The 288,358-nt window shown below is 38.8% G+C and overlaps 1 protein-coding gene and 1 pseudogene across 3 annotated transcripts; both read right to left on the bottom strand.

The window, feature by feature from the left end:
- Positions 1-68,769: 68,769 nt before the first annotated feature.
- On the bottom strand, positions 68,770-209,401 carry Tdrd3 (tudor domain containing 3). Of its 3 annotated transcripts, XM_051160891.1 has the most exons (14): positions 209,100-209,400; positions 164,117-164,201; positions 162,591-162,656; positions 148,761-148,921; positions 143,364-143,505; positions 140,138-140,209; positions 137,668-137,817; positions 127,353-127,493; positions 126,561-126,717; positions 125,551-125,676; positions 109,500-110,350; positions 103,172-103,297; positions 74,330-74,455; positions 68,770-68,859 (listed from the first exon to the last, which is right to left on the bottom strand). In XM_051160891.1, the coding sequence occupies exons 1-13, from the start codon at positions 209,138-209,140 to the stop codon at positions 74,339-74,341; spliced, it is 2,235 nt and encodes a 744-aa protein (XP_051016848.1). In that variant the 5' UTR covers positions 209,141-209,400; the 3' UTR covers positions 68,770-68,859; positions 74,330-74,338. The 3 variants fall into 3 exon arrangements, with proteins under 3 accessions (XP_051016848.1, XP_051016850.1, XP_051016849.1); XM_051160893.1 differs by lacking the exon at positions 209,100-209,400 and having other exon boundaries at positions 162,591-162,652; XM_051160892.1 differs by lacking the exons at positions 68,770-68,859; positions 74,330-74,455 and adding an exon at positions 98,902-99,000 and having other exon boundaries at positions 209,100-209,401.
- A 53,598-nt stretch (positions 209,402-262,999) lies between these two features.
- Positions 263,000-264,493, bottom strand: LOC127202384 (non-POU domain-containing octamer-binding protein-like; annotated as a pseudogene).
- Between the last annotated feature and the right edge of the window lie 23,865 nt (positions 264,494-288,358).

Genomic DNA, 288,358 nt, shown 5'->3' with positions numbered 1-288,358 from the left:
CAAATGAGACTCGGGGCCACTTCCCTGCATCTGCTGTGCCAGTGCATAGGAGGTTTGGCCCAGGCCCGAGCCTGCAATAAAGACTTCGTTGCAATTGCATTTGGACTCAGCTCTTGTGTGGTCTGTTGAGGGAGGTCTTTCTCCTGAATTTGGGCATAACAGCCCAACAAAAACATGTCCCTCCCTACATGATAGAAGATATTTCACACACTTCAAAAGTTCCTAGACAAAGATTTGAAAAGAATAGAATTCACTATCAAAATTAGCTATAAGAAACTCAAGGAGACACGAACAGAAGTTGAAAGAAATAACAAACTAACAAAACAGGCTCAGAAAGCAGTACGATCATTAAAATTAATTTAAGTGTGCTTCTAAAGACACATTTAAAGCTTGCCAGTAAGATAAGGCATCACAGAAATATTCAAACTCCTAACATAACACAAACCTTTACTTCTAGAAATGAAATGCTAATAAAATAAAATATTAAAGTGAATATTAAACAGAAAATGATACACGGTATATAATTTGATGAGTAAGACAGCCATTTGAAAAAATTACCTATAATTTAATGCAAACCAAAGGTAGGAAGTACAGATTTTCAAATGTGAAAAGTAAAATCAAGAAAATAGAAGCACTATTAAAAGAGAAAATGGCTGGCGTCTTCTCAGAATTAATAAGACTAACTTCAGAAACTGATTCAGAAATGACACATGTTAAGCAAAAGCAAGTGGGAAGAAAATCCACAAAACAGCAACTTCAGACACCAGAGAAAGTGGGACTAACCAACACAGGAGAGAAGACAAATAACACAAGAAGAAATTACGAAAAGAATCAAAGGCAATTTCAACAGTAGTAAATGGAAGCTGGAGGAAAATCAAATCATTTTACTTAAATGATTTTTAAAAAAGACAAATAAAAATAACTGTGAAAATGAGAAAACCATTTCAATAAAATTGAAAATGCTTGATACCAAGGCAAACCCTGAAGAAATTTCTGGAAAAGGAACAACCACTCAAAAGAAAAGTTTTCAGAAGGAATGTCTCAGATTTAAAATGAGAGCACCAAAGTGTGTGTGTGTGTGTGTGTGTGTGTGTGTGTGTGTGTGTCTGCGCGCGCGCATGCGCGCGTGTGTGTGCATGCACTGAGTAAATGATGGTAAAAAAAATTTTGCTAATCAAAGTAATCTCCAATTTTTTAAAAAAGGTAAAACTATGGTACTTCAGTGGCTTCAGCTAAGGGCATTACTGACATAAATGCTTTTTCCAACTGAGGCTTTAGACTCTGTAAGATACTCAACCAAATCATTGAATAATTATGACAATTTTAGCACATTATCAGACATCTTCCATTGAATACCATTTACAGGTAGAATAATAAAAGAAAAATGGATTTCTATTACTGCAGTTCTGTTCCACATAGCAGGTAGAAGCTGACAGTTTTCACTCTGAAGTAATGATGACTAGTGCAGAGAACAAACAAGGAAACAATTAGTTCTAATCTAAGATTGGAAGAAATGTTTAAAGTAAAGCAAGGATTATCGAAGTGTTAATAGGAATAATGCATAAAAATAATGTATATTTTGAAGATGAGTAACCAGGAGGGCCCAAGGGAGGATGCTTAAATCTCACTCATGAGGGGAAATAGTATAGACATTGGTAGTGGTTGAAGAGAAAGAGCAAGGTAGGAGAGGGTGCAGGGAGGAATGAAGGTGGAAATTAGACCTGGAGAGAGTGGGGCAGGAGGGCATAGGATCTACAGATAAAAGAGAAACTGTGGGTGGAGGCATCTCTGTGACAAGCTGGTGACCCAAGTGAGCGTAGGCTCTGAGAAGATATGAAGGGAACTTAGCTGAGACTCCTAGTAGCAGGGGCAATGGAGATTCCAGGGGACACCCTCAAACTAGATGAGACTCCTAGTGGAGGGAGGGGAGTACCAACCCCCCCCCCACACACACACACACAAATGCTTCAGACCAAAACTCACTCTGCCTCCCAAGTATGCAGAGATAAAGATAGAGCAGAAATAGAGGGATGGTTCAACCAATTCCTGGCCCAACCCAAGACCCATTCCATGGAATAGAGCCAACCTCTGGCACTATTAACAATGTTCTGCTATGCTTGCAGACAGGAGCCTAGAGAGTTGCCCTCTGGGAGGCTCCACCCAGCAGTGGTTCAAACAGATGCTGAGACTCACAGCCAAACATTGGGTGATGAGTAAGGAGTCTTGTGGAAGAGTGGGAGTAGGAAAGAAAAGGACTTGGAGGCGACAAGAGCTCCACAAGAAGACCAACAGGGCCAGCTAAACTGAAGCACTAACCAAGGACAATGCATGGACTGGGCCTAGGCCCCCTACACAGATAGCCGATTGGCAGCTCATGCTTCATGTGGGTCCTCTAATAAGGGGAGCCGGGGCTGTCTTTGTCATGGACTCTGTTGACTGCTTTTTGATCACTTCCCCTGGCAGGACTGCCTCCCCAGGCCACAGGGAAAAAGTGCAGATGCAACTTGATGACTTTCAGTGGATGGGTAGGTGGGGATCTCCTTTTCTGAGAAATAGGGGAAAGGGAGGGGGTAAAGGGAAGGAGATTGGGGCTGAGAGGAGAGGAGGAAAGGGGCTACAACTGGGATCTAAAGTGAATAAAGAAATTTTTTGCTTGTGTTTTGAGACAATGTTTCTCTGTGTAGCCTTGGCTGTCCTGGACTCACTTTGTAGACCAGGCTGGCCTCAAATTGACATCATCGATCTGCCTGCCTCTGCCTCCCGAGTGCTGGGATTAAAGGCGTGCACCACCACACCTGGCTCAAGAAATAATTTTTTTAATTAATATATATTTTGAAGGTAGGACTCATTTGTTGAAAAACCAAATATGAGAAAAGATCATAGAATAATAACATATCTATAAAACAACCAGAAAATAATGTAATGACAGAGGTAAATCCTTATGAAGAATAATGTCAGATGGAAAAAAACTATCTTGAGCATATACAGGGGGAGGTAATCCCCCTCAGGAACAGTCATAGGGGAGGGGAATAATGGGAAAATGGGAGGGAGGGAAGAATGGGAGGATACAAGGGATGGGATAAACATTGAGATGTAACGAGAATAAATTAATAAAAAAATTAAAGAAAAAATTGAGTAGCTGAATGGAATGGAAACAGGATCAATCATATGCTGCCTATACATGCCTGATTCTAACTCTGATTATACATATAAACTGAAAATTAGGGCATAGATAAAGGCATTCCATGCAAAATAATTAAAATCAAGAAATATCATCTATAATTATATCAGAAAAAGACTTTAAACTGAACAACATATCAATAATAAGTACCTAGATTAAAATGGACATTCAAAAAACACAGCCCAAAATTATTCCACAAGGGGCTATTAAATAGGACAGATAAAGCGCACAAGGAGGGAAGAGCATAAAGGTCTGAACAGACATAGAAGACAGGAAAGGTAGGAACAGAAATCAATAAAACTAACGGTTGTCTTTTCAAAAACATAACATAATCAAAACTCCCTCAGACTAAGAAAAAGAGAAGACTCAGATAGAATCATAAATGAAAATAAAGATTATAATCAAAGCTTCTGAAATTTGAAGTAAAAGGGAATCATTAAAGAATGATTACAAATAATTATTTCATTAAATTGAATGTCTTAAAGGAAATAAATCCCTAGAAACATAACTTAACCCAATAAAATAAGGAAATAAAGCAAAAGCTCAAATGAACAAATAAAGAAGAAAGTAAAGAAGTAATTAAAAGCTTTCTAAGCCACACAATGGCAGAATACATCATTAATCCCAGCACTTGGGAGGAAAAGACAGGTGAATCTCTGGAAGTTCAGGGCCAGCCTTGTCTACTGAGTGAGTTCTGGTATGAGTTCCAGGACACCCAGGGCTACCCAGAGAAACTCTGTCTTGAAAAAACAAAAAACAAGACAAAGCCTTTCCACCTAAAATAATCTTAGTTTATAAACGAGTGCTACCACCAAAGAACTAAAGGAGAATTATTGACAATACCTATTTATCTTTCCAAACAACTAGCGCTAGAAGAAATAGCCCAAAGATATTTTATGAGGCCAGTATACCTAAGTCAGATGAAAAAAGCAAAAACGAAATTGCAAAAGAAAGCAAAAATAAAAAACTAGACAATAATATTATCAAAATCTTCAATAAAACACTAGCAAACAACTTGACAACACCCTAAAGGAGTTAGATGATATAATTAGTAGAATTATGCATAATATGCAGCCTAAGACGAAGAATGCAACCAGGAGTAGAATGCATGCTTAGTATGTATGAGCTCTTTGCATTCAATCTCAGCCCTGAAGAGAGCTGAACTCTTTACAAACATGAAAGTTAAAAACACATGATCATCTAAATGGAGGCAGAAAGCACCTGACAAAGTTCATTGTAGTTTCTTGACAAAAGTCTGGCAGTTTGGGTGTAGTAGAGTTATTTAACATAATCCACTTAAAAAATAAGCTCCAGCTAGCTTCTTATCTAATCCCATCACCTGAAAGTTAAAGACAGGAGCAGGCATTCTGAGGCTAGCCTGAACTACATAGTAGCATATTTGAGGCTAACCTTGGGTACACAAGACCCTGTCTCAATAAAAAACAAGAAAGACAGCTGGAGAGATGCCTTAGTAGTTAATGCTGACTGTTATTCTAGAGGACCTGGGTTTGATTCTCAGCACCTACATGGCACCTTACAATCAACTGTGACTTCAGTTCCAGAGCATCCAACACCCTATTCTTGCCTTGGGCATGGAGTATGCATGTGGTACACAGACTTACATGCAGGCAAAACACAAATACACATAAAATACATTTTTTAAAGCAAGAAAGAGAGAGAAAGAAGGGAGGGAAGGGAAGAGGAAGAGCAAGGGGGCAGAAGGAAGAAGGTACCTAGTATGATCCTCATCTCATCCTGGGAAGACATCACTATGCATGAATTTGAACGTCTTCATTGCTTTCCAAACTTTTACATTTTGGACCAGTAGTTCTCAACTTTCCTAATGCTGCAACCCTTTATCATGGTTCCTCGTGCTGTGGTGACCTCCCAACCATAAAATTATTTTATTGCTACTTCATAACTGTAATTTTGCTACTCTTATGAATCATAATGTACACATTTGATAAGCAGAATATCTGATATGTGATTCTTGTGAAAATGTCATCTACCCCAAAGAGGTCAAGACCCACAGGTTGAGAACCACCATTTTAGAAGGACATTTAGTTATACCTGGCTGATTCAAACTGTCTTCACTGACTATTCTTATAAACAGAAAAAAAAAATCAGAAATGAATTTTCAAAAGATCAAAAAAATCAAGAAAATATATAAATATTGAGAAAATGAGCCAACCCTTTCTCCTCTCTCTCAAACAGTGGTTTAGGATGAACATTCCTCGAACACAAAAAGATAAAGAACTAGGAATACCAGAGAATTTCTAAGGGAAAAACCCATTATGTCACTGTCTTCCCAATATTCTAGAGTGCATGAAATAAAACCACCAAGGTCTCATTGGTCTCGTTGAATATTGAGAAATTTTTGAACATATACCAGATACATTAAGACATAGCTTATACATTTTCCATCTGTCACATGCTCAAAAGGCACAAGAACCACATGAATTTGTTTGTGGAAGACCCATAACCTCTGGGGCCAAAGTGTGGCCCTTACTTGAACTGAGTACTAAGCCTATAATGAATGCTTTAAAGTGGTACTAAGTCCATAACACATAGTTTATGGGATACTTAAGCTAATGTCTCTCCTAAAGTATCCTGAATTGCTTTCTTAAACACCTGTCTAACTCCAGAGTGTCTATGTAGTCTGGGGTGAATTCTGGCCCCCAGCAGTTTTTTTCCAGGACCCTCCCCACCACCACCACCAAGAAACTCTAATTATGCACCTGCAGCTCCTGGTTACACCTATGTATGTCCAGTCTGACCACCAACAGGGATTATTGATTGATGCATAGGACATGATTCCATCCTACAACTATCCAAATGGCTAAGATCAAAAACCCAAGTGACAGCACATGCTGGCAAGGATGTGGAGAATGAGGAACACTCTTCCATTGCTGGTGGGAGTGCAAACTTGTACAACCACTTTGGAAATCAATCCGGCCCTTTCTCAGAAAATTGGCAATACTTCTACCTCAAGACCCAGCTATACCACTCCTGGGTATATACTCAAAAGATGCTCCACCATACAGCAAGGACATTTACTCAAATATGTTCGTAGCAGCTTGATTCATAATAGCCAGAATCTGGAAACAACCTAGATGTCCCTCAACCAAAGCATAGATAAAGAAACTGTGGTACGTTTACATTATGGTATACTACTCAGCTATTAAAAACCAGAAAATCTTGAAATCTGCAAGCAAATGAATGGAACTAGAAATGATCATCCTGAGTGAGATAACCCAGACCCAGAAAGACACACAAGGTATATATTCACTTACAAGAGGGTATTAGCCAAACAATGCAGGATAAACACACCATAATACACAGACCCAAAGAAACTAAATAACAAGGAGGACCCTAGAGAGAATGCTGAATTCTCATTGAGAAGGACAAATAGAATAGACACTGAAGCAGTTACAGAGAAGGAACAGGAAGGGAGCCTACCACAGAGGTCCTCTGAAAGACTCCACCCAGCAGGAGATCTAAGCAGATGCTGAGGCACACAGCCAAACTGCAGGGTGGAGTACAGGGAGTTTGTGGAAGTATTGAGGAATTGATGGATCTAGAGGGTCAGGAGTTCCATGAGGAGACCAATGGAGCAAACAAATCCAGTCAGAGAAGGGGGTAACGGCAGAGACTGACGCACCAACCAAGGACCATGTATAGTGAAGACCTAGACTCTTTGCTCACATGCCTTAGGTAGGCAGCACAGTCTCCTTGTGGGTCCCATAATATGGGGAATAAGGACTACTTCTGATATGGACCTGGCCCCCACACATTGGTCATTTTCCCCTGGTGTGATGGCCTTGCCAGGCCACAGAGGAAGAGGATACAGGCTTGATAGGCTGAGGCCAGATGTTAGGGCAGGAGGGCTCCCTTTCTGAGGACTGGACCGGGGGCATATGAGGGAGGAGGGGTCATATCTGGGATAGGGAGGTGGCAAGGGAGAGGGCCTACAATTGGGATGTAAAGTGAACAAATTAAAAAATGTTTTTAAAATGTTTAAAGTTGATCTTACATAAGAAAAAAAAAAAAAAAAAAAAAAAAAACAAGACAATCCAGAGGCTAAAGCTACCCTCTGCTTTTCTGGAGACCACTGCCAAGGCAGTAGTTCGAAGTGTACCTCCCTTTGGGGAGCACAGAGTGGGAAGCTGCTTACAAGCTTGCTTACTTATGCATCAACCTAGGCAGAGCTGAGTAAATCCATGAGCTACAGCTGTGTCTCACCACATAATCAGTCTTTAAAGAGCAGGAAGCTTCTTCATTCTATGAAATCGACATGGAGAAGACAAGAAGGGTAGGAACAAAGTCCCTAACTGGAAATGTATTTTGCTTCCAACAACACTACTTTTCTGTTTCTCAAAACACTGAGACTCAGGGGGATTGTAATTGATTTGTCAAGGTCAAAGGGCCACAGAGAAAGAGCCCTGGGGAGCTGGTACAATCTGCTTTTACTATACCACATTGCCCCCTAGGGCTGCAGGAGTTTATGGCAGGGGCTGCAAGTAAATGAATTTGAAATACCAGAGGGCAAAAGACTAGAAGTCTTCCCTGGTAGACCTAATTGGCTGTGATTGCTCTTTCCTCTCTACACTTGAGACCTTTTTGTGGGTACCACCGCCTTGGCACAAAATTCTATCTGCCTTTTGTTAATTGCTAGTTTCATGTGCTTTCAGCTAATTGTCATGACAAGCAAGCTCAGGCAAAGCAAAGGCATTCCCGGATATTTTTTAATCTATCCCAGCTTTAAGTTGCCTTGGAGCAGTGTTTCTCAAACTGTACATGTGAATCTTCTGGGGGGACCTTGTGAAAAGGCAGACTTTTAATTGAAAAGGCCAGGGTGCCATGTGAGAGTCTTCAGCACTTTCCAACAAGCAGTCAAGAGATGCTAATGCTGCTGGTGAGAGGGTCACACAGGGTGTAGCAAAGAGCTAACCATCCTAAACAAGTGGTTTGTTAAGCTCTACCTGATGAATTACCAGTTATGCCTGTAGCTAATAAGTTACATTTGCCATACACTTTATTTCTAATTAATCAAATTAATAATTGATAAGACTATATAGTCATTTATTGTCCACTCAGTGAGTCTTTGTAGCTTGATTACTTACTTGTAGCTGGTACATCTACAACTGAAAATAAAGCACCCCAAAGTTCAGATGGATGTCTTATGAATAATACAAAAAACATTAACTTAGATATTTTTGTATAGTACAAAACTGCTGTACTGTTCTAAGAATCAAACTCAGGTCCTCATGCTTGCTCTATAAGCAATATATTCACTGAGCTATCTCCCCAAACTCAATTATTATTTTAATTTAGAATAGCAATCTACCCCCACAACTTCACTTTAATCAAAATATTCCCCACAGATGTCTTTGCCTATCTTAATTTGTTAGGTGATATGTCATAACATCAGTTGTTAGCTTGGCACACCGGGGAAGTTCTGATCCTGTTAGAATCAGACCCCCATCATGTGTAGCCATGATGTCTCTGGGGCTGCCAATGAGTCTCGGATGCTTATGAGACACCTTGAATAACCTCTACCAGTATACTCAGAGAAAGCATTAAAGAAGAGTGGCCTCAAAGATAACATAGTCTTGAGTTCAAGACTATGATGACATTTCACTTCTCAAAGATTCATCTCTTGTCCGAAACTGTCTTTAAACAAGACTTGGAGTACCAAGACTAAAAATAGTCTAAACACCAACTCATGAACAAGAAATGAATTCACACAGACCATAGAATAGCTTTCCTTATCACAAAGATTTATCACACTGTGAATTTCATAGTGAAACCAAGTGGCGCATATTGTAATAAGCATGATGAAAGACGGTAAGTACTCAAAGATGTTGTAAAGTCTGCCACACACTCTTGTCCTTCTTTGTCTATTCCCTTTCTAGTGAAATCAACTTTTCTTTGTTTTTCCCATTAAAATCCACTCTCTTTCAGTGACAGCAGAGTCAGAAGTAACATTTCCTTGTTTTTTGTAATGATTTGTTACATGAGGGAAACAGTTGGTACCCTGTAAATCAGTCAAGACAAGAAGACCTGACCTGGGGTTGTTAAGATTTAGATGTGATTTAGAAAATGATGCCGTGAGTACGAGGAGAAGCTGTCACCACTGAACCTACACACTCTTTGAGTGATGCCTCTGCCAATGTCTATAAAAGCAAACAAGAATATGTCATGCCCCATGACATGTATGTGATCATTTACAACATCCTTTTAGGGATGGATGAATGGATGAATACCACTGCTCCACATCAGATCATGTTATAAAGAGTGAAGCAAATGCAATATGCGTGCCTTTACATTTAACAAACTGTACTTCTTGGATAGTCAGTAAATGTACCATCTAGTACATCCACACAGCTATTTCTATCTGAGAGGAAGGAGGAAGAACAATGGCCAATGACTAGTTGACATTCTCTTCGACTTTATAAAAAAAAAAAATTATCTCCAACCACCACACACATTTTATATCTTTAAAAAAATCTTAGCTCTTGAAGTCATTCAAAATCTTATGAGAGGAGATGTGAAATTCTAAAGTACACAGTTGTCAGTGTACTATGAAAGCACATTTACTGGCAGAAAGAGGATGATAAAAACAAAACAATGATAGAAAGCTCAATTGCCCCCCCAAAAAATACTCATAAAAATCATATCAAAGCACAAATAACACACACTAGAAAAGGAATGATATTAAAATGACTATAAAAGAAAATTAGAAGGAAAAAAACTTTACCCAAGAAAAAGTGAGAAAAGGGAGAAATGATTAAAAACTGAAGAAATATTGTGTCCTGGTTTGCTTTCTGCAGCTATGACAAGATGCTGATTAAACTAAGGTTGGCGAGGAAAGGGTGTGTTTGTCTGGCACTTTTACATTACACAGCATCTGTGAAAGGAGTCAGGGCAGAAAATCATGCAGGAATATGAAGCAAGAGCTGAGGCAGAGACCACAAAGGACACTGCCGCCTGGCTCATTCCTACTGCTCAGCTGAGGGCCACCTGTCCAGGGACAGCACTGGCCACAGTGAGCTCCATCCTCCCATTTTATTCATCAATTCTGAAAAATGACTTCTTCCCCGGTGTGTCAAGCTAGCAACTGATGTTATGACATATCACCTAACAAATTAAGATAGGCAAAGACATCTATGGGGAATATTTTGATTAAAGTGAACTTCACAAATAGAGAGTGAGAATGAGTAACATCAAAGTCCTCAGCAAGATTTCATAGCTCGATGACCCTAACGAGGAGGAGCAAAGGATGAGATAGAACAAGAGAAAATGCGCAATGTATTTCAAAGCTATTGTATATTCTACCCATTATTGGTTTTAATGAACTAACTCTAAAAATGTTTTTTACTCTGTTACGTGGGTTACACTCAATAAGTTCTCAGGATTACAGTGACCACATCCTATTTTGTGTGATTACACAGTGAAGGCCAGCAGGAAAGCCCATGGGATTCAGTGTAATTTCCACATTTTGCACTCGTGTGAATGTCACACTCCCCCCTCTACAGGAGATTTCTGAGCAATGTGTTTTATTCCATTTGCAGCCTAGGGCATGTTAGAACTCAGCCAACGTTCCCTGCACAGCTTTGTTTGCTCTCTGCACTGAGGTCTGATACTTTACCAATTCATATCAGATCAGTGTCCTCTGACTTTACTGTGGGCTCTGGGGTTTTGTTTTTCCAAATTCACATGCTGATCTTCTTGTTAATTATCACACATAACTGTGACTTTGGTATGTGGTCTCCCTCTAGACTCCTGTGAGGCCTATCCAATTCTAAATGAGGAAAATACTAGCTGAACAGCATTAAGAGCTGGTTTTTTTTGTTTGTTTGGTTGGTTTTTGGTTGTTTTGTTTTGTTTTGTTTTGTTGTTGCTTGCTTGCTTGGTTTGGTTTGGGTTTTGTTTTGTTTTTTCAAAAATTCACACATTTTAACTCAGAGTACTCATTTAGACTTCCTAGTAAAAACCAAAAGCAAATATTACTACTAGTGACATAAGCAGCTTTTCATGTATAGAAAGTAGGTTTCAATCTATTTCAAGGTAGGTCCCCAATTAAATGCCTTTGACTCCAAAAGTTCTGCATCTTTTTTCAGAGTTAGTCACCTGCATGATAAATTTTAAAGACTCAAAACAAACAAACAAACAAAAGCACCCCATGCCAACCATAGCATATCCCACATGTACTAACATCTCTGCCTTTTAGATCATGGATACATTTCCACTGCTGGAGCTCCTCCTTTTGGCTTTAAGTTGCTCTCCACTAAAACGTTGATAGTATTTGCCTTATGAGCTAGTTGCATACTTATATGTTCTAGATAATCTATCCTTCCCCACAAGGAGCTACCTCTGAAGGTGCCAGTTGTAGAAACATTGGAGGAGCTCATAAAGACCTCTGCCTGGGAGGAAAGCAGGACCAAGAAGGGTGTCACAGTGGACCCTATTTCAAGATGACTTCTTCATGATGCTACTTAAAGTCTCAGTAGGGCAAAGTGTGTGCAAATAAAGTCATAAATGAAACAACGACGTTTGAAGTAGGTTATCCCAGAGCCTCTGTTCTGATGCTATAGTTGGAGTCTAACCTTTATGAGTGCACTTGTTCTTTCACTCCCAGAGATGGCTGAGAGGGAAGTCAGAGATCCAGGAAAGAAGCCTGGAAAACATTTCACCTGTTGGAGACTGCTACTGTGACAGAGACCTCCTATGAAAGAACCATTCTCTTGTGTAAACCTGCAATAAAGGTTGCAGACATTACTTTCCAGGTAAATGATAGTATTACAACCATAGGAGAAAAGGGCAGGATAGATTGTGGGTTTTCAGCCTAATTCAAGCAGCATGGACCCAGCTTAATTGAAGGAAGTTAAGAAGTCTCACTGACCTACAACAGGGACACTGCTTGGCAGCCAGGAGACCTGGCATTTCCTGTATGCATATTCCATTATTTTCCCCTGTTGCTTCAAAGGGTTTATTCCAAACTGATATGAAGGATATGATCACTGTATCTACTCCTATTTTACATTTCCTCTGTTCATGAAACCATTCAAATCAATCACAATCCAAGTTTTATAAGAGGCCCAGTCCTTGCTCCACCCCATCATAACAAGCCATTTGACAATTATGTCATAGAGAAGGCAGATTCCAGAAAAGGAAATCAAGATGTCAACAAACTAAGAGAAGTCGTCCAGCACCCCTTCCTAGAAGCTTGTGAACCCTCATATAGCAGTGATGTGCTAGGACCAATTCACAAGAGCAAATTCTGCCTATACCTGTATTCAGTGATGTCATCCTAAAAAAACATGTGGTATAAGTATTTGTAACATGAAAACTGGCAATTGCTATATATCATGGCTTCGTTTCTTCTCAGTCAGCCAATTTACCAGCACAACACTGTCACATAAGTCTTCATGATTTGTATTGAAATAGCCATAACATCTACCAACAAGTACTACAGATAACCTTTGTATTCTTTTTTGCATAAACATCGACATAGATAGGGAACCTACTATACATGTTTATTGAGGTATATTGATATATTTAAGAAAGAAAATAAAGCAAGGCATGGTCATTACTAAGGGTCAAGTATCTATATCTCTTATTCCATACAAAATATTTGTCCTCTGTGTTCATTATTAGGCTAATCATAATTTAGAAGACTCTTTAAAATTCTCCACATAGTGGGCAGAATGGAACAATATCAGGTAGAAGAAACCAAGTATATAAGAAATCATAGAAAGCAACTGTTCTTATGCAGGAGACTGCCAGTATTTGAGAAAGAGTAAAGAGAGAAAATTAGGAATAGGATAAGGGACATAGAAGAGAGAGAGAATGAGACTATAGAGGAAGGAAGGGGAGAGAGAGAGGGAGAGAGAGGGAGAGATGACAGGTGGGGAGAATACAAAAACAAATAAACATCTAAGACTGCCAGTATTCAACGCAAGACACTCAACCCAAGACCAAGTTCTCAGAGCAAATATTTATTTGTCCCAGAAGAACAAAGTGCAGGAAATAAGAGATAAAGACAGGAGATAGAAGATGGGTAAGGAGGAAGAGAACAAGGGAGAGGGGAAGGGATATTTGCCCCGGAGGGACAAAGAACTGCCTCTGAATAAGAAGGAAACAGATGTGGCACATAGGAAAATGGCGGATTGTAAAGGTGAAAGAGGAAAACCTATATGAGAAAGAGGTGTTTGAGGATCTTGGTAGTCAACCTCAGGAGAGGGGAGTGGCCAAATAAGGGGAATGGGCCTCGGCAGCTAGCTTTAGCAATGTAATCTAATGGTTTTTAGCAAGGTAGTGGGAATAGGGGAGAAAGATAAGGCCTGCCAGAGCCATGTTTGCCATGTTTGCTAGAGTTCCTTCAATATCAACCAAAGATGATAACTCTCTACTGAAAAATAAACAGACATATTAAGTAAATACAAACCCTCTCATTCCACCCCATAGGTTAAGGTGTCAGACTGAATAAAAAGGGTGAAGTAGCCAAAATCCCACTGCTCAGCTGTCTGCTTCCTATAGATGTAATGTGACCCGTTTCCATATGTTCCTGCTGCTGTCCATTCCCCACCGTAGAAGCCTGTATTCCCACAGAATGTGAGCCAATATAAGCCATTTTCTCCCATAAGTTGCTTTTTGCCACAGGAACCAGTAAATTAAACCCCCATAGAAGCAAAGACTGAGAGAGAGGGAAGAAGAAGAAGAAGAAGAAGAAGAAGAAGAAGAAGAAGAAGAAGAAGAAGAAGAAGAAGAAGAAGAAGAAGAAGAAGAGAAGAAGAAGAAGAAGAAGGAGAAGGAAGGGGAGGAGGGGGGAGGAGGAGTTTTAATGGAAGAATGAGGAGAGAGGGGTGGTTCTTGTTACCCAACATTATGAGATGAAAGCTAGATGCTATGAACTCCTGCTTTTCATAGAGATTTTTCTTCCACTGCTTCAAAGGAGGAAAGCTTGGTTTCCTATATAAAAACTCAGTTTCATTACTGTGACAAATGATATTACTTTGCTTGTGGGTGTGAAAAGCTGTTTCTATGTCCTTACCTTAATTAAGTAATCTCTAACTAAAAATGAGTCTCCCACAAGTGTTCTCAACAGATTGCCCTCACAGAATTCCAAGAAATGCAGTGGTTTTCAGTGTCGTAAAAGATATGTAAATTGAGATCTAATGTTGAAGCCCTATCCCCTAATCCAATTTTAGTTGCTTTTATTTCTCCATTGCAACATTCATGTCTCCATAACCATCCAGTCTTTCGATCATTAATTTATTCATGTAGTTTTAATGTCTGTGTTCTGTCTGTTAAGAACAGCCTTGGGTACTTTCAACTGATAGAAGTTAAAGTCAGAGTTAGACATCAGAAATAAACGTTTTCTTTTTTTTTTTTTCCTTGAGAATTTATATAATGAAAACTTTGTTGGTAGGGGGATTTGATAGATTCATCTCAGTTATTTTATTTTGCATTCCCATTTAGGGGACTAGCACTAAAAAGCACAAAAGATTCAAAGAGATAAAAACAATCACAGCCATCTTGCCAATAAAGAAAATCTTAATTTGAAATTCAGTGATTAGAAATGTGTCACTCTGCAGGGTAGCTTTAGTGACAAATGCTGAACCTTTTCAAGATTTGACTTCTCCTCTTAGCTGAAGTAAGTCTCCAATTGACCTAAAGCAGCCCAGCCTCTTCATTCTGGTGGTGTTGATACCATTTGCATAAGTAGCTGTCATTATCGGCTACCAAGTGCCTCCTTTCCAACCTTGAACATTTCTTCTGGATTCATTATAATTAAAGAGCTAATGTAGCCATTCAAGTTCACATTGTCAATGACCATGTAATCATCTTCCCTAGTGGCCAGAATTCTTTTCTCTTTATGAGGTTACAATTAAATTTCTTCCAGCCATAAGGTCAAAAGAATCTGGACCAGTTAGTCTTCCTGGTGACTAATTTCACACCTGCAACTCTGACACATATAAAATAAGACCTCTTAACTGGAAAGTGTCAAATTAAGAAATAATATACATCTGACTACACCTCAACTGAAGTCAATTAGACATAAAAATTAAAGACTGTGGATTCTTTTCCTGTCACTGGAAGTGAGGCTTGACACTCTAGTTATGAATTTAAGACACATCTGTGTCCCTTAGAAATGCTAAAGTAATTTTGGGTTAGAAGAGAATTTAAATTCCTCAAAGCCTGCGAAAGTACTATCAGCAAGATTAAGATAACTTGCCCATGTCTGTTCTTTGTAATAATGTCTATCACTTTAATTTTTCTCCTTCCCAAGATTTAGGCTTGTCTAAAATGGGTTCAGCCATGTTTCTGTTTTCAGTGTTTTATACAACAGTCAGGTTATTAAATCACTATGTATAGCTAAATGCAAAGGGCAGATTTATCTTCTTCCTCTTAAGATGTATCACTGACCAATGAAACCTTCTTCTTTGTCATCCTGTGGGCTGAGGGACAGCTTTGAATGATTTCAGTTTTCTTCAATAAACATCACACACCACTGCCAATTCTATATGCCTTTGTTCTCTAAGACTAGAGTTATTTTCAGCAATGAGACTATCTGCTAGAAGTTTTGTAAATCTAGGTTCTATTCAAGATGGCTGTCATGTCCCTGACAATGCATCTGAATAAGATTGCCTATGATGGCTTCTATGCCACTACAGACAGTAGCTATTATTAAAAGGAACAAACCTGAACAGTTCTGATAATCTCATTATATATGCTACCAGGCTTTAAGCCACTTAAGTTCTCTTGTTGGGGACTACTTGGTATTTATTATGTTATTTACCCTCCATCATATCTGATGCCCTACCTATTTTTTATAGTCACTGTTCTATTATCTTTCAAAATGAAATAAACATTTTTAGTTTCTACATAAATGCAGCAGAGATGTGGTAAGCACTGGATGCTCAGAAAAGCAGCAATTAGGTTACTTCACACACACAACACACACACACACACACACACACACACACACACACGCTCATTCTGATTTCACATAGGACAGGAACTTTACTAGGTATCTAGAATTTAATGCAAAAAAGAACCATGCCCTGGGCTGAAAGGCTAGCCTACTTGGTAGAAGGCTTGATTGCCTGCCATACAGTAGGTCCTGAGGCTGATCATGAGGACAAGAACTCAGATCTACCCTCCTGGAACTTACAATCTATTGTGTGTGACTGTAAGGGCAGTACAGGATCCCAGATGCCAGGTAAGAATGGATAGAAAACTGTGGTTTTTACTACAGTGGAATTGAAATGAGGAAACCAACTGGTGGCATTGAGAGTTAACTTCTAAGTGAGCAACTCACGAAAGTCAGGAAAGATTGTTTATTTTCCAAGTATGTTATAGAAGCTGGCAGTTTAAGTTCGAAAATTGGACAATTGTAACACACATTGGTATTTATTATGGGACAAAATATGATTGTTAAATGCTGGACGTCCCTCCCTTGCCTTGCTTCTTGGTCCACCCTGATGTGAGCAAGAAGCCCACATTCCTGCTGCCATTGTCAGCAGCCACTCTCAACACAATGTTTTCTCTGCTGTGACGCAAAAATTAACCTCAAACGGTGAACAGAAACAACCCTTTCCTTTCTCCAGTTGCTTTTTGCCAAGTATTTATTCACAAAAACCAAAACAGTAACTAAAAAAAAAAAAAAATGGATACAAACAGTGGGTACACACTGCTGTGGTAGACACAGCCATGTGGTTCACAGGCCTTTGAAACTACTCTGTGGGAGGAATGTAGAATATTTCAGAACTAAAGATCGGAAGGACTCTGTATTGGATATAAACATGTTTTTGTTTTGATCCTAAGTGTGGGATATGTAATGGATACAGACATGTTTTTGTTTTGAGCCCAAGAGTGGGATGGGGAACAGTCCCTGGGAGAGAGCGGGTGATGTTTATCCACTTGGAGGTCGAACCACATTTTGTGGGGGCTTGGTTTTTGCCAGCTGAAAAACAACCCGGTACAGGCTCTGAAAGGATAGATAGATAGATAGATAGATAGATAGATAGATAGATAGATAGATAGATAGATATAGATAGAGATAGAGATAGAGATAGAGATATAGATATATCCAAGACAAGAGGCAGGACTTTTTGGGTCTTGGTACTATTTGGATGTTCATTGCTGCACTGCAAGGCGCTCCAAGACTGAACCTGCTCCAGTGAAGGCTTCAAGGCTCTGGGTTCCAATTGCTGTTCCAGGTTCAAGCAGCAACTTTGGTGGAATTGCAAGTCTGCTGAAATCCTGCCGACTACTTCAGGGTAATCGCTCCCAGAAACTAAGTTCAACAAAGTCCACTTCTGCTGTTCCCCTAAATCTCCTTTCTCCCCTATCTAGGGTAGGTAGGCTGGAAGGGAGGTATAAGCATTTAAAGAACCCCAAATAAAGTAGGTTTGGAAGAGTTGGAGCCTACAGGACTCTAAAATGATGGTGTAAGCATACCACACAAAATTAAGAGGGTTTCAAAGGCTTGCACAAAGGTTTCAGAAAGATCCTGAAGTCATGAAACATGTAGCATGATCACATTACCTATGTGCAGTTCCTGAGAAGGACTACATGGATAGAAGTGGGTGAGTCCTACATTGCAATGGGGACTGTGAGATATTTGAAGTGTCAGAAATGTGAGACATCAGCTAAGGAAAGTAGCAGGCACCAAGTGGAGCCAGTCTAAGAGAGGTCACAGTTGTCAAAGGCAGCGGAGATGGAACAAAAAGGTTACCATAACCTACTGAATCCCTTTTGATGCTATCATGAGCGCCTGATTGCAGACATGGAGCTGCAGTTTGATGTTTGCCTTCCTGCGTTTCAGTTTTGCTTTGGTCTGGTGTTTCCTTGCTTTCCACTCTTCCTCTGTGGAAAGGAATGTTTACTCTTTATCATTGTTTATTGGAAGCATATAATTTGGTCTGTGGTTTTCAAGAGTCCTTTGAGTCTCAGAAAGGACTTTGGAGTTTGGATTTTACATATTAGCACTGTTAAAAACTTTAAAACTTTTAAAGATGCATTAAATGCACTTTTTATTATGTGTCTTCTGGGAGACTGAGGGTAGACTATTCTTCAATGGAGCAATATATTTGATTTGTGTTGATTGATAAGAGGTGACTTATGATGGCAATTTTATCAAGGTGATTAGAGTGAGAAACACCTGGACCACCAGTGTGGCAGACTTTTGGATCTATCTGTGAGGATATTTCAAAAAAGTAAGAAGGATCAACCTGAATGTAGATGCCACTATCTTATGGACTGGTTTCTCAGCCTATATAAAAAGAGACAAGACAAAAAACTATTCTAGTACTGCTACTACTCTCTTCTCGGTTTCCTGGTCTATCCACTTGTCAGCAGGCATCCTCACATGGCCACCCCCAGAGCCGAGAGCCACTCTTACCATCATGCCTTGCCAACCATAATAGATTGTGTCCTCAGATCATGAACCCACGTAAACCCTTCCTCCTCTAGTGCCTTTTTGTCCAGTATTTGGTCACAGCAGTGAGAAAATTAACCAGTACAATGACTGACTAAGATGTACCATTTTATGATCTCATGTGTCATATTTCAAAATTTAGAAAAGTATATTGTCAATCTGTTCACTCAGAGATACTATAAAGAATTTTCTACTAAGAAGGAGGAAGCAGAGGAAGAGGAAGAGGGAAAGGGGCAGGAGGAACGGTAACACTTTATAAAATCATTCAAGAAGTCTTATTGAGTGCATCACTATATTTCTCCCTGGAATTTTTCTGGATTTGTACTCCACAAAGATCATACTTACAAAACACTTATAACAGAAAGGGATATTCAAGACATTTTATGAAAGTTTTATAAGAAAATGAACTGAGATCATATGCAAAGAGCTCAGAAGTAAAGATGTTGCAAGTGGCAGACACAAGCACCCAAACAACAAAACGGAACCAAAAATCATGAAGTTGTAAGTTAACATGCTTTGAAGACTAATCACATGAGAGAAAGAATGAAATAAAAGAATGACAATTTTGTAATAAAAAAGGGCCAAATTAGATAAAATTTTGAAATATCACAGGGAAACTATTATGCTGCAGTTAATGTCTAGCAAACTGAGGAAAATATGTTGAAAGGTCCTCCAAAGAGCCAAACAAGACAGTGTACCAGGCCAAACAAAGCTGCTCAGGAGTGTGACTCTCTATACACTCTACAATATATTGACATAAAAATTAAAATGCTAATATATTTTTATGAAAGAAAGAAAAATAAATTAGTGAAGAAACAACAAGATGTTCCCAAAGATGGTAGGGAAAAACCATCGTTACTATAACAGCTGGGAGTCAAGCAAAGAGAAAAGTGAGCAGGCCCACAAAACAAGGGAAACAGGGGTAGGGACAAGGAAACATAAAAGAACTGAAAGATGTGAACATCCATGGTTCAGCCAGGATCTCTATCAATTGGAAAAAACAACAACTTAGAGTTATATGGAAAAAGACTCAGACACCAGAAGTGTTACAGGATAGATATTGGATCATTTAAGACATTAGCAAGAGCAAAATGAACAGTTATATTTGCCAACACCTTTCTGTCTTTCACTAGTACTGCCATTTCAGAAAGAATGTTCCCTCCTCACATGCCTTATGCTGAAGTCATACAAAAGGTCAGAACTGAGCAGAGCTAACACCACTGATCATACCATATCTCGGAGAACATGAGGTTTATGCTAAGTCCATGGGAAGCAGAAACTGCTTCTTTGTGACAATGTATAGGATCTCAACCAAGTAACTCAACTGTTCATGTAAGATGGGCATATGAAGCCTATGTGAGTTATTTAATGTTCTGCTTCACATTTAACAATTGCTCAATAAATGTTTGCATTCACCCTTTAAACTACAAAACAGACCAAATACAACTAGATAAATTACAACACTACAGGAAGAATCCAGAGTTTACTTAGTGGTCTATTAAAAGTGTATTTGTGATTGTATACATTGGGATGATCACTACATTTTAGTTGTCGGATATGAGGTTATTATAGTATGCAGTAGAGAATTTCAGGTTAGTTAAACTGATATGCTCTAAAGACATTTTAACCCCATGTTTGACCTTTAAGTAGTACAGTTTGACTAATAATCAGTCGCCCCATCACTGAGTGGGTTTTAGGAGAAATAATTTATTAAGAATGAACTCAGCATCTCAGGGTTGAAACCTACACTGAAGAATCAAAGCAGACTTGGCTCCAGATAGAAGAAGGTGCTAGACATATTTGAGACCTGAATTGGTTAGTATAAATTCCCCTGAGCAACAATAAGCTAATTAAAATAAAAGATAGCCTTTTGTGTTTAGGTAGATGGCATTGTAGGGAGCCCTATCCCTGCTGAGAAAGATGCAAATGGATAGAATCTGCTGCCTGGTAACTGTAGGAAAAAGTGGAATTTGAGAAGAAGAAAAAGCTAAGAGAGATGACCTTCATTTGTCTTTCTTTCTGTCCTTCCTTCCTTCTTTTTTTCTTTCTTTCTCTCTCTACTAATCCATTTCCTAAAAGTGCTCAAATCTATTCACATATTTTGGTAAGAATTATTATTCTTAATAGGCTATCCAATCTCTGCTCTAGTGTTGCTGCTGTGGTTTGTTTTTGTTTTTTTTTGTTTGTTTGTTTGTTTGGTTTTGTTTTGTTTTGTTTTTTTTCCTATGAAAGATAACTAAAGCCATCTAACATAGCCTGCAAGAAAGTAGGGAACTAATTATGAGAAAACAAAATGAGCAAGAGCTATTGGGCCACAGAGGTCTCTCAGCATGTGCAAGTGGTAGAGTTAATCAATAATGCAGGGTTGACCAGATGCCTATAGCAATGAAGCATGCCCAGCTTCTTCTTTAATTTTTTTATGCCAGTCTCTGCAAATGTAACTGGAAATTGTCTTATTTGGGCAAAGCTCAGATAACTTTTAATCATATGAGATTTGACCTGACCGCCAGCCTCATACCAAACTAACCAATTTTCCCTTTTGCATAGAATGTTTCAAGTTTCAGCACTGTCCCAGGCAAAGTGGGATCTGTATGCATACTACACCACACAGTGTGCTCAAGAACCTTTCCTTGTGATTCTCATGAACTGTATGCCAGTGTCCACACAAATTAAGACATGAGAACTGATTGGACTCCCTCAGTCAATGAAAAGTTACCATTCACAATTTGGTCTTTTAATTGATGCAACAAAGCATCAAATGGGAGAAGTCTTTCCTCGTAAAAGAATTGCTAAGCTCGTGAGGACATGCTGTGTCTCCTTCGAAATCTACTTTTAAATAGGATTATGGAATAAAAGAAGACGAGGAAAGAATTCATCCAGATACTCACTGCTAATTAGACCACCACACTAACTTAACTTTCCAGTGCAAAGCTGTCTTTTGCTGCTGAAAGACAAGTGGTGTGGCAATGCACCAGCTTAGCCGTACACATAGCTATAAGGCTGACTTAACAGATGAAAATGAAAGGCAGCCACCTAGACACAGCAAAGAACTCATTAACACTATGCCAGTCAGATTCCATTACTGTGAACTTCCACTAGCACAGAAACAAGATGGGCATTAGCTAAGTCTTTTTAATCATCTGAGTAAATGGAGATTTTCAACATGAAGGCCTCCATTGCTATAATATCTATTGGTCTCAATTACACCAGCCAGGAATGTGATTCTGGTGCACTACTGATTTGTTTCTAAGTGCCCAAACATTGACGTCATGACTGGGGAGATTCCTTAGCTGATGGGCACATTTATGTAAGACATTAAAATAAAATTAGTAGAGAGAATAGGCAGACAATACATATGTACAAATAGATACGTCAAGAATTCCCAACTCTAATTTGTGCTACTTGCCTAAGATGATGTTTATCAGATAAATTAATCTAGACCTGATACAACTGAGCCCATAAGATAAAAAGGACTGCATAGCCCATGGTTGTTTGGTTATTGTTATTGTGTTTGGGTTTTTTCCCTTTGTTGTTGTTCCTGTTGTTATTGTTGCTCTGTATGATTAGTGTGAAAGACACTCTCCTTGTTTAGCCCAGACTAGCTTCAAATCCACAGACATTCTGCCTTAGTCTTCACAGTACTAGAGTACTGAATGTGAGTACCAAGTTACCTAGTTTACTTTGTGCTTGCTTGCTTGTTACCATTACAATTAGATTTAAGCACAGTGAGCATGCTTTAGCCAAGATTTTCATGAAGGTTTACTAAATTAATTATAACCGCCATTTTCTGTGATTCTGGTTTTTGGAGCACATTAGCATCCTTAAGACAGCTTAATCCACAAATAGCCAATGGAAAGTTTCAGAAAACAGACAACTACAACAAACCCCACAACATTTATTTTTAATTTTGTTTTCTGTGACTTGGTGTGAGGGTGTCACAATTGTTAGCATACCTGCCTCTAGGTTGCTTAGCAATCTCTGATGTCAGTCATCACCTGCCTTTGCCAGGTGTGTATGTTTCAGCTGTGCCACAGATAAAAAGGACCATCCCACCACCTCAACTCTCTCTCTCTCTCTCTCTCTCTCTCTCTCTCTCTCTCTCTCTCTCTCTCTCTCTTCTCTCTCCTCTCTCTCTCTCTCTTTCTCTCTTTCTCCCTCCCTTCCCCTCCCTCCCTCCCTCTCCCCCCGCTCTGTGTGTGTGTGTGTGTGTGTGTGTGTGTGTATCCCTGGGCACCACTCCCCTTCTTTTTATCCCCATGATTCTGCAATAAAGCTCCCCATATCAGATCTGTTGCATAACACTCTATTTATTTTTAATGACAAGAATCTCTGGAACTGATTTGCAAATAGTTGTGAGCTGCCATATGGGTGCTGAGAGTTGAACCCAAGTCCTTTGGAAGAAAAAGACAGTGCTCTTCACCACTGAGCCATCTCTTCAGCCCCCGCCCCATAGAATTTTAAATGTACATTATTCTGGGCAACATGATGATATCCCCTTCATGGGTCTGTTCCAATCCATACAATACATCATGTCTTATCCACACTGAATATTATACTCTCTAGTAAGCCATTATTGTGGGAAAAATCATTTCTCAGGAGATGAAACACAAACATCTACTTACCCCAGATAGGAAGCCCACAACAGGCCTATGTATGGATACCACCAGAGTCCAATTTGCTAAACTAATGGGATTTATTGGTGCTATTATAGGAATATAGGTGAGGGCCTACTCATAAGAGAAGAAATGACTCAAGGACATATGCATCACCAAAGCCCACTTTGGGACATGTGACAGATCACAGAAGCTAGAAACTCTTGCATTCTGCAAAGCCTACAGGCTGCTTAACAGGTTGGAGAGTACTTTCCAAGTGACTCAGTTGGTCTAACCCTCTTCCAAGCAGCCTGGCTGGCCTCTGCTTCATCCGAGAAGCTCGACTCATTCTTCTTTGCAACTTGGCTTGTTTGAGAGTCTTCATGGCAGTTACTGCTTACACTGGGAGGGAGGGGCCTATTGAATCTGATTTATCCTAGGGATTTCCTGGAGCTATATTGAGTTGTTTTCCTTCCTGTTTAAGGACCTTCCCTGCAGGAAGGAAATGTTTCAATTGTTTTAATTTCAAAGGAAACTATTACACAATAATCAGTTAGTAGCTTTCTTAGTTTTCAAATTGACTGCCCCACCCCAGTCCCGCTTATTGAAATACCTGTGTCCAAGGAGCTCTTGCCTTAGCTAATTATGCTTCCATTGCTCAAAAGTATGACGGAAAGGAGGAGTCCAGCCATAGGACAAGGGAGGGCAGATGAAGTCAAGTATTGTATGGGAAGACAGACACTGTGGGCCAGATAAGAAACATTGCTGTGCAAATAAATTTTCAGGCCAAGTTTCAGGCATGCAGTTGGGATGTTGGACATTCCCTATAGACAAAACATACCCCTGTGTGCACTCTTAATGATGAGGACAGGGAGGAACATGGGAAAGTACCAGAGTTGTGAATAAAATCCAGGAAGACATAAAGTGAATTAGTGAATAGTAACCAAGGAAGCAAAGAAAAGGTGGCAAAACGTAGCTTCTGAGGGCAACAGCAAAAAGAAGCTGTGTGATCCGTCCCTTAGAGCTAAATTGTTACAGCTCAGAAGATGACTAAAGCCTTTGTAGAGAGCAAGCCATCACCAAGTTTTCTTTGGTCAACTGGTTAAGTAGCTCTTCTTGTGTGCAATCTTACCAGCAAGATCATATCTTACTCCCTTGAGGAACTAAATGAGACACAGTAGAGAAACCCGAAGTAGGACTTATCTAAAAATCACATGGAGGACCCCTGCGAAGTCTAAAGCCCCCTTCTTGTCCCTAGACCCTGAGGTACCAGCAAACAGGAAGCTCTCACAGCTGAGATTTTTCAGGAAACTTAAGTGACTCTACAACAAATACCTAATGATACTGACGTTTGATAGCTGTAAACAAAACATATTTCTTCACAAAAACCCCTAGGTAAATCCCCAGACACTCTTGCATGCAGAACTTCCCAGAAGCATTTGATGGCTCCCTGTTTATTAGTAGAGAGCCAGGGAACACTGGGCATTTGAGAAATCCTCCAACACACAAGGGTCAAAACAGAAAAATACATACACTGCTTAATATTTTGTTTGTTTGTTTGAATTGGTTTTGGTTTTGGTTTTTCAAGACAGGATTTCTCTGGGTAGCCTTAACGTTCCTGGATTTGTTTTTTAGTCCAGGACATCCTTGAATTCAGAGATCTGCCTTCTTCTGCCTCCCTGAGTGCTGAGATTACAGGCATGTGCCACCATTCATGGCTCACAATTTGATTCTTATCAGAAGTGATTGGGATCAAAAGTGCTTCAGGCTTTGGGATCTTTTTATTATAGCCTATCTGAATCAATATAAAATATACCTATGTGTCAAATACTGTATGCACTTAGATTAAAGGCAATGTTAAGATGTTTTTAGTGTGCCTTCATTTTTTTTTTGAAAAATTGTTTTGAATATATTTTATTGAAAAATATTTTCTGATCATGCTTTTTCCTCCTTCAACTCATCCTAGATCCTTTGGATCTCTCTACCCACCTAACTCTGACCCTTTTCTCTCTCTCTCTCTCTCTCTCTCTCTCTCTCTCTCTCTCTCTCTCTCTCTCTCTCACACACACACACACATACACACACACACACACACAAACACACAGAAACAGGCAAAAAAAAAAAACCTCATAAAACCACAACATTGAAAACTGTAACATACAAGCAAAAGACCAGTAAAAGCAGTATGAGACAAAAACTCTACAAAAATACCTTTGAACAAGAATAAATTAATAAATATATATATATATATATATATATATATATATATATATATATATAAATACCTTTGAGATAGTTTTGTATTATGTGCCTGAATTTTCACCACACCTCTCACAAGATGTCAAATAGGGATTTTTCCACTTGTAGTGTCATGTTGGCACTCAAAAGATAGAGATTTTGAAGCATTACAGGGTACAGATTTTCAAATGAGAAATTCTCAAACTATCCTAGAAATAAAGAATCAAATGGTATATACTCACTTATATCTGCATACTAGCCCAAGGGGCATGTCCCACAAAAGCCTTCACTTACCAGGAAACTGGGACAGAGGGGAAGGCATCCTATTGGGACTCTAAATGAGAGACGCATGGGAGAACGGCAAAATAAAAGGATCCAGAGGGTCCTAGAAATCTACAAGTAGAACAATATGATAGGCAGATTTGGGCCCAGGGGTCCCGCTCAAACTAAGGCACCAGCCAAGGACAATACAGGAGGTAAACTTTAAACCCCTTCCCAGATCTAGCCAATGGTCAGAATATTCTCCACAGTTGAGTGGATAGTGTGATACGACTTTCTCACATACTCTGGTGCCTCACATTTGACCATGTCCCCTGGAGGGGGAGACCTGGTGGCACTCAGAGGAAGGACAGCAAGTAGCCAAGAAGAGACTTGATACCCTATGAGAATATATAGGGGGACGTAATCCCCCTCAGGAACAGTCATAGGGGAGGGGAATAATGGGAAAATGGCGGGGGGAGGAATGGGAGGATACAAGGGATGGGATAAACATTGAGATGTAACAAGAATAAATTAATAAAAAAAAAAAAAAACTTTAAAGAGCAAATTCAAAGGCACAAACCAAAGATCTCAAAGCAGCCAAGATGGCTGAAATAATCATGTAGAAACTGAAAAATTAAGAGTTCAGAGATTTTTAAATCTGTGATTAGAAATTTGCCTTAAATATATAAAAGAGAGACATACAATAATGGCAAAAGGTGAAGCAAAAATGTGTAAATAAACACGAGAAATTCTGAGAAAACCTATCAAAAGACCTAAACTAAAATCTATTCTCAGGATCTAAAAGGAAAAAGAAAAAAGACACAGACTTGTACAGCATTTCTTAAAGCTACTCCATAGCCTGCAACCTACCTACAGGAGGAAATATCTACAGGACCCCGTCTATTTTTAGCAGAATCCTACAGGAACTGGGTAGTAATTATTCCTTTAAATACATGTGCATGTCTCAACTTGCTAAACTCACTGCACTCCAAAGGCTCCCTGACACCAAGTGTTAGTACCATTACCACTATTACATTTATAACTTTAATAGTGTACCATTCTGTGCTGGCAATAAAAATCTAATTATTTTTTCTATATCTATGTAATCAAAAGAAAAAAATAAAAGAAGTGACTGCTTCACAAAATCCAATCTCTCACCATCTCTAAATGATGTATACTCCTATGTATCCTACTTGGATGAAGTTATTTTGGTCCTGATCCTTTAATAAGCCTGTTTTGTCTAACCCTAAATTTGAACTCTCTTCTGGGTTTATTCCACCCAAGTCATTCTGTCACTAGGCCACTCATGAATTGCATCCTATGCAATCCTGTGTGTTTCTCTATCAGCTTCTTGGACCTCACAGAACCACATTATCACACACATAGACCAGGTTGTTCTGGAATAAAGTCCGATCCTCAGCCTTAAAACTGTGGCTTTAGTGTCCTTGTAGATCCCATAGGTTAAGCTGAGATTGCCAGGCATGGTGGTGCACACCTGTAATCCCAGCAGTCAGGGAGGCAGAGGCAGGCATATCTCTGTGAGTTCAAGGCCAGCCTGGTCTACAAAGTGAGTCTGGGTCAGCCAGGGCTACACAAAGAAACTCTGTCTTGAAGGAAAAAAAGAAAGAAAGAAAGAAAGAAAAGAAAAGAAAAAAAGATGAGCTCACAATAGAATGAAGTAAATCCTCAACCTTCTAAAAGAAGAGAGACAGGAAAGAGGCTTAGTGCTAAGTGCTTCTTTCATAAACACAAAAGCCCAGAGTGTGATACTCAGAATCCATATTTAAGAAACTGGGTGTGACATCAGCTCCTGTCAGCACCTCTAGTCTACTTCAAAGAAGATGATACACATCGAAGAAACTGTCTCTGTCATCTCTATAGTTCTGGAAGCCCTTTGCTCTATGCTTCCTATATATTTAAGTAATATTATTTCCTTCTAAAGTCTAATGGGGTGAAGACTAGATAGTCATAGTCACACATCAATTTGGTTTAGTTGATCAGGAACTAAGACAACATTTTACGTTTAAAAAGATCTTTTAAAGCCTTGATAGATGTTTTTAAGTTGATAGATATAAGAAAGTGATTTAGGTACAGAATTTAGGATAGCATAAGATAGATATTAGGATACTTTCCCCAAGGATGCCAAATATGAATGGAGTGAACATAGTAAGTGTAATTCTTACCTGAAATTCTAAGAGTTAATCTTATTTTATATAGTTTATTAATGTTAGAGAAAAGGCCACTTATTAGCAAAAAGGCTGATGTATGATCAAAATTTTGGTTTCTTTGTAAACTCAGTTGTGTTATATAAATACTTTTTTGTTTTTTGTTTTGTTTTGTTATTGAAATTCCGCCCCCCCCCCCAAGTGTGGGATTTCAGCTTCAGCTTTAGTTTGTCCACAGCTGTTAGTAGTCTCACCTGGGGAACGGATTGTGCCAGCTGATAAGGCCTTCCTTTGTGGCACAGAAAGGGGCGTGGTCTAGGGCTCCGAGAATATAAATGAGAACCCAGAGAGTGTGGTGTTGGCACATGGTGTGTAGCAGTTTGAAGAGACAAGAAATGGAAGGTGTGGTCACTTGGAGCTGACAGATGGAGAGAAATGTTTCAGGGCACAGCAGCTAGGAGGAGACTGCTGGCTGTGTCTGCTGTTGATGGAGATTGGTATATCCCCAAAGACTCTTTGATCCTAAACAGCTGAGAGAAGTAAAAGGGTCCCTCTCCCCACTACCCTTCTCTCTCCTATGTAGGATTGGAAGGTAGGAAGGGAGGTTGAAACCTGCATACCCCAAATAAAGTAGAGGAGTTTGTTTAAGGAAAAAAGAAACTAGGTATGGTAGCCTTTGCTTATAATCCCAGGAGAGGGGAGGTGGAAAGAGGAAAATGCCTGGGTTTTACAGTCTAGACAATCTAGCCTAATTTGTAATCTCCAGGTCAATGAGAGGTCCTTTCTCAATAGTGGTGGATTCTAGCCCATGATGGAGTGTTTCACAACTGAAAAGCCAGATGAGGAACGCACAATTTTACCTTGAGCTCACTTGTGAAGACTTCTCTCATTAGGTGTTTTAGGATGATATATGTAACTGCAGAATTCATTCTGTTGCTAAAAACAGCAGTCAGCAAGTCATAAACCATTTGTTACCAGCTGGGTCAGGTCGGCACAAGACTGCACACTTTACATGTCAAATGCTTTATCAGCCACAATACTGTTAGGAAGCTGAGTCCCCCCACCCACCACAAATCATCTCAGTCTTCAGCATCACAAACCATCAGCAACTAGAGTTCTCAGCAGCCAAAGGGAAGCAAATCCCAGGTGATCTAGTTAGGGTTAAAACCCAAACATATGGGCAAGAACAAGCTCATTCCAGAAGGCGAGCATGGGAGTGTGGCCTCAGATGCAAACAAACAGACAAACAAAAACAACAACAATTCTACAGAGAGCACAATGGATGGTGATAATCTATAAGAGACTTGGCTTGTCCTCTGTGAGGATGGACCTGGTAGGCCTCAGTTGAGAATAATTGGCAAGTCCAGGCAGCTTTGTTCAAGGAACAGCAGGGAATACAGCCAGAGGTGGTCCTGAAGCACCTGGAATCTTCCTTTGGGATTTGGAAGCTAGCTCAGGGGAGTAAGCACAGTGAGAAAGCACATGTGAATAGTTCAGCCATATCTGAACCGTAGAGCCGGTGTGTTGTCAACAAGAAGAAATAGCCTACTTGCCTGTAAATGCATGCTGATTGGGAAGGGGAGGTTTTAATTGCCTGTCCAGAGCACAGCCTTGCTTTTTATTTCACAGTTCAAGGCCTCCTGCTTTTTCAAGTGTATAAAACTGGCTGCTCCACTTTGATGTTGCATTTTCTCTAGTTTTTCACAGACCACATAATGTTTTGTTATGCAATTCAACTTATATATTTATCTTCATTGTGTTAAATCATTTAACATTCTCTTAAATAATTTACTTCTAGGTATAGAAAGAAACTTGATATAAAAAGACTAATTAATTTGGACTTTTATCCTGTGTTTCTTCTTTATCATTTTAAGTGAAACAGTTCAAGTCTAAGTAAATGCACTCATTTCTACATACATAGTTATTGATACAAATGACAACTACAGGAAAATTATTAAGGAAACAAACAGTTTGCCATATGATGGACATTGTGGAAATATGATGGAAAACAATTTTTTCAGACTTCAACTAAAGAACTATTACACAATTGTATAACACATTAATATAATTTAGTGACTATGGAATTATATATTATAGTCTTTGTTGGAGGTTAGTCTGGTGCTGTGTATTCAAATGCTAAATTACTGGCCTCCAAGATCTGATTACAGCCCAGATAAGCACATTCTTATGTACACCCAGTGATGCTGTATAAATTTTGATCCCTAATATTCTGTGACTGATTAAAACTAAAAAGGCTAGAGCCTGTAGCTAGGCAAAAGAGAAATAGGGGGAGCTTAGGTTCCCAGGCGTAGGTGCAAATGGGGACCATGAGGGAGAGAGAAGCAGGAGAAGAGGCTGGAGAGAAGGAAGTCACCACGGGGCAGTATGAACCATGAACAGATAGATGGCCATGAGGGCTGGATTGATGGAACAGAAACAGTCTAGGAAGGAACAATTATGACAAATAACTTGGGGTGTGTAGCTGGGAGATAACAAAATAGCTTAGAGGGTTGATATCTCCCCATTTATGGTGCTTTAAAACTTTTATAAATCCAAAAAGTCTCTGTCACAATATTTTGGGAACAAACTGGGGTAGAGACATCCTTTAGAGTCTAATATCCATTCCATTCCACAACACATCTTGGTTGGAATTTTGTTTTCTTGTTTATTTTTCTTTGTTTTTCAAAGCTCTAATAATTAACACACATATAAAAAATTATATTTGTTTTGGTTTTGTTCTGAAACATAATTGTTGAATGATTATTAACATTTAATATTGATTTATTACTTAGTAGACCAGCATCTATTTTTTAACTTCTGCAGACCAGCTCCAGAAAGAAAGAAGATAAAGTCCTGGTGGTTACCTGGTAGGGAGAATTAAGCAGGCTATGAAGAGCTGGTTAAGGGAAACCAACTGTTGGTTTAAGAACTAGCTAAAGGAAGTAGTTGTTGAGGAGAACTTGAGGAACGGAGGAGAAAAGAAATACTGGCCTCAACAGAAATGGTGGTACAAACTGAAAGGCCTTCTAGCCCAGGAGCCCTTTAGTTTTCTTCTGTTTTCTTGTCTCCTTGCACCAAACCACCCCAGTACTTTTTTTTTTTTAATGAAATTCAGTTTTTTTTTCATTACAGATTACATCATGACATTCTCATCTTTTACAATCAATAGAGCCTTTAAAAATCAACAGAGGAAGAAAACAATTTAATAAAGAAATACAAACAGTTCTGGATAACCTACAATAATTTTTACAGCAAAAAATCAATCAAATTTCCAAGCAGTGGTTAGCATGACCTGACTTTTATTTTTTAAACAATACTTGGGGAAATTTCATCAGAAATTTCCCCAGGCTAAAGCAATTGTGTTTATATGATTGTTGTAGTGACATAGCTTGAACTAAATAATTTTAACACAGAAAAGACGTGACTTACTTCCAGTCCCAAGCCAACAGGTGTGCTATCCAAGCCTATCCTAACTGGCAAGGGATCTACTATTGTAAAATATCTGTAAAGCATGATGTTCCAAGCCCACCTTCTGTTGCTTTCAAAACAGATTCTAAAGAAACAAGTTCTACTTTTCTACAGCTAATAACATCTAGCCATGTACTGTTATGTCAATATCCTAACTTTCCTTTCATGAAGTTTCTGCCTGGCTGCTCACAGTCAGAGCCAAGACTCTCTAATTGTTTCAAGTCAAGTCTTTGGCCAGATGTCTTCTTTCAACATTCTCTGTGGGAAATGTTTTCCCGTGTGAATTTCATTAGGACTGAGAAATAGATAGAAAGACAGTTTTAGGAGAAAAAGAAGATTTCAAAGTAGTTTTTAGGTAAAATATAACCTGGACCATACATAATATTTAAGGGCAATAGTTAGCAGGAGGAGAACTTTGGAACTTTGTCAAGCAAAGCTTAAACAGCTGTTCTGGATGTGTAGAGACCATATTTGTCAGTCAGAGGTCTTTGGAACTTTGTCAAGCAAAGCCCCTATGACTTGTGCTCATGTTTGTGACACTTAATGAGCTATATACCCAAATAACTACACAGAGAGACTAGGATATATTTAATTAGCCTAGAGCACAATGGTGCACAATAATTACTCCATCCTAAATCTCCACTAGTATAGTTTCCTCCAATTCAGATTTCTCACATTATACTTGCTTTTTACTCATATCCTAGGTTTGGTTTATTTCTCCTGGTATTTCCCAGCCCTCTCTACCTGGTTCCCTCCTGTCCTTCCTGCTCTTTCTCTTCCCATCATTGGACCAGATATTCCACCTTATTTTCTGTATTTCTCAGCATTGGATAGTTGGCTCTTATTGGCAATACAGAGAAAAAATGGTGGCATATTTACAAACTTGAGACAGGGGATACTTACAATAATGAAGTGTCTGGATTGAAACCAGATAGTGGGGTAGATAATTTGAATGAACAATGGTAAACTGTGCACAGTCCAGGAAAACATTATGTCAACAATTCTCACTCGAAGTCCAATAAAAGGCTCTTTTTCTTTCAATAGTAAATTAATATACAGTAATAATTATGGAACAGTTATGAAAACTATTAGGTAAGATTTACATTTGCAATGTTCAGTCCATATACGTTTGGCAACTTAGGAGTAAATACTATCTATCCTATCTATGACAATCTAAAGTTTTGTACCTAAATTATTTTCTATTAACCTAAAACATCTATCTATACTTTAAAACATCTTTTTAATTGCTAAACAACTGAGCTTTATTCTAAAACTATAATTATCTAGTCTTGAACTCCATCAGAAACTTGAGAAAGAACAAATTAATTACCTTAGTAAACAGGAAATTCAGGATAGCAACTTCCAAAGTTTAAAAAAATGACAGACAGTTTGCTGCCTGGACAGCATTTCTAACAGTTCCCAAAACTCTCTATAGCATTGAAATATCATTTCAGCCTCATGGCCCAGTATGTTTGACATACATATTTGTGAAGCAGGAACTATTAAAGACTTTCTTACCATGTGTTGGTAGAGTACAGAGTCAACTTGGCCTCCATTCAAGCTTGCCCATTTTAGGCAAAATTCTGTCTGTGGTAGAAATAAGAGTTTTTATTTCATTTTATCATTTTTTTTATTCTTGGTTTAGGGGATTTACTACATTTTAAGCCATCTCCATAAGGAGGTGCTTCAATGCTCATCATCTTCTTTGAGGTAGTCTTGGTGTTTTCAGGAGTTGAACTGTCTTGCAAAAGAGTTCTTAAAACAATAAAAACATCTTGAAATGTCATATTCTGTAGGCCTCTGAGGTTTTTCAAAACCTTATCTATCTTTTTGTTTTTACATTATCTATCTACAGAATCCTATCTATCTGTTAAACCTAGGATATATATTCCTATGATAAATTAGACTAGTATCTGACATGACCATGATCTGATCAACTAACAATTAACTTGCATTGTTTAACTATCCTAAACAGCCTGCAACAGCCCTTTTAAAGTATTGGAAGTAAACTTTGTACTATAAATGAGTTGTATGGGTATAAGACCTCATACCAGTGTGTGTGTGTGTGTGTGTGTGTGTGTGTGTGTGTGTGTGTGTGTGTAGTGTGTATGTGTGCAGTATGTGTGTGTGTGTGTAATATGTGTGTGTCAAAGATAACCTTAAATTTGAATTATATTCCAGTGCATCAAGAATAAACTTACCTTTGCATCAACTTGCAAATTTCTATATCAATGAATTAACATTAGCCTTATTTGAGAGTAACAATTAAAGCCTTAAGTTGAGGAGTAGTTCAATAATCTGTCTTTTTTCTATCATCTCTAAATATTTTCCATATTCTCCCTTCTTTCTTTCCAACCCCTATCTCCATACCTAATAAAGAAAGAAAGAAAAGAGGAAGAAAGAAAGAGAAAAAGACAGAAATTCTTGAGTCTAAGCTCATTTTTCTCTCTGAATAAGACCATTAATAACTTATAACCAACTCCAATTACCGTAAACATTTATAGCCCAAGAAAAAAACGAAAACCTACCCAAACCCCTCAAGGGAAATGGAGCAACATCTCTTAAGATATCTTCTTGCTGATTTGGGGGCAAAGAATACCATTTGGGGGCCCAAATAAAATTGGGAAAAAATGGTTAAACAAGCTAATAATAGCATTTGTGGTCCAGTCACTAAATATGGAGAAATTTTACACTTAATTGAAGTCTGTTTGGAACAGTTTGAAATTCTGGACCAACTGAGATCAGTAGTTTTCTTTAAAGCTCTCCTGGAAGCAGGCTCTGATGAGAAACAGCAGTTGAGGCTTAATTATAAGCCTAATAATAAACATTTATTAGGCCATACCATTAAACTAACAGCAACACAGAATCTTGTTATGTATCAATAGTCTGTTTCTTTCATTGTTTCTTAGAGGGACAAATACTAAACATTTAGACTCTGAAAGACAGAATCCATTACAACTAACTCAGCACTGTAATTGTACAATTGTAGTACTCTAAAACCATACAAATGCAAAGAGAACGTAAGTTGTGTGCCAATAAAACTTTATTTGAGAACACAGGTGGTGGCTGTCTGACTCCTGCCGCAGAAGAACACATCTGAAAAATTAATGCACTTATGAATGATCTGAGGGTTGCTAAAAACTGACTCTGATCAGCAAATCACAGTGCAGTGGAGTCTGGGGTTCTGCACTTCTAACAGGCTCCAATGATGCTGCTGCTCCTACTCTGAGGACAATACTTTGAGTGTTGAGTTCAATGGAGATTTTGTTAGTTACAAAATAGGTTAAGAAAACTTAGTAGGGGATATGGCTCAGCTGATATGGATGAGGATTTGAGTTTGGATCCCCAGAAATTAGGTAAATGCCAAAAGGAGCAGCACTTGTCTGTAATACAAGGGCTGAGCTTTGTTAGCATACAGGCAACCCCACTAGACTGCCTTTCAGGGGCCTACCAACCTCTGACTTCATCATCTACTACCAGTGGCAGGTACATGCCAAGTGTGTACCTGATAAGAAGACACTGCCAGCCTCCAGAGGTCTCTTACTCCTTTTCTCTTTCTCTCTCTGTCACGGATGTTCTCCCCTCTCTCCCTCCCTGCTCCCCAGCCTCCCCCCCGCCACCACATTTTCCCACAATAAATCTCCTTTATACTAAATACGTTGCTGTGGCATATTAATCATCATTATAACACTTGTGCCCTGAAACTGTGTAGGCTTTCCCATTGTCTTGGCACACTGGATTCCTTCTATTACTGCCTGCAACAGATTTGCTTTCTGGTCCAGTGATCAATAGATGTTCCATCTAACACTAATGGATTGATTGGTAAGTTTCCCCTTCCTGGTCAGCATAAGTGTCAACTGCTAGCTATTTTCACTGACCTTTGTTCAGATCCTTTTCCTGAGCGAGATTCCCTCTTCTGGGAGCACAGTTTCCTCTCTCTCTCTCTCTCTCTCTCTCTCTCTCTCTCTCTCTCTCTCTCTCTCTCTCTCTCTTTCTCGAAAATCCTAGTACTAGCACGTGATGATGATGATTAGCCAGCTCATACTAATTCATCTCTAGATCCCCTGTACCCTTTGAGACACCTTTGTCTCAGACTTACGATTGGCTTAATTTTCTTTTCACCTATAGGAAAGGTGTTCCCATTTGAATCTCCAAGCTCCCAATCTGTATGCTTTTGGGGCAATATCTCACCCCTATACGTAGCTGCTAAATTTATCAAATCTGGCCTCAACTTACTGCCCAAACAATCAGTGGAACATGAAAAACTCTCCCGTCTTTCTCCAAACCCTATTTTGCGCCTGTCTGGCCCCTCTACCACACTGTGTTTGCACTAGGTCACAGCAAGATGGGAATGCAGAGACTACAACACATCTGCTCCTGCCAATGGTGCTCTGAAGCAAGTACCTTTTCTCGAAACCACCCCTGAGGTATGTGTGAACCATTTGTCTGTTAATTTGATTCCAAACACTACCTAGAGTATAATCCCTCCACATGATTCTGACTCTCAGTTTCTCACTCCAAGGGGACCCAAATGCTGCTTTCCCCTTCCCTCCTTTCACTGGACTCATTTTTATTACAAGAACCTGGCCACATTCAAAGGCCAAAAATTGGCATGTCAAATTTGCAAATTCTTAGAACCACAGACAAATGATTCCCACATATCTAAACTCTGCTCTATGCTCCCAAAGCCTCTCTTCTCTGAGGCTTACCTTCTCAGCTCTTAAAAATCATTTCTCTCTGAACTTTGTATCTTGAGGTTATTCTGTGGAGTCTTTTCCAAGGATTTATAATTTTCATATGGACATGATGTTAAAATCTAAGCTTAACTCTTCTATAGAACATATGTGTGCATATGTGTATTAAGCCCGACCACATGGCTTACAACCTGGCATGTGACTATACCATCTTAAGATGACCACATGGTGTAAAGAATCAATTATAAAGCCTTTGTCCTAATGAACTCTCCATTCATTATTTTACCCACTTTTTGACTAAGCAACAAATCTTATTTTAAACTTGTATGTATTTTTATATAAATTCAAAGTTATATTTTTTACAACACATTGTATATGTGATTCAACCCTGGTTTACAATGTCCTTTATATGATGGTGAACTTTCAATGTTATAAAGGTCTATTCAGATTAACAAGCTAATTCAAAATGTGTGTCTAATTCCTTCTGTCTTTGTTAGTGTTGGATGCATACATGAATGCTGTTTCTTTTCTCCTGACTTTCAGCTGCCTATGCTCAGGGCTCACCTCGGGCTTTCTGACTAATGAATTTGATATAATAAATTCAAATGTAATTTGAAAGATGTTTTATACTGTTCTACTGTATTGCTGACTGAAAATTGCTTATTGTTCACCTTTTCTCAGACCCAGGCATGTTTTTAAAGTCCAGGGTCAAAAACAGGATATGATTAAACTTATAACTTGGTGTTAGTAGTTAAAAGTTTGTGCTTAGATAATATTAAACTCTGTGACATGATTCCACTGTTACTTCTAAGTTGATATATGTTAATTTTAGATACACCCAATTTTTTTCAGTGTAATAACTGGTTATTATGCTCTATCTTCACTCTCAAGGGGTTAGAAATCACTGCCTCAAAAACATGTTGTTTTTGCTAATCTTACTAATCTATAATATGGCTTTAGATTTGTATAAACTACAGGATTTTTATAAATTAAATCATGTAGGAAACTGTTATGTTCTATAGTGGTACACCATGAAAACATCAAAATTACCCAGTCCTGTTAAGGACTATGTTTATGATTTTAAGGCTCCAACATAACAGGGATGAAACCTAAAGTCCGAGTCTTTAATAAGAGTCATCTTAAAAATGATAAAATCCTTTAATGCTCCAGAAATATATCTGTAGTCTTGCTAAGACCCAATGTGACGTATTGAAGTCTTAAGTTTTATTTCATCTTCTGCATATATTTTCAAAGTTAAACAGAAAGTAACTAGAAATAAGAAAAGCTTGTCTAGTTAGAGCTACTTAAGACAGCCATGGTCCTCAAAAGCTTATCTACAGAATATGACATAATTATAGATCAAAACATTCTGTTTTATGTTTGCAAAGTATATCTTAGAGCAGATAACTAAAGACAAAGATTGCTTAACTCAGATATGATAATCTTCAAACTGGTCAGAGATCTGCTGAGGATGGTGTTAAATATGTTTAAGCTTTTTATAAAATACAAAGACTACTAAATCCTAACAGTAACTCCCAAAGTCTCTGAGTAGATATGGGCATGGCAGATGACTTCAACCCTGGATTATGATACACTAACCACTGTGCAGACTGCCCGAATGCCATGCCTGATTCTAGGGACCAGCATGTACTGTGGACAAATTGAATACCCTCAGAGTTATTTTCTCACATTGCTGAAAACAAGGTGAGATCAGTCTCTCCCATAGTCTTGCTCCACAGAAAAAGTTTCTCATCTTCTGTGCCTGGTGGCCAGACTGCCTCTGCCTGCATTGACATGAAGACCCCAGGAACCAGGGACAACTGTCTAGGTAGAGTACTACAGATTAGTCTCCGTCATTTTGATGATGCATAGATTCATTGAAAGTACAATTTGTCCTTCTCAGGTCTCTGATCGCATTGCTGGCTAAGCTAATGGTAGCTTGACATCTAGAGAACAGGCAATTTGCTGCTTACACCAACGTAATCCACCATGTTCTCTTTTAGTCAATTCATTAGCTACTTAAAACTACTAACTACTAGATCTCTTATTTTAAAAGGGCAAACAGGTTTGCCTTGCTCATAGACCTCATGTTAAAAGATAAGCAGGCATCAGATTCCTTCTCAGTCATCCTAGAGATGCTACCACTAGATCCTCAGACAAAACAGGTCTTAGACGTAACTTTTTTACTATTTCTTTAGCCAGACAGCAATGACTGCTCCCATCAGTCTCACATATGTCTCATGATAAATAATTGGATAGGAAGAAAGATGTAAAGCTTATGTAAGACCTAAGCTTATGTAAGTCATGAGGACCTAAGAAAGTATTTCATGGTCTACGAAGGTGTTTTAAGTTCAACAAATACAAGTGAGAGCTCAAGATTTTAAATTTCCTTTGATTAGTCTTTTAACTATATACTTAAAAGTTGTTTCTCATTGTGCTAAATTTATATACATCCAGTCTTGTGGATAGAGGGGGGAAAGTCTATCTTTCATGATGTGTAGTAATCCTGAAAATGAAAACCAAGTGAGCTTTTACCTCTTTTACTTCACAAAGGCTTCTGTCTTCCCTAAGCTCACCTTAAAGAGTTTTCATGCCATTAACCCAAAATCATTTTCCAAGTGTCTGCTATACTGTGATCCAAAGATGTGTGTCTACTGCCTTTTTCTACAATGTGTATTTCACTGAAGATTACAAACAATAGTGATGGCTAACTTGTTTAAAACTTACAGGGGAAGGAGGTCCCCGTCAGTCACAGTCATAGGGGAGGGGAGTAAGAGAAAAATGGGAGAGAGGTAGGAATGGGAGGATAGAAGGGATGGGATAACAATTGAGATGTAATATGAATAAATTAATAAAATATATTAAATAAATAAATATAAAATGTACACTAAAAACTTAACTTCTTTGTAAACTTAAAAAGGATTTTTGTAAGATACAAGAAATATACCTGAATCTACCTCTTAGGTCAGGTGGACTCCAGATAAGCACTGCCAAACAACAGCCTAAGTTTCCCATCTATTGTCTATTCAGAAGGTGGCATTCCTCCCTATTTCCCTAGTTTTGGGACTTCCCTCCCCCAACTACTGACACCATGGGTCCAGAAGTTTCAAATGTACACTTAAAAAAAGGATTTTCTCCCTAACTTACTTAATTTTGTCTTCTGCCCATATATATGTTCCAGTATCCTGCCAAATCCAGGCATTTTCTACATCCAGAACAGCACCAAAGCAGCTACACACAGGTGCTCTAGTTAAATCACACAGAATGCATCAGCTGGACCTGCATTTTCCTTCCTAGCTGCAGATGTTGTCATAAAGCCTAGACAGTAGAAAAATAGCCAGCCCTCCCAGAATGTCACACTACCTCCATTCTCTTAGGGTCCCCAAAGACGTCATCACCCTCACGTCAGCAGGAAGCAATCTTTTTGAACACTACATCCCCCTTCCCGTCCCACCACTCCTTCCTAAGTTTTTCAATTTTTAATTAAATAAAAAGAGAGGAATGTTAGCATTCAGGTGGTCTGCCTTTCAAGAGCCTAGCGTCCTCTGATGTCCTCACCAATAGGTGCATGCCAAGTGTGTGACTGATAAAAGGGACCCAACCAGCCTCCCTAGTGCCCTAGTGCCCTTTCTCTCTCTCTCTCTCTCTCTCTCTCTCTCTCTCTCTCTCTCTCTCTCCCTCTCTCTCTCCTCTCTCTCTCTCTCTCTCTCTCTCTCTCTCTCTCTCTCTCTCTGTGTGTGTGTGTGTGTGTGTGTGTGTGTGTGTGTGTGTGATGGCATTGTCTCCTTTCTCCCTTCCTGCTCTTTTACCTCTCCCCATTTTCCCACAATAAACCTTCTTTATATCAAGTATGTTGCAGTGGCCCATTAATCATTACTATGACAGGCATGGGATATAGAGACAGGCATATCCCTGAAGCTTGTTGAATTGATGAATTACAGGCTCATTGTCAGAATCTATTTCAAAAAATAAGGTTGGGAATGACCGAGAAAATCATGCAATCCACAGTCTACATGCAGACGCATTCATGGATCATCACATATTCACACATATACAATAGATGTAAAACTCATGGAACAGGCCTCACTAGGAAACATAACAGTGTGTTTACCCACACAGTTCATTCTGATAATACTGTTTTTACTTAATAGATTTTTAGCATATGCTTTTTAATTGAAACAAATTAAAGACAATAAGTGAAAGATAAATAGCTTTAAATATTGAAAAATAATTTGCTTGTCATAATTAAATCAGTGATTCTATACGCTAAGCAAACTATTTATAAAAATACTTTGCTTGAGAAAAACAATTAGCTGACTTTTATATAAATTAAGTCATTTATTTGTTCGTTTTAAAAGCATATGATACAAAGTTAACAACTGCTTTCAGGGCAGAAATAAAGAGAAGATAGTAGCTGACTTCAAGGAGGTCTTGAGCAGCTGAGGCAGGCACACACGGAGACAATTACTCTGATTAAAAGAAATAAATGGATCTCAAATTACTTTTGCCTGGAAGCATTCATATCTTTTTACTAAAAATACGACTGCTTGGGATATTGTGTCATGGACTCATCGACTTCTAGTAGATCATGATGACTATGCGAAAACCCTTTCAAAGTCTGCTGCACTTGTGATGTGTCTTAGTCAAGGTTTCTATTGCTATGAAAAGACACCATGACCACAGCAACTCCTATAGAGCAAACACTGGGGCTGGCTTATAGTTTCAGGGGTTTTGTCCATTATCATCACTGCGGCATGCAGGCAGACATGGTGCTACAGGAGAAACTGAGAGTCCTGCATCTTGGCCTGCAGGCAGTAAACAGAAGACTGCCACACTATGCCTAGCTTGAGCATATGAGACTTCAAAGCCCACCTCCACGGTGACACACTTCCTCCAGCAAGGACACATCTTCTAACATTGCCACTCCCTATGTTTCATTGCGTCCATTTTGTACCATGAGGAAGTGGAGGGAATATACCAGTGGGCTTGTAAAACATCAAAACCTTTCATTAATCACACTACATAAGTGGAGTCTCTGACTCATCTGTGCCTCCAGAGAAGAATTTGGGATCTCTGCTTCTACTGACAGCATGGAGCAGGGGCTGAAGCAGTATTGATAAGCATAAATCCCACAAGCACCCATGGCAAATTATACCTTCACCAATCAGAACTCAGGGATTAGGGACCTTCCCCAATGTTCCATCACTGCCAACTGACATTGAAATGTGTTTTTCTCAATCAAGTGAATGTGTTCTTTCTGTTGTTAGAAACAGGCATTATGTTTAGGGGAATTATTGTTGCTTAGAGAGGGAGTCAATAACAGATATGCTTTAAAGAATTATTGTTGCCTAGGTAAAATGGAGTCTGAGGTCAAAATGGCAGTACTTAAGGCATATTCCTTTGCCTACTCCCAACACCTATGGGCCAAGTATTCAAACACATGAGTCCCTGGGGGCTATTCCTATTCAAACCATGTTGTAACCCAAATTTCTCAGAAATCCCTCACCTGCACCAATCCTACATCTGCATGTGGAAGACCCATGGCCATACCAAGCCCAAGGGTCCGACTTTACTATTACTTTGATAACAACTCTCTACTGCCCTTTGCTCTGCTCTTCCACTTTTGACACCTCGTTCTCTCTAACCCAACAAATCCTCCTTGCTTTACTTACAGAATTTATCTCCAATCTAACCCCTTTTCTCTACTACTTCTACCTTCTAGTCCAGAAATCCACATACATTGTTGTATTCTTCATCTCATTTCCTAGATTCTATACCATCCTAAATACGGAAGTCCGAGCAGTCCTTTGGGTGTAATTATATAATTGTCAACTTAAAACTTCACATATCTCATTTCACTCAGAGTAAGTTCCTTACAAAAGCCTACAAGACCTTTGTGATTTGGCCCCAAATCATTTGTTTTTATGAATTATTGCGTTTGTTTATTCTCCTTTAATCATGCTGGCTACCTTGGGATTGACAGAAGATGCCAACTACTGTTCTACTTTAGGAGCACTGCCCAAGCTATCTTCTGACTTGAACAGAGTTCCCTTGGGTACTTTCTTCTCTAATGTCTGTCTTTTTCAATTCTTCATTGAGATGTCATCTTCTTAATAAGTCAGACCAGCTTCTTGCCTTTTCCCCTTTGCATTTCTAACTCCTTTATTCTGTTCTCCTTTATTTTGTAGCCTGTACTACTTCTTACATTAGATAACATGTATATTTTTAGTACTGTCCTGCACACACATTGTGTGAGCTCCACAGGGTAAAACAGAATCTGCCTTATTCAGTGCTCTATCTAGAGCCCCAAGAGAAGTACCTGGTATGGATTTGTTAAGGTCTGAATAAATTCTCTCCCGCTTGACATGAGTTCATAGTTAGCTCAGATCTTTGTCCTTGGGGAGCCTGGTGTCCACGATAACTTTTTTCCCCAGACAGGGTCTCACACTATGGCCCAAGCTACAATTCCCATGCCAGGTTCTCAAGTCCGGGTGCTAGAGGTATATGACAGCACGTACGGAAACTATGCACAGTGCTTCCTGAGGTAACCTCCAACTCACCTCGATTTCTAGGCCTGTGGCCACTCTCTCACTCCTGCCTCCATCAAGCATGAAGTCCAAAGCTCTAAGGCAGAAATGCTCTGCTCCGTTCCCTGAGCCCTTCACTGAACTGGAACACTAGGTTCTGGAAGCAGAGGACAGAGTTCACTCTCTAATCTGTGAACATGTTGTCTTAAGAATGTCACAGCAGGTGTACAGATAGAAGTCTTTAGAGCACTGGCTTTCACACTCCTCTGAAAATCCAGAAATGGTCTGAATCCCTTGACTGCATGTGACTTAGGGTCAGACAAGAATTCTGACCACCCACAATAAGTTTACAATTCTTCCTTAGCTGCTGCTTCTAAATTGTTCTGACAGTTGGTCAAAGAGTGCAAATTTGATGATTTGTCATGCTGTAACTCTGGTATTAATGCTGTTTTATAAGCTCACATCTAGAACATAAAACCCAAAATGCTAAAGTCAAATGAAAAAGTATGTAGGCCAGAAACTATACCTATAGCACAAATATTTGTAGTTCTTTGAAAGAAAACCACTGACTGAATAAGGAAACCATTCACACTATATATTATTTAAAGGCAATTTGAATATGCATATCCTTATGCATAATTCAAATGCAGCTTTCACAATAACAAACAAATACTCCAAATGCCTCAGTGCTAAAGGATATATCAATATTGGATGAAATTCATTCACAATCTTTTATTAGAAAAAGAATTCCAAAGCCAGTGTGTATTATTTTGGCAAATGTATATTTGGTGACTTTTGTCTTTGTTAAATTACATCTGAATTCTTTTCGTGCAGCTGTTCTAACCACAGTATTTCTTCTTTCAGAAGGAGCGATATTAGAGCGTTGAAGTGGTTCTGGTAACAGTGGGCTGTGCAATGGAGGGCACCATTGCTTCTTTTCAATTTCCTTGTCAATAAAAGAAAGTGGTTGGCAAGGAAATGTTAATGTTTGATGGATAGGCCAATTACCCTGGTCTGATCATAACACACTGTATGCATTTGCTGAAATAGCATGCTGTACCTTATAGCTATATACAACGATTGTATCAATTTTAAAAGTATATATATAGTTGTAAAACAAAAAGAGCAGTTGAGTCAGATCCTCTGTAATACCATTCCAGAAACATGTCTTCATACTTTATGTTTTAATATAAAACCATACAATTTTAATGGATGAAAATGAGTCTAGGGTATTCAAACTCAAGATCAAATAATATATTGAAACTTTAGTTTCCCTTTTAAAATTCAAAAACAATTACTGGTGTAATTTTAAGATTTCCACAAACATTACCTCACAGTAGATTTTAAGGTGTGATATGCAAGCATAGTTAGCCCAATTTTACAGATTCACTCATATGATAGTCAATTGATGTTTTTTTTTCAGCACTACTATGTACACCATGTTGTGTTAGGCTCCAAGAATACAAAATTATCTGTAGTATTTACCTTCAAGCATTCAATTAAAAAATTACAAAATAATGGTAATAAAATTGCCTTAAATCTAGAGTAGAACCTTATGCAAAACATGGAATGGATGCAAAGGAAAAATATGAAGGAATGCACTAAGGAAAGGGTTTCCCAATAGAAATGGAGCTCTCACCAGCCTTACAGGGGAAGTTGCTGTCACACAGATGGGCGTGATCATAGACTGTATGGAGGTGTTCTGGGCGAGGAAGACAAACCTCTAAAAACAGTAAAAAAGGACAGATGGCACACTGGGGAATTAAGTAACTCAGAAATGTCCATAGCAAATTGATAAGATGAGGGTGATGGAAGAAGGTAAGGGTAACTTCAGCTTCCATGCCAGGGGACTGTGTTTTATCCAACAGCATATAAAGTTACTTAGTAATTTTAGGCAGACATATATCTGATAGATGCTTATTTTTGAAAGCTTCCTCTAAGCTGTTTTAAAAGGTGAGTCATATGACAGAGAAGAAGGCAGAAAACATTTGTTTACAGCTTCCATAACAAAATACAAGATGAAGTCGCTCAAACTATAGTCCCTTGCTTCACAGTTTTTTTGGGAGGAAGTCTGAGGTCAAAGAGCATTGCTACAGGAACTCTTTCCATGGGAAGTAGTAAGCAAAGGCCATGTACAATGTACAAAGACAAGCCAAAGTATGGTTTCACCCAAGTCCAAGTTGCGGAACCAGTGAGCTTATTGAACTCACAGAACATGGGTTATGGGTTAATATCAGTAGCAAGGGTGACCACAAAGCATAGCACCACTGGAAGTCTTACTGCATGCATGGTGACTTTCTCACAAGTGTGTAGATGGCATCACCTGTCTCATAACCTTCTACTCTACTCTATGACCTACTTTAGCTCTTCCCAACATCATATGCCTTTAGAGCTGAATTCCACACACCTAACTAGGAGGACAGGAGAGGGTGATTAATGTTTCAGGTTGGGCTACAGTAACCCTCCCCAACTCCCCTCCTATGAGAGTCCATTAAGAGGTCAGATCTTGAGGGTCTCCAACAAATGTTCGCATGGCTTTGATAATAATGTCTATTATTATTGCAGGACAGCACTATGTAGCAAGGAGTGAACAAGGTGCTTCTCTTGTGGCTTCTCTCCTTGCTTTGTGGATGATTGTCTCCTGCCATCTCACCATCTTCCCTCCATATACACACCTGTCCCCTCACATGCTCCTTATTAAAGGACATCCATCAGTGTTAGACACTACCCATATGACCTCATTTTGCATAACTATTTCTTTAACACCTTATCTCCAAATATTGTCACATTTGGACTTACAGGAGATTAGGATCCCTGCATAAGTTTGGAGTCATGACCCAGGTCATCACAAATAGATTAGGTAGTGTCTTCTGCAATAGTTCTGGTGAGACATGATGAAGAAGTTCAGAAACAGTGAGATCCATACATCTTAAAAAGTCATATACTGTTAAGAGGCTTAAATCAAAGAGAAAAATAATTACTCCTCCCATCTGCTTTCTATAGTTCTTCCACTCCCCAGAGCAATTATCCCAATTCTTCTGCTCTTTCATCTGGCATTTCCCTTTTTATGTCTAAAGAAGGTTCACACTCTGCCAAAGGAGAAAGTCATCTCTCTTTCTTTCTAGTTCAGAATTGATTGGAGGCAAGCATGTAGTCACATGGCTAAAGAACAAAGCAACAGCTTGGTCATTAGACTCAGTAGTAGGCACCCTAATAGTTCATCCTGAATTTACCTCACTCATCCAGTTTGTAACCCATCAAGTCATTATCAAAGGAATCAGAAATTAAATCAAATAAGAATGCCATTGACGATATTAAGGAATTGTTATTCCTTTTTACGTATTATGGTGACATCCAGGTCATATATATTAAATATATATTTATTTTATTTTAGGAATGCAAGCTGGAACACTCATGAATGAAATGACAAGATGTCTAGGATTCCTTCTAATTCATGACAGCAGGGAATGATTAAAACCATAGTACCTGAATTGCATTATTGCTGTCTTTCTATTTTTACATATGTTTATAATTCTCCATAATAAAACGTTAAAAGAGAAGAAAAATTAGAAAAGATTAATGACTTTAAAAGGAAGTAGTGAATGACAAAAACTAAAATAAGAATCCAGTGTCCGTTGATGATGACAATATTTACGTTTTCCTTTAAAAAGTACTATGTGTTTGCACGGCTGTGATCACCAGGCACATAATGGTGTCTAGAAGGGACAAACGTCCTGTTCTTATAGAAGCTGTCTTCTAATGACACAGTATCATTTGTCAGAAGAATCTGAGGCCAGCAGTGGAGTCCAGCTGCTTATATTGGGGGACTTTGTAGGATATGAGGTGAGTTTTAAAAGACAGAATAAAATTGCAGCAAAAACAAATGTAGTCGCTACAGTGCTTTTCTATAGCTATTGACTAAATCTAAAATGGAAACAGGCTAGATGATGGAGGCAGTTGAGATGAAATTATCTTAAGACAAAATAAGCAGTACATTTCTGGGATAACTGGAAAGAAATTGAATTAAATCAGGCTATAATCATATAAACAATAATGAAAATGTTAACTACCCTTTCTCTAAGTCAGTGGTTCTCAACCTTCCCAATGCTGTGATCCTTTAAAACAGTTGATGTTGTGGTGACCTCCAACCATAAAATTATTTTTGTTGCTACTTTCTAAGTCTAATTTTGCTACTGCTATGAATTATAGTGTAAATATATGTGTTTTCCTATGGTCTTAGGTAACCCCTATGAAAGGGTCACAACCCACAAGTTGAGATCCACTGCACTAAAGGAAGGGAGATAAAGCTAGATCCTAGGCTGAGGGTGGGAGTCTAAAAAAAAAAAAAAAAAAAAAAAAGCCCAGCTCTGTGACAGGATTCCTTGCAGCATACTAGACATTGACATCCTGTTTGGAGAAAGAGGTTGAAAAGAAAGAAGGGGGGATATAGAAATATATAGGGGAGACAGAACAAAAAGTAGATTAGTGAATCTACTCCTCAACTTAATGCCTAAATTGTCACTCACAAGATATTTTTAATTCGCTGGTATAGAATTTTGTATATAAATGCACAATAAGTTCTAGATACAGTGGTATAGAATTCCAATGTAAGATTATTCTTCACACTATATATATATGTATATATATTTCTACTCTAATATGAGTTATTGTGCCCATATAACTCAATTATAACACAATGTATACTTCCAATGCTTTCAACATGCTATAGCAAGCTGTTTAAGAGAAATAAATTATACAAATTAAATGCTAGTAGATTAAAGCATGATCAGGTCAATTGCTAGACTACTTTTATCACAGGAATATACATCTTAGCTACGGCAGATAGATATGACTCTAAAGAATGATAAGGTCCTCAAAAACGGCAGAGGCATGGAGAATATGGCATTTTAAAATGTTTTTATTACTTTAAAGATTCATTAACAATGGGTCAGGTTAACTCCTGGCAACACCTAGCCTACCTCAAGAGGATGATGAGCATCCAAGAAACTCCTTATGAAGATGGCTTCAAATGTGGCAAACAAGGCACTGGGCAAAAGGTTCTCATTTCTACCACAGACAGAATTCTGCCTTAAAAAGGGCAAGATTGGACGCTGGCAGAGTTGACAGCCAAACTCTGCCAAGACAAGGTAAGCAAGTCCTCAATAGTTCCCATCTCACAAATACGTCTGTCAGATATATTGGGCCAGAAGACTGAAGAAGATGCTCCAATGTTATAGAGAGTTTTAGGTGACTATTCAGGTAGAAAACTGTCTCTGTCATCTTCTCATTTGGAAAGCTACTAACCTGTATTTCCAGCATACTCAAATAATCAAGTTTATTCCTTCTCAAGTCTCTGATGGAGTTGGAGACCAGGTAGCTTAGTTTTACAATGAAGCTTAATTGTTTAGAGGTTAAGATGTTTTTAGGTCTAGATAGGTGTTCTAAGTTGATAATGACAATATGTGATGGAGATTGATTTACATTCAGAAATTTAGATGCACCAAGATAGGAAAGATGTTTTCTTCAAGGCTGTCAAATACAAATAGCCAAAACACTAAGAATGTAACAGTAATATAATTCCTGATTGTGTCATGGTTCTTCTTGTTATAGGTAACCTATTGTATATATGTGTAATAATATAAATGTATATATAAAAATTATAAATAAATAAATGCAAAAATAAAAAGGCCAGGTCTGATTGTATCATGTCAGAAATAGGTGTAATTGCTCTGACTCCTAGGCAACCAATATAATATGCACAAGTCACTTAGGTGGGACATATTTATATCTAATTTAATTCCTTGAAGTCTGTTCCACATTCATTTCAGTGTATCGATTAGAAATTATTTTCATTTTCAAAATCTAAAAACCACACTGACCATAAATTAAAAATAACAATGCCTCTTGATGTTGATTTGAAGGCCTTAATCCTACGCATTCCTTGTTGACTGCTTTTACTTATTAATCCGTATATTCAATATGGCTGCTGTAATATACCAGATATCACAATCTAACCAAGAAGGAAAAATATAGTACCAGGTATATCAGAGAAGACAAAGCATTGTCCAACCCCAAAACCCTCTAACACAGCAGTTCTCAAGCTATGGGTCGCCATCCCTTTGGGGGAGGAGTCACACCAGGTATCCTACATGTCAGATATTTACATATCTGTATTTACATACATACATATTTACATTATGATTCATAACAGTTATGAAGTAGCAACAAAGTAATTTTATGGCCGGGAGACCACACAACAGGAAGAACTATATTAAAGGGTTACAGCATTAGGGAGTGTGAGAACCACTGCTTTAGCAGAATTCTGCTTGCAAATTGCTGTGGTTTGACTGTGAAATGTTCCCCATAATCTCAGGTGTCTAAACAGTTGGCCTCCAGGTGGTTTAGAAGACTGTCAAATCTTTAGAAGGTAAAAACTTGCTAGAGAAAATGAGTTCCCTGAAGTGAGCATTGAAATTTGAGCTTCCCACTGGGCTTCCTGTCTGCTGTCTGCTGTCTGCTGCTAGCCTATGAACGCAATGTGACAAGCTGCCTCATGTTCCTGCAGCCATTCCTCTTCCACCATGATGGACTGCACCCCCAAACTGTGAGACAAAATGTTGTTTTCCCACAAGTAACCTCTTATCAGGTATTTGGTAACAGTGACAAGAAAATTAATTAATCCATACAGGCTGGCCAAAAATACGTCAGCTGGCCATTTCTAGTTACAAGCAAGTCTGTAAAAGTATATCAGCTTGCCAGAACATATAACTAATGTAAGCAAAAAAATCTCAGATTGAAAATGAGTATAAATAGCCAACTAATAATACCTTCGGTACCATGGGCTTTTGTTGTTGTTTTATCCTTTTTTAGGTTTTAGTTTATATAATAACTTTATCAGGCCAGTGTTTATAACCCAAAGCCTATTATTCTCATTCAAAATGTACAGGTTAGTCATTTTTAATATATTCATAAAGTTGTTTATTTCCCATCTTATTTTATAACATTCCTAGCCCTCCAAAAACTGTCATAGCCATGACCAGTCACTTCCCCTTCCTCTCAGCTTCGAATCTATCTAACCATACCCCAGGGTACCTTCTCATTGGACCCTGTGTTCCTGACATCCAAGGTCACACAGACTGCAGCAACATCATTTCTGTACTTATGGCTATGTTAGCTCATCAATCATGCCCAAACTGTGTTTTGTGCATCTTTCCACATCCTCAGTATTTGTCTGTGATGATTCTCTCTGTTCCATATATTATATGACATGGGTTTTTTTATTTGACCGTCATTCTATGCTCTTCCTTTTACAAACATAGCTATTGTCTTTGTATCCATATTTACCAATATATACACATATCCCTGGCACAAAATACATATGAGAGGCTTCTGAAATGTACCCATCCTTTGCCTTCTGTTGATAACAGGCCTTTGTTTCTCCTTTGGAGTGTGCATGTGCTCATGCCATGGCCCTACCCTTCCAAGCAAGTATGGGAACTGGCTCAAGCTAACTTGTTCCTTATTTCTCAGGAGGTTAAAATTTAAATGTCAGGTGAAAGGATAAAATGGGTATCAGGAGAGACAACTCTTCCTGTCATCAAATTCTTGGGACTTCCATAGCTGCTGTCGTGGGAGCCTTCTTAAGCCACTTTTCCTTCTGTTACTCATACTTTTAGCATAAATTCTTGTTTTTTGTTTTTTGTTTTTTTTTTTTTAAGTTGGGTTACTTCTCAAATGCACCAAGGAAGCCTAAAACAGAGCAAGCATTAAGTGATTATTCGTCAGATGACCATTGCTTCAACGAGTGATAAAATACAAACAAGAGGGGCTTGAAACCAAAACGAAGTAGGATTCTAACCTTCATTTATGGCTTACTTTCTCAAATTCCCTAAGCTTTACTTCTGAGGCAGCAAAATGTTCCTCTTTGCCAATCTCTTCATCTTAAATGTCAACGATTACACTTTCAGGTCTGGTTTAGCTGCTCACGCAGCTCCCATCCTGAGTTCTGCTCTCTGCCGAGCCTGTGCCCTCTTAGTCCTTTCGCCTGCTCACCTTGAAAGGTGGCAGTTATCTCTAGCAGGCAGCTATCAAAGGAATCCTTTTCACACACAGCCTCCTGTGTTGTCAGCATGACAGTCTCTTGGGGCTGCTGTATCACTGACTGCAACTCTGCCTAGTACATTTTCTTTTTCTTTAGGTTTGCCTCCTGGATGTACAGTTTGGAGGTCATCTTCGGGACCCTTGTGTTTCTATCTGAGTTTTCAGTATAATGCTCCTAGACTTTCTACTTCAGCCTGAGAGAAGTTTGGAACAGAAAGAAACAGTGACGATATTTGCATCCACGTTCTTCCTTTGTAGGACAGAACAGGGCTGCCAGGACAGGGGCTGTAGAGCCATTGCAAACACACCTCCTAGCATATCCTCTCTTATTCACCACATCAGACCTTGCTTTTTCCTCCTTTCTATTTGTTTAGTCTCCTCTAGAGTTCCAAACTATTAGAAATATTCACATATATCTGCTTAAATTCAGTACCTTTTGTCTTCAACTGAAAAGTGGCGTAAATAGAGTTTTCTTGCTAACACACAGAGCATCCTTAGAGATTACCTTGAGCAAATAGTTGTTAGAAGCAAGGAGCAAAAACAGGAATGGAGATGGAAGGCCTGGGAGACAGCCAGTAAGTAAAGCTCTTGTTGTCATGAGGACCTGAGTTAAAGTCCCACCAGCCATACAACAAAGCCAGGTAGGGTGGCACAAGCTTGTAATCCTGGGAAGGCAGAGAAAGATGAAACTTAAGGTCACTGGCTGTCCAGTCTAGCCCAATCTATTAGCCCCAGGTTCTAATGAGAAACTCTGTCTCAAAAAACAAGTTGAGTATATCCTGAGAAACAAGACTGGAGGTTGGCCTTTGACATTCAAGCACACACTAACAGGTACACACACAGAAAGATGATAGATAGATAGATAGATAGATAGATAGATAGATAGATAGATAGATAGAATCAGAAGTGGACAGAGAAAGAGGTCAACTTGCAAAACCCAACAGTGGCATTAGACAGGCCCATCATTTCTCTATGGAACTAGAGTACCCCATCAGAGTTGTCCTACCCAGGGACAGATGGCAATCCTAGACATTGGGTGCGCCCATGCTCCAAGAACATTTCTTTGGCACTGAGGCAGCCCCAGGATCCCTAGGGATTGACTGAATGCTAAGGCTGTGTACTGACAGGCCCCAGATACCAAGTCCTCACTTAATGGAGTTTATATGAAAGATGCAACTATCTCAGGCCTAGCACTGACACTACCTGCCCCTCAGACACTGTAATCACAGATATCTTATTTCACAGGAAATACTGTCTTAGACATTTCTCCAGATCTCTGATCTTGAGAAGTTTAAAGTCTAGTAGGGTAGACAGCTCATAATGTGAAGGGGAAAATGGTATTCACACAAAAAGCAGACAGACATACTGAGGGGGTGGGGGATGACTTGAGAACACTCAGAAGGCTTGGCTGCCTCAGCTGAGGTAAGTCTCCACAGACAGGGGAGGGGGCAGCAGAGTCTCCCATTAGACCAGTGGTTCTCAACCTTCCTAATGTTGTGTAACCCTATAATACAGTTCCTCATGTTGTGGTGAACCCTATCCTTAAAATTATTTTGTTGCTACTTCATAAATGTAAGTTTGCTACAGTTATGAATCATAATGAAATATCTGTGTTTTCCAGTGATCTTAGGTGACCCCTGTGAAAGGGCCATTCAACCCCCAAAGGGTCCAGACCCACAAGTTGAGAATCACTGTGTTAGAGGAATCTGCTCCCACTTTCTCTTACAGTCTCTGTTTCCTTTTCTACTTCAATCTCTCTCCCTCTACCCCCCTCCTCCCTCCCCTCTCCCTCCCCTCTCCCTCCTTCTTTCCCTCCCCTCTCTCTCTTTGCCAATATCTTTTATAGGGACATAATCTTCTTCATTTCACTTCTCGCTTATTCAGATGCTTTTCTGATTTGCTCTCATGCATCTCCAGAGCTATTTCTCTCCATCTAAAGAGCCAGTCCCCCAGCCCGTTGTACATTAAGCCTTAAAACCTAATTGTTGTGCGACAGTTTTGCACATTGACTATGATTGCACACCTGGCAAATGGCATTTTCAAGGGATCTGTAGACTTAATGGGTTCAGGTTTCAAATATGTACATAATTAAATTTCTGATCTTAATAAAAAGACATTACAGGCTACATGCTAAGTAGAAATGAAACCCTGAAAGAGGAGGGGCATAAGGACTAGAGTCAGTTAACATATGTTTCCTAGCAACATTTCTAACAGGTTATAGTGCTAGCCCTCAAAAGTTAAGTTGCAAAATTTACAAAGAGGGCATCATCAAAAAATGCAATATTGGGATTTAAAATGTTGGGGCCTCTACAAAGCCCAATGGAAAACGGTTTATGGCATTCTGACTTCATCGCTGAAGAAAAGTAGCACAGTGCATTGAAAATAATTGGGAGGATTGTAAGCCTCCTCCATGAGCCTGGCTGCTTTCCAAGGCCTGAGAGCCTCCAACCCTACAAAGGGAAGATCAGTGATAAGCTGGGCGTGCCCAGCCACAACCTCCTTCCCTGGGGGAGCTTCCCACACACAGAGAGAGCAAGTGAGAACAAACCTCAGCCCCCAGCACGCCACCCAGGAACGCTTTCAAGCCAAGTGCACTGACAGCATACTGGCGGCGGAGTCTTGGCAAGTGACAAATGGAAAGTTCCCGAAGCGCTGCTGTCTCCGCCAAGAAAAGCCTGTGCAGTCAGGGTTTATGGGCTTCTGAGCCTGGAGGGCATCACGAGGTGGGTAGGGAGGTTAGCAAGATCCAATAATGAATACTGCCTCCAATACCTCCTCGCCTCTGAAACGGGGCAAGCCCCATCAGCCTTTGATGCTCTGTGAAAATCTGGAAGCCAAGGGCATTCACTTTTGGACACAGAGTGATCGCTGCTGCTCAGCCACCTGCAGAGCTTGGGAGCCGCCCCAGGAAAGATTCATCCTGTCAGAAGTCAAGGCAGCTTCCGACTGGTTTGACCTTTGGGATGGAATCCCTTGGCTCCAGAGATGAAATAGAGTCTAAATACATGGCCCAAAGGTGTGGCCGACCTCTGTAAATCCGTGAATTACTCCTGGTAGTGAAAGGAGGAAGCAGATCATTAAGCTTCCCGGGTTCTGGCACAGATCCTTGCTGCCTCTGAGCTCAAAGTCACGCTGACTGCCCCTGTGAAAAGAGCTGTGTAACACCAGAAACCAAAAGCAAATCTCATCCGTGAGCCCCAACGGCTGTTCCGGGAACAGAGATTAACTGGATGGGTTCCTGGGCTCCTGCTTGGGTTACAGGGAATGACAGCAACCTCCCAGCAGCGACCAAAACCTAAGATGGTCTCCTTTTGCTATAACTCAAAAAATCGTTTTTCTTTTTGAAAGGAAGCTAGTTATTCACGGGCATGGCTTCTGAGCAGGTTGAGTTTTGTACATGTAACCTTCAAGTCAACCTCAGTTGGCCTCATGTTCTGTATCAGGTGCTAAGATTAAGAAAAATAAAACCCTTATCATATATGAAATTACCAAGGAATATATAAAAATTTAAAACAAGAATTGGTGCTAAGGTTTAAGAAACACAAACGGGAAGCTGTTTTCTTTTTAAAGTGCTTTTTCTTGTGAAGCGTCCTGAGGCATTGGTGTGTTCATCGTGTCAGATTGATCATGGTCCGGCTTTCACAAATTTCTCCAAAGAGGCATCTCCACCAGAGAGTTACGTCTGCTCTTGAGACCTTCCTGAGTGTGTCCTCTCTGCACCTGTGGCCTGCTGCTGTGGTGACAGTAACATGGTATGCTTTGGTGCCGTGTTTGGAACCGTGTTTCAGAGTGGCAGACTGTTAGACTAGGGAGAGAATGTATAAGACGCATTGGAGGTTAGGGGAATGAGTAAAACATTTTGCTATTAAAATGTGTTCTAAGATGAAAAATATTTCATTATTTTCAAGAATTCTTAGAGTAGTAATAATAACAACCACTATGTATCAAATACTTAATATGTGCAAATGACATGTTCAGTGGCTTGTCTATTCTTTTTTTTTTTTTTTTTTTTTTCTATGAAATAAGTGCAGTTATCTTCCGGTGCAGGGACATGCACACTGGAGTTGAGCAACCTGCTCTAGGGCACACAGACAGTAGAGGAGGTTTGGCCAGGGAGCCCTGGAGTTTGCTGTTTTGTCTCCCCCTACAGTCAACAGTGTGGTCCTCCTCATCTCTTCTTACTGCTGCTTAATAAGCAGATCTCTAAAACTGTCTAAGCTATTTATTTGTTGAAAACCTCTCCATAGGACATGTTTATGGATTATCAGTTGTCAAGGCAACCAGAATTCTGTATTCTCAGCTCTGTCTTCCAGGGCAAAGGCACTGTGCTCTTTTCTTCCTTTGACTATCCCTTTCTGATTCCTCTTACTAGTGTCTCTACTCTGTTGGATTCCTTAGGGACGTTGAGTCTTTGGATCCCTACCACAGACCACTGTATCAGGCATATTATATGTGTCCAATGACTGTTTAAATGATTGAAAACAAAAGAATGAACCAGAGAATTGGATCTACAGCAGCAAAAACAAAAGAACTAAAAGCAATCAAATGCAAGGAGGAAGACTGCATTTACTGAATACACCACTTGCAAACTGTAATAATTTACCTACTTCAGGTCTTATTTGGAATGATGTGCTTTCCCTTAGAAAAAATTTGCAAAGTAATGCTGTAACGTTTTCTTTTGATTTATAGACAAGGAATTAAGGTGGGACGGGTTAAGAGGATTGTCTGGATCATTCAGGAAATAGAGTAGCCCCGAATCTGAAACCAGCTGTTCTGGCTTCCAAGCCCTGGCTTTTTATTATCTGTCTTTCTGACTCTTGTAAAAGACTGTCTGCCTTGTTAAATGCTTCCTCTAAGTTCAAAGGAATCTCCTCCTGAGTTGTAGCATGTCTTCCCTCTAAAGTTCTACAAGGACATCTAAAAATGCTAACCCTATTAGAAACTAGCAGAGCATCAGAAGTATGTGATTGCTATGACTTGCCTCCAGAATGTCCCTCAAAGGCTTTGTTGCCAACCTATGGCATTACTGAGAGATGGTGAAACCTTGAAGATGTAGATCCCAGTGAGAGAAAGTTTGGTCATTGCAAACATGCTGTTGTGGGAGACATTGGACTGTAGCTCCTTCCTCTTTTTCCTCTTTTCATTCCAGCTACCAGAAGGTGAGCAGTTGACTGCCACGTGGTTCCACTAAGATGCCACATCTCCCCTACAGGCCCAAAAGCAACAGAGACAGCTAAATGTGTAGTGATATCCCTGAAATCATGAGCCCAAATAAGTTTACGTTGGTTATCCCAGCTTTCTGTCATAGTCATGGAAAGTTAACTAGCACAATGATAAAAATATAAATTAATGGTTGGTTGAGTGAATACAATGAGATGGATAAATCCAAGGTTAGGTGGACTTGGTTTTTGTTTGGTTGGTTGGTTTTGTTTTTTTTGAGACAAAGTTTCTCTGTGTAGCCTTGGCTGTCATTGGAATCTCTTTGTAGACCACGCTGGCCTCGAACTCACAGAGATCCACCTTCCTCTGCCTCCGTGAGTGCTGTGATTAAAGGCATGCAACACAACTGGCAGCTTAAGTGGACTTATTAATATCTAATTATCTTTATTAATAAAGCAATAATTAAGGCAAAACCAGAGGTTAAACATTTAGCTTCACAGCAACGAAGTTGTTCTCTATATTTGCTCAAGTGGAAGCATAACATTTTCAAATTTAATTAGTTTTACAGTAGGCTTAGAAGTAAAATTTATTTTCATCTCCCTATGCCTTGAAATGTAATTAGTTTTTAAGATATTTACATTTCTTATTTAGCCACTTTAAACAAAATTACAATTGAATTCAATAACAAAACCCAACATTTTCATGTAGTATGTTGTCCAAATAATTTATTTGAGAAAAGGTGAAGATGCATCAAAATATCCTGTAATGTATTCTGCATGATAGTTCTGCCTTTTTGTTCTTTCTGTAATGCTTGAGTGCTGCAGTTATGGAATGACGAGCTTGAAGAACTGGCTGGAGAGTCTGTATCTCATGACAGGAGACTGTGGGAAAGACATTGTCCCAAATGTTTGGCAAAATGATAGGAGCAATATTTACATTAATTTGGAAATGGGCATATGCACAAACGTAATTTGTCTTACAAATTACATGGCATTACTCCACAATAACTATAATATAGGTCCACAATTCCATATCTGAAATACTATGGGCCACACGTGCTTTCAATTCAGAAATATCAGGATATTGGCAATGCATGCTTATGTATAGCATGTGGAACCACTCTCATATTTAACATTAATGTTCCAATCTTGAGAACAGGAGAATAGTCACAACAAATGAGATAACTAAATTCCATGCAAGGTTTTCATCATGTCAGGTGTTGTTTGGCTGCTAAATGAGTTTGCCACAAATTTATCAGCAACTGGATATCCAAACTTCTTGTCTTCGGAACTGCAGATGAAGGTTTGGGAATGTTTTTCTTGATTCTTTTTTGCATGCCTCATTAAAGCTGGGAAACTGCAGGAAAATAGTCACATACCAATCCACATAGAAGAGCTAGTAAATATCTATCCATCCATTTGTTTGTCCTTAATTCAACCAATGTGACAACCTACAGAAAATAAGCCAGTTAGAGTTTGTGACATACTTGTGATATGAGGATGGTAACCTTATGGGGAAGCTGAGGAAAATTTGTTTCTAAAAGCCCTGAGCATCTTTTCTTCTTTGAGACAGATAGCTCCATGGTAATACTGATCCCTACAAGCAGTGAGCCCCAGTATCAGGTGACCACTAAAATGAAGCAATTTCATGTGGTATGGCCAGAATTCTACTTACCCTAAAAGCCCGACTTTTCTGGCGTTTTGTTTTTGTTTTTGTTTTTGTTTAGGAATGGGGGCGGGGCAGGGGACAAGTGGTAGAAATGAAGATAATGGCGCATAACAGTGCTTGCGAGGTAGAGAGAGAGAGAGAAACAGGAGGGTTGGTAGTCAAAGCCAACCTGGTCTACCTGAGCCCTTTGCACAATTGACAAATGTGGCCTAGATACCAGTTGGTAAACTGTTTCCTTCCACGTTCTCTCACAGCTTCTAATTCCTACTTGTCATTCTGCTAAAAGACTCAGTGTGACATACTGAGATGATAGGCTCGTCGTCCCTCAGATCACTTTGCACTGATGTTCCCACTTGATAGGCCACCATACAACAGTGCTGCTCAACAGGGAAACAGGAAAACAGGGCTGAAGTAGAGTCTTTGTGTAAGAAGATAGGCGGCATCAGGGGGCAAGCCTGGAAAGAGGAGTTTAAAATGGGAGCAGGCTCTTTCCTGTCTTAATGCCTACTGGGGTAAGATCATGTCAAGGCTAGGTCCAAAGAGGACACAGAAATATCACAGAGAAAAGATTGGTTCGTCTTGTGGAGAGATGGCCTCTGCAGCATTTGGGAGGCCAGCTTTTGCAATCCCACAGTGGGAGCACGGCAGGCACTCAGTGATCAAGAGCACCGCCTGGAAGGCCTGGGAGGACTGAACCGAGAGGTGGAGGAAAAGGGATCCTCAGAGCCTACCCCTGGAGAAGGGGATCTGCGCATGCCTACAACAGGTCACGCATTCCCCAACTCCTGAACATGCAGCCCTAGGCTAAACAGCCACCGGGATACTGGTCAAGTGATCTGACCTTCTGCTCCTATGGCAGTCCTCACGGGTTGGCTTTTGGGCCTAGTGGCCATGGAGTAAGGCTTCCCCAGTAGCTACAGTTTTTATATTAAAGTCGCTGCTTCTCCTGTGATTAAAAAATGTTGCCAGTTGCTAGGGCAATATCATAAAATCGTCCCTCGACCCAGAAAACCTTTCCATAAAGACAGCAGAGACAGAAACAAATCAGTTTAATTAGTGAATAAACATGAAGTCAGGATGTATGTGTCTCTCACACACATGGTAGGCAGTTCACTAACATACGGTGAGCCAATTACACAGGTCTCAAAATTAACCACCTGTCCTCAAGTCAGAGGCCCAGGCAGTACTGGGAAATACCTGGCCACTGTTACTTTATTTGGTTCAACCAGAAAAAAAGCAACCTTTTCCTAGCTGGAGACAGTTCTGCAGTTTGGAGCAAGGTGTTACAGGAGTGAGACTCCCTCAGCCTCACAGAGGCAGCAAAAGTGAGAATGGGCGCTGCCTCCCTTGATGTCTAAGTTTCAAAGAGACAGAGCTCAGGTCCTTGAGAAGGACATTCCCCAGTCATCAGGTTCACAAAGGACCTATCTAGTTTCAAAAGGATGTTCAGACATTTCAGTCGAGAAAGGGGATTTATAATTGTAGGTTTCTAACATAAATGCTCTAGGATAAAGGAGGGGAGGGAATCTCATAGCTTATTTTTGATAGGGCGAGTTTATCCCTTTTTTTTCTCAATTTTATTTTTCATTTGTCTTCCCACATATCAGTGCTAGGTATTTAGAGCCCACTTTTTTTTTTTCTGTCTTCTTTAATTCTGTGGGAGATTTTAATAGGCCGTTCAGAACAGTGATTTTGAACATGGCAGCCAACTGTAAGCTTTGTAGCCTTTCTTGCAGGTTACTTAAAAGATTCTCAGAATCAGACTCTGTGGACAGAAGTGGCAGCTGCATTTACAGAAGCCCCAGGGAAGCTGTCGATGCTCCTTCAGGTCAAGGACTCACGCCTAAATAAACTACAACACCCATTGCCAGCAACAGATAGGTGCCTACCCAGCTGAGGCTGGATATAAAGAAGGTTAGCAGGGTCAACTGTATACAGTAGGATAACTTGTGACCCACTGATGGCAGGAAACATTACTTAGACTCATGCAAAAACTCAGTTTTATAGAAAATGGCTATGAAATTTTTCAAACTGTGTTGATAGCACTTGTATTTTGAGTTCATTAGTTTTATTACGCCAATAGCTGGTACAACATGTTAAGACCAAGTGGGCATCTATTCTGTGTACTAATAAATCCTGAGGAAGAGGACCAGAAGAATTTGGATGGGACATCGGAACATCTATATGAAAGCTCAATTTGGTATTTTCCTGTGATTTATATGTAACATGAAAATGGGAGAAAATTACATCATATTTAAATATGAAATTTTGAAGAATTCAGAATATAGTAAAAAAAAAAAAATACCAAGGCCATTAGTAGATGAGCTGTATATTTCTAAGAATCCAAAAGCGTCCACTGGATTCAAACTACTTAACCTATTAGGCAAAAAATTAGATACCAGAATTATCTGTCAACATTTGAACCTAGACAATAAAGACAGAGAAAAAAATAGAAAGGGCTCAAATAGATGACAGATTCCTATTTATAGGAAAATAAAAGAAAAAAGAAAAATAGGTCTGTTTAAAAAAAAGTGCCCAGAACAACTGGTGAATTTGTGACTAAGAACAACAGCAACAATAACAATAACAACAACAACAACAACAAAATCTAAGTATGTGTATATGCACGTGCATCATCTACCCATATCTCTGATCGGCATAAAAGTGCAAAACAGACTTAAAGCACCTCAGCTACACACACACACACACACACACACACACACACACACACACACACACACACCACAGGAAAAATTATTGTAAAAATCTAAAGTAACCTAACCAGATAAAAATGACAATTATTATAACAGTTTCTAGGCTTTCCAAAAATCAAATTTTAATATATAAAACTAACAATTTAAAAACACAGTACTCAAAAAGTAGGACTGTAAATATTTATGTAAAATATCACATAACAAAGACACTTATGTTGCAATTGTGTTATTACCATACGCCACTGAAGATAGAAACATTATAACTTAATTTTTCAATTAGGTGCAGTTTGACATTATCCTAATAAGTTCTACAAAGGGTAGGAAAACAACGTACATTAGAGTCACAATTGTTTGTAAAACCAGTTTTATAAAGGTTTACCTGACATATAAAAAAGTACACATTGAAAATGTTGAGAAAGCACTATTGATGATGTGGGCATGAATATGTCTATACAAGCAGGGAACCAAGATGGCAAACATGTCCCCAGTTCACAGAGTTTCTTCCTGTGCTTTAGCTATTGTATTCTTCCTCTGGCAGCCACTGATTGGTCTGTCACTGGTCATGATGGGTTACTTTGCACTCTCTATAGTTTTCTGCGAATGTAATAATATAGTATGTCCCCTGACACCTCTGAGTTCTGACCTCTTTTACTTAGCCTAGTTATTTTGAGATTCATCCAAGGTGGTTTGGCCCTCAGTAGTTCATTCCTTTTTATTAATATTTTTATTTTTATCTTATATTTCATTTATGGATAGCCTCAATTTGCTTATGCATTCCACGTGTTAATAAGAACTGAACTGTTTCCACTTGGGACCTATGCAAATTAAAGTATGAGGAACACTCCTAGGCAAAAACAAGTATGAACAAATTTTCCTTGTCATAAATAAAGAATTAGAGGGTGACTGAACAATGGCTTAGGTTTAACTTTTTGTCCTCTTAGGGTCTTACTATATATCCCGGCTGCCTAGAACAATATGACTGTATATGTGTGTGTGTGTGTGTGTATAATATATATATGTGTGTGTATATATACACATGTGCATAAGATAGTCACAGCTTTATAATCATTTTTGAGACCTAAGGTCTTTATATGAGGAAGAATTGAAAATATCTACATAAATGATAAAGGACTTATATGGAGAATATATAGAGAATTCTCAAAATACATGAAAACCAATCCATTTAAAAATGGCCAAAAATAGCTAGGTGTGGTGGCACATGCTTGTAATCCCAGCACTCAGGAAGGCAGAGGCTGGTGGATCTCTGTGAGTTTGAGGCTAGCCTGGTCTATAAAGCAAGTCCAGGACAGCCAAAGCTACACAGAGAAACCCTGTCTTGAAAAAAACCAAACAAAAACAAACAAACAAAAATACCAAAAGTCAATAGAAATAGTAAGCATATGAAATGATTATTATTGTCATTAGTCATTAAGAAAATTCAAATTAACACCAAAAGTGGTAACTGCTGCACACATGTTAATATGATCATGTTGGAAAACATATATATATAATCTTGAGCCCAACATTTCATGCAGTTAAAGTATTTCAGATGGCGAGGTGAGCCCATGCCTGTGGCTCCTTTCTAAGCATGTTGAGGAGTCCTGAAAACGAACTTCAGCAAACTACATTTCTTTTGTAGTGAATGAGGCACCCGAAGTTAGAATACATCATCCCAATCCTTTAAACTATGTGCTTTGACTACAAAACCTGAGGCATTTCACTTACCAGGAAACTGGGGCAAAGGGGAGGGCATCCTATTGGGACTCTAAATGAGAGACACATGGGAGAATAGCAAAATAAAAGGATACAGAGGGTCCTAGAAACCTACAAGTAGAACAATATGATAGGCAGATTTGGGCCCAAGGGTCCCGCTCAAATTAAGGCACCAGCCAAGGACACTACAGGTGGTAAACTTTAAACTCCTACCCAGATCTAGCCAATGGTCAGAACATTCTCCACAGTTGAGTGGAGAGTGTGATATGACTTTCTCACATACTATGGTGCCTCACATTTGACCATGTTCCCTGGAGGGGGAGACCTGGTGGCACTCAGAGGAAGGACAGCAGGTTGCCAAGAAGAGACTTGGTACCCTATGAGAATATACAGGGGGAGGTAATCTCCCTCAGGAACAGTCATAGGGGAGGGGAATAATGGGAAAATGGGGGGGGGGGAGGAATGGGAGGATACAAGGGATGGGATAAACATTGAGATGTAACAAGAATAAATTAATAAAAAATAAAAATAAAACGGTCAGTCTTAACAACAAAAACAAAAACAAACAAACAAAAAAACCTGAGGCATTTAACAACCTGTGATAATAATGGATATTTCTGCACTCTTCAAGCTAACTGATATAAAATAGTTGTTTAAAAACAATTCTACACAAAACTAGTTGCCTAGGTTCCAATAGAAGGCCCCACATGCACTCAGATACTGAAAACACTAATTGGATTTAATAGATTTGTTTAAATGGCTGCGGAACTGGGGGAGATGGTGGGAGGATGTGTTCCTCCTGAGAGGAAAAACTACCTACCAAATGCCTCCCTATTAACCTTGTAGTTCTTCAGATTAGAAACACTTATGGATAAATTAGGTTTGCCTTTAAAAAAGAGGCCCAAGAACCCCTTTTGTTAGTCACCTTGACCAAAGCAGTTGGTAGCGACCATGTTTTCTGGAAAGTTCCAGGTTCTATCTTCACACTGCTCAACAAACCAGGTGAAGGATAATGGAGCAGGATTGATACTGTATTCAGTCTGAGAAGAGGCATTCTGGATTTCTTATTGTGTTGGACAGAAGGGCTGTGAAGCCTCCTGCTTATCTTCTTTGCCAGAGTCTGTATGCTGCACCCCAACCCATTTGTCAAACACTGACTGGCACTGAGCCCCAGGTCCCAGAGGCATCTCCTGGGGTATGTGGAGCAGAACTCTGTCCAAGTTACTACTTCCCTTCACTGATTTTCACCTTCAAATTCTTATGTAAACAAAAATCTAACGTTTTCCTTCTGTAGTTAACAATATAAGTGAGTTAAGCCCATCTCTTCTTATCTCTGCTTATACACAACTGTATTTGACACTCTTGTCCTTGTCTTTTTCTTTCTACAACATGGTAGTGAACAGTTTTGATTTCAAAGTTTTACCTCACGATGTTACTGGAATGGCAGATTAAAGAATAAATATTCCACATAGTTTTTACTTTGAAAAAGAGTAAAGAAACCAAAGATACATTTGTAGTTGAGAACTAGGAATTAGGCAGATTCTCTGATAGGCAGACAGATGGGGTGGGGGTCTGTTAGGTTAAAGAAGATAGTGACATACCAAGATAGCTGCACTTTCTCCTCACCCCTGTGGTCTTTTTATGCCCCCAGTAGGGCTCCTGATGATGGTCTGGCTCAATAAGTTCATGGACATGTTTATATAACAGTTGTAGGCCATCCTGTTTTTCTGACCAACACTAAATTTAGGGTGAAAAAACCTTCAGGGACTTAAGAAACTTCAGCCCTCAATAAAATAAAAGACTGAGTTTTTTAGCCTCTCAAGACAATCCGCCCCCAGCAGCTGTGTGTGTGTGTGTGTATGTGTGTGTGTGTGTGTGTCTTTCTTTCTGTGTATGTCATATGTGTGTGTTTTACCCCCAATAAAAGCCTTTCTTCAAATACTGATTCGGTCTCTTTCTGTCTGCTGTATGTTTCCTTCCTTTCAATTCTTTAACTGGCAGAGAAAAAGAACCTGATTGAGACCTCTAGATGGTAACACTAGTGTTCATGGTTTTCTTTCCTTCCTTCTGTGCTTATTTCTTACAATCAGGTGAAAGAGACACAGAACTAGCCATATGATGGTTAAGTCACAAGGGCAGGCTTGTAAGAGAAGTAAAGGAACTCTATAGGAAAAGCAGATACACTGAGCCTTGAGGTGTTGTCACTGTGACCTAGGCTGGAAGATCACGTACACTACAAATTCCTATTAAACAGGACAAGGGGCCTTCACATGATCTGTCTTATGGAACCAGAAGTGAATGTTTAAGCAGGGTGGAAGGAAAGGGAAAGGAGAGTCAGTCCTGTGGCCCAAACAATAGAGAACATCTAATCTTGGCTGAGAAAGAGAAAATGTTAGGCATCTCTTACACCTATTACCTCTTAGTTTTCCTCATTGGCCCACAGTTGTTTCTCCACAATTCTAACCATGCTTCAGATTAGGTTCTATTTGGTGAAATGACAAAAGTTTGGAGATTCAACTTGACGGCCTCCTCATACCTTGAGCATAACGTTCTTTAGAAAAATAATGCTCATGCCTGTAGGTGGAAACAGCCCAAGATTGAAAGCAGAATTTTTTTTTTTAAGTGGAGAACATAAAATAATAATGTAATACTTAAATGTGAACAGTTTAGAAAAACTGTTAGTGAAAATTACATTAAAGAAATGAAGTTTCTAATAAACAAAAGGAACATAAAAAGGATAGTACACAGATGCTAAATAAAACAAACAAAGAGAACTTGATCATGAATTCTCTGAAGCCTGAGATAAGATTGATCTTGCTTATAGCATAATGCCTAGAGCACAGTACTTAATATTTACTGATTAAATTACTGATTAAGTTTTTTTTAAGTGTAATAAAATACTTTGCTCTAGTAAGGGAAAAAACAAACACAAAAAGCAAGCAAGCAAACAAACAAAAAACCAAGCTGAGCTAAGAATTTAAGTGTGAAAAGTCAAAAGGAAAGCAGAATGCAATGCAGAAGGGAGAGAAAGGGGCCATAAGAAAAAGAACATATCTGCTGTGCAGCCAAGAGGAAAACACAATGAGGAACAAACTAAAATACGCGTAAGGTGCTATTGTATTAGTCAGGGTTCTCTAGAAAAACAGAACTTAGAGAGCATATATTCTATAGTGTGTGTTTGTGTGTGTGTGCATGTGAGTGTGTTACAATGACTTACAGGCTGTGGTCCAGACAACCCAAAAATGGCTGGCTATAAATAGAAAGTTCAAGAATAGAGAAGTTGCTCAGTACACAAGGCTGGATATCTTTATTGGTCTTCAGTATATGCTGGAATCCCGAAGAAGTAGGCAAGTGTCTTCCCACCTCAAGATCTGGATCTTCCTACTTCAAATTAAGCAAGAAATGCCTCACTGCTGTGTCCTCCATTTAAAAAAAAAAATTTATTAACTTATTCTTGTTACATCTCAATGGTTATCCCATCCCTTGGATCCTCCCATTCTTCCCTCCCTCCCATTTTCCCCTTATTCCCCTCCCCTATGACTGTTCCTGAGGGGGATTACCTCCCCCTGTATATGCTCATAGGGTATCAAGTCTCTTCTTGGTAACCTGCTGTCCTTCCTCTGAGTGCCACCAGGTCTCCCCCTCCAGGGGACATGGTCAAATATGAGGCACCAGAGTACGTGTGAAAGTCATACCCCACTCTCCACTCAACTGTGGAGAACGTTCTGTCCATTTTGAAATTTAGTTAATTGCAGATGCAGCTAAGTTGGTAGCCACCACAGCTACCAAGAAGGCAGAATACCTCCACAGCCAAACTAAAAACAAATACTAGGGCAAAGTGGGGCATGTAAAAGCTTCTTGGCAGACCCTGCCAGTGGAGCTGGCTTCCGTGGCTTATGTGCTTTGGATCCTCGCTCCATCTAACACTTCTACTCTGTGACTTACCCTTTCTGGAGGCCATCTCCTACATTACTGTGGAATAGAAATAGTAATTCATCCCTCCCAGACTGTGGAAAGGATTAGAAGGCTTAAATCAACAATCCTTTGCATTGGTCTGGACATAGAAAAACCTTTGGCAAATACCAGTGATTATTACTGCCTATGCCATCCACATATCTAGGCCTACAGCTGCCCCAAATAACAAAAAGGCACACTGTAAATGAAGTGTAGATATACTCAGGCAAACATGCCTTTTTTTGTGTCAGAAATACACATCCATCCTTTAGTGCCTTCAAGCAGCCTCCAGCAGTCAGTACTTCCTGTGACTGACTTCTTGTATCAATTTAAACTTTTCTTTGTTTCTTTGGGTCAACCCAAATGTCAAAGGCTGAAAATATTCTTATGAACTAATAGACAATGGTAATTACTAGTTAACACTACTGCCTTCTATGGAGAATCTATGATAGGTGAGCACTGTGATAGTACTGCTGTCCCCAGCTAAGTGCAAAGATGCAGTATTCTAAACCGCAGGTTACCCAACTGTGGTTCCAAGCCCCATACAACGTTGCGCCAAATGAATGAGATAGTTGTAAAAAAATCTGGCACTGAATGTTCAGTGGCCAAACATTAATTCAAAATAAAATACACTCAACGAATCTGAAGCATGCCTGGCAGCACTCACCTGTGTTGTATTGCATGATTTTACTGGAGCTTTGGTTCTAAACTGTAGTAAAAGTATTACTAATTAATATCAATTGATATGATTATTAATGCAGTGGTTATTCCTTAATCCACTATTATATACAGATACAGAAACTTGTTAGATTTTTAATGACCATAAACCATCAGGGCCGGGCAGATACAAATCCCTTTGACTACTTTGTTATCTCCCAGCCACACGTCCCAGATCATTAGTTCCAAACATTCTGATCTGGGCTACTTCCCACCCCAAATTCCCATAAAGACCTGCACATGTTCTCTTTGGGCTGCTTCTCTCCTTCACGCTGATCCTCAGAGCAAGCTCCTCCTGGCCATGGCCACATGCTTCTAGTTCATGCTTGACCCACGGCAACTGCTGGTGACTGTTGCTTTCCTCTTCCTCCTCCCCTGTCCTTCTCTTCTCCTTAACCCTCTCTGTAATTCACCAAACACAAGCACCTTGGCTCCAGCCACCTCTCTTCTGCACAGTCCAGGCTGCAGGCAACTTTATTTAGCCAATCAGGAGTGATTTCGGAGAACAAAGTTTACAAACAAACATCATTTTGGGTACATGGCAGCCTACTTGTAAAAGACAGTAAGCAGACCTCTGGGAGGAAAAGAATTAACATTAGAACACATAACACCAGATCAACCCTAAACACAACCCCCTTCGTACTCTTTAGTGTCCCTACCTGAAATACTTTGGCACAGATTCCAGAGCATTACATGTTAAAGAGTTGTAGTATTTTTACCATATACAGTTTTCTGCTGAAAGGTAATGGCATAATTATAGAAATAGTGTATGTTAACACATGTAATCTTGAAATTTTAGACTTTTCTTTTTCTTTTGGTTTTTTGAGATAGGGTTTCTCTGTGTTGCCCTAGCTGTCTTGGACTTGCCTTGTAGACCAGGCTGGCCTTGAATTCACAGAGATCCACCTGGTTCTGCCTCCCTGAAGGCTGGGATTAAAGGTGTGCACTCCATCACCTGGCTTTGGACTTCTCATTTTTAAAAATCATTATATTAACACTGGTTTGGGTTCAAAGCAGTATTTCCGATGATTTTTGAAATGGCCCCCAAACAGACAAATGTCATTCCATGCTATTTATTTATGCAAAGTAATGGTCTCACCATTGAAAATTACATAAGCAAAATATTCATCAACCTTAAAAACTACCAAAGATGCTCTACATCCTGCAGAATCACATATGCAGTCAAGATTATACTTTAAATATCAACGACTCATCTCAGTACTCTGCAAATTTGCCTTTATATTTAATAGTTAAAATGATGTGTCCACCAAAGAAGCGTTAGATTTATCAGTGAATGTCTGATCTAAACACCTGTATGTAAGTACTCAGGAGAAAATGAATCCGAACAGAAAAAGCCTAAGAATCTCTGCCTGCTCTAAACACTTTCAGATTCCAGTTTCCTTCAGTTCTTCTGTCTCTTTCCTTATTGACTTAGTTTTCAAACTCTTCAAAACTACTATAGGCAACCTGGGTGACACACATTAGTCACTTGGAAGTCTTTAAAAAGAATCCGGAACTCAGACCTACCTCACTATGATACCCAGAAATAAAAGCCAAAAAGTACTGCCCATCATATGCACTACAAACTGTTGGTTGAAATGAAGAAAACTTAACAGTTAGTAGGCCTTGAGAGAATGCTAAGTCCTTCACCCTCATTTCCCTCCTCTTTCTTCTCTTTCTCTCTCCATCCTTCCTCCTTCCCTTCTCATTCATCCACTTAACTGATAACTTCTGGCTTAAAGCTGATATGACAAGAAAACTGTCCACTGAATGAGGAGTTTGTACTTAGGCAACTCATTACTAGGTCCTCCACAGCGCCCCTCCTCTCCTCTCAGGAAGCTGACTTTCAGATGTATATCCTTTGCTTCCAGTCCACCCACTGACTCGTCCTAAAGTTAAGGTACACAGTCAGTATATTATGTATTTATAGGGGAAGGCGTTGATAAGATGTTCCATAGAAGGTGGTTTGTATAGGGCTAATGCCAGATCAACAAGAAAAATAACAGGCAAGGAAAACAGTACAACATACATAGTAGCACAATGGTTTTATTGATGGCAGAAGAAAATTTCTTCTTCCACATGTAAAGTCATTCGCTCTACTGAACTTAGTACTTCCCCCTTGCTTTGTATAGGTTGACTCTTTTCCCTAAGATTTGCCTGTTTCTTTTTCCATGTTGATGCTCATTCTGAAGAAGTGTGGAAAAACTAGGAGTGGGCTGCCAGGATGCTTCAGTTGGTGCCTTCCTCCTTCACAAAATCCTGTTTCAAAAAGAAGAAAATTAAATTGAACCTCAGCGCCTCTTCTGTACTTTATAAAGACATAGCTCTGCTGAAAGTTTTTTTTTTTTTTATGTGAAATGTTCATATAAATATCAGTAATCTCATTCAGAATTGATTAGAAAAAACCAATCTGGTTCATAAACTTAAATCTCTATAAAAAGCAACATTAAAATGCCAAAATTTAGGCCAGGCAGTGGTGGCGCACACCTTTAGTTCCAGCACTCAGGGAGGCCGAGGCAGATAGATCTCTGAATTCAAGGCCAGCCTGGTCTACAGGGTAAGTTCCAATACAACCAGGGATACACAGAGAAAAGCTATCTTGAGAAACCAAAACCAAACCAAAAATCCCAAATTCAAAAAATATACAGAATTCTCTTCTTTAAGTGTATCCCTGGTGGACTAGAGCCTTCTTTACTGGGTGTTGACTGCAGGGACTTGGATTCAGTGATTAGCTCCTTCAAAGCATAAGACTTAAATGAGAAGCAGTCATCCAATTGGGCTTTCCACCCTGTCCTACCCATGTTTCCACATTTTTAGTCCACCTAGGTCATTTATCATTTACTTTGGTCACCTGTCACCTCCCTCTACCTTTTCCCACGTTGATAGGTACCTGAATTTTTTTTTTTTTTTTTTTTTTTTAGATTCATTTTCTTTGAATGAGTGGGTGTGCACATGTGCGCATGTGCAGGTGTTCTCAGAGGATACGATGGGGTGTTAGATTCTCTGACGCTGGAGTTGCAGGTGCTATGAGTGCCCCAATATTGGTTCTGGGAACTAAACTCAATTCTCTGTGAGAGCAAACAGCACGTACTCTCAACTGTGGAGCCTTCTCTCCAGCATCAGGTAGCACAGTATTTGAAACAACAAAAGCTGTAAGAGCTGAGATAGATAATGAGAGACTTGTTGGGTCAGCTTCACAAAGGAAACAGTGCTAAGGCAAGGATAGGTAACCCACTACTGTAAACGCATAGCTCCTAAGTCGTCCAAAGCCCACAGACTCCTAAACAGAAAAGAGAGCTCCCAGATGCTGCTTTTCTTTAATTAAATAATTATATATGCACATAGTGGGGGACAGTGTGTGTGCCATGGCATACATGTGGATGCCAGGTGACAACCTTGTGGAGCATACTCTTTCCTTTCTGTATGTGGGCTCCAGAAACAGACTGACTGAAGTGGTCAGGTGGTGTGGCGAGTGCTTTACCACTGAATCAGCCCGTCAGCTTGAGCCCTGTATGCTCATATGCTGACATAAGGTCAGTCCTGCGGCATCACAGGCTAATTGCTGTTTTCATAAGGATAATTTTCCTAACTCTGATATAAAAATTATGCAAAACAATGCTATATAAGGTTGTCTAAAAATAATCTACATTTAAAAACAAACCTTTTAGTAGGTAAAAATTGTGTTAAAAGCTGGAGCTTTTGAGAAGAAACGTGGTCACTGCATCTACAGATAGCTATTCATTTTAAGGTTTCTAGTTAATTAACTCTGAAGGTTATTCTTCCATTAAATAAATAACTTGGACCAAAGTTCAGAATGGGTTCACAGTACATATTGCTAATCCTCATAATACTAGGGAGTTCCAGCTGATCTTTCTTACAATTTCTCTCTCTCCATAGCCAGACATGCAACTTGAACTAAGCAGTGGACAGAGCAGATTCTGTAATCCCACTTACAATCAACAGCAATAATTCTTAAATTTCGTGATGACCTATTTATTCTTACTCAGAAGTTCACGACTGTACCAAGCACATCACATCAAAACTCCATTTTGAAACAAAAGCATCAGTAAATATTCCCAACACCCACTTTGGGTTCAGTCTACTGTAGCCATGAAAAGCCACTCGCTAGGACTATGGGTGCCCACCCCCCCCTCCTCCTTTTCAGCATTTGCAGACTCCGCCCTACACTGAATTCACTGGCTGATCCTTTGGGTTTATGGAGCGCCTAGGACTCAAATCACATTATAAACTCCTCCTATTATCCAAAGTTTAGTCAGTATTACTGCCTGAAGAGCTGGGTATAGTCAGCCTTCTACACCCACTCACGTTTTCAAACTGCACAGAACAATTACAGACAGTGCCCAGCAACTAGAATTTTGGGGATTTGGGGCTGTCTCCCCTCAAATCTCAGATACCAGCACTTTTTCTCACATTTGGAGCTATCTTTTTACTGCACAGACTCCCTTCTCTTACTGGGCCCTGCCTCAGGGTTCTGTCTTTCTTTATGAATCTCTGGTGTTGGCCTTAGTATAAGGCCCGGGTGATTCAGATATGTCTCCATACCGAGAAGCAGGAAGTAGGGGTGTATAGAGAGTTTTTAAATGTCCCTGGAAAATAAAATGCAAATTTGTAACCAAAATTATGCCCCAGGAACATACTTAAAATATAAATGAATGAATTTTAAAATCATATTTTTAGAAGTGGTAACAGAAATGCCTAGACTATTTCTCAGGATCCTAAGTAATTTTTGGAAAAAAAAAAACACTAATCGAGCATACTTAACTTCATATTTATATTTATGGAAAATCAAATGGCTGACTACCAATATGCATTTCTATTGGATGTTTAGGATAACAAAACTTAAAGGAAATGAGAGGAAAAAATAAGTTTTCCATTTTGTAATAAGGACAGGAAGTGTATTTGCTGTATTGCTAAACATTCCATTCAAGACAGTTTCTCAGCAACACCTAATTTTCTTTCATTGGCTTTAATATTTTGAGCTAAATGTAAAAATATTTTTTCCTAGCCAACACAGCAAGTCTTGCTCACTTTACTGTTGAGTAAATTCTATGGCAAATTAGTTTTTAAAATGATTGCCAGCCAAAATTAAGTTTTTTGGTTGATACTGGGAATCTAAAATTTTGAATGTTACCTTTCTTCTCTGAAAACTATGCAAGCCAACCAAGCACCTGGACCATGTGGCAGACTGACTTATTTGGTTGAGTACAGAATCCAGAGCCTGTCACATCTAAGCATGCAAGGCCTCAAACGGAGCCACACCCCAGCATCCAAGACGGAAGTTTTAACTGAGGAGGCACAGGAAGTAAGATGATGACACATTAAGTTGACTAGGAAATGACTACATTGCACTATTTGACCTCAGGCTATGGTATATAATTATTTTTAAGCAATATAGTCCTTTCCAAAGAAAACTTTCCATGGAACCCAAACATACAAAATACATGAAAGAAACTAGTGGAGGGCTGAGGCCCATGTTAACTTCCCCTGCCTTCTCCACTTCCAGCCCTTTGGATCCTGTTCTTTCGCACCAACCCCAAACGGAAGCCCTGAGAAACCTGGCATCCTGCTGAAAACCTTTGGCTTCATTAAAAACTGTTTTGAGTGACTTAAAAATTATAGAAAGTAGGAAACTGATCTCTATTTTCACCCACTTTAAAGTGACACTTAGTTGTAAGCACGAGGACTTATTTTAAGAGTATATATTTAATCTTCCACAGTACAAAGTTCCTTAAATTGTTGTATATTTGATTCTGCTTTTTAAAAAGTCATGAGAACCAGTTCTTGGATGCTACAGAAAAACGCCCAGAGTTACGAAGCAACTCCTCTTTGATCCGTGTACGGGTCAGGGCTGTTTGCTTGATGGCCTTGTATCGAGCGCAAAAAAGAGCCGTGATAAAAGGGAAGAGCCACACTGGCTGGCTCTGATAGTTCAGAAGTCAATTAGCATTAGGCTTTTGCTTTAGGCAGACTGTCAGATATGAAGTTAAATGTTAGAAAAGGAAAAACTTGCAAATTACATCAGAATATTAGAAATAGTTTCAAACACACGAATAAACTTTGGGAAGTTGAGGAGATGCAGCTCAGGAGCAGCGTTTTTAACACCAGGAGACGCCAGTAGGTTAAATGTTTAATGACATTTTACTCAATATATTTTAAGTATCAACATAAAATTATTGAGATACTTTACTTTCCCCTATAATTCTTTGAAAGTTGGTGGGGGAGGGGGGTTGTTTTGGTTTTTTGCTTTTGCTTTGTTTTGTTTTGTTTTGTTTTTTTAGTTTTTTTAGTTTTCCCTTACAGCACACCTCGATTCACATTATCTGCCCTTCAAGGACTCCATGAGTGCTGGTCACTTACCTGGAGGAAAATACACCCTGCCTACTAAAACTCTTGGCAGAACTAACGGTAAAATGAGAACTTGGGAAGAGCTGATAGAAATGTTTCAATAGTTCTGCTATGAAAACACTGGAAGTAAAATATAATTAAGTCCAGAATAATCTGTAGGACAGTAAATGCCCAGTGAGAAAATTGCTTTCAACTGTCCAAAAGTTCTTGCATACTGGAATAATGGAATGAAAACAATAACAAGGCAGGTTAGTTACCAAAGATGGTGAAAATATTTCCTTCCAAAAGCACACTAAGAAGTCAGGTCTTTGTCAAGTGTGTGATGTCCGAGACTGTTTCCTAACTTCCTGACTTTCTGCTCTCTCTCCCAGTGAAGATGATTTTCAGACAGCTGTTTTTTCTGTAACTAATACGAATGCTTTTAGATAAGCCAATGGCCTCCAAATCACATTTCAGTAAGCAGTCATGTTGTCTTTCTGGCTCTTGATGGTACACTGTGAAACATCCTCTCTTCTTTAAATAAACTCAACTGGATGGAGCAATACAAAGACTTCAAAAATGAGGCAGGTTTGCTCATATCTGTGAATCCTAGTTCTACATCTTCAGATGTGAGTATACAATTGGACCAACTGCAGAAACCAGGAAAGAGAAAAGGAGCTGGGGGAGGAGACATTAGAGACTGAGAAGGGAGAAGTACAAAGGCTTCCCCAGGGGAAGAAATATTATAAATACAGTACTCATTTATGAAATTCTCAAAAACAATAAAAATAAATTTAATAAGAACATAAAGTACAAAAAAAAAAAAAAAGAGAATGAAATAAGTGATATTTTGGACAAGATTGTTCCTCATGAATGCTTGGTCCCCAGTCAGTGGGAACTGTAAGATGATATGGCCTTGAGGAAGGAGGTGTGTCACTCAGGCTGGGCTTTGAGATTTTAAAAGCACACAGCTGGTCCTGTCTCTTTCCCTGACTGTGTCTTGTGGATCAGATGCACAGTGTCAGGTATCACTCCATCACCATGTCTGCATGTTGCCATAATCCCACCATGATGACAGTAGACTAAGCCTCTGAGACTGTAAGCAAGCCCCTAATTAAATGTTTCTTTTATAAGCTGTCTTGATCATGGTGTCTCTTTGTAACAAAAGAACAGTAACTAAGACAGCAACAGTGGAACAAAGGATTTCTAGAAGCATTTGTGGTTAAACACTGGTGGCAAAGTGGCATATCATGTCGACCCAAAGCTGCACTCCTTCATCAGCTTTTTCTTTGTGCATCATTATGAAACACCAGTAGCTGAACTTGTGTTGTACACAAAGTACATTGTTCCTTACATGAAAACTATCTCACAATGTCAATTGTACCTTTTCACATTAGTTCCGAGCCCGAGGAGGTTGGTAAAACTGCTGTGTTGGCCGAGTGGATCGTCGTGGCTGTCCATCACCTCCTCTACGAAACTCAATGGTGTGATCATAGGCGCCTTCTTCCTCCTATTTGCAAAGAATAGTGATTTAGCATGTTCAAAGTAGCTCCAACTTTCCTAAGGTAAATATGGTTTAGTCTTCATGTTAATATAGCTTCTTAAGCTGTGAACAGAGAGAGGCAAGGGTAAGGGGGAAAGGCAGAGATATTAAAGGAAACAATTTCCAAAGAATAGCATGACTGTCACATCAAATGATGAGATGTGAAGAACACAGAGAAGATCAAACATAATTCTCCTGAGTATTTCTTCTGAATACATTTTGGGTGTTTATTACAGAAAGCAGTCTTGGGAAGACAGCAAAAAGGGTCAGTTGAAGAGCCAGAGAACATTCAACAACTATCTACCCTCACTTGATGAAATCTTCAACATTAAGAATCTTCTTACATCTAGAGACAGAGAAAATAATATATTGGAATGGAGGTGGGGTTATGCAATTTAAATATACAAAAGCTTCATGCAAGAGAAAGCATAGTAAAGCATTTATTCCCTTCCCTTCCTCATGGTGAAGGTGGATCTACAAGCTCAAGGAAGAACACAGGGAAATTAGAGGACTCTGATTAAAGAGCGAGCAGAGAATGTGCAGTTTATTATAATATTTGAAAAGGTCTTAAAGGCAACAAAATATAGTCAAAAAAACCACACTGGTTTCTTACTGAGAGCTGCCACCTGGGTTTTTGGTTTTTTGGTTGTTTTTGTTTGTTTGTTTGTTTTGTTTTTCTGAGTGTGTATGTGCTTTTAAAAAATTAATTCAGCTATGAGTTTGGTGCCCTATCAGAATGAGGAAAAAACTGGCTCTCAGTTTTATTTATGCAAGAAATAGCATCTATTTTTACTGAGTAGAATTTAAATTCCAGCTAAATTATCAGAGTACAATAATTTGCATGATTTTGGAAATTTATTTTTTCTCCCTCCTCTTCATGTTATGAATCTTTTTTTTCTCAAAGCTTTCCCTTGACTCTAATAATAACATAGGAAGCTATAAGAAAGTCTGAGTTGCACTTCTTGACTTTTTACATATTGTACTACTTACTGCACTATAGCGGGCCAGAAACAGGGAGAGGCTAAGACGTTCTGACTGCACACTGGTAGTATTGGGTATGAACTCTTCTCATGATTAAGCACTCTCTTCAGTATTCAAAAGAAAGCATGTACTTTACACTTTAGAGAAAAGATACTAAAGTCCAGGTACTATACAAGACAACTAAGACAGATTCAGTTTGAATTTAAACATTACTGATTAGCCCTGTGTCTCCATCTGCCTGCAAAAGAAATAAGCTATAAGCCAAAAATTAATGATCATTTTCAAGGACCTGTCATGCCGTAAAGAAGAGTGAAATCTACCAATTCATTTAATGTAATTCAATAGCCTTTTTTAAAGAGACAAATATGGGAGGAGCTCTCCTTTCCCCAAATCCCTTTCAAAGGTCAGTCTCCAATTGTTTAGAGGCCTCAGATCTGGAACTCTGCACAGCATTTAAAATGCAGGAGGAAAAGCTAAAGCATTCTTAGGAAAGGAGAAAGCTGTCATTTTATTATTCTGATCACTGTTTTGAATGATGATTATCAAATATTACTGCAAATTTGAAAAGGAGATATACTTAATTTTATGACAAATGGCAACACTTAAAGCCTTGCATATTAACTAAAAAGGATGAAAATTTATCTAGTACTTTAGGGGAGGAAGTAATTATTGCAGGAATCATGCTTGAATGTTAATCTTCCCTATACCCAGCTGCAGAACTGGCTGGAGAACATCTGAAAAGTCCTTGCTTTACAATGAAACACATCATTAGAAGTTAGACACTGCACGTGCTGAGCAACTGCCTAATAAAAATGATATTGCTATTGAAAAGCTGTCTCTCTGGCCTTAAAACATTCAGACTGTACTCACTAGAGCCAATTAGTGTTAGAGAGATGACCAGTCATGAAATTTCTTTCACGTAATTTGATGTCTTCACAATCATTTTATACAAAGTGGCAGTCAAAAGCTGAGATTCTCATAGCTTACTTTTCAATTACTGTCAAAGGCACAGTCTTTGCTTTCATTAACTTTTAAATATCTCCTGCAGTGCAGCTGAGGGCAAACTTTGCTTTCATGAAGTAGCCCCTAACATCTGCAGGAGAAACGTTGAGTTTCGACCGCACCCCATCCCACATCATACAGCATAGTTCTATTTATAGGTGACGAGTTTGGCCTATCTAATGTAATTGGGCCATTGCTCCGGCCGATCTTCTTCCTTTAGGTTTCAAAACAAATTGAAAACTCAAAATTATTTCATAGTTCATGAGCAAATTAAAACAAAAAACAAAAAAACTGACACTGTATCACAGCCAGCACCATCCTGGAAGGTCATCCAGTCCATCCCACTAGATTTGATGGACATATCTGTTAACCTAGAGAGAGAAAGCAATTTTCCCAAGTCACAGAGCTCAATCAATACAAGGAGTCCTGGTAGAAACTATTTTGTTTCTGACTCCCAGTTAGGTTCTTTATAAGGTTTGGAATAACTTCATGTGATAGAAACAGCCAATATGATCTTCACCTAAGCTTTTGAGACTTCATAATAGTTATTAGGGCCCTAACTTTGTTCACCTCATCTGTTATCAAATACAGCCTGATTTCCATGTTCACTGGCCTACTGAAACCTTTCATGAGCAGACACACACCCACACACCCGTCCTCCACACAAACAAAATAAAAAACCTGCAAGAACTGGTCTGATAAGCACAAATGTATTTTTAAGCAAAGCAAAGTAACCAACAAAGATGACATTAATAATTTCGATAGTAAAAAGTTGAAAATTTACAACATCTCTTTTACATATTGTCTTTGCATACTGTCTTTGCATATTGTTTTGCATACTGTATTCAGAGAACACACACACCCAACCATACATATTCTATCTGTAAGTGAGTTGTTCTATTAAATGTCACTATAACCTGGTCACTTGAAACCTACAAGTAGAGGTTTCAAACCTGCTTTTATCATACAGCCTATATTCCAGGACCATTGATAAAGTATAGTTAAACATATGAACAAGCAGGTAAGGGAGGAGCTGGTGAACCGGGATGTTTGCTAGGAGCTGCTTTGTTTTTCTGTGCAGCAAAGAAGATTGGCAATCAAGTGAACGAACAGCCCGCAGAATGAGGAAAGGTTTTCTAGCTATACATCAGCCAGGGAGTTAGGATGCAGAATGTAAGCATCAGAAACCAACAACCAACCCAACAAACAAACAAACCTAAACATGAGGTGTACATGGACCTAAAGAGAGTTATCAAAAGACAAAACACAAATAGCCAGGAAAAATTCTTTAAAATGTTCAATATCCTCAGCCATCAGGGACTTGCGTATTATTTTTATCTTATCCTAGTCAGAATGGTTAAGATCCAACTAAACAAATAGCGGCAAATGTTGGCACAGATGTAGAGAAGCACACTCATTCACTGCTGGTGTAAGTACAAACAGGTACAGCCACTCTGGAAATCAGTATGTACCTTCTCCAAAAAAGCTGGAAACACATCTACCACATGATCCAACTATACCACTCTTGGCAGTACACAGAAAGTACTCTATACTATACCATACTCTAGAGATACCTGCTCATCCATGTTCATTGCTGCTCTATTCACAACATCTAGGAAATAGTCTATATGTCCACCAACTGATGAATGGATAATGAAAATGTTACCTATTTACACAGTGGGATATTATTCAGCTATTAAAAAAAAAAAAAACAAATGAAATTCACAAGTAAATGGATGGAGCTTGAAACAATCATCCTGAGTGAGGTGACCCAGACTCAGAGAGACAAGTGTTTCATGTTTTCTCTCATTTATGGATGGTAGCTTTGGATCTTTCACTATGTGTTTCATTGTGAATACCCACAGAAGTCAAAGAAAATAAATAAGGGCCCATGGGGAGGGCAGAAAGAACACACTAGTATAAAGGGTTAAAAGGAAATTATAGAACAGAAAGGGGTGGTGGAAGAGGGGATGGAAGGGCAGATTAAGACTTCTTTTTTTAAAAGTCATAAGATCAAAACCCACTGCTATCGAAGCTCCCTAAAATATGTTTATCCACATAGATTTTAAAAAGTCGAAGTGAAGTTGTCCTTTAATAGGGGGTAATGGCCCTATAGGTCTCCAGCTAACAAATCAAAAGCCCAGGGCCAGGACTAAGCTTCTTCTTTATGAGTCTTTGGCCAGTGAGGTTCCAAAGACCATTAAACACTGAAGGTTACTGCCAGTGTTCTGGGCTACCCTCCAGAGCTTGATAGCAAGATTGTATTGCTGAAGACATCACATACTTAACACACAGAACATGGAGAAATCAAGCCCTGACTGGAAGCTTTTCAATGGGTTTACTTTGCCTATATGGTCAGATTATATTTACAGGCATACAACCAAGCAATGTGAAACTTAAGCAAACAATCACTGTAAAGACAAACCTGCCTTTACAAACATACGCAATGGACTGCAAAGTCCATTAATATATTGTAAATGATCTCTTTATAAATTATTACATTAATATTCTATTGTATTGGAATGGCTGAAAATTGAAATGAAGAATGACTCAGCTTTTATTTCCTTGAGGTTTGAGGATAGCTAACTTCTATGCCCACAACTGTTACATGCAATCAACACTTTAGTTTATTAATTGCCTTTTTTTTTTTTCCTTTCCTGGACACACATTCTACTCTAGCATTTATAGTTCTAACAAACAAACAAACAAAAAACCCAGCAAGGCCCATGATAGCCCAGAACTACAAACTATAGGGCAAAGTTGTCAATAATGCTTAGTATGGCAAACTAAAAAGTTACTATTTGCTTAAGTAATTAATTTCACAACCTGACTAAGGCACAAGTCCCTTGACATTCCTGGCTTCCTCTCTGGTATGCTTCCAAAGAGTGATGGGAGTGACACAGACTGCACAGATTTCAGTACTCTAAAGGGCATTGGGGAATCACAGGCAGATTTTCTCTTTGTATTGTTATTGATTTAGAGGGTAAATGTGGTACTACTCTCTTTTTCAAATGAAATCATATGTTAATACCAACATAAGACAAATAGGCTCAGGTTACAAAGCGTAGCTTTGCATATGGGTGAATGGTGCCTATATCTTTCTCATTCTCAGAGCTACCAAACTTAGGGACCTGTGGGGCACAAACATTACAAAACTCAACCCAGCTTCACTTTCGGCCATATGCTCCAAACTACAGTATGTGGCTAATAGAAGGAAGGGCACATACTGCAGCACCGTCTCCAGCTCTTCCCATGAAGAAGATCTATGGCCTATCGTTGTCTCGTTTGTTAAAAAGAACTCACCTTGTGCAAGTAGGAAAAAACCCTTAGGTTCAACAATATATGAGATAGTTGTTACAATGCAAAACCAAATACAGAAAATGTTATAACAATGGAAACAAATATCATTTTAAAATAAAACAGGGAAGGAAATTAGTCTCCATTCTTCCATTTTCATGCGCCACATCTGGTAATGTTTTATTTAAAGTAAAACATCTTATGGTAGAAGAGAAGAACATTAATCGAAGAAAGAAGAATAATAAGATTCAAAATCTAATTACCAAACAACTGTTTCTATATTTATGACACATTCATAATAATACTGCTTCATTCTGATAAAATATAAAACTTCAAAGGACTGTGGACTATTTCACTAAATAAATCACTTCTGACTTCCTTTTTAAAGACTTTATTTCCCATTAAAGGCATAGTGGAGAACACCTGTAATCCTAGCACAGTGGGTGGAGGCAGGGCATGTAGGCCAGTCTCAGCTATGGAGCAAGTGGGAGGAGAGCTGGAATCACAAAGGCTTTTCTCAATTAACCAAAATAAATAGATAGGTATAAATAAAAAAGTGACAAAACCCTGTTTTCTAAAATTATATTAAAATTGGTGACTCTATAGGCAGCACAAAGTCATCTGAATACATACATAGTTAAAAGTTTCTGCTCCAAGCTCTGCCAAGTTAAAGACAACATTTTAACAGGGATTTTTGAGTGACAGGCAAAGCTATTACAGACCCATTGTCACAGTCCTGACTCACAGGTTTCCTTCCCTTTAATGGAATGTACACCAGCTGCTTTGGGCAGTTCAGGTACCCAGGAAAATTCAACTAAATATCAAAAGGTCGTATTGTATCTTAAGCAGAGAAAAGGAGCCTTTTAAAAGAAAGAGTGGTAAATTTAAATAATAAAAGTCATGGACCCTGTTCTATTCAAAACTACCTCTACACAAAACTACAATTTGAAATAGATTTAGGGCATGTTAATTTTGGTGTGTGTCATTTTCACTTATTTGTAAGGTTTTTATAATAAAGTCTATAAAATTAAGAAATAGAAAAAGAGGGTTAGATATTTATTCTACAATAGTGTGGCATTTTAATGTTATTTAATATTTATAATAATGATTTGAATTTCTTCATCTCACCACTCTCTAGAAGAAACTAAGGCTCAGAATACTGTTGTCCCACAGTATTTAGCGGCCATTTTTTAGTGAGGCTGCTCTAAATGTTTTTAGTTTGAAGAACATAGTGTTTCATTAATAGTTCTCACTTTAGATAGCTTTCCTTTAACTTTTCTAGGTTTTTTAACTTCAGAATTTTCAGCATTGCTGAGGAATATTTGAAAAATGAGTTATACACATTTAAAACATGCATTGAAATAAAAGACATGTGTATACACTGAAATGGTCACAAGCCAAGTAACGTCCATCACCTCACAGTTACTGTGATCTCACTGATTTTGTCTCCCCCTCCCTTTTTTTTTTTTTTTTTTTTTTTTTTTTTTGAAGAACAGTAAGGAGCCATTTGTTCTGCGCATCACAAGTGCTAATTGTCATCGCCAAGCTGCACTGCTCCAGGACACCGTCACCTTGCACAACTGAAACTCTATTCCCTCTGAGCATCTCATTTAACCTAACCCTTGTTCCTGGCAACCACCACCCTGCTCACAGCTTCTTTTAATTAAATTTGACTGTATTAGATCCTCTATATGAATGAAATCATACAGTCTCATTTTGCATAACATAATTTTAAAAGATTTTTCAAATTATGGGTGCATGTGTATGGATATATGAACATGTGAATGCAGATCCACAGAGTCCAGAAAAGGGTACTGGATTCCTGGAGCTGCAGATGCACAGTTGGTTTGAGCTACCTCATGGGTGATGGGAAGAGCTATCCGTGCATCTTAACTGCCAAGTCTGCAATCAACTCTTTCCTTTGTAGGGCAAGAGCAGTAGGAGCTCTCACTTTCCAGGCATTTCTCTAGTTCTGGGCACATCTACAGTCCCATGCTGTATGATTACATGGATGCTTCAGCACAATCATCATTTAATTAATGGTCATCATCTTTGCTCAAATACTACAGTTAAATCCACAGAATTACTACTTAAAAAAAATAAAATAAAAGTATTTCTCTGAAACCAACTGTCTTAACAGGTTAGACTTTCCAGGGCTGCAAACAGGAAGTGTGGCCTACTCTAAAAACATCAGCCTGCTCAAAGAGATTCTGACTCACAGCAGGGCTCTCAGGAGCTCTCTGTCTGTGACCAGGTCTGACTGTTGGTACAGAGTCCACCATGGCTGGACACACTGCTTCAGTTTTCCTATCATGTTTCCAGACAGGAAGCAGTAATGATGTCATTATTTGAGAATTGTATGAGAAAATACAGATTTCAACAAATAGGCAATCCATTCAACATTAATCTAAACTGAATAATTGTAAATAAAAGGCATGTTTCCTCCAATTAAACTATTTAGATTGAGGTAGTTTGCTGAGAAGTGGAACTGAGCTCCTTACAGTACTACTCTAATTGAGCATATAGATAAAGAAAAAAACTCAGGAGAAAATAAAAGCCAAAGCAATGAAAACAAAACAAACTGTCACGAAATTACTTCAGAGGTTCAAAAGCTATAAGCAAAAAGTGAATAATTTCATTTGTATAATTAATATGTGAAAATAAATTTAAAACTGAATGAACACCTAAAAATTTATCATTATAACACATTCTACTGCCATGATTTTTCTTTCTGGAGGGCAGTCATTTTTGTGTATAAAGAAAAAAAGAGAAAAAGACCAAAAAGGGAGGAAATTAGCAAAAGGGCATGGCTGAAAAATATCATCAAAAGTTACAGACAGTATCTTATAAACTTTCAGTATTTTGAGATGAAATTAAAAATAAAGTCACATGATTAACCTCTTGAATATCTTGCTTTTAGCCTATACCCCTAAAATAACAAATACCACTGACAGTAAAAGAAAGGAGTTAAAAGCAGTATATAGGAGTAGAAGGACAGTAGTAATGGCTAATGAGAAAGGTATGTGCCCTCCTATGTCCACAGATAAGTTTATGGTAAATGTTTAATATTTGCAAGAGCAATGCATTATAAAATATGATAATTGAGCACATGTTCTAGAATATTTTATAACTAAGCATAATACCATATAATATAGATAATATTCTATATATAATATTAACCATATAATTTATATACTTTATCAAGAGCAATAATTACAAGTGACAACTCCTATTTCACTTCCATAATTTATATTACTTTGTTTTTCCTTTTTTTTAAAAAATTTTTTTCTTTTTATTAATTTATTCTTGTTACATCTCAATGTTTATCCCATCCCTTGTATCCTCCCATTCCTCCCCCCCCCCCCCATTTTCCCATTATTCCCCTCCCCTATGACTGTGACTGAGGGGGATTACGTCCCCCTGTATATTCTCATAGGGTATCAAGTCTCTTCTTGGCAACCTGCTGTCCTTCCTCTGAGTGCCACCAGGTCTCCCCCTCCAGGGGGCATGGTCAAATGTGAGGCACCAGAGTACGTGAGAAAGTCATATCACACTCTCCACTCAACTGTGGAGAATATTCTGATCATATATTACTTTTTACCATTTGCAACAGTATGCTAATATAACAGAACTTAAGATAACAAAAACAATTCTTTCTCAGAAAGCGGTAATTACTAGATCTTAACACCAAACTGGCTTTTACTGTAAGACAGCCCAATGCAATTCCCTTTAGGGACCAACTGAAACAGATTCATATGGTATGCCACAGGGACCTAGACACCAATTTATAAAACTGAATTAGAAAAACAACAACACTTTATGTTCAGTTGATAAATTATAGAACAAATCTCTACTTTTAAAATTGAGGTCAGAAAGGGAGATTTGGTAGGAAATGCTTCATATAATTATCAGTATCGAATGGCAGCGAAATGGATACTTTCCTGTTTTCTCTTTTTCATTAAGAATTAAGGAACTTAAAAAGACAAATAAAAATTTAATCTTAAAGCAAGTATACACAGCACTGTCTTCATGACAAACCATAATCATTTCTTCTGAGTGATAAAAAGCAACCCTACATTTAACAACACTCATCAAGGCTAGTGAGGTCACTAAGGCTACAGTCTGAGGAATGTGAGGTGCTTGGAGGCACATCTGTCCCCTCACCACAGGAATGCAGGTGGTGCCTCCTTTAAGGTCAAGGCATGGGCACCAGCAGTCCTTCCTCTCCTACTACAAAGGAAGGCTGCACTTTTAGACCTGCTGGCTGGGTTTTCCAGCTGGGTCTGTTTCCTCCTCCATATACAGACTAGACTGTGTAAGATGAATGATTTTCTTTTTTAACCTATTCTTTTAATAAGAGTCACTCGTCAAGTGTCATTATTTCCAGGATCTCCATCACTGAATAGTCTTTTACATTTCGGGACTGGCTATTCCACACAGGCTGCTACTTGGGCTAATGTTTCAAATACGACTGGCCTAGATAATACTATTACATACCTGTCATGAACAAAGTACTCACCTCTGCTTGACAATGTACAACTCTATGTGGCAGCTGCTTTAAAGCTTTTATCAGTTGCTCAACCAGTTTATTCACACTGTGCTCAACACTGAGTGAAATCCTTGCGACTAGCTCCCAAGTCTAATTCATTACATATTTGTTGAGGATTCTTTTCCAAACCTAAGCACAGAGTTCCACATTAAATGCAGCTGAAGTCTGTGCATAGAAATAGCCTCACTCAGACACAATACTCTTATTGGCAATTGTGAGTGACTGTGCAACAACATATCATAATTTCTGCAGAGTGGGTGGAAGTTAGAGGCCGGCTCCCAAAAGGGAGCGTCCAGGTGGGTAGTGACTAGACACCTGAACCAGGACACTAGCTTGCAGTGCATTCAGAAATGGTAAGACATCCCCCCATAATATTAAACTCTTCCACCAGGGTGAAAGAGGCACATGCCTTTAATCTCAGCATTCCAGAGGCAGAGGCAGTGGATCTCTGAGTCCGAGGCCAGCCTCGTCTACAGGGGAAGTTCCAGGACAGCCAGAGCTGCACACAAACCTTGTCTCAAAATAACCAAAGAGAAAAAAATTTTTTTAAATTCTTCCGGCAATGGATAGCACGAAAAGGAGGTTGGCTGATTTTCTGGGCTAACCTCTAATTCCTGCCTGCCCTTGAGAAACATCAGCTCACACTTCTACCACCAGTCATCTTCATTTCTGTTCTTAATACCATACAAATGTACTGTCTTTACTTTTTCAGAGAAATAAGGAAACTCAGTTGACTCTCTGTGGTAACTGGCACTAGGTAAAAGACATTTTGTCAGACGAATTTATCAAAATATAAGCTTACCAACATGATGAACATATATGTCACTAAACTCACATACAGCTCGGTGAGTATCATTTATTCCCCTTTGCAAGTGAAGTGTATTCCCTGTGGTGTCAAAAAATGCCTAACCTAAACCAGTCCTTCAACTAAGAGTCCAAAGATTTTAGGCAAGAAAGTTAATGCTTCAGAATCTGTATCTGCACTTTTTCTTAATGTGGTGATACTGATAATTACTTCATAGGGATCCCACAGATGTTAAATTAATTAATGTATTTCAAGAAATATGCTGGGGGGACCAGAAGAAACTCTAGCCCTCACACTTCAGCCACTATGGCACATTCACCCTAATAAACTAACAAAGAGGTTATCATTGTGCTGTGGTGTGTATTTACTCATTATGCTTGAGTTTACAAATGTCCTCACTGATTCCAAACTGTTCGATATGGAAGCAATTTTGTTTTTGTTTTGTTTCTTTTGTTTTTGAAATGTCTTCTCTGCTATAGGAAGCTTTCTTGGCCATTTTTAACAGTTAGATGGCTAAACAGAAAAAAATATATATATGATTTGTTCCAAGAGTAAAAGAGTATCTTGCTGCCACTTGCTTTTTAGGTTTAAGTTAATCCAGGAAGCACTCTTTAACAACCTATAACTCTACAACCAAAACATCTGAGATGTTCACCGTAAGTTGGGAGATCTCATTATCTTCTTTGTTCATCATCCTATATAAAGAAGTAATAAAATAAAATGTGATTGTATTAAACATGTTCTTGTCGTCATCTAAAAATGAGAATTCCCCTTTGTCATGCAGACATGACAGAGCCAAGGGCAGAAAGAACAAGCTGGGAAAGCAGGAGGCTTCTGGCTTCTCTTGGATTTCACCTAACTAAAAGTAGAAAGATAAACCAATCACCTCGATGTGTGTGGGTGTTTGACTGTCTGTCTGTAGGCAGGTGCACCACACATGTGCAGAGTCTATGGGGGCTGGAAGATGTCATCAGATTCCCCTGGAGGTAGGTTTTTAGCCACAATGGAGTCTGGGAATTGAACCTGAGTCCCCCAGAAGAGCAGTTAATACTATTAACCACTGTGTCATCTCTCCAGCTTACAAGCATTATTTTTTGTTTTCACTTATGTATAAGTCTCTTTTCCTTTGTGCAACTTAAAACTCCCTTCAAAAGAACATAAGTTGTGTGTATTAAAATGTACAGTAAGTAAGTAGATGAGGTAATACATGTTTGTAATCCCAGCATCTAGGAAGTATAAACAGCAGGATCAAGAATTCAAGGTCATGCATGGCTACAGAGCAAGTTTGAGGCCACTCTGGGCTATTTAAGGCTCTGCCTCAAAATAAATAAATAAATATAAAAAGGGATTATTAAAGTATAGCAAACAGGTCCTCTCCATAAGAGGGAAGGACTAGACAGCTACTGCTAACAGTGTCTACATCACAAGGCAATGTGCAAGGCAAAGGATAACAAAGAGGCCCAATGTGAAACCACAGACCTACAGAGTCCAAGGTATTCTAACAGTTATAAACCCTTTTCAGAATATAAAATCCACGATTCAAATTTCACTTTCATTGCCTCGGAAGATAGGCATGTCAGTCTTAGAAAGTAAAGAAACATCAACATGAGAAGACAAAAACAAAAACAAAAACAGCTTGTTCAGGGTTCAACAACAACAGGGTTCAACCTGTTCAAAAACCAGGTATGGGCAACAGTCCTGTCAATGTCCAAAGGCAGGTGCACTTACTGCAGGACTGGCTGAAAGCATCATGCTTGTGCCAAAGCAAAAGCTAGCCACTTATGAAAACTCTAACAAACTACCGAGTTTCCAAGGGGTATAGGAAAGTAGTTTAAAGGGGGGAAAAAAACTTTATAACTTTGTAGCCAAAGTCCTATTAACATAAAGGACTGTGTGCCACAAGAAAAACTAATTTACTATTTAAAAGATTTGTGAATTTTATATTAGATCTACATTTTAGGAGTCCATGAAGATCTCCGTTTTATTAGTAACATTAAAATAGAAAAGTTTAATAGGAAGAAATGAATGGTGTAGAGAAGTCATTTGGTTTCCTTCCAAGAGAAGTAATTTAGGACAGATGCGCAGCTCCCAACTCTAGTCCGAGCTGTTGCTGCATCTGAGCAGTTCAGAGCATCAGGCCTCAGGCAGGAGGGGAATGTCAGGGTGGCTGTTCCTTCCCAGGCCTTAAAGGAAAACAAGCGGCAGAACAAGCAGTGATCAAAACCCCGCATAACTGGGCATTTTGATCTGAGAAGATGTTCACTGAGCAGTTTCTATGTTGCTCACGGCAACCTCGGGGTTTGTCTACTTTTAGGAGAAAACATGTTTGAGGTTTTAGAAGTACGTATTTTGCCCAGGCTGTGGTAGACTGTGAAGTTCATGTTCTTTTCATCTAAGGCAGTGGTGAGTAGCCTAGAAGAGATTATGCCAATATTGTTAAATTCTAATGAGGTTTATATAACTACAAACCTCACATTTTAAGTTGATATGCACCTTAATAAAACAACAGTATTTGGATGCAATATTTCTTAACACAAAACAACCACAAGGCTATGTATACTACAATCTATTTTTACTCTATTAAGCTACCCTAAAATATCAATCTTATCCATAGCAGCTATGGCATCTAAGTGAACTAATACAACAGCTAATTCCTTAAAGTGAGCTACTATTTTTAGTTCTATTCTCTACAGTATCAGACACAGCACAATCTCTTTTTTATTAGTTTGAGGTGAACTACTTTATCCTAGTGATTTCGAGGTGATGAGCCCAATACTTGGTGCCAATCTAGCTCTTATTTTTCATTTTATACTAACAAAATTTTTTACACCTTACTCACATTAATAATGAACAGAGGGAGACAGAGGATTCGGTCTAAAACAGCGCCGTCTTTCTTCACTTTTCTTCCAGTGAAAAAAGGAACCCTGAGGCAGTCTTTTCACAGAGTCAAGACATACTAGCCTATCAAACATACTAATTTTATTATAAAAATTTTCAAAGATAATAAGGATTTCTCCTCCTTGGTATCTGCTGTGATGGACACTAGCTCTTCAAGCACATGACCAGCAGAAAAAAAGTTATGTAGCCATTTACCAAAGTAAGTATTTTCAAACAGATTCTTCATATTTACCATTCTAGATTCTAAGATATTTATCTCCAGAAGTTAGATGAACACAAATAATTCTCCACTACACACTTAATTGGAACGTCCCTAAATTTACTCAAGAATGTGCCCCTGTGGCACATTTTAAGTATGGGAGGTTTATCAATCTTTGAATTAAAAAATAAATCCCCATGTGAGGCATTTGTTTTAATGAGTGATAAAACATTCAATAGCGGACCTTTGAGACAAGCTATTTTTCTAGGTTCTCTGGTCTTAGGGGAAATTATAAGCCAGTGGTTCTCAAGCTGTGGGTTGTGACCCCTTTAGGGGTTGAAAGACCCTTCCTTGCACAGGGGTCGCATATCAGATATCTCACCTACTAGACATTTACAGTACCATTCATAATAATAGTAAAATTACACTTCTAAAGTAGCAATGAAATAATTTTATGGTTGGGGTCACCGCAACATAAGGAACAGTATTAAAGGGTCAAAGCATTAGGAAGGTTGAAAAACACTGTTTTAAGTTATTTTAGGTTCAGTTAGCGATCAATTGACCATGATGGGGTCTACTCTCCTGTGGCACACAAAAGTTATTTTAAGGTACTATATAAATTAATGCTCTGATCATTAAAAACCATTTGTTCTAAATATAATATCCTAGTTTCCTATTTGTATTCTACCTTTAGAATTCTATAGGCGAAGATGGACAGTACATTATAATTGTAATACAAAAATGATTATGAACATGTATAAAGTTTTTCCTCCCTTTAAACTGTTTCATGTTAGGAAATTTTCTCTTTATCAAAGAGTCAATAATAAACAGATAATTCAACAGGTTAGGTTAAGCTCTATGAGATTAAAAGTTAATCTTTTGTTTGTCTTGGTTATCTAACTTATTTATTTGTTTGCTTATAGCAATAATTTATATATACTTAATTATATGTTACTTAAGTTGATGTCAAACTCCTGAGCTCAGGTCACCCTCTTGCCCCGCTTTCTTAGTGATTTGGCATGCATTACCACTCCCAACTACACAGTAGTTTTAAAAAGTAATTTCCTACCCTATTTCCTTCTTCTTTTAACTGAGATATCTCCCCACAAAGGAACAATTAATATAGCAAACAGCAGAATTTAAATCAGCCCCACCCCCAACACACACATGTGAATCTAACATTTGCTACTGCATGTGTTAATATCTGACATCAAGATAAGGTAAAAAACATACTGAATGGGGCTACAGAGATGGTCAGAGGTTAAGAGTACAGGCTTCTCTTCCTAAAACTCAAATGGCAGCTCTCAACCATCTGTTATTAACTCCATCCAGTTCCAGGGGATTTGATGCCCTCTTCTGGCTTCATCAAGTACTTCACACATGTGGTGCACAAACATACATGGAGATAAAATAGCCATACACATCAAATCAAATTTTAAAAAGGGAGTCTGAGAAATGTTAATTTTCTCACAATCATATTAAGATTACTAACAAATTCTGGGAAAGTATTTCTAGAAGCATTTTATAAAAGCTGAATTTTGCTGATGCTTTTGGGCAGCATATGGTCATTATGTTAAAGCGTTTAAAAAGAGTTGCCAAAGAGAACCTCCAGTGAATACTGGATGAGTGGCAGACTGCTAGCTTGTGTTTAATGAACACAGACAGGTTGTCTCGTTTGTACATCAAATGCTCTTCAGGCAGATATGTACAGACCAGAAACTGAGGGATGAATTGCCACAGAATAATCCCTGTTCCGTTTATTTGCTTTTAACTTTTCCAACTGAAAGCATAATGGAAAACTGTGGTAAATTTATTTTGTGTGTGTGTGTGTGTGTGTGTGTGTGTGTGTGTGTGTGTGTGTGTACATATATTAGCTACGTGTAGCTTTATTACTTTAAAACAATTATATTGCTATGCTCTCATTCAGGCCTGTAAATTGTTTTTGGTCACCAAGATATATCACAGATTTCATTGTGAGGGTTTTAGCAGATAATATTTCACCATTTTTTCTTGTCAGATACTTATGTAGTTTTCAGTTTCCTGCTTTAAGGATGCTACTGCAATCCCATAACTGATTTTTTTTATGGAAACACTAGCAACTATGAAATGACTGGCTATAAATTTGAGTCCTCTGAATCTTGACATGAGGGAGAGCAGTCAAAAAGACCCTGTCAATTTACACTGCCTTCAGCACTGTATCAGGGTCCACATTTCACTACATCCTTGACAGCATGAATATATCATTAAAAGTTTTTCACTCATTGATAACTCTAAACTGTACTGTTTATATTGCTTCACCTGCATTTGTAACTAAATTTTAGTTATAAGAGATGGCACTGCTACTTCAGCAAGAAACCATATGAAGTGTAAGTCAATGGTTCAAGGTTAAAATAAAAATAAAGCAAAATTCTTTTAAAAATTAATCTAATAATGATATGCATGGCAATCAGGGATTAATGGCAAGCAGTCCATGGCAAATGGCTACTGTTATTTACAGTGCCAGACCAAGCATTCTTAGACTGTGGGCAAAGCTGAACCAAGCAGAGCATCACGTCTTCTGCAAGCCCTATAAGGATCATTTGCTCTGAAGCCATCTGTGTGATCCGGAAAGCACATCCTATTCCTTATTTCCATGCACTCTTCGTAACTAAACACCCAGAAGGGCAAGCACTGTCCGCAGAGTTGGGTGAGGGCAAGCCAGCACTTTCCTAACAGAGGAAGCTGTACCATGTAGTCCCAAAAGAGCTGACCAAAGACAGAGCCATGAAACCTTTTAACTCTTCTCCACATGTCTCCTCAGGTTACAGATCTAAGATACAGTGAGACCTCTGAGGAACTTATTTCCACACAGAAATAAAAGGGAAGGACATTTACCTTCAGTTTTCCCAGTCAACCTGCCTCATGGAGGGAGTGGGACTAAAAGACCTTCTGCCTACCTAAGACCTGCTCTCCAACACTATTTGAATCTTCATGCACTAGAGTTTTCCTTTGAAGCTCATAAGCATGCAATTCTGAGAAGAATAAAGGGAGGTGAAAGTAGGGCGAGAGGGAATGACAACACCCTGCAGTCCAGCTCGAAGATTAGTCCACTTAGTTTTAGACTGTGAGAAGCATGCGAAGGGCAGGAACAATGGTTCCAACACTGAGAGGGGAAGGGAGAAGCAAAAGTAGCGACGTCAGCTAGACTGCTTCAAGAAGGCACAATCAGAAGACAAGACTTCGGAGCAGCAGGGAGGAGGCCAGGCCGTGGCAATAAAAATAGTCTCTATAGATGCTGGATGGCTACAAATCATATTTACGTAGATCGTATTATTTAATCCTCACTCACAACAGCGTGTGTTGAAATTGAGACTCGGAGATGTCAGGTAACTTACCCAAGGTCACATAGGCAGTAAGTGGCAGAGCCGGGACTGGAACCCAGGTCTTCTGATTCCTTCTGTGCATTCCCAGCTCTCCTAGAGCTGAAGCAGGGGCAAAGAGGGAGGTGGAAGTAATTTGCCCATGACCAGCCCTGCCCTCACCCTTCTTTCAGAGGCTGAGTAGAGCAGACATTTCATTCTCTTTCTGCAACCCTTTCCACCAGATCCTTTCAGGACAGAGCAGAGAGAATCTGAAAACGTTCACCAACCTTGGACTCAAGAATGGAATTACGTCCAAAGTTACATTTGGCTAGACTTTGCCATTTAGGCAAAACTCATTGAAATCTCAAAGCATAACAATTTTCACTTCAAAAAAACACAACTTTATTTTTTACAATTAAAATTATGCAAAGCAGTTTGCTCAATGTTTTGTTTAGCAGGTTCAGTTACCTTTTAAATTACATTATAAAAATGATTCTGAAAACTGATGAAGAGCCCCGACACCAAGCTACCAATTGTGTTCCATGCTCAGAGACCACTTTTCACCCATGTAGTCATCTTGACTAGGTGATTAATGCCATATTTAATGTAATAATTAGAATAAGAAGTCTATGCATTGTTTTTTCAGAGCCCACATATTCAACAGGAATGTGTATGTATTATTATTTTGCTATAATTCATACTCTTTTCTAAATTATGTCTAAAATATATTTAGTGCACCCTTTTACAATTAAATTTCTTCAACGAAATTTATACTTTCTGGTGTCTAGCTTGGAGAATAATACTTTTAACTTTTCTTAAGGAAATACATATTAGTTTCTTATTTGCATTTGTAACAATATCTAAACAAATTCAGTGAGCAATTTTATTTCTTTTTCTAATGTCCTAAGAATATAAGGATGCAATTCAAACTGCCTGTGCCTGTGACCACATTTTCATCATTTCTAGACATTTTTGCAGTTAAGTCTTCACACATTTCAGGCCCTGATAGTCTCAATGAGAACAAGTAAGGTCAAGTGCAAAGTAAGCATTTATACAGATGAGAGCAGCCGGGATAGCAAGGTATTCCTGCTCCAAGCCTGGAGCTATTTTCTGAGCTTCAAATCCTCCTTTAAGCAGATATCAGTGGAACCACGATCCTGTCAGAGTTGGAAAGTATTCACCCTAATAGTTAAACACTTGATAGTTTCAAAATGAGAAGGATAACACAGGGGACAAAACTAAGGGGAAACGGCTTGGGTAAGGAGGAAGAAAAGAGGCTGAGAAGGGGTACATAAATGAGAGGGAGTTGCCAAAAAGATACAAAAAAATTAAAGTGTTAATACACCTGAGCTCTTGATTTTTTTTTTTTTAAAGACTTGTTTCATACTTTAAAATACTGATGAAGTTTTTTTGGGTCATTTTATAAGAAAAAGTAAACTTCTGGACTTTTTATATATTATTGAAAACTTTATTTACCTAAGTCTTTTAAGATAAGTGCTTATTATGTTGTCCTAAGTCATTCATTAGGTGGTACCAAAAATAATTACCAACAATTAAAAAGATTATATGATCACAACTTTTAGAGGTTGAACCATACAAAGCTACGTTAAGCTAACTTCTAATGTCATGCTTTGTATAATAAGCTCTTTGTAAAACATGTCTCAAAGCATTGACCCTAATATCCCAATTATACCATCTGAGAAAAAAAGTATATTTACTCATAACTTTTAATATACCAGGAAATGATTATAAAAAATCCAAGTCTTAGAAAAATCAAAGATGGGCTTCTAAGGTTGCTTTCTGCACGCTGTCCCATTCCCATGGCATGTGTTTACAAAGCTGTAACCCTGAGCCATGCTAGCAATATTGCCAGAATGTGCCATTTTAGTCTAATTGTCGTCTTACCCATAATTACCAGGTAGCAACTAGAAAGAAGAAAATATATCTCCCACATTACATAAACAAATCTATTTTCCATAAAGATTACATTCTCACACAGAAAGAACACGGTCTTTCGTAAGGACTTGGTTTGGAGCTGTGATATTTGGTCTGTGTCTAAGGAGGAGTCTCTGATAACACAACTGTATTAATTACTAACACCTTCCACTGTGAGAACAAACTCAGGTTTTCCATGAACTTAGAACTCTGATGCTGTCAACTTTAGGAGAGCTAGCACTTACAGTATACAAACTGCTGATTATTTATGTAAGTCTTTTTATTTCTACCAGTTGTATTCAACTGTCAATTTTGACCCCCTTTTTAAGCACCTGCAAAAAAGGTATTTTGTTTAAACCAGAATACCCTTCCACCTCCAACAGATCTTACAAATAATCTCTGAAATTAGACTATACCTCATGCATTCACCTGACTTAAGGAATGGCACTAGGGAAATAAAAACACGAGACACTCAGAAGAGGACAAGAGTTTCTTTCCTAAGAGGCTTAAAGTAACAACTCCTAAGAAATCAAGACTATACTATGTGAAGACCTGGGAGAAGGCACACTGTGTCACCAGGAAAGGACCTGCATAAATGCTGCTAGATAGCAGAGGCGCTGACGTCCTAGGGACTTTGCCTCCATTTAGAAGTGCCCAGCTGAATTAACTGCTTTGGACACATTTTTTTATGTAGTATCCAATGACAGCTTAATAAAAGAATAGCATCCGATTTTTATGTTAAGCTAGATTATTGGAGAAAAGGAAATATGAAAATACCTTGATGCTGGAATATTTAAATATTGTGGACTATTAGGTCAAGTTTTCAGCAAAAGCCTGATTAGGAATGTTACAATGGGAAAATCTTCCCAAGGAGCAATTTCTTAAAGTTAGTATATAAAAACTTGCAGAATTAGATAAAATAATATTTAAAAAATAAGTATGCTCTGCATTACTAAATATAAAGTAAAACCATCATCTTTATGTAATAAAATTCAATTACTGAAAACATAAGGAATAAAGGGTCATACAGTTCTTGAAATAAAGTTTGTCTTTTATTTGCAGAAGATAAAAACCTTGGGATTCTGGGGGAAACTGGTTTTACCTATTTCAACACCATATTATTAAATCTGGAAGTCACACCCTATACTTTGAAGACGAATCTTTCCCCTGTTGTAGATGAGAAACTTGAAAGCAAGCCAGGGAAACAGGAACGCTCTAGAGGATCTCAAAAAGGGGGATTGAGGAGCTCCGTGAGCACGTAAGTCTTTGAAGCTCTGTCTATTAACTCTGCCTCTTGGTAGAGCCAAAGTGCTTATTAATTTGATATTAAATCAAGGAAGGTCTGTAATAAGAATATATTTCAAGTTTGTTAACTAACATTTTCCCAGAACACAGTTGAGAAAAGTAGATTGTTCAGGCATGAGGAAACATATGAACAATACCTTTTGCTTCCTTAGACTGCTCTAAGCAGCTTAACTAGAACCTCTCCATTGTGCTAGACTCAACAGATCAGGTGAGGCTTAAGGCAATTAAATGTTACTCACTACTGCAGCAATTCCTTTCCCTTGGGATTGGGGCTCTTAGCCAATGACAGGCCCCTAAGGGAGTTATTTCAAGCCAACGTGCAAAGTAAACTCTTGCCAGTAGTTTCCAGGGTTAACGGAACTGGAAACTTTGCAGCATCAATGTGCTTCTCAGAAGAAATTAGAACAAGTGCACTCCTCTAGAGATATGATGGTAAAACTTGCTGTATATGATTCTGTAACAAGTAGTATTGATCTAGTAAAGTATGGGGGAAAAGTCACAAGGAATCAGCCTACCAGAGAATTAAAAAACAAGATAAAAATCAAAGAAAGAATCTGTAGCAAACAGAATGAAAACAAAGATGGCTGAAAATATAAATAATATTAAGTAAGGAAGCACAAATAACTACATAAGATTTTAAAAGAAATGGAATACACATAACAAACTATAGTATAAAATCAACTATGAACCTTCTGTCCACTGCTCAGTATTGTCAGTGTTCATCAGCATCACTGAGTACAGAAAGCTGCACTGAAGGAATTCCCACCGAAGAGAAAGCGAGCCTGCAGCACATAATGAGCAACAATACTGTCTCCTGTTACAGATTCAGGTGAAATGGTCCAAAAATTCTCCAGAAACTTAATTCAAGAAAATCACCTCTTCCAACTTAGCCGAATCTTTAAAATGAAGTGTCCTTTAATATTCTGAGGCACATTCCCAATATGAGGCTTAAATCCTCAGAAACACGGAAATAAACATAACAAAAATATCATTCAGATTCGTGTATTTTGCCACTTGATTTCCTCGGCAATGAGCAGATCAGCAAACACACTCTGCAGAGATTCGCAAAGGAATGGTAGCACTCAGAACAGTAATATCATAGCTTTGAGGCAAACAGAAAGACTGCATATACATGAGGGAAAAACTTCCTCCGCTGAGTCAGGTGTCAAAGGGGAAGCAGAGTACACCTGACAACTCCAGATCCCTTTAGCTGTGGCCTCACCCAATGTACCCCATCAAAGCTGCTTTGAAGGAAAATGTTAAATTATATTCAGTAAACAATAAAGAATCATAAACTAGCTTCTTAATTAACCAACATAATATATTCATAAGCCTATACTTTAGGTTGGCATTCGCAAAGGAGAGACTTAAGTGATAATAGATTAATGTAATGTCTCCTAGAATTATTCAGAAATGCAAAAAGGTAATTTTATGCTAACCTGGTATTAATATTTAAATTCAGGCATAAATTGCTTTATAAACTCTAATTAAAGTTAGAAACAAATCTGAGCAGTATCATTAAAATAAACTTAAAAGAAAGACATCAAGGCATCCATAGTGCCTGCCATGCATGCTACTTCCCCGTGGGAGATAGCTCACCTTCAGAAAAAAAGAAACATACAGTAGTAATGTAATCTATACTTTCAGTGATCACGAAGAGACATCTCAGGCTATTCTGAAACTGTCTGAAAAGGTCTTTAAATATGGCTTGAAGAGATCACAACATATTACATCAAAATTTTGACATACTTTTTTATAGTTCCTGAAAATAGCATAATTTTAATGGTGGCCTAAAATATCTCTGTAAAGTGCTCTAGAAGAGGTGGGGTGGTGGTGGCACAAACCTTTACTCCTAGCACTCCAGAGGGAAAGGCAGGTGGATCTCTGAGTTCAAGGCCAGCCTGCTTTATAGAGTGAGGTCTAGGATAGCTGAGGCCACACAGGGAAACCCCATGTTGAAAACAAAACAAAATAGAAACAAAAAACAAAAAACAAAAAAGCCACTCTAGCTGGGTCAAAGGTAAATTTCAAGGTTTTCATAATATTCCATTTAGTTTATCTGTCACAGCTGATCCTGAGTATCAAGGGCTACAAACAGTTTTAGGGTCGTGTATTTTTGAGTACAGAGTACACTTATAAATGAATCAGACTTCTCCCCCATGTTAGCAGGCTTTGTATCTCCTTTAATAAAGGGCTCAAGTATAGACCGCAACTTTCTGTAGGAAGCAGAAGATGCTGGGAAAAAATAAGTAAACCACATCAAATGTAATAAATGTACTGAAAAGAAGCTTAAAGACCATTTGCAGTCCATTTGTGGAATAACGTGATTATAGCATGCATGGATAAGGGTTCGAATGCCAGAATCATAAAAATTAATGAAAAGCATTAAAAAGAAACAACAAAGATGAAGTCTGGGTCCATAATTTAAAAAACTAAAAATACACTTTGTTTCTGACTTGATAACACAGAGGAAAATGAACACTGTCCACATAGTCCAAATAATGGTAAAAACTGAAACAAAACACACTTCAGTGTGTTCAGTGACTGAAGCAAATTATGTCCTTAGTAGTAATTTAGGCACTAACTTATTTAAGAATTTATCAGCAAGAATGGCAAGTCTTTGATCAAACAGGCTACTGGACTAAATACAAATTGGCAAAGCCTCACTGTTACATAATCCTAATCTCCTTTGAAGCTGATAATTCCTATGACAATTGTCCTAATTTTAATGTCTACTATGATCTTCCATACCCTGTACAAGTTACATATAGCCTAATTAAATTACTAACATGGCCTAATGTTCTTATGCATTTGGGGCTTCCTTTTCAACTCATTGCTTTATCTGCCTTAACTATCTTCCTTCTCAGTATGTAAATAAGGGTTTCTTTATTCCTCTTTACTTTTTTAAAGAAAAGTATTTTTAGTGGAGTAATAATAATAATAATAATAATAATAATAATAATACTTTATGACTTTTATGAATGTTATTTGAATTTGGAAGAGTAACTTTTAAATGTGATTTCCAGGATTGCATAATTGGAAGAAAAACAAACTTGTATAAAGTTATTTCAAATCTGAAACTTCAGATAGGTCTAATTATGTAATTGAGGGTAGCAGTGCACAGTAAGTAGTGTGAGGTGACCTTAAATTTGCGAGATTCCTGTCTTGGCCTAAGCCCAGGAGTTCAAAGGCAGCATAGCAATACCTTGCATTCAAAAAACAAAAAACAAAACAAAAATAAACAAGACAAAAGATGGAATAGTAAAGTAAATAGAAAAATGCATCTTTTATTTTCCATGAGTATTTTGTATGCCTGTGTACACATATACAAGCACACACATGCACATGTAACACACACACACACACACACCACACACACACCACACACACACATCACACACACACACATCACACACATGCCATACACACACACACACACACACACACACACACACACACACACACACACCACACACTCATCTACCTGTGTGCATATATATGCACAGGGAGCCTGAAGATAGATGCTGCAGTCTTTTATCACTTTACACTTCAGTTTTAGTCTCTCACTGAACTTCATCAGCTATAGTGGCTGTCCAGTGAGCCCAAGATTCTCCTGTCCTCAATTCCCAGCCCTGGGATTATGGATGTGAAATTCTATACCTGGCTTTTTACATGGGTGGTGCGGAACCCAACTCAGGCCCTCAGGCTTGCACAGCAAACACTTTATCCCTGAGTCATCCCCTCGGCTGCAGTAATGGTTTTTAACACATATTGTTTATTATTATATTTTCTTTAACAACAATTTTGCCTTTAAAGTAGAATAAAGAATTATCTTTACTGGTATTTTGCTTTTAAGAGTTCAAGAAGAAAGAAAAAGACTTAGACTGAAGATTATTTCATATAACAGGAATACATTTTTTACTTTTGTGTATAGGGTAGAGATTTTTGTGGGCTTATATATATCCATCGCAGAAATAGTGCCTGAAACCTGGAAGGCGAGCACGGAATATGTACTGAGTAATTAAATGACCCACAGAAACACACAGGGTAGGACGATTACCTACAAAACAGTAACAATCCATCTGTCTCTTGCCAGAACTGCTGCCCAAAACCATGTGCATGGTACAGGTTGAGGAACTAAGTGTGATCTGCACAATGCGGATTTTCTGCTTGGAATAACAGCTGAACAGCAACCACTTCCTAATAGAAAAAACACATGCTGTGAACACTTTTAGAGGAAGCTTGAATACTAGCATGCTCCAAAACATCTCTTAGGACATAAGAGGCTCATGGGATCTAAGTCTTGAAGGCACTTGGAAGCTCAGGGAACAACTGGGTCCCAAGTGTGAAGGACCTTTTCAGAAACAAATCCAGAAAATTGAAGGGTGAATCTGCAAAAGCAGCCAACTATTTCACAGGGTTTCCAAAATGCCGGTGGCATATTTATTCTACTTTCCTCTTATTAGTTTTAGAGTTCAAAAGACCAATTAGGAAGCAGCCCACAGGGAGCACCATTAGCAGATCTCCTTGCTAATGTTTTCTTATACAATAGAAAGAATTTAGAAATATAATAGGTTTTTTTCCATGTAGTATATTTCCATCAACTACTTTGCTAAAATAAGGTTAACTCTATAATGTTTCAGTTGACACACACATGTGCAAACTGGCATACAGTAAACAAACACAAAATTTTTTAAAAACTTACTTTCTAGTTATTTAACTTTAAAGTGTTTTTTAATTTTGTTTAGGGACCATTATAGAGTCAAAAAAAAAAAAAAGTAGAAGATGGGGGGTGGGGGGGAAGGGCATTTATGTGGTTCAAAATGAACTTTAAATATCACATTACATGAGATATTAGAAAGTTCATTACAAAATAGTTTTTAAAATAAGACCTATTTTATCTTATTATTCTTTTTAGATGCCAGTTTGTTCTTCTGAGAGAGAGAAAAGGTATGCATTTGTGTGGGAAGGAAAGTGGGAAAGATCTGGAAGGAGTCGGAGGAGGGGAAACTGAAATCATAATATACCATATGGGAAAATCCATTTTCAATAAAAATAATTACAAAAAACCCCAGCAATGCCTTAGAGTAGTAAAAGGAACCAGGTAAGGCCTAGTTGTAATAACAACAAAAGTTCAAGGTTAACACAGCAAGATGTTTAATAAGTCACTTTCAAAGAAGTAAAGTATTCAGTCAAAATCAGAACATAAAAATACCTAAAGTATAATCCCTGAATATGTTCTAGAAATAAAAAGGTGGGCATATCCCGATTGGCAAGGGAACTAAACATCCAACCTAAGAACATATGAAAGATAAATAACCCTGAAACCTCATGAGAAAAACATTAACACTTAGATTTAAAGCATTAACTTTTATTTTTGATTTTCCATACAATTGACTATTAACTTAGTCTTCATGTCCTTAAGATTCCATGCTTTTTACTTGTTGATTTATCCTTACATCTCTGAGAAGCAGTACAAGCAACTGGTTTTTATAAAGGCATTTTTGGTTTCTATGCAAGCTATTTTTGATTGTTCCACACTTTACTGGAAAAAATATCTTCATTAAATAATCACCAAAAATGATTTTTGGAAAACATAGAGGCAATTTTCCAACATCTTGCACCAATAACAAAAATAAACATACTGTTTCACATAAACAGACACTCTCTCTCTCTCTCTCTCTCTCTCTCTCTCTCTCTCTCTCTCTCTCTCTCTCTCTCTCTCTCTCTCTCTCTCTCTCTCTCTCACACACACACACACACACACACACACACACACACAGACACACACACACACACGTACACACACACACACACACGTAGTGCAAGAAGGTAAAGCTATAAATTTGATAATCCACAGTGTAAATGAACAGCTGTGCTAAGGCTTCCTAAGAGACTCTCTGTACCTCTGCATCTCTTTACATCTGTAGAGTGAGTCAGGCAACTAGGACTGCCTTCCTATTGGTAGAGTGGATGTTTTGCTTTGTAGAGCTTTGATTACCTTCAAACCTTCAAACAATCTCAAGGTACAGAAAGAAATGTGTTCATAGGCTACAACACAATCTCAGAAGCTAAGAATTCTACCTTGAGTCTACATCACACGTACTGACATCTGCATAGACTGTATTGCTGCAGTGGCTTTAATCTATGCACCTATGCACACATAGATATTGTTTAAATGGGGACAGAAGAGAAATGTTAAGCTGGTGGTATCTATATTTCAACATGTGTGTCTCAAGCAACTACTCTTGCAGACAGAAGAATGGCTCAACATTTCCTCAGCAATGATGCCCATAGTCCAAATTGTTGTATTAATTTATACAAACTCTGCACACAGAAGAAAAGAATGGCAAAACCTCCAGAAAATGCAATGATTTCATCCTGTTTCTGCAAAATAGTTTAGGTGTTTAAAGCTTAAAAATGTGTGAAAGCATATCACAAATGAGTATTTAGCAGAGCGTATTGTGGCTCTGAATACAATCATAGAAGCAGCTATGACTTCTGACACCAGTCAGCTATGTGTACAAATAAACATTAGGACTGTTAAGGCTGAAAAGTGAAAGTACTGATTGTAGCATTTCAGGACCAAACACCTCTAAATGGGGGAGTGTATGACTACCCTGGAAGAGCAAAAAGACAGGAAGAACATACTTCTTTTAGGAGAAAAGAGTAAAATTAATCCCTCACTAAGAGTTCTAAAAATATGAAAACTAAATTACATAACAATTCTACCTTAAAGCTGGCATAAGAGTGCACACCTATACTCCGGCTCTCACTGGTAGAGGTAGAAGGACTGGTTAGGGTCATCCTTGGCTACATCATGATGAGCACAGCCTAGGCTTTGTCAAAACATAGCTTATGTCATGTAAGCCTCTAGACAAAGTAAGTGTAAGTTACGAATTAAAAATATCACTTCCACTTTGACACTGAATGCTGACTAAAAACAGCTGGGAGCAGCCAGGCATAGTAGCGCATGCCTATGACCCCAGCAATAGGAAAGGCAAAGGGAGGTGGGTCTCTGTGAGTTCAAAGCCAGCCTGGTCTACAAAGCAAGACAAAGATAGGCAAGACTACATAGGGAAGCCCTGTCTCGGGGGGAAAAAAATGTAAGTGGGAGCATGTAAAAATAGCCAGCCGTGATTCTACTTCTAGACTACAGATTCAGTAAGTTATCATTTTAATCATTAATACTGAATTAGAAAGTATTAACAAAAAAGGGGAAGAATGAAAATAGCCATCATATGAGATAAAGAAGAGTAAAAGAAATGTGAAACCAAGCATTTCCAATAAACAAAAAATATAATTTAGATAATGATGTTATCTTGGTCTTTTACAGAAAAACTTTGAAACTTCAGAAAATGAGGTTAAAGGAAGTGGCCTCTTAATTAAACCTATGAATCAACAGTAATATCATACTGTAAGGAAAAAATGATAAATTGCCTTACAAAATGACAGTTTTTCTGGAATAAAGAGCAACAAATATCCATGCTTCTAAATTTGAATCTTGCAATTGTGTTTTGTGTTCTTGCTTTATTTATATTGGAGAATGGGGACACCAATAAAAACACAACAGAAAAATTTTAGAACACCAAATTTAAAAGCAGCTCATGAAAATTCAATGCAAGGTTCCAAAGATGAGGGCTCCTGGCAGGATGATATAATTTTCAGTTATATTTTGACCCTTTATGGAAATTGTGAAAATAAAATTGTAGAACACTACTTTTCTAATGGCTGTTTGTACTTCTATGTGGATGACAATCCCTGCCTAAAGTCAGGGAAATCCTACAAAGCAAGGGCTCTATGCAGCCAGAGAAGTTCTAACTTAGAAGATCAAAGTTATTATATAGCTTGGACAAACAACTGGTAATAAAATTAATCAAGTAATACTGTGCTGAGATATATACTCTGCACATATACATATGTGTAAAGATATGCATGTGGTAAACAATGCACAAAACCATATATAATTTAAAGTGCTTTTCTTAATTGTATAGGTACCTAAAATAATAAACAAAACTTGTATCCCATAGAGATGGAAATTTGACAACTTTGGGGTACAACTTAGCCAAATTTAAAGTAACAATTTGAAAAAGAAAATATGCATAAAACCCAATTTTACAAGTACAGATGTTGGTCAAACATGTAAACAAAGGTACCTATTTCCAAAGCATGGTATAAGAGCACATTATACACTGAAGTAATTGCAACGCATTCGTATTTAGTTCCAATAAAGTTACAATCTGTAGTTGGAGTAGCCACTTTCAAACAAACTCGGTACTTCTCACTTGCAAATTTTGTGTGACTATGCATAATCTTTTAGAGCTATTTATTTTCTTCAAAGTAGCCTTTGTACAGAACTTGGATCACGTACCCATGCCTCTGGCTGAACAGGCTTGATACTGCTTAGTAGCACCTCTTCGTAGTTTCCATAGTCTGTGAACTTAACGACCGCCGTCATACCTGAAGAATGCAGGGCTTCAACTTCTGCTCTGTAAAACTGAGGAAGCAAAAGAAGTTTGAAACAGGATGTCAGTGTTACCGGCAAAGGCAATGTCTAGGTACCAAAGTACATGTCTCCACCCCCTTTGAAAAGCTGAGTTATCCAAGTATGTATCAGGAAGAACTGGTTCCTACTCAATACATTCTAGGAGTAACTAGCACATCTCAGACACATATTAAGCTAATCCCTGATGTTCCCTTCTCATGTCTGAGTGCTAGTAAGTTTAGAGCAATATGCTGGGATGTTATCCATTCCTCCTTCCCTTCCTCTATTGTTTGTAGATCATTGTGTTCTGAGTGGTTTTGAGTATATGCTGCAATCTTAAGCCTCGTAAATTGCCTCAGTTCACAAAAACTATCAATAGTCATCCTATGTCCTAGGAAAACATGTCAATACCTTCTTAGGAACTTACAGTTTAATCTTTAGCTCTCATGACTCTGTAGGGTAAATGAAAAAGTGTAGTATTCCATTTGTCTGGTTTGTATCTTCAAGTCTCCAAAATATAGCCCTGACACAGAGGTGAGTTTTTAAAAGCCTTTAAAGAAACCTAGCACCAAGTAAAGCCATATATTTAATTTAGTTTTTAAAGCATCTATGGCTTAATAAAGGTTATCCATGTTCAAAAAACAATAAAAACTTATCTATAATGTGGAAATTAGTGCATTACAGTTGTAATGACCAGCTATTTTAAAAATCCAAGAACTCAGGAAGAGCTTCCTGTGAGGATAGAATGCATTTAAATATAAAGAATGTTTAGCCAAGAAAAGCATTTCCAGGGGAAACTATGAGGCTATAAAGATTCACACAGGGAACTAACAGAAAATTTAAACTAGTTATGATGTGATATGACTATGCAACAAACAACAAATTAGGGCCAGTAAATAATCAAGGTCAGAACATGAAGGGTCTACTAACAGTTTGCAGTTCATGTACAGGTAAGAGATTTTAAGTAGAATGATCATGTGGCCTAAAAGGATCACAGTGATGGCAGTATCAATGAAAAACTTGGCAGATCTATGATTGCAGACAGGGAAAACAATTTGGAGGTTATTGTTATAATATTCAAGTCCAGGGGACAAAAAACTTGAGTAGTTTTATAGTGTAAAGAGAGATGGAAAACTGCCTCAAATTCTCAGTTCTTTGTCTGCTGAGCTGAGGTGGTGCCTAGGATGGAACTAGCCCAAGGGGCATGTCCCACGAAAGCCTTCACTTACCAGGAAACTGGGACAGAGGGGAAGGCATCCTATTGGGACTCTAAATGAGAGACGCATGGGAGAACAGCAAAATAAAAGGATCCAGAGGGTCCTAGAAATCTACAAGTAGAACAATATGATAGGCAGATTTGGGCCCAGGGGTCCCGCTCAAACTAAGGCACCAGCCAAGGACAATACAGGAGGTAAACTTTAAACCCCTTCCCAGATCTAGCCAATGGTCAGAATATTCTCCACAGTTGAGTGGAGAGTGTGATACGACTTTCTCACATACTCTGGTGCCTCACATTTGACCATGTCCCCTGGAGGGGGAGACCTGGTGGCACTCAGAGGAAGGACAGCAAGTAGCCAAGAAGAGACTTGATACCCTATGAGAATATATAGGGGGACGTAATCCCCTCAGAACAGTCATAGGGGAGGGGAATAATGGGAAAATGGGGGGGGGGAGGAATGGGAGGATACAAGGGATGGGATAAACATTGAGATGTAACAAGAATAAATTAATAAAAAAAAAAGAAAAAAAAAAAAAGAAAAAAAAATTCTCAGTTCTTCTATAGAAAATGAATTATGTAAACATTAGAATATACTAGTTGATCATCTCCAAAACATAATTACAGTAAAATTAAGGCACAGTTTCCTAATGTTTCCTAAGTTTTAGCCTATTTCTTTTCTTAAACTTCTAGTTTTGCTTTTATGTTAAGAAAAAAATCTGAAACTTGTTTATTCTTGACAAAACTTTTAAAACATGCTTCTTAAGCTAGGTGGCTTTAGTCCGTGATTGGTTGCATCACACAGTGAGTAGTGCCGATATTTAATACTTAAGAGTATAATCTAGACTCTAAAGACACCGCCTAACTGACTGTGCACACGTCAGTGTAAATGAAAGTGGTCACCTCAAAGGATCTTCCAAGAGCACGGGTGATAGCTCAAAATGTTTTCAATATCAAGATAGCCTGGGCCATTATTATAAACATATTCAACACAAGCAACAAATGAATTCAGCACATTGGGGTTTTTTTCCCTTAAATTCTTAATCAGTCTTTATTTTGATAAAGTACCTATTAAATATAGGCTATCACAATAACAAATAACTAGAATGCTTCATTGAAAAGAAATGTTGTATTTGACCCAGCACACTGATTTTATTTTAGACAATTATAATTAAGATTTAAGTTTTATTATAAAGTTTACCAAGTTCTGGGAGGCATTTGGGTATCAGCATACACAGCCAGAACTAAACAATTTACATATGCTTAGCAACTACTGTGCTATGGTTTGCTCAATACTCAACACTCCCCGAAGGAACCTGTCTGCCAATTTCAATTATTGGAACACAGACAGATCTGTTCTCCTCTGTTGCTCCATTTATCTCTGGCTGATCGTGCATATTCTGTCTTTTGTCAGTGGACAAAAACACCAAGGAGAAATCCTTTTTCCAGAAGAAGGTGGTTTTAGTCTTGCCAACAGTTAGCTGATGGAGTGTTACTGCCATTACTTGGGGCATAATTCTTATAGGACTTCAAGGAAAGACTGCATCAGATACCAGATCTTTGCAACATGCCTGAGTTTCAACTCCAATCTCTTATTTCTCTGGCTCCTGAACGTATCACTCATAACAAACACTACAGAAGCTCTCACACAACTGTCTTACTTGGTAGCATTTTTCTATGGTCTACAATGTAAGCTTCATAAATAATGATTTACAACCTTTTCTTGACTCTGAATGACGAAGAAGTAGCTAAGTGTAAAAAATTTCTCACTATTCAAATCAAGTATTTTCTTCTGACCTCCATGGGTGTTGGCATGAACATGTTCACAGCCATCTATACCATCCACTGCAGGGAATCTGACTCCCTCTTCTGAACTCCATGAACACCAGGCATACACATGGTGCACACACAGACACACAGGTAAAACAGTCATACACATAAAATAAAATGACTAAAATGTTTTTCAAATAAGTATCATGTAGTAAATCTAATGAACGAAATGAAAGACTTACACGATGAAAACTTTAAGATGCTGAGGAAAAAAAAGAAAAAACCAGGAATGGTGGCACACACCTTTAATCCCAGAACTTAGAAGCAGAGGCAGACAGATCTCTGTGAGTTTGAGGCCAGCCTGATCTACAGAGAGAATTGAGGACAGCCAAAGCTACACAGAGAGACCCTGTCTAAAAAAAAAAAAAAAAAAAAAAAAGATACTAAAAAGATAAATTAAAGATGATACCAGAAAATGAGAAAACTCCCATGCTCATAGATTGGAAGATTAATACAGTGAAAATGGTTCTCCTGCCAAAAGTATGATTGCGCTGCTAAATAAACACAGTAGTAAACAAACTTGTAAACTGTTAAATTCATAGATCAATCTGAGAAGTTTCTATCTTAGCAGATGGCTATTAACAAAGTGATCTACCACGAGCTAAGGTTCAGAGAATAAGAGACTGTAGAACGTTAAGCCCTATTAAGTACAAATACTGTAACTGCCCTCCCAAGCCACAGGGAAAAAAAAAACAAAAACAAAAACAAAAAACTCTAAGGTGGTGGATGACTACAGGGAAACTTTGTCTTCTGGACACAGCAGGGTAGTATACAAACTCACAGCAGCTGTGACAGCATGTGCAAAACCTGTGCCAGCTGAGGCTACACCAAATCCCAGCAAGGAAAAATAAGTTGGGCACACATTCCCACTCCAAGCCTTGAAGATACAGCACAGTCTTTTAAAGCTTGAATATAGTTTACAATGGGAGCATTGAACTAAAAGAGTTCTGAAAAGATGAAAAACAAATAGCCAAGAAACATTTTCTTTGTTTTGTTTTTTTGTTGTTGTTGTTTCTTTTCCAAGATAGAGTTTGCTGTAAAGCCTTGGCTGCCCTGGACTCAATTTGTAGACCAGGCTGGTCTTAAACACACAGCAATCCGCCTGCCTTTGCCTCCCTGGATGTTGGGATTAAAGGTGTTCACCACCATGGCAGCTGAAACACTTTTTAAAACATTCAATATCCTTAACCACTAGGGACATGAAAATTAAAACTACTTCCATTTTATCCCAGTCAGAATGGTTTAGGTCCAAAAAAAATGACAATAAGTGCTGGTGTGAATGTGGGAAAAGACAAACACTCACTACAGGGGAGCAAAGCCTGGTGCAGGCGCTGTGGAAATCAGCAGAGAGGTTCCTTAGAAAACTGCAAATAGATCTTCCACATGCTCCAGCTATAGCACTTTCGGAAATACACAGAAACGACTCTGTTCCCTACTATAGCGGTACCTGCTCATCCATGATCACCAATGCTCTATTCACAACAGCTAGGAAGAGCAAAGAGCCTAGATGTCTACCAACTTAAGACTGGAGGATGAGAAGACGCTATAGCTGCACAATAGAACATTATTCAGCTACTAAGAAAAACACAATTATGAAATTCACAAGTAAATGGAGGTAAACCAAACTGAAGAAGGCAAATGCCACATCTTCTCTCATCTGCAAATATTAGCTTGAATCATGAGGTATGCACGCTTCATTTGGTATTTCATTAGTAAGGGCTGATAGGTTGGAAGAGAGGAAGTTGGAAGGAAAGGTAAAGCAAGAACTTGACGATAATACCCTACTGATGAAAGGAATACATAATTAAGTCATAGTATGTGGAGACAGCAAGCTGCTACTAGCCTGGAATCTTCAGTCCCCATGGCTAGCTCTCAGAACTCTGAGAGGTACTAAGTAATTACCGAAGGAAAACACCCCTACCCAGATCTATCCAATGGATAGGACATTCTCCACAGTTGAGTGGAGAGTGGGGTCTGACTTTCAAACGAACTCTGGTGCCCCATATTTGACTACATACCCTGCATGGGGAGGCCTGGTGACACTCAGAGGAAGGAAAGCAGGCTACCAAGAAGAGACTTGATACTCTATGAGCATATACAGGGGGAGGAGGTCCCCCTCAGTCACAGTCATAGGGGAGGGGAGTAAGGGGAAAATGGAAGGGAGGGAGCAATGGGAGGATACAAGGGATGGGATAACAATTGAGATGTAATATGAATAAATTAATAAAATATATTTTTTAAAAATGGGTATCAATCCAGCCTGAAGAGAGGAAGAGGGCGGCCCCACCTCTGGGAGGAACTACTGGCCCTGGATAGGTGCGGAGAGAGGAGAGCCAGTTTTGTTTAGAGTGTACTTCCCGGTAAGCTGACCATACTACACTCGAGGACCCCACATCTAAGATGATATGGGCAACACAAATTGGACTTGATGGGGATAATACATTTTTAAATAAAAAAATTGAAAAACAGGACACAAAGTTGAGTGGGTAAGGAGCAAGGGGTGGATCTGGGCAGAGTTAAGAAAGATGTCAAATATATTTAAGCACATCACAGAAAATTCTCAATGAGCTAATAAAAAAAAACAAAAAAAACCTAACAACATTCTGGGTTCTTTTCCCTTCTTGTGCTCACCCAGTTTCCCAGCTGTCAAAAGATTTGTATCATTGTACTTCTTTTTGCTTTTCCTCCATGTCTTCCTCTTCTCCTTTCCTACCATGGCTTCTTTCTTTTCCCTTTAACCAACTCATAATTATTAATTTATTTATTATAAGGTGAAAACTAGCTAATATATATTTCTCTCTCTTTTTTTTTTTACAGGAGATTCACATAGCTTTGTACCACTAAAATGCTCCCCCTCCCACCCCCCGCACCTTGGGAATAAGTAAAATTTTCAAGAAAGTAAACATCTATAGTTTAAAAAGTGATAAGTAAAATACGACTGAACTAAGTTTAATCACTTTTAACATGGTTCTCAAATGTAAACTAAAGCAAATTCTGCCTAAGCACGCACAAAAGATGTTAATTTTTTTTTCTTTTATGAATTACATACCTATAAATCTCCTTAAAGGCTCAAAACAAGCACAATTACAGAATAAAATATAGAATACCATCTAATACTCCCAGGAGAACATCTTACAGTATGTAGCAATGTGTTTGCAACATTCATACCTTGTTGTCTTCCCAATAAAGTGCAAAACATTCATCTCCAGGTTTCCACATTTTTGCATACTCCACAGGAATAGATGATTCTATCACCTTTTCAGGCTTAATTGGCCCAGATCTTCTTTTGGGGCCACTGTTATAAAATATTTTATCATCATAGGGTCCAGCTGTGACAGGTCCTACTGGCTTAATTGGTCCTACACGTCTTCCTTTCAGTGGCATATCTGTTTCTCCATTTGGAACACCAACAAAACTATTACTTCGGACAGGATTCTGGTAATCAGTATTTACACTAAAATGTTTTTCAATTTTCAGACCACTAAAAGCTTCATTATTCATTGTCCGTGATTTTCTGTCATAAAAATGATCAGGATTACCTGTTTGGTTTTCTCTTTTCCCTCGTTTTTGATTATTATAATCTACAAATTCTTGAGGAAGTGGGTTTTCTTTTGCCTCTACATACAATGGACCTCTTCCTGATCTGTTTTGCATAGAGTTATCTCTTTTTTTAAAAGTGCCATCGTTGTGCTGAGAACTTATCGGATATGAAGCGTCTTTAGTTCTGTCATATCTAGAATACGGCCTATCGCACTTGATCCTCTCTTCAGCCCACACTTCAGAACCTGAAGAACCACTGGGTCTTTCAGAGCCTCTATTTCTAGATGATATGCTGCTTTCTAAAGCTGACTTCGAATTGGGGATGTCTCTTTGAAAACGAGGAGGTTTCTCATTTCTCAGCTGCCTGGTATCGTTTCGAGGAAGATGTCTTGCTTGACTGCTATCTTTTATCCCATTTTGTTCAGTATTCGACACTCTGTGCTGTCCTTGATGAAGGTGTTGTGGCTGAGACTTAGGTTCTAAAAGGGAGAAGTACATCAGGCATATTAGAATGAGGAACAGCACTGAGGGCTACTTACTTTTAATGTGCCTAAAATTATTCTATTGGTAAAAGGTTACTATTTTAACATCTCCTGTCTTCATACCATGTTACCTTACTTCTCAGCTTCTTCTGAGTTCTAGTTATCTACCACGAAGTCTTCCTGGTTAGCACACTAGAAAAGTAAAGTGATGATGTGACTCAAGATAAAAGTAGTTTAGTAGCTACAAATTTATTCTATGTCAAATGAGGACACACACACACACACACACACACTCTCTCTCTCTCTCTCTCTCTCTCTCTCTCCCACTGTTTCATAAAAATGTCTACAGTATTACACAATATAATGATTTGTCTTTGATGAAAATGTTTGGGTTTTTATGTTTGTTTGTTTGTTTGTTTGTTTTGACATAAATTTCTGTCAAGAAACAGGTCCTGTACTTTACCTAGGATCATCACTTTTCCAAAGAAGGGCACTAATGACATTTGGTTGACCTATGTCTTGCATTGCAAGAAATACCCTATCAATGTCCAGATAGTAAACACCAATTTAATACATCCCTGTTTCCAACACTCAGTAGAAGCACAAGAACTGTCATATAAAGTGCTTAGATCAACAAGAATAAAGGAGATGTTTAAAAGTTCCAAATCAGACTATAGAGATTCAAAATGGCAAGATAAGCAAGCAAATAAAAGAAAACTCATCAAAGCATATCCACAGATCAGTTAAAGTAAAATGAATTATTTTCTAGATAAGTTTCTAAATGCATGCTTACCATATATTAATTATGAAAAAAAGAAATACCCAAGGCTCCAAATGCCTGCCAACTAGACTGATGAGAAAATTTCCCCAAGAGTATCGATCTTAAAAACATACTCATTCCTAGAGAACTTTCAGGCCAGCTGTGGCGGCTCACACAGGTAGGATTTGCTGAAGGAGGTAGAGGCAAGAGGATCAGCCTGGGCTACACATTTTTCTGGGTACTGGAGAGATGGCTCAAGAGTTAAGAGAACTTTAAGGCCCCACAGGCTAGCATAGGAGGTAGGTTACTACACAGACCTCACCTGCCACCCCATTCCTCCAAGTCCAAGCTCCGAGTCTTATTTCCAGCTCTGCAGCAGAACACAACTGCAGTCTGGCATCCTTCTCTGCCAAAGAATTGCATAAAGCTTTCTCTTTCAACCTTCCATCCTCCCCACTCCCATTATCCCAAGCTCCACCACCATCAGCATTCCCTTAGGCATGCCAGCCTCACAGGCCTGAGAGAACTGTAAGCTAACGAGAAATCTCCACCTCCCCTCTTCAAAACTCAATCCCCTTTTCCACCTCATCTCTGTAGTACACACCACCTACTGCAGCCTCCCCTACTGTCTACCTCCAACTCCAGAGGTTCATGTATCTTCCTCTCAACTCATCCTGTTTATCCCAGCCCACAACTCTAGCAGGTATTGCTTGGGAACACACAGGCCAAGGAAGCAAGGAGCTTAATTGAAGATTATAATTGTTCCCTCCTCTTTTCCAAATCCAATGCCCCAAATTCATCACCACCTCTGTAGAGGACTACCTGTTATGGCCTCTCCAATACTCTCTGCCCCCATTCCCAGGGGACTAAGTAGTCCTAGTGGAGCGCCCAGCTTTCCTCCCTCCTATAAACTCCTTCAGCTCCTATTCACATTTCTGAGTGTCAACTCTTACTCACTAAAAACAATTTTACCCCAACCACCTCCAGTGGCCACAATTATCAGGAATCCAGAAGTGTTTTCTACCAGGCAATATACAGCTACTATACTCTCCTAAGGAGCAGAGATAACAACAGAAACCACGGAATAAAACATCCACCAAAAGAGACAAGATCAGCTAACTGAGTTGTTAGTTGTTAGGGATCCCATATTAACCCACAAAAAAGCCAGGCTGTTTCCAAGACTATAGGCTGCCCTCCGCAAACAGCAAGGCCCCAGTGCTGAAGACAACACCCACACAACTCACTGAACATGGAGATGGTGAATCGGTGCCTACATAGAGCCTTCATCCATATGTTCTAGTGTCTTTGGGTTAGGAATATACTCTGCAGGCTACCATAGGAAAAGATATAAACAGCAAACCAGGCACAAACCCTTTGATCTAGCCTCCTGCCTGCAAGATCTGCTAGTGCAAGGGTAGCACAAAGTTTGTGCCGATATCTGGTTTGATTTAAGGCCTACTCTACAAGATGGCACTCATACCCAATACTGCTTGGGTACCCAAGAACCCGAGACTAGACAGCCCAGGGAACAAAACGCACTGTCCTTTAAAACACAAAGTAGCAGAACAATGACTTCCAATCAAGTTCTGTTATACTCAAAGATCAGTGTCTTGTTCAGCCATCATCAGAGAAGCTTCCTCCTGCAGATAGGCATAAATACAGATATCCATATCCAGACATTTTGTAGACAGTAAAATATCTTGGAACACTTATCCTTAAGTGGGATGTTTCTGTCAAATTCCTCCCCTCGGGTCTCAGGGACTCTCGTTGATGTGGACCTTGAAAGAGTGTGAGCGCCATAGGGAATAGAGAAAAACCAAAGAAAGGCCTCTATATCAACATGAATGAGGCACATATGAACTCAGAGAAACTGAGGCAGCATGCACAGGGCCTACATGCATCTTCACCAGTTCAGGTCCTATTCCTAACACCAAAGAAATCTCCAACTGACAACCACTTGCCAGTGAGAATTTAGTTTCCTCTAAGGGAGTCTCACTGGAGAAACAAATTACTCTCAAGGGTAGGCTCTGTGCCCAGCAGTAGACAGCAAACTAAAAATGAACTCAATGGCATCTTCGGAGGCCCCTGTCTCATAATGCCATGTCAGCTATCTTCCTTATCTAAAAAAAAAAAAAAAAAAAAAAAATCTTATTTTTTTATTTTTCTATTCTATTTCCTTCTCCTTTTTAACTCTACCAGTCCTTTGCATATACATACAACTTTCCTGAGTATGCAATGGAGTGGGTTTCTTTCTTGTGCCTTTTCTTGGGCTCTTTCCTTCTGTTTGTTTATTTTGTCCAATTCTGATGTGTTAGCTTTGTTTTATCTTAGTTTATTATATAAGGGAGGATTGGGGGCATGGAAACCATCATCATGTTATACTGTGTAAGAAAAAGAACTATTTCTAATAAAAGGGAAAAAAAACCTGACTGACTCTGTGCACATACTACTTACACGTCTATCCTGAAAGCACAGACTTATTGTCTTTATTTCACAAGTAAAGAGTCAAAGCAGTGGGCCTCAGCTAAAAACCTGCTGAGAAAGTGTGGAGTCTAGAGCTAAAGTAAAGCCTCGCTGAGGCTAAAGCCCATGTCTTCTCAGTACGCCGATCTACATCCCCAGGAAAAGCAAACAGCAAGTACCCAGTGACATATTAATCACCTCCATCTGTTCATTCTGGTAAAGTGCAGAAAGTGCAAAAGCCCTTTAGAAATCCCTGAATGGTTGAAAAATACATTTGGATGCCAGGACTGATAAATCCTGATCTAAAATTAACAGTATTTCATTTTCAAGCAGAAAAACTAAAACCATTACAAAGAACTGGTTCAACAGTTAAAAGCTTTAAATATCAACATGTAGAGAGAGCATATTTCGGAGGTTTGTATCAGGGTCAGCCATCCACCAGTTTTATAACCTTAGACAAGATATTTAACTTTTCTTAATCTCATCTTAAAATCAATAAACATTCATATAAATAATGTATTATATAAAAAGAATCTCACTTAAAATCTGTGAAATACTTAGAACTCTCAGTAAACATTAATGATCATTATAATGACATTATAAATACTATAATTATATAAGTGAGATTATATACCAATACCCAGGAAAGTCCTGCACTTGGATGAGAAGCTCGTGCCTATTTATACCAATGCTATTCAGTCATCCTAATGCTGTAACCCTTTAAAACAGCTCATGTTGTGGTGATCCACAGCTATAAAATTATTTTCATTGCTATGTCATACCTGTGATTTTGTAATGTAATTATCTGTGTTTTACTATAGTCTTTTGGGGGAGGGGATGAGAACCACTGATTTACACATTCCCATTGCCATGAATGCCCACCACTACTTAGAATATTAACTTTAGCTTTCTGCTTGTTTGCTCTTGTAAGTAGGGTAGAAAGAATGCTTTATTAAAAACTTTATTGCAATGTTATAAAAGAGAATAGCCAAGATACATTATCAGGAAATCCTGCTGCTACGGACAAAGTCTGGCATTACAGAGAAGCCCTCCACTTGGTGCAAAATGGCAGACTATCTTTGCCTGTGGGTTCCCTCTTCTCTATCTGATTTGGACAGCCAGAATTCCCCACATTCTCTACCCGAGGACTGTCCTATAACCATCACAGGTTCAATCCCCTTCCTCCTGAATAAAGTCGTACTTTCATACTTTTTTTTCACTTAAATAAAAATCCATATATCCTTAAATTTTTAGAAACTGAAAACTCTTGCAGCCCTATCACTGGAAAAGTGACAAAGTAATTGCACCTCCACACACGGACACTGTTAAAGTCTCAGAGGTCATTTTTTAATGCAATGCACAGAAACTGCACATTTCCATACACAACAACAAAATGCTTCTGTTCTTCACAGGTAGGGGCTCCAGCCTACTGTGAGATTAGCAGTATTAGCACTTCTCAGTCAGTGAGCATAGCTGCCTCATCCAATTCAGTGCTGTAAGCTTTAATAGTTTTTTATTCTGACATATTTTTTATTATAAAAGCTTAGAATAGCCCCCAATTTTTAGAATATAATTTACTTTTCAAAATTAAAATATAGTTACATAATTTTCCCTTTTCTTCCCTCCAACCACTCCTATGTGCCACCACCCCATTCTCAAATGCATGGCCTCTGTCTTTAATTGTCTTATAATGGCCATTTATAATGGTATAAGGTGACACTAACGTAGAAAATAATGCAGCTAAAAATTAGCAAAAAAACTCAAAAGAAGTAGATTATTATGATGAAACTAGCAGAAGTGTTGTGTGTTTTAGTTGAGCTCTAAAGAATAAGAAATGCAGCACAAGAGAGAAGAGTGCTCCAAAGTGAGCAAACACACAACCCTCTCATGTCTATCTAAAAACATCGTCACCTGTGCTGCTTTCAAAGGAAAAAGTACCTTGTCTTCCAATATCCCTATGTTGATTCTCATTTACACTAAATAAAGACACCAAATCCAGAAAAGTGATTACACATACATTAGCATTTCCTTTAATCTGATAAAGTCTTCATTAATTATTCAAAAATATACATTGCTTTCCTAGGCTCAATAAATTCTATCAAATAAATGATATACATTAAACTAAACACTAAGCTTAAGATGAATATATTTATTAAAATTTTAATGTCCCAAACTTCCTTTAGAAATAAAACTCCACTGTTAGGAAATTATAAATAAATCCTTATTATTATGAATTAATAAATCATGAAAACTCTGAGAACGTATATAATAGACAACACAGCAATCCCACCTACAGCCAGGACCCGGCTTAAACTGCACACCATGCTGGTGCTGCTTACAGATGAAAATAAATGAATAGTTTAATCCAGAGAACTTCCCTATATATTTAACAAACAAATTAGTTTAGTTTAGGCCATAGTTTATGATAACACTCCACTTTGTAGATGAGGAAGCTGAAGAGGCTGATTAAAGTCAAATAACCACCAATACACAGCTGGATGTAACCACACATTCAAGCTACTAGCTTTAATTCAGTAATAACCATGAGTTATTTTTACAATTTTCTCATAAAATTCTGGATTATCATTAAAGCATTTTTTGTCAGAGATATTTTCTTAAAGTACTGTGTGACCAAATCTGTTCCTGCCTCTTCTCTGTCAGTTCCATGGCCACTCAAACACAGTACTGTGTATTCTGGGGAAATGTGAGGCCTTGTCCTAAGCAGTTTTAGGTCAGCATGTTCATTTACATATCCTCACCTGCATAATGTCTGCACATGTTCAAGGCTCTTCCTCTGGCTTCTTTCAGCTATCAGCTCAGAACTCATTTCAAAAATTAGGACCATCTCACCCACCCTTGAGATTAAGTTAGATTCTAGCACATGTACACAGCAGCTGTGACAGAGCAGAACTGCTTTGCTCACTCGCTGCCTTTGCAGGATGTAAGATCTGAGACTTTTGTTTGCTACTCCTCTCTTTGAACAGTGTCTAGTAACATAGTCAGCCCCAATTAATATGTGCAAGCAATAAGGCAAACCGCTCTCTAGTACTTTCTAAAATAAGTTACATGACTTTTTTCTGAACTGAGTATTTTTCCAAGGTCAAGAACACAATAATTTTAGACTCAACACTTTCCCTAAAATACATATTCATGAAATTTCCAAACTATATTACCACATGAGAAAAGCCAAATTCTTGCGATTTAAAGCCAAAACATTCTGATAAAATACAAAACTATCTTACAGAAAAAATATCAAAGTACACTGACAAAATGAAATTCAAAAAGAATGTCCACATATGGTCTGATGGTCCTGAGTAATCCAGGGCCAGTGCATCAGGGTACTAATATATAAGCTGAACCAAGCTGAAACCCCACAACAATTTCTGCAAAGCAAAAACAATTCATTAAAGATACTTATTATAGAAGATGGAGTTAACTAAGTAGTGTATAAGTGAACACAACAATCTATAATAGGGATATTTTATATATACATACATATATGTATGTATGAATATATATGTATGTGAGAGATTATATATATTTTTACAGCTCAAAACTCAACTAGCTTTCTTCAGTTGTATAAATCAGGATATTTTGTGTAAATCTTTAAAGTACTGAGTACATTTTATGACAATCATAAGATCCTATTCTAAAAATTTACGAGTTTAAACCTTATAACTTTGTTTCCTCTATTAAAAATCTCTTCTATAAATGCCTTTTCTGTGATTCAGAGTTAGAGCTTAAAGCATAAGGCCAGAAACTGTCATTCTTATCAAGTATACAAATACAAAGTTATTAAATCATCATGTAAAATTTAAAGTACTTTAAAAACAAAATAAAATCTTCTCATTAAGTTACTTATCTCACCTTACATCCTGATCAAGCACTCCTCCCTTATTTCCTCCCAGGCCCCCCATCATGCCCCACCTCACCCCCCTGTCCTATTAACCTCCTCTTCTCTGAGGAAAAGGGGAGGCAACCCATGGATGCCAAACCACCAGGGCACAGTAAGTATCAGTAGGACTAAGGGCATCCTCTCCCACTGAGGCCAGACAAGGCAGCCCAGCTAGGGGAAAGGGATCCAAAGGCAGGCAACAGAGTCAGAGACAGCCCCACTCTAGTTGTTCGGACACACATGAAGACCAAACTGCATATCTGCTATTATATGTGTGGGGACCTAGATCTAGCCCACATATGCTCTTTAGTTGGTGATTCAGTCTCTGTGAGCCCCCATGCGCCTAGGTTTACTTTATAGTTCTTGTGGTTTCCTTAACCCCTCCAATTCCTTCAATATCCCCTCCCCTCTTCCACAAGAACTGCCCCCCTTGCAAGTTCTGCCTAATGTTTGGCTTGTGGGTCTCTAAATCTGTTTCTATCAGCTGCTTGGTGAGGCCCTTCAGGACTGTTAAGCTAGAGTCCTGTCTGCAAGCATAGCTGAGTATCATTAATAGTGTCAGGGTTGGCTCTCTTCCATGGGATGGGCCTCAGGTTGAGCCAGCCATTGGTTGCCCATTCCCTCAATCTCTGCTCCATCTTTGTTCCTGTATATCTTGTGAGCAGGATAAACTTTGAGTTGAAGGTTTTGTGGGTGGGTTGGTGTCCCCATCCCTCCAACTAGAAGTCCTACCTGGATACAGCTGCTGGCCACTTCAGGCTCCATATCTCCCACTGCCAGTAGTCTCAGCTAGGGTCACCCCTATGGACTCCTGGGAGCCACTTCTGTCCCAGAGATCCCCCAACTATTTTCCTTCTCTCTCTCTCAGTTCCCCATACTATGCTCTCCCCACACCCAATCCCTACTGCATTCCCCTCTTCAACACCTCTCCCACCCAGTTCCCTCTGTCCATACACCTCCAATGACTTTGCTTTCCCCTTCTTTGTGCAATTCAGGCATCCTCCCTGGAGCCCTCCTTGTTATTTAGATTCTTTGGGTCTGTGGATTGTAGCATGGATATCCTGGGCTTTATGGCTAATATACACTTATAAGTGAATACATACCACGTCTGTCTTTCTAAGTCTGGGTCACCACACTTAGGATAATATTTTCTAGTTCCATCCATCGGCCTGAAAATTTCAAGATGTCTTTGTTTTTAATAGCTGAGTACTATTCCATGTGTAAATGTACCACAGTTTCTTTATCCATTCTTTGGTAGAGAGACATCTAGGTTGTTTCCAGATTATGCCTAATACGAATAAAGCTGCTATGAACATTGTTGAGCAAGTGCCCTTGTAGTATGGTGGAGTATCTTTCAGGTGTATTCCCAGAAGTGGTATAGCTGAGTCTTGAGGTAGAGCTATTGCCAATTTTCTGAGATACTACAAAATTGATTTCCAAAGTGGTTGTACAAGTTTGTACTCCCACCATCAATGGAGGAGTGTTCCCCTTGCTCTACATCCTCACCACCATGACCTGATCTTTGAGTTTTTGATCATAGGCATTCTGACAGGTATAAGAAGAAATCTCAGAGTTATTTTGATTTGCATTTCCCTGATGACTAAGGAAACTGAATGTTTCTTTAAGTACTTCACGGCATTAGAAATTCCTCTGTTGAGAATTCTCTGTTTAGCTCTGTATCCCATTTTTAATTGGGCTATTTGGTTTGTGGTTTCTTGAGTTCTTTACATACTTTGGATATCAGCCCTTTGTTGGATGAAGAGCTGGTGAAGATCTTTTCCTGTTCTGTAGGCTGCCATTTTGTCCTATTGATGGTGTCTTTTCTCTTACAAAAGCTTCTCAGTTTAATGAGGCCCCATTAATTAATTGTTGATCTTAGAAACTGAGCTGTTAGTGTCCTGTCCAGGAAGTGGTCTCTTGTACCATTGCGCTCAAGGCTATTCCCCACTTTCTCTTCTATTATTAGACTAAGTGCATCTCATTTTATATTAAGGTTTTTTTTTTTTTTTTTTATCTACTTGGACTTGAGTTTTATGCAGGGCGATAAATATGAATCTATTTGTATTTTTCTGCATGTGGACACCCAGTTAGACCAGCACAGTGTGTTAAAGATGCTTTCTTTTGTCCATTATACAGTTTTGGCTCCTTTGTCAGAAATCAAGTTTGCTTAAACGTGTGGGTTTATTTCTGGGTCTTCGATTCGATTCCATTGATCATCCAGTCTATTTCTACGCCAGTACTATGTAGTTTTTATTACTATTGCTCTGTAGTATAGCTTGAAGCTAGGAATGTTGATACCTCCAGAAGTTCTTTTATTGTACAAAGTTGTTTTAGCTATCCTGGGTTTTTTGTTTGTCCATATGAAGTTGACAATGACTGTAGGGTGGAGGCTGCAAGAAGATTCAGCACTGAAGAGTGCCTGCTCCTCTTCCAGAGGACTCACAGCCCACAACCGCCTGAGACTACAGTTCTAAAGGAGTAGATGCCTTCCTCTTGGTATTTGCAAGCGCGAGCGCGCGCGCGCACACACACACACACACACACACACAAAATAACAAAATAAATCATAAAAAATATTGCAGAGTCCACAGGAAGAAGTAATCCATCAAGATAAACTTGTATGAGATGGCTAATTTTGGATTAAGAAAAGCATAGCGTATTTGTGAAGCACACCTTTAGATGGGTCTGTGAGGGTACCTCTAGAGGATTGGCTGTGGTGTGTGCTGAATGAAAAGGGAAAAGGTAAAGTCAGCTGGGCGCCAGTGCTCCTTAGTCTCTGCCCTCCTGGGCAGCCCAGACACGAGCAATCTGCCCAGCATGGCTGCACTTGCTGCTGCGCTTTCCCTGTCATAATGGGCCACACTTGCAGACTGTGAGACACAATAACTTTCTCCTTAGTGACTTCTTGTCAGAGACTTGGTCACAGCAAGGAGAGAAATAACACTATGTACTACAAAACTTCTATGCTGGACTGAATGTGCTGTTCTGGATGACGTTCTTCAAAGCATCCATTCCGATGTCTACAAAGTATGTCTTCCCTAATGTGTGGTCTACGTCAGCTACTTCAACCGTGTTTGTGAGAGTCTGTAATGATTGGTGTGCTAGACTCATCAGCTTGAACATCTTACAAATGCTGAGTTTTAAATTTTCAAAAGAAATGGATGAGCTAGTTTTTAAATCAGACATGGTGGGAGTAATCAGACCACAATAGCAGCACAATAAAAAGTCAGGCCTCCACTGCCTGCCCAGGTTCTTGTCTGAGAGCCTGGTGTGAGCCATCTAAGAGCACACTTCCCTTTCTCAGGCTTCCCTTCCCACTGCTCCCACCCACAGCAGTTGCTCAGGTCCCGCTGCTTGCTCTTCCACCTTGACGTGACCTCTACATTCAACTTCTTGACTGACCTCGCGCTTTGATCTTACAAACTTATTATGTCTAAAAGCTAAACTCCAAATTGCTCTTTCCTCTCAAAATAAATTGATGTTCAGAAATGCCAAGCCAAAAAAAGTCATAAATTGGGAAAAAGAAAATATCCTAAGTCCCAGATCTTTAGTTCTTATGAGTAAGACATTTTCTCTCCTCAACCATGCTTATCTGTCAAATGGAAATCACAACATCATTTAGTGTTGGCAAGCCTTTAGCACAATTCCTAGAAAACAGTTCTCAATAAATAGCATCCATCATTTTAAACAGAGAAGAAAACCTTAGAACAGTAAAAATGAAAGAAAAGCTCATGTTGCTAGCATTCTGACAAAGTAAGTCTATATTTAATAAAACAAAGTATCCAAGAAAATTAATTATATATTACACCACAAAGTAAAACTATATAAATTTAGTATCAATCTCTTCAACGGGGATAATCTTCCCCAAGTAACTAATATTTGATTGATATGTTTTACATATATATTTTTTTTTCAAAACTTCATTTTGAGTTACAAGCACAAGTAATAGTATTCTAAGCCATAGTCTGGAAGAACTCACAGACCCATACAATCTCTTTTCAAGGTATTTTATAGACTCTCTTAACATCTAAGTCCTTTGGAGGTTTGGCTGCCAGTAAATTCTGGAGATGTGTGTAGCTTAGTGCTGGCTAAATGACTAGTTTAAGAAAATATTTACATAGGTAATGCATATAACATGTTAAGATTTCTAAAATATGCAGGCTACAAACCACAAGAAACTAGATGCTCTGTTGCTGTGATAGAACACCCTGAGAAACAACCTGGGGAAGGAAGCATTTGTCTGGCTGACATTTCCAGGTCACAGTCCATCAGTGTGTGGAGGTGCAGCTTAGTTCTCAATACCTGCCTAAGCTGCATGGAGCCCTGGGCTCAGCTGCCTGTGCTGAAAAAAAAGTGGCGGGGGGGGGGGGTGGTTAAAAGCTAATACTAGAAGAAATTTTCTAAGAAATGATCAGTTATGTCTGATGGAATATTTAAAAATAAAATTGAAGAAGTGATAGCATACTTCGATCTTCTAGAGGAATTATATATGATATGAAAGTAAATGTACTACTAACCTGTATTAAATTTAACAGAAAAAAATCTTGTCTTTAAAGAAGGATATATATTTTCTCAATTAATTTGAAACACTATACAGAATATGATACATATTTAATATTCTTCAAAGTACTTGAGAACATTTGTATTCTATATTTTGGCATAATGATATGACTTAGAGATGAGATCCAAGTATAAATACCCCAGTGCTGTTAGCATGCCTACAATTTGACTATTATCTGCCATATAAGGTCAGATATGAAATCTCCCACTTTATGGCACTATATCATAACCAAAAAGATCCATATTTTGTAGCCACCTGGGTTTCACAATTTTGGTTTGGAAATGCATAACGAAATTGACACAAGAAGTCCATCCAGAACCAAGCTTGCTGTGCTGGCTGGTTTTTGTCAGCTTGACACAAACCTATGCATATCTAGGAAGAAGGAATCTCAACTGAGGAAATGTCTTCACCACACTGGCCTGTAGGCAAGTCTAGGAAGCATTTTCTTGATTAATGGCTGCTATGGGAGGACCCAACTCAGTGCGAGTGGAGCCAGCCCTGCGCAGGGGATCCTATAAGAGAAGCAGGCTGAATAAGCCACGGGGAGCATCTGCTTCGGTTGCTGCCTCCAGGTCCTTACATTGAGTTCCTGCTGTGATTTGTGACTTCCCTTCATAGAAGACTGTAAACTCTCAGAGGAAATAGACCCTTTCTCCCCAAGCTGCTTGTGGTCATGGTGTTTATCACAGGACTAGAAACCAAACAAAGACAAATACTGACTTTTGGAATCCTAAAACTAAACAAAATCCTGAGACAGCGATTGAAGTGAACAGAAACAAAACACAGAGGCTAAAGAAAGCTCTATTATTCAATGATCTATCAGAATTGTGAATATGTGTGCATGTGTCCATGCACATAAGTGTAAGTGTATGTGTGTGGTGTGTCTAATGCTACATGTGCATGTGTGTGTATGTGAGTGTACATTTATGTGTATACAGGCACACAGGTGAATATGTGTGTGTGCATGTTTGTGTGTATGTGTGTATTTGTGTGGCGTATATGTTATACATGCTATGTACGCATTTTGTGTATTACTAAAAACTGAACTCAGAGCCTCACGCATACTGAGGAAGTGCCTGCCACCAAGCTATGCCTCCTACTCACACATACGTTTTGAAGCTCCAAATCTACAAACCAGTGAATTACAAGTAGTCTTTATAGTGTCAGCTTCTATAAAGACCAAGACAACAATGCTAATATGAACCTAAATCAAACCATGGGATCATAACACTCTTCAGAATGTATCTATCCATTAAATGTTGTTTAGACTATCCTGAAAAGCTTTCCAGATGTTCCTCAGAAAAACGTTCAACATTCCTTACCATCAGTGAAGATATAATATTAGAATGTAATCAGAGAAATATATTCCAGGCTTTAACTCCAATTAAAAGGAAACAATGAAATTACAAAATTCTCTGAAAACCAGTTCAGTCACTTGTTTCAACTGTTTTTTCCTATAAACTGCAGCTCACTTAAGAATACTGTCACTTAGTGGAAGTAAATTAACAAAGGAAAAATAACAAAATTGTATATTCAAAAAAAATACACTTGAAGCAAACACCAATCAAGTGCTCCCATCAATCCTAGTGTCTTCACTGAATAAATGAACACAGAGCCAAGAGAAGAGAGAAACAGCTATGAGCACAATGACTTCTGCCTACAGATGTTTTCATTGTTGTGCAGCTGCTTATCCTTATGCGTGGACTCATGGATTTCTTCCTTATGGTGTCAGCATCATTAGAGTCTGGGACAGAAACCTGCAGCTGATGGAATGAGTGTCTGCTCAGACACAACAGTGACGCAGTAAATCAGCAGTGTTTTCACATCAGCCTGATTAAAGTATTGCCTAACCCATTCAAAACAACTAGTTGGCCTGATTATAGCAACAGAGTTTCCAAATAAAGGTCCAAACATTATTACAGATTATAAATACGCCAGAAAACGCACTGTCATTTATGAGACAAAACAAACCAACTAAGGAGCTCAGAAATGCTTGTTAAAGAAGATTTAACTATTTACTTAGTGAATGTTATCACTTCCTTAATATAAACTTTAAAATCCAGGAAATAAGGGAGCTTAGCAGAAGACATCATAATATGATAATCAGATATGATCTGGCATAGTTATAAACTACAATAACATTTCACTTCCATATGCCGAATCACAGATGAGTTACATACATATTCAATCCCACTAAAAAGAATATGAAATCAAACTCCTCATTTAGGAGGCACCATAAGATGTAAATGTGGGAGTCAGGGGTGGAAAGATCAAGAAAGGTCTGCGTGGGGTACTGCTGAGGGTGGGAGGCTAAGAATACTAAGAAGTCAGGAAGGAGAGCGGTAGGAAGATACAACAGATTTCCCTGCTGACCTTGCAGAAGCAAAACCACGTTACCTGGCCTAAGCCCTGTCCATGTGGCAATGTGAAGGCTGCTTGAAGGAGGTGACAGCAGCCCCAGCAACAAGAAGCAAAGATAACATAACAACAACAACAAAACCACATCAGTCCCGCACCTACAAGAAACCGGCTTCACAGCTTACAGCAAGTGAGCCTGTAAGAGGAACGTGGACACCAGCTTAGCTCACAACTCCAACTGGGACCTTAGCCCACTCTGTGCAGTCATTTGTTACATAGCAATGGAAAAACTAATGTGTCAGTCTTATATCAACAAATACTGCTTTACTATGTTGCCCTTTACAAACTGTCTATATCAAACATAGCTTTTCAAACATTTTCAAAATGTCTTTTCTGTATATGATTGACATAGACATAGCATAATGTATAAGTTATATGTAAATATACATATGCTTATATTTACATATAATCTATATTTATAATTATATAATTTATACAAAATCTAGTAATATGCTCTGGTTTTCATGAGATACAGATACTTAAATTTGTATTAAAAGCATTTTGCTTCAAAATTTATTTGCTTGAATTAAAAAACATGAAAGAAAAGTGATTTTAATCTTTAATCATTTTAAAACAATATTTGCAAACATTTACTATATTCTACATTTGTAAAAAGATACATATCTAACATATTTATTTCTCCTTCCAGTATCTATGTTAATTACTATATATCATTTATGTTAATATTATATATCATGTGAAAAAATATTACATTGTGAAAGCATATTTTCTTAGTAACATTTTCATACACTAGATACATGTGGAGAAAACCGAAGCAGACCAGTTTCACAACTGATCTAAGTGACATAAGGTGTGCTACAGCCAGTTTTCTGAAACAGCCATCTGTTTACACATCTACCTCTGCTGTCTACTAGAGCTGCGGCTGGAGTAATTTCATGACATTACTCAGCATACAATTAGGAGCAAAATAAGTTGGCATTTGTTTTCAGTACGTAAGAATTAAAACTTTCTCCAATGTTTCTGTTAAATGAAATTCACTACAAAATTCTCAGCAACCACCCAGAATAGAAATCGTTATGTACAACTGTAAATGAGATTGGTCTTCTGGAAAGAAATTGACATATTTTAAGTTAGCCTACCTTCTACATTCAAAGTTCCCATTTTAGATTCCAAGAAATCAAATAATGTGCTTGGTGCTGATGGTCTTGCGTTTCCCAGGTCTTCTTCGTCTTCAGGACGTACTCGGCCCCTGCCTTTCCCTCTACCTTAAGGTTTAAAAGTACATACATACATATATGGTGTGTGAAAACAAAAGGAGAAAGCACTAAGACACGGCAATCTGTAAAGCAGGCTGTACATGCATTTCTTCTCACGTCTTCAGTGAATTCTATTCTTTTCCAAAAAAACTGCATTAAATAAAGCTAGTAAGAGTTGTCTTCAGTCCTCTACATGATCTACTGAACATCTGTCAAGTGAATACAGGACTTAGCCTTGAAATAAACACATATCACCTTTTCCATTTTTTCATTTAAAAAGATTTTAACTTAAAATATACTTTATTTCTACATAATAATGTTGAGTTATCAAACTTAGCATTATTGTATCTGTGCATAGTAAAACTTTGTGGATAGTCCTATAACTTAAAGGTATCTCACATATTCACATAAAATTTAGACGCTCACTCTACATACTGAAATGCACATAGGTGGTTATTTATTTATATGTATATACATATGTATGCACAGAAATATTTCTCAATCTGTTTCTTAAATAATACCACTATTCACTACCTGATGACTAAAGAGTAAAACCAAGTAGAAAGTACTATTTGGTTAATTCCAAAAAGTTTAGAGACTGGTAAATCTTCTATAAAAATAGCAGAGCTCTACAAAGAGCTAATAGAACAAGGTAGTGTGCATCATGGCCTCTTTCTTGTCTGTAACAACTCTGACTTAAAAAAAAAAAAAAAAAAAAAGCATACTAGACAGTCTATCTCGAAACAGGAGACAGCCACAGGAAGCAGCCCACATCACCTCTATGGCTCCAAGGCCCATGCGCCTAAGAACCAAGGTGCTATCTAACTCTACAGCCCTCAAAGCATAGAACTCGGCTCGGCCCATCACACAGCCTACTGGCGCATGAACTATACCTCTAGGAGGTGGACCCACGACAGGCTTCTGTTTATTGCTGTTTAGAAGCACATTCAATGCTGCTTCTAAGTTGTTGGCATTATCCATAAGCGCTTGCCTCGATGCTTCTTTACTGAAACCCATTTCTGTTATGTGCTTCAATGCTTTCTCATCAACCTGAGAGGAATAAAGAGAAAGCTACGCTAATGACTGTACATAAGGCCAGATATCCATTAACTACTTATTGTTTTTTAACTCAAATTTTCATTCATAAGTATGGAAAAACTGTCACAGTAACATAAGATCCCAAGTTACTGCTTTTTCAACACTAATAGTCAAGGAAGAATCTGAGTTACAGCAAACTCCATTGAAAATCAAAAGAAGAAGAAAAAAAGAAAAGCTTATGTTATCAATTGGATCTCTGTGAGTTCAAGGCCAGCCTGGTCTAACAAAGTGAGTCCATGACAGTCAGGACTACACAGAGAATCCCTGTCTCAAATAAATAAATAAATAAATAAATAAATAAAATAAAATAAAACAACAACAAAAAAATAAAAATAAAAAAGCTGATGTTATGTTAGAATAAGCTCTTAAGAAAATTATATGGCAAAGAAAAATTTTTATAGTAAAAAGAGGGGGAGATAATTATATTTCCCCATCAACTACCAAAAAAAATACTAATTAAAATAATAATAATGATAATAATAATAATTTACACAGTATCTCAATAAAAATTAAAAGAAATATTTTTTTTAAATAAAAAATATTCAAAGCATAGCATATTTCCTCTATGGCTGACTCACTACACTTACCAGCTCTCTATAGACACCTTCATGTTTGCTCTCTGGTTTGGAAGCCTTTTCCTTCTGTGAAACCTCCCTATTTCGGTGACCAACAGCACCCATATTGAGATTACTTCTGGCACCACCTCCTCCTCCTCCAAATGTCTTGGTCTTTGGATAAGCAAAAATAAAAAATAAGAATAAGATTTTAAGTGTCATATAAACCATGCTATTACTTAAAAATCTGGAAAAATTAGTCACCTAAAGATTACTTATTTTTTACAAGTGAAAATAAAATAACTGATTCTTACAAATAACATAGAGCATAAACATCTACAAGCCATAATATTTCCTTTCTACAAGTCCAAGCAAGGAAAAAAAATTATAAGATTTTAATCAAGACACCAAAACAAATCTATGTGGGCATCAGTACAGACTAAAATAAGGTGAAGTAAACATCATAACAGTAAGTTGTCCAAATTACTCTTAGTATAATATTTGAATATTATTGTAATAATCATCTAGAATCATCTAGAACTCAAGGTTATTCTGAAGGCAGTACTAAACTGACCCAGTAATCAATTAAAGTGTGTCATGTCTGATGGAACATTATATAATCTTAGAAAGTAAACATAACATGAGCAAAGAGTAAAATTAATTGATTAACTCATTATTTCCATTCATCATCTATATCATTCCTTACCAACTATACATAAAATGCTGAGTCTATATATTCACTATATTGCTGACTTATTTGAATAAACTTGAAACTTTATTTAATCTCATTAATCATCTCTTTTTAAAATAATTATGAAAAAAATAGAACCTAAAGATCACTGACTTGCTGATGCACCATCCAAAGAGCATGTATGGTGTGGATCTAGACTCTCTGCTTAGATGTAGTAGATAGGCAACACAGCCTAATTGTGGGTCCCACAAAATGGGGAGTAGGGACTACTCTTGACCTGGACTCTTCCCCACCCCCCACACTGATCATTTCCTCCTGGCAGGGTGGCCTTGCCAGGCCACAGAGGAAGAGGATACAGGTAGTACAGATGAGACTTGATAGGCTGAGGTCACATGTTAGGGGAAGAGGGCTCCCCTTTTTGAGGCCTATGGGAGGGAGGGAGAGGGGATAAGGGAGGGAGGGTGGAATCTGGAGGTGACGAGGGAGGAGGCTACAATCAGAATGTAAGGTGAACAAATTAAAAATTAAAAGTTAATAAAACACATTGACTTAGAAAGATACAAACTCGTGGCAGCAAAGCTTCTCATGGCTTATTCATCAAAAGAAAAATCTTATATTTTTCTGGCTGATACCTTTGATAAAAACAAAAGCAAGTTAAAACTTGACTTTTATTAAAATAATTGTTAAATATATTTTTTAAATGAAAAGAGCATATTATGGATTATTTTATTATATACTACATAATATATTAGGTATATATTATATTAAGAAAGTATCTTAATTTATTTAACATTAAGAAATTATATTGAACCAGATGAAAACATAAAGTAGGGTCTGAAAAATGAGAAATTCATGCCAGACATACAGTAATGGACAGCATTTTCAGTACCCCTTGAATATCGTGTTATTTAAACTTGGCAAAACTCAAAGGTCAAACTGTATCTGGACATTACTATTCATTTGGCTTTATGGAATTTCAGCAAAAATGAAAGTTTCATTGTCATTACTTGTTTAACTTTTTAAAATGTGGTTTTTATAAATGTGGTGTGAAGCCCATTAGACAGGAACTGCAGCACAGCCACACACAGCTTCTGTTTATGGGGAACTCTGTGCTCCTGCCCATGGGCAAACCACTTAATGTTCATCCTTCACTGCCATCTGAAGGTTTTTATACTTAAAAGAGGTTTTTATCCTTAATGAGAAAAGCCAACCTTGTGAGGATTAAAGGACATCATCGATAGGTCAGTGTCACCTCACTCACAGGGCACATGCTCAAATGCAGATGGTAAGTGCTATTTGGTAGAACATGGGTACCGAAAACATCTAGAGCCCCACCTGTTTGAATAAGATTTACATTCCACAACTCCAAATGTGCTTTTTCTTTTAGTGACAATGAAACACTATGCTCATCTATATTTATTTCCTTAACAGTTTCTTTGTATTTTGTGGGCTAAAAAAAAAATAAAAGAATAGCATTTTCACAGTTGTTTCAAGGATTTAAAACAGCTGCAAGCCACAAGCCATAAATAATAAGAGCCACTGCAGCTTCATGGTGGGCGACATGGTGGGAATCCCTAAGATCACCACAAGTGCCTCGCCGTCTCACTGTCCCTCCTAGCACACACATTTCTTCATCTCGGTCACAATTCTTACATCCTCGTGTTCTAATTCTCCAGCCAGGCTTCTGCATCGTCACTGTGGACTCTGCCTGCTCTCTTACTTTTTAAAACTGCAAGTGCTCACCATGCCGAGATGAATGTAGACGGAAGCAGTAACGTCAAAGCCACAGCATCACTCAATATCCTACAACACTTTGCATCTGCCTTGGGCAGCACTCCCTCACTCCCTTTGCCTCTCCTCTGCTATAACCCTGAATCTCTCAGACACCCTCCCTAACTTCAAGTGTTCTGAAATCAACAATTTGCTCCACCTACAGAGAACGAAGAAAGAAACCACCACTTCCTTTCCTAAATCCATTTGGTAACCTCCCATCTTCTCTACGATTCTCATCTTCCTTCTATACAACCAGTGTCCAAGAAGCAGCCCAAAGTAAGTGTTTTAGGTACATGTTATCGCTGTGAGCAAAACACTCAAAAGCTTGTAAGTTCTAGGTAATAAGTCAGTGTCTTTTTGACACTCTGGTCCTACAGTAGACGTCCAGTAGCTCTTATTTGCATTTACACGCTGCTTGCTTCTTCCACAGAGCACCTTGCTGTTTCTTTCACATCTGTTTCTCTTTGAAGCCTTTTCTGTAGCTTTCTTTTTTCCACAGATCATTCTTCCTTAGCTCTAGCAACAGTTAATTCTCTCACCTCCTTCATATCATAGGTCAAATTTCATTGTCCTCAGGCACAATAAGGCCTATGTATATAAAGTTGCTGTGTGAAGTTTAGCTATATGTTTTGTTATTTACAATATAGATTGTTCATTACGCTACATGTCAATTTATTAATTAAAATTGCTTCTGGATAACACTGGACAAGTACCACATACTTAACTTAGAGCCTCCACAAATTCATACACAAATTGAGGAGTTTTGAAACCCATTTCAGTCCTTCAAAGCTATGATTCTTTATACTTGTGAAGAAAACATGTGATGAGTTGTAATATATAAACTGAAGTACATTATAACATTAACTATGTACTTCAATATATAGGCATTTGTAAAACTCAAACAAAACCTTAAGAGGAAAGCTTGAGATACATGTGAATCAATGTAACAAGTTATATCAAATATCTTCTCATATAAATGACATAAAATACACTTAATTTAAGGTTCTTAAGTGCCTTAGGATGAAGAGCTTTCTAAAAAATACCAGCACTCGTGATTACTGTTACAAAGGAGAGCCGTGATCTGTGCAGGGTGTAAGGGCTGCTACAGATGTTTCAGAAATGACCAATTATAACCACCACAGCAGTCCAGTATTGCTCCTAAATTTCACAGATGTAGCAAATAGGACACACTAACTTCGTCAATTCAGCACTTTGAGGCTGCCTGATCCCAGAGGGTTTGTGTTCAGCCCTACCCTAAACTGAAGTTAGGAAGACAGAGGAAGGACATCCAAACATCAAGTTTTCTGGTAAAGCATTTAAATAGAAATAAAATTAAATTAAAAAGTGACTATTCCAGAGACCCAGAACAATTGCAGGACCCACACCACAGGGGAGCTGGAGATCACTGGCTGTGAGAGTCCAAAACAACAGGGCTAACCTTCTGCCATCCACACCAGTGAAGCATTAGAGCTCCCAGCCTAGGGAAATCTTGAGAAAACAAGTGAATCTATCATCAGACTCCCTCCATCCAACTCTGGAAGCTACCCAACAAAAACAGAGACGGCAAGATGTCTAAAGGACAGCGAAAAAGCATACGCAAAAAAACCCAAAACAACATGGCTTCTCGAGTTTCCAGCTATCCCAAAGAACACAACCCAGAGAACTCAAATACAATGGAAATACAAGAAAATGACCTCAAATCCTTAGTAATGAGATGGTAATGGAGGAAACAAATAAAATTCATAATCAAATGCAGGAAGATGGAGACAAACAGGTGAGAGACATAAAAGAGGCACATAGAGTGGAAATGGAAAAATTGCAGGAATATACAAACAATCAGATGAAAGAAATCAAAAAATCAGTTCAAGATCTGAACATGAAACTGGAGTCAATGATAAACACACAGACAGAGGAAAAACGAGAACGTGAGACCTCAGAGAAGAAGGCGAGCAACACAGAGGTGAGCTTTTCTAACAGAATCCAAGAGATGGAAGAACAAATCTCAGGTCTAGAAGATACAATCACAGATCTTGAAGCAACCATTAAAGAAAACGCCAAATCTGGAAAACTCCTGACACAAAACATCCGAGAAATTAAGGACACCATGAAAAGAAGAAATTTGAGGATGATAGGCATTGAAGAAAGAGAAGATATCAGATTCCAAGGCCCTGAAACTATTCTCAACAAAATCATAGAAGAAAATTTCCCCAATCTAAAGAAAGAGATGCCTATAAACCTACAAGAGGCCTACAGAACACAAATTGAATTGACCAGAAAAGAAAAAGTGCCCATCACATAATAATCAAAACACAAAACATGCAGAACAAAGAAAAAATATTAAAAGCTCCAAGGGAAAAGGGCCAAATAACATTTAATGGCAAACCTATCAGAATTACACCCGACTTCTCAGCAGAGACCATAAAAGCCTGAACGGCCTGGACAGAGATCCTGCAAACCCTAAGAGACCACAGATGCCAGGCCAGACTACTTTACCCAGCAAAATTATCAATAGCCATTGATGGAGAAAACAAAATATTCCATGACAAAAACAAATTCAAACAGTACCTATCCACAAATCCAGCTTTACAGAAGGTACTAGAAGGAAAACTCCATCCCAAAGGGTCAAGCTACAACCAAAACTACTCAGGAAAGAGATAACTATCCCACGGCAAAAACACAACTACACAAACGCTCGACTGGAAACAATATCAAAATTAAGACTCTTAACAGTCACTGGTCACTAATATCTCTCAACATCAATGGTCTCAATTCTCCAATAAAAACACACAGACTAACTGAATGGCTGCATAAACAAGATCCAACATTCTTCTGCATTCAAGAAACACATCTCACCCATAATGATAGGCATTACCTCAGGGTAAAAGGTTGGAAAAAAATATTCCAAGCAAATGGTCACAAGAAGCAAGCAGGCGTAGCCATTTTAGTATCAAACAAAACAGACTTTCAACCAAAATTAATCGAAAAGGATGAGGAAGGACACTTCATACTCATCAAAGTCAACCAAGATGACATCACATTTCTGCTCCCAATACAAGGGCATCCACATTTGTAAAACATATGCTAAAAAAGCTTTACCACACATCGATCCCCACACAATAATAGTGGGAGACTTCAACACCCCACTCTCATTGGATGATAAGTCATTGAAACAGAAACTAAGCCGAGAAACAACATCATTAACCAATGCCACGGGTCAAATGGATCTAACAGATATCTATAGAACCTTTCACTCAAACAAGAAAGAATATAGCTTCTTCTCTGTACCCCATGGAACCTTCTCCAAAATTGATCACATCGTAGGTCACAAAGCAAGCCTCAATAGATACAAGAGGATTGAAATAATACCTTGTATCCTATCAGATCACCATGCAACTCAACAACAACAGAAATAACAAAAAGCCTACACGTACGTGGAAACTAAACAACTCTCTGCTAAATGACACCTGGGTCAGAGAAGAAATAAAGAAAGAAATCAAGGAGTTTCTGAAATTCAATGAAAATTAAGGAACAACATACACAAATTTATGGGATCCATTGAAGGCAGTGCTAAGAGGAAAATTCATAGCACTAAGTGCCTTTAAAAAGAAATTGGAAACATCGCACATAAGCATCTTAACAACACAACTGGAAGCCCTAGAAAAAAAAAGAAGCAGAAACACCCAAGAGGAGTGAGTAGACGCCTGGAAATAATCAAACTCAGGGCTGAAATTAACAAATTAGAAACTAAGAAAACAGTCCAAAGAATCAACAAAACCAAAAGCTGGTTCTTTGAGAAAATCAACAAGATAGACAGACCATTAGCCAAACTAACTAAAAGGCAGAGAGACAGTATTGAAATCAACAAAATCAGAAATGAAAAGGGAGACATAACAACAGACACTGAAGAAATACAAAGGATCATAAGATCCTACTTTGAAGGCATATACGCCACAAAATTTGAAAATCTAAGGGAAATGGATGATTTCCTTGATCAATTTCACTTGCCAAAGTTGAGTGAAGAACAGATAAACAAGCTAAATAGTCCCATTTCCCCTACAGAAATAGAAGCAATCATCGATGGTCTCCCAACCAAAAAAAGCCCAGGGCCAGATGGTTTCACTGCAGAATTCTACCAGACCTTCAAGGGCGAGCTAATACCGATACTATTCAAGCTACTCCAAAAGATAGAAATGGATGGAACATTACCAAATTCACGCTTTGAGGCCATAGTCTCATTGATATCTAAACACCTCACAAAGACTCAACAAAGAAAGAGAATTTCAGACCAATTTCTCTTATGAACATCGATGCAAAAATACTAAATAAAATACTTGCAAAACGAATACAAGAACACATCAAAGATATCATTCATCATGACCAAGTAGGCTTCATTCCAGGCATGCAGGGATGGTTAACATACGGAAATCCATCAATGTAATCCACCATATAAACAAACTGAAAATAAAAAACCACATGATCATCTCTTTAGATGCAGAGAAAGCATTTGATAAAATCCAACACCCATTCATGTTTAAAGTTTTAGAGAGATCGGGGATACAAGGCACTTTCCTCAACATAATAAAGGCTATATACAGCAAGCCAATAGCCAAAATCAAAGTAAATGGTGAGATACTCAAGGAAATTCCTCTAAAATCGGGAACAAGGCAAGGCTGCCCACTCTCTCCATATCTCTTCAATATAGTACTCAAAGTTCTAGCCAGAGCAATAAGACAACGAAACGAGATCAAGGGTATCCAAATGGGAAAGGAGGAAGTCAAATTATCCCTATTTGCAGATGATATGATAGTGTACATAAGTGACCCTCAAAATTCCACCAGAGAAGTCCTACAGCTGATAAACACCTTCAGCAAATTAGTTGGATACAAAATTAACTCAAAAAAGTCTATAGCCTTCCTATACCCAAATGACAAGCTTGCAGAGAAAGAAATTAGGAAAACCACCCCCTTCACATTAGCCACAAGCAATATAAAATATCTAGGAGTTACTCTAACTAAGCAAGTGAAGGACTTGTATGAAAAAAATTTCAAAACTCTGAAGAAAGAGATTGAAGATGACCTGAGAAGATGGCATGATCTTCCTTGCTCATGGATCAGGAGAATTAACATAGTAAAAATGGCCATCCTACCAAAAGCAATCTACAGATTCAATGCAATCCCTATCAAAATACCTACACAATTTTTTAAAGACATTGAAAGTTCAATTCTGAACTTCATATGGAAAAACAAAAAACCCAGAATAGCTAAAACAATCTTGTACAATAAAAGGTGCTCCGGAGGAATCTCCATACCTGATCTCAAACTGTACTATAAAGCAATAGTAATTAAAACAGCATGGTACTGGCACAGCAACAGGCTGGTTGATCAGTGGAATCGAATCGAAGACCCAGATATGAATCCACACACATATGGTCACTTGATTTTTGACAAAGAAGCCGAATCCATTCAATGGGAAAAGGATAGCATCTTCAACAAATGGTGCTGGTCTAACTGGAGGTCTATGTGTAAAAAAATGCAACTGGACTCATATTTGTCACCTTGCACAAAACTCAAATCCAAGTGGATTAAAGACCTCAACATAAAACCAAAGACACTAAGTCACTTAAAGGAAAAAGTGGGGAAGAGTCTGGAACATATTGGCACAGGAGACAACTTCCTGAACAGAACACCAACGGTCCATGCCTTAATGTCAACCATTAATAAATGGGACCTCATGAGGCTGAGAAGCTTCTGTAAGGCAGGAGACACTGTCAAGAGAACAAAGCAACAGCCTACAGACTGGGAAAAGATCTTCACCAACCCTACAACTGACAAAGGTCTAATATCCAAAATATATAAAGAACTCAAGAAATTAAACACCACCAAACAGAATAACCCAATTGAGAAATGGGACTTGGAACTAAACAGAGAATTTTTAGCAGAGGAATATCAAATGGCTGAGAAACACTTAAAGAAATGCTCAACCTCCTTAGTCATCAGGGAAATGCAAATCAAAACAACTCTGAGATTCCATCCTACACCCATCAGAATGGCTAAGATCAAAAATTCAAGCGACACCACAGGCTGGCGAGGATGTGGGGAGAGAGGAACACTCCTTCATTGCTGGTGGGAATGCAAACTAGTACAGCCACTTTGGAAATCTATCTGGTGCTATCTCAGAACTGGGAATAGGGCTTCCTCAAGACCCAGCTATTCTACTCCTCGGAATATACCCGGAAGATGCTCCAGCACACAACAAGAAAATTTGCTCAACCATGTCCATAGCAGCCTTATTCATAATAGCCATAACATGGAAACAGCCTAAGTGTCCCTCAGTAGAAGAATGGATAAAGAAACTGTGGTATATATACACTATGGAATACCACTCAGCTATTAAAAACAAGGAATTCCCGAAATTTGTGGATAAATGGATTAAGCTAGAAATGATCATAATGAGTGAGTTAACCCAGAAGCAGAAAGACTCAAATGGTATATACTCACTTATAACTGGACAGTAGCCCAAGGGGCATGTCCCATGAAAGTCTTCACTTACCAGGAAACTGGGACAGAGGGGAGGACATCCTATTGGGACTCTAAATGAGAGAAGCATGGGAGAATAGCAAAGTAGAAGGATCCAGAGGGTCCTAGAAACCTACAAGTAGAACATTATAATAGGCAGATTTGGGCCCAGGGGTCCCGGTCAAACTAACGCACCAGCCAAGGACAATATAGGTGGTAAACTTTAAGCCCCTACCCAGATCTAGCCAACGGTCAGAACATTCTCCACAGTTGAGTGGAGAGTGAGATATGACTTTCTCATGTACTCTGGTGCCTCACATTTGACCATGTCCCCTGGAGGGGGAGACCTGGTGGCACTCAGAGGAAGGACAGCAGGTTGCCAAGAAGAGACTTGATACCCTATGAGCATATACAGGGGGAGGTAATCCCCCTCAGGAACAGTCATAGGGGAGGGGAATAATGGCAAAATGCGGGGGGGAGGAGAGGGAAGAATGGGAGGATACAAGGGATGGGATAAACATTGAGATGTAACAAGAATAAATTAATAAAAAAATTTTTTTAAAAAAAGGAAAAAATAGTGACTATTCACAAACCTTCACTGTGTTGTGAATGCAGGAAACTATGTCAATTTTCATGAATAAAAAGTTCTAACCAAAAATAAAATTCTAACCAACAAAATCACAAACAAAACTTTCTATCAAAATCTGAAAAAAAAAAATCAATCAACAGAAAAAAACAACTTAGTCTCAGTAAGCAAAAAATTCAAAACAATTTAAGGTATATAAGATGGAGGGTATGTGTATGCATGTACATGTGTACATTATAAAAACACTTATTAGTCCTAAAAGTAACATGTTTTCTGTAATTTAATTAGCACAAGAATAAGCTACCAAGACATAATTCTGATGTACCAATTGATCCAGGTTCCTAACTCATTCCTCACAAATCTCACTTTCAGAAGCAAGCAAGCTTTACAGAGGGAGAATACCTTGAGAAAGAAGTAACTAGCTCAACTAGTAACAGAAAGCCCTCTGCTATGATCTAAAAAAGAAAGAAAGAAAGAAAGAAAGAAAGAAAGAAAGAAAGAAAGAAAATGTGTTCATTATTTCACTAAAAAAGAAAAAGAGGGCACAGAGGACAGATGACTTGCTAACAGAAGTATTTACTAGAATTGCCAAGGTGACTTGGAAAAAGAACATAGAAATACAACACACAGGCTTAGCCCCTATAGAGGAGGGTGACACTCTGCTACGTCTGCACTATAAAAAGACAGTGCCAGGAAAACATTTGGGAATTTATGTGAAAAGAAATAATGACCATGAATAATTAAAGAGAATGCAATGAGAGAAATTTGTGAAATTTTTCTTACCTCTTTGCTCTTTGCAACCTCTGCAATTGCAGCTGTCCTTTGTTTTTCAAATTCATCATTATCATTTGTAGGTTTGACAGGCATGGAAACTTGTAGTGTCTTTCTTCGATCAAGTTCTCTGCTATCCACTTGGACAGTAGATGCACATTTCTAAGAAAATTAGTTCATATCATTTAACAATTCCAAGAGAAATTACAGTTCTTTATAGAAAGAACTATTTCCTCAAAAAAAGTTTATATTTCTTATCATTGGTAAAAGCAAAACTACAACTCCACCCAACAGAATTAAGAAGTACAAAGTTGATTACAACATAATTTTTAAATAAATATAACTTAAAGATTATATGTATGTGTGTGCATATACATACATACATTCGCTCTCGCTCTCTCTCTCTCTCTCTCTCTCTCTCTCTCTCTCTCTCTCTCTCTCTCTCACACACACACACACACACACACACACACACACACACACACACACACAACTCTCCTGAACGAGGCCACACATTTACAAAACATACTAGGCTGCAAGACCCAAGTTTCATTTTAGGGTAAAAACTTAAAAATACTTGTAGATTTCAAGCTGTCTACTTTAACTAAAGCAAGGGAAATTTGATTTGTAATTATGAGTTCCATTTTCACATTACACCACAATATCCATGAGTCAGGCAGCAGACTTGTTAACATGTAATAAAATGTGTCTGAACTTGGAAATCAAAGCATAAAAACATGTCTTTTGCACCAGTTAAGATGCAGTTTTATCTGTTTCTTTTTTTATACAGTTTATATTTTTAATCTCACGATTTAATTCAGGTGTCTCCATCTGAAAACAATCCCTGAATTATCATCTCCACACCAGCACAAGTCCTCTAAAGTGACTGAGTTTTTCCCTCAGCTCATTAACCAGAAGAAAGGGAGAAGAGGAAATATTCTCAAATGTGTTACACAAACACAGTATTTTTTCTCCAAGATAAACAAGCTGTTTTATCAACACAGAGCCAGCACTATCATTTAAACCACCTACAATACTGTAATATGCTGAACATGAATTGTTCAGAATGAATAAAAATAAATACTATCACTGAAACTAACCCTTTTGTTATACTTCCTAGTCCCATAAAACATTTGAACCTCTGGACAATAATTATATCATTAATTGTCTCTAGAAAAACACCGTTTTATATCTTAAGTAATTTAAGGAAAAATTTACAAATGTCTCAGAAAAATACATTTTGACAGGTATGCTAATTATTATTTTCTTTTTTTGTTTTTGTTTTTTTGTTTGTTTGTTTGTTTGTTTTTGTTTTTCGAGACAGGGTTTCTTTGTGTAGCCTTGGCTGTCCGGTGCTTGCTTTGTGGACCAAGCTGGTCTTGAACTCATAATGATCACAGCCTGTCTCTACCTCCCAGAGTGCTGGGATTAGAGGCATGTACCACCACGCCTGGCACTATTATTTTCAAGTATAAATGACTATACTATTCATTCTGGGCTCTTTTATTATAGGCAAAACTTTACTACCATGGAACACAACACTGGGCTTCCTCTCTACTTTTATCTTTAAAGGGTGCAGGCAGGGAGAGTATGGTTTTTTGCATACTTAAAAAATGGCCACGATACAAAAATGACTCTAATTTAATTCTAAGGATAGCTCATAAAAATTATTTTAAAGATACCAATCAACTGATCCTATCCCATATCTTCATATCAAAATATCTAGATATCTTTTTAAGGCCAAAATTTCAAATAAGAGCCAAATAAAATACAAGATAAAATGTTGGTTTCAATTTAATATTTTTCTGACCCCAATCACCTTCACTGTAGCCAACATTCTGTAAGAAAGAAAGAGGGAACACAGTCTAAAACATTGGTGGTAGGAAAGAAAACAAAGCCAGCAGCCACAGGAATTCCTCCAGCCCCATCTGCCCCTATGCTTCCGCCATCACAGCCATGTACTCAGCCTCTGAAACTATAAGCCCCAATTACATACTTTCTTCTAAAAGTTGCCTTGGTCACAGTATTTTGTTATAATAAAAAACTAAGACAAAGGGTTAAAAACTAAGGACTGCACACTGAATTGTTTACTTTTTTTATAGAATAACAATCCTGGCTGCTGTAATTGAAAACATCACAGAGAAACAACATTAAGTTTCTGATAAAGATGTATAACAGGATGCAGGCGAGGCTGAAGAACACAACTTTGGGGAATTCTTAACATATTTTTTACATCTTTACTTTTAAAATTCTTATTTAAAAATATTTTTCATTAACCTATTTTAGTTAGCTGTAATTTGTTCTTCATATATAACTCTTGATTGCTTCAATCTTTGGGGTAACGGCAGAATTATTAAATCCTGTGGTCTTCATATTTCCATATAACTCCAGTAAACAGTTCAGCCCAAGGGCATACACAGTGTAAGCACAAGGAAGAGCATTTGTTCCTGACTGAATCCACCTGCTGGGGGAAAGTTCTTACCTGTCCAAAAGGCAAAAAGGGAGGCGGGCCACCTTCAGTTCCAATATTGCTTCTGTTATGTTTCAATAAGCTCTGTTTAAAAACAAAAGCAGTCACAAAGCATAAGTCACACATATAAACACACTAGACCCCATGCAGATGCACCAGAAACGCACTGCTTATGGGAGACTATCAAGGACACAAGAGCCTTCTATAAAGCACTGCACCCTCCAAAACAGGAAATACTGTACTCTGTATTTCCATAACCTGGAAAAAAGTTCTTTCCTCACCTCTCCTGACCAAAATACAATCAAGCTTAATCTTTGGAAATATTGTTCAAGATGTTGTCCTGTGGAGAAGACAGGCCTCCTGAAAATATAGTCTGAAGTCATAGAGACTAAACTCTGGCAAGAACGATTTTACTTTGAAGCACATAACCACTATATAAATAATGCTTGAAATTGTTCGAAAAACAGTTTTCAGATATAATGCTAGAAAAATCATTGCTGACAAGGATGATATCTAGTAGTTTAGTATCATATTACTATAGTTCATAATATGGAAAGTCACACAAGAGCATTTTTCAAATTATCTTATATCAGTTCATATTTTGAAGAAATACTCAACTGGTTTTTTCTTTAAGTTTTGTTGTACTTTGTGTGTGTGTGTGTGTGTGTGTGTGTGTGTGTGTGTGTAGGCACACACATACAAACAAACAAGCGTAAGCAGGTGAAGGTCAGAGGACAACCTGCATGAGTGAGTTCTCCCTGTCCCCTGTGTGGATCCCAGGGATCAAACTCATGTCACGAGGCTTGGAGGCAGACACCGTTATCTGCTCAGCCTCTGATTATTAAATAAAAGACACAAGCTTCCAAACTCTTATCAGTTTCAGTTTTATTTTCAAGCTTGCTGAGTTAGAATTAGAAAAACAACAGTGTACTGTGAAAATGGGCAGAAAATGGTCTCCTACCTAAAGCACTTTCTCACATTGTGAAGTCCTTCCACAGGGCCAAAGGAAGCTCCAAGGGATCCCTTTCAGCTATCCTTCCCATTGGGGGTGCATCTCTTAAGTATTCATTATTAAATATACCTTCTAAACTTTAAACTTGTTGCACTAATTACCATTACAGATGTTATGATGAAAATATAATGTGAAAGAGTCACAAAGTATTTTTTTTTTGCTCACTTAGATGATTTTTTTCTTTTATTTTTTATTAATTTATTCTTGTTACATCTCAATGGTTATCCCATCCCTGTATCCTCCCGTTCTTCCCTCCCTCCCATTTTCCCCTTATTCCCCTCCCCTATGATTGTTCCTGAGGGGGATTTCCTCCCCCTGTATATGCTCATAGGGTATCAAGTCTCTTCTTGGTAACCTCCTATCCTTCCTCTGAGTGCCATCAGGTCTCCCCCCCAGGGGACATGGTCAAATATGAGGCACCAGAGTACGTGTGAAAGTCATACCCCACTCTCCACTCAACTGTGGAGAATGTTCTGTCCATTGGTTAGATCTGGGTAGGGGTTTAAAGTTTATCGCCTGTATTGTCCTTGGCTGGTGCCTTAGTTTGAGCGGGACCCCTGGGCCCAAATCTGCCTATCATAAAATCCATCATGTACTGTATTTTTAAGCAAATTCCAGAGTTCCTGAATTATATAAACACTCTACTACATTTCATGTAAATTGCAGATTGAGTAGTAAGGCTAACGGCAACATAACATCAGCTTAATGAGCAAAGGATAATAAAAATGGTGTGGGGACGCCATATTTCTTCACAACCTACATGTAAGTTATCAATCTCTTTAATGTAGAAAGAAAATAAGCATGGCACATATATGATTAGCTAGGGGCCCTTTTCTCAGTTTCAATGTAGTTACAAGGAAAAGATTATGGAAACAGCTATAAATCAATTCAATTTACTCTAAAGCTTCCTTTAAAAGCTACCATAAATTAACATCTCTTGTTAACATGAAAATTAAAAACAACTTAGAAGATTTCTCTGTCTTGGACTGCTAAAGGCTCAAAGAGCAGACAGTGACACAATGAGCACCTGGGCGATATATAAACCCACTTGCTAAACCAGGCTTTTCTTTTTGGGTTTTCAAGACGGGGTTCCTCTATGTAACCTTGGTTGTCCTGGACTCATTTGGAGTTCAGGTTGGCCTTGAATTTACAGCAATCTGCCTTCCTCTGCCTCCCTAAGTGCTGGGATTAAAGGCGTGTGCCACCACACCTGGTTACTAAACCCAGTATCAAGTATCATAGGACAGCTATTGCTAAGGGAAGAAGTAAACTTTGGCTTCTGCTTAGCTGTACAATGCAGAAAGCACAGCATGGAGAGTTCAGCAGAAAATAACAACCTCATGAGAAGAGACTCAGCATCGCTAAGCCTTGGAGAAAGTTGCAAACCGAGAGGCTCTATTTCACACACATAGAATAGCTACATGAGAAAATAACCAGTGTGGAAGTCAGAATCTTTTAAAAAGGATAAGAACAAAATTACCATATAACACAGCAGTTCTACAAGTATGTATGCAAAATAACTGAAAGGAGCTATTATCTGTGCACCCATATCCACAGCAGTTTTATTCATAGTGAACAAAAGATAGGAACAACAGTAATGCCCATGATGAGTAATCAATGTGGTATACATAAACAATGGGACACTACTGAGCCTATAAAAAAGGAAAATTTGGCACATCCTACAATATAGATACTATGTTATACAGAATAAAATGGACACAAAAGAACAAATGCTATAACATAGTACGTCCAAGAGATATTAAAATAGTCAAGCTCATAGAAAGAGAAAGTAAATGGTATCTGACACAGAGAAGTATCTATGTGTGCATGTCTGTGTGTCTATGTGCTGGAAGCGAGTAAGTTCCTAACAGACTTAATGGTTTTAAGTGAAATGACTCTTGCTAGGATGTTGGAATTTTATATAAGTATCGATCTGACTTTAAAATATCTTTCTCTTCACTGGCAAGTTTCAAACCTGCCAAGATACTGTAGTAATAACATTTAAAGCATGAATAAAATGTAACAAGTCCTGAAATTTTTCACTTGCTTTTGAGGACGTGGTTAGATTCACAGCAGATAGTTTCTCTAATGAGCCTCATGTTCTATCTTAGTAATTCAGACACAAAAGACAAACGCTACCACTCACTATGGAAGGAGCTCCCCAAGCAAGCATCATCAGAATGCTGGTGTTCTAATTGTTCTAAGCTGTTTTCATTGCACACTTACTCTCTGCAACTCCCATTTCTCAATCAGGTGTTCCACTTCTCCACCAAGAACTGTGGTGTTAGAGTCACTCAAGAGCAGGAATCCATTCCTTATGTCAACAATGCCTGAGAGCTTCACTTTTGTGCCAGGTGGTGTGTTCAGGCTGATGAAAAAGAAAACGAAAGGAATTACAAGTCAAAGCTGCATCGAGGCTCCTCCTCAAACTGAAAAGGCGTCCTAGGACGTGATGAAAATGCAGCACAGCTGAGCTAGCTTTGAGGAGGGCAACCTGTAGAGTACAAGTGGGTCACCGCAAACGAGGACCAAGCGTGAAGCAAAAGAAGCCTCAGTTCCCACGAGCTCAGGCACAAAGCTGTGCTCAAGAAAAAGGAAAGACAGGAAAGCACTTTTCTTTTCTTTTTAAATATCTGCCGTATTTTGTTTGTGGGGGCTTTTGTCCGCATGTACAGAGTCAGATCACCTGGAACTATTGTTACAGGTGGTTGTGAGCCATCACACGGGTGCTGGGAATTCAACCTGGAATTGAACTGGAAGAGCATCCACTGCAATTAAGCACTGAGCCATCTCTCCAGTCAGGAAAATACTACCAAATATGAAAACACTATCGTTCCCTTTTTAAAAAATAAGCTTTGGCTATACATGGCAAAAATATAGGATTATTTAATTAAATTATAATATGGAAAATATATTTAACCAGTAATAAACACAGAAATATAACACCTATATGAGCTATAGTAATCCATAAAAATCCTTTTTGTTAGTCATCTAGTTAAAGATAAAACATGAAAATTACTTATGCAATAAGTTTTCAAAGACTGTTACACACCCACCTGGAAGTATATAAGCATTAACTGTAACAAGACACTCTACAAAAGGCCGGTGTTAAACAAACGCTGGGTAAACCCAGCACCACAAATCCTTGCACAAAAAACAGGGACTTATCTTCCCACTAACATTGTTAAAGGAAACACAGAATGAAAGTTACTTCACATAGATTTGAATCCTACTCAAACTCTTCCCACATATAGCAAGAGAGAACGCTCCCCAAATAGGACTCCTAAAATAGTCTGCTATGAAACACTTGGGATGAATTAGAAAATTATTCTGCAATGGCTTCATTATTCACATTGTAAAGGCTCATGAAATTCATCACATGCTGATTTATGCAACATCAAATCAGTGAGTGCTAATATGACATCCTTTGAAAGGGTGGCTAATAAAGATTATTAGTGAAAAGAAGTAAGACTATGCCAATTCCTCAAACTTCAAATAACTCATAGATAGGTTTTACTGTTCTGTGTATCAGATATGTCTGATACGTATATCATTGCATATAATCAATTCTATCTCAATAAAGCCATCAAAATTGATCTGAGGCTCAGAAGCTTAACATTCCTATTCCTAACTCAAAACTGATAGAACAGTTAGACAAAAAAAAAACCAGCCTTGCCTAATCTCACTCGTAAGGAGCTCTGTGCTCAGAAGTACAGTTACTGAGAACAATGTCCCATCCTCAAGATCAGCAGTAACTATCAGCAACAATATTACACTAACAAGTTCCAGCCAATTGCAGGCAACCTGCAAATCCAGATGTTATAACCCTCTACTTCATCGTTTCTTCATTTCTGAATCAAAGTGATAAGTGCGATGGACCATAGGTTGATGTCCTTTTACTTCCAGAGAAAGCATGAACTATATTACTGATCTATGTGTTTTCTTGAAAAGAACTTTTAGCCAACAATTTTTGACAAATTGCTAAGTCAGAAAATGAATAAGAATATACTAGGACATGAAATTATGAATATAGGCAACTAACAGCAGAAATGAAACAATAAAATAATTATTAAATAAATAAATACCAAAGATAACAGATAATATTGAAGCTGATGATTAACTTTGTGTTAAGTGGCTACACCCATCCCAAACTTGCCTTGATTTTCAAATAATTTCATAAAATTTAGTGTTTCACAAAAACAATTTAAGACTCCCACTATTTTACTGCCACAAAATGAAAAGCAGTACTAAAATTACATTATACTATTTACTAGCTTGACTCCAGTATCATACTTAACTCTTACTTACAGATATATTTTAGGTTAAAGGCTCCTTGTTTGACACCTCAACATATCTTCATTCTTTCTTCATTGTAATTAACAAACAAACAAACAAACAAAAACAAGTCCATGGATGTCAGTGCTGGAGGTGGAAGACTAGAAGTGCCTGGAGGGATGCACAGGCCACTGAGGCACCACACTCCAGCCCAACATCTGCTTTATGCTACCTACAGAGTTATTTCACCTTCCTTCTACGGTAACCACTAGCCAACATTTGAAGTCTTCGAAATTGTCCCCACACAAGAATAGTTTTGCATGCTGTCATTTTTGTGACATCAAAGGAAAACAGGCTGCTTCAAAAATGAGTGAATAAGCATATAATACATTTTAGTTGTTAAACCATAATAAACAGGATAGCAGATGGCACTAGGCAGAGAAATGTTATAGTAGCAAAAGCAGAAAATGTGCACTCCAAAGCAAGGCAGCCTCCTGTGGCACCTGTGAGCCCTGGAAAGAGTTTGAATCTGTAAAGGGAAGAAAGGCCGGTTTTCCAAAGAAGTAAAATTCTTCTCCTCTTAAAAAAAAAAAAAAAAAAAAGACAATGTAATCACAAAGTAGCTAAATAATCCTCTGTGTAAGAAATCAACATTTTAAATGAACATGTATCCATTTAGGTAGTCAGGAGGGTCCCTCCTTTGCCAAAGGCTGGCACAGACTGAAGAAAAACAGTGGCACTGAAGACTACATTCAACAGTTCAACCTACTCCAAATCACTTAGCTCTTCCAAATAAACTGCTCACTTCCCTATAGTCAGGACATCCCATGCAGAGTTGGCATGAAGGAAGCTGTGTGAGAAGATTTCTGAGACCTTGTGAGAAAACTCCAAGTAAACAAGATATGAGTCTTGGTATCTCTGTTCCTCCAAAACATGGGTTCTGGTTGAACTGGGCTTCCCATGTCTCTCCCAGGGTAAACAGGAGTGGGTTTTGCTTCAGATTACACATCATCTTACTTTTGTTATTCAAAAATGTTTCCAAGTACAGGTTTTCCGTGTGATTGTATATAGCCTAAATTCATATGACCTTGCCTAACCCTCAGAATATAAATCCTCTAATGTTATAAATACAGTTAGCTATTGCATGAGACTTTTGACTACCTCATTTTTAGGTCTCCATTCTCCCAAGTCCATGCTGCCAACTAGAGAGGCAACTTCTCTCTCAAAACCATGCACATTTTAAATCAAACTCCTGGCTCCCCAAAGATGCACCAATTTGCTAGGTTCCAGGAAATAAATGTTTATATGTCTATACTGTTGTCCTATCAGCTACTAAGAAGTAAAATTTCACTTTATCTTTAGACTCTCCACAAAAAGAGAGCGAACTACAGTGTATACTAAAGACTATAAGCTTGTTTAGGGAAAAAAAGGTATTCTTTAGGAATTTACATTAAGTAAAAAAGCTCAAAGAACCCAAAGCAGCAAACAGGACCACATACAATGACTCAAGAAAAATAAGAATGTTTGCAAGTGTCCAATAAAAGTTCTTCTTCCCAAAGCAGAGTTCAAATAGCCTTGATAGAACACATTCTCCACAGATATGAACATGTACTGCTCTTTCAGAGGACTGGAGTTCAAATCCCAGCAACCACATGGTGGCTCACAACCATCTATAATGTGATCTGATGCCCTCTTCTGGCCTGCAGGGGTATAAGCAGGCAGAGCACTATATACATAATGAATGAATAAATCTTTTTTTTTTTAATGTAAAAAACAACAACAACACATTCTTATCTTTCTACATCTTAATATGAGTATCTCTAAGTGTCTCTTATTCCTACTGGCTAGATTTCATAATGCTGGAAGGTGCTACACACAGCACCAGAGCAAAAAGCAATCATTAGGCTTATCCAGTTGTGTAGCCCCTGATCTACAATAACGTCCAGCCTGGCAAAATATGTCTACTGGTCCAATAGTCACATCAATGTCAAGGGAGTACCTAAGCACTTTATGACTGGATTTAAAGCCCAACAAGAGAGAACCCAATCCTGGCCAATATGGCTAGACAGTCCATAGACCCTACGGAAAAACCTGCTATTATTTTCTAAATGACACAGTACTAAATGAAGTCCTAAAGACTTATCACTATATTTATATATTATATATAATCTCTCAACCCTCATCAGAGAAGCCTCTTACAGTAGATGATAATTAACAGAGGCTTATAACTGGTCAAGATAAAAAGTACGGAAGACTGTGAGTGCTAAGCCCTTCATGATACATCTACGTCATACCTCCTCCTTCCAAGTTTCAGGAATCATCTATGAAAAGGACGGTGTAAAGGCTCTAAGAGCCAGAAGTGGTGGATGACTACAACAGACCAATGCTTCAAGACACAGCAGAGCAATGGCACCTATAAAGTCACAGGTTGAGACAGCATGCCCAAGAGTCACATGAACTCACGTAAGATAAAGAAATGTCAGCATGGAAAAGGAGAATGGGTATGAATTCCCACCAGCACCTGAGGAGCTATTGGCAACTGATGGCTGCTGGGACGAGAGTGAGTTGTCTTTAAGGGTGTGGCCCTGGTAGGCCAAGCAAGCTGGAGTGGATGATCCCACACCCAAGGTATATATATATTCCATGAGTTAAAATATATGTGTGTGGGGGTACACACACATACACATACATTATATACATATGTGTGTATGTGTATGTATATATACATATATATACATGCATACACACAAACATATATACAAATACACACACACACACACATATATGGTTGGGTGTGTAAGGAGTGGTGGTATATTTGAGAAGAGACAGGAGAAAATGACCAAAATACACTGTATTAAATGCTCAAAGATTTAATAAAAATATTTTTCAAACAAGATAAGAATTTAGGTTACTCCTTAAAGAATTTTGTCTTCTAAAGAAGCCACAAACCTTCTTAGTTTTAATTATCTCCTTAGAAAGTATATTAGCTTAGAAACTTGGCTAGACTCTTAAATAATGTAATAACATGCTAATATGAATAGTTAGCTGCTAACCTTCAAAAATAACATATTTAAACAAATATTTAAAGCAAACAGTGAATGACCTGAATTTTTCTGGAAAAAAAATCATGCATATATAGCTTAAATTTGTTTTATAGTTAACACAGAATAAAGAGTGACTAACTTTATCTCTATCTGCCTTTTAGACAAAACAGACATGAAATTCCCAGGAATTTCTTATGGAAAAGTACAACATTCACTTAAGATATCGTTCCTCCTATTTTAAGCTCTTACAATGAAATCAGGTTTGAAAAGCCTCAAAATTCTTTTAACAAGTTATATGAATCACCTTATTTTTGAAATATAACTGAATTCTACTGCTGTACAAGTTGTATGCCCATCAGTCATCTGCAAACGAAGCATCCTTGGCGCAGCCTGCGATTCCTCATTATCCTTTGGCGCAGCAACATTGCGGACTTTCTGAATTTGTAAAACACATGGACCTTCAAGCTGTCAAACATAAAGAACAAAAGTCATTTCTTAGTCACTGCTATATTTTCAATTATACAAAAAGATAGCTTCAATTAAAGTCAAGTCTAAAATGATTTTGTTAATTCATAGAGGTAAAATTTCAAGAAGGCTGCAGAAGATCAATTTTTTAAAGCACTTTCAGATAGTTAGACGGTATGAAAGCACTAGGAAAGCAGTTCTGTTTTTAATAAAAGGTGCATTTGGTCACTACTTCTAACTGAAGTAGTTCACGCAGGCCTTGTTTCCTCCCCTTTCACATACATAGGCATTCAGGAGACAAACAACTTGACAAGATTTTAAAGAACATCAACTTACGGCAGTGATTCAAAGGAATGCTTCCCATTCAAAATGCCAACTTTGCAGGCCCCTCTTCTGGGGTAAAGAAAACAATGCTCCAAAGTGTAAGAGACATAGAGTTCAAGGAGTGGGTTACAGTGATTTCTATGCTTCCCTTTTAAAATGATATTAAATCTGAAGTTATATGACATGTGCTGACAAGGAGAGAAGAAATGTTCTCTCTTGCCAGCTTGAAAAGTACAAAATAAACCAATGGACTAACTAGCTGTAAAGCTCAAGGTTTTATATGATAAAATTCTGATAGCAAAACTAGGGAGAGAGTTAAATATGCTTATGTGACTCAAAAATAGATTTAATAGAAATAATAACTTCCACATAATAAAATAGCTCTTTAAGTTAGCATCACAGTTTAGGGAGAATGGTTATTTTAAAAATGAAGTTTTTCAGGTAAATAATATTTCTGTACATAAATAATTAATACATGTTTTCAGAAAAGAAATAAAAAACTGTTGGTAAACATTCATACTTTATTTTCCAAGCAAGCACGTCTCCAAAGAGGACATCTACTACCCAGCACTAGCCAGGAACAATGACGTTTTACATTCAGCTTCTCTAACCTAAGCTTTCCTCTACGTTTCAGCTATGAAAGGAGACTACTGTTTCTGCCAAGATGGTGGACTAGAGCTGGCATCTGAGAAAGCCAGTAAAAGAAAGTTAAAATAAAGGAAAATAGGAGTCATTCCAAGTATATGGAGGAAAAGCCTCAGAAATCCACAAAGGAAGTCACAGGATCCTGGAAAGACCAGAGGGAAAAGGAAGTGCACTCGGAGAAGAGAAGCAGTGCAGCAGCAGTGTACTTCCTTGGCTAGAGGAGGAAACAGAAGCCTTTTACAAAAGCAGCCTCAGGTCAGTGAGATGGCTCAGTAGGGTAAAGATGCTTGCTGCCAAGCCTGAAGACCTGAGTTCAATCCTGGGATGTACAGGGTAGAAGCACAGATCTGACTCCCAAACATTGTCTTCCGATTTCCACACATATGCCATGGTACATACACATACTAGTTTTAAATAATTTTTAATACTTTATAACTTTTTAAATGTTACATAGATAATAAAAAATATAAAGCAGTTTGCTTGCTTCACTGGCTGATACTAGAGACTACGCCATCAAGGGCAGGTTACTCAATAGGAAGACTCCACTCCAAAAAGAGAACAGCTGTTCAGACTAACATATGTGCAATTATACAGAAACACACAACAATAAAACAGGAACAAACAACAGCCTAGGAAGATAACTCAGTAAGGAAAATGTTTACCGTGCAAGCATGAGAAGTTGAGTGTGCATGCCAAGTACCCTCATAAAAGCTGTGGCTGTAACTGCATGTTGGGGGACAAAATTAGGCAAATTTTGGGGGTTCACTGGCAAGCCAGTCTAGCCAGCTAGCCAGTCTGACCAAAACTGGGCTCTAAATTAAGTGGGAGACTTTGCTTTTTTTTTTCCCCTACTGCTCTGAAGAAAAACAAATCTTAACATGAGTAACTCCAAGGAGACAGTCTATTCTGATGTGAGATCATAGGGTACAATCCATCATGGGAATTGAGGCAGCAGGAGCTTGCATCAGCTGCTTACGTAACACCTACACCAAGTGCTCAGCATGCCTTCTCCTCCCTATCCAGCGCAGGGTTCCCACCACCAGGAATAGGCAGGTCTTCCCATCTCAACTAGCACAACCAAGACGAGCCCCCGCAAGCATGCCCAGAGCCCTGTCTCCCAACAATGCTGACATTTAACAGTAGCCATCATATCCTGTTTCAAACATTAAGATGGAGAGTAATAAAGGAGGACACTCAGTGTTCACCCTTGGGTTTCTACAGATACACGCGAGCGTGGGAAGATGAATCATCCAAATGATGGTAACTCCTCAAATAGGTAAAATGTTAAGTTATGCACGCATGTATATAAACTGTCAAAATTAAACACACACACAAAAAAATAAATGGGCTGTGACAGTTCTCAGTGGAAAAAATATAAATGCCCAATCAATACTTGCAACATTCTTTAATATCATTAAGCTATCTGGGAAAGAAAGAAACACAAATAACCAATAAATATTTTATATTTTAAAGTATTCAAGGGCTGGAGAGATGGCACAGAGGTTAAGGGCACTGACTGCTCTTCCAAAGGTCCTGAGTTCAATTCCCAGCAACCAAATGGTGGCTCACAACTATCTATAATGTGATCTGATGCCCTGTTCTGGCCTACAGGCGTACCTGCTGGCAGAGCACTGTACACATAATAAAGAAATAAATATTTTTTTAAAGTATTCAGTCACTGGGGAAAAGCAAATTTAAACTACTTTGAGATTCCATCTCACCCTAGTTATAATGGTTATTATCAAGAAATCAAATACAAGAAATGCTGCTGAGGCTCTAGGGGGAAAGAATACTTGTTCAGTGCTGTTGGGAATATGAACTTGTACAACCACTGTGGCAACCAGTACGGAAGTTCCACAAAAGGCTGAAAACAGAACTGCCACATGACATTACTATTCTACTCAGGTATATGTCCTAAACCAGCACAGTGCCAGGATGCTTCCACACACGTGTATAGCTGCACTACTGAAGTAGGTAGGAAATGCCACCAGACTATTCATCCATCAACAAATGAACAGATAAAGGCAATGCAGTACCCATCACAATGGAATTTTAAACAGCTGTAAAGGAAGTAAAATCATGGTATTCACAGAAAAAATGATCCAACTGGAAATTATGTTAAGCAAAGCAGGCCAGACTCAAAAAGAAAACTACTATATTTTCTCTCAAACACAGAACCTAAATTTAAAATTACATGAGTATGTAAGAGTGTGTGTGTTTCTGTATGGCTGGAGGTCATAAAACTAGCCATCTCAGGCTACTACACAAGAATTTACTCTGTGTATTTCTTCCTAATTCCAGGTTCAGTGGTTTCACGCTGTAGTTTAACAGAGACATATTAAACTACAGCAAGTGGTAAATGCTACATACTGAGGCTCTCTACTCTCTTCAGGTGGGCAGTTTACCAGCATTTTATTGGTAGCATCACATCATATCCTATAAAGATGTCAACTGTCATTGGGTTGATGTGCAGCTTCAGTAAAAATTCTAGCACATTTTAAGAGATTTAATAATTTGATTCTAAAATTTATTGGAAGAAAAAATAATAACCTAACAAAGAATATTGTATTTTACAACCACAAGTTTAGGAAAAAATGGTAATTTCAAGTGTCATAAAGGTACCTTTCAAATAGATCTTGTATACTTAGGGAAAGCAATATAAATGATGCAATATTTTGTAAAATAATTTGGACTTATTTTATAAACATGGACACCAGCTTAACTCTATTGTGTACTAATTCAGCTCCTGAGTTCATTTCTTATTATATGCTTGTCCTGAGAAGTAGTGTATATTTCAAAACTGATTAAAAAGCAATAATAAATTAAATCGCCATCAAAGGACCTGATATATATTTACTATAATTGCATGTGCAATCAAAATGTACTTGAAGTCAATGAACAAACTAAGAAATTCACAGCAATTATTTCTTGGTACAGGAAGGGGTGAGGACAGAACACAGGAGCAGAGTCATTCAGATAGTCCAGTGTTTGGCACCTACTTCAATATTAAGCCTCAAAGCAACCCTATACGTACATACGTCAGTATTTTAAATAATGTATGTTTTAAAATAAATATATTGGTCAGTGAAATTTCTAAATTGAAAAGGTAAATCTACAGCCTACACAGCACAAGTATACTCAAAGCCAAACCACAGAGCCAGTTTGGTGCCGGAAGTGTTAGTAACATCATTTCTAAGAAGGAGGATAATGGAAAAGCCACAATTAAAACTATTTGACAATTTCCCTTGCCAATATCAACACTAACTAGATACAGCTACACTCTATGCCAAGGAGAGATGTGCTAGCAGCCGGCATCCATGAGCGCACTAGAACGTGCTGGTCCCAGCGGCACATGGCAAGCACCTTGTTCTGTGCTCTGTGCTAATAACCTCACTGGCTGTGAACACAGCCTCGCTCTGCTGCAACTGCTCCATCCGAGCTCAGTCTTCTTGCTTTTCTCCTGCCATGACATGATGATTCTTCTGCACTAAGCAAAGCTGAGATAAGTGGCATGATGTGGCTGCACACCAAGAAAAAGACATGCCAGTTGTTTTTCTTCTTCTCTCTCTATCTTAGAATAAAAAATTCCCCATATACATAAACATATTAAATATGATGTATATTATTTTATGTATATCTACTAAATATGCATAATATACTATATATACATAAGCAGTATACATACATACTTTAAGTTCTTAGAGCAGGAAGATGTGTATACAGAGTATGTATACACAGGGTTTTTTCAAAAGATGTATTTTATTTATGTGTACGTGTGTTTGTCTACATGCATGTGCATACATATGCAGGTGCTCACAGAGGTCAGAAGAGGGCACTAGATCTGAGGAGATGGAGTTACAGGTACTTGTGAATCACCTGACATGGGTGCTGGGAACCAAACTCCAATTCTTCGAACCCCTACCCAGATCTAGCCAATGGACAGGACATTCTCCACAGTTGAGTGGAGAGTGGGGACTGACTTTCACACTAACTCTGGTGTCCCATATTTGACCATGTCCCCTGGATGGGGAGGCCTGGTGGCACTCAGATGAAGGATAGCAGGCTACCGAGAAGAGACTTGATACCCTATGAGCATATAAAGGGGGAGGAGGTCCCCCTCAGTCACAGACATAGGGGAAAGGAGTAAGGGGAAAATGGGAGGGAGGAATGGGAGGATACAAGGGATGGGGTAACAATTTATATATAATATGAATAAATTAATAAAATATATATGTAAAAATACAAAAAAAAAAACCACACATGTCAATGCTCACAAGGGAAAAAAAAAAAAAATTGCTAACTGTTGGGCCATAGCTCCAGCCCAGCCCATGTACAGTGTTCTCTAAGGTTTCAAATCTGCCTCCACTATGGAGACCTGCTCACTATTCCATAATTGAAAATCATATCTCTAAAAGTCTAGAGAAAAGAGCAATGTCTCCTGCACGCAAACTAGGATGGCTCTCCCTCTTATATGTACTTCCAACATAAATCTCTTTTCTGGAGCTCTCTCTCTCTTTCATTTTGTACAAATGTATATTCCTTTGGGCCACTGAGTATAGGGCCAATGAGATGGCTTGGTGAGAAAGGCACTTGCCACAAAGCATGAAGACCTGAGTTCAAGTCTCAGGGTGTACATGGTGGGAGGAGAGAACCAACTCTTAAATGTTGTCTTCTGACCTCCACACATTCACTGTGGGACACACACACACACACACACACACACACACACACACACACACCACTCACTTCCTCCCTCTCTCTAAATGAATAAATAAAATAAATTTTTACCTGCTTGAATAAAAAAAATATTTCTGGGGGCTGGGGAGATGGCTCAGTATTTAAGAGTACTGGCTGCTTTTTCAAAGGACTTGGGTTTTATTCTTAGTACCCACATAGCAGCTAACAACCAACAGCCATTTGTGACCTCCATTCCAGAAGATTTTCCACCCTCTTCTGGCCATTATAGGCCCCAGGCATACATGTAGTGCACAGACATACATTCAGGCAAAACATCCCACAGATGAGATAAATAATAAGATAAATACTGAACAGAAAGCACCCGTGTTATCCTAGTACCTGGGAGCTTAAGGCCCAGAGGGTCTCAAATGAGTACACCCTGGGCTACACAGCAAGTTCCAAACTTGTAGTTTACATGAGAAACCTCTCTCAAGATATAGTAAGAATAAACTAAACAAAAATGATTTTCCAGTGCTATACTATAATTTACTTAACACGCAAACAGTAAGTCAACAGATAAGGTGGGAGTTTTACAAACACCTTTGAGTTCACCTGTGGAATTATATAGAACATTAGGATCATTCTCTATTCTCATGTAAATAAAGCCGACAGCACAGACAAGGAAAAGCTTTGCCAGAGGCCCTCAGTGACTGTGACCCAGAAACAGAATGCAAACATGGAACTGTCTCACCAAAACAAGTTGGTTTTCTACTGTGCATTCTACAACTAACATTAAAAGCAGATGAGACATACAGAGAAATGAGATGATTTTTCTTTAAAGACTAATTGTACTCAAGAGGGCAGAGATTAGAAGAGACACTGCACCTCAGTTGGAAACTACAGACGGAACAGCAGTTTGTCTATAGCTGAAGGACATTTGGGTCCTGCAGTAACAAAAGCTGAATTCATGGTGGTGATTTCTGCTGTAGTATTTTTCCAAAGACTGCACAGATAATAAAGACCAGCTATTTAACATTAGTCAAGGAGAGTCTGAAACAAATCAAAAAGAGAACAAAATAAGGATTTACTAAAAACAAGCTCTAAACAATTTAAGACTTGATGTTCCTAAGATGGAGAAGGTAATACCGAAAGTATCATCGGGGATTGAAAGACACAACATTGGCAGAACTCCGGGACCCTGATCCTTTCACATTGGCAACTATGTACGCAGACAGCAAGACCACCTAAGTAAAAGTAACAATGATGGCAATGACACCAACACAAAGAAGCATATAGATTGTAAATGTGGTGAGGCTGTAAGACTGTAAAGCACCTATCTTTTAGGAATTATAGCGCCTTTAAAAGGGTCTTGAATAGTTTCCCAAACTCGAGATTCCTGAACAACGAAAGGAACAGTAATATATAAAAATAACAGCGCAGCCAACAAACCTCTCTTCATTGCTTTGAGTAGTTACAGTGAATGTATAGGAGGGGAGCCTCATGGAGGCCCCATTCCAAGGCTGCAGTCCACTGTGGGCACCCATAGGTCTGCATGTCTCTGCCTTTCACTGCTCCTGACAGAACTTACTTCTTAAGGTTTTGTTGTTATTGTTGTTGTTTTAGTTCTAAAATTTATCCTGTCTAATATACACTTAGAAAGATTCAGATCAAAACCATAAGAAATTGTATTACTATATCCCAGTAAATAAAACATAAATTCCTAAGTTTATTTGTCAGAAAGATACAAGTACATGCTTAATTTTAATAACTCACTAAATGGAACACTAATAAATGATTATTTACCACAGACAAAATTAACAAAGATAGAAAACAGCATTAAATTAAAGCCCAAGCCTTTTTGCCTGTGTTTTATTCTTAAAAACATTCACCCTCTAAAACTGAGAGTGCTGTCGCTTCCCTCTGAATTGTAAGGCACGGAGGCCATCTTGTGGCTCAGGTTGGTATTGCTTGTGTTCTAAGCCAGTCACTTCAGCTTGCAAAAAAAGTGAAGCCTTAAATCAGCTTCAGGTTTTAAAAAGTCATATGCAACTGTCAGCACAAGGCCTTACAACTTAAAGAGAAACAACTGCAGAACCATACTATTGGATAGCAGTTGCCTCCAGGTTGACACCTTCTACCCTGGAGTGAGGCTCAGGAGCTCAGGTAAAGCACCTTCCATGCCCTGCAGAGTGGATAACTGAGACCTTTGGGGCCCTCCCCAAGGATATGGAGGCAGTAGGTCTGCTGCTGAGGGGCCTTCAGGAGTCTTCACTGCTCTGAATGATGAGTCCAGATACTTGGAAAAGATTCTCCATCCTCCTGAGCCACCTGCAGGCCATGCAGAGAGCATGGCTGCCCATGTAGGGGTAGACATTTCCGTGGCACAGGTGCCTTAGAGTCAACACCTGCTCCTGTAGGCAACCCCTCTCCAATAATTCTGTAGGTAACCCCATACACTCCATGGTCTATCAACTGGACATCTGGTGTAATTGTTACTTAATTGGTGTTGGCTTCCAATCAGCAGTGAATAGACATGTGTGTTCCCTCTGTCCAGGAGAGTCTCAAAAAAAACACCCTTTTCTTCTACGCTTCTTTCACATTATGCATAAGTCCTCAAACAACTGGACTGGACACAAAGATTTTGAGCTAAGCTATATCTTTTTTTCACTTTTTTATTAATTCATTCATATCTCAATTGTTATCCCATCCCTTGTATCCTCCCATTCCTCCCTCCCTCCCACTTTTCCCCTTACTCCCCTCCCCTATGACTGTGACTGAAGGAGACTTCCCCCTGCATATGCTCATAGGGTATCCAGTCTCTTCTTGGTAACCTGCTATCCTTCCTCTGAGTGCCACCAGGGCCCCCCTCAAGGGGACATGGTCAAATATGGGGCACCAGAGTCCATGTGAAAGTCAGTCCCCACTCTCCACTCAACTGTGGAGAATGTCCTGTCCATTGGCTAGATCTGGGTTGGGGGTTCGAAGTTTACTGCACGTATTTTCCTTGGCTGGTGTCATAGTTTGAGCAGGACCCCTGGGCCCAGAACCACCCTTCATAATGTTCTTCTTTAGGTTTCTAGGACCCTCTGGATACTTCTATTTCCCCATTCTCCCATACTTCTCTCACCTAAAGTCCCAATAGGGTGTCTGTGTCCTCCCCTCTGTCCTACTTTCCTGGTAAGTGAAGACTTTCATGGGACATGCCCCTTGGGCTAGTGTGCAGATATAAGTGAGTATATACCATGTGAGTCTTTCTAGCTAAGCTGTATCTTACAATTACCATGCATACCTTGTTTTAAACTGCTAGGAAAATAACAGGAATTTAAAATTAGACAAAGAAAAACATTAAATAATTATACTGCATTTACATTATGACTATCTCCCATGGTCTCCAGCTTGTTTACTACTAGCTGTCCCAAGACTGCAGAGTATCTAAAACATACAAACCTTGCCCTAAAACTCAGAAAAGAAGTTGTGTGAGATTATATAGTCTGTCTCTGTCTCTGTGTATGCATCTGTTTCTCGCTGTCTCTGTGTCTGTTTCTCACTGTCTCTGTGTCTGTTTCTCTGTGTCTCTTGTCTGTAGCTTTCTCTCCTCTGTCTGTCTCTCTCTCTCTGTCTGTGTGTGTGTGTGTGTGTGTGTGTGTGTGTGTGTGTGTGTGTGTGTGTGTGTGTGTCTCTCTCTCTCTCTCTCTCTGCCTCCAACATCTAGAGCCTAAAGAGGATCAAAAAAAAAATTTAACCTACTATTGAAATATATAGTTTGGACTGGGCAGCCTGGAGAAAAACCTCTGTCCACCTTCTCACCACCTTTCAAATCTCTGCTTGAGATCTATGAAGTCATGTCAAACATTATCAAGTACAATAGAAATTTCAAAACAATGTTGCAGAGAGAATGAGAGAGGACACTCAGGGAAAGGACAATATTAATTACTAATAAGGCTAATTTCACTTTTTATAATTCTATATTCTCCCAAAATACTCAGTGATAATAACAATGACTAAGACTTCAGTTGTGAAATCCAGATGACAATGTCTTTCTGAAGGTCAAGATGTCTTAGAATGAGACTAAATCCAGAGGAGACAAGTTAAATGTCATCTAACTACACACTCACCCTCTTCCTTACCTGGTCACCAATCTAATCTAGCAGCTCTTCACTCCCTAACCTGAGATTACCAGATCATAAAAATGGTGTTATCTTAAGACTCACTAATGGTAAAGCAACAGCACAGACTTTGGCCTTTTCAGCAGATGAAACTCAGACTCCTCTCATCTACCTACAAACAGAAGGACTGGTCTGTCTGTTTGCAGAGGCTCCAGGACATTGTGATGAGCCTCAGGCCCAGTGGATCAGTGCCCAACGAGCCTTTTCAAAAACTAAATAAAAAATGTTTTCTTCAAGGCTGCCAAATACAAGTAGCCAAAACACTATGAATGTAACATTTATATAATTCCTGATTGTTTCGTGGTTTTTCTTGCTGTAGGTAGTTTGTTGTATGTATATGTAATAATATAAATGTATATGTAAAAAATATTTACTTAAAAAATCACATAAAGCAAATGAAGGAAGTTCCTACAAAGATGATGGTTTCCATTCCTCTCTTGCTTCTTAATAGTTGGGAAGATCAGTGTGGCTCAAGGAGGTTCAGGGCTAAGTCCCAGACAAAAAAGATGAGTCCATTTGCTTGCTTCTTTCACTAAATCCTCTTGGAGAGGTTAGTAACAACAAACTCAGCAAAAGTAATCAGCATTTCTGAACTTTCAGATTTCTGACAAATAAATCATCCTGAACGGTTCATAATATAACACAATCACCATGTGCACTGCACTACAGCCAACAATTCATGTGCAATGTCATTTAATACTTTAACGGCATAGGGAGTAATACTTTAATGATATAAATGTTAACCTCTAGAAAGGTTAAATAACTTGCCAAAAGTCACAAAGTCAAATTATTAGAGAAACAGAGTTGGAATGAGGCCAATGGCTGTATTGTATCTTCCCACTCTGTTACTGGTCCCTACCACATGACACCCTTCACACCTAACCTAAATCATGGCTGCCCTGCCTCTTAAAGACACACTGTAAACTTTCTTCTTAATGTTGGAATATTGGGAAGTTTGTTTGTACATCTGCTTGGGAGCTAACCATGAAATCTAGCTCTCTCTCTGTTTCACTCTCATTCTCCTTTTTTCTTCTCACCTCCATTACCAATCTTTCTTTCTTTCCTAATATAAAAGGGAAACTAGAGATTATTATTTCCTGTTAAAATCCAGAAATTACGTTTCATGTCAGAAACAGAGAGTGAAAGGAAAATATAATCAATAAAAAAGAACAGAAAAAGAATGATCCAGCCATTTCTATTTTTTCTATATATAAATTAGGACCATGTAAGAATACTTTACGTAATAGTTGACACCCCAAAGTAAAAGATAGACAGATCTATAATTAAAATGCCATACTTACTAATATTTCCCTGCAGCCTACTTACAGATTAAGATGAAGCTTATTTTAAATTAGAACTATAACATATGTAATTTAATGACAGATTGTCTCCATAACAATCAGGCACTATTAACATGATGAAGTGCTAGGCAGTAAACTTTTGTAGTAAAGACACAAATAAAGTATACTGAGCTGCATTAATCTTCAATTCACATCAATAATAAGGCCCTTGAATATTAAGCTTCAATATAGCTGTATCCAAATATAATTTGTGGAGTTCTAGCTAATGGCAAACAAAATGAGTACAATGGACATACCAGCTTTTAAATTTTATATTAAAACTGTTTTAAAAATATCTTCATTCATGCGGTGAGAGGAATTATATCTGGTCTTAACAGCAGTTAATAAAGGGGAAAACATAACCAATGAAGAATAACAAACAGAAATATCAAGAAATTTCTATTCATATGAAAAAGGCATCTATTCTTTCTACGTATAAATTAGCATCACACTTACACATGTTTTATGTGATATGTATCATAGAAGATTCCAGGTTACACAGCTTTGTTTACTGTTATCAACTACCTTCAAAGGAAACCTTTAAAAAGTTCTGCACACAACTTTAGAAGCAAAACTATGCTAAGAAAATGACCAGGACAAAGAAAGCCTCCATCTGCTGGTGAGCTCAAGTCCCAAGGACACAGAGCCAGTAGGGAAAGAATAGAGCAGCACTACAGAAAACTCTCACTGTCTTAACTATACTAGGACAGAGATGTGCATGTACCATTGTGTAACTGCTGTGCATCAGAGCTATCCACGTTCCAGTGCAGGGTTTCTAGGAATGTTTCCAGGACAGCAAGTCTTCATGCTATTGACTGGAAACTCAGACAGAGGCAAGGGCAGTTTGGGAACCAAGTCAAAGCCAGCAGAAAACTTCATCTGAGAACAACCATTTTTGTAACAAAAAGTAAAATGTAAACAAGCTGGAGAGGACTTTGTAAAACACACACACACACCAAAAAAAAAAACAAAAACAAAAACAAAAACACTTGAAACTAACATCAAGCAAAAGATCCAAGTTAAATGGGGAAAACACTGTGGTAATGATAACGTACAGAGGATTATCCAGAGGAAAGTAAGCGCCTGCTCTCCCCTGCCTGCGAGGGAATCTAGAGAAGACACTGCAGACTTTAGCAGTGCAAAGAAACTGTAACAGTTCAAAACAGGACCAACAGTTCTTTACAAAAACAATATACACTTATTTTCAAATTTAAAAACTAGCTAAACAGAAATGTGCAGAGACTATCATCCCTACCTGATTATTTTTAGGAGGTATTCCTGCACTTAAAAAATGAGAGCACTAGATGTCTGGAAACATCCTAGGTCTATGAATCAGAATCCTGAAGGAACTCTGGACAATTTTCATAATGCTTCCAATATCTCGGTGATGGACAGGTAACTGTTATAACATTTCCCAACTAAAGAAAAGTAGAAGGAAACTATATATAAAGTGTTCATGTAGAAGAGCTCTACAACTTGCTGTTTTATCAATCGTATTGTCAAAGACAGGAAGCAATGTAAAGATATTGCCAGTTGTCCAAAGTGCTCACGAGATAAACTATGCACCACTTGTTTATTTCTTATTCGGTTTTATGTTTGTCACCCTTATTCATATTTTGGGATATCATACAGAGAATGATCTTTTTCTAGTAAATCATAAAACTAGCTTAACTTCATAAAAGGCCTAGACTGAATAAATTGATCTGGGGTTAAAAAAAAAAAAAAATGAGAGCACTAAGAAAATCCGTACTAAGAACATCTGCCTGTGAAACACACAATAACAACAGCAACCAAACATGCATATTTGTCAAACTGCTAAACACCTCATAATCTTTATACTTTTATATTCATAAACTTAGTAAAAGTTTACAAAGGAAACTAAAAAAACAAACAGAGAAGGGGACTTGTTGGCACTTTAATAACGTGACAAGTAAAAGGCAAAACGCCTATGGACAATGAAGATCCAACCAAGGACCGTGCATAGACTAGAAATAGGACCCTACACAGATGTAACTGATGGGCAGCTCGGTCCTTATATGGGTCCCCTAGTAAGGGGAATGGGTGCGGACTCTGACAGGACTCTTGCCTGCTTTTGGATCACTTCTCCAGGCCACTGGAGAAGAGAATACATTCAGTCCTTGATATGCTAGGAGGGTGGGGAGGGCGCATGGGACGGAAATTCTCTGAGGAGTAGGGGCGGGAGATACAGGAAACAGGGAAGGAGGGTGAGACCAGGAGGAGAGGAGGGCAGGAGCCATGACCAGGATGTAAAGTAAATAATTAATAAAATATAATAATGTGACAAGTGTTACATGTCAAGTTAATAAACCATATTTATAATTTCTAAATGAAAATTTTTAACATTTAAAATGCACCAAAATTCTACTTTCACAATGTTCTATATGTGAAGCAAAACAGCATGCCAAGTCTGTGGCCTTCCAGCTCTGTCTGGTAATTTAGTGCACATTCCAATTTGCTATGGCAGTCAGCAGAGCTTAGAGTCATCCTCCTCTTTACCTTTTCTACTTTGCCACCGTTGATGTCACTGGGAAGGAACTTCTTGCCAATTGTTCTCAAATCTGTCTAAAATAAATATTTCAATATTAAAATAGAATTATAGAAAAGTAAATCTAAATTCAGTCTTACAAACAAATTACTTCAGGTTTGTGGAACGGAAATTAAGCAAACATCTGTAACTAATTATAAAATGTATCCAGTCACTATTTTTGCATTATTTATCCACATGCTTGCATCATACCACTACAGCAAACAGTAGGCAACAGGGTCATCACAGTTCTTTGGGATTCTTTTACCTTAGTTACTCTTCTCTAAGATCCGAAAGAAATTGTGATCTTACTGAAAATTAACACCATAATCCAAAAATCAAATGAGAGCTTTGGACTGCAATAAACACAGTATATGTTTTAGCCACCTAATCCTATATAATCTTAATATCCAGAGACATGAAAACCAATTTCTCCACCAGCTCAGACACTCATACTATAGAGAAGCAAAGGAAATAGCAGGGAATGGTACTGCTGGAAAGGAAGAGCAGCAGCACTACACAGTGAGGACCAGCTCCCCGCCTACACAAATTACAGAAAGAGGAAGTGAGGAAGAAGGGGGGAACAGGCATAAGTCAGAAAACCATTGCACACAAAAACTAAAAGATAGACACTGCTTACTAAGGTTACAGCATCTGTAACTGTAAGAAGTCTACACAGTCCATATAAAATAGTAGAGCTTTTATGGACTAAGGACGGTGTCTTTTTCAAAAGTGAAAGCCTAAGACAATTTGAAAGAACATTCTATGGAATATATAAACTTACTAAATATCAATAGTAGTCAATAAATGAAGACTGCATTTATTTTTTTCTGAACAAGTCAAGTATTTGAGCCTAAACTACATGCAGGATTTTAATGTCATTCCTTAATACTCTTACTTCCCTACTTTATAAATGAAAAATTTAAGGCTCGTTCTTTTCAACCCAAAACTCTGAGCATTAAGAAAATGAAATAATGGGTGCGGGGGTAGCTCAGAGGGTAGGAACACTGGCTGTTCTTGCAGAGGACCTGGACGTAGCTACCAGCATCCGTATGGCAGCTGCTAACCATCTGAAGACTCAGCAACTTCATCTGACTCCGCCTGCACCAGGCACACACATGGTGCACACTGACACAGGTAAGGAAAACAGTCATATACACAAGATAAAATAAATATTTTTTAAAATAAATGAAGGCTAAGCTAATATATGCAAACTAAATGGAAAACTTTTAAAGAATTGGCAGTTCTTACTATTACAAATCCAGTACAAATATGGATTCTACACCTAATGAACTTTTTCCCTTCTCACTGTAGTCTATGATATTCACAACTAGCTAATATTAGGTTTTAATCCAACAAATACCTCTAGAACCTAAAAGGAACAAAAATTAAAGATGTCCTCTATATTATTTATCACAAAATATAGTTTATGATTAACTTTTTATTGATAATCTTTAAATTTAAAAAAGTATAATAAAAGTTAATAAACATAACATACATTGAGAGCAATCAGGATGATGTCATTTATATTGACTTTGCCAGGAGAGCTTGTACAAGCTTCAATGCCTTCATCTGAAAGATACCTGTTAAAATAAAATAAACAGCTTAATATTATCTAAACTCAATATTAAGCAAAATTGTACAATATGCAGTTTGCTTTCTATTAAATACTAAGAGTGAAATTCCCAGTCTTGTATACTATTCTGATAAAAACAGTATACATACATACATCTTCTTCACGGGGTATTATGTGGATAAGATTGTCCATATGCTTTCTGAAAAACAGCTACTTAGATGTCAGCCTGTCTTAAGGAATCTGAGCTACGCTTTGCAATGAAATAAACCTAATTCTGACCTAATATCTCTCAATGCGATGCGCTCTTAAAGTGTTGTGCTACGCTGTAAAACGAAGACTGAAGTAGCCACAACTTTAAGCTTAGTTGAACACATTATCTTCTCACATCGCTTCTTGAACATTGTGCCGCAAGAATCCCCCAGTAAGCACTACTGACTCTAAGAGACATTGAGAAAGGTAAACGTTACACCACATCCTTTGCTTTTTCTGTCTCTATCTTTTAAAATCATTGTCTTGTTATCTTAATGTTCCATTTCTCAATATAACCCAATTTTATATCCGGACAAAACAATAATTAATTCAAGAGTGAAGGAACTGTTATATCCAAGGGGGGGGCGGGGTGGAACTAGCTCTACCCATTCAACTACATGCAACAGGTTTTAATTTTTTTTGATAAATTCTATGATTTAAGTATAAATGGCTTATTAAAATGTCCATCCACGTTCAAGTGTTTTATGACCAACATCGTCTTGTTTAACCAATGGGCTAACGGCACCGCCCATCATCACTGCACACACTGCCCTAGTACTAAGAGAACTAGTCTAACAGCTAGTTCAACAGAGTTATCTTAAGCTTACTACCACACTAATTCTAAGGCATTTACCAAGGTAAACTTTTAACATTATTTATGCATTTATTTAAGGTGTGTTCACATATACTACAGTATACACATTGAAGTCAGAAGACAATTCTGCGAATTTATTTCTCTCCTTTTTCCTCTACATAGGCTCCAAAGATGAAATTTAGGCTCCCAGCAAATGCATTTAACCACTCAGCAATCTTGTAGGCCCAAAATGTAAATTTGATATGGACACAGAAAAAGAGTGACATAGTGGCCCATGCTTATAATCCCAACACCTGGAAGGCAGAGGTAAAAAGATTGTTACAGTCTTGAGCCAGACTGGTCTATATAATGAGTTACAAGCCATCCAGAATTACAACGCCAAACATTGTCACAGACACCCCCAGCATTTCCAGTACTTTCCAGTGTATAAGACAACCTCTAGTTTGAACTTTAAATTTTCCAGTTAAAATATAGAGTTTGGAATATACTCGCTGTATTAAGACTACCCCTCTTCCAATGCCCACATTGTACAACAGACTCGGGCCTCAAACTTATATATATTTTACTATTAGATACTACTAATGTTTAAGACCATGGTAGTCCTAATGAAAAAAAAGTACTTTAATGTGTACCAGAGAAAACACAGGTCTTAAGTATGTAAGTAAGCCACTAAGAGTAACTAGATGGAAGACAGGAAGTGAGTGAGCATGAGATGTAGATGTGTAAAGTAATCTCAGATATGTAAACATTACTTCTAAGTCAAAATGACTATGGTAATTTCCTCTATTCTCTTTCATCTGTTTATAACTATTAGGTGTATATAAAATTCTACATAATTATCTCTAAATTTACTTCTATAAATATTAAGCCCTATGATATGAAAAGTATTATATGAATCAGAAATTATTAGTGAAATTATGAAAATTTTACATTGTCCTTAGGAGCTGACTGTCACCTATACAGTTTAACATAATATGTAGACAGGTATATAAAAGGTCAAAATAATTACAAATGAAATGTTAAGCAAGGCTAAGGCAACCTGGGGAAAGGATCCATATATGGAGAGGGAATATTAAAAGTCAAAATATGAAAGTGAGGAAGTGTGAAACTATCCTTGAGCATTCTGACTGGAAAATGAGGACAAAAATACAAATATAATCTGAGCCTAATTTGAGAAAGCAACAGTAACACAAAAGGAAATGGGTGACGTGTTAAATACTGATTGAGTGATTAGTTTTCCAGCCTCTTGCACACAGGGATATAGGATGCAGTGACTAACAGAATACTGACTTGTTTCCTAAAACAGTAACCTTAGAAACTAAACAATAACAGCCTATCAAATAGACTACAATAAATCTTTAAAAGTAATCAACATTCATACCTTACATATGAAGAAAGAAGTTCCAGAGATACTAAACTCATCTGAAAATATAAACTTAGTTGATAAAAATTTGAAACTAAAAATGTCCCGAATCCCCATCTCAATAGTCTTACAACTGTAACAAGTTGATACTTATTAAACAACTAATTATTTGTAAGAATATGATCTCATTCAAGTCAATTGTGATGGCTATTCTTGGTTATAAACTTGACTACATCTGGAATTAACTAAAACCCAAAAGTGGAGGCATACCTGTGAGGAACTTTCGATTAATTTGAAGGAGGAGGGTCTACTTCTAATCCTGATCTTTGAGGTGGAAAGGCACACCTTTGAGCTACATAATTTGAGTTGGAAAACCCCACCTCTAACTGGGCCACGCATTCTGCAGGAAGCCCATATAAGGGCACTGAAGAAGCAAGCTTTTGCTCATTGTTTGCTATTGCCTTGCTAGCAAATCCACTCCTTCACCGGCGTTAGAGACTACTTCCTTGGGATTCTGATATTTACTAAAGCCCATCTAAGACATTCAACCTTATAAACTGAGGAACTAATGGATCCTTGGACTTGCTGTCCATAGCCAGCCAGTGTTAGATTAGCTGGACTGCAGGCAGTGAGTCATTCTAACTAATCTCCTTTCCATATGTACAGAGGAGTCATTCTGTAAGTTCTGTTACTCTAGAGAACCACAATGTATCAACATTTATGTAATTCAATTTTTTAACTAACTTGATATTATACACACACACACACACACACACACACACACACACATACACACACACACACCCCTAAGAAAATGCAATTAGTAAGCTCCAAAGTATGCTAAACAACAAACAGTATAGACCAGGTAACAATGGGATGATAAGAGTAAAAGGCTGTTTAAAGCAATGAAAAGCCTTGTTCTTACAAAACTATAAGGCTGCGTAACTTCTCTAGCTCCACTGCTCATTGCTGAGTCCAAATATCTGAGAAGAGTCAACTTGAGGGAGGAAAGGCTCCTGTGGGTGTCTAGTGTACGTAGGCATGCAGCCCCCCACAGCAGGGAGGAGCAGGAGGCCACACTGTCTCCACACTCAGGAAGCAGACTATCTACTCTAGTGGCCCCTCCCAAGGAACTCACCTCCTCCAGCAAGCCTCTCCTTACCAAGCCTTTTCTAGCTTCCAAAACAGCTCCTTCTGGTGGAGACCAAGGGTTCAAACACAACAGAGACACTTCACACTCAAACCACACACAAACACCAAAGGGAAAAACAGAGGTTGGCTTCATATAAATAGAGTGAGATACCACGCAGATTCTCAAATACCACTGGGCATAGCAAATTACAAAGTGTGTCTGAGTACCAATTCCCTAATTTATCAGGTCTCCCTGTTCACACTTTGTAAACTTACTCCAGCTTTACTACAAACCTGTCAATAAACAGAGCATCTGCTCACAATTCTAGTACATCATTCACCCTTTTGTAAATAGATGACCACTTCACAAAAGGATTGACCCTAACTTATCTGTACAGTATGTGTTCTGTAAACACTGAAAATGTCACTATTAACAATGAATAAACCAACTGATAAAAGTAAGAAATCACTGCAAACTATACCACAGAACTCAGGAACTGAACAGAGTATCCACCAGCCCAGGCTATCACCAAGAAAAGGAACTGAAAGTTAGAGCAGGTACACTGCATAATCTCCCTGTACACACCTGCCCAACGGGCTACCAGGGAAAGGAATTATGATTGGTTCCTTGAGCCATCCTTGAGTCCATTACTCCCAGGAATGTGAATGCTGAAGACCCCGGGGAGTGGCTGTTGCTAAAGCAGCCAACAGCACACTCACCTGTGCCTTCGCTTTTAGAGATTTTTGAGGCAGTACCATTATAAACCCCACTCTACTAAACTACAAGAACATACATCTGGATACATTCTATTGACAGGCAGGGCACCATAGGACTATATTTCTGCATAATACAAGATAGAGTAACAATATTTTCACTAACTTTACCTTCAAATAATGCCACTTTAATATATGAGTTTAATCAGCTCATAAAATTTCCAAGAAGGTAATAATAATTTTTAAAAAAAATAGTCTTCCTCAGGGAAGAGCACACCAATTGGTCATCCAATAACAAATAGTCCTAAAAGCTCACACACTAGTAACATTAGACAGATTGAGCAAGTTGAATTTGTGTATTTAGGAATATATGTGCCTATACAAATTTGTATGTAGCAACAATTAATGAAAAAGAAACCACTAATTTGTGAGAGAGCAAGGAGGGATGTATGGAAAGGTTAGAGAAAGGAAAGAGAAAGGGAGATGATGTAATTTTTCTTTGATCTCGAGAAACAAAGAAGGAAAGAAAGAAGAAATTGTTTTTAAATGCTTCCCTGAGTTAGTAAGAATGCTCAGTAAGAAAACCCACTTACAGCCAGTCCTAATAACTGGTTTGATCCCTGTCACCCATATGGTAGAAAGAGAGGTGTCTCCCAGAAGTTGTCCTCTGACTGCCATGTTTGCACCATGATACATGAGTCACACACACACGCGCACACACACACACACACACACACATATACACACACATACACACACACACACACACACACAAATTTCTTAGTGTCTCTATATTGGCAAACCCAAGCAATTTAACTTCAAAAACAAGCACTTAAAATTAACAGCAAACCCCCAATTAGATGGAGAATTACATATTTGCATAGCCTAAGGGTCATTACCACAACAGCCGTCACCTCATGTTCAGAAACAGACAAGCCCAAACAAGTGCTAAAATCAGAACCAGCAGAAAACCACAATAAAATGGAGGCTATGGCTTCAACCTCATTGTTACATCTAGACAGTGGGTCTCCATTAACATCCTTTATAACCAGAATGATCAAAACAAAGCCAACTTGCCCTAGTCTCCAAAAGCTGGTAAAATCCATGGGTCTGTTGACTGGCAGAAGCAGGCATGAAAAGGCCAAGGCACACTGCAGAAGGCTGCCCTGCTACAAAAGGCAGCCTTAACTCAGCTTCAGCTGACTGTGTGCATAAGGACAGGGGAGGCAGTTACTGTCAGATCTCATTTTCAGCCATCGTGTTTTTGTAAAGCAATGGACAAAGCAAACAAAACAGGCTTTGGCTGGCATGGGGCACATTCACTCTAAGCTTACGAAGAAGACAAGCTTGTTGACGTTAGCCACAGAACTGTTCCTACTCACCTGCAAGCTGTTCGGAGCACAGGGTGAGACTGTGAATAGTTAACAGTTGCAGCTAACCTAAAGTAGAAGGCATCTTTCATTCCATTTCATATAGCATGGGAAAGCAAAGAATCCAATTACACCTGCAACTAGTGTTCTTGCTAGAGTGCCTATGAAACTGAACATCTCTGATCATTTATGCTCATGGTCTAAATAGTTCACAAATAAAATGTGTGTGTGTGTGTGTGTGTGTGTGTGTGTGTGTGTGTGGTATTAGCATATATATTCATATGTACACCCATGCAAGTGGCCATGCACTATCTCATGAGTGCAGATATACATTTATATGTACATATGTACAAGTGTATATGTGCATACAAATGTATATCTGCACTCTTTGAGATAATACATGTCCTCTTAAGTGGAAACTAAAACTTGAACTTCTAAAATTAACAGGACAGAGTCTATTATTACATACCGACAGAAGTAGGCTGTGGCATATGAAAACTCTTTAAAATGTCAGTGAGGAAAAAAGAGTGAATCAGTCCTCTGGATTAACAGGGCCTCTATCAACCAAGAGGCAGGAGCTTTATGGACAACGAAGCAATAGCCTTGTCTCTGAATTAATGTCTTTGTATGGTTTTTGTTGTTGTTTTGTTCTGGTTTTTTTTGGGTGGTGGGGCGGGGGGGAGATCTGAGTAGGAGGTGGATGATGGGTGTGTCCTGACCTATACTTATTATCTGTAGGCACACTAGGTTACTAGTTTCTATATGCTATGCGGATATCAATTTGGAAATTAAATATGTAAATAACTCTGCAACACAAAGATAAAGTACCTAAATTATAGCTATCCAAGCTACTGTGGGCAGAGGAAAATTACAAAATGTAAAAGTCTCATATTCACACTAGAACTACATAATACACTGAGGCTGCTGAGAGCAGTTCCCACCTACCCTTCCCTGACACGGTACCAAAAGGACCCTGCTAGTGGCAGAAGGATCTGAGAACATGACCTTTCAACTCAGATAGAAAAGCCATGCCAGCAGTTCTAACTTTCTATTATTTAATCTCTATTCGTGTGTGTGTGTGTGTGTGTGTGTGTGTGTGTGTGTGTGTGTGTGTGTGTATCTCATTATGCTTTTGTCTGCACATTGATGTTAGGTTTTAGGCTTGCTGTGTACGTTTCTTTGCCAAGTCTACTACAAGGCACTGTTTCCTGTATCTTTCACCTACATTGCTTATATCTCTTCTCTTATTCCTAAATCTTTTTCTCTTTCTTCCTTCCAACATTTTAATTTCCACTTACCTCCTTCCATAGCTATAACAATCTCTAAAATTCGTGGGGCATTACAGTATCTCAACCTTCCCCTCCCAAATACTTCACCCATCTCAATTATCGTTTTCTTTCCAAAGTTGAGCTAATACTTATCCCTATCTTCCCCTTCCCTGCCAATCCTAATCTTAAAAAATAAGACTTCCATATACTCCGTACCAGCCTTGGTTATTAAACAGTTAAATATCTAATAGTTATTAAAGTCAATAGTTTAACATTTGCACAGTGATAATATCCAGCAACAGATATTCTCAGAGTTCATATTCTACTCCTGGATTAGTACAGTATTCACAGCAGATAATCTGAGTTCCTCAACTGAGGAACTATTGTCTGAACTGTGTGCCTCAAATACAGCTATGTACCAATTGAAAACTGCAAATATTTAAATTGAAAGCAACAAATTATTTTTTTTTTAAATAGCCCCAAACAATCAGACACAGAAATCTCAACACAGGAACATAAAGAAACAAGGCAACTTAACTCCTCCAAAATTTATCAATCAGACAAACAGTAATGGCAACTAGTCAAAGTGAGTTAGACAATCCCAGACAGAGAATTCAAAAGAGTGATTATAAATATGTTCTAAGAAATCAAAGAAAAAAGAAACTCCTGCTTGAGAACAAAAACAAATAATGGGATGAACTGAGGAAGATGAGACAGAATATGAAAGAATTCAAGAAAGAAAAAGGACTACTAAAGAAAAACCAATGTGAAATGCTGGAAATGAAAGCATAATAAGTCAAATAGAAATGTCTGTGGAAATTCGCAACAAAAGAATGTATCAAGGAGAGAACAGAGCCTCTGTGCTTGAAGACACGATGGGAGAATTGGAGCAATGAAAGAAGTATGAAGGTAAATCAGTGAGAAGGTACAGTGGAACTTCCAAGACATCCATGACACTCTGAGGAAAACAAATCTATGGCTAAGTGCGCATCAGAGGAGAAAAAATAAACTAATTTAATGTCATAGAAAACATTTTCAAAAGAATCATAACAGAAAATTTCCCAGTATTAGGAAAAGAAATGCCTATCCTGTTAAAGAAGACATTTAGAACATCAAACAGAAAAAGATCAGAAAAGAACTCTCCCTTCAGTTGTTAGGTCCAAAGCAGTGGCCATGACCCCCAATAGCAAAATAGCAGTGCATGAGACAAAGTCCTAAGCAGGAGGACTTAGGCTTGATGAACAGAAGGCTACAGGCAGGTTTCTGCTTACCTGAAAAAACAGATTTGAGGTGGTTTCTGTTTACCAGGAAACCTTATCTTCTCCCAAAGGTTAACTACATCAAGGGTACTTAGCTCCCAGTCAATTGGGATACCCTGTATTTGCTCAAAGATCTCAATCTGCTGTCATATAAAACATGCTAGCTTTTCTGTCATTTTACTCTGCTCTCTGCTACCCATCTACTCCAGAGATAGCCATGGCAGCTTGATCTCCAGTAAACCTTTCTTTTCACCAATGGAGCAATCTAGTTTAAAAGTTTCACTATACCCTTGTTTAAAAATATACTAACTAAAACAATATACAGGATAAAAACAAAACAGAATAATGAAAGCAGCAAGAAAAATACTAAGTCACATATAGAGGCAGGCCAATAAGAATAACAGATTATTCCATTGAAAAGTTTACATGGAAGGATGTATACTGCCAAACCATCTGACTGTGCCCAGCAAAATTATCTGCCATAATCAAAGGGAAAATACTTTCATGATAAAAATAGCCTAAAGGAATCCATGACCACTTAACAATCTCTACAGAAGACAGCTTCGTGGTGATTTAAGTAAGAGCCTCCATAGGCTGGTATATTTGAATGCCCAGTCACCAGGGAGTGGCACTACTTGAGAAGGTTCAGAAAGTGTGGCCTCGGTGGAGCGGGTGGAGCTTTATTGGAAGAAGTTCCTACTGAGGGTGGGCTTTGCGATTTCACCACCAGGCCAACATCACTCTCTCTTGAAATGCAGATCTGGATGTAGAACTCTCAGCTCCTTCTCCAGCACCATGTCTGCCTGGGTACTGCCATGCTCCCTGGCATGATGATAATGGACTAAACCCCTGAAAGCTCTGAAGCCAGCCCCCAATTAAATGCTTTCTAAAAGTTGACATAGTCATGGTGTCTCTTCACAGCAATAGACCAGTGACCAAGACACAGTTGAACGAATCTTTTGGCAAATCCATCCATAAGGCCACAGGAGAGAAAAAAACCACACTAGAACAAGTAAGCGGTGTAGATGTCCAGCAATTGATGAACATACAATGAAATTGTGGTACCTATACATAATGGAATTTCATTTGCCTGTAAAGAAAAGTGAAATGAATAGGAAAATGGATGGAACTAGAAATCATTATACTAAGTGAGGTAACCCAGACCCAGTTCTGTCTCATACATAGATTTTAGCTTCAAAGTTTTCAATTTGTATGCTGGATTTGGGGTGTCTGTAGAGACCAGAAAAGTAGAAAGGTCCATGAAAGGGGAGAGGGTACAAGGACTTAAGGTGGCTGAGAAAAGTGGAGCACATAAAAAAGCAAATGGGAAATTCTGTGGCTTAAAGGTTTAAATAGATAAGAGATAGGCTGGATAATGGATAGGTTAAGCAAGCTTTATGGAAACTCACTATTTTGTGAGCTAATTAAAAATTTTAATTTACAAAACGGGAGGAGCTCTCAACAGTGAGAGGGCTCTAGAGGTACAGGTGCTTGCCACCAGCATGATGACCTGAGTTCAATCCTCAGAACCATGCTAAAAGCAGGAGAGAACCAATTCTACAACATTGTCTTCTGAGCCCCCATGCATATACACACACGTACATGTGAGTACACGCGCATGCACTCGCACACAAATGGGTACACACACACACAGAATAAGTAAATTTTAAAAATTTAACAACAGCAAAAGGAATCTGAAGAGGAACTTTACATGGATAAGCATGCTTCCCACAGAAAGCATTGGGTGTAAAATGAAATTTTCCCAGCATGGTTGGTCTCAGAGTCTTCCAAAGCCACACAATTGTTCCTCTCAGTTTCCCATCATGGCTAGAGACATGATCTGCTTTGATTGCAGAACACAGAGAAATCCAGATGGAAATTTAACTTTCTTATGGTTTACATATAGATGGTCCAAGTTATATATTCGTTATTTTTAAAGTCCCTCTGAGTATTGATCTTAAACTTGATTCAACACAAGATTTATTTCATTCAATAATAAACTATCTTTAGAATTATTTTCTGTTTACTTTTTATGATTTATGAACAAATGCAAACAAATTTTGGTATTTTATTAATCTATGATACTATTTTTCTGTACATACATACACATACAAAACATTAAGTATTAATTTCTTTTGTACCAACTTTTTAATTTGTTATAAACTAGATACACCTAAACCAAGAAAAAGTCAAAGAAATATCATGAAAGCCATAGCGCACAAAGGACAAATATTTCACAAATTTAGCCTGTAACAGAAATAAAAAAGATAAATGGGCAAAAACTTCTTTAAAATCAACACTACAGAGTATCTACCATCCTAAAAAGCAATTTCAGGAAATGCAAACCAATATGAATATATAATAATTAACACTCTGCTGCCAGTCAACTTTAAGTATTTCAGTAGCCAGAGGAAAAGGCAATTTAAAAGTTTTAAGGGAAACCTTTCATAATCTTGTATCTATTTTGAGATTTAAAAGCATTTAAGATTTGGAAAGGAAAAAGCAAAAGTTGTTTTGATCAGGACTTTCTTTGAAAAGCTGACATTAATATGGCCTAACTCTGAAGGCTGCACTACCTGAAAATACCACGTGATGGCCACCTTGTTTCACAAGTAAAATACTGCATTGCTGTTGGAAGGCAAGGCCTCGAATGAGCTAAAGCAGGCTATGACATTTCATTGTTATTGTTGTTGCAGCTAGGAAATAAGAGAAATAAGAGAAAATAGACTACTAGGATTTCTTAATTTTTGTTTGATATAAAAAACCACTCAAATTTAGAAGAAATTCATTTAGTATACAATCAAAAGCACAATTGATACAACGAAAAATGATATATGAAAAGATACATTTGTCTACTTTTTTGTACATTTATCCTTTGGAAATGAAGAGATTTATGAATAAAGCATGTGTGCCTGTGTGTGTGTGTGCATGTGCATGTGAGTGTGCGTGTGTGTGTGCATGTGAGTGTGAGTGTGCGTGTGCATGTGTGTGTGAGTGTGCGTGTGTGTGTTACAGGTCCAAAAATTGATATCGGGTATCTTCTTCGATCACTCCCCAACTTACGTACACGGTATTACACTGAACCTAGAGCTCACCTTCTCAGTTGGCCTGGTAGTCAGCCTGCTAGGGTACAAGCACATCTGCCTGCTGATGCAGTCACATCTGCCCTACTTTTATGTGCAGTGAGTGCTTTACCAGTGGAGACAGCTCCTAAGTCTAATTTCCTTTTTGATTAGTAATACTTACACAAAGAATGCTTCCAATATTGTTTCAATAACTGTTTCCCTCTGATTCCAAAACAAAAGTAACATTTGAAAACAGTAACTATAAAAAAGTAGGTAACAATTCATTATAAAATTGTGTTCTATTCAAAATATTAAAAAAGCTTTCATACCTAAACCAGCCCATGAAGATATTAACTCTGCAATGTTTATTTGGTCTAACAGTCAAACAAATAAAAATTTGAAGATAATTCCTTTAAACTTTTTATAGTTGGCATATTACAAAAAGCACAGTAGGCAAGGGTAACCTAACAATGTTCTCATTAAGTAAACTTACAGAAAACTCAAAGTGTAGAATGGGGCCTGGGTATTATTTCTTTCATTGAGGTTATAATTTATGACCTAATTCAATATTTTCATACTTTAATTTAGAAGCCAAGTGGGTTATTTTTAATAAGCCAGGTTTTAATATAAGAAATGATTGGCTATTTCCGTCTCCTTCCTGACACAAATGTAGGAGGAAATCACACGTCAAGTCAAAGGCTCAGCTGGCACTAAGTCCCTGTACTAGAAAGCGACTGACTGCCGTCTTACCACACCTGTGATTCAGTGGCTGCCACAGGCTTCAGGAAGCAAGGCTGCCCTGGAATAAGGGCCTCACACACTCAGTTCCATTTACGTAGGAATGTGACCTAAAAGGGGAACGCCCCGAAATTTGGAGAGCGTTTTCATAAGTAGCATGACCACTCATCAGTCTGCACAGATGTGCCCCCCCTTTGACACAGCCAGGATCCCCCTCATTTCCACCTTTTGAGCCTCAATTTCTCCCCCTCAGAAAGCAAACTCGATACTGAACATACTGATCCATAAAGGTGTTCTAATATAAAAGAAATGTGGAATGCTCAGCACACGGGCAGCAGAAAGCAAAGGCTAAGCAAAGACTAGCTCTCCATTGTTTATTTTAGAAAATATTTTCAAACTTTGACACCTAGGGATTATTTACTTCTAATGAGAAGAAAGCAACTAGCCAGTGACGGGAATTTCTTCACTGGTTATGACTAACATGCAAAGGGTCTGTACCTCTTTGTTAAATCTGAGCTCCATGTTGCTTAGATGCTTCTCACACACACAGTCCACTGAGACCTGCAATGTCAGCTCGATGCAAAAATTACATCACTTACTTGTGTAACTCTTTCAGCATTTTTATCATTATCTTATATGTGTGTATGGCTGTTTGCCTACCCATGTCCAAGCATCACACGTGTGCAGTGTCTGCAAATGCCAGAAGAGGGTGTCAGACCTCCTAGAACTAGCATTACAGTTTTGAGCTGCCATGCTCAAATGCCATGCTCAATCCCAGTTCTCTGGCAGAGCAGCAAGTGCTCTTTATCAATGCACTCTTCGGGCCCTCTTTCAACTTTTTACATATGGAGGAGTACGTGTGTGCATGCGTGCAAGTGTGCGTGTGCGTGCGTGCGTGCGTGCGTGCGTGTGTGTGTTTGGTTGAGTTTTGGTTTTCTTAGACAGTTCTACTCTCACAATCTGACCTCCAACTCACTATGTACTCCAGGTTGGCTTCAAACTCACAACGCTCCTGTTCCAGCCTGTCAAGCTAACAAGAAAATCACTTCCATTAACAACACTGTTTCTGTCCTAATTTTCTATATAAAATGCATGATACTCTGTTCAGTCTGCCATTTATGGCAACAATTATGACTAGATATAGATATAAGCAATGCTTAAAATTCTGTAGCAGGGGAAAATTACACATTATGCAGTTAACATTTACAATATATTTAGATTCATACTATTCACTGAACATTTTAGAACTGAAATCTACTACTTCAATTATCACGGGCAATTATAAACATCTATTTAAATTTGACACAGACACTCACATATATACCTAATAACACAGGATTTCCATAAAAAAAACTCATGCAAAAAGCACAATATTAAATTCAAAAAAGAAAGTCACTTAAATATGCTACCAATTTTAAAAATTAATTTTGACAAAAGAGTGAAATACTTTCCCACATGTATAAATATTTTTAAATTTAATTTCTTTTAAGTGTACCTTAAATGTAAAATGCTCAGTATTGACTAAATTTCTACAGTCAAAATACTGCAAATAATGTTTCAATTTTACCTTAAAAAACAACTTGACAATGCATGCAGTAAACCTAGACCCCCTATTCGGATCTAGCCAACAGACAGCTCATTCTTCACAGTTGTGTGGAAAGCAGTTCTGACATGAACTCTGGTGTTCCCTATTTGACCATTTCCCCTTGGTAGGAAGGCCTGGTGGCACTCAGAGAAAGAATAAGCAGGCCACCAGGATGAGACCTGATAGGCTGTAAGCAGCATATGGTGGGGGAGGAGGTCTGTTTCCTTCACAGGTCTAGGGGAGGAGACTAGGGTGAAAGAGGGAGGGAGAGGGAGGCTCGGGAAAGGGACAATACAAGTGAGAGGATAATAACTGGGATGTAATCTGAATAAATTATTTTTAATAAAAATAAATTATTTGACAATCTATATCTTTTTGTAGAAGAATGAACAGTGATCCACAAAAACAGACCGCCATGTTCTAGTCTTTGGAACATGTAAATACTAATTTACTTGAAAAACAAAAAGGTTTCACTGATAGCAATAAGAATCATGAAAATAAAACTTTAAACCCCTACCCAGATCTAGCCAATGGTCAGAACATTCTCCACAGTTGAGTGGAGAGTGGGATATGACTTTCTCACGTACTCTGGTGTCTCACATTTGACCATGTCTCCTGGAGGGGGAGACCTGGTGGCACTCAGAGGAAGGACAGCAGATTGCCAAGAAGAGACTTGATACCCTATGAGCATATACAGGGGGAGGTAATGCCCCTCAGGAACAGTCATAGGGGAGGGGAATAATGGGAAAATGGGAGGGAGGAAAGAATGGGAGGATACAAGGGATGGGATAACCATTGAGATAATTAATAAAAAATAATAATCATGAAAATAGTAGGGCCTGGTAGCACACACCTTTACCCTCACCATTACAGAGACAGATGGATCTCTTGGGCATTGGAGGTTAGCCTTACTCAGACAATGAAACCCTATCTGAAAAAGAAGCAAGAAGAAGAGAAAAATAAGAGAGAAACCAGCCAATCAACCTAGATTGTCCAGGTGTTCCCTAAATCTACCTAAGGGAGAGGCAGAGATGCAGAGGTTTATAAGGCACAAGAAAGAGACAAACAGAAGAGCAAAAAAGCCACCTGCCCAGCAAGACAGCAAGCACCCAGAGCTGGAAGGGCACACCACTCACCACCCCACCTCCCCTGGAGCCTCGTAGATCAGAGACCCTTCATTTCAGACATCTGGCCTCCAGAACTGCTAGAAAATTACTGCTGCAATAGATGATCACAAACCAGGTGGACTACAGGATTTAATATGTCCATTATAAATTTAACTGTGGGGAAAGTACTGATTCAATTACATTTTAAGAATCAAGGTCATCCCTTAGGATCTACTAGAGCTATTCTCTATTCACTGTAAAATGCCTTATTGCTTTAAGTGTTCAATGAACCTGACTGGTTAGTGTACACCTATAAATAAGGCACACAAAATACTGAAGTACAATAAAAAGTGACAGTGCCCTTTTTCACTATGCAGAAGTGAAAACTGATAAGCCACTAACACCAAAGACTCTGAAGGGATCACACATAAGAAAGATCTAGAAAAGAAATTGTTATATCATCCACCCATACCTCTGAATGACATAAAACAGCAAAACAGACTTTAAGCACCTCAACTCTACTCTCTCTCTCTCTCTCTCTCTCTCTCTCACACACACACACACACACACACACACACACACACACACACACACACACACACACCTGAAGCCGCTATACAAAATAAGCATTTTCAGTTCATGTTCAACCAAAGACAAAAAAGGATACTTTATAACAAGAAATAATCATCAATACTGCTTTTAAAAGGCTACATTTGAATGCTGTCATCAGGTAGTGGCGCTATTTGAAAAAGATCCGAAGATAGTGGCCTTGTTGGAGGAAGTATGTCACTGGGGGTGGGCTGAGGTTTTAAAGGGCCCAGTTCTCTCTTTCCCTGCTGCCCGCAGGTCAAGAAAAACCCTTCCTCGGCCCCATGTCAATCTGTGTACAGTCAAGCTCCCGACCATGATGATCAAGAACTAAGCCTCAGAAACTAAGCAAGACCCAGCTAAATGCTTTCTTCTATAAGAGTTGCTATGACCATGGTGTCTCTTCACAGCAATAAAACAACAACTGAGACTATGGCCAATACATATCTATGTCTATACTCTATACCCATAAGCAAATGCTACTTTTAGCCTTAACCAGAAAAGCGTCTTTGTAGTGAACAGTGATGAACGCCTGAGAGACTCATAGCGCCTAAGGATGCTACGAATAAGTGAAAGTTGGTTGTTCAGCCCTCAATAAGACATTTACACCTCCCACAATGAGGCTCAAGGGAACACTGTAGAAGAGGAGTCTAAGGAATGAAAATACCAGAAGAAGAAGAAGAAGAGATGCAAATGCCATCTTCTGGACCTTCCAGTCATAACTTCACAGAAGCTGTGATCACCTGCACAAACCTCACTGTGAATAACCACTCTTGAATGGGGTAGCGGCTCATGGGTCCCTACTACTCCCTCATGTTGAATTTGTGGCTACTGACATATTTGGGGAGAATGAGAGTCAATGTCTTCAGCCTGCAAACTCACTGGAAAGCCACTAAGTTCCAATAAGCATTTCAAAACACATGGTCGCACAGAAGACTCTGGCTAACCACAGTGTCACAAAAGACACAAATGTGCAGATGGAAATGGCAAGGAATAATGGGGACTGACAGGGTAATAAGAGAGGGGGATGAGAATAACCAGAATGCATTGTACCCATCATAAAATCATTAATGGACAATGCTGGTCCCTTTTTTATCACCACTAAATTTTCAGCTCCAGCCGACCAGTAGGGAGAATCCCAGTGAAGCAACTGTGTCAGGAGCCATAGTCCTGACCGCCCCAGTGGCTGAGAGGCCCTGCTGGCTGAAAGCCACAGCTGTCTGCATACTTGAGATAATTATTCTGCATGGCAACCACAAAAGATCCAGCCTGACCTGGAGAAAGAGAACATTCGGTGTATCGCGACTTCTGAATAATCGCCCCACTCCACACCAGCTGCCCTTGGGCCTGGCCCAGAAGATTTTGTAACTTTCCACTGCATTCCTTCCTACCCCCCCCCCACCCTCCCAGAAGCTTACTTTAAATTTGGATACCCCCTTACAATAAATGGCCCTCGACAAGCAATGTTTCCCTGGGCCCCTGTCTCTCTCTCGCCCATTGCTTTATTCACAGGTCGCAACCCTCCTCACCACTCCACGAATAACTGAACCCGCGGGTCGGGGACACAACGGTAGTATTTCTGGTTTAATCAGCATTGTTGAGGTAAAATCTTCTGAAAAGTGTTTCCTGAGAGTCACCACCCAGAAGCAGTGTTCCAGACATGGCCAAGGTACCCTGAACTGGCAAAACATAGTAGTTTAAGAGCCACCCAGTTGGTCTAGTTCTGAAAGCATGAGTGAGTCATGAAGAAGAGCTGAGGCCTGGCACTGTGAGAGGCCACCAGAGGCCTTAGTGGTGGTGCAGTGCAGGTGCAGCAGAAGCACCCAGCAGTTTTCAAGATGCCAGTTCCATGGGATAATCACTAAGGACAGCAGCATCAGTTAAGTGAAGCCAGGCAGAGCCTAGAAGACAAGCAGTGTGCTGCAGAGGGTGGGGCTTAGGATGTGATCCAAGTCCCTTGGAATAGGTCAGGAGTAGATCCTAGACACTGGACAATGTGTTGTTTACATAGTTGGAGTTTCGTTTTTAATTACGACTGTGCCCTGGTTCTTTTCTCTTGAAGAAAGAAAGTATTGAATTTAATTTTTATTTTACTGGAGCCTACAATTGAGAGACTTTGAATTTTACAAGACTTTGGATTTTAGAAGAAATTGGCTATTTTAAAGAGCTTGAAATTTCAATGTGTTGGAATTTGTAAAGATTATTTATGTTTTTAATGTGAGATCTTGGAGATAGATAAGAAAGGAAGGGTTGTGGCTTAATAATGATGTGTTTGTGTGTCAAGTTGTTAAGTTATTTATGTTTTTAATGTGAGATTTTTGGGGATAGATAAGGAAGGGCTGTGGCTTAATAGTGATGTGTTTGTGTGTCAAGCTGACAAAGGGTCAGTTGTACTGGCTGGTTCTGTGCCAACTTGACACAAGCTAGAGTGATCAGCAAGGAAGGGGCTTCACTTGAGAAAATACCTCCATGAGATCTAGCTATAAGGCATTTTCTCCATTAGTGATCAATAGGGGAGGGCCCAGCCCATTGTGGGTGGAGCCATTGCTGGGTTGGAGTCCCTGGGTTCTATAAGAAAACGTGCTGAGCAAGCCCCTGGAAGGAAGCCAGTCAGTAGTAGCCCTCCATGGCCTCTAAATCAGCTCCTGTCTCCATGTTCCTGGCCTGTTTGCAAGTTCCTGTCCTAACTTCCTTTGATGATGAACAACAATATGAAAGTGTAGTCCAAATAATCCCTTTCCTCCCAACTTCTTTTTGGTCATGGTGTTTTGTCACAGCAACAGAAGCTCTAAGACAGACAGATGGGAGAGGGGAGAGGTAAAACAGGAGGAGAGGGGAAAGAACAGGGTAGTGGCAGATAAGTTTACCATATAAAGTATATCTGTAAAAAATAAAGTAAATAGATAAATAAATTATAAAAAGGAAAGAAAAGGGATCCCTAGCAATTTTTTTAAAGGGTGGTGGTGGTGAAAAACAAAGATTATTTCAGACAGTTGAATGGGGGAGAGAGAAAGGAAACGCAGAACCATTAAAATACTTTTACAGTGGTTCATTTTATGTTAGTAAATTTTACCTCAATAAGTTACATTTTAAGTGGGAAGAGTGAGCTAACCTAACTTTAAAATTAAAAGTATGTGGGAAGAGTGAGCTAACCTAACTTTAAAATTAAAAGTAACTCCTTCAGGGTTGAGTATAAGTAGTTTCTGGGGCTGCAAACTAATAGGACTTATTAGACAATGTTTTTACTGTACAAACATCATAAAATTCATTTGTAGAGGCTTGGGTGATATACCAACTACACAACTAGGCTACATGGTATGTAGTATTGTGTGTGTGTGTGTGTGTGTGTGTGTGTGTGTGTGTGTGTAGAAGTGGACGGAGCATTGAGAAGCCTATTGCTATAGGCTGAATTTCAAAATATTAAGTTCTATTCTAGTACAATCCATGTAACATATCTCTATATTAAAAAGAACACGAGATAAAATTAAGCAAAAAAAAAAAGTACAACTGATAAGCAGGTATAAATACGAGGTATAGGAGGAGGATGCCCCTAAAACACAATATACTGTTTTATAATAAATAGGATACCATAAAATAAAGAATAGTAAATACATAAACAAGTAACATAACCATTTATCTTTTTTTCTTTTTTTTTTCTCTTTTCTTTTTTTTTTTTAATTTATTCTTGTTACATCTCAATCTTTATCCCATCCCTTGTATCCTCCCATTCCTCCCCCCCACCCATTTTCCCATTATTCCCCTCCCCTATGACTGTTCCTGAGGGGGATTACCTCCCCCTATATATTCTCATAGGGTATCAAGTCTCTTCTTGGCTACCTGCTGTCCTTCCTCTGAGTGCCACCAGGTCTCCCCCTCCAGGGGACATGGTCAAATGTGAGGCACCATAGTACGTGAGAAAGTCATAGCCCACTCTCCACTCAACTGTGGAGAATATTCTGACCATTGGCTAGATCTGGGAAGGGGTTTAAAGTTTACCTCCTGTATTGTCCTTGGCTGGTGCCTTAGTTTGAGCGGGAACCCTGGGCCCAAATCTGCCTATCATATTGTTCTACTTGTAGATTTCTAGGACCCTCTGGATCCTTTTATTTTGCTATTCTCCCATGCGTCTCTCATTTAGAGTCCCAATAGGATGCCTTCCCCTCTGTCCCAGTTTCCTGGTAAGTGAAGGCTTTCATGGGACATGCCCCATGGGCTAGTATGCAGATATAAGTGAGTATATACCATTTGATTCTTTCTGCTTCTGGGTTAACTCACTCATTATGATCATTTCTAGCTCAATCCATTTATCCACAAATTTCGGGAATTCCTTGTTTTTAATAGCTGAGTAGTATTCCATAGTGTATATGTACCACAGTTTCTTTATCCACTCTTCTACTGAGGGACACTTAGGCTGTTTCCATGTTCTGGCTATTATGAATAAGGCTGCTATGAACATGGTTGAGCAAATTTTCTTGTTGTGTGCTGGAGCATCTTCTGGGTATATTCCAAGGAATGAAATAGCTGGGTCTTGAGGAAGCCCTACTCCCATTTTTCTGAGATAGCACCAGATAGATTTCCAAAGTGGCTGTACTAGTTTGCATTCCCACCAGCAATGAAGGAGTGTTCCTCTCTCCCCACATCCTCGCCAGCATGCATAACCATTTCTCTTATTAGCTACTTAGGCAATTATATGTGCCACAAACCTGTAACCTACCAAAAAACGGTTTGATGATAACAGATATGTGTAATAGAAGGCACCGTAACTTTTACAATAGTCATGATATCATAAATTAAGAGGAATTTTTCACCTCTATTAGATTTTCATTGAGACAATCATTTATACAGTCTGCCATTGACCAAATTGTGGTTGAGATATGACTTCACCAGAAGTACATAAGAGAACTTGCGTAATCCAGAGTTCTACGTTCACATAACAGTTTCAAGGTAAAAGAGTTAGAGAGAAAATCAGCAAAGGAAAGAGTTAACAGTATCTCCCCAGGCTTTCAAAGAATCATTAGTGGTATTTCAAGAACCCAGTAAGAGGCAAATTCTCAGTACAATAAAGGAAAAGGAAGGTGGGATACTTAGGCTCCTAACTAGATTTTCAGAATATGAGGAACATAGAAAATTCTATAAGCAGCAGGAAAAATAAGAAAGAAAGAAAGAAAGAAAGAAAGAAAGAAAGAAAGAAAGAAAGAAAGAAAGAAGGAAGGAAAGAAAGAAAGAAAGAAACTAGGAATAGCATCTGACTGTACCATGCATGTCGTGGGTACAACACAACCTCCATGTACAGATTCTGCATCACACCCCTCTTGTCCTATCATAAAGGAAGGGGTCAGAAGGAAATACAGCAGGAAATGCAAGGAAACTACAACTGTAATATATTCATGACAGATACAAAAACAAACAAATCATGCAGTAGTGCAAAATTCCTCAAAAAAATACACAAGGAATCAGAGCTGACTGAGGTCATGGAGAGGGGGATCACCGCTTCTTTAAAAAGAGTTTTTTAAAAAAGGAAAGGAAAGGAAGGAGGAAGGAAGGAAGGAAGGAAGGAAGGAAGGAAGGAAGGAAGAAAGGAAGGAAGGAGGAAGGAAGGAAGGAAGCAAGGAAGGAAGGAAGGAAGGAAGGAAAAAACACTTGTTAATTGGACTGTGTTTTTTTTTATAAATAAACACGTATTATTCTGTATTTTATTTATTAAACTTAACTTAACTAAAAAATATGTGGCAACAGAATTTAGCACTTTGCCAGTTAGAAAGTTTACCTAAATTTTTTCTTTATCTTTTGTGTTTTCCATCATTTACAAAAATATTAAACCACACATATGCTGGCACCTGTCTCTGGGAGACTACACCTAACATTTTTATGTCCCTCCAACTAAATGAATGACTACTGATTTCTAACTACTTGCTACATATCCAAATTGAGGGTTAGCTTCTTATTTTTATGATTACGGCAAGAAAAATGAAAAATTATATTCTGCAACTTAAAAAAATTTAGACCTAAACACTATTCGTAAGTGCTAATCTATACTTTATATACATCACTATATTCACATTGAGAACAGTTTGATTTAATGTCAATATAACACATTAAATTCTTTATACCTACAGTGTAAATTATGTCTCATAAAAAAAAAAAAACAAAATAATTGGCACCCAGAAAAACAATTAGTCTTTTTAAGTATTTTTAAAGTTCAAACAGTAACTACTAAAGACTAAAATTTATGAAGAAAATTTTTAAACATAAAGATACTATGCTAGTTAACAAATAAAATGTTAAGTACTGAAAGTAAGAACAAGGCTACTCATTTCTATACGCCTTGCTCACTAGAGCACAATAATTTTCCATCAGTAAAATAAAAGGGCTAGCTACAAGACCACATAGATACACTCTTTACCGCTCTATGACAAGACGCAATAAGGTAGGTTCACTATTCAAGTAAGCACAGCCACAATCAATATTCTACTTTAAATGTAAAAAATTGTAGAATGTAAAGAAATTTCAAGGACAATTAAATATCAATAGAAAATGATTTCCCAGTTACTAATTTTTTAAGAGGATGTTTTGCCACTATGAGAGAGAAAGCTCTTAAAAAAGAAAAAAAAATCCTTAATAGTAGAAAGAGAAGTAAGGATTTCTACAAGGCAGTAAAAAGCCATCATTCTCAACTGAAACAAACGACACATGGGGGAAAAAAATCATGTAATTTAAAACACACCACAAGGGAGCTAAGACCACAAGGAAATGTGCTGGATCTTTTAAAGAAGAGACAACTCATATCTCTTCTATTCTTGCTAAAAGAAGAGGTACCCACCACAATGTGAGGAAAATGTAGACAGATTTAAGATTCCTTTTACAGCCATGTGTAGTTTAGCTTAAGAGTTCACAGTCTCAAGGCTATCTATCAACAACCAAATAGCAACTGCCTGCCCACTCTCACCGGTGATATACGCCAGAAGCTAGTACATCATACAGAGATAGAGATACCTGCCTAACAGAAAGCCCAGTCCAAAGAAGGGAACCAGAGAACAATCTCTTGGCACTTAAGACTTTAGCTATAAATTATTGTAAAAGAACTCGTCTCTCTCCATTCTTCATACCAGTGCATTTCTAGGTACTTCAAGCTTTCAAATACCAAAATCAAAGTTAGGAGAATTAAAAAAATCCTTCTAGGCACTCAAGAACTTGAGCAGTCATTAGTGGAATGGCCCTTAGTGAAAACAAAACAAAACAAAAAAACATATATGCTCTAAGCTTTACATAAGAAACATACAAAAGGCTTGAAAGAGATAGCCAGGCACAAAAAAGCATAACTCTCAGGCAGCTGGGTGGAAAAGCTCAGAGATAAGCATCACCCACATTTTCAAAGCTGGCAGCTGAGCTGTCAAGAAAAAGTCAGTATCTGCAGTATCCCCATGCTTATATCCCAGGTCTTATGGGTGGAAAAGCTAGGGCTCCAAACTCAAAGCATCTGAAACCACTAGTGATTTGACTCTAGCTAAGGCCAGAAGAGCTGAACACACAAACAGTAAATAAACACAAAGGACTCTACATGAGGTGCATCATTGTCATACCTCTGCGGTAAACAAAACAAAACAAATCTCACAGCACTGATAGCAAAATGACTGTTACAAAGAGGGAAGAAACAACTGTTTCCTAACTCTGAATTAGAAAGAATTCATCCCAAAAGTAAGTAAAATTGCATTGATAAAATGCTGAGAAGAGCCAACCTACAACCTGTAACTAGAAAACACATCCTTCAGTATGAAAATAAAGGTTCTCACTGAACCTACAGCTCACTGACTTAGCTAGCCAGGCTGCACTGCATGGCCAATGAGCCCAGGGCTCCTCTTGTTTCCCCTCCCCACAATGGCCTTTTATATGGGTGCCAGGATTCTGAACTCAAGTCCCTGCCCAGAAGCAGCAAGCAAGCACTTCACTTCCTCAGCCTTCTCCTTTACACTTTACACTTTAAGATATCTATTACCCAGTCTCAGTGAGTCCTACAATGGTTTGCTTTTTACTGACTTAAAATAAGGCCACACTAAATTTAATGTGCCATTTTTTAAGGCATCCAATAAACTTAATTGTTAAGCAAAAGACATGAAGAAATAGCAGGACTAATACCAAAAAAAATAGGCAGTATCCATAAATTTTCTTTTTTTCTTTTTTTATTAATTAATTCATTCAGATTACAACTCAATTGTTATCCCTCCATTTGGATCCTTCCATTCCTCCCAACCTTATTTTTAAATAGGGATTATGAGAGCCAAGAACATGGAATGTCTCAAAGAATTCATTTCCCTTTAAAAATGTCATTAAATTTATCTCAAAAATAAAAAAGATTTTCTTTAAATTATCCTTAACTGAGACTGCATCTCTTAACAAATCCTGAAGTAAAGGCCAAAGTGGTATTTGTAAGCACAACAAATCTGACCTTTTTATGGAGATGATTTAACACTGTCAGAGAATCACTAAGCCAGTGTGGTTGCTTCTGAATCCTTCAAGAATCCATGCAAAGACTGGCCATTTGAGAAAAAAAATAATTTAATTTTTGGATATCTCACAATTTTATATGTAAAGTTAATTATAATATTTATAGAAAAATCATTCTGCAAACTTCTCATATACATTGCATTGGTCTCTATCTTAGCCAATGCTCTACTGCGGTTAAGAGATACAATAACCACAGCTACTCTTATATAAAAAATATATATATATTTAGGGGGTTCAGGAGCTTTGTCCATTGTACTCATGGTGGGAAGCATAGTGGCAAAGAGGCAGACACAGTGCTCAAAAAATAGCTAAGAGTTCTACATCCAGATAGGAAGGCAGCAGGCAGAGAGAAACACTGGGTTTGGCTTGAACATCTGAAACCCCAAAGCCTCCCAAAAATCCCACCTACTCCAAGGCCACACCTCCTAGTCCCGGTCATGGAGCACCACACCCTAATGACAGAACATTTAAATATATGGGCCTAACCGGAGACAACTTCCTGAACAGAACACCAACAGCCCAGGCCTTAATGTCAACAATTAATAAATGGGACCTCATGAGGCTGAGAAGCTTCTGTAAGGCAGGAGGCACTGTCAAAAGAACAAAGCGACCGCCTACAGACTGGGAAATAATCTTCACCAACCCTGCATCTGACAAAGGTCTAATATCCAAACTTTATAAAGAACTCAAGAAATTAAACGCCACCAAACCAAATAACCCAATTGAGAAATGGGGCTCAGAATTAAACAGAGAATTCTCAATAGAGGAATATCAAATGGCTGAGAAACACTTAAAGAAATGCTCAACATCTCTAGTCATCAGAGAAATGCAAATCAAAACAACTCTGAAATTCCATCTTACACCCATCAGAATGGCTAAAATCAAACATTCACGTGACAACACATGCTGGCGAGGATGTGGAGAGAGAGGAACACTCCTTCATTGCTGGTGGGAATGCAAACTAGTACAGCCACTTTGGAAATCTATCTGGTGCTACCTTAGAAAACTGGGAATAGGGCTTCCTCAAGACCCAGCTATTCTACTCCTTGGAATATACCCAGAAGATGCTCCAGCACACAACAAGAAAATTTGTTCAACCATGTTCATAGCAACCTTATTCATAATAGCCAGAACATGGAAACAGCCTAAGTGTCCATCAGTAGAAGAATGGATAAAGAAACTGTGGTCCATATACACTATGGAATACTACTCAGCTATTAAAAACAAGGAATTCCCGAAATTTGTGGACAAATGGATTGAACTAGAAATGATCATAATGAGTGAGCTAACCCAGAAGCAGAAAGACTCAAATGGTATATACTCACTTATAACTAGACACTAGCCCAAGGGGCAGGTCCCATCAAAATCTGCACCTACCAGGAAAGTGGAATAGAGGTGAGAACATCCTATTGAGACTCTAGGTGAGAAAAACATAGGGGATAGGGAAGTAAGTGGATCCAGAGGGTCCTAGAAACCTACAAGAGGAACATTATGATGGGTGGATCTGAGCCCAGGGGTTCTGCTTGATCAAAGGCACCAACCAAGGACAAAACATGCAACCATCATCAAACCCCTACCCAGATCTAACCAAGGGACAGAACATTCTCCACAGTTAAGTGGAGACTGGGGACTGACTTTCACAGGATCTCTGGTGCTCCATATTTGGCCATGTCCCTTTGTTGGGGAGGCCCAATGGCACTCGGAGGAAGGATAGCAGACTACCAAGAAGAGACTTGATACCCTAGCACCATATTCAGGGGAAGGAGGTCCCCCTTGGTCACAGTCATAGGAAAGGGGGATTGGGGTGAAAGTGGGAGGGAGGGAGGAATGGGAGGATGTATGGGATGGGATAGAAAATGAGATGTAATATGAATTATTTTATCTTTCAATAAAAATGTGTTAAAATAAATAAATAAATAAATAAATATATGGGCCTATGGGAGCCATTCTTATTCAAACCAGCACATTCCACTCCCTGGCCCCCATAGATCTGTAGCCATATCATAACATGCATTCAGTTCAACTTCAAACAGTCCCCATCACAGTCTCAACACTGCTTAAAAGTCCAAAGTTCAAAGTGTCTTCTAAGACTCAAAGCAAGCTCTTAACTATAACCCCTGTAAAATCAAAATAAAGAAGCACATCACATACTTCCAACATACAATGGCACAGAATATACATTACCATCCAAAAGGGAGGAAAGGGAGCATAGTGAGGAACTACTAGACCAAAGAAAGACCAAAAGGTAACAGGGCAAACTCCAAACTCTCTTCTCTGTGTCAAAGGGGTCTTCAGATCTCCAACTCCTGTCAGTTCTGTTGATGACAACACATTTCTCTCTCTTGGGCTGGTTCTGCTCCCTGTTAACAGCTCTCTTTGGCAGGCATCCCACAGCTCTGGCATCTCCAACATCTTGGGTACTCCAAGGCAAGCCAGCCTTCAGCTTCACAGCTTCACTCAAAGGCCTCTCGAGTCCCTCTGTACAGGGACACCCCCGACATGTGCCTGGTTAGCAGCTTTACTTACTCGCAGATAGAGATTCCAGAGCCCTTTTCTTTTTTTTTTTAAACACATTTTTATTGAAAGATAAAATAATTCATATTACATCTCATTTTCTATCCCATCCCATACATCCTCCCATTCCTCCCTCCCTCCCACTTTCACCCCAATCCCCCTTCCCTATGACTGTGACCAAGGGGGACCTCCTCCCCCTGAATATGGTGCTAGGGTATCAAGTCTCTTCTTGGTAGTCTGCTATCCTTCCTCCGAGTGCCATTGGGCCTCCCCAACAAAGGGACATGGCCAAATATGGGGCACCAGAGATCCTGTGAAAGTCAGTCCCCAGTCTCCACTTAACTGTGGAGAATGCTCTGTCCCTTGGCTAGATCTGGGTAGGGGTTTGATGATGGTTGCATGTTTTGTCCTTGGTTGGTGCCTTTGATCAAGCAGAACCCCTGGCCAGAACCCTTTTCTTATATCTTCGACCCTTGACTCAAAGGCCAGAACCATGTGACTGAAGCTGTCACGTTCCGCTGCCCTGCTGGGGCTGGAACATGACCCCTCATTCAAACATTTGCACCAGCTTTCTGTTTTCTATGGTTTCCTTCACTGCCTAAGGCTTGGCTGCCCTGGAACTTGCTTTGTAGACCAGGCTGGCCTTGAACTCAGAAACCTACCTGTCTCTGCCTCCCAAATGCAGGGATTAAAGGTCTGTGCCACCATACCCCACCTAAGTTTTCTTTAATTCCTTCTCACAAGTTGAAAGCTTTGCTGCATAGGGTCTTGCCGTGAGGTTACCACCTTTATTCTATTTAATATCAAGCTTTTCTTTAATCTGCTTATCTACTTGAACACAGGACTTAGCTCCATTACACTTCCTGCGGCCCCTTTGCTCCTCAACTGTGCAATTTGTATATTTCCTTGCTCAGTCTGCTCCTTTTCATTTTAGATCTGCAGAAGACTGTCTACTAATAGCCACTTGACACAGTCAATACTAGGATATTTGAAATCTCCTCTGCCAATATCATTAAACCAACACTCTTCAATTTAGCTTCAAGCACACTTTTTGGACAAGTACAAAAAGCAACCTCATTATTTGGCAAAACATCACAAAAATAGTCTCTAGGCCACATACTAAAATTCTTCTCCTCTAAAACCTTTGATAATCTATATTGCTCCTAGCACCGTTGTCTTCCCTGCTCCTACTAGTATGGCCCATTAAACCCCACTTAAATCATTCAACTGCTTTTCTAATTCAAACTCCCAGAGTCCAAATTCCATCAACAGAAAGCATGGTCAGGCCTGTCACAGCAGTACCCTACCCTTGGTACTAACCTCTGTCTTAATCAATGGTCTATTGTTGTGAAAAGACATCATGATAAAGGAAAAGTATTTAAATGGGGTTTGTTTACAGTTCAGAGGTTTAGTCTATTGTGGTTGGAAGCATGGAGGTATTCTAGCAGACATGGTGCTGGAGAGTAGGTTAGATTTCTAGATCCAAAGTGGATGGCAAGAGGTAGAGAAAAACTTTGGGCTTGGCTTGAACATTTGAATGCCTAAAACCCACCCCCAGTGACACACTTCCTTCAACAAGGCCACACCCACTCCAATAGAGCCATACCTCCTAATCACTGTCAAGTAGGATCAATCTCTAATGACCAAGCATTCAAGTCCCCTATGGGGGCTATCCAAACCACCACAATCTGCTTAAGATAGTAAATTCAGGACCTAGCTTCCCAATGATAATAACTGTCTACTACTGGTTCCATTAATTACAGGAGTAAGTTTGCTTGCTATCTCTGTGTTAGTTACAGCCTCAATAAATTAAGTGCTTTTACTATAAACATTTAAGAAAGAGTACTGTAATTGCTATAATCAGGGTGATTTTAAAAATACAAATTGCATATTGGATCCCAGTGAATAGAAGATGAACTAGTGATCCTGGAAATCTGAGAGATATCCCTTCAAAAAGAAAAGAATGTGACAAGTAAGCTGGTCCATAAGCCCTATTAGAAAACTTAAAGCCGGGCATGGTGGCGCACGCCTTTAATCCCAGCACTCGAGAGACAGATGCAAGCAGATCACTGTGAGTTCAAGGCCAGCCTGGTTTACAATTGAGTCCAGGATAGTAAACGCTAAACAGAGAGACCCTGTCTCAAAAACAAAAACAAAAACAAAAAAACAAAGAAAAAAGAAAAGAAAATTTCATTAACCTTTGTCAAATCAAAATCATAATTTTTCCTTGGGTTCAATTTCTAATAAGCATTCCCATGATGTCAAATAAGGTAAACTTAAATATAATGGACTACCAAGTATGTTTCACTGTTTAAAAGCAAAACACCTACATTTTACTCAGGATTAATGGTGTTTATTCTCCTTGGTGGTTTGTTTGTTTGTTTGTTTGTTTGTTTGTTTGTTTGTTCCTGGCTGACCTGGAACTTGCTGTGTAGTCAGTGTAGTCAGGAATGGACTGCAACTGGCCTATCTCTGCCTCTATGTCCTGAGTGCTAGTATTAAAGGCATGGGCTACTATGCCTGGCTAGGGCTGGCATGTTTTAATTTTTTTCCAGGTTCACACACACACTTTTTCTTGTATTTATATATTCTAATCCAATGGTCACACAGATTGTGCCACTTAAACTAAATGAAACACAAAACCAACCAAAAATCAGCAATCTAAGGAAAAAATGCATAAGGAAGGGAGGGCACTGGAAGAAATAGGAGATGTGTGGGAAGAGTAATCAGAATGCATTATATATGTATATGAAATTGCCAAAAAACATTTGAATTTTTTCTCTTTAAAAACAGGATTCATTTCAGCAAAGCAACATTACCTCTGTATGAAACTTTCTAAAGCATCTGAAGTTGTCCCTTTGATAGAAATCTAAGGTAAAGGCAATACAAGATTTATATCTACTCCAGGACATAATGGAAAAGTTCTATTAAAACCAGTAGACCATTTCAAAACCAGTGAAAAATCTGCATCTGACAAAAGGCCCATTGCAAGTACTTGTGCTTTCCAATCAAATACTTGGGGTTTACTAATCTGTACTGCACCCCTCATCTCACCACTCACTTTAAATAAGGGTAAGAGCAGTGGTCATGATTGTTGTGCCATACTGTTTTTGACAAACACTGGAATAGCAGCATGCACTTCTTTTTCAACCTCTGTATTTTGCTCACAATAGAGTAATACATCTATGTCACTAATTGCTCACAAATTACTCACAGCAGCGATCAACACACTTCTTCTATAAAGGATCACAAAGTACAAACTGTAGAGTTTATAAGCCATCCATCCCATTTCTGTTACAACTTGTTAACTCTTCCTCTGTAGCATAAAATGAGACCATGGGTTCATTAATTCTTATGGATGTGACTAAATAAAACTTTATTGACAAAAGAAAGCAGCAAACCAGATTTGACCCATGGGCCATGGTTTTTAGTTCCTTATTTCAGGTAAAATTATATATGCAATCTTCTCTTCCTCAAAAGATAATTTTTCTTATTTGAAATGTTTTTTTTTTTTTTAACTAATACTGTTCTATAAATTTTCATGTTACATACTGATTCCACATATTTTAATTTTGAGGACAGAATCGTATTACTCAGGGGAAAGCCAAGTTTATAAAAATAAAATAAAAATACTTAAGGCAATGGTTTAATGAGAATATGAAATTACTTTTCTTTAATTTCTGAGACTTACTATTCATACACTAAGGGACTGGATACTCACAAATTTCTATCAAACTTCCATTTGCAACATAAAAATAAAATGATATATCATATATTCCATTTTCCTGTGCCATTTCACCTTTGAGAGATCATTAAATATTCCTTTAAGTAGCAAAATTCAAAATACCTAAAATAGTACTCTCAAAAGAAAATATGCCAAAACAAAGAATATTGGTTTTTTCCAAAAACAATGCATGCATATCAATTCATCTATCTGCAAGTCATCTGAACTTATTTAACTAGAGCCAACCTTGATACACAGAACATTAAGTATCTACCATGTGCTCTGCAAATGCGAAGCAATGTTCTAAGCAAGCACTGGATTAAGTCCTAATCTTCCTAATTACATCAAATGAGAGTGACCACTGTTGATGCCATTATATGAATCAGAAAACAAAGAAAATGGGCAATCAAGAAACATGTCCAAGGTTATAGCTAATTATAAGTAGGATTGACCTCACCGCAGGAGAGTTATGCCTCAGAGCCCATACTCTTAGCCACATTGCTTAAGAGGTAAATGTACCTGCTTTCCACTAGGGACCCTTTAGTCAACATATACAGTACAGACCCAGGTAGTCTATTTATATTCTCTCCCCCTCTTGAGCCCCATTCAACTTGTCCAAGTCTCAAGAGAACTTGTCAGAGACAGCCCCATCCTCTCCTCTCATCTCCTTCACTTTGGACTCACAGTATTCCTGCCCCACTTGATACCAGGGACCTTGTAGCAAACACACATGGATTTCAAGGGTGGACAGATAGAATATAGTGGTACAAAGGGTTAAAGTGGTACACAAAAGATTTAATGGGAAGAGGATAGAAGGCCGGGGTACAAGAGTGACTATGGGATAACACTAAAGACATTTTGAAGAAGAAACTTTGTACTGTACAACTTTTGTAAAATATATACACATGACTATAAAGAGTTTAAATGGAGTTAACCTATACAGGGTAGCAATGCCAGTACTAGAGACCACAGGATAACAAATAAAAAGCTCAGGGTCAGCAGTGGGTTACATTCTTTGGAGTTGTTGGTGAGTCAAATCCCATACACCCCCAACCATTACAGGCTACTGCCAATACTATTGATTACCCTCCAGAACTTGACAGTGAGACCCTATTACTGAAGGTACTCGAGTTACACAATATGTAGAAATCAAACTGGTACTAGAAGCTTCATCCCTCCTGGTTATCTTTCAAAATGCTGGAACGTGCCATGCATGCTACCAGAGGAGAAAAGGAATCACCAATCTTACTCAACTGTGAACCCCAACAGCTATAATAATGAGGGGCCTAGGAAGACATACCCACTGATGCATACATAGTAGCACAAATGTCATAGTAGTAATGAAACACTTTCTTCTTGGGTCTAAGGACCAACCCCAAAGTTGAGACCTAGACCTGGCATTATTATCAGGGCCAAGAACCTGTGGAACAGGCTCTAGGGGAGAACCAGGGCTATTTCTCTGCTAATTGGACATAGTATTAAACTAAGGCTTTTGTTTATTTGTTTGTTTCTTTTGTTTTGTTTTTCAAGATAGGGTTTACTCTGTGTAGCTGTGGCTGTCCTGGACTCACTTTGTAGACTAGGTTGGCCTCGAATTCAGAGCAATCCACCTGCCTCTGCCTCCCAAGTGCTGGGATTTAAAGGCATGCACCTTCACACCCAGCTTAAACCAATTCTTAATGATTTATCATCATGCAAATAGATCAATAAATTTCTCAACCCCATCAGAGAAGTTTCTATTTCCAATACATTACAGAGAGACCCACAGCAATCAAGGTGCAGAGAATAAGAGACGATATAGACTGTTGAGCCTTAAACAGAACATCTATATCACAAGCCCTGCTCCCAAGCTCTAGGGATGATAATGATGGCAAAGAGAGCAGAAAGACTGTAAAAGCCAAAGGAGGTAGATAACTACAGGAAAACAGTGTTGCCTGGATACAGCAGGGCAGTTGTAGGTATAAATTCAGAGAAGTTGAGACAGTATGCACAACACCTGTACAGAATCAGAAAAGACAAAATTCTAGCAAGGAGCTATTGGCAGTTGACTGTAGTTAGAAAAAAGAAAGTCAGCTATCTTTAAGGGCACAGGCTCTGGTGGGTAGACCACTCTTCACTAAAGGCCACACAGCCAAGAACATATGGGCAGCATAAAGTGTACGTTATGGGTTTAAATAAAACCTAAAAATAAAAGGAATAAAGTTGGATGGGTAGAGAAGAGGGAATGGATGTGGGAGGAGCTGGAGGAAGAGGGAATATGATCAAAATGCACTGTAAAATATTCTCAAAGAACCAGTAAAAGAGGAAGAAATAAATATATGAAATCTAACTGAACAGCAAAACTAAACAGTGGCATTTCTGTTACTATTTTCTTTTTCTCAAAAATCTCTCTTGATAGTAGGGCACAGTAGGACATGCTTGTAATCCCATCAGTCAGGGAGGCAGAGGCAGGTGGATTGCTCTAGTTCGAGGCCAATCTGGTCTACAAAGTGAGTCCAGGACAGCCAAGGGTACACAGAGAAACCTTGTCTCAAAAATAAATAAATAAATGTTTAAAAGAAAGAAAATCTAATGATAATTTAGTTTTATGATAGACTTCTAATTAGTATATTCAACTAATTCTAATACAAATATTTATTCAAAATAATTTATTAATCTGTTTCAAAGAAAAATTGATTTAATCTCCCAAGCCCATTTCTAGAGAGTACTTTTATAGTGCTGATTTCTTGCTGACTTGTTAGTTTATTTGTATTGGGAATTTGGGAATAATAATAATAATAATAATAATAATAATAATAATAATAATAATAATAATAATGTAAGGAGAGGTCTCCAGAGAGAATACAAGACAGGCTATCATAGCAATAAGCAAAATAAATACAGCAAAACTATTCTGCCAAACACTAAACTATTTTGCACTTTGAAAGTGTGTCTTACAGAAAGATATTCTGCAGGCTGTATTCTGCACAGTACCAAAAGAAAACCATAAACACCAAGCCAGCCACAAACCCTTTATCTACAAAGGTGCTCTGCTTGCAAAATAAGCTAGTTCAATGGTGGCCAAACATTTATGGGAGTAACCATAATTAAGTCCCTGTTCAGCTATCATCAGAAAAGGTTCCTCTTACAACAAATGGGAACAAATAGAGACCCACAGCCATACATTACACACTGAGACACCTTGGAACGCTCAGCCCTAAATGGGATATCTCCATCAAATCCCTCCCCCTCAGAACTCAATGGAAGAGGAGGAGGAACAAATTGAAGAGCCAGAGGGGATAGATGATAACAAGAAAACAAGTCTCTCTAAATCAACATGAGCAAAGCTCATATGACATGAATTCAGAGAGTGAAGCAGCATGCACAGGTCTGCACTAGCTCCTCTGTGTACACATTATGGCTTCTAGTTTAGAGTGTTATGGGACTCCTGAACAAATGGGTCTCTAATTCTTTGTCTTCTCTTGGGCTTTTTTCCTTCTGTTGGTTTGTCCTGTCCAACTTCAATTTGATAGCTTTTGTTTTATCTTACTATATTTTGCTTTGTTATATTTTAATACTATCTCTTAGAAGTCTGTTTGTTTCTAGTGAGAGAAAGAAAGGGAGTGGATCCGGATGAGAGGAGAGGTGGGAACAACTGGGAGTAGGAGAGAGAAGAGAAACCATAATCAGGGTATATTATGTGAGAAAAGAATCTATTTTCAATAAAAGGAATAATAAGAAAGTATATGTCTTAGATGCATAGAAACCTGTAGCTACATGTATTTTCTTAAAGCATCACCAGTAACAATAAACAATTCCATTTATACATGAAAACTATTGCAATAAGGTAAAAAAATGAAAACATGCCAAAGCAGGACTAATTCAAAGGTAGCTAATATAATGGCAGGTAAGCATCATAATCGCTAGTATGAGTTAATATTAATTCATAACTAAAAGTGCAAAGAGTTACAAAATCCTAAAGACATCTCCTAAACCTACTATCTGGTGTATCACTAGGTATCTCCTGTGAGGCTTGTAATCTATATACATACACTTACTTAGTCATCTATTTGTCAGTTTTGAAATGCTCTTATATAGAAGGGCTAGCTTCAAACTTGACATATAGCTGAGGCTAGCCTTTAACTCCTACTTCTCCTGCCCCAAACTTGATATATAGATGAGGCTGGCCTTTAACTCCTAGTCCCCCTGCCCCTACCTCCCATGTACTGTGATTGCATACATGTACCCAACTAACAGTCATAATCCCTGCTCATCAGAAAATACACTATCTATCTTTTATTTACTGATGTTAAATGTGATATGAAGTAGGAAGGCTTCACAAGCTGAAAGGCCACTTATAAGCATGAGATTATCACTTTAACTTTTATAAATATCAAATAAATTAAGTCAAAAAGTATAAAAGCCCCCCTCAAAAGCAAGGCTTTCTCTATTCCTACTAATTTACTCAAATTTAGCATAATTCAAAAATCATCCCTGTTTCAAAATTTCTATGTTTCCAGGTAGAATAGAACAGCTTCAAGTGGGAGCCACAGATCAAACAAGGCCAAACAACAAACTCTCTTAATTCTGGGTGATGGAACAGGTACAGAACCCGGGGGGGAGCACAAAATCTTAGAACAACCTCACATTCCCTCGCAGTTGTACAATTTGCAAGACACAGATTTATGACACGCTGGAAATATTTTAAGTTGATGATAACTTGACAATCACTGAGCTAGGTCACAGTTCTTAGAATGTCTTTCAGCTGGACATGAGATTAAAATTCTTAGAAACAAAGGATGTGACACATGTCATCCCATCATCATAGAACGGACTCTTCGCTCTCCTCTGTCCTTCCCTTTTCTGAGAGTACTTCCTTTTGTAACTGAGATATGACAGCTACTTGGCTTTGCCATGCAAACAATTACAATATTCTTGACTTTAATGTGCCAAAGAATCACCAAGGGAGCCCTGTTAAACTGCAGAAGACAACTGAGCAGGCATCTGGAGTCTACGACAGACAGGCTGCCAAGTGAAACCAGACACTACTGTGTGGCTCACATGTGGAACTAACAAGGTGACCAAAGCACAACGCAGAACTGTCCCAGAACGCCGGACTGTTTTAAGACACAGGAAAATGGCTGGAATTTAGACCTCTATACTACAAGAGCTCTGCTGAGCTAAGCCTAAGCCTAACTAAAGTAGGCCGCTGCTTTTAAACATGAGAAGTGTGTGCCACAGTCCAGTTCTGCATATTCATTAACACCAATGTAAATATTTTTTCACAAATATATTCATATAAGTATAAATTTATTCATGTAAGGATAAACAAAACTCAAAGCTCTCTTGCCCTTTTAAGAGAGCCAGACTTCGGTGTGCAGACTATGATTTGTGTCGTGGTCATTTACATATTAAGTGTATCTCATTATTCCACACCTGTTAACATATATTTGACATTGTACTTTCTTCCGTTATAGCAAATAAGTGCCACTTTAAATTCTCAATTTCTTAAGATGAAATTATATAAAGATCTCTTTCTTTAAACCATCTCTGCAAAATCTTCACAACTGCTAGAAAATGTAGTGAGCACCACACTGGTCACTGAAAGACAGACAAAAATGTTGTATTCATCGGCAAAGTCAAATGCTGTCTGGGTGTTAGCACACACCGTTGATCCAGCACTTGCAGAGGCAGGCTGTACCTCTGAGTTTGAGGCCTGCATGGCCTACAGAGAGAGTTCCAGAACACCCAGAGCTACATGAAGAAACCTTATCTTGAAAAACAAGCAAACAAACAACAACAAAAACCCACAAAGCCAAATGTTATTTTAGTGGCTACTTTGCACCAACAACTATGTAGGCATGGACAGAAAAACAACTACTAAAATTTTACAGTATCCATACAGCCATAATGTCTTTAACATTTGTATTTGAAAACCTCTACTATAAATCAATTTTGAATTATCAAAGAAACAATAAAGACTTCTGATGGATTTGTGATTAAATAAAAACAGACAAAAATGGTTTTAAAAAAAAATACAGCCAGAAAAGGTAAGCAGGAAAATTGCCAACAGCAACCAAAACAAAGGAAAAACTCCATCCTCATCTTCATCAACTTCAAAATGTTGCACCTAAAGATGATTCAGACAGCCTGGGTACTAACCCTACCCCGTCTCTCCCCAAGTAAAACATAGGAAAAAGTAGTCAAACAAACACAATCCTGCGGAAAGCTCATTTGTGAGGCTTTGAATATGCTTTTCCCCTTCAAACCTCATGTTAAAGCTTGATCTGCATTCTGAAGTATTAGAGGATGGGCCCTTATATGGTGTTTAGGAAAAGTACCTGTGGAAGGGGGCTAGAATAGGCAAGGTTTCAGAGCAGAAACCTCCATGATTACCAGCAGTTTTCTAAGACAAAGAAAGAGACATGAACACATACATGCCCGTGCTTCCTGCTACTGCCTTGTGACAACCTGAACCACCTCAGGGCTGCCATGGGCAAGACAGTCACCGCACTGCTAACAGGAGTCCTGGGAACTAAACAGAGAGAAGCCTACTGCACATGCTTCCTGCCCTAACCAGCAACAGATGAAGGGTGTTTTCTGTTCCTCATGACTGACAGTTAACAAGAGAACAGCCTATACTTGATTCTTTCCTTTCAGGAGTTTATAAAATTGTAATTTATAATTATAAACTATAAATTTTCTAAGTAAAGTCAAATTTTACTTAGATATTCAATATTTAATGTTTCATATTAGGCTAAATCTCATGTAAAAAACTGCTGAAACTTCTCAGTAGTTGAATGCAGCTGCTCACTCAAGAGGCTGGTTCTCAGATCAGTATTGTCCAACAGAAACACAACATTTTAAAGCTGTGCATGCACCTGTGTCTATGTGTGGAATGTGCGCTTGGGAGCAGGTGCCCCCAGGGGGCAGAGCCATTCCATCCTCTGGATGGATGAGACAGCATGCAAGCAGTTGAAAAGCTGCTGTAAGTACCACGAGTTCAGCTGAGTTCCTGTTCAAGAACAGTACATGTTCTTAGCCACTTAGCCATCCTCCAGGCCCTCTAGCAGTCACATTTTAAAATGAATAAAAATAGAAAAAACTAACTTCCTATATTTAATACAATATATTGAAACAATATAAACAATAGAGCAATACATTGAAAATATTATTTCAATATATTAACAATAGAATATTGTAAAATTTACATTTTTACTCTAAATTTTCCAAACTCACTACACATCTTACAGCACATTTGAACTTAGACTAGACACATCTTAAGTGTTCAGTAGCTACATATGGCCATCGCCTACACTAAAATGTCCCCCAGAGGATTTCATATTGAAGACTCAGAACCCAAAGCAGCCATGTTTGAGATGAGGTCTTTGAGAAGTAAGTGAGTGATGGGGCCTCTCATCACATCAGTGCACTATCCATTGATGAGGTCATAATCAAATGAACAATTAGACAGTGAAAGTAGCAGAAATCATAGTAGGGCCCAATAAGGGGAAGTAAGTTAATAAAAATGTGCCTTAGAAAGATATACCTTGTTCCTAGATTGGTTTCTAGCCCCCTCCCTTCCCCCACCCCTACACCGTCCCTCTGTCAGAGTACAGTCAACTAGCTTTGCTTGAATGCATGAGTCAAAATAAGTCTTTCCTCCTTTAAATTATCTGTTGGGTACTCTGTCTCATCAAAAGATAGCTAACTAACCCCATGTTAATAGCTACTTCACTGGTCGCAAGTGGCTTCAATCTCTAGTCTGGTTTTCACTCCTAAGAACGCAATTACTATTCTAACACCTAGCAAACATCTGATTCAGATGACACAAAGGCATCTCACAATTTAAATAATATTTTATTTTAGCTCATGACCCAACCACCTGCAAAATATGGTGATATTCTAATAATCCTCATAACAAACAAATTATCACTGATCCATGTGTGTAAGCCTGAAAACTAGAAATCATTCCTTACCACTTCCTTTGTCACACTTTTTAACAGCCACTATGGAATAACATAAAATTCCTAATACCCTTTTTGTTAACTCTTCAAGCCCTTAAATGTTCTGTTTAAGTCACAAATATCTCCTGTACTCCATCTCCACCACCACCCACTCCTGCCCAGCTTCAGCTACTACAGAGCTAGGATAGCAGAATCTAAATTGTTATGGTGTGCTTACCTTAGCCCCCACCCCTGCTTAAAACTCATCAACTTTCTAGTAACTACAAAGTAAAAGTAAAAAGTACTGCCTGCCACAATACAATCTTCAATAATTGTTTGTTAATAGACAAAGTGATGGATCTACCCTAGACAAAAATTAGACACGGTGCTAGACAGGATGCACACAAGCAATGCGAATATATTACTACACTGGAAATTTCTCCAGGCTTCCAAGTCTGGGTTAATTGCTTTCAGATGTGTCTCAACACCACCCTGCAAGAAAAACAACAGTGCAGAACATGCTTAAGTTCTGCCTGTCACACATCACTACACTCCAAAACAACACAGTATCTTGCAGACAGGAAACATAAATATTTCCTAAGAGTACTTCAGTGCATACAGTATTGCTGGGGCTACAGTTCTTTATACTGATTTCTATGTAAAGATAGCATACATTCAATACCACTATACTGAGAGCACCTTAAAAACCACAAAACTGCAATGCATGTATAAAGGACCTATACATGCAGACATGAGTTCTCATTCTCTCCCTCCCTCCCTCGCTCCCTCCCGCCCGCCCTCCCAGTACAGGTGGACCCTAGTAAGGCTACAGTCCATCTGAGCAGTGAGTCCTCCCCTTCCCATCATCATGCCTCTCTTCTCTGCACCCTACATCTTTGACTGACAACTTACGTCACATTATGACACATTTCTTTTCCCCTTTTTGTCCTTTCCTTCATGGTGCTATGGTTCCACAAGTATTTCCCAAATTTTTATATCAAACGTTTTCTGTTGCTGTTAGAATAGTCTACTATTTATTGTACAAATCATGTAAGGGAAAAAAAGTGTATGTCAGCTGCCTACACACTGCAGATCTTAAGAAGTTTTCAACGGACAGAACTTACATGTAATATAAATCATCAAAATGCCAATATTCTTCTTTGTTGGAATGAAAAAACATAAGCTAAAGTAAGCTGATGTGCTATTTTTATGATTCTTGAACTGTTACTATGCAGTTTTTAGTTGATTTAGCAAATGCTGCTGTATGAAAGAAAGAAATTTATTTCCAACCTGCTGAGGCAGCAAGTTTCTTTATAGACCTTCTTCATGCTTGAGGCAGTCAAGCCTCCAGGCAGCTGCAACTGGATTTATAGGTTAGTCACCAAAAAATGACTGGGAACAGCTCCTTATAATCGGAGCAGTCTGATGAAATGCCCAGTTTACACTATCAAGAGAAGCAGCAAGGGATATGCCACACACTCTAAGACAGAAAGTTAACAAAGGCACACTACCTTTCAACATTAAACTCTGCAAGCAATGTAAACTAGAAGGAGGCTATCAAGGTGGGAAATATTGTCCAACAGCAGGTGATTCCAAGCTGAGTATAGTGCAGGCGTTTAATCCCAGCACTTGAAAGATGAGGCAGAGGCAGAGGCAGACAAGATGTCTGTGAGTTCAACTCAAGTCAGATCTACATAGCAAGTTCTAGGCTAGCAGCCAGAGCTACATAGTGAGAACCTGTCTAAAAATAATGGTAATAAATAAAGATGTTTCTAATAAGCCTTCCTGCAACACCCCCAACCCCCCCACCCCCCACCCCCCCCCCCCGCCTCCTCGCCACAAACACACACACACAAAGTGGCTGGTTTCTTCTAATGTTCTTCAGCATCTAAAAGATGTTATGATTGTGATCCTTCCCAAAAAAGTGCAAGAAGAATATTTTTATCAAATTGGTAATGAAAATACACTTCATGAGCCAGGTATGGTGGCACACCTTTAAGCTCAGGGATGAAGAGGCTGGCACAGGTGGAGCTCTGGACGTTCAAGTCTAGCCTGCTGATCTACATAGTGAGTTTTAGGATAGCCATAGCTAGAGACTCTGTTGAGGGGGTGGGGGGGGGGTGCATTTCACAATTTCACAAAGAAAAATTAGTATGCACTTAGTGTGTAACTTCACCACTAATTATAAAAAGCTTCATACAGTGATGTGCATCTGTAACTGGCTATCATACCAAAACTAGGACAGCTGAAGCCAATCCCCAGTTCAAGACGAGCTTAGATTGCACAGTGAGGCCATGTGTCAAGAAAAAAGGAAGACGAGGGAAGGAGGAGGAGGTACAATACTGTGTACAAGTATACCTGTGTAACAGTTGCTACAGAATAACATGGATGAATAAAAATTCCTAATATCCTTTCTATAAACTTACTGTGCAACTACTAGCACTAATATAGTCATACTGGTGCTACTACCAAAGGTTCTACCTGTGCTATAAAACACGCTCATTCACCAGCAGTCTCCTGGGGAATAGTGTGAGAAAACTTAGACCAACCAAACAAAGCACAGAGGGTGGGCTGAAGAATGACAACCACACTCTTTATTGTGATAATTAATAAGGCTATTAAGAAGCTTCTGGGTGGTGGGACATAAAAGGAAGAGTGGGGAATGTTTAATCCCAGCATTATGTCTGAAAGTTGCTCCACTTCTTTACCTCAAGGCAAGATGTACGGGAAGGGTAAAGGCTCCCTTTGTAAGCTGCTCTGCACTGTGTCCATTTTCAGCACTATTTTGCCTACCATTGCTCTCCTCCAGCCCCACAGCTGACTACAATAGATAAGCTGCAGTTTCTTAGTTGTTGAAAGGTGGCACAAATGGAGTTACAAATGTACATGGGACAGAAGAGACCAGTGTGGTGGCAGTAGGCAAAGTGAGATAAGCCAAAGGAAAGGTGAGAATCTAGGGGGGTAAGGGTTTGACATCATGCTGCACCCCTCCATTTTATCAAAACAAAAACAAACACCACAGGGAATACTCTGCGGTTAAATCATCAATGTTCTGGGTTTCAAAAATGCCTATTTTTAATAAAATGAAAACATAATTTGTTTTCTTTGTTTTGTTTTGATTCAGACAAGCTATTTCTTTATAGCCCAGGCTGGCCTGGAATCCTCCAGCTCCATCCAGGGACTGCAGCAGTGAGTCACCACACTCAGCCTAAAAAAATACCATTTCTAATGCTACCTTAGAGAACTTCAACCCTAAACTGCTGAAGAAAACAAAATACAAAACAAAACAAAAAATATAGTGATTTGTTTTTTCAGAAATTCTTTAAGACTTCAAAACTTAGGTCTAGGTGATACAGGATAAATGATTTCTTTCATTATGACATAACCACCCCTCAGACTAAGCTTCTTTGCCCCCTCAAAAAACAGCACACAATTCCACCCCACCCCATCCCCTCGGGACAGGACTTCACTGTGTAGCCTTGGTTGTCCTTGAACTCACTCTATAAACCATGCTACCTGACTAAAAATTCCATTTTTAAATGTAGGGGATAATCCTGGTTTTGTTTGTTGGCTTGGGTTTTTTTCTGAGACAGTCTAATATGAAGCCCAGGCTGGGATTACAAGCATACACCAGCAAAGCTAGCTTGTTATTTTTAACCAGCCATTTAAATGAGAAGTGGTCACCACAACTCACTACAAGTAAGTACTGAATTTCTGAATATGTGAACTCTATTCTTGGTCCCACTACTTAGAACTGAGCAAACTATTACTCTCTATGATTTGTTTTTTCCTCACTCTCACACTGGAGATAAATTACACAGTATTAAGTCTATAGACAATATGGTGTCACAAACATAAATTCAAAGATTACATTCTCCTGACATATTTAAAAAGAAGAAGAGGAGAGGAATGAAGGAAAAGGAGAGGGAGGTACAAAATGGCTCAGATAAGAGAACTGAGTTTGGATCCCCCATCACCCCTGTAAAAAGCTAGGTATGGCCCCACTTGAGACAGGATGACCACAGAGGCTTGCTGGGGAAGTCTATCAAAAACTAAGCAGCAGGCACCAGATTCTGTAAGAAACTCTCTATCAAAGGAATATAGCAGAGTATTATTGGGGCAAGATACCCAGCCTCTTCTTCTGGTATTCATATACACATATGTGTGCATATACCACAGGCAAAAATATAAACAAAATAAAAAAGATTCAAAGACAAAATGTGAGTGTAGAAATAGACAATTCCCTTTAAGATGAATAAGGAAAAACGAGACACAATCAATATTGTTCCTTATACAATTATATAGCCAAATCCCTTCTATGAAGTTATTTTATGCATGGAAGTAAGCATTACAAGGGTCCAAGGTGCCATTTTAGATATTTAAACAAAGTACTTTACTGCAGAAATCCCTAAAACATTTAAACTGAAGTCCATGAAACCTACCTAATCCTCCCTGTTACAAGCCACAGGTGTGGGGTGGGTGGGGCATGAAGCTGCTTAATTTATATTTTAAAGCCCTGAATTTGGCAAAGATATTCCTGAACATCTGTGACTTTAAAAGATACTCTAAAACAACTCTGTAAGTTTCAATAATAAATCTATCTACTGCATCCCCCCCAAAGATCACACTCTCAGCATAAGCCAGTCACTAGTACTTCCTTAACTTACTACTTTACATAGTGGATAAATCAGATTAATAACAGTGTAGATGTTTTAGCGTTTCATTTTAAGATCTACAGCTACTTTAGCACACAACATACTTGAGTCCAAAAAATGCTTTGTTGGTGTCAACAACAACCCCAGAGCAAGGGGAAATCTGGATGTCACAACTCTGAGTTGTTCAAAGCTGTTCTCTAGTCTAAACATTTCCTCTAAGCACTCTTGTCCTTTGAAATTCTGATTGTAATTTGGGAAGTCTCTAATTAAAGGCCTAGTACAAGCCACACCATTAGGGAGAGACCATGCCTTCCTTGGCACCAACTTGGACTGGTGAACACGGGTCAGGAACTACAGGAAATTTCTACCAGCCTTAGAGATCTAAGAACTTTAATGATCACTGCCTTTATTAATCTGGGCTCTTCAGAAGCAAAACTGGTTGGCGGGAGGGGGGCGGGGGACGACCAAGTAAAGCTAACTTGCAATACAAAGTGGCAAATGTTAAGATGTAACATCGCTGGGGATTTGTAACAATCTCAAAAAGCAGAAAATCACTCAGACTGGCACTTCTGACTGACAAGGCCATTCCAAGGTCAACTCTTTTGACTTAGTAAGACCCAACGATGTGGTATATTTCTGGGTATCACAGGGAAAAAAAAAGAAAAAGAAAAAAAGAGAAAAAAAAAAAATATATATATATATATATGGTTCTCTGCCCTTCAAGAATCCAAACACAACAAATTTAGAATAATCTGAGATGCCAATAAAGTAACAAACCTTACTAGAGGATATGGTGTTCTACAATGTATTTTGTCAAAAAACAGCATTTGTAAATAAAGGAGTATCACTAGTTTATAAGACTGGGGCTCAGTTCAATGAAGAATGGGGTAAATTCAAATAGAAGCAACGTCTGGAGCAACCCAAACTTGCAATTCCATCATGAGTTCAAGGCCAGGGTGGGCTACATAAACTGGAATGAAAGATTGACTTAAGATTATTCTGGACAGTCTTGTTAAAAAAAAAAAAAAAAAAAAAAAAAAAAAAAAATCAAGAAAATGAAAGGTGGCATTCCAGTAAAAGAACAAAATAAAACTAAATAAGGTGAAATTTTTAACTTACAATTTGTTGTATAAGTGATGGGGGATGAAGAGGTCTGTACTTTATTAGAGAAAGAGAGAGTGAGAGAGAGAGAGAGAGAGAGAGAGAGAGAGAGAGAGAGGAATAAGCAAATTAAGTGGTAAACACACAGGCCAGGACCAGCTTTGTTAAGTCAACATTTATTTCAAACACTTTCTAGCTATGTCACTGAGAAAGTTACTTAATAATTCCCTCTCCATCTTCAAACTTGTGAAGGTAGGAAAAAGAAAAAAAAAAAAAAGAAAAAAAAAAGCCTGTCAAGTCAGTAGCAAAATCTTCACAGCACAGGTGTTAACTATATTGCCCAGTTGATCAAAACTTTATGATTAAAGTCAAATTCCAATCCTTTAGGGACTTCTTGGTTTTAATCCTCAGACATCTTCCTCCAAGAACCATGGAGATGTGGAGTCCTATCTCCAAAACAATAGGCACTTCCCTAACTCTTGTTACCTACAAAGCCTTTCTTCATCATCTGTCAGAGCCCACTTCTCTAGGAAAGTAACCCTCAAGTCATAAAGTGCTCTGCCTGTTCTTTACTGTTCACTAACACTGCAGTAGTTTCCTTAATGCTTCTCCTAAAGTGTAGTTTCAGAAAGCTAGGACAAATCATTTGTTTCATTCTCTCATTCCTACCCATCAGCCCAGAAGGTACCTATGTCAGGCTGGGAAAAGCGACGCTGAATTAAACTGGATGTTTTACAACTGTCATGGCTGCAATTCCAGAAACTGCTTACTTTCTAATGGTTTTTTTTTTAATTGCTTTCAGATCCCCAAAATTCATGACACGAAACGTCCTTTAGAAATCGGACCAACGCCATCCTTTCAAGAAAAGTTCCACGGGGCACCACCACCCCCACCCCCCGCACGAGCAGCCCGGGCGGTCATTCTCTGCTTCGCAAGTTGAGCGTGCAAGCGAAGGCAGCGGCGCTCCGGTCGGTCTGCACGGTAGTTTGCAACGGGGGCGGCGGGCCGGCTCCGGCCGCCGCGTGGGGCTGGGCTCGGTGCTCCCGCCAACTTCCCGCAGGCCGCCGCCGCCGCCGCCTCTCCGCGTCCGCCGCAGCGAACACCCTCCCGGGGCGGCGGCGCGCCGTGCTCGGCCCCGCAGGTCCTCCCCGGCGGCGCTGCCCGGGGCCTGGCCGCCGTCCGTTCCCGGGCCCGGAGGCCTCGCTCGCTCTCTCCCCCCGGGCCGCCGCTCCGCTCCAGGTCGCAGGCCGCCGCCCCGAGGGGAGCAGGGGGGGAACTCGCCGAGCTCCGCGTGGCGCCGGGGGCGGAGCCGGCCCCGAGGGCCCCCGAGAGGACGCGGGCGGGTGCCGGTGTCCGCCTTCCCCCACCCCGCGTCCCCGGCGCCCCTCTCCCGACCTTCTCCGGGGCTCTACCGGAGCCCACGGCCGGGTGGCCGGCGCGACTCGGCACTTACCAACCCGCCTGGGACAACGCGGCGCCGGGCACCTCGGCCATGGTTTGCAGCTCAGGCCCGGGGATGGCGGGGGTCTGGACTGGGGGTGGGGGACAGGCCTCCTAGTGGAGACCCAGAAAAAGAAAAAGAAGAGGAAAGAGAGAAAAAAAGAAGAAAGAAAAGAAAAAGAAGAAAAAAAGAAAAACTCCTCCGTTCGACTGGGCCACTGGGCATGCTCAGTGCGACGGGCGCTTCCGCGTGCCGGTTCCGCTCGCCGCGTTTTGCGAGCGGCCGCAGGGGCCGGCCCGGGCTTGGGAGCGGCGAGCCGCCAAATGCGGCCTGGGCCGGGGGATCGGACCCGGCGCCGCCGTGGGGACCGCGCTAGGCTGGTGGCGCCCCACCCCACCCCCCGGTGGTGCTGCTTGGTTACTTTGTGAATTGCACGCTAGGGAGCCGCGCTTCCCGGAGCCGCCTTACGGGGCGGGACACTGACCCCCGCGGCCCGGGAGGCGCACCGCGGCCACGTTTGGGGCGGTGCAGCCCAGCCCATTCTGCACTGGAGTTAATTGTTCTGGTCAGGGCCGCCTCCGTTCACTTGGCCTTGCGGACCGCCGAGACTCAGAAAACAGCATCCCGCTCCCCTCCTGAGTCCCGGCGGGCACATGGGTGAGCGGGGCTAACCCTACACTTAGGGGAGTTGGCTTTGAAACCAGGCTGTAGTGAGAGGGACAGCTTTTTCTTGTCACCCTCCTCCTGTTGGGCGTAGCCCTGCCCCAGCGCGGCCCCGCGACCTTGGCACCGGCACCCAACCAGACTAGCGCCGCCCTACACCGTGCCCTCTGCCGCACGGCGGAGGACCAAGTTACAAGGCGGATCTCCCAGCGAGCATGCGCAGCAACGCCACCGAGCTGCGCCGAGATGCTCCGAGCGTGATTGGGCCATCGGGAGTCACGCAGGCCAATCGGAGAGGAAGAGTCGGGATGGTGCCTGCAAGTGCTTCCAAAAAGTTTGTTCCACAGTTTGGGTCCTTCGCCTCCGTGGCGGTGGCGGAAGGAAAAGGGAAAGAAAGAGGTGCGTCCCACTGCTTCTGCGGGGTTAAGGACTGTTTAAGAACCGAGACTCGGTCCACAATCCGTCGCAATGTTTGCTTCAGCTACTGCCACCATCACAAAGACAGACTTGGGACAGAAACTGCAAAATTGGCAGCTTGCTCCTGAGACTTGGAAGCAACTTGAGAGTTACAAAAAAGGATATTAAGTATCCTGAGGTTAGACGAAATCTCCCAAAACACCATTTTCTGAATTTAGCTCGTCTTCTCTGGACCTGCAATTATAAAGTCACTATGCGGTCTTTAGGGGAAATGATGTGATGTGTGTGTTTCCGAACGCACTGCTCTTAGGTATATTTTAATATGTGTGCTAGTATGATCATAATCAGGAGACTCTTTACCTTATTCCCCAATATTTGCAGTAGTATAAAATGTTTTAAGTCAAGCATGAGCGGTAAGTGTATTTATTATGTGCACAGATAGATATAGATATATATGATTTTAATATATATTTTTTAAAGATAGATGATTCAGTGCCAATTTTATTAGTTATTAAACAGAATATCCTCTTACAGAACATTTATATCTTTTAATTAGTGTAAACTGTTACCTGTGGAAATTATGATGTCCTAGTGACCAGAATCACTGAATAAATTAGCAGTTACACTTTTTCTCACATTCACTGTGATACTAAGAGAATTCGCTGTTGCAGGTACTTATGACTAAGGTTAAATGTAGCACAAACTACTAAATCCAGTGCCAGGCGAGGTGGCACACCGGGCAATCCCAGCACTTGGGGAAGCAGAGGGAAGGGGTCCGAGGCTAGCCTGGTCTACAAAGCAAGTCCGGAACAGCAAAGACTACACAGAGAAATCCTATCTTGAAATCTGCTTCGAGTGTGATTCCTACTAGAGAAACGTATTACAATGAAAGCATCAAAAAAGTAAAATAGTGACACATTGAAGTTTTGACAATACGTGCATTTTGAGTACCACAAAAATAAGAACTGGATATGATGCCCCATGTCATAATCCCAGCAGTCTAGACATAGAGGTAGGAGAATGGTTGATTCAAGGTCTTTCATGGCTACATAATGAGTTTGAGGCTGTCCCAAGCTATAAGGGAAACCTGCCTTGGAACGCAAGATGGGGTAAAGGATTCTTAAAGAGTTGGACCAGATTATAAATACAAAACAAAGAAGAGAAAAATCAGTTTCCTAATGACAATTAGTGTACAATTCATCAAAGGATATGAAAAAAAAAAACACTGGATAAAAGTTTGTAGGGATCCAAAATCCTCTCATTATAGTCTATAAAAAAGTTACAGTGTTTAAAAGAAAAGAAAATATGCCTTTATTCATCCAAGGAAGAATGAGTGCCTTCTTAAAGAATTAGCAGGCTACCAAGATGAGACTTGATAGCCTATGACCATATAGTGGGGGAGGAGGTCCCCCTCAGTCTTAGACCTAGGGGAAGGGAATAGGGTAAAAGCAGAAGGGAGGGAGGAACAGGAGGATACAAGTGATGGGATAACAATTGAGCTGTAATCTGAATAAATTAATTAAATAAAAAAAAAGAATGAGTGCCTTAAACAAGTGCTAGAATAGAGTGCTCGGTCTGATGTGTGCTCACTCCACCTAAACATGCACATCATTTAGGAAATATCCTTACCCGTGTTATTTTAATTTAATGAAGTTTCTAGGCTATGGCCCTCCATCATGTGCTGGATCAGCAGCCCCTGGGCACATTTAACAATGTCTGGGGGAAACTTGGGGATGCTTCAGCCTGCGGATATGCATGAGGTCAGTTGGATCTGGTGGTTAGAGGCCAGGTTTGCAAACAACCTGAAATGCACAAGACACTTGGGGAAACTTTGCTAGGGTAAAATATTAGTAACGCAATGGCTGAAATCTGAATCACAGTTGAAGCACACATTAAAATACATATAGAAAATAAACAAGTTAGGAATGAAGACACACAAAGATCTAGAACATCATGTCACATAAAAATAGAACCCGGCTTGTTAAAAATAAGCTATTTACAAAATAGAGAATTCTTTTTTGATTAAAATATGCAAGGGATGCTAGGCATGGTGGTGCAGACCTTTAATCTCTGCACTTGGCAGGCAAAGGCAGGAGGAATTCTGAGTTCCAGGCCAGCCAGACTACATAGTCAGACCCTGCCTCTAAAATACAGCATGCATATGTGTGTATACATATTGTACATATATATACATATATATGTATAAATACATATGTGTATGTGCATATGTACACACATATGCAAGGGATAAAACAAAATTCCTAAATCTAAAGATTTTTTAAAACATAGCAATCACTGGAGTTTAAGTATAAACCTAATTGGATGCCTAATTGCAATGTATAAAAGCAGTTATCATTAGATACAACAATGCTTTCTTAGAAATCCTATGCTAGTATATTTATCAATGAAGAGTTATACCATAACTTATTTGTATATTTAGTGTATTTGCATATACTTTATGTGCAATATACATTAATGTATTACATATATGAATGTGTAGGCATGTGGTAGAGGAGAAACTATGGCAAAATATTAAAATGGATTAATACAAATGATATGTTTAATTTCCTATTGTATTTTATGTATCTCAATAAAAATTTCTAACAGTGTTGTATTTCATGATGCTTTATAATGTTGTGCTTTTATTTTCCACTATAATCTTGTTTTGGCAACATAATCAATATAGAAACAAGGAAGTACAAAGTTTAGATACAAAAGGATAAAAGGGCTGCAATAGTGACCTTCAGAAATTTAAGGCCCTCACATGCAAGAATTGTACCCTTGTGTTCATCAGTCCCAGAGTGTGGTACTGGGAATAAAAAGAAGATGATTTCAGCTTAACATAAAAATGGTATGCCAATTTAAAAATGCATTGAAGTAAAAATTGTCTAGGTTCCTTTGTTTCCAATTATGCCAACATAATCAGAAAATGTGTAAGAAAAGTGGTAGTTCCATAGCACCACAAAACAGAAAAGTAGTTGACATTTAAGGGCTGGACCAACTAGGTATGTACGGTGGTACATACCTGTAATATCAGCACTCGCAATGCTGAATAAGAGGATTTTTAGTTTGAGACAATCTTGATGTACGTAATGAGCACCAAGTTAAAAAACAAAAACAAAACAAAAAAACGGGCAACCAGCACCTGATACTGTTGTGATTATTTTATAAGTAGGGTCTAATAAAGTCGATTATTAGCCCATATTGTTATTATGGTGGTATTTTCTAATCCACTGTCAATCAGTGAAACACAGAATACCTGTTATATTTTAAATTACCCTTAGTTAACCTGGAGCAAGGCAAAGATTAATCCCCTAAACTACTTCCCATATGGAGGCAGATACCCTGTACCCTGCCCCAATGCCATACAAGCTGCTTCTAATAATTTCTATCAAGCTACCTCCCATCCATAATCCCAAGTACTTGCTAATTATCATCATCTAGGCAAAATCTCCATTCATGTCAGCCATGAGCTTCTTCCTGAACCTTACCCATTGCTCCAGCCTGCCTTCTTCCTCCTCATCTCTTCTGGTCTCTCTCCCCAAAGCCCAGGAACCTTAGCCACTCCTATCCCCTTTGCCCTGCCCAGATGTGTTGGCTTCTTATTGGTCAAACAGCAACAAGGTTTTAGGCAAGGTCACAAACATTTTGGGGTCTGCTCATTCAGGCAGACCAGACCAACGTCAAACATGATACCACATAGTCTGGGTAGGGAATGAGCCTGAGATGACCACCACTCCTGTGCCACTCCCAAGATGGCCCTGCCCTGGTACCATACAGCAGTGATCACTCCTGAGATGACCCTAAAGACCCATGAAACCTTGGATGCCACTAAGTAAATCGTGGAGGGATGGAAGAGAAAGAGAAAAAGAAGGATATGTGCACAATGAAGAGAGGCAGAACTGGAGACTCAGTGGTAGCAAGGAACAGCCTAATATGGCCAAGATGATATTCTGGCCTGTGCTTCCACTCATGTTTGAGTCCATGGCCCTGTAGAAGCAGGGGTCTGTTATCACCAAAAGCAGCCCTAGCCTGGGCTGCCACCTAGGGCCATGATGATGTCTGAGGACTATGTAGGACTGGCCCCATCTCTTGCCTGGGCATTGTGAGAGAGCTGGCCCTGAAGACCAGCTGCAGTACTCAGGAGAGTGGGCCCCACACCTCATCCAGGAAGCACAGTAGAGCTGATCCTGGTTTAGGGAGTTGAGTTGTAGGTGAGCCAGTCACAGGGGTATGAGCATGAGAGAGCTGGCCCCACAACTTGTTTGCCTTGCAGTGATTCAGATAAAGGAGAGATGCCCTCCTTTCTCCCTTACCCCCTCACTACCTATGACAGGCACAAGAGTTGGCCCAAGGTCACAAAAGCAGGAGAACTATCCCTGTCCCTCAGCCTCTGCCCAGGAGAAGGAGAGCAGGCCCTGCACCTTGTCTGGCCAACATAGTCGAGCTGGCCCTGGTTGCAGAGATTGAGGTGATCCTGGCCCAAGGGCATAAAAGCAGGAAAGCTTGTGCTGCTGGTGAGTGCAGGAGAGCTAGAAAACTGACCACCTCAGATACTTCCTAGACCCAAATCCAAGGCTTTGAGTTGGCCCATGCCAATATTTACCCTTTCAATGAACTACTATGACAAATGAAAGGTTCAGTCCTACAGACCCAAAACTTCAGGAACTCTATGACACATGACGACAACAACAGGATATCCAAGTGGAGTCCCAGTGAGGAAATATTTATAGTGTAACAGAAGCCAGAGGCCTTGAACCAGGTCAGTGGCTCATTGCAAGCAATGAATGAAGTCAGTGAATATTTGCAAGCAAAGAAGTGTGTCAAAAGAGTGTACGGCATGACACACTATAGCTTTCACAACAAGATTTGTTTTTTCTTTTTGGGGGAAGGGGAGATTGCAAGGGCAAAGAGTGAGTATGGGGAGATGGGGAGATTAGTAAAAACTGGGGTACATAATGTGAAATTCATAAAAAAAATAAAAAGATAAAGAAAATTTTAAAAAATATAGTAATTAAGGTTACATTTTAAAAGGAACAAAGAGGAATTAGGATGGATAGCTGGAAGTCAGCAAGCAGATATCAAGGCAAAAGATGGAGATGTCTCCCCATCTCTATTGCCTCCTCTATTATCTTCTCTTCTTTTTCCTTTGTATATGCAGGGAAAAAAATATCCTTGGTCCCTGGGTTTATATGCAACACATCTTACATCCAGAGAAACTAACACTGACTATTGACTCCAAACAGCAATTCCAGGGAAGGCATTCTGTAGCATGCATGTTGTGATGTAAATGTTCAATCAGCATTTACAAAAACATGAAAAGGCTCCACCTAGTGAGAAAAAGAGGCAATTAAGAGAATCATTTGCCTAAGCAGAGGCTCTAAAGATATGTGCAATAGATGGGTTTCTTGTACAATTACACATGTCAAAATGTTATTATTTTTGATCATCAAAAGTATCTGGTTGTACTCACTTATAAGATGAATAATCTCAATCTTATGTATCTTCTGGATGCATTTCAACTTATCCATGGTCACTTTTCCTTAAATACAAATGAGCCACTCCCCAACATTACAACATACCTTCTCAAAAGTGTGCAGAAGCACTTCAGCTAGGAAGCAGGTAGATTAAACAGCAGATCTTCATCTCTTCCTCAATTCCTCTAAATCAAATCCCCCAGGCTCAACCCTTGCTCTGCCAACTACTGGCTGAGTCCTCCCTCCTGCCCCTTGCCTCTGTCTCCAGTGGACCACACAGTTCTTTCCCTTCCACCTTCCCTTTGCGTTACTCATTACCTTACCCCAGCCCCAACTCCAACAAGCATTCCCTGGGAACCCACAGGCCACTCCTGCTAGCTAAGCAGGTAGGATAACAGCAGATCTTCAGATCTCCTACCATTCCTCCAAATCTGATCTCCGAGTCTCATTCCCAGTTATGTGACAGATTATCTGCTTCAACCTCTCTTCACTTTGTCCCCATTCCCAGGAGACTAAACAGGCCCTGGTAAACTACATTGGTTTCTTCCCTCCTGTGGACCCATGCATCCCCCTTTCTAGCTCACCTCCATTCCTAAGTGTCAGCTCCCACTACATAGAAACACATTTTGTTTGGAATCCCCAGTGCCCACACCTATGAGGGTCCCAGAGGAATTTTCTTACTAGGCAATACACAGCCACAACAGCACCATCCTAATAACCAGACACGGCAGTAGAAACGAAAGAACAAAACAAAGACAAGACCAGATATCAGCATCAAGAATTACAATCCTCCCAAACCCAGATGCATAGACTCCAGCATAAAAATACAACTAATACCAGCCTGGACAATATGTCTCTACTAGAGCCTGCAACCCTATGACAGCAGGCCCGGAGAACTGCACAGCTGAAGCACCAGACAAAGACCTTAAGAGACCCCTTTTGAAGGTGATAAATGTCCTTACAGAATAAATGAATAATCTTTTAATTTATAAAAACACAAATGAACAGGGGAAGGAAACAAACCAACAAAACACTTTAAGATCTGAAAGTGGAAATAGAATCAACAAAGAAAACCCAAACTGAAAGAAATCTGGAAATAAAAAATTGAAGAACTGTAACAGGAGCCTCAGAGGCATGCCTCACCAACAGAATACAACAGATGAAAGAGTGAATCTCAGGCATTGAAGATTCTGTAGAAGAAATGGGCACCCTCAGTCAAAGAACATGTTATATCTAAAATACTCCAGGCACAAAACATCCAGAAAATCTGGGTCACTATGGGAAGACCAAATATAACAATAACAAAAATAGGAGAAGAAACCCACATCAAGGGCACAGAAAATATTTCAACAAAATCATAGAAAAAAATTTCCCTAACATAAAGGAGACAGCAATAAGAAAGAAGAACCATAAAGAACACCAACTTCCTTCCTTCCTTTGGGCCCACGCAGCCCCCTTCTTGGCCCATCTCCACTCCTAAGTGTCTAGACTGGGCTAGAAAAGAAAGTTTGTTTGACACACAAAAATCAAAACAATAAACATACAGAACAAAGAAAGCTTTTAATAAAGCTACAAGGGAAAAGCAACCAACTAACATATAAAGGCACTCCTATTAGAATAACACCTGACTTCACAGTGGAGACTCTAAAAGGCAGAGGCATGGACACATGCTCTATAGGCTCTAAGAGACCACAAGTACAAGCCTAGACTACTATACCCAGCAAAACTTTCCATGATAAAATCAAATTGAAACAATATCTACATACAAATCCTACAGAAGGCACTAGCAGGAAAATGTCAACCTAAAAAAGGTTAACCACACCCAGGAAACACAAAGAATACGTAACTTCAGGACAGCAAATCAAAAAAAGAGAAACACACTACCACCACCAATACAACAACAAAATAATAAGCGTCATCAAACACTGCTCGGTTGTGTCTCTCAATACCCACCATCTCAGGTCTCCAAGATCTAGTTGCTATCCAGAGGAGCATATTCTCACATACACCAAGTGATGCTGGGTAAACTTTGCTCCCTAATTTAAAGTTGATTGGTAAATTAAAATTAGTTAGGAGCCTGTAACTGAGCAGAAGAGAGGTAGGCAGATCTTAGGTTCCCAGGCTTGGGGTCAGAGAGGGACCACAAGGCCAGGAGAGGAGAAAGGGAAGTAGAAGATAAAGCAGGAGTGGAAGCCAAAGAGAAGGAAGTCACTATGGGGCAGTGTGTGCTCATGAGGGCTGGCCTCATAGAGCAGATGGACCCTATACAGAAACAATTATAGCAAGTAACTTGGCTTGTGTAGCTGGGAAATAGCAAAAAAAGCTTTGAGGGTTGGTATCTGCCCAGTTATGGCACCTTAAAGCTTTTATTAGCCTAAAAGGTCTCTGTCTCAATTGTTGGGAGCTAGCTGGGGTGGAAGAGCCCTCTAGAGCCTAATAACCATTCCACAACATGTTAAGACATTGAAGAAGGAAATTGAAGAAGATATAAGATGGAAAGCTCTCCCATGCTCATGGATACATAAGATTAAAATAGCAAAAACTGTCATCCCATGAAAAGCAATTTATAGACTCGATGCAATCCTCACCAAAATTCCAACACAATTCTTCATAGATACTGAAAGGACAATTGTCAGCATCATGTGGGAACACACACACACACACACACACACACACACACACACACACACACACACACAAAAGAGAAAAGAAAACGGGGAAAGAGGGTAGCTAAAACAATCCTGAAAAATAAAAGAATTGAGAGAAATCTTACCACCCCCAATCTGAAGCTGTACTACAATCTATAGTAATAGAAGCAGCACAATATTGGCACAAAAACAGACATGTTGATCAGCAAGATCTAATTGAAGACCCAGACATAAATTCATACACTCAAGGACACTTGACTTTCTATTAAGAAGTCAGAAATATACACTCTTAAAAAAAGGCAGCATCTTCAAAAAATAGTCAAATCTGGTCAAACTGGATGTCTGCATATAGAAGAATGTAACTATATCCATACTTACCAACCTACACAGAATTCAAACTCCAAATGGGTAAAAGAACTCAAGATGAAGCCAGATACACTGAGCATGACAGAAGATAAATTGGGTAAGATCTTTGAATGCATCATCACAGGAAAAGATTGTATGAAAAGAGCACTGTTAACACAGGCACCAGAATCATCAATTAATAAATGGGACCTTAAGAAACTGAGAAGCTTCTGTACAGCAAAGGGCACAGAAATTCTGGAAGCCTTCAGAATAGAAAAATAATTTTACAAAATACATATCTGATAGAGGGATAATATACAAAATATGCTTTTAAAAATTCAAAAAACGTTATATCAAGAAAACACATGACCCAATTTTTAAAATGGGATACAGATCTAACAGAATTCTCAAGAGAGGAAACTCAAATGGCTAGTAACCACTTAAAGAAATGTTCTACATCTTTAGCCATCAAATCAAAACTATTTTGAGATTTCACCTTAAATTGATCAGAATGGCTAAGATCAAGAAAATATTTGAGTTTTTTAACTTAGCCATTCTGATGGGTGTAAGATGGAATCTCAGCGTCATTTTGATTTGCATTTCCCTGATGACTAGGGGCATTGAGCATTTCTTTAAGTGTTTGTTGGCCATTCAATATTTTTCTGTTGAGAATTCTATTTAGCTCTGTACCCCATTTTTAATTGGATAAATTGATTTGGTGGTGTTTAGTTTCTTTAGTTCTTTATATATTTGGGATATTAGCCTTCTGTCAGACGGCAGGTTGGTGAAGATCTTTTCCCAGTCTGTAGGCTGTGATTCTATTCTATTGACAGTGTCCTTTGCCTTACAGAAGCTTTTCAGTTTCATGAGGTCTCATATATTCATTGTTGATCTTAGAGCCTGGGCTATTGGTGTTCTGTTCAGAAAGTTGTTTCCTATGCCAATTAGTTCAATGCTGTTCTCCATTTTTTTCTTCTAACAGATTTAGTGTGTCTTGATGTAGAGAAAGAGGAACACTTATTGCTGGAGGGAATGCAAACTTATACAACCACTTTAAAATCAATATGTCTCTTTCTCAGAGAAATGGGTATAGTTCTACCTCAAGACCCAGCTATACCAATCCTCGGCATATATCTGAAAGATGTTTCACCATACAACAAGGACATTTGCTCAACTATATTTATAGCAGCTCTATTCATGATAACCATAATCTAGAAACAACCTAAATGTCCCTCAACCGAAGAATGGATAAAGAAATTGTGGTACATTTGCACAATGAAATACTATTCAGCTTTTCAAAACAAAGAAATCTTTACATTTGCAGGAAAATGGATAGAGCTAGAAACTATCACCCTGAGAGAGGAAACTCAGACCCAGAAAGACTTGCATGATATATACTGACTTATAAGTGGATATTAGCCTGACATAGATGTCCTCTGAAAGACTACACTCAGCAGGGCATGGGGTAGATTCTAGGACTTGCAATGGGGCTCAGAGAGGAGTGTTGAGAGTGTATGGAAGAGTAAAAGGATGGAAAGACCAAAAGAAGTCAGGAGCCCTACATGGAGACCATCAAGGCTGATGGAACTGGACCCTAGGAGCCTACACAAACTGAATCAACAACCAAGGACAATGTAATACATGCAAAAAAAATATAGCCAATGAACTGCTCATTCTTCATGGTGCAGGGGTGGTGGGGGTGGGGGGACAGCAGGGACTGCCTCTGACATAAACTCTGGTGCCTGAGATTTGATCACTTTCCCTTGGCAGGGAGGCCGTGCGAATACACAGAGGAAGAGGATGCTGGCTATTCAGATGAGAACTGATAGCAAATGGTCAGGCAGGGAAGGAGGAACCCCATGTCAGAGGTCTAGAGGAGGGAAATAGGGTAGGAGGGGAGGTGAATAGGAACAGAAAGATATGAGCAAGGGGTTAATAATCAAAATGTAATGTATATTAATTATAATAAAAAATGAAAACAAGATCAAGAAAACAAGTGACAGGTCATAATAGCAAGGATGTGAAGTAAGGAGAACAGTCAAACATTACTGGTGGGAATGTAAACTCATACAATCATATGGAAATCAGTGTGGCAGTTCCTCAAGAAGATGAGAATCCATCTGTCTCATGATCCAGCTATACCATTCTTGGGCATATACCCAAAAGATATTTGTTTCATCCTACTATAGAGACACTTGCTCAATCATTTTCATAACTGAAAATCTATTCATAATCTCTACATAAGAGCCAGAAATTGAAAACAAACTATACATCCTTCAACCAAAGAATGGATAAAGAAAATGTTGTACATTTACACAATGGAGCATAACTCAGCTGTGTGTGGTAGGGGTGGGGCATGGCAGGGGGTAGTGGGGAGCAGAGAGAGCAAAGAAAGACATGACATTCAAAGGTAAAAGGATAGAAATAGAAAATTATCACCCAGAGTGTGGTATCTCAGATCCAAAAAAGATAAATATGGGATATATTCACTTATATGTGGATATTATCTATTAACCAAGATATCCCTGGAACCACAGGTGTTAGGTATAAAATATGGGACTGGGGAGAGAGATAGACCTCCCTAGGAGTGGGAAATAGAATATATAGTTATGGATGGAGGCAGGGTGGCTGGAACAGGAGGATCAAGTGGGGAGTAGGAGGAAAGAACGGGTCAAGGAAGGGAATACAAGAAGAAACAACAAAAAATAAGGCCTATCTGGGTAGTAATATGGAAACCTAAAACAGTAAAAGCTTCTTAAAATATATACATAGATAAAGGTGATCTAAATGAAGTTGCCAAATAATGGAAGGACAGAGTCCTAACTGGCCATTTCTTGTCTCCAAATGAAGCCTCCAGAACCAGGTTTGAGTTACATGTAATTGAATTGTTGCACAAAGGGAATATTGACAAAAGCCAGGCTGCTGCCAAGACTATAGTTTGCTCTCCACAAACTGACAGCAAGGCTCCATTCCTGAATACAGCACCTATGCAATTCATGGAACAGGGAGGAGTCTAGCTGATGCCTGTATGGAACCTTCACCCTTATGCACCAGGGTCTTTGGTGCAGAAAGTTACTCTGCATACTACTGTTCTACTCTGCTGCTGATCCCTTTGAGGAGACAGAACAGCCAGAGGAATCCTGCTGAACCCTGAATCCTAGGTCACAGAGCTCAGAGGAATCTAAGTTCCAGGAGGATAGTATCTGCTAAGCCATCACACAAGCAGCTCCCTTCTGAAGGGACTTGCCCCCTTGACTGCCATCTTAGAATACCTGAGGCCCCTCAGCAGATGGCTAAAGGAAGGGCTAAAAACACAATCAACAAAACTAGGACAGCATGTCTCCATCAGAAATTCCAAACAACAACAGATACTCTAATGCAACTGAATCTCAGGAAAATGCCCTTATAGCTATGTCTATGCAGTTATTTGAGAAGTATGAAGAGGAAATGAATAGATCCTTTTAAGAATTACAGCAAAATATAAATAAATGAATAGGAGCCATCAAGCATAAACAGGAAACTACAATCAAACAGACAAATGGAATGATTAAAGCTGTTCAAGTCATGAAAACAGAATTAGAATTAATTATGAAAACACAAAATGGCCAGATGTGGTGGCACATACCTTTAATGCCAGCAGAGGCAGCCAGATTGCTATGAATTTGAGGCCAGTCTGGTCTACAAAGTGCGTCTAGGACAGCCATGACTACACAGAGAAACCCTGTCTCAAAAAAAAAAAAAAAAAAAAAAAAAGAAAGAAAGAAAGAAAGAAAGAAAAGAAAAGAAAAGAAAGGAAACAAAACAAGAAAATCCTGGAAATAGAAAGCTTAGAGAAGACATCAGAAATTGTATAGGTAAGTATCAACAACAAGATTCAAGAAATAGAGAAGAGAATCTCTAGGGCTGTAGATAAAATTGAAGAATTTGATATATCTCTCAAAGAAAATATTAAAACAGAAAAATCTGTGATACAAAACATCCAATAAATCAAGGATACCATGAAAAGGTGTAACTTCAGAATTATAGGAATAGATGAAATAGAAGATACCAGGTTCTAAGGACCAAAAAATATTTTCAAGAAAATCCTAGAAGAAATTTCCTCAACCTAAGGAAAGTGATGCTCTTGAACATACAAGAGGCCTATAGAACACCAAATAGATTAGACCAGAAAAGAAATTCCTCCTGATACATAATAATCAAAACAGTAGATCTGCAGAACAAAGAAAAGTTAATAAAAGCAACAAAAGAAAAAGTCCAAGTAACATATAAAGGCAGACCCATAAGCATCGCACCTGACTTCTCAACTGAGACAATGAAATCCAAAAGGACCTGGACAGGTGTCATGCAAACACTAAAAGACCACAGATGCCAATCCAGACTACTACATCTAGCAAAAATTTCAATCACTTTAGATGGAGAAAACAAGATATTCCATGACAAAACCAAATTCAAACAATATCTATGTACCGACCCAGCCTTACAGAAGATGATAGAAGGAGAAATCCAACCCAATGAGGTCAACTGTACCCAAGAAAATCCAAGATATAGATAATCTCACAACAGCAAAACCAAAAGAAAACAAGCACAGCCACACACTATCACTACCAACTCCACAATAAAAAGAACTAACAATGGGTCACTAATATGTCTCAACATCAATGGCCTCAACTCTCTAATAAAAAGATACAGATTAACAGAATGGCTGCAGAAACAAGATCCAACATTCTGCTATACTCAAAAAACACACCTCAGTAACAAAGATACACATTACCTTGAAATTAAAGGACTGGAAAAGGGTTTCCAAGCAAACAGACCCAAGAAGCAAGCTGGAGTAGCCATTTCATATCTAATAAAATAGACTGTCAATAAAATTAATCAAAAAAGTTGGGGAAGGACACCTAGTTCTCATCAAAGGAAAAACCACAAAGAGGACATCACAATCCTGAACATCTATGCCCCAAATACAAGGACATCTGCATTCATTAAGGAAACATTCTTAAAGCTTAAATCATACATCCATCCCAACATATTAACAGTGGGAGACTTTAGCACCCCATTCTCACCAATGGACACATCATCAAGGAAGAAACTAAATAGAGAAATAGTGATAATAACAGAAGTCATGAATCAAATGAATGTAACAGACATCCACAGAACTTTTCACCCCAAAACACAAGAATATATCTTCTTCTCAGCACCTCAAAGAACCTTCTCCAAAATTGACCATGTACTTGCTCACAAAGCAAGCCTCAATAAATATGAGAAAACTGAAATAATTCTTTGGGTCTTATCAGACCACCATGGACCAAAGCTGAACTTCAACAACAACAGAAATAGCAAGAAGCTTGCACACATATGGAAACTGAACAATGTTCTACTCAATAACACCTGGGTCAGGGATGAAATAACGAAAGAAATTAAAAACTTCCTAGAATTCAATGAAAATGAACACATAACATATCAAATCCGTTGGGACACATTGAAAGCAACGCTAAGAGGAAAATCCATAGCACTAAGTGCCTTCGTAAGGAAATTAGAAACATCACACACAATCAACTTAAATGAAACACCTAAAAGCTCTAGAAAAAAAGCAGAAGAATAGAAGACTGGAAATAATCAAACTCAGGGCTGATATCAATAACTTAGAAACAAAGAGAACACTTCAAGGAATCAATGAAACCAAGAGCTAGTTCTTTGAGAAAATCAACAAGATAAACAAACCCTTAACCAAACTAACTAAAAGGCAAAGGGAGAGGATCCAACTCAACAAAATCAGAAATGAAAAGGGAGACATAATGACAGACACTAAGGAAATCCAAATAATCATTTGGTCTTACTTCAAAAGCCTATATGCCACAAAATTTGAAAATCTAAATGATATGGACAATTTTCCATTGTATGGTTTTGGCTTCTTTGACAAAAATCAACTGACTATAGATGCTGGTCTAACTGGATGCCTACCTCTAAAAATTTTTAAATAGATTCATATTTATCACTCTCAACAAAATGTAACTCCAAGTGGATTAAAGACTTCAACCTAAAACAAGACTAAATCTGAAGAAAAAAATGGGGAAGAGCCTTGAACTCATTGGCACATAAGACAACTTCCTGAACAGAACACCGCTAGCTCAGGCTCTAATATCAACAATTAATAAATAGGACCTCATGAAACTGAAAAGCTTCTGTAAAGCAAAGGATAGTGTCAACTGAACAAAGAGACAGACTACAGATTGGGAAAAGCTCTTCACAAATCCTACATCCGACAAAGGGCTAATATCCAAAATATATAAAGAATTCAATAAATTAAATACCACCAAATCAAATTATATAATTAAAAATGGGGTACAGAGCTAAACAGAGATTTCTAGAGGAACACCTAAAGAAATAGTCATCGTCCATAGTCATCAGTGAAATGCAAATCAAAATGACTCTGAGATTCCACCTTACACATGTAGAAATTGCTAAAATCAAAAACTCAAGTGACAGCACATGCTGACAAGGGTGTGGAGAAAGAAGAATACTCCTCCATTGTTGGTGGGAGTTCAAACTTGTACATCCACTTTGGAAATCAATTGTCACTCTGGCACTTTTTCATAAAATTAGGAATAGTGGTACCTCAAGATCCAGATATACTACTCCTGGGCATATACCCAAAAGATGTTCTACCATACAACAAAGGCATTTGCTCAATTCTGTTCATAGCTGCATTATTCATAATAGCCAGGGTATGGAAACAATATCGATGTCCCTCAACCAAAGAATGGGTAAACAAATTATGGTACATTTACACAATGGAATACTACTCAGCTATTCAAAACAAGGAAATCTTGACATTTGCAGGCAAATGGATGGAACAGGAAACTATCATCCTGAGTGAGGTAACTCAGACCCAGCATGGCATATGCTCACTTGTGAGTGGATATTAGCCCAAAATACATCTTCTCTGAGAGACTCCACCCAGATGGGATTCAGGACAGATACTGGAACTCGAAGCTGGACTCTGGGCAGAACCCTGAAAGTGGTTGGGAAGAGTGGGAGTATGCAAGGTTGAGGAGGGAGCAGGCACTCCACTGGAAACTGGATGCAGGCTAGCCTAATGAGACCTAATAGGGTGTGGCCAGACAGTGGGTTAGGAGGGACCCCGTCAGAGGTCTAGGGGAAGAGAATAGGGCAGAAGAGGGAGGGAGTGTGGGAATGGGAAGGTAAGAGTGAGGGGATAACAATCAGGAGGTAATGTGAATAAATTATAATAAAAATTTAAAAGAAAAAAGAAATGACATAAGCAACAATTCTACACCTACATCTTGTCTAAAACAATCTATTTTAAAATGTTTTACATATGTTCACAGCTTTAGTAAGTTGAAGCCCAAGAGAAATGCTCACTACCCACTACCCAGAGGCAAGATGAGAATTCTGTAAACTCAAGAGGACAGTTTACCAGTCAAGGGAGTCTGAGATGAATACTGCAGTTTTCCACTTTCCTATTTTTTAAACACAAAAACTAGTAACTAACTACTTAATACTGGATAACAAATCACATCCACACTACTTAAATAGCCTCACAGTTAAACACATCATAAAGACCAGGAAAATCAGTATTTACATTTATAAACCTCTGAAGACACCATGAGAAAGTTTACATCCCTTCACTAAACAAAATAGAGAGCTTCATCTGATGGTGGTAGAAATGAAATTAAAACACTAAAAATACCAGTATTGCAGCAGCATTGGTCCATTATAAACAAAGAATATGAAAATGCATTTTTAAGCTCTCAAGAGAAGAAATAAAAAATGGCAAATATCTCAAAAAGTATTCATCATCTCTAGCACTTAGGAAATGCGCTTTAGAACAAATTAAATGCAAATAGAACACCTTGACATTTTTATCTCACACCATTTCAAATCAATAAGGTCAACAAAACAACCAACAACAAATGTTGGTGAGGATGTGAAAAGAGGAACCCTCATTTACTCTTGGTAGAATTGAAGACCATTGCAGCTACTCTGAAATCAGGATGGCCAATTCTCAAAAAGCTAATAATTCTATCATAACCCAACTATACCACTATTTGTCAGATGTCCAAAAGCTTCAACAGCCTATTCTGCAGATACTTGCTCATCAATGTTCATTTGCACTCTCTATTCACAATAGATAGGAAATGGAAACAACCTACATGGCCTTCAACTAATGAATAGACTATGAAAATGTCTTATATATATAAAACGGAATACTATTTGGTTGTAAAGAAGAATGAAATTTGCAGGTAAGTGGATGGAACTAGAAAATATATTGAGTGAGGTAACCTAGACCCAGAAAGATGAACATTGTGTTTTTTCTCATCTGAGGCTCTTAACTCCAAATCCTCATCTGTGAATAAACAACATAGAGTAACTGCAGAAATCAGAAAATAAAAAAGGAACCTGATATGAAGGGAGCTCTACCAAGGAGAGCAGTAGAATTCAAATGAGATGAATGGAAAAATCGGGGAGGGGGATGGGGAAGGATATTTAATTAGAGAGGGAGGACAATACAAGAGGGAAGAGGTGTGAGAAAAATGTTAAGGATTCTATAAAAAACCATAGGGCATCATTTTTATTTACTCAAAATTATCTATAACACATACAAGTGTATGTGTATACACACAGATTTGGAGGTATTAATACTCTCCCTATGAGTCATAGACTGTGAAACAGAAGTCCCAATAACAAACATGTGAAACCTTTTTTGAATTGTTGGTCAGGAGAGTACAAAAGAGTTTGGAAATAAGATAGACTTTTGCTATTCCCATTGGTAGCCTCCTAGAAGTTGAAGGGAGGTCCCTATTTCTGAGTCATCACACAGTCTGGACATAGGACTCAAGAGTATTTGAACTAGAACTGACCCAAAAGCCTTTTCCATGAGGACAATGTTTCAAAATACTAGAGGTGATATGCAAGCTGCTAAAGGAGAAAAGCCAACAATAGTCCTACCCAGCATGACATCCATGAACCACAATGACCAACATGGAATGATATCCCTTAAGACACAATAGTGGCACTGATATCTTGGTAGTAACCAACAGTTGTCTAAACTGGACTCAGGGCTTACTCAATAGGAGAGAAATCATGCCCTGTATTGTAAGCCTAGCCAAACTCACATGACTAGTGAGGCCATGGATCTTAGAGGAGGACCTACTACTGCAAATTTGCTAAACCATGTAATTTATAACTGCATTCTAAATAATTATCTTTATACCAAGAGATAACTGTAGTTCTCACCCTCCAACTCCATTAAAGAAGCTTCTTTTGAAGCAGAAGGAGACCATTTCAGAAAGCTACAACTGATCAAAACGCAGAAAGCAATTGACTGTGATGTGCCCAGCCCCATCTGACACATCTACGGTACAACTGCTGCACCCAAAGGTCAGGAACATTGAGGACGAGTGGGTAAAAAGATTATAAGATCCAGGAAACCAAGAAATCTCCTGTGAGATCTATGTCTTCTAGCTATAACAGGGAAATTATACCAAGTGGCCCAAGTGATTGGCCTAACTGAGGAGGTAATAGAATGAAGATAGGGCACACAAACAGAGAGAGTGAACAGAGAGACAGAGAGAGAGAGAGAGAGAGAGAGAGAGAGAGAGAGAGAGAGAGAGAGAGAGAGAGAGAGAGAGAGAGAAGAGCTGTATTATATGGTCTAGAATCTCATGTAAAGAAGCCCAGCATTGCAGAAACTCAGCCTGTTTCTTATATGCAGTTGAAAAGGGAGGTGGGATTGTTGTATATAGCTGAATAAAAGCAAGATTTATGGTACACAGCTGAATAAGGAGGCAGGTTTAGCTCACCTTGGAAGAGCAGTATCTATAGCAGAGAAGTCTTCTGGGTATAAGCATGGAGGTGGAGAGAAAGCTATGGTAGACATTTTATACACATACGGTCAACATCTACACACAGACCAGGAGAGAAGTCCTTGTCATCTTCCATGGGTCTAAGGGTTTGGTCCTTGACATGGCTTCGCCCATGTCAGCATCACATATTCTCTTGGAACTTCACTGGATTCCCCCACACAACACCCATAAAATAGCAACATTGCTACCTAACAAGACCTGAGCATTTCCAACAACAGGTGACATGCCATATAGATGGGAAAATTTCACTAGGCCTGACTCCAAGATGAATATCTACATGTATTTCAACTGCTGAGAGAGGAAGACTTAGTCTTCCCCAGCCATGAGCCCCCTAATCAGTTGTCTGATACTGAGTGGTCAGCCCTAGAAACATATATATGCAGGCAACACTGGATGGCCTCAGAAGGTCATATTTATATGTTGATTTTTTTTTACTATAAATGTAATAATGGTTAAAGATGAGAAGGGTGTGTAATTTGAAAGGAGGCAGATATGGAAGGGGTAGAAGAGAGAAGAGGAAAAGAGCAAATGGTGAAATATTTTAATTAAGTAAAACAAAGCTCTCCAGACCCCTCCTGCTTTCTATATTTTTATAGTGTAAATTTATTACTTCAGACCATTGATAGGTTGGAAATTTTCATTTTCCAAAGATGGCAGAATGAATATACAGGTCATCCATGCTCTACAGAATACTGTGTGTGACACCCATGCCTCCCATTACCTTCACCTGCACAGCTTTTGACTTGATCTAAGAAAGGTGACGAAGGAATGAAGAAAGGCTAGATACAAGAAAACACATACAAAAGAGCTGGGATTAGTGGCCATGCGGTGTGGTGGAGATGAACCATCAGCCAGGAAGCACAGCATGGTTATTATATACTGGTGAGCAACGAGGTGGGTTCACTTTATACAGCTGTTCAAGGAGGAGTGTTAGCTAATCTTGGCATAATGGTTGATAGTTTCTGCATACAGTGGTTGCTAAAGGTCAGTTGTTCATAAACAATGCTCCTTGGACTTAGACTACAGAAAGGCATTGCTATTTTTCCTTTGAGCCTGACCTTGAGAAGGCTTTACCATTCCTATGGATCTGAGGCATTAGGGTCCTTGACATGGAACTGTCAATAGTATATATTCACTCAGGACTTTGTTCATTGTCCATATCCTATGAAAGATCAAGTGCACATGTCCTTCTTTTGAGCCTGTGATTTTATTTTTGAACACTAGAATGTGATAAATGTAAGGTTTCTCACTTTCTGAGGCTAGATCACAGAAAGCAAAACAACCTCCCTTCCTGCCTCTCCCCTCCTTCCCTCCCTCTTCCTCCCATACTCCCTCCCTCTCTCATTTCCTTCCTCCCTCCTTCCCACCCCCATCTCCCCTTCTTCATCACTCTTCTTCTTCCTCCCCTCTCTGGGACTATACATACCATTTATCTATCTGTTCATTTACCCTCTACCTAGCTATTTCAACACTTGCTTTTATAGCTCAACTACTATGTGCTGTGAGTATTTGGTCAACACAGGGAGACCAGGTGGGCACATTATAACCAACATCCTTGTAGCTCCCAACAGATGCCACCATCTACTACCAGAGGTGTGACCATATGAACCTTCTGAACATTCCACCCTCTGTCGCTGACTCTTTCAGCTGAAGCTTCAAATGTCTGTGGAGCAGAGAAAAGTGGGGTTTTCCTGAGACATGTTGCTTTCTTGACTCATAAGAATGGTGAGTAGAATAGGTGACCTCTATTGTTTTGAGCAAAATTCAGTGGCAATTTGTTACACAGCCAGACTAACCTGAAACTCACATGTATCCTTCACGTTTTCTGTACCAGACACTACTCTTCAGCCTTATTATATTATTTCCCTTAATCTACACACTAAGCCCCAGTCTTTTCTTTTATGCTGTAGCATTTTTGGGTTTTTTTAATGTGCCAGATTTTTGGTCAGCTATGCAGCTCCAATATATATCATTAGTCCTGTGAAAAAATAATTTTTTCTCTGGGGTATTCTGTTTCCTGGTACTGATCCCAGCAGTGCCTCTTTCTATCTGATCAGTACAAAGGACAGCCTACAAAGAGCTAACGAAGAGCCATTTAAGGACCAATTCTTAGAGAGAAAGGTTTTGATAATAATATTTCTCTGTCTTTGTAAATATTATGATTTATTTTTATTGTGTCTGTGTGTATCTGTATCACATGTGTAGGCATGCATGTGCCGTAGTGTGTGAAGGTTAGAGGACAAGCCTGTGAACTCACTTCTCCCCTTGTACCTGTCTGTGGGTTGTGAGGATTGAACTCAGGTTGTTAGGGTACTGAGGCAAGCACTTTGCCCACTGAGCCACCTTGCAAACACTTATTATGATTACAGTTAAGTTCTAAACTTAAAATAAGTAAGACTAAGGGCTTAGTGCTATAAAATTTAATGACATAGTACATTTTCCAATTTCTTTTAATAAGAAAACCTTGGGTGTTATGCTAAAATATTACTTTCACCTGTTCTCTTATAATAAGTAATCTCATTTTACTTAAACATCAGTGATGGGAACAAGGAAAAACTGATCAAATGAAATACAGATAGTAGTTCTTTTAAGTTATGTATTTATTAAATCATTTATTAAGTTATGCCACATTCTAGTATGTTACATAAATGTAACCAGATCTTGTAACTAATATTGAGTAAGACCTCGTTCCCCCCAAAAACTCTTTTATGCAAAATGTTTATGCAGCCAGGCATGGTGGCGCACGCCTTTAATTCCAGCACTCAGGAGGCAGAGGCAGGTGGATTGTTGTGAGTTCGAGGCCAGCCTGGTCTACAAAGCGAGTCCAGCATGGCCAAGTTAACATAAAGAAACTCTGTCTTGAAAAACCAAAAAAAAAAAAAAAAAGTTTATGCACTATGCTTCATGCTAATTAATGATAAGTATTAAACTTATCACAAGTATTGTAAGTTGGCACAGCAAATATTGTCATTATTGAAACACTTATGGTGAAAACTCAACCCATGTTGAGTTCAAGGCAGTGATTCAAACTGCTTTGTTTTATTAGTTATCAACAAATGGAACAAATGCAGTATTTTGTTGACAGATAATATTCAGTGGTATATTGTATGTTGAGCTAGAAACACTGGTGAATATTAAAGCCATAAATAATTCAATCCTTTGTTGCATCAGTGTATGACCTCAAAGCCACCCTGTTCAATCTAAAAGAGCCGTAATGGCCCAAAGTTCAGCAAGGCCAAATCATGCCCTGCCATATATAGTAACAGACTATAATATAGAGTTTCAACAGAGAAAATACAGTTAGCATAATAATGAGGCATTAGCTGCAATGCACACAGAAATCTTGACCTGAAACAAAAATCCACAGAAAGGACATGTTCTAAAGGTTGCTGAAAAAAATAATTAAAATAACCAGAGAAATAGAACTCACTTAAAACTGAGCAAGTTTTAAGTCCTGTCTTAGTCACTTAACCCCTAACTTACACTACCTGACCCTTATGTGCTATTTTAATATTCAGTTATTCAGTAGGGTAAATGCAGAACCTTGCCAAATTAGATTCCATTGCTCTTGCTGCAAACACCACTATGCCAGCGCCAAACTACATGACTCCCATAGCGTGCAAACATCTCCAAGTCTTCCACAGATCTTCCTATGCCATCAGACTTGAAAGCCACTCTTCTCCTTTCCTCCTTTTCCTTTCTGCCTCAGATATCATTTCTGGGAACCCTCGCCTGGTTTGCCCAGAAATATCTACATTTTGCATGCTTTTTTTTTTTTTTTTTTACAGTTTTCACAACACCACACTGACATCATTTATGTGTTCATGCATTTATCTGAGGAGTGAAGTCTGAATGTCAGAGACTATTATTCCATCTTTTAACTATACAGCTTGGTGTGGTTGGGAAGTGTGAATACTGACTCCACCTTACATTGGTGTAGCTGGGGAAGTGTGAATACTGACTCCACCTTACATTGGTGTAGCTGGGGAAGTGTGAATACTGGCTCCACCTTACATTGGTATGAAGAACCGCTTAACTTCCCAGCCTTCCTTATTTCCTTATCTTCTGTAAACTCCTTTGTTCTGCGCTCTCTCTCTCTCTCTCTCTCTCTCTCTCTCTCTCTCTCTCTCTCTGTGTGTGTGTGTGTGTGTGTGTGTGTGTGTGTGTTCATGTACACTGGAAGTCAAAAGACAACTAGTGGGAGCCCTTTCTCTCCTGCCATTGTGACATTGTGACACCTGGATATCTAACCAGGTCATCAGACTTGACAAAGAATACCTTTACGTGCTTGTGAGACACTATTTCTAGGGAGATGTGCACAAACGTCTACTAACTTGGTGAACCATTGAGTTTGTTAGGGTTATTACAGGGGTATGGAGCTGAGATCATTCAAAAGTAGCTGCGTTGCTGCAAGCTCACACCATCACAAAACCTGGAAAGATGAAATTCACTGTACAACTATTGGGCAACTTGACGGGTTGGAGAGGAAGCTCAATTGATGTGGGCTTCTTTGAGGTGACTCAGCAGGTCTGTGCCTCTTATCAGCAGCTTGGCTGGTCTGAATGTCTCTCAGCAATCCTTACTGCTTATACAATCTTGGGGAGAGATGGTCAGTTTCAGGGACTTCCTGAGACTTCTGAGATGTTTACTGTCTGAGTTTCAAGGAGCATCCCAAAAGACAGGAGTATTTCCCTTCCCTTTAAAGCATCCTGAATCTTTTTGTATTTATTAATTTATTCATATTACATCTAAATTGTTAGCCCTTCCCTTGTATCCTCCTATTCCTCCCTCCTTTCCACTTCCCCCCTTCTCCCCTCCCCTATGTCTGTGACTGAGGGCGAGTTCTTCCCCCTATACAGCATCCTGAATCTTAAGGAGCTTCCCTCCAGCCTAGAATATTTTTTTCTCAGAAGAAATTTCTTCACAGCATCTCTGGGCCATCTGTCTCACTGACTCTTGAGATAAGATTTTACTATGTAACTCAGGCTAACCTCGTCTCATTATCTTCCTACGTTATCTCCAGAGTGCTGAGGTCTTTATCTACCACCATATGAGGCATAACCTTTATTTTCTAATGGATCCCTTAGAAAAATTCATTTGGGGATCAAATGTGGCTAAATACATATACTGCCTGACATATAGCAATAAATTCAAACACCAGTTAATTCCTGATTAAAAGTACTTCATGTAAAGTGAGAGGGAGAGAGGAAAGGGAGGATACAAGTGATGGGATAAAAATTGAGATGTAATCTGAATAAATTAATAATAAAAAAAGAACCTCATGTACGCTATCCAACACATCTCTAATACATCATAGAAAGCAATAAAAACATGGACAAAAATGTTATGTCAGGCCTTACATCTGTTCCAGTACCTTCTGAAAATAACAAAACGATGATCACCACCTTAGTTATTAATGGCACCAAATTCATTCCTCCATAATCTTTCTGTATTAATGTGAAAATATGTTTAATTAGATGCATTTAAGTTAATATATTAAATTTTAAATGAAAATGAACACATATTAACATTAAATAAACATTGGTATATAGAAAATGTTCAAGATATATTGATTTTTAATATCTTTAGAGATGTTGATTAATGGTAAGAAATAGGAACTATGGTAAAATAAAGTTTGGGGGTTTTTTTTGGCAGAGGGAGATATTGTATTTTCTCAAAACTTAGCATTAAAATTAGCCCTAAACTGAGAGTTGGTATTCCAAAATATATATCCACATGCTCACATGGCATATAAAAATCAAATCTAGGCTGTAAACTATACCACTGAAACAGGAGAGTAAAGCAAGCTCCTGTGCGGCTCCTGCTACATAGATCTAGGAGCTTGAAACATTTTGCATTTTTCAATGTAACTTGTACTGAGGGAGGATTTAGTCTGGATAATTGACTAATAATAAGTTGACCTCATTCATTGCCCTGGACAGTAATACTAATGAGCTGCCAACTGCCTGAGGCCATCATTCTACGTACAGGACAGTGGATGAGTGAAGAAGGAACAAATCAGATGTCCTTCCTAGGGGAAACAGAGACTGTTTCAGAAAAGGTAAGAAAATGAACCTTGTCTCTTTCATCCAAAGCAACTTCTTTGCCTTATAAGGACTGGAGATGAACCCTTCCCCACAGGAGAAGGCGAAGAAACTCTAAGAACCTCCCCTGTGCCTTAAAGCTGCCAACAGAAGGTGGAGGCAAGGTCTGAGATGCTTTGCTCACGTTATCCTCCAGGGTCCTCGCTCTTCATCCCTTCTTGTGCTCCAGCCTTTGGCAGCAATGTCAAGCAAATAGCCAATAGGGCAATACATCAAAATGCACATTCTATCCACACATAGAAAAGGTGTTTTAATCCTACTGTATATAAACTTTAAGGCGCTTACGTTTCAAGGCTCTTAGGAAAGGAAGCCTAAGTAAATGCATTCACTCTGGAATTTAAACTTTACAGCAGATGATAGATTATACACTAATTATTCTGCTTTTAACAAAGTAAAATCAGAGTTCTCCAAAAGTACTAATAAGTCAAATTAAATGAATAAAAATGTAAATAAGTTTAAAATGCTTGATTTTATATCATTTTTTTGTTCATCAGGTCTTAAACTACTTACTATCCTTCTGTTGTTCTTGTATGCAGTGATTTTATTGAGAATGGCCCACAGAGGTTCATATATTTGAATACTTGGTCTCTAGTTGATGCAACTACTTGGGAGGGATTATGAAGTGTGGCTTTGTTAGAACAGGGTGTCACTGGGACACAGACTTTGAGGTTCAAAAGCCCATGCCATTCACAGTTTGTTTGCTCTGCCTCATGATTGTGGATTAAGATGTAAGCTCTCAGCTACCCACTCTAGTGCTATACCTGCCTGCCTGCTATACCCTATGCCATGGTGTTCATGGACTGTAATGCTCTGAAACTGTAAGCCCCAAATAAATTTTTCTACAAGTTGTTTGGGTCATAGTGTGTTATCACAGCAATAGAAAAATAACAAAACTTTGTTACAGCATATATGGATGTATCCTTAGGCTTAATCTTATTAATAAAGAAAATATATATGAGGGTTTATGCAGGAATATATATTGATAAGTTGTTGTTTGATAAGCTGGTTCTTTGAAAAAATCAAGAAGATAGATAAACTCTTAGCCAAACAAAGAGTGTCTCTCTAAAGGAAGAGAGACACTATCTAAATCAACAAAATCAAAAATGAAAAGGGAGACATAACAACAGATACTGAAGAAATACAAAGAATCATCAGGTCTTACTTCAAAAGTCTATATGCCACAACATTTGAAAATCTAAAAGAAATCTAAATGGACAATTTTCTTGATAGGTTCCATCCACTTACCAAAGTTGAGTCAAGATCAGGTAAACAAATTAAATAGTCTCTCCTACAGAAGTAGAAGCAGTCATCCAAAGTCTCCCAACCAAAAAAAGTCCAGGGCCAGATGGTTTCAGTGCAGAATACTACCAGACCTTCAGAGAAGAGCTAATACCCATACTCTTCAAATTACTCCACAAAATAGAAATGCATGGAACATTAGCAAACTGCCTCTGACATGAACTCTGGTGCTCCCTACTTGACCAATTCTCCTTGGTGGGAAGGCCTGATCTGACAGCACTCAGAGGAAGGGGAAGCAGGCTATCCAGATGAGGCCTGATAGGCTTTCGTCACATGGCTGGGGAGGAAGTCCTCTTCTATCAGAGGTCTAGGGGAGGGGAATAGGGTGAAAGAGGGAGGGAGGGAATGGGAAGATACAAGTGAGGGGATAACAATCAGGATATAATCTGAATAAATTATTTTTTAAAAATCTGTCAGGTGCCTGTGTCTTTTATTGACATGGTAGTGGGTAAATAGCAACTGTCACAATAATAATCTATGGGTTAATAGCAAACATTAATAACCTCTTATTTTCTATAACAGATATGGAAGAGAAATGCCTCTCTCACTGCAGGAAAAGTGTCTGATGACATAAAGTCAGAGGTGATCAGAAGTAGAAATAATACTATAAGCTCTTTGTTTTGCAGTAAAATTCTGTCAAACATGTTCTCCAGTTCTTCTCCAACTCTCACTAGAAGCCCACTTCATTCTGCACCAGTCAATTCATTGACACTCTTGTTATCATTCCTACAATAGATCTGCACGTTGCAAATCTAATGTCCATGCTTTCTTGACATTTGGGCATATCAGTGTCAACTCTGAGCACATATGTTCCCTTTTTCTCTGTCATACACTTTGACTCAGAGGACACTATAGTCTTGTGATTTTTCTTCTAGAAGAAAGGCAACAACTTCATACGGACTGACATATTGGAAAGATTTAAATTAAATATGTGTCTACGTTGTCACAAAGACATTCTTTGCTAATACTGGATAATCCAAGATGCCTGTGAACCAACTGACCTGAAAGTTTGGAACGTCATAAAATTCTTTTCATCAGAGAAATGAAAACAAAGCAAGAAGTGAGAAACATAGTGCAGGTAAAGTTGACACTTAGGAGAAGTTTGATGGCCAGCCTCCTGGCCAGCATCTCTTGTGAATTCTCTTCCTGTGAAGGGGGTAATTATCTTAATTGCAAATGCCCACTTAGCGAGTAGCTTGGAGGCCAAAGGTGATTAGCTCTTGCCTCTTCACCTGCAGACCATATGTTCGCTGTGCTGGGAGACAAAGGCCAAATAAAAGGACTGACAAATAACAAAGAAATTGGAGGTAGCTGTGATAAGATTCCTTGCCTCAATTCTAAATCAAAATGCTCTAACTTAATAAGATTAACTGATTTTTTTTTTTAAACTCATGGACTTGGAACCAATGGCTTTATGAAGAAAATTACATATCCAAGGATATTTTGAGCTTTATAAGTCAATTATAATTATTCCAAGTAATCCCTTGACCTCCTTTCAGTAATGCGCTGGTAAATAGTGGAAGTGGCTTATGAATGCAGGCTCCTTTCTTGACTCAGCTTTTGCCGATTCCTCTGTGACTTGGATATTTCAGGCTATCATGTGTACTACTGAATGTATTGTTAAAAAGAGATGTGTACAGTTGGTGCTCACCATCCTGTCTCCTCTATACCAACACAAAGCAATTCACTAATGAAGTACAGTCTCATAGATGTTTCTTCCATTTTGCTTGTTGTCTTTGGAGCTGGTAGAGTTGGGACATCTTTACAAAGAGAGAACATGAGAGGCAGCCAGACTGGCTGTCCATGATGCTCCTTGGCTGCCCACACAAGGGGTTCTTTATCTGTGGTGTACCACATGTACTGTTGAGTCAGCGACCACTTGGCTTCTTCCTTTTTCCTCTTTCCTATGAGCTCTAAACTGACACTAACCTATTTTAAATGCATGAAAAGCAAACAAATTCTTCAAAAACAACTGTAGTTGGGTTGTATTGAGGTGACTGGAACTATCATTTATCTATAGGTTCTCAAAATATGAGCAGTATATACACGTGTAGTCAAAAACATGCAAAAACCTCATGTCCTCACATGAGAGTTTGAAGTAGTAACAGGACTAACTTTTGTGTGGTCTATGTGAGGGAAGATGGGGGTACACAGGAAAATGAGTCATTACTCAGAAGGACCTTCATTTGCTCTAGTGAGAGTGAAAATGAGATGGCTGGGGTGGGGAAAAATATTTTCTTTCTCTTTTTTTTTCTAGATATGAATTTCAGAAGACATGCTCCTGTAGATGCTGGGTTCCACCAAGTGTGGGCTTAAAATGATGCCCTGTGTTGCACAGCATGGTTAAGAGTTAAAAAAGACTTAGTAGACCCCCTGAATCAAGCCAAACCTGAAGAAATGAGTTGCATAAGCTAACAAGTGTTCCAGCAAAAATAGTTTTTCTCTTAGCATATTTCAAACTGAAGAAAATGAAGTTCACTATATTATATATGTGCTACTTTTAATATATAGTATGCTTCACGAGATACCATTAGCCACAATCTACTTCTTGAATTACACGGGCAGTGACTATTTTTCCTTAAAAGCAAATCAGATTCAGGGAAGATAGAACACAGATTACCTTATTCCTATCTGATACCTTTTCAGAAACTGCAGAAAATTAATTCATGAAATCAACAGGGCATATTTTTTATGTTTGTTAAATTGAATTGATAAACTGAGATTTTTTTCACAGTAGCTGGTTTCTGTGACACTGCCTTGGCCCCGCCATCTTATGATCAAAAATCCTATCCACATCAAAGTTTTGCCTCTGCTGAGTTCCATTCAATTCTATTGACCCTCAGACCTGTCAGGTTTTTTTTGTCTCTGCAGAAATCAAGATGACAAGTACTTCATATAATTAATTTACATTATTAAATAGGAGAAGGACATACAGTACTAAAATGTCTCTTGTTGCCATGATACAGAAACATTTACTCATTGTGTCCTTCAAATCCAAATTATATTGTAAACATCTTGTCCAGTTGTTCCAACAATATTAATTATGCTTCTTAAAATAAAACTTTTTTTAACTCATGGAAGTTTGATGACAAAGTTTTTTGTTACATTGATTATAATTAAATATTACTTGATGTAAGTAATGCAATACAGAAATTATATGTCTGTTATTTGTATTTAATAGTCTATATGTTTTTCATAAAACAAAGATGCTATATTTTAGTTTTGCTTTTAAGCAATATAGGATTTTTGTTTCAAAATTCTTATATTTATAAGGACTATTTAGACACATACTGTAGCACAGAAATTCAGTAGACATTTGTTCTTAATCTACTGTGCAAAGGTCATCCCAAGATACCTCCAGACAACAAACCAAGTCAAGAGTAGAAATTTCTTTTCATTAAAATAGGCATTTTTCTTCTTTTCTTTTCTTTTTATTTTATTTTAATTTTTTTCCTATACAGGGTGTCTTTGTGTAACCCTGGCTGCCCCAAAACTCATTTTGTAGACCAGGCCAGACTTGAACTCAGAGATCTTTCTGCCTCTGCCTCCTTAGCACTGGGATTAAAAACAAGTGACACCATGCCCCTTGCTTTTTAAAAAATAATTATTATATTTATAGGAAAAGAAAGTCATTTTAATTACTATCAGTTTAAAACTGTATATTTCTACTGTGGACTAAATAGTTGAAGAATTTTGGAAATTTGCTCCTGGGGAAACCGCCTTAGGGTACATTTAGTGTGAGATGGGAGCACTTTCCTAGTTATCGCTTTTTAATAATGGCTTCAAAATAGGAGTGGATTCCAAAAATATTGCTATCCTCTGCTGAATAGGCCCCCCCCCATAATGTGCATACGTAGATGCCAAGCTCCTTATGAAGTATTATAGAACCAGAGGTCTTGAACTATCTTCTTTTGGTGGAGGATTCCTCCTTTCACAGAAATAGTAAAATTGCACATGGACTTTCTCAAGAAGGAACTGCTGAAACTTTCCTAAATTTTCAATGATAAGGGTAAGAGGGAACACGAGGTTATTCCATTTCTATTCCATGGATTTTAGAAAATGTATTCTGAAATTGGTGTCATAGGAAGAGATGGTCCATGAATGTGCAATTAAAAAGCATAAAGAAAATCACGTACTAGAGATTGATTTAGGAAGCTCATGAGTTAAAAGTGGTACCTTTCAAGTTTTCGTGATCTGTGGTGACTTTCAACTTTTCAATATTCATAATTTGTTGTTATTTCCAATGTCTTTATAAATAACTACTAATGTAGGTGAAATACACTGTTCTCATCTCAAGGGGAATAAGAGATTATTAATTCAGAGCCAAATAGAAGTGAACACAGATTTAGGTTGCCCAACACGTTAAGTTCCGATGTGCATGCAGTCACATGAGTGCGCAGTCACAGTTTGGTAATAACAGAACAAAAGACAATCATATGACTGCATTTTTTTTTCTAAACACATTGGAAGTATATGGTAGAGAGGTCATAAAATTAAAAAACTTTCTACTATCAATTTTAGATGTTATCTGATGACATTCTTTTGGGTTGGTGGAGCTAGTGGTCTGCTAATTTTGAATGTTTTAGCTGATAGTTGAAAGGACGTTGAGTCAGACACAGAGGTATCCAATTGATATCTGCTAATGAGACTAAAGATGATATAAACAACTTGGCTTTAGATCTGTGACATTTCAGCTCTTCACAACCACAAGTTTCTTATTAGTTTATCTCCCTTATAGAATCTTTAACTCCTGTATGACCTTTTTTTTTTTTTGAGGGAACTTCAGTTTACATTTTCTTACCAAATATTACATGAATAATTTTTATTTAACATAATACTTTTATTACTTGGAACTTTCACATATGTACCCAACCACATTCACTTCCCAGTCTTCCAGGTTCTACCCTTCCCTTGTGGCCTCCCCCTGCCCCACACAAAGAACTGAAGAAAAAAAAAAAAGAATACCAAGTCCAATTTGGGTTGCCTATATACTCACAGAAGCATAGTCAAGCTCCCAGTGGCCAGCCTCTTCATGAAAACCGATTCCTTCTCCATCATCACCCACACCACCGTCTCCACCACCATCCCCAAACCCACCCTCAGCAGAAGCCATCAATTGTGAAGAGTTACACTTCAGCATCTCTATAAAGAGTTGTTTTCAATGACTTCTTGTCTAGGATGTTTCTTTTGGGGAGTTGGGGGCTGCTGTTGGGGTAGAGATTGTCACAGAAGCCGTCCATGACTCTCATTCTCAATTGTGAGACTGCAGTCAATACTTCTGCAAAACAAGCTTCCTATATAGTCAGCAGCCACATGGACCATGGACTTCCACAAGGTTTCTGGGTACAGCACGGGGCACAGATATCAACCTGGCTTCAGGTGGCAGCACAGACCATGAATACTGCCATAGCTTTTGGTGGTAACACGGGCCATGGACATCAATATGGCCCCCAGCCACAGCACAAACCATGACAGAGACCTGTCATTGGTCTGGTTCAAGTTTTCTAGTTTGTGATGTACCATAAACACTGGACAGTCTTTGAAACTCTTCTTGGATAGTCTCCTATTGCCCAACTCTGGGCAATAGGAGACTTTGGCTTGGCAGCATGTCTGGGGAAGGATATGAGTGAGCTCTGGACCACTACACACCTCCCAACTTTTGATGCCAGCTCACCTGGCAGGACCATTATGTTTTCAGTCTGCAAATAGCACCTAGGTCCTGTGCTCTCCTTCTCCCAATATGGCGAGCAGCAGTAGCAGCACCATGCTGGTAGGCCAAGGACAGGCTGTATTCAGTAATGCCATATTCTTTGTCTGCTGTGGCTGTGCTTCCGTATAGCCCTCCTACCCTTTGTTGTCATGTCTGTAGTTGCACCACTCCCTCCTGTGCCCACAACTCTGTTCCACCATCTTTCTTTACAATTTCATAAGTCTACTTTTAGAAATGCATCTTCTTGTAGGGCCTGCCCATTTCTAGTTGTCTGGGGACACTGTGGGCCCTGCAGACTCCTTTAGCGCTACCTCCCTGTCTCCCCTTGGAGCCTCCATGGATCTCTCAGTCTCCTTGGAGCGAATGCAAAGTCCCTTGGCAGGTGCCAGGGAGTGCCGCCATCTTAGATCACAGCTATGCTTCAGGTTTTCATCTTTGATAGTGATGATGTGCTCCGGATCTCGTTCTGCAGGACCAGTTCCTCCACACTCTGCAGCAGCTTGAAGATGGAGTAGATGTTGGGGTGGACCTACTACAAGCACTGGAACTGGGTCTAGATAGCATACAAGTTGCTTATCCCAGGCCTACCTTTCAGAGGGCTCCAGCCATGTGGGCCTTCCGGATGGCGTAATTTTGCACTCCTCCTTTCAAAGAAAATACACACACACACACACACACACACACACACACACACACATGCTTGAAATTAAATATCAATACAGTTTGATGTGAATGCAAAGTAAATGTATGTATTGCAATTTGAATAAGAAGTGCCCCCTCCTCTGCTGGCCTCACATGCTTGTGCACTTGGTCCCCAATTGTTAGTACTTTGAGTAAAGCTATCTATAGACTCTTCTGGAGGTGGAGCCTTGCTGGTGGAGGGAGTAGCCCCTGGGGACTGGCTTTGAGGTTTTACAGTCCAGCCTCACATCCTGTTCACTCTCCCCTGGTGGTGGTCTGCTGGTGTAAAGCGGCAAGCTGGCCTCATCTGTCACCACCATGCCTTCTTCACAGGTCTCCCGTGCATTGTACTGGAACTGTAAGACAAAACAAGCCACACCTCTCTCAAGTTGTTTTTGTCAAGGTGTTTTACCACAGCTACAGAAAATTCAGTGTGTGTGTGTATGTGTGTGTGTGTGTGTGTGTGTGTGTGTGTGTGTGTGTGTAAAATAATATCAGTGCTTTTCCAAATAACTAGATAACAAATAAATAATTTTCCTGAAAAAAAAAATCTCATCAGAATCACTAGCATCAGATATCCATAGTAAATGCCTGGCTTTCTAAGTATAAACACATGAGAAGTTGATTTAAAGTCTCTGCCAATTCCTCGTTTAATGAAATCTCATCTGTTTCAAGGTTCCATTCCACTAAAAATTAAAGAAAGTTTTAAATTACCCTGTTTATCATGGAAAAATCATTCCTGGCTCCTTGCTACCTTATCATATGGCTCTTCTCATCTAAACACAGCAAGGTCTTCCTGTTCATTTTTATTCAATATCTTTTGGCTAAGCATAAAACAGTCACTATCAATTTCTCACCAGTTTCTGAACATTTCTAAGTTGAAATTATTTTAGAGTAGTTATTCATGGGGCTTGCAAGTTGAAATGAAAAAGCACTGAAAATCAATTTCATTATAAGCTTTGAAGTAAAGAGATGTTGCATCAAAAAAAAAAAAAAAAAAAAAAGAAAAAGAAAGAAAGAAAAAAAACCTTGACAGGCTGGTAGGTGGTATTTGCTTATTTTATTCTGGAACACTACAGCACAGCAGCTTTTAAACCATTGAAAAACCCAGCTGGTGATTTTCTGAATACATTCCCTGTACATAATCAGGGAAGTCTCAGCTTGACTGGGTGTTTGCACAGAACTCACTGAAAAGAATACATCTGTATTATTTCATGGCAGTGACTTCATTTATAACATCATGCACTTCTCGTGTCATAGTGGCTGCTTTAGTTAACGATCCTATTCCATAGCATGCTGAATATTTTCCCCAGTGGGTATCAAAATACTGAGACTCACAAACGATTTTCAAAACCCTGAGGACAGTTCAAATAAAAGTTTACAGTACTTAATGGTCCAAAAGCCTAAGGTTTTAAAAGCCACGCATACATAAGCAATGTGATATGAGATAGCAACTGACATTCAGAAATTGTAGTATACAAAAGTGTTAGTCACAAACTAACATCTAAGAGAGAAGCCAGATCTGGTCCCGCTTAGCAGAACTACTGAAAATGTCAAGGTCAAAATGGAGTCTCAGAGAGACCAAAGTTAGACTGTTGATCTCATAGGAGAACAATTTAGAGGGAAGTGCAAAGATAGAGTGAATAATTTTTTAAAGATTTGCTTATTGTTATCATATGTGTATGAGTGTTTTGTCTGAGTGCATATTTGTGCCTTATGTTCATGTCTGGTGCCTAAGGAGTCCGGAAGAGGGTGTTGGGTCACCTAGGAAGAGACTCACTGTGAGTCCCCTTGTGGGTGTTGAGAGCAGAACCTGGTTTCTCTGAAAGAGTAGTCAATGCTCTTAAGGGCTGAGCCATCTCTCTAGCTCCTAGGGTCAATAATATTCTAATATGACCATCACCCTCCATTCGTGATACCCTGGGCTGGTTCTTGTTCCTGTAATTTCTGTCCCCCTCACTATGACTAGTGTAGCCTGCAAGGCAAAACCTGAGTGTGTTTCCTGTGTGGGAACCTGACCTTCCTACACTGTAGTATAATCCTTTCTCAGTGCTAGGACATTGAAAAACAGAGGGTAGCAAAATTCTCACTGAGCACGCTTTAACTAGAAGGCTTAGGGAATGCCTGGGTAAGCAATGGACAAAGGCATGCAAGTTTCTTGCTGGGTGAAAATGAGAAAGAAGGCTTGTTTTTTCTCTACCTGGGTGTCTAAGTCACTGCTCTATTTTTCTGAAGAGTGTGACACCATGGCCATTATCATCAGGGCACAGAGCATGGGGGCGTGTGGACACTATGCTGCAAAAGTAGCTGAGACCTTTATATCCTGATGCAGGTTGCCAGGCAGAAAGCTAGACATCAGGCCTACTCCCAGCGACATACTTCCTCCAACAAGGACACACCTCCAACAAGGACAAACCTCTTAATCCTAGCAAACAGTTCATGGGCTGGGGGACTAAACATGCAAATATATGAGGTGGGAGGGGCATTCTCATTGAAACCACCACAGACTGGAATTATGGATGGTTGTGAGCCACAGTGTTGATGCTGGGACGTGAACCAGGAAAGAGTGGAGAATGCTCTTAACTACTGGACCATCTTTCCAGGCTCCTCTGTCCCCCCAACCCCCTCCAGGTTTTTGAGACGAGGTAGCATTCTATTCCCCTCACTGATCTGGAACTCCATGATACCCAGGATGACCTCAAACTTGCTGCAAATTTCCTAGTTCAGCCTTCTGAAAGTATCAATTGCAGACACACAATCAGCCTGGCTCAACAGAAATGATACTCATGGCTGGCCAACCAACAAAAGACTGTTTTTAAAATAGGAGTGTATTAACACTTGCCTGAATGATTTTAGAGAGAAACTTCTAAATAATCAAGGTAATTTTAGGAAATGCAAGCAATGACTTGGGTAGAGAAAATTGGTGTCTTGTTGCCTCTGGAAGGAGCCACTGAATGGCTTGGAAATAAAGAAGGCTGAAGACACAATCACCACCATATACCCTTCTGACCCTCTCTAGTCCTTTAAAAAAAAACTGTTTATTTGTATGTGACCAGTTTGCCATCACAGGATAATATTTCAAAAAATTCATACTTGGGAAGTTAATGGATTACATAGACCTTGGCTCCAAACCAAACTGGCATTTTTAAAATTGGGTGGGGTTAATTACTAAGTCTCGCCCATATAATCCCATTACCAAAATCTTAATGACTTTTCTTGGTGGGCAACTCCAGCCCTTGTTATTAATGTTTAATTAACATTTTAAAAGCTTCATTCAGACACACAGCTGGACAGTGTGCTGAGAGTAAGAGATCTTAGAGCACTCGGTCCTACATGGGATATATTTATCAAACACCCGTTCCCCCCATCAAGGATCAGGGATCTATGTGAAAGAGAAGGAAGAAAGATGATAAGAGCCCGAGGCGCCTGATGACTCCTATGAAACAGTGTCTTCCAGGCACAACAGGACAAATGTACATATGAACTGACAGAGACTGTAACAACATGCACAAGACAAAAACAGGTTCAAGAAGCGAAATAGGACCCCAGGCCTGAGAAAGGCACATGGGCATGGGATTCCATGTCTGACCAAGAAACTATTTGCATGTTGGAAAAGAAGAAAAAAAATCTATTTTCTCTAGTGGAGTGTCACTGAGAATAGCAACTACATTCCAGGTCAGGTCCCATCCTCAGGAGTAATAATTGACCAATTACAAAAACGAACTCTGTGTTCATTAGTTTTGTGAGGTCTTTGTATCATTTTGGATTTTTGGTCATGCTTGTCTTGATTTTCATTTTGTGGAGTGTTTTTTTGTGTTGAGAGAGGGGAAGTCGAGTGAGTAGGGAGGTGGGAAGGATCTGAGAGGAGTCGTGGAAAGAAAAAACATGATCAAAACATACTGTATGAAAAAAATATTAAATAAGAAGGGAAGAAAAAGCTTTTTTAAGCTTCACCCTCTGCCTTGACTACCTGAGATGATGACAGTGAATGCTGTGGTGGGCTAAATAGGGGGCTTTCCAAACATCCGGTCTTAATCCTCACAGCCTCTCACTGTATCTATTACTTCCCATGGCCAAAGGGACTTAGTAGATGTGACTACATCAAGAATTTTCAGTAAAAAAGAAAGTTGCTGAATTTTCCATACAGACCCAATATCATGACAAAGGTTCTTATGAAAAGACACAGAGACAGAGATCTGTAGTCTGCAGCAAAGGTGAGAGTGATCTTCCACAAGTCAGAGAGCATGTGCAGCGGTGGAAGCGAGATGAATGGAGTAGGAAACACTGCCCCCCACTGGTCTCCAGGAGGAAGAATCTTCATTGTAGCTCAGTGACATTCATTCTTATCCCCAAGACTAACAAATGTTATATTTTCTTGCAACCCTTACACCTAAGGCTCAAGGAACATTGAAAAAGAAAAGGAGATAGAATTTAAAAGGGGGGAATAGAAAGACTGTAAAAAACCAGAGAACCACAATGCCTTCTGCAAGCAAGTGTCTTTTGTATGTGACAGAGAAGCTGAACTCATGAAATTTCAACAACATGGTTGCCTAAACAAGATCTGTATAATGATCACACCAGGTGGTATGCCAGTGTGGAAGGCATACATTTCACAAGGGTCCTTGTTCGATGAATAGCTAAAGGCAACCAATGACTGCTGAGAGAGGGAGAATGAATCTTCTTCAAAGACAAGACCCCACATAGGTTATTCAGTCCCAAATGCTCAGCCTGTGTTTTCATGTACATACAGGCAACACTTGACTCAGTATGTAGGTTATACTCTCACACACACACACACACACACATATTTATGTGTATATATGTAACAATAATAATTATAGATTATAGAAGAGGTCATGAAAGGGTTACAATCGAGATAGAAGAGAGATAGAGGGTGGAAACCATGAAAACTTGTGTATGAAATTTTCAAAAAAAATTGTGTTATATGAGCTTATACATTTGTGATAATTTTTACAGAAGTTTCAATAAACTAATATAACAGATTTGGTTATAGGTGTTCAAATACTGTAAAGGGATGTATGGTCATAAAATCAGAAGACAATCCAATACTACATGTAAAAATTTTAGTATAAGAAGAGATTTATGCTGGATGTGATATTATGCACACTATAAACACAATCAGCCCCCACCTTACTCCTCCACATTTTCTACAACATCAACACATGCACCAGTACGATGTCTATATCTGGAATCAGAACTCCTTTTCTATCACAAGGTTTTATAAAATAAAGTAATAGTACACATTTACACAACTGTTCATGTCTTCTTTTCTTCTTTTCACCAGCTTTCCTAGGCCGTTGGGTCCAATAGAAGGATTATGAGACATTTTTGAGAATCTATTCAACGATCTTAGTTTTAACCTTCTTTAACATGAATTTTGTGAACATGACACAAGTTCAAAACACTTTGTTCAGCTTAGAGAAATTTACTAGTAATTAGTTACGTATGTTTCCTTCTGAGAAACTAAAACCATAAAAGGGAGATGTTACTCAATAAAATGACCCTTGCTAAAAACAGGATTACCACTCTAAGGTAAAAATATAAAAATATATTAAATTTCATATAGACTCATAGAACCATTTCTGTTTCACTTTCTTAACACTTAACACAAAATTTACCTAATTTCTAGTACAAATTGAAAAAGTTGGTTGTCTTAATTAATTTTAAAAATGTTAGATGTGTTATGATTAGATGGGAATCATCTGACTATACCTCAGAACTAATTCAGAGATATAGTAACACAATATGGCACTGCTAAGCTTAGCTCGTACTCTCTGTGCTCTAAGTAATCACCTCATTATCACCAACTTACAATTCCCTTCACTCAGTTAAACACAGCTTATTATATGTTAAGGGATGGCATCTGAAAATAATAATTAGATAAGCATATGATACGATCAGTAAATCAAATTAACTTGACTCTAGATTAAAGCTAATAGAACAAAAACTATTTTTACAATGAGAGTGTTACGAGATCAAGATGTTAACACATAATGCTTTCTGTTTTGCATTTCTCTATTATTTGAGCAGGATTTATATTAAGCCTTGGACTTTGATCTAGGTAGTTACTGTCCAAACTTTTGCCTTTATATGTTGAAGTTTGAGCAAAGTGTCATGGTTTAAGATTCTACTCAGAGAATTAATTTCCCTGGGCATAGTGATGGGACCCAGCAGTGAGCACGGAGTCTAGAAATAGTGTCAGAGCCCCTGAAATTGTGATTCCAAGAGATAAGCAGGAACAAGAAATGAGGCCTCAGGAACCTTCTCAGTGGGTGATCTTGACAAAATTGTGAACAAAGTTGTCTTCTGCATCTTCTATACTCCTTAAACTACCACTGTCAAATTTCTAATAATTTAAGATTGCCAAAGTTCATAGTTAGGTTTCCTCTCTAACTTAACCTTCATTAACATTCAATGGAATTGTCTTTCAGTTTACACTTTAGTCGTCTTTAAAATGCTTCTTGTGGCTTTGATAACACCACAGATTTCATGACTTCCCCAATTTTCTGGCTCTGAAAAGACACCATGACAATGAAAATGCTTACAAAGGAAAACATTTCTTTGGGGCTGGTGTACAAGTTCAGAGGCTTAGTCCATTATGGTCATGATGGGATGCACGGCATCACACAGACAGACATGGTGCTAGAGAGGTAGCTGAGAGGTCCACATATGGGTCAATAGGCAATAGGAAGAGAGACAGACAGACAGACTGACAGACAGACAGACAGACAGACAGAAACTAGACTTGGCTTGAGCATTTGAAACACCAAAGCCCACCCGCAGTGACACATTTTCTCCAATAAGGCCACACCTCCTAATTCCTGTCAAGTAGCCTCACCACCTATAGACCAAACATCCAAAGATATGCGCTTATCAGGGCCATTCAAATTCAAGCAACCACAAGTTTAGTGCTATTTTCTCAATATTCTTTTCTATCTACATTTTAGTCCTTTTGGCTCCTACTTAGATCCTAAAACTTTAAAGTTGTCTTTCTGATAGTGATGCCAAAATATCTGTGTACAAATGCACTCTCTCACATCAAGGACAGAGTTACCTCAGGGTAAAGCATTGGAAATAGATATTCTATACAAATGGACCTAAAAAGCAATCTGGTATAGCCAATGTAACATCTAACAAAACAAACTTCAAACCAAAAAGGAGTCAAAAGTGATAGAGAAGGAAACTACATATTAATCAAAGGCAAAATTCACCAAGATGACATTTTAATTCTTAATATCTATGGGCAAAAACATAGGCACCCACTTTTGTGGAAAAACTACTACAGCCCTATTCTCTCCCCGGACTTATACAGCGTTAATGGGAGACTTCAGTTACCAACTCTCATCAATAGACAGGTCCTTCAGGCAAAAACTAAACACAAACACTGGAGCTAACAGACATTATAAACTAAATAGACTTACCAAATGCTTATAGAAGATTTCACCCAAATACAAAAGAATATACCTTCTTCCTGGCACCTCTTCGAATGTTCTCCAAAACTGACTACATACTCAGTTGCAAAGCAAGTCTCAGCAAATATAAGATTTAAATAGCTCCATGCATCCTATAAGACCACCACAGATTAAAGCAGAACAGCAAAAGAAATAACAGAATGCTTACAAACTCATGGAAACTGTACAACTCTGTATAGAATGAAAAATAGATAAAGACAAAAATAGAGAAATTAAAGATTTCTTAGACCTCAATGAAAATTAATACACAGCATATACAAACTTATGAGACACAGTGAAAGTGATTCTAAGAGATAAGTTTATGGCACTAATTGCCTTCATAAAGAAACTAGAGAGCTCTCATGTTTGTTGAAGTCATTTTTATATAACAGTGGTTGTTTCTATTAGGTTCCCTCTTAACCCAGCTATAATACAAATAATTGACTCTATTATAATAGAAGGCTTCACAATACAATCTTGAGCAGTTTAAGTCTATCCTTAAGCCTCTATGTTATTTTGTCTAACTCCCAATAAACAGTCCAGCGATACTTGCACTTTGTAGCTTTCCTTGGCTCCAGCTCCTTCCTCCTGATCTTCCTTGAATCTCTACCCTTGGCTGAATCCTCTGCTTCCTCTTGTAACTCTTTCTCCCTTGGTTGACAGGAAGGCCAGCCCTATTCTCTCCCCTGCTCATCCATTGGCTGTAAGCTGCTTTAATGACATACCAGAGGACAATTGGGGAGCAGAGTTTATTCAATATTTAGACAGTAAATTTTCAGAACAAAGCATGCAACCAAACATGAAGGATACAGAAATTAGGATTTAAACTACACAATAACCTATGCCTACACATTTAGCAACCTAACAGTATACCTGAAAGCTCTAGAAAAAAAGAGTAAGCATATCCAAGAGGCATAGATAGCAAGAAATAATAAAAATGAGGGATAAAATTAATAAAATGAAAACAAACAGAACAATAAAAAGGATCAATAAAAGGTAACTTGTTCTTTGAGAAAATTGACAAGATAAAACCATTACCCAAACTAACTAAAAGGCAGAGAAGGAATATCCAAATTAAGAGAATCCAAAACGAAAGGGGGATATAACAATAGACATCGAGGGAATCTGGAGAATCATAAGAACATACTTTAAAAATCTGTGCTCCAGCAAATTGGACAATCTAAAAGAAATGGACAGTTCTCTTGATAATTACCACTTCCCTAATTTATTTTTTTTTTGATCATTGAGTATTTTTTTATTTTTTTATTAATTTATTCTTGTTACATCTCAATGGTTATCTCATCCCTTGTATCCTCCCATTCTTCCCTCCCTCCCATTTTCCCCTTATTCCCCTCCCCTAAGACTGTTCCTGAGGGGGATTTCCTCCCCCCTGTATATGCTCATAGGGTATCAAGTCTCTTCTTGGTAACCTGCTATCCTTCCTCTGAGTGCCACCAGGTCTCCCCCTCCAGGAATATCAAATGGCTGAGAAACACTTAGAGAAATGCCCAACCTCCTTAGTCATCAGGGAAAATGCAGATCAAAACAACTCTGAGATTCCATCTTACACCCATCAGAATGGCTAAGATCAAAAATTCAAGCGACACCACATTGCTGGTGAGGATGTGGGGAGAGAGGAACACTCCTTCATTGCTGGTGGGAATGCAAACTAGTACAGCCACTTTGGAAATCTATCTGGTGCTATCTCAGAAAAATGGGAATAGGGCTTCCTCAAGACCCAGCTATTCCACTCCTTGGAATATACCCAGAAGATGCTCCAGCACACAAGAAAATTTGCTCAACCATGTTCATAGCAGCCTTATTCATAATAGCCAGAACATGGAAACAGCCTAAGTGTCCCTCAGTAGAAGAATGGATAAAGAAACTGTGGTACATATACACTATGGAATACTACTCAGCTATTTAAAACAAAGGGATTCACTTCCCTAATTTAAATCAAGATGAGATAAACAATTTAAATAGACCTATAAGCACGAATGAAATGTTAGCAGTCATTAAAACCCAGTGCCAGATAGTTTTAGCACAGAATTCTACCAGACTTTTAAAGAAGAGCTAACTCCAATACTTCTCAAATTATCTCACAAGATATAAACAAAAACAAAATTCCTCAATTCATTGGTACCCAAATGACATAAAGATCCAAAAAACAAATAGATGCAAAAATTCTCAATAAACATTTACAAACCAAATCTAAACATACATGAAAAATATCATACCACAGATGCAGGGATAGTTCTACATATGAAAATCAGAAAATATAATCCACCACATAGACAAACTGAGGGGGGAAAGCCCACATGATCAGATGATCATTAGATGCAGAAAAGGCCTTTGGCAAAATCCAACACCCCTTCATGATGAAAGTCCTGAAGAGATTAGGAATATAAGGATATAGTAAAAGCAGTTTACAGCAAGCATATAGGCAACATAAAACTAAATGGAGAGAAACTCAAAGCAACTCTACTAAAATCAGTAACAAGACAAGGTTGTCCACTCTTCCATACCTGTTCAATAAAGTACTTGAATTCTTAGCTAGAGCATTAAGTCAACTGTATCTGAAGATTCAGCTATACCACTTTTGAGCTTAGACACAAGAGACGATCCATCCTGCCACATGGACACTTATGCAACTGAGTTTGTATCAGCTATATTCATAATAGCCAAAAACTGTAAATAAACTAGCTGTCCATTAACAGAACAGACATTTGGCTGGAATTGTACCACATTTACAGCACCTTCCCAACTAGTGCCATAGCATCTCTTTCATTTTTCAAATCCTTCTAAAAGGCCACATTGAACATCTTGGATTTCTATTTTCTCCTCTTAGAAAGCAAGGATTTTACTGACTGGGGCATACTCCCAGCTCCCACCAAATGGGGTCTTTCTTCTAACCACTTAGTTGAACTTATAATTCTATCATAATTTAAAGATATTTATTAAAGCATGCAGCCAATGTTTTCTAATGTATTCTTTTTTAAAACTGGTGTTTGTCTATCTTATTTTCTGCTTAAAGCCTTTAGATTAAATTTTAATTATACTTTTATCGATTTTTATTTTTCTTATTTAAACTTTTCTTCAATTATAGATCTACTAGTTACTTTTTCTTGCTTCCTTTGCATTTATAGTTTAGGGTTTTTTTTTTTAACTTGGTAGTTGTATACATCATTCATTTAAAGTCTTGAGAGATGGCTCAGTGCTTCAGAGTTATTGTAACTTTTGCAGAGGATCTGAGTTTGATTCTTGGAACCCACTTGACAGCTCACAACCATCCGTAACTCCAGTCTCAGGGGCTCCAACACCCTTTGCAGAACTCCCCATCCACTGGGCACATGTACATGCATATAAAACCAATTATACATGTAAAGTGAAATAAATCTAAAAACCTTTTTTGACCTAATATTGAATATATATACCATAGAACTTTTTTGTCTCCTAATGTGTCATTATTTTTAATTTATAAATTGTGAGCTATCTCCTTTTCTTGTAACTCCAGGTTATAAGTTTAATAATCACACTTAAAGTCACTGAATTACAATATGATTGGCTAAATTGGTGACACCACATATGTTCATTTGCATCCTACCTTGCCTGATGACTCCAGTGTTTACATGCAAGTCACTCATCCTTTTGGAGCTAAAGTTTACTGTATACTTGTTATCTCTTGGATACCTAGCATGCTACCATACCTGATGACTTAATACAGTATTGGTCCATTACCTTTCAGTTATGGGTAAGAAGTCCAGTCAGGCATTAGACAGTCCTGTGCACAGAGTCTCACAGGCTGACATTAGGTGCCAGCTGGGCTAGAGTCCCTCTTAAGCTTACATGGCTGTTAGCTTCTTCACTTCTTCATGCCTCTCTCCTTCTTACTCTTTCAGTCTATCTGTCAAGGATCATTCTGATCTCTGAGAGGTTCCTCAATTTCTTGTCCTATGATTTCCTTTCAACCTCAATGTTTGCTTATTCAGTGGCAGCAGGAAAAAAGAGGCCATCTAAATCCTTATCAAAAGCCTCAGCTTTTGATTAGACTATATTTACCAAGATACTTTTGGTTTGTCAAGTCAGCTTATGAGTAACCTTACTCAAGCTGGGCATGGTGCCAAATGCCTTAAATCCTAGGATTTAGGAGGTATAGGCAAGCAGATTTTTTTGCTAGTTCAAGGCCATTCTGGTCTACATAGTGAGTTTTAAGCCAGCTAAGACTACATAGTGAAGCTCTGTACTGAGAGAGAGAGAGAGAGAGAGAGAGAGAGAGAGAGAGAGAGAGAGAGAGAGAGAGAGAGAGAGAGAGAGTTTAAGCACATTGGCAAAACATTCCCCCTGTAGCCTACTCTAACAAGGGACAAATACTCATACATCTTTTTCATACAGCACAGGTGGCACAGGGCATGTGTTGCAAAGCAGGGATCTAGACATTGTGGTGCAATTCTGTTTTCCATGAGCTGCTATGGTTTGGAAGTAGCTTGTCTCCAAAGAATTCATGTGTTACAATCTTGGTCTTGAGCTTGAAGATGGTAAGAGACCATGGCAGCCTAAGGAAGTGAAACCTGATTGGAGTTCAGCAATTAGACCATTGGAGGTGCTGCTTCTAGAAAAAAATTAAATTCTTAGGCATTCAACTCTGCTTATGATATTTTGATTCAACTATTCAGTTGTATGAAGATGTGTCAGTAATATGTTAACATCTGGTAGAGTTATAGGTACCTCATTCTTTTTTCTTGTGTTAAGAATCTTTTCCCGGTGTGGTGGCACACACCTTTAACCCCAGCACTCGGAAGGTAGAGGTAGGCCAATCACTATGAGTTTATGAGTTTGAGGCCAGCCTGGTCTACAAAAGAGAGGCCAGACCAACCAAGGCTACACAGAGAAGCCATGTCTCAAAAGACAAGAAGAAGAAGAAGAAGAAGAAGAAGAAGAAGAAGAAGAAGAAGAAGAAGAAGAAGAAGAAGAAGAAGAAGAACAAGAAGAAGAAGAACAAGAACAAGAACAAGAACAAGAACAAGAACAAGAACAGCAAGAAGAGCAAGAACAACAAGAACAAGAACAAGAAGAAAAAGAAGAAGAAGAAGAAGAAGAAGAAGAAGAAGAAGAAGAAGAAGAAGAAGAAGAAGAAGAAGAAGAAGAAGAAGAATCTTCATGTTTTGTGTTGGTCAATTTTTCCTGGCATGGGGCCATCCCTGAAGGGTAGTAGTTGATAAACACACTGACACTCCATGGGAGAAAATTGATTTGCAGGTATCAATTGAAAATAGCTCCTTGGTTTGGGATGGTACCCTGTATCTACTTCCTCTTCTCAGGGCTGAGACTCCATCTGTCTTGAATTTGTTGCAGGTTTTATGTGCTCTGCAACAGCCTTTGAATTCCTCTGTGCACCAGGCCTGTTGTATCTGGAAAATACTGCTTCCTTGGAGTCATCAACCAGTTCTGGATCTTATACTTTTTCTTCCTCCTCTTTCTTATAGATGCCCGTGTGTGTGTGTGTGTGTGTGTGTGTGTGTGTGTGTGTGTGTGTGTGTGTGTGTGTGTGTGTATGTGTGTGTGTGTGTGTGTGTAGGGGGAGGTAGTTTGCTTCCCTTTGTCATTTTTTGTCTTTATTTTTTTGCTTGTTTATTTTGATTTTCATTTTGTTGTTGTTGTTGTTGTTTGAAGAAGGAGAGAAAGAACATAAAGTTGAGTGTGTGTGTGAATACTAGAAAGAATTGGAGAAGGGGAAAAATCAAAATATATTGTATAAAAATTAAATTATATAAAAATCATCATGTTTAATTATTTAAATTTCTGTTGTTATAGATGTTTACACTTTTCTCTGTGAAATTTAGGGACAATTTTCTAGGTGAAATAAATCCCTGATAGGTTATATTAAATTAAGTGATTAACGGACAGAACCCTGTCTTAAGCAGTAATAGCCACAAGTGTCTCCTTACCCTAAGGTTCTGTGTGAGTTCTTCCTCTGTGTTTGATTCTCCTTGTAGATCCTGCCGGATTGAGAAACATGGACTTACAATTTAAACTGTTCCTGTCCTCAGAATGCTCCGGTAGCACACAGCTCATTTTTCTGAAATGTTTCACAGAGATTCCTGTAAGGTTGTCTATGGCTGGTTAATTTTTTTTTTTTTTTTTGATCACTGACAATGGTATTTCTTAGAAACTGGTATGCTTGCATTGCGTATCTTTTTATGGTAATCTATTCATTTTATCCAGATTTTTCCATTTATTTGCATAGAATTAAGTAATCTTAGAATTCTTTGGATGGCTTCCTTCTGGAATTACTCTCACATTGTCATTTTACTAATTTATATAATTAAATTTCCCTTATTTTTCTCTTATTAAACCAGCTACTTCTTTTCTTTTTCCTGCCAAGACTCAAGTTTCAAATTTATCCTTTCTGTTTTTCTGTTCTTTAATCCTGCTTTTATTTATTAATGCATACTTTTGTTTCTTCATTTGGGATGGCTTTGTCTTTAGAAAGTGTGTAATATCATATTGCAGTCTTTTGGGGGGCTACATATCACAAATCAAAAACACTACAGAATGTTTCTTATTTGCATGCATTACTTATTCAGATTTAAAGCTCTTATATTATCACATGAAGTGAACTTTGTCTTTCTAGCTTCTTCTGATTTTACTTGATCGTGATCATGAAGTTGTTTGTGATAAAATATGTCTATTGGGGATTCCTCAGTGACCTAAAATATATCTATCTTCATGAGTCCATAGACATTTGAAATCAGTGCGTTTTGGTTATTAAGGATCAATGTATAACATGCATCAAATTTTATTTCTGTCCGTATGTGTTTATGTGTATACATTTGTATATGTGTGTACATGTTTATATCAAGAATGTATGTGGACTTCTGAGCTTTTACAACATTTATTGACTTAGCTTATCTCCAAAATTCAAATTTAGCGATGGATACCAAAGATTGTATTTATTGCTAGAGGGACATGTTAATTAAATGATATCTAATTACAGCTAGGTAAGAGAAGAGAAATTAGTTTCAAGAGCCATGTGGTACTGCAAGATGTTTATAATTTTTGATGTTGTATCAGTTAGTTTTAATTTTGCTTTTGGCTTTTGTTTTTGGTGTTGCTGATATTGTGTTTTGTTTTGTTTTGCTTTTGGTCAACTTGATGAAACTGGAGTCATCTAGGAAAAGGGACTCTCAGCTGAAAGATTGCCTCCATCAGATTGACTGTAGGCAAGTCTGATTAAGCATTTCAATGACTAATGATATATGTGGGAAGGCCCAGCCTACTGTGGGCAGTGCTACCCCTGGGGTCCCAGGAGGTAGAAGACAGATGGTTGGACATGAGCCTGAAGTGTGAGCCAATAACAGCATTCCTCTGTGGTCTTTGCTTCAGTTCTTACCTCCAGATTCTTGTCTTGAATTCCTGCCCTGCCCTTCCTTCATGGTGGATTGTAATCTGGAAGCCAAATAAACCTTTTCCTCCATGAGATGGTTTTGGCTGGTGTTTGATCACAATAAAAGCAAATGGAAGTGGATATCACATTTTTGAAATATGAGATAGTGGACATTATATGCTCTAATCTCAAAAGTGCTAATTAATTAAATGCATTTATTATTCAAATAAATTTATCCAGTTCTTCAGAACATGATGTTGTATACAATAAAAAATAAAAATATTAGCTGTCACTTTTAAAACTAACAAAGTTTTCCAAGTTTTTTTTTAAGACTTCAATATCTTATACTCATGTGTTTTTGTACATTTCTCCTTATAATTTCTATCATTTAAGCTTCATGAGTGTTACTGCTTTTGATTGAGCATGGATTTTCATGACTTTTATATCTTCACTGTCAATTGTCCCCTTTGGCATTATAAAAGACCTTTATTGTAAAGCGCTTTTCATCCTGAATTCCACTGTATCTGATATTGACATCTCAAGAACTACTTTAATTTTAACTCTTCTGAAAGTTTTAGATGTGTCTCCTGAATGCAGAACAAAGTTTAGAGTTTCCTTTGGTCTCCAGTGTGAAAAGTTTTTCTTTATGATAGGTGGGTCAAATTCATTTACATTTATTGACATGAAAGATGTGTCTGGCCTTTGGTCTATCATATTGTTCTATCTAAGGACAGGCATTTTTTCAAGTCTTTCCATAGTAATTTGCCTCATGTATGTGCGGTATTTTTATATTTAAGAAAGCGTATATTTTCATTTTCTTATTTATTCTTACTTTGTTAGACACTATTAGTTCTAAATGAAAACCAGTGGTAACAACGGCATATTTTCCCTATGATTTTTGACATGTCTTTGTCTACACTATGAATCAATAAAATTGTATTTCTTGGTATTGGTTAAGTATTCTTTTGCTCCTATTATTTGCCTACCAACCTGAAATAATGTCTTGGGAGATTATATTTCTGATATTATAAATGAAACAATCACCATTTCTATCCCATATGCTTCTAATTTATTAGACAAGTATTTCCTAAATTGTGACAACATGCAAAGTTCTTTTCTGCCACACTGATCTCTTTGTTCGTTGTAGCTTTTGTTGTGTTTTTAAAAATATTTAACTTTTGCTGTAGGTTCTTTTATTGTCTTCTTGTGTGTTCTTGGCTATTGAAGATAATTCTTCAATAATTTCAACAAAGGCCCAGAGATATCCTATTTCTAGGTTTCTTATGAGAATGAACTGTTCTCAAAATGTTCTATAAGGCTTTCCTCAATTATATCATTTAAAATAATTTTTATGTTTGAGATGATGTTGAGGAGGTGTCTCTATCATACTTCCTTTAGGCACGCCTGTAGGGCATTTTCTTGATTGATGATTGACATGAAAGGGACTCTGTCCACGGGGACAGTGCCACTGCTAGACAGGTGGGTCTGGCTACTATAAGAAAACAGGTTGAGCACGCTGTGGGGAGTACACTAGTGATCAGCATCCTTTCAAAGCTCTCACTTCAGTTGCTGCCTCCATGTACCAGCCTTGAATTCCTGCCTTCGCTTCCCTCAGTGGACTGTGGCCCAGCATACATAAGCCAAATTCACTGTTTCCTCCCCAAGTTATTTTTGGTCATGGTGTCTTCATCACAGCAATAGAAATCAAACTAAGACAATGCATAGAAAACATTTTGATAATATACATCACCCCTGCTTACTTCCACAGCAATTTCTCCCCTATATCCCACCACCAGTGGGATCCTTCCCAACCTCGTATACTCTTTATAAAACCCAAGTCACTTGGTGCTCCCTGTACATGTATGGTTCTGGAACAACCTACAGAGCATGGAAAACCTCCCACCAGCTGCATCCTTGAAGAGAACTGACTAGCCCTCCCACAACAGCCATCGAATGCCAATAAGTCTTCAGACAGGCAGGGGCTCGATCTTGACAGGCACTTTCCAATATCTACGTCCTCTCTCCATTATAGCTCTATGTGTTTCTGCAATATCTACTTTCCCTTGTGTGTTCATTTCTACCCCCACATGCTGGGGATTGAAACCTGGGCCTTTCATCTATAGCTCTCTTCTGTTTAAATTGAATTCTGCCACCTCATGTTTTTATTTCTTTCCATTATTTCAAAATACTATTGCATAGTACTCCTTTGTGGTCTCTTTTTACACAAATAATATTTCATGTTCCATCTTAAATATAGTTGCTGTAGGCAAGGCATGATATCACAGGCCTTTAATCACAGAACTAGGGAGGCAGAGCTAGGTGAGTTTAGACTCAACCAGGTCTACAGATCGAGTTGCAGGACAGCCAGGGTTACAAGGAGAAATCCTATCTTAAAAATGAAAGGTTAATATACTAGGACAAATACTTATTCCCCTACCTAATCACAGAAGGATGGTAGTGAAGGTCAGGTCTTCCTGAATCACGTCATGAAGGTGAAGGCTTCATGAATGAAGCTGGTATTGTTGATAATACAACAGAGTGTAAGCTAGTTTCCACCAATGAGAAAACAGCAAGAAGATGAAGGTCTGGAAACTGGTAAAAGGAGATAGCCCTCCCCCCGCTCCACGCCAAACTGTCCTACTGTCACCCAGATCTGGACTTCCAAACTCCAAATGTGCAAGGACATATGTTCATTGTTTAAGACATGGGGGGGAAAAGGATTGTTTTTCTATGGCAATGCTAGCTGACCTTATGAAATGTTCACAGCAAATATTAACTCTTCCATAACATTGGGGGTTTTTGTTATTGTTGTTTTTAGGTTTTCTTTTCTCTTTCTCAATCCTTCCTTACTCCTTTCCTTCCCCCTTCTCTTCTTCTTCTTTTTTTTTTTCCTTGAGACAGATTGTTATTTAACCAGGCTGGCCGCAAATTTGCTATGTAGCTAAGGATAGCTTTGAACTTCTGATTCTCCTGCCTCCATTTACCAAGTGCTGGGAATTGTAACTATGATTACCACATCCAGTTGAGCATTTTGATCTTGAGTAATAATTGATGTGTGTGTTTGTGTGTGTGTGGTTTGTGTATGTGTGTACACATGCACGTATATGCACGATAGCAGCTTCTTTTCTGAGAAATGGCTTTTAGTGAGCAAGATTTCTCCTGTGAGGACTATTTGCACTTGTTTCCTGGAGAAAGGCTCAGAGTCCTGCTGGCAAAACAACCATGACTACATTGCCAAGGACACTCTACATTCAGCAATCTATACTTGACAAAGCAGTCCAGGCACAGTGCTCATATTTTCATTGTTATTGTGTCAATACTCTGTGAGCAAGGAAAGCTTTATTATTCTCGTTTTCAAATGTGGAGGTATAAAGTCAAGCAGATTTCAACACTATCTCTACTAGTCCATGATTAGAACCTGCTCTGTTAGTCTTGACTTTACCAGTGAGCGTATGAGATGGTCTAGGTCATGTTCTTACCACCATATTTTTCTTGGCGGCACTTTGACCCCATCTTAAAACAGTCAGCAGATAGAAATGTTGTTGTACAACGACTAGGCAAAAGAAAAAATTTCATTCCTGTTTTTTTTTTTTTCTTTAATTTCCCTCTGACTTAGAATTTTTAACTGGTTAGATTTGGAATGATCATAAAGACTGTTGTATTTATTTTTTATTACATTGGTAAGCAGCTGACTAGCTAATCATTGGACTTCTTGGGCTTCACTATCTTTACCTTTAAGTGGTTTAACCTTAAACTCAATTATGTAAAACAAACATCCAAAGAGACCAATTCTCTGGACCCATTGAGCAATGCCATGACATTTGCATCAACTGCGATATTCAAATGATAAAGGAGGCTCCAATATCCTCCTGATCTCAGGAAAGGAAACTATACAGTTTCCTGGGAGTAGGAGGAAACATGAGGAAGACTCACTGCCTCCTACAGTCTCTCTAACACAGTGGTTCTCAGCCTTCCTAAAGCCTTGGTCTTTAATACAGTTCCTCATGTTGTGGTGGCTCCCAACCACAAAACTAGTTTGTTGCTACTTCACAAATGTAATTTGTTACTCTTATGAATCATAACGTAAATATCTGATATTAAATCTCCTAGGGGGGTCAGAACCGACAGGTAGAAAACCACTGCTCAATGGGTCACTCTCAGCTTTGCTCCTCTCCAGTGAAGTTCTACCAGAGCTCCAGGAAACACAGGCAGATGTTAATGTCTAAGGTGATACTATTGGGTGGAAAGCTAGAAAGTTCTCTCTTGTTATTCTTTTCCTCTATATTGCCTCAGCAGGCCTTCAACTCACAAAGACTCTGCCTTGGGTTTCCAAATCCTGGGACATGTGACACCATAGTGGATATAAGCATGTTTTTGTTTTGATCCCAAGTGTGGCAAGTGAAGCAGACTTGCGTAAGGGTGTGTGGTGTTTTTCCACTGAAAAGTTTTTCCACTGCAAACAGACTAGTGATGTTTGTCCACTAGAAGAGGAACCCCGCCTCTTGCCAGGGCGCAGTCTTTGCCAACTGATAAACATCCTAAATGGACTCTGAGAAAAGATATATATGAGCCCCAAACAAGAGACAGAGCCTTTTTTGGTCTTGCCTATTCATAACGTCACTTTGAGATGCTCCTAGAGAGAACCTCTCCACTGAACACTTTAAGGTTCTGGGTTCCTGCTGCTACTCCGGGTTCCAGCTGCTGTGGTTTCAGTCACTTTTGGTGAATTGCTGGTTTGCTGTTTAACAAGTCCATTGGAATCCTGCTGGCAATGCCAGTGGAATCACTCCAAGGAACTGAGTCTAAAAAGGTCTACTTCCCCAGCTTCCATTAACCTGTTTTCTCTATCTAGAATAGGTGGATTGGAAGGTGGTATAAGCATTAAATAACCCCAAATAAAGTGGGTTTGAAAAAGTTTAAAGCCTACATGCCATTATGCCTCACCCTTCTTTTCTTTCTTTTCTTTTCTTTTCTTTTTTTTTTAAGGCTTCAAATGTATTTTAATAAGGTGATGCTGCCTTACTGCTCCATTTCTCAGAAAAAAAATCAAATTGAATGTATTAGGAACAAAACATAGTACACCAATAAAAAATGCACAGCATAACTACCTAAGATAGGCAAGGCCAAGAGCTACTGTCAGACCTTCAACACAGCAACCCTGTGACCAAGACCAGGCCTATCAAGAAAAGCTGTGAACAGCAACATCATAGACACAAAAGGTCACTCATTCTTGGGTAATCCTCATCCAAGAAAAAGATGGAGGCAAGTAACACAAGATTTTTTAGAGATATACTAAAATGAAAACCTCTAAACAGAAAATGTCTTCCTTAGGACATGAAGGGGTCACATATGAGATATAACAAAACCGTGTGTATGCTGTAACCTCTGTGGACATTTGTCTGAGTTCTCACCTGAAAGGGAATGGAGGAATTGGGCTAGGTCATTGGAGGATGTTTGGGGTTGAAGGGAATAAAAATGAAAAAGTAATTAACACATGATGGAGAAAGAAAGGAAGGAAGTAGGAATGATCAAGATTAATGGAGTTCTGAGTCCATTTTCCTATGGTTCTCCAGGCCCTCCAACAACCAGTACACTTCAGGAATGCTCCAGACAGACTTGATAAAGTAATATACCAGGCTTTGATTTGTTAAAAATACCACCCCTCCCTTGCCCTCTGCCTCCAAGCATACTCCCTAGAGTGGTACAGGCAGGGAAGCCCTATCTATTGGGAAGAATCCGTAACACTTCTCCAGGGTAGAATTCTGGCTAGTCCAAAAAGGGCTCTTCTTTTAAGGCTTGCGGGAAACTAGACACTGAAACTTTATTTAATAATGGTGGCGTTTATTTGGAGCAATTTCAACTTGTGGAGCTGGATGGTTGAACGCAGGAGGAGTTCCACCAATCGCTCCAATTCCTTCCGTTGTAGCAGCTTGGCCGAAACGTTCAGTTGTTGGTGGCATCAATCCCAGGGTTCCATCTGGCATCGTAGTGGCAGGTCCTGGAGGAGCTGGAGTACCAGTTGGCACAGGAGCAGGGGACGTGCTCTATTGTTCATCCCTGTAGCACCTCCTATGGCTATTTGGCCCATCCTTATCTCTTGTTCTCTCGCATCAGGGAAGGTTCCCTTGAATTCTTTCTGATGTCGTCGCATCATTTCTTCTTGTTGCCGCATTTCTTCCTCACGGCACACCTGCGCTCCTCTTCCTGCCTGAGCTCTAGCTGCTTTGGTTTCTGAACCTCTTAGTTACGCAGCTCCTCCATTCTCCGGAGCTCTTTCTGACACCGCATCGAATCCTGCCTCATTAGCATTACCTGGTGTTCGTGGCGGGCTTCCTCCATCTCCATTTCCAGCTTCTCACGAGCCTCCTTGATGTTACGGTCCACTTGATCCCGCTGTTGCTTCTCCATCTCAATGAGTGCCTTCCAGAGTAAGGCATACTCATATTCAAAGGACCGAGGCTGTGCAAACCTGGGTGGCTGTTCTCGCTCCTTGTGAAATTGCTGGTTTATTATAACCAGCTCCTCTGGAAGTCCCTCTTCATCATCTAACTAGTCCATAGGCTCCACAGTCACAGGCCGAGGAAATGTGGTTAGCAAGAAGGACCCTTCACTGCATCTGCCCAGAGCTTTCCAAGTTCCGAGAACTCAACAATGCCTTTCCAAGAGGGCCTTCCTCGGTCATCTACAATGACCACCTGGCCAAACACAGAAAAGGCTTCTTCCAGCAGTTCATTGGACACGTACTGAAGAAGGCTGCGGACTGTAAGGGATGCACTATGACAAGCAAAGCGCACGCGCAGCTGCCTTCCAATGAGTGGCATGTTGTCCAGCTCCACTTTGGCAATTTCTGCTAGAATTCATGTTTCCAAGCGAATGAAGCCAAAGCCTTTATCCTTACGAATGAAAACTTCTCCTGCTCCCCCACACTTCTCAAAAAGTTTCCTCATTTCCTCCTCAGTGATGTCAGGAGGAAGACTGTCCACAAAGAGACCGCTACGTTGGGTGAAGGTCTTCTCTCCTGGTTTCCTAAAATTCTTTAGGTCAATAGTCAAACCCTCATTCTGACTGCTGGCCTGCTGACCATTGGCAGGCATTGGAGGGGGCGGCTGCTATTGCTGTTGCTGTGGCTGCGGCTGGTGCTGCTGATGGTGCTGTTGACGGTGCTTCCTGGGAGTACGGTTCTGCTTCTCCAGGTTAAAGGATATTTATTGCTCTGCATTTCTGCACCCTTGATTTTGATTTGAACACAGAAAAGTGTCTATCTCCCAGTCCTCTCTAACCTCGACTTCCTCGGCCCACAGTTCTTTGCTCAGAGTGACGTCGACCGCCTCTTTTTTTTTTTAAATCCACATTTTGTTTCCATTTCCATGCCTCTCTTCCCATTGTCTCTGATGTAGCATTGAATACAACTGTGTTTCTCTGAACCAAAAAAAAAAAAAAAACACATAAATTGTGGCTACTATATGCCAACATGACACTAACTACTTGCGTTAGTGCTTGAGAAATAATTACTGAACGCTATTAAAATCTTGATGTATCCTGAGGGGCAAAAATTCCTTATAGAAATTTAATCACAAAGGCAGGGAGACTGCTGCACCATAGCTTACTGTTATCTCTGAACCAACAAACATCCTTTGTAACTTGCACAGTTTTTGTTTATTACACATCATTTTCTCCTCCAGCCAGATTTGTGACTTATAAAAATAACCAAATATTTGCTTACAAATTGTTATAATGAAAATCTGTAGCCTGCTGTAGTGAGATTCATGGTCGTGATAACTTTGAAGCATTTGTTTGCATTTGGAATACGGGAGGATAATTTAAATTTAAAATTTTTGCATAAATTATTTATATGTTGAGTCCAAGAGGCAACACAATTAGTACAACATTTTTTTAGAAGCGAGGCAGGAGTTTAAAATTTATAAATACCGCTTTACATTTTGGCGGTGCTCGATATAGTTTTCTAGAAAGCTGTATTTTTTGTTGTTTGAATAGCAGTTAGCTGTTTTCCCCTCTCTAACAGATGGAACCAAAGCATTGTGAACATTTTTATTAAAACAGCAAATGAAGCCATGAAAGAAGTGTCACATTGCCAAGTATTCATCTTGCAAATTAAATTCTACAACTTAGCAGGTGGTTTAAGTTCCCTTTAGAAATTTAAAATCAGCTTATTTCATTTCTCTGTGGTTTAGCAGAGCACAGGTTCACTGCTGCACTCACTCACACAGAGTCGGCTTACATGTTTCTGAGAACTGACAGTTGGGAAAATATTTGCTAACTCTCACTCAAAACGGCTCCGGATTGCCACATTCAGATGGTTGTGTCTTCAATTTCCTTCACTGTTAATGTCTACCATTTGTCTCTGGAATCTGTAAGGCTCTGATGGATCCAAAAGCTACATTCCGTGTGCAGTATGGCTTTTGGCCATTTTGGCGCACTACATCCTTGCGTGAGTAGGCACTGTGCTACCTGGTATAGAAAACTGCAAGATTCAGCCAGCTAGCTTCTAGTTGAGGGAATGACAGTGGAGTATAGTCTGCCTTTGTTATCTAGAGATGGGGATTGATTCCACATCTCCCTGAAAAAAAATTTTTTAAATCAATGGGGAATTTAAAAAAATCTATGAGACGGTGTGCGTTTACACAGAAACTAGTCACAGCTTGCCATTACTTTATCATTTCGACATTACTTATAATACTACATAAGGTGCCTAAGGTGTAAGCAGTTGCAATGTTGCATTGTTTAGGGGATAACAGCAAGATTAAACGGTCTGTGGCTGCACGATTGCTCAGAAAACGTTGGTGATCCAAGCATGAGAACCTTAGCTCAGATCCTCATCATCTATATAAAATACCAAGGGCAGAAGGCCAGGTCTGTCATCTTCCCACGCAGAAACACAAATAGGAGACTCCCTCGAGCTTGCTGGCCAGCCAGGCTTGCCAATTGGCAAGCTGGGAAAAAAAAAAAAAAAAAAAGAATAGATAAGTGATTTAGAAAGATAGCCAACCCAGAAGCAGAAAGAGTCAAATGGTATATACTCACTTATATCTGGACACTAGCCCAAGGGGCATGTCCCATGAAAGTCTTCATTTACCGGGAAAGTGAGACAGAGGGGAGAACATCCTATTGGGACTCCAGCTGAGAGAAGCAAGGGAGAATGGGAAAATAGAAGGATCCAGAGGGTCCTAGAAACCTACAAGAAGAACATTATGGTGGGCAGATCTGGGCCCAGGGGTCCTGCTCAAACTATGGGACCTGCCAAGGATAATACATGCAGTAAACTTCGAACCCCTACCAAGATCTAGCCAATGGACAGGACATTCTCCACAGTTGAGTGGAGAGTGGGGTCTGACTTTCACACAAACTCTGGTGCCCCATATGTGACTAAATCCCCTGGATGGGGAAGTCTAGTGGCACTCAGGCAGGATAGCAGGCTACCAAGAAGAGACTTGATACCCTATGAGCATATACAGGGGGAGGAGGTCCCCCTCGGGTCACAGTCATAGGAGAGGAGATTAAGGGGAAAATGGGAGGGAGGGAGGAATGGGAGGATCCAAGGGATGGGATAACAATTGAGATGTAATATGAATAAAGTAATAAAAAAATAAAAACCAAAAAAATAGAAAGAAAACAGCAAAAAAAAAAAAAAAAAGAAAGAAAGAAAAGAAAAGAAAAGAAAAAGAAAAAGAAGAAAGAAAGAAAGAAAAGAAAGATAGCCAATAGTGACTTGTGATCTTCATAGGCACTCACGTACATACACCCACACCTACTCCCCACCCCACCACCACACCACACACCACACACAGGAACACACAAATTTATACAAATAAATAAACGGTCAAAATGTGAACAGAGATCCAGCCCAAGAAATACTAATGTGCTTAAGAGACGATGAATACATCGAGCAGGTTGCCTGAAGCCAGAAGACCTGCTGAGAAGCAAGCTTAGGCCATCATTTTTATTTTTATTTCTTAAAAACTATTTCTGATCTGAGGTTGGCTAAATACACAGATATGGCAACTGCATAAACAGGAATAGCTGCCGTTGCTGCTTCTTTCCACTGGGCTGGGTTGGCCAGCTAAGGCAGATAAAATGGAAGTGAGAAAGTAGAACTAATTACGTATGCCACTTTGAATGCCTAGACTAATATCAGATTGCTTTCACAAAAGCAGAAGTTCTCAGTATTTCTTCACTGTGTAGAGAAAACAAAGCAGGCTGGTCATTTGCAAACTTCCTTGATTTAGCCTGCAAACTCTTGAGATCAGTCCCTAGTCATTGTCTTCCAAGCACAGCTGAGTCCTTTTTCCTACCTGTCTACACATCCCAGGACCCCCTTTTTCTTCTTCTATTATCTAAATCCTTATTTTTTTTCCTTGAGACATAACTTAAACACCCTAATTTGTGTTCGTTGCTTCCCCCTTTAAACCCATCTAGCACCACATATAACATAATAGCTTATGCACTGTGTTTAGTTTTTTGGTTTTTTTGTTTGTTTGGTTGTTTGTTTTTTTTTTTTTTTTTTGGTTTTTTTTTTTTTTTTTTTATGCATTCTATTTCCTTAATTGAGATGTGGATTCTGAAGGTAGAAACACTACCCATACAACAAATCATGAATACCTCACAATTCTTGGGATCCTGTAGTCAGTCATATCAGTTGAAATTATCCAGTAATGAAAACTTTCTCAGGATGCCTCAGGAAATATGAAATAGGATAAATGCCAGCTTGAAACCCTACGGGTTCAAAATTATAATGATAGGTTTGCTTGTCCAGCATGCTTCTAATCTCCCGTTTGCGGGCTTTCTTGTGGATTTTTTTTTTTTTTTTTCCTGAACTCTCTGCAAATTTGTAAAAATCCAGTGCTGTATTTGACAGGCCGTGCCAGTACACACACAAAAAAAACTTCATGCATCAAAAGTTTAAATCAAAGTTTAATTCTTGATCACATTGTACACTTTACATGCTTTGGCTCAGAGCAATTCTCCAAGTTACCCCCAGTCTTCTGCTCACTCTGGCTCCAGCCAATGAAGAAGCAGGAGGACGAAACCCTGCAAGTCCTTCTCTGGCCCCAGAGACTCTCCCACAGCAGGACACACAGTATTGACAGACAGCTAGACGTGTAAAGCAAACCAACAAACCTGAGCCTGGAAGGAAACACTTGTTGAGATAACTAGATCTCCACATGGCGACGGCAGAAGAGGGACCAGCATTTCACTTTATTTCTAAGGATTAACTAGCTGACATGGTGACGCACACCTTTAATCCTAGCAATCTGGAGGCAGAGGCAGGCGAATTTCTGAGTTAGCGTGATCTACAAAGCAAGTCCAGGGTAGCCAGGGATTGCTACACAGAGAAACCCTGACTCGAAAACAAACAAAACAATTAACTAAAAAAGACCCTAATCCCCTATATAACAACCAAATGGAAAATACAAATACAAAGTTAAATGTAAACCAAGGCGGTAAAAGTCCTTGTTGTTGTTTTCTGTTTGTTTGTTTGTTTGTCTGTTTGTTTTCAAGACAGGGTCTCACTATGTACCTCTGGCTGTCTTGGAACTCACAATATAGACAAGGCTAGCTTTAAACTCACAAAAGATCTGCCTGCCTCTGTCTCCCAAGTGCTACAATTAAAGACACATGCCACAATATCTAGCTGCTATGAAATTTTTAATTTAGGAATAAATATCATCCCTTTTAGTTTCTTACATATCATATAAACAAGTGGTTTACCTTTTCTAAGAATTATTTTTAATATTTGAAAATGAGAAACGCATTGGTTTTTAACGAGTAATTTTTTACACACAATACAAGTAATAGGAAAAAGTAAATAAATTAGACTCCACCAAAGCAAAAATATATGAACTTCAAATGACCCAAAGGATAACAGAAAATGTTTTAAAATCACATATATGAGAAGAAATTTGATTACAGAGTATAAAAATACCCGCACAATATAATAATTTAACAATAAAAAGGTAACCCAGATGAAAAAATGTGCATCTCCAAAGATATACAAATGGTGTTCTGAAAAGATGCTTACCATCATCAGTCACTGGGAAACTATACACCAAAATCACAGCAAGATACAACAAAAGATATATAGATTGAAAGGATGGGAGATAAGCAGTGTTAGTGGAAAGATTACAACCCTTATATGTTGCTTATGGGATAGTAAATGGTATAAGTAGTTTGGGAAGCACTTAATTGCTTCATTGGCAATTTCCCCCCAAAGAGTATAGAATCTTAGTAGTTTCCTAAAGAAAACAGCTGTTACATGTCCCAGCAACCACTGTCCTATTAGTAAAAATCAAGTAAGTTGAAAACATATGTGCACACATGGTCCTCTACCCTAAAAGTCAGAAACAACCAAAGCGTCCACTATATGTAAATTCATAAAAACAGGAAAAAGTCCCTTAATAGGCAGGGAAGGAGGAATGGAGAACAATTCCTAGTGTGCATGGTGTTCCTGTTTGTTTTGATGAAAATGCTTTGTAATTATCAATAATATCTGCCACGTACAAAAAAATTACTGAATTGTATGATTTGTATGGATGCATTTTATGATATATGTATTATAGCCCAATAATACATCTGACCTTTGTTTTTGTGGTAGTGGGGATTAAATTCAGGGATTCATACATGTGAAATAAGTGCTCTCCTGCTGATTTACATTCCATTTCAAGCTACTTTGCTTAAAATTTTTTTTTATTTTTTGTTTATGCGTGCTTTGCCTGTGCACTATGCACATGCCTGGTACCCACGAAGGCCAGAAGAAGGCAGTGGATCCCCTAAAACTGCCATTTCAGACAGTTGTCAGCTGCTACATGTATTCTGAGAATTGAACGTGTGTGCTCTGGAAGAGCAGCCGGTGCATTTAACCATGGACCCATCTCTCTAGACCCTGTTTATTTACTTATTTTTAGGTTTTTTTTGGGGGGGGGGCCCTCCTTATTTATATTTGTATCACTTGGTCAAGAAATTCTCAGGATCCAAAATTACTCCAGTGGCACAGGGACGTACAATCACCCCAGGTGTCTGAAAGGGAACTGGAAATATTTGGTACATGGTACTGATTACAAGAGGCTCCCAGTCTTATCCACAAGGGCATGTCTGTCAGGAAAGCCTAGTTTTTATGCTACATGCTTCTGGAAATAACTATTGGCTCTATAGTGAGCATGTGACATAATCAGATCAGTCAGCCCTTTGATGGCTAATGCCAGCCAAAAGATGTGGTAATTACTAAGTAGGAGGGTGAGTGTCCAGAAATCACATTTTTAGCCTTGTGGGAGACACTCTGCATCCATCTGTGACTGCTCAACCCAAAGATTTTCAGGGTGCAGAAAAATTCTGATTAATAAGGGATTAGCAACAAAATAGAATTCAAATCTTATAAATCTTTACGCAGCAGATGTTGTACACATTTCTGGAGGAATCCTGACAGCATTTCTTTGTTGTCAGCTTCCAGCATCTCGTTCCCAGACAGTTTCAAGTGCCTAAATGGAATGATTGTCTTTCCAACCTCTCCTGTCCCTCATTTTCTACAACACCAACCTCTGTCTAATGTGCCTGAGTTAGAGCTTTGTAATAGGGGTCATTGCTTTTCTGTTTTATGACTAAGTGGCTTCTAAGATGGTTCTCAGTAATCCCTATCTGCTCACGTGTGTGTGTGTTGTCTTCTCTTTTCAAGAGAGTAGGCTAGATCTGGATATTGGTTTGCTAGCTGGAGCAAACCAATATAGCAAAGTGGTATGTCACTTCTAAGGTCAGGCTATTAAAAGCCCCTGGGTGCTGATTTGCTTGCCATTTCATAGATACTACTTATAGCACTGTGTGCTCCCGTACCAAGAGGCCATTTTGTAGGCAACTGAGAGAGGAACTAATCCAATACACCATTAAACCCTGCCAACAATCATGGAGTGAACAGGGCTCACTTGATGTTCCTGGAGATTTCTGCAGTCCAGTTGTCACCTTGTTTGAGCCTGGGAGAAGGCTGAAAGCAAACAACCCAATTAAGTTATTTCCAGACTCCTAACACAACACAGATAAATATTGTTGTTTTAAGTTCCTAAATGTTGAGTAATTTGTTATCAAGCAACTGATAATCAGTCCAGCACCCCTCCTTCACGATCCTGGCACAATGCCTTATTTTAGCTGGGTTGGGAATCATTATATATGACTTTGGACTTACGTAAATTGCTCATAAAAATAATCTATCCAAAAAATTTATTCCATCCTTTCCTCTCCCTGGTTCTGAATAAAACATATTCATTTCTGTTCTCTACCTTTAGATGTGTGTTTTTCCTAGCCGTAACCCTAGAGTTTCACATCAAAGGGTCTCAAATTTTCCTCTCCTGACTAAAGCGTAGCTTTCATAATAATGCAGTTCATTCCTCCTGGTCACTCCAGTATATGTCAATTTGTAGTGAGCATATCATTAATCACTCATTACCGTGCAATCATTTAACAAGTTCTGGTGCTGTATAAGAATCAGAAGAGGTCATTTTTTATAAGGAGGTGATGGCTCTGCCTAAGATCATGACTGCTAATGTCAATCATGATTGCTAATTTTATTTATATGATATCCCAACCATCTCCATAGAGTGGTGCTCAGCTGCTTAGCACTTCGCTCTTCATGCTGTCCCCAACACAGTTCTGTCTATTCCGGGGGCCAGTAACACTACAGTCTCTCTACTTTCTAAGATCTCTAATGACCGCTACCTTAGGTATAAGGTTTTCTCTACAAGAACATTCACTTCTATCAGCTGTAGAAGTTCTCTGGTGGAATTTAGGGGGTCACTTATGGGCACTATCATATCATCGGCGAATAGGGATAATTTGACTTACCCCCTTCCCATTTGGATCTCCTTAATCTCCTTTTGCTGTCTTATTGCTCTAGCTAGAACTTCAAGAACTATATTAAAGAGATATGGAGAAAGTGTGCAGCCTTGTCTGGTCCCTGCTTTTAGAGGAATTTCCTTGAGTTTCTCTCCATTTAATTTGATGTTGGCTATTAGCTTGCTGTATATAGCCTTAAATATGTTTGGGTATGTGCCTTGTATCTCTGATCTCTCCAAAACTTTAAACAAGAATGGGTGTTGGATTTTGTAAAATGCTTTTTTGGCATCTAAGGAGATGATCATGTATGTTTTTTTGTTTGTTTGTTTCAGTTTGTTTATAAGGTAGATTACTTTGATGGATTTCTGTATAGTGGACCATCCCTGCATGCCTGGAATGGAGCCTACTTGGCCATGCTAAATGATATCTTTCATGTGTTCTTGGATTGAGTGTGCAAGTATTTTATTGAGTATTTTTGCATCAATGTTCAGAAGAGAAATTGGTCTGAAATTCTCTTACTTTGTTGCATCTTTGTGAGGTTTAGGTATCAAAGTGACTGTGGCCACATAGAATGAGTTTGGTAATGTTCCATCCATTTCTACTTTGTGGAGTAGCTTTAAGAGTATTGGTATTAGCTCTTCTTTGAAGGTCTGTTAGAATGCTGTGCTGAAACCATCTGGCCCTGGACATTTTCTGGTGGGAGGCTTTTAATGATTGCTTCTATTTCTGTAGGAGAAATAGGACTATTTAATTTGTTTATCTGATCTTGATTCATTTGGCAAGTAGAATCAATCAAGAAAATTGTCCATTTCCCTTAGATTTTTAATTTTTGTGGCATATAAGCCTTTGAAGTAGGACCTATTGATTCTTTGCATTTCTTCAATGTTGTTGTTATGTCTCCCTTTTCATTTCTGATTTTGTTAATTTGGATAGTGTCTCTCTGCCTTTTAGTTAGTTTGGCTAACAGTTTTCAATCTTTTTGATATTCTCAAAGAACTGGCTCCTGGTTTTGTTGATTGTTTGAATTGTTCTCTTTGTTTCTAAGTTATTGATTTCAGCCCTGAGTTTGATTATTTCCAGCTGTCTACTCTTGGGTGTTTTTGCTTCTTTTTTTCCTATGGCTTGCAGATGTGTCATTAAGTTGTCTATATGAGATGTTTTCAGTTTCTTTATTAAGGCACTTAGTGCTATGAATTTTCCTCTTGACACTGTTTTCAATGTGTCCCATAAATTTAAGTATGTTGTACTTTCATTATCATTGAATTTTAGGAAGTCCTTAATTTCTTTATTTCTTCCCTGACACAGTTGTTACTAAGTAGAGAACTGTTTAGTTTCCATGTTTGTGCAGGCTTTTTGTTATTTCTGTTGTTGTTCAAGTCCAGCTTTAGTCCATGATGATCTGATAGGACACAAGGTATTACTTCAATCTTCTTGTATCTGTTGAGGCTTGCTTTGTGACATACTATATGACCAATTTTGGAGGTTCTGTGAGGTGCTTCTGTGTTTGGGTGAAAAGTTCTGCAGGTATTTGTTACGTCCCTTTGATTCATGACATCAGTTAGTGTCATTATTTTTTGGTTTAGTTTCTGTTTCGTTGACCTATCCTTTGGTGAAAATGGGGTGTTGAAGTCTCCCACTATTAATGTGTGGAGATCGATGTGTGGTTTAAGCTTTGTTAATATTTCTTTTACAAATGTGGGTGCCCTTGTATTTGAGGCATAGATGATCAGAATTGTGGTATCATGGACTGGCAGGACGATCTGTGGTTAGATCTATCCCAGATCCACACTCTTGGCTCCCCCTGGGCTTGCAGACACTGAGGCTGTTTCTCTGTAGCCCACCAATCAGTCAAAGAGGGAGAGAGAAAGAGTGCAGGCGTGGCACAGCACGATAGGCTATGCTGGGCTTTGGATACTGTGCCCACAGGGTCACTGGCCCCTGGGGCTTTCTGTGGACTGGCGGGGGGGGGGGGGGGGGCGGGGTTCTGAGGTCAGACCCACCCATCCTCCTGAGTTCTCCCCAGGCCAGCAGATTCAGACTCTGGTGCTTTACTGCCCACAGTTCAGTCTCAGATACCAGGTCCGTGATATATATACAGCATGACTGCAGCTCGCAGGCGGGTATGGGCCCAGACTCTGGGGACTGGGTACTCATCCTCCATGGGCCAATTGGATAACCTGAGGCCAAACCTACCTGTGCACTGCATTGTGTGGATCCTTCTAACCTAGGTCTCTTCAGGACTTAAGGTCTGTAGCTCCCAGCTGGGTCCCTAGTCTCCGTTCTGCAGATCAGATACCATGTGTGTTTGGTGCAGCCATCTTTCTTTCTTTTTTTTTAAATTTTAATATTAATTTATTCAGATTACAACTCAATTGTTATCCTATTGCTTGTATCCTCCCATTCCTTCCTCCCTCCCTCTTTCACCCTATTCCCCTCCCCTAGGTCTATGACTGAGGGGGACCTCCTCCCCCACTATTTGGTCATAGGCTATCAAGTCTCATCTTGGTAGCCTGCTTATTTTTTGGTGCAGCCATCTTGAATCTCACATTTCTGTTTTTTTTTTTCATCTGTTAAAATTTTGTTCATATAGCACACAGAATTTCTGAAGAAGTCAAGGCTCCTCTTCATTCCCATCCTTTTTTCCAAACTCATCCCAAAGTATGATTGTTCCCCAGTTTGCTGACTTTTAAAACACGTTGTTAATCACTATGAAATGAAGAGAGTTTTTCCTATAGTTGAATAAGGTCTGCATTGAATCCTCTTGCACAGCCTGCCTCATGATTCTTTATCTCAGGGACTTCAACTGAAGCCTTAATCTATTAGGGCTTGAAGTAAGAGGTCTATTCAGTATGGAAGTCAGGTGAAGGACAGGGCAGAAGAAGGAAAAAACAGCACCTGGGAGACATGTTTGCAGCTTGACTCACACATTCCACAAGGTCTGTCCTCATTAACTCATTTCAACTACTTTAGAATCTTTGTATACATTTCTTTGAAATTCTTCGAAAAGAAATGCAAGAATCTTGGTTTTAAATGAATTTGCTGATGCAGTCCTCCTTGACTCTACTGCCTGCTCTTCTGTGTGCTGATGTACACCTTATCCTATATGACATGCCTTCATTCCTTGGGAGCTGTGTTTACCAAGTCTAAATAGCTGTCCTTCTCTGGATTCATGTAAGATTGTATTTGCATCTGATGGTTCACATTAATTCTTCTTAACTCCTGTTTTTCTCTATCATCCAGGGAACCTCTCGAGACTTATTTCTGATTCAGCACCTAGTATAGTTCTTTTCCTAAAGTGCTTTCTCAGCATTTTTCTGTTGCTTTGCTTTGGTTCTGTTCTTTGTTTGTTTGTTTTGTTTTGTTCTAAAGTCTTGCTATGTAGCCTGCCTAGCATGGAACTTTCTGTATATAGTCTATGTTTCTTTGAAATGTCCTGCCCTTACCTTCCAGGTAGTAGGACTATAGGCATGCACCACCAAGCCTGCTATATGAATAATTATTCTACAAAGCCCTTCTCTGTACTCACTTACTGCCAGGTGGTAGACATCATCAGATATTGTCTTGACTTGTACTGTAATGTTATTGTTCATTCGTTCTTCTCTATTCAGGAATCAAACTGTCTATATTGATATCAGTTCCTTTTCTGTCTTTGCCCTCCTTCCCATGGTATTACCGGCCTCTTCATCTTCAGGTTACTCTGTTCTGTATCAAAATTGAATGGGAGGATAATGAGTGAACAAAGCAAACTTTCTTATCTAAGGATTTAACAGGAGTCCTGTGCTGGATGGTTTAATTGTCATCTTGACACAACCTAGTGTCACCGGAAGTGTAGAATCTTTTTTTTTCCATTTTATTATTTTATTCATATTACATCTCGATTGTTAGCCCTTCCCCTGTTTCCTCCCATTCTTCCCTCCCTTCCACTTCCCCCCTTCTCCCCTCCCGTATGTCTGTGATTGAGGGAGACCTCCTCCCCCTATATATGCTCTTAGAATATCAAGTCTCTTCTTGGTAACTAGCTATCCTTCCTCTGAGTGCCGCCAGGCCTCCCCATCCAGGGGTCGTGGTCAGAAAAGGGGCACCAGAGTTCGTGTGAGAGTCAGATCTCACTCTCCACTCAACGGTGGAGAATATCATGATCGTCAGCTAGGTCTTGGTAAGGGTTCGAAGTTTAATGCCTATATTCTCCTTGGCTGGTGCCTTAGTTTGAGGAGGACCCCAGGACCCAGATCTGCCTGTCATAAAGTTCTTCTTGTAGGTTTCCAGGACCCTGTGGTTCCTACTATTTCCTTATTCTTCCATGTTACTCTTGCCTAAAGTCTCAATAGGATGTCCTCTCCTCTGACCCACTTTCTTGGTAAGTAAAGTTTTTCATGGTACGTATCCCTTGGAATAGTGTTTTGATATAAGTGAGTATATACCATTTGTCTCTGTTTGCTTCTGGGTGAACTCACTCATTATAGTAATTTCTAGATCAATCCATTTGTCCACAAATTTTGGGAATTCCCTGTTTTTAATAGCTGAGTAGTATTTCATAGTGTAAATGTACCACAGTTTCTTAGTCCATTCTTCTACTGAGGGACACTTAGGCTGTTTCCATGTTCTGGCTATTATGTATAAAGATCCTCCAGAGGAATCTCCATACCTGATCTCAAGCTGTACTACAGAGCAACAGTAATTAAAACAGCATGGTACTGGCAAAGCAATAGGCCAGTGGATCAATGGAATCGAATTGAAGACCCAGAGATGAATCCACACACATTTACTCACTTGATTTTTGACAAAGAAGCCAAATCTATTCAATGGAAAAATGATAGCATCTTCAACAAATGGTGCTGGTCTAACTGGATGTCTACATGTAGAAAAATGCAATTAGACCCTTATTTGTCACCATGCACAAAACTCAAGTCCAAGTGGATTAAAGACCTCAACTTAAAACCAGAGACATTAATTCAGTTAGAGGAAAAAGTGGGGAAGAGCCTGGAACACATAGGCACAGGAAACAACTTCCTGAACAGTACACCAACAGCCCAGGCCTTAATGTCAACAATTAATAAATGGGACCTCATGAGGCTGAGAAGTTTCTGTAAGGCAGGAGACACTGTCAGTAGAACTAAGCGACAGCCTACAGAATGGGAAAAGATCTTCACCAACCCTTCATCTGACAAAGGTTTAATATCCAAAATATATAAAGAACTCGAGAAATTAAACACCACAAAATCAAACAACCCAATTGCGAAATGGGGCTTGGAACTTAACAGAGAATTCTCAGCAGAGGAATATCAAATGGCCGAGAAACACTTAAAGAAATGTTCTTCCTCGTTAGTCATCAGAGAAATGCAAATCAAAATGACACTGAGATTCCATCTTACACCTATCAGAATGGCTAAGATCAAAAACTCAAATGACACCACGTGTTGGCGAGGATGTAGAGAGAGAGGAACACTCCTTCATTGCTGATGGGAATGCAAACTTGTACAACCACTTTGGAAAGCTATCTGGCGCTTTCTCAGAAAAATGGGAATAGGGCTTCTCAAGACCCAGCTATCCCACTCCTTGGAATATACCCAGAAAATGCCCTATCACACAACAGGGACATATGCTCAACCATGTTCATAGCTGCTTTATACATAATAGGAAGTGTAGAATCTTATTTGGAGAATTGCCTCAATCAGAGTTTGGCCATGTCTCTAAGAGGTTGCCTTGACTGATGATTGACATGAAAGAGCCCATCTCACTGTGAGCAACAGTGAGAGCTCTGAGGGAAGACAGGCCTGAGCTCTCCAAGAAAGCTAGCTGACCGTAAACCTTCAGGATTGAGTCAGAGACAGTAAGGTGTGTTCCTCTATGGTTTCTGTTTCAGCACCTGATTGAGTTCCTGCCCCCAACAACCCTCAATGTCTGGCAGAAACCTGTAAGCCCTCTTCTCTGCAGTTGATGTTTAGGTTAGAAACAGAAAGCAAATGAAAACAAATGTGAAATTTCCAAACTTGACATAGAGTTTCTAAGTGAGTCCATTCAGGAAAAACACACAAATGACTCCACCATGGGCTACATTAGCTTGGTTCTTAGGATTCTTCTCCTGAAGCAAGCTTTCGTGCACAGAGACTAAGAACTCCCAGTATCTAATTATGCCCAGTCTCTCAGCACCTCTCCCTGTGGGACCTCAGGCAATAGTTCCTGCCCACTTCTGTGTTTCTTTTATCATTTTGTTCCCCAGCCCTACTTTCAGGAGGTTGGTCCCACCTCCTGCCCTTCCTTGATGTGGTAACATTAATAATGTATAAAACCTACCCAGTTTCCCAAATATAGCAAAAAGTTCACAGTTCATTTCTCTATTGCTGAGTATTTGTCCCAGAAGCCCAGATCTGATAGGCATTTCCATCTCACTCTGAGCCTACCTAAGCCCTCCCTGTGGGTTTCCACAACAATCTGGGAATGAATTCTTCTTTTCAGAGTATCCTGGGACCTCATCTCCATCTCTACACTAGTTCAAGTTAGAAAACAAACCAATTTTCACATTTTGAATTTTTCTATAGATCTTTATTTCAAGTGAAGATGCTTCTAGAACATCTTCTGAGGAAGAGAAGATGTCTAAAGTAGCCTTCTATCCGGATACATCTGCATCTCCTGTGCCTTAAAGTTTTGTCAGGAGACCTCTGCCGCAGAGCACAGACCCAGATAAATGTGTCTAGCTTTCAAAATTTGTGGCTAAAAACATTTTCCCCTCTATTTTCTGTTTCATATGCAATTGCTAGTATCATCTGGAAACCGTTTTGTGCCCTGTAAATTCCTCTGTATCTACCTATCAGCCACTCTCCTAAGCAACGAAGCATTATTTTTGTTCCTACTATTTGTTGTTGAACTGAGCTGCATCTGCAAAACCTTCAGTGTGGTGGCCTGGGCCTCCAAGTCTGGTTCCTTTCACTCCAGCTGAGCCTGCCTTCTTTACCACTGAAGCTCTTCTTCAGGAAAAGGTCTGTGAGCAGCCTAGAACAGCAATGCTTTTTATTTCCTGGGTGTGTGTGCTAAGCCCGAGGCAGTATTTTCTCATCGATGCGCACACAGGGAAGCAGATTAATCAAAAAGATCTTAAACAGGCACTGTTTGTTTTGCATGAACAAACAGCAATTGCTCTTTGTTTAAATTTAATAGTTAAAAATGAACAGTTCTGGTGATAATTACCACATATTTATATTGGCATTTTACTTTTTAACTTCTAAAAGAACAGCAGTGTAACTCAACAGAATCATAGTCGCCAAGTCAAAGGTTAAATACCATTGCCTTTTAAAATTAGAGGACACTGTAAAACCGTACATGTATTGTGGTGGTTTCCATGAGAAATGCCTGTCACCTCCCCCCCCCCACTCCTCCACCCCCACGCCATGGGCTCCTGTATTTGAACACTGGGTCCCCAGTTGGTGGTTCTGTTTGGGGGAAGTTATAAAACCTTTAGGAGCTGGAGCCTTGCTTAAGGAAATACTTCAGTGCCTGTGAGAGGGGTGGTAGAGAGTACATAGCCTTGCTCCACTTTTGTTGTGTTTCTCTGATTGCTTTGTGGGAATAAAAACATGATCATCCAACTTCCTGATTCCTCTGCTAGGCTATGCTTGTCCCTCTGACCCTTAAGCTAAATTAATCCTTTCTCCCTTAAGCTGCTTTTATCCAGGCATTTTATCACAGCAGCAGAAAAGCAACTACAACACATACTAAGAAGATCCCATGAATTGCAGTCATTCAAGAATATAACTTTGGTGGGCAGTGGTGGTAAAGAAACAAATGAGAATAGGACAAAGAAAGTATGTATGTGTTTATTGAGGAAGCAACATTATTCTCTCTCTCCTCTTCTCTCTCTCTCTCTCTCTCTCTCTCTCTCTCTCTCTCTCTCTCTCTCTCTGTCCCACCCCCCTCTTTCCCCCATCTCTCTCTGATTCTCCATCTCTCTCTCTTTGTGTGTGTGTGTGTGTGTTGTATGTGTGTGGGCTCATGTTTATGTGTACATGCTGGTACACATGTTTGCACACACATATGAAGGCCAGGGGCTGACATTAGTAGTTGTTTTCTCATTCAGTCCCCAATTCAGGTAGGCTGACTAGCCAAGGAGTTGGAGGGATCTGTCTGTCTTTACTGCCCCGTGATGGGATTACAAATGCACTCCTGTTCCTGGTTTTTTACATGGTCCCTTGGCATTCGCATTAAGGTCCTCATGTGTGTAGGGCAAGTCCTTTATCAACAGGGTCATCCCATCAGCCCTCATCATTCATTGCTGCTCTCATGTTTGTACATGCTGGTGTTGGTCACTAAATCAACAAAGCATGTTGTCATAGAAGACACTGACTGCAGCACAGGCCAAAATCCACAAGCTTCAGACTTCCACACTAATCCTGTTGCAGCACAAACTATACAGTGTAAGTGAGAAATGTCAACCGTGGCATTTGATAAAAATAACAACACTAATCTCATGCTTTATTAAATGAATGTGTTGCTGATTTGGAATGCTGCTTAATTGTACTCCTGTTTCTAACTACCACACAAACCAGTCTCCCTTCTTCGTTGTGACAATCTATTTTTACTTCTCTTTAAAATGTGTCTTCTGAGCGCATGGCATGCAGGTATTTTAATTAAAAACTCATCTCTGTGGAAGCTTCCAACCTGCTTCCAGTAAATAATTCCAAATAGAAATGTTTGAAAAGAGACCAAGTTATGAATTAAAACCAATTACCCATTTGGAATTTGAAATTGAGTTAAATGCAGCATGTTTTTAAAAAATGTGTCTACAGTCATTTTTAACTTTAGAAATTTAAGATAATTCAAGTTAAAGAATCAGAAGACTTTTAAGGGTTATTAAATTTTCTTCACTGTGGTAAGTCAGAAATTCAGTATCTGCAGCCACAAAACGGATAGCAGGGATGGAGCTAACATACAATTCCCCTTTAATAATTAAAAAATAAGATGCCAGGCAACAGATATTAGATGGGAAAGTTTATTATATGAGCATGCGGAGAGAAGGAAGAGGGGGGAGGGAGAAGGGCCACAGAGAGAAACAGAGAAAGAGAGGCAGAGAAAGGAAAAAGGAGAGAAGAGGTAAGAAAAGGTAAGAGGTGAGAGGGGAGAGAGTGATGAGAGACAGATGAGCGAGGTGGACCTGTGCTTTAATATACTGAGTAGGGCCACACCTACTGGCAGGTACACTATGATATCATAGATAGGCAGGCTGGGGCAGAATTCTAACACCCCTGATTTTGAGATTAATATTATTTTCTAACCTCAGTGTTGTAGTGGTAAATAACATTGATTCCAGGTGTTAGGTTTCATTATATTTTAATAATTCAATTTTCTAAATGAAATTAAGATATCAATATTTCAACCAGCCAAACCATTGACTTTGTGTGAATATGTTTTTGCGTTTAGAATATTTTGCATGCTCACTATTCAAGATATTCTTTCCAAAAGCCCAACTTCAATTTCTACAATGACTCAAGGTTGAGGACAGGAATAACACAAAAGCTTTCAATATTTGCATGTTTATGCTAAATGAGAATTCAAAATACTAGTTGCAGTAAGATTTTAATATTGCAGTAAGATTTTAATATCAAAATGTGACTTGAAATATAGAAATATACATTGATTGGAATATACGTTTGTTCTTAGATAAGCCAAAACCTTAATCTATTATCCCTAAAATCATTTTTGTTGTTGCTGTCATATAAGATTACATTGCTAATTCCATTGTATTAAAAAGAAGTGCTTTTCAACACTTGCTGAACAATTCTTTAATCTTTATGAGAATTTGGAATCAATCAGTGACTCTCACAATTAAAAATAGAAGCAGCCTTCGTACATCACTATATCACATAAGCTTTTTCCAGCTCCAAGCAACAGAAATCCTGAATTTATTTGACTATACAAATGAAGCTATTAACTGATACAAAAGGAAGTTTTGTTTCTTAAATTTAACTCTCATTCATGTCCTCAAAAAGTTCATCTCAACAATGTCCTCAAGAAATTTGCTTCTTTTAACTTCCTCACACTGGTGTACAAAGTGCTGGCTTATCCTTCATGAATTAACACTAATACTGTCTTGATTTCACAATGACGAACCTATCATGGTCATAACACAACTCCTAGGAATACAGTTCTCCTCAGTTTCCATAGTCAACAGCAGCTAAAAAATACTAACATGAAAAATTTCAGAAACAATTCATAAATTTTAAGGTGTGCACCATTCTGAGTTGTATGATAAAATTTCACACTATCCAACTCAGGACCAGAATTACCTCCTTTATCCTGTATGTATGTATGTATGTATGTATATGTATGTATATCACCTAACCCATTACTTTAAATATCTTCATTATCAGGTCAACTGCCAGGGGCAGCAGTTGTTAAGTTCAAGTAACTGTCATGTTCAAGTACTGCTACACACAGTTGACCCACTGATACAGGGCAATCACATCACTTCACCTCATCACATAGGCACAGGCATAAGAAGATGGTTAGAGGAAGCACAAGGAGAGTGCTGTAGAGGTACGGGCTAGGGAGGAAAGAGAAAGTACACATATGTGCACATATATAATTTTATCCTAGATACTGATACATTAAAAAAAAACCATTGTGTTCACATATTTAGGGATGTGTGTGCATATATGTAGATGACATCTTCTGTTACAAAGATCCATAGGGGTCTTGGAAGTATTCCTCACATTGACATCCAATGGTAAATATTACTATGTCCAATCACTCTCTAAGAACAGAGGTCTTTCCCCCAAAAGTCTCTAATCTACTTCTCACACCTTACTGGCCATAATTGGGCCTCACATACACTGGCAAGAAGGGCATCATGTTTTATTCTGTTACACCTGCCTTTAAATCAGGGTAAGCTCTCCAAAAATGTATTAGAGTTAATGTGCCTTCTACCTGTCTAGTACTGCTTTTTCCCCCCTGTATAGAGTTCCCCTCTTTCTCTATGCCCTTCCCCTCCTTTCTCTAAATGATAGTTACTGGAGCCTCAATCCTATGTCTTCTTTCCTGTTCTTTCTCAATTCCTCTTTCTTGGCTTACGTTATCCATTGCTGTGGCTATCCTTTTAATAAATAAAAGAATACATACCTCTGGTAAAAATAAGAAAGTCTAAGACATATAGCCTTTCTTCTAAGCACCACATTCACAAATCGCATTTTGTTCCACACAAACATTCAAGCAGTCTGTTTCTTTCCTTTTTCTTCCCTCTGCTACAATGGTTCTTCCTCTTCTACATGCATCAAAGTCACTCAGAGGACTTGTTCAAACAGCAGGTGCTTGTTGCTAAGCACCACTCTCAGAGTGTCTGCTTCAGCCAGTATGGGTCAGAGCCAACATGTCTCCATTTCTAACGTGTGTCTGTATGACGCTCACTGCTGCTGATCGGGGGCAATGGGAACAACTATCCTACAGTGTTTCCCTCAAACGAGTGACCAAGGCTGAGTCACTACCACAAAGAAAGTGCTGCCAGTGAGGAATGGGAAGAAAGGGGGAAAGAAAAGGGCAGTGCGTAGGGGGAGTTCCAGCCACCTCTGGGGCACTGGTCTGAAAGAGTGCCCGGAAAGGATAAGGCAGGTGAGAGTTGCTTGGCTGCATTCTAGGACTATGAAAGAAGAGGAGAATGGCTCTCTGTGGACAGCAAAGAAGCTCCACCTCTTTCCAACCTTCTACTGCCACTTACTCAAAAGCTCTATTTTCTATCTTAGGCTTTCTTCAATCATGACAGAGGTCTTTTTTACTCTTGCTTCTTCGCTTTTTTTTTTTTTTTTTCCTTAGCACATAGCTGGTTCATTTTCATTCTCCAGTGTCAATTTAAAAGTCACCTCCATGGAGAAGTCACTACAGAAACTCTTTGTCTTGAGCACACAGCAGCTTGCTTCGCAGCTTTTTGTTTATTTCCTGTTTTGTCACTCATCACGATGAACACACTTTTAAAATTTGATAGCTTGTCACCTTCACTGTGAGCCAGCACCATCAGGGCAGGAACCAGACTTCTTTGTCATGAGTACATTACTCATCTAGGAGACAATTATTCCAGGGAACTGGAAGCTTATTTCCCTTTCTTTATTTATTACTAGTGAAATCCCAGTTTCACTGGGCATTGAGAGCTTGTTCATCTGAGGAATGATGGGACTATGTTCCATAGGCAAGCATGGAAGGAGAAATCTGGAGAGAGTTTTTCCTCACTGATAATCAAGAGAAGATGAAAAGAAACTCCAGCCCTGCATTCTTCTTGGGATTTCCTTGGAGCTGTCTGGAGTTGCCACTGTCATTACTATGCAGCAAAGGTCAAGAGAAGGCCAGGACACCCTTGCTGAGAACTGAAATAACAGACTTGATATTCCCAATTGACAACAGCCTACCTACCAATTGTTAAGGAGATGACAGAAACACACTGGGCAGTTATGAGGCAGGTACACACAGAGGACAGTTTGATACCCTGGGTTGCTTGTTTGGTCTGAGAGTATGCAAACCCCAGGAATGGCAGCCTACTTGCTTCAACTACACATACTACCTACACACACCTCTTCCAAACAATGCACCTAGCAACATCTGAAACCCTGATCACCCACCCGACTAGCATTAGGACTCATTTAATTCCATCTTTGGACAATAGTATGAATTTTTCTAGACTCTGTTAATGACCAAATTTAAATGGTTGCTTTGAAAATATATTCTCAATGTATCTGTTAATAAAGGGCCTATCTGGCCTGAACTAGTTTGGGGTCTATTCAGAAAGGCAAAACGGAGCCTTCTGTAACCTTATAAAGAATACCCTATCTCTTTCACATGAACTCCAGTGCCCCATATTTGACCATGTCCCCTGGATGGGGAGACCTGGTGGCACTCAGAGGAAGGATAGCTGGCTACCAAGAATAGACTTGATACCCTATGAGCATATACAGAGGGAGGAGGTCCCCCTCAGTCACAGTCATAGGGGAGGGGAGTAAGGGGAAATAGGAGGGAGGGAGGAATGGGAGGATACAAGGGATGAGATAACAATTGAGATGTAATATAAATAAATTAATAAAATATATTTTAAAAAAGAATACCCCATCTACCTGTGCATGTAATTAAAATTAGATGTTTTATGAGAAACAGGAAGCACAGTAGGGTGATGATTATATAGTTATCCAAAAATAAAATTAGAGAACTACCCAAACAATAACTGGCTCTTTCTTCTCTTAGATCCCACAAAAAGAGACACCACCCCCTCCACTGTAGCCTGGAGCCCTTGAGTATCTTTACTAGCATGTCCTGTTATCAATAATGATTGTGTATCTTCTCTTTACTTTAATCTGTACTATTGCTTTACTCCAAATAACAGTATCTTACTTCTTTTGCAAACCTTCCTAAGCCCTACTTTCAGTTCTTCAGACAAGAGGTCAAAGAACCTGGAAACACACGGCCCAGCCCCTGACTAACGGTAGCAGTTAGGCCACTTTTTGTTAAGTGTAGCGAAGAATCAATAGCCCTGTGACTTAGCAGGCTGCTTGATATATGCAAGCCACAGCTGTTCAATCAGTATTTGTTGTGTTGTAAAATAAAAAAAAAAAAAAAAAAAACACTAAGGCAAAAAGAGGCGGGCTGTGGCATATATCTAGGTAATTTAATCAGCAGCAACAACAAAACAAACAAACAACAAAGCACCATCATTTTTTTTCCTTAGACTTATATTTGGGAGATGGGAAAAAGAGAAAGAGAAGCAAGTAGAAGAAGGGCACATTGCAGAGACTCTTTATTAGCCATATTGCACAAGCACAAATATTTCATTCATTTAGTTAAAACTGTAATAAGGATAGCACTTTACAGTGTGTTACTTTTTTCTTTCTTTCTTTTTTCTTTCTTTCTTTTTGTTTTGTATGGTTCTGGTTTGGTTTGGTTTTTTTGTTTTTTGTTTTTGTTTTTGTTTTTTTTTTTGAGACAGGGTTTCAGAGTATTACTTTCTCCAAAACCATGATAATGTTTTACAGTACAAGAGTTGCATTTCAGTTTAGGTCAAGTCTCTAATCTTGTCTTAACTTAAGCCTGGTCATCTTTAAAATCAGAAACATTCACAGCTTTGCGGGTAGTGTGATAAAAATAAGAAGATAACACCTGTAAAACGGTCAGCACAAATATGCACAGGAGTATTAAGCACTCAGGTAAACAGTCTTGTAATTGTTATAAGGGAGAAATCGATAAGAAAGACATAGGAAAATACTTGGGTCTTTCTATAACTGAGATACCCAAGGATATTTGAATACAGCAAACAGCATTTGAAATGTGAAGGGCTGAGAGGCATTTCTCAGTATGTCAGGAGAAGACACTGGATCTAAACCATGAAGGGAAGCCAGGGTTCAGCACGTAGAAAAGCAGCCTAGAGAAGGGTGTGTGAAGTCTTCAGGACAAGAAAAAGAGAATTGCATTACTAGCAATAAACTATGGATAAGGAGAAGGATGGCTTTAGCCAGTTGCATCTACTGCAGCAAAGTACCACCGTCCAGGTAACTTATTGATAGATACTTATCTCTCTTGGTTCTGGAGGCTAGACAGTCTAAAATCAAAGTTCTGACAATTCTAGAGCTTGAAGACTCTTCAATCTTGCCTCCAAGAAGAGACCTTGAGCATTGCTCCCTTTATATGGACTTCCTTAAGGAGCACAAGAGAGAAAAAGGCACACCTGTTTTATAACTCCACTTGCCCCCTCTACAAGGGGACTTCACGATTTAATCCTTTTCTAAAGGCCTCACCACTCAATACTACCACATGCAAAATTCCATTCCATTCTGTGAATTTGATAGAAGTGGGATAAACACATTGCGATCATAGCAACAGGAAAGCACATGACATATTGGAGTAATGTCTGACAAAAAAATCTAGAAGCATAGATTAACAGAGTAGGGTCTTGGAGATGGATTCAGGAAAACGGACTTGCCATACCATGGAGAAGGCTCATTAGCTTACACAAAAAGTTAGAGCATTGATACAAGCAAGAAGATTCAATGAAAGGGTTTTGTTTGGAAGCAGAGCAAGATAGTGACACAATGAAAGCATAGTGGGCATCGTTATCTGTCTCCCCAAGCACTGTTCCTTTGATTGGCATCACTTTCATGGTAATGTGCACCATGTGTAAGCACCAATTGTAGCAAAGATCTGAAAAAGAAGCCTGCCATGTGCTTCAGGATGAGAAGGAATTTTTTAAAAAAGAAAGATATACAAGGAGAAAATTCTTTTTACTACTTCGTTCTCTATCTCATTCCTCTTGCTGAACTAACTCTGGGAATCCCATTGTATAAGATGGGGACTTAAGAGCTTCAGCAGCCATCTTGGCTCTGTGAAGAAAGCCCGCACTAACACACTCAGAATAGCTAAGCAGAATACCAAAACAAAAAAAAAAAAAAAAAAAAAAAAAAAAAAAAAAATGCAGGATATCCGATGATGTAATTGAACTATTCAATCAATTTTAGGTCTTCTTACTCCAAGCTAGTTAATTAAATGAACAGTAGATATTATAATTTGGACTGGTGGTTGGTTTTCCTAGGACTTGTAATCACAGCATTCTAACTAATGCTAGCTTGGTGTTTTAGGCAAATTTGTCAGGGATCAATGGCAATGGATTGATGAAACTAAAGGCAGGAGATAAACAACTATTGATCAGTTGTTGTGCACTTCTTATCGTCTGTATGCAGGAAATTACCTACCTAGCGCTCACACAATTCTATGAGTATTGCTGTTTTTCTACTTTCTCCAAAAAATAGAACATAATCATAAGTGTCAAATTTTTCCTGAAGACATGGAGGCTAGTAGGTAGCAAAATGCTTAACTATACAGTCTGGCTCTTCAATGTGTGTTCCTGACCATTAGTATACACTTAGTTTACACATAAGCACTATAATATTTCTATAAGGAAGACCCCATAAGTGCCATGTTACAGGAAAGCAAACTTAAGAAGCAAAGCTTAGTAACTTAAGGCCATGTGAATACCAAGCGATGGACCAAGAATGCAAGGCCAATTATACCTGACCCCAATGGTAGATGCCTAGTAAGTTTTAAAAGCAGGAGTTGATAGGAGCTTAGAACAAGACCATCATGGTGATGTCAAGCTCCCAATGAAAAGTTTATTTCAGACACTAGGTAACAAGGGGATTCTCACACATGTAGAGCGAAAGTTATGTGAGGTAGATTATGAAGAATTACTAAGACTTCTAGCTAGCTTTTATGTCAGGATAAAGGGTGAAAGATAATTCTATCTTTTCAAAGCTAAGTTAAAACAAAACAATATTATTTAAAAGAAGGAAAAAAAAGTGGTTGGAAGATGCCTGTGATTCTAGCAATCTGGAGGCTGAGCT

This window comes from Acomys russatus, chromosome 18 (genome assembly GCF_903995435.1).
Source record: "Acomys russatus chromosome 18, mAcoRus1.1, whole genome shotgun sequence".
Classification (NCBI taxonomy): Eukaryota; Metazoa; Chordata; class Mammalia; order Rodentia; family Muridae; genus Acomys; species Acomys russatus.
This window is presented reverse-complemented; position numbering and strand designations above follow the sequence as displayed.

Excerpts from the sequence above, each read along its gene's own strand:
- Tdrd3 (XM_051160891.1), bottom strand. The coding sequence starts at position 209,140 with ATGGCCGAGGTGCCCGGCGCCGCGTTGTCCCAGGCGGGTTG. Across the intron at positions 140,210-143,363 it reads AGAAATGGGAGTTGCAGAGA|AGCTTATTGAAACATAACAG; the intron begins GTAAGTGTGCAA and ends GTTTTTAAACAG. Across the intron at positions 126,718-127,352 it reads AAGGTGTCTATAGAGAGCTG|GTTGATGAGAAAGCATTGAA; the intron begins GTAAGTGTAGTG and ends TATTCCTCTCAG.